The sequence below is a fragment of the Nycticebus coucang genome, chromosome 3 (assembly GCF_027406575.1).
Source record: "Nycticebus coucang isolate mNycCou1 chromosome 3, mNycCou1.pri, whole genome shotgun sequence".
In the NCBI taxonomy this organism is placed as follows: Eukaryota; Metazoa; Chordata; class Mammalia; order Primates; family Lorisidae; genus Nycticebus; species Nycticebus coucang.
In genome coordinates this window covers 98,920,670-99,131,642 of record NC_069782.1, presented here as the reverse complement: position 1 = coordinate 99,131,642, position 210,973 = coordinate 98,920,670, and the positions used below count along the sequence as shown (strand labels likewise).

Below are 210,973 nucleotides of genomic sequence, written 5' to 3'. Positions count from 1 at the left end.
CTCACAGCAACCTCCAACTCATGGGCTTAAGGGATTCTCTTGCCTCAGCCTCCCAAGTAGCTGGGACTACAGGCGCCCACCACAACGCCCAGCTATTTTTTGGTTGCAGTTCAGCCGGGGCTGGGTTTGAACCCGCCACCCTCGGTATATGGGGCCGGCGGCGCCTTACCGACTAGGCGCCGCCCTTTTTTTTTTGTAGAGACAGAGTCTCACTATACTGCCCTCGGGTAGAGTGCGGTGGCGTCACACGGCTCACAGCAACCTCTAACTCTTGGGCTTACGCGATTCTCTTGCCTCAGCCTCCAGAGCAGCTGGGACTACAGGCGCCGGCCACAACGCCCGGCTATTTTTTCGTTGCAGTGTGGCCGGGGCTGGGTTTGAACCCGCCACCCTAGGCATATGGGGCCGGCGCCCTACTCACTGAGCCACAGGCGCCGCCCCCAATTAGGCTTTTTGAAGCATTAACTGAGGAGAGTCAAATGTTGGCTGTAAGATTTATTTCAAATGTCATATTTCTGACTTCTTCAACTAGGGTACTTTCTCTCATTGTAGCATTAAAAACATTGTAACAGTTATCAGTTTGTTTTGCTTGCCAACCTGGAATCTGTGTTCCTTCTGAGGAGGAAAGTTGCATTCATCATTGTATGCATTGATCTTAGCTACCCTGTTTCCCCAAAAATAAGACAGTGTCTTATTTTAAGGTGTGCTCCCAAAGATGAGCTAGGTCTTATTTTCAGGGGACGCCTTATCTTCCTGTAAGTAGGTCTTATTTTCGGAGGATGTCTTATTGTGGCATGACAGCTCACAGCAACCTCCAGGTCTTTTGCTTAGATGATTCTCTTGCCTCAGCCTCCCCAGGAGCTGGGACTACAGGTGCCTGCCACAACGCCCGGCTATTTTTTTTGTTGCAGTTTGGCCAGGGCCTGGTTCGAACCCGCCACCCTCTGTATATGGGGCCGGCGCCTAGTCACTGAGCCACAGGTGCCACCCAAGACTGAATCTTTTCTTTTGAAGTTTGACCTGGAGGACTGATAGTTGCATGAACAGCATTTTTCTCCCCACCAGGACCCCATTCAAGTTCTAGATTCCCTTGTCTGTCTGAAGACTGACAAGGAAGGAGCAACAGCCATCCAACATTCAGGGAGAAATTGAATGTCCTAGTCGGTGTTAATCCTGGCATAATGCCACTGATTACTACTCCTAATGCTGAAAACTTCCCTCTTCTGGAGACTTCATTTCTTCATCCATCTATTGATACCATCACCAGGGCCAAATAACTAACAAAAATATCACGACGGCCTTTGCAGACATCAACAGCAGAGTCAAAAACGCAACCCTGGACTGGTTTCTCTTTATTGTAAGGGCGCTTTTCCATCGCTCTCGGGACCAGTATTGGTCAATGGTGTCATCTCTGACCTGGCACCCCTGCATGTATCTATAAACATGCAATTTAAAGATCCTAAAATCTTTTTTTTCTCAATTCTACAGTCCCCTCTGAAAAAAGGAAATGACAAAATCTTGACATCGCTCTACCACTCCAGTACTCTCCTTTGACCTCCAAAAAACAAAAAATAAATAAAAAATGTTGGGAGAGAGAAAGAAGGGAAGAAGAGGCGGGGTCGGGGAGGGGTCGACAGGGGAGTCCTGCTCCAGTTTAGGGAAATCCAGCTCGTGTTTTTCCTCTCACTCAGCCGTGCAGGGTCCAGCGAAGGCAGAGCCCCAGCTTCACTCCCTGAGGTCTGTCCTGGGGAGACACTGCTGGTCCGGGGGGCTGACCTGGCGAGGAGTGGCCGAGCAGTCCGCTCCGTCGCCGCTTTGTGCGCGCAACCGCTGGCCCCTCTACTCCCTGGTCTGCCCCCCCGGGACACCCCCTGCCCCGCCCAAGTCATGCAGCTCTACCTGCCTCACCACTGTGGACCTTTAGGAAGCAGCTGCCCAACCGGGGAGCTCGGGCCCTGATCGTGGCGGGAGCCGGTGGGTGTCCGCCCGGAACCCGCCTGCGCCCCTCGAGTCCCCAAGCTCCAAAGTTGGGACTAGCGCGAGTTGGAAAGTTTGCCTGAGGTGTTAGTACAAGCTTGGAGCTGCCGGACACGCGCTGCCCTGGGAGCGCGAGCCGGCCAGTGGTGAGTTGGGGCCAGGGCAGAGGGCAGGGGTGCGGGAAGCCGGGACAGGACGCGGAGGCCGGAGGGGGTGCGGGGGGCGGCGCTCAGCGTGGGCTGGGCTTGGCTGAGGCTCCACAGCTGGGGATCTCTCGCGGCCGCAGGGGTGGGCCTGCTCACCCCAGCGACCCCCCCACCCCGGGACGCTTGGGGCGCTTTTGTTGCGGGTGGTAGACAATGCCCCCGGCCGGAGGTCTCGGTAGCCTGCCTGGAGACCCGGCCGCTGCACTGGGAAGGGGCAGCGGGGGCGCCCAGTGCTCTGACCCGGGGCTCAGCTGGAAATGGAGCTGGGGAGAGGGCAAGTGTGGCCTGGGGGAGATCTCTGACCGTGCTGCCCTGCTGGGCCTCTTTCTCCTAAGGGGTCGGGGCGCCTCCGGGTGAGGAGAGGTTAATATGTGCAAGTTGTGGGTGGAGAGCCGGGGCTGTTCCGTGCTCTAGCGTACCCCCAAACAAGTTTTCGCCCACCCCCTCATAATTATACAGGGGAAAGGATGGTTGGGGAGACGCTTTGGCTCCTATCTCCCGAGCGTTCTGGAGAGGCCGCTTCAGGGACAGAACATTTGGAATGAAGGCGTTTGGCGAGTCTCGCTGGGGTTGTCTTGGAGTTGTGTGGTCGGGGAGGAAGGGTATAGAATGGTCTGTCAAAATGGCTTTTAGGCAACTCTTAAGAGCGCCACCCGGTTGCTGAGTGCGCTGGCGTTGCGGTCCGCTCAGTCCCACGCCGGCGGGATCCCCAAGCTGGCCCCGAGGGTAAGAGGTGCGCAGGGTCTAGAAGCTGGAACTTGCCCGGCTGCGCGTGAGCGGCGCGGTCCCAGCCCGAGGGCAGGGAGGCGGCCGAGCAACCTACAGCCCCGGAGAGAAAATCTCATTCTCACTCCCTCTGACCACTCTTCTCCCCCTCTTCCTGCTCTGGCCCACACTCCCCTCCACCCCCGCCTGATTTCACCCTCCAGAAGGTCTGTGCGGTCCATTATACCCGTATACAGACACATATGAAATAGATTCTGCGAATAGTAGTCAGAAAGGAACTGGCCGGCGCTGGTAACCTCTCTACAAGTACCGAGAACCTACATTGGACATTTCGGGATGCAGTAAAAATTAATGTGTTACAAAGAGGACAGATGAGGCTTGAACTGGCCCCTAACTCATCCCCCTCTCAAATTAACCAACCTTCGTGCTTAGTTACCTTTCTTCTTTTTGGAATCAATGTATTTCTCTATTTGCTTTTCTTTAATTTCTCTCTTCAACGCATGCTTAGGTATGCCTCTCTCCTCCGGGTTCCACTCTCGGGCACTATGCGAGCTGCATAATGTATCATAAGAACGATCGCTTCATGAAGAAACGCTTGAAAAGTGCTTCAAGACCTTGGAGCGAAGAAACGATTAGGTGCACAGTCTTGGGTCTGCAGGGTGAGCTGCGCGCTTCACCCGGGATGGGTTGAAGGGCAGCGCTAAGGGGCAGAAACCTCAGGTCCGCCTGCCGATGTGTGTGCTCGTCCAACCCCCTCTATCAAGTGAAATAAAAGCGTTGGCTAACTGGGCCTTCAGACATATTTTTTAAGGTGGAAAAAGCGCAAAAGAAAAAAAAAAAGAAAGAAAGAAAAAGCGCTTCTTAGCCAGTTAGGCAAGGGTTATTTAGAGCATATTAGGAATTTTTGACTACAGATAAACAAAGGGGTGAGGATAGTAGATTGGTAGGTAAGTAAGGAAATGTTTGGAGATTTTAGTCTAGATTATTTCCTAGAACTAAAAGAGTTACGTGATTTTGGATGTTTCCTGATTTTACCGGTGTAGGCTATCCAAGTTAAAACTCAGGTGTCCACCCCCCCATCCCTGCTTCTCCAATTAAGGGATCTTAATTAGATTGTCAACCTCCCTGTCTTTAAGCCAAGTTATGATCTCAATTAAATTTCAGAAACAAGATATACGGGAAACAGCATACAGAGTCCCCCTTTCTTTGCAAAGATTAGTAGCCCAGACTTACTCTCGGACCAGCACTTACCGTTTTTTATGAGTTAACTTTGGCTCTCCAGAGCTGGTCTTCCAGAATCTAGGGGTGGGAGGTTTGGATCTCCACTGTCCCTGCTCTTTGTTTCTCTTCCTTCTCCAATCTGATTTGTCCCTCCCCTCCCCCACCGTCTTCAGGGCATTTTTATCTTTCCTTTCCTGCCGGTTTAATTCCCGCTCTCCGTCCCCCCACCCCCCTTTGGTCTTCTTTTAAGTCTCTTGATCTCAATTATCTTTTTATATTCTGGCTTTATTACTATAAATATCTTTCCCTTTCCCAGTTTTTGGAAATTTTTTTCATTTTAGGCAATTTCTCCCTTCTTAAGCTTTTTCCTGTATTTTCTTCTAACATGTTTTATGTCTTTCTTGTCTTCAGAAGGGCCATATTCTATCTCCGTTTTCACTTCTCCTTTCCCTTTTCTTGGCCCTGTTTGCCTTTTTTTTTTTCTTGCTCTATGCAGGGCAGCAGAGGTGTTTTACATATGGAAGGAGCCTTTCACTAAATCTGCTGGCAGTCTAGTGAATTTTCCTGAACAGCCTTTCCCTGTGCTGAGGGCTCTTACACTTCCTGTGGTAGAAAACTATCTAGGAACGGCAAGGAATCTCTTGCTGCCTTTTCCTTTAGATGTAGAATTTAGTTGCTGGAGGACACAGAGCAAGGTGGTATCTTTTTAAAAGAAATACTTCAACTCTTGTTTTTCCCAGACAAGCCGAAAGCCTTTAAGTTCCATGGAGCTGAATGGAGAGACTATGAAATCGCAGTCTTCCTTCGCACCTAGCTCTATGTGTGTAAATACAGTTACCACTTTTTTCACCACTGCTGGTAGTGTGAGGGATTGCAATATAATTTTTAAACTAACATGCGGCCTAGATGGTTACATCAGTTCAGTGGCTTCCTGCCCAGGGGCCTACTTTGAGAGATCCTGAAAGAAGAGGTACGTAGGTGGGAGGATTTTTCTGACATGGTGCTGTCAATATTGTCCTGTACAGACCCTCATAGCTTAATAAGTGAAATTTTTTTTTTTTTGGAGAGACAGAGTCTCACTGTACCACCCTCTGGTAGAGTGCCGTGGCGTCACATGGCTCACAGCAACCTCTAACTCTTGGGCTTACGCGATTCTCTTGCCTCAGCCTCCTGAGCAGCTGGGACTACAGGCGCGCGCCACAACGCCCGGCTATTTTTTTTTTTTTTTTTTGGTTGTAGTTTGGCCGGGGCTGGGTTTGAACCCACCACCCTCGGCATATGGGGCTGGCACCCTACTCACTGAGCCACAGGTGCCGCCCATAAACGAATTTTTTTTTGAGACAGAGTCTCACTTTGTCACCCTCAGTAGAGTTCTATGGCATCACAGCTCACAGCAACCTCAAATTCTTGGGCTCAACTGATTCTTTTGCCTCAGTCTCCCAAGTAGCTGGGACTACAAGCGCCCACCACAATGCCCAGCTACTTTTAGAGACCGGGTCTTGCTCTAGCTCAGGCTGGTCTCCAACTCATGAGTTCAGGCAATCTACCCGCCTCAGCCTCCTAGAATGCTGGGAGTATAGGCATGAGCCACCATACCTGGCCTTTCTTTCTTTCTTTCTTTTTTTTTTTTCTGTGACACTCACTCTGACACCCTAGATAGAGTGCTATGGAGTCATAGCTGACAGCAACCTCAAACCCTTGGGCTCAAGCGATCCTCTTGCCCAAGCCTCCTGAGTAGCTGGGACTACAGGTTTCTGCCACAATGCCTGGCTAGTCGTTCTATTTTTAGTAGAGACAGAGTCTCCATCTTGCCCAGGCTGGTCTGGAACTCCTGAGCTCAAGTAATCCACCTGCCTGGGCCTTCCAGAGTGCTAGGATTACAAGTGTGAGCCCCTGCCCCTGGCCCAAGCTAAGATAATAATGAAGCAAAAATTCTGATTTTATTTGTTGACTAAAGGTGGGGGAGAAACTGTGGCCTCCCAGATCCCCAAGTGCAGCCCCTTTACAGATTCCAAAATTAAGAGAACAAATCCCCCGGGCTCGGCACCTGTGGCTCAAGCGGCTAAGGCTCCAGCCACACCTTAGCTGGCAGGTTCGAATTCAGCCCAGGCCCGCCAAACAACAAAAACGGCTGTAACCAAAAAATAGCTGGGTGTTGTGGTGGGCACCCGTGGTCCCAGCTACTTGGGAGGCAGAGGCAGGAGAATCGCTTGAGCCCAAGAGTTGGAGGTTGAGCTGTGAGCTGTGATGTCACAGCACTCTACACAGGGTGACGGCTTGAGGCTCCGTCTCGCGGGGGGGGGGGGGAAGAGAGAGAACAAATCTCCCCACCAAAAGGATTTGTTCTGCAAAATTTGGATTCTATCAAAAGGCTAAACTTATATCCAATCCAGAAGGATCCATTAGCAGACCCCTTACACAGGCCTTGGTTATCAGTGTTCATTCTGGAACCTGCAGTTGACACTTCTACTCTGTCCTTAACCTTCTAATGTCAATGGTGGATTAGCATCATATCTTTTTATGTCTTAAGTTATGAGTTGGCTTCTTACCTTCTGGCCCATATTTTGGATCTCATCACTCTGTCCTTTAGACATTTTAGGGCAAAAATTTTCTTTTTTTTTTTTTTTTGTAGAGACAGAGTCTCACTTTATGGCCCTCGGTAGAGTGCCGTGGCCTCACCCAGCTCACAGCAACCTTCAACTCCTGGGCTTAAGCAATTCTCTTGCCTCAGCCTCCCGAGTAGCTGGGACCACAGGACCCCGCCACAACGCCCGGCTATTTTTTGGTTGCAGTTTGGCCAGGGCCGGGTTTGAACCCGCCACCCTCGGTATATGGGGCCGGCGCCTTACCGACTGAGCCACAGGCGCCGCCCAGGGCAAAAATTTTCTATTGCAGGTTAGGAGGTCTTGCCCTGTGGTGAAAGAACCTGTTAACTGAGTAGGTTTTGTATCCCAGAGCTGGTTTGGGGTGTTTTTATTGTTTTGTTTTGCTTTTTTTGCTTTTCCCTTCTATGATAATCAGAATTCAGAGTATGGGCTGGAGGAGGTGGCTCAAGCCTATAATCCTTGCACTCTGGGAGGCCGAGGAGGGTGGATTGCTTGAGCTCACGAGTTCAAGACCAGGCTGAGCAAAAAAGGAGACTCTATCAGTACTAAAATAGAAAAACTAAGGCAAGAGAATCACTTGAGCCCAAGAGTTGGAGGTTGCTGTGAGCTAGGATGCCATGGCACTCTACCCAGGGCAACAGCTTGAGACTCCGTCTCAAAATAATAATAATTCATAGCATGGTGTCAATTGCATATTGTTTCCCCTCCTGAGCTCACTACATATGTTTAATAACAGGATAACCAGTCTTATTTTCTGCTTAGATCATGTTACCATATAGCTATCTCTGTAGTAATAAGACTCTTTTTTTCCTTTTTTCTTTCTTTTTTTTCTTCTTTTTTGTCTCTTTTTTTATTATTTTTTATTAAATCATAGCTTTGTACATTAATAGTAATAAGACTCTTGACGACATTCTAGGTTAGAATAAAACTAATTTTGAGAAATATTGAAACATTACCTTTTATCAGAAATAAAAAATGGAAGTGGAGGGCGGTGCCTGTGGCTCAGTGGGTAAGGCGCCAGCCCCATATACTGAGGGTGGCAGGTTGGAACTTGGCCCCATCCAAACTGCAACAAAAAATAGCCAGGCGTTGTGGCAGGCACCTGTAGTCCCAGCTACTTGGGAGACTGAGGCAAGAGAATCACTTAAGCCCAGGAGTTGGAAGTTGCTGTGAACTGTGACGCCTTGGCACTCTACCAAGGGCAATAAAGTGAGACTCTGTCTCTAAAAAAAACAAAAAACAGAAAGAAAAATGGAAGCGGAATCAGGGAAGATTAGAGGTTTGGCTGTTGGAAATTGCTTTTAGTTCATCTGAGTGGTAGGATCACCGTATTCATTTGAAGTTGTACCTTTGTACATTAGATGAATACTCTATGGTGGATAAACACACTAAAAATAAAAGTGGAGCATTTAATAATGTTTATAAATTTAAAAGGGAAATTAATTTCAGGAGATCTTTTGGTGTCATTCCTTATTTTATTTTATTGTTTTGGAGACAGAGTCTCACTTTGTTGCCCTTGGTAGAGTGCCGTGGCATCATAGCTCATAGCAATCTCAAACTTCTGGGCCCCAGCAATCCTCTTTTCTCACCCTCCCAAGTAGCTGGGAGTACAGGTGCCTGCCACAACACCCAGCTATTTTTAGAGACGGGAGTCTCACTCTGGCTCAGGCTGGTCTGGAACCTGTGAGCTCAGGCAATCCACCCAGCCTCTAAACTGCTAGGATTACAGGCATGAGCCACTATGCCTGCATGTCATTCCTTATTTAAATGTGGATGTATTTAATAGAATAGATTACATTGCCTCTTCTCCCCACCCTCCACAAATTTCAAGATAAGCCTGCTGCCCCTATTCCAAGAGTTCAGCCCTTGGGACGGCTTAGTTTATCACAAAAGAAGGTTACGTTTCTTTAGTGGAGCTAGTGGTGATAAAATTAGGGTTTTGTGGGAGCCCTTATTTTGTTTCTGGTTGTCTCTGATTCTTTGGCTGGATGATACCCAAGGGTTTTCTCTCTTGCATTTGAATTTTTCAAGGGTCAGTGGACTCTTTCATGATCTCATAAAAAGGCTGTTACCAATTAAAGAGGCCACATCTTCCCAATCCATGTTGCTCATACCTTTTTTATTTTCTTGGCAAACTTTTTTTAGGAGAGAGGGTTTGAATGATAAACATTATCTTAATTACAAGTCTGAATTTCTAAAGCATTTCAATTTAAAAATATAAAAGAAAATAGAAGAGATAGAGATAAGATTATAAACTACTTTCAAAAGCAGATCCCATGACACCCTCTGGCATAGCCAGATTACTTGCTTATAGATATGAATTTTAATTTTTGTGGCTGATTACAATACCTAGATTAAATGCGCCTAATAAATTTTTAGAAGCATAATCTTGATATAAGAGATAAAGCATGCTTTTGTGGATATTGTTAAATTTCTAAAGATTGAAATGGATTGCTTTTTATAATGAAAAAACATCCTTATGAAGGTATTGTTGACTTTGTGCAGATTGGAATTGAAATGTTGTTTGTTTTCTAAAAACGTTTGTACAAAAAGCAGTGGTCTTTGGAGAAAATATCCTACAGTTTTTTTGGTTTTTTGGTTTTGCTTTTTCATAGCTGAAGAGTGGGTTGCTATGAATCAAAAACTTTTTTTTTCTTTTTAGAAAAGGCAAAGGCTGTAAGCTTAGATGCCAGGAATTCAAGTGAAGGATTTTCTGACCTAATGCTTGTATTTAGTATAGATTTATCAAATGGTTATTTTTTGGGGGGAGGACAGAGTCTCATTGTGTCACCCTTGGTAGAGTGCTGTGAAGTCACAGCTCACAGCAACCTCCAACTCTTGGGCTTAAGTGATTCTCTTGCCTCAGCCTCCCAAGAAGCTGGGACTACAGGCACCGACCACCATGCCCGGCTATTTTTGTTGTTGTTGTTGCAGTTGTTATTGTTGGTTAGCTGGCCCAGGCTGGGTTTGAAACCACCAGCTTGGTGTATGTGGCTGATGCCGTAACCACTGAGCTACAGGCACCAAGGCCAAATTGTTATTTTTTTATGTAGTCCATGTTATCACTGATGTCTATTTAAAAAGTCTTCCCAGGGCCTGGTGTGGTGGCTCATGCCTGTAATCCCAGCACTTGGGAGGCCAAGGTGGGTGGATTGCCTGAGCTCACAGGTTTGAGTCCAGCCTGAGCAAGTGCAAGACCCCATACATTAAATGCCATCTCTAAAAAATACCCAGGCATGGCTTGGTGCCTGTAGCTCAAGCAGCTAAGGTGCCAGTCACATAACACCAGAGCTGGTGGGTTCGAATCCAACCCAGGCCTGCCAAACAACAATGCCAACTACAATCAAAAAATAGCCAGGTGTTGTGGTGGATGCCTGTGGTCCCAGATATTTGGGAGGCTGAGGCAAGAGAATCGCTTAAGCCTAGGAGTTGAAGGTTGCTGTGAGCTGTGAGGCCACAGCACTCTACCCAGAGCGACAGCTTGAGGCTCTGTCTCAAAAAAAAAATAAAAAAATAGCCAGGCATTGTGGTGGGCATCTGTAGTCCCAGCTACTTTGGGAGGCTGAGGCAAGGGAATTGTTTTAGCCCAAGAGTTTGAGGTTGCTGTGAGCTAAAACACCATAGCACTCTACCAAGGGTGACCAAGTAAGACTCTGTCTCAAAAAAATAAAAAAAATAGGCTCAGTGCTCATAGCTCAGTGGTTATGGCGCCAGCCGCATATACCATGGCTGGTGGTTTCAAACCTGCTCAGGTCCTGATAAACAACAATGACAACTACAACAACAAAAAAATATCTGAGCGTTGTGGTGTGTGCCTGTAGTCCCAGCTACTTGGGAGACTGAGGTAAGAGAATCACTTAAGCCCAAGAGTTGGAGGTTGTTGTGAGGCCACTGCACTCTACCGAAGGCAACAGAGTGAGACTCTGTCTCAAAATTAATAAATAAATGAATAAAAAGTCTTGCTGGGTGAGGTGGCTCACTCCTGTAATCCTAGTAGTCTGGGAGACTGAGGTAGGTGGATCACTTGAGCTTACAAGTTCGAGACCAGCCTGAGTAAGAGTGAGACCCCTTTCTCTACTCAAAATGAAAAACTGAAACAAGAGGATTGCTTGAGCCCAAGAGTTTGAGGTTGCCGTGAACTATGACTCCATTGCACTCTACCAAGGAAGACAAAATGAGATTGTGTCTCCAAAAAAAAAAAAAAAAAAATAATAATCCTAGCACAGGTGGATTGCCTGAGCTTACAGGTTCAAGACCAGCCTGAGCAAGAGTGAGACCCCATCTAAAAAATAGCCAGGTGTGGCTTGGTGCCTGTGGCTCAAGTGGCTAAGGCGCCAGCCACATACACCTGAGCTGGCAGGTTTGAATCCAGCCCGGGCCTGCCAAATAACAATGACGGATGCAACCAAAAATAAAATAGCTGGGCGTTGTGGCGGACGCCTGTAGTCCCAGCTACTTGGGAGATGGAGGCAGAAGAATTGCTTGAGCCCAGGAGTTGGAGGTTGCTGTGAGCTGTGATGCTACGGCACTCTACCCAGGGCAACAGCTTGAGGCTTTGTCTCAAAAAAAAAAAAAAAAAAAGCCGGGCGTTGTGGTGGGTGCCTATAGTCCCAGCTACTTGGGAAACTGAGGCAAGATAATCGCTTGGTCAAGAGTTGAAGGTGGCTGTGAGCTATGATGCCACAGGACTCTACTGCTGGTGACAAAGTGAGACTGTCTTAAAAAAAAAAGTCTCAAAAGCACAATGCATTGACTCTAAATATGGTGTTTTAGGATCTCGTGTGTGTGTGAGACCTACTGTTTATAAGGTAGAAACAGGAACGAAAGAACCTGGCCTTGATGGGGCAAGGTGGCTCACACCTGTAATCCCAGCACTCTGGGAGGCCGAGTTGGGTGGATTGCCTGAGCTTACGGGTTCAAGACTAGACTGAGCAAGAGCGAGGCCCCCATCTCTCAAAAATAGCCAAGCATTGTGGTGGGTGCTTGTAGTCTTTGCTACTTGGGGGACTGAGGCAAGAGAATCGTTTGAAGGTTGCTGTGAGCTGTGATGCCACGGCACTGAGGGTGACAAAGTGAGACTCTGTCTCAAAAACAAACAAACAAACCTGATCTTGTTCTTCAAACCTGATTTGGCAAACTGTGGGTTATACTGATTCCATAATAATAATTTATTTTCGCTTGTCATTTTTTCTATTTTGTAGTTGTGAACAGTATTTTTTAAGCTCATATTTATGAAACACATATGTGCCAACCCTGTGCTAAGCCTTTACACATATCATCTAATTTTATTCTCACAATAACCTAATTGAGGTCAATAATATTACACTTCCTTTTCTATTATATATAAGAAAACTGAGGTATAGAGAGACCAGGAATTTGTCTGAATCATACGACCAGTAATGTGTCTTTCTTTTTTTTTTTTTTTTTGTAGAGACAGAGTCTCACTTTATGGCCCTAGGTAGAGTGCCGTGGCCTCACACAGCTCACAGCAACCTCCAACTCCTGGGCTTAAGCGATTCTCTTGCCTCAGCCTCCCGAGTAGCTGGGACTACAGGCGCCCGCCACAACACCGGCTATTTTTTGGTTGCAGTTCAGCTGGGGCTGGGTTTGAACCTGCCACCCTCGGTATATGGGGCTGGCGCTTTACCAACTGAGCCACAGGCGCTGCCCGACCAGTAATGTTTCTGAACTGAAAACTGAACCTAGTTCTGCCTATTTCCAATTTTTTTTTTTGTTTTTTTTTTAAGAGACAGGGTCTCACTTTATCACCCTTGGTAGAGTGCTGTGGCATCACCACTCACAGCGACCTCCAACTCCTGGGCTTAACCTCAGCCTCCGGACTAGCTGGGACTACAGGTGCCTGCCACAATGCCCAGCTATTTTTTGGTTGCAGTTTGGCCGGGGTCGGGCTCAAAGCCGCCACCCTCAGTATATGGGGCAGTGCACTACCCACAGGCGCCTCCCCTTACTTTCAGAATTTATTTCCTTTCCCTGCCACCACCCCCAACACTCAACTTGATGCTACAAGGACAAAACAAACAAAGAAACTAGGTTTTCTTTGTAGAAACCCAATGAAACCTCAAAATAACCTCATTTCAGATGAAGGATGGGGACTCAGTTGAGCAGTGTGCTGAAGTACCAGTAGTGGGTAATTACAGATGCAAAATCAGGGCTCTCTGGTATGAGACTATTTCTGGCCTCTGCACCAAACAGTGGGTCCCCCAGGATTGTCTGGATCCAGTCAGTTAAACATTTGACTATTATAGAAGGTGGTCAATTCTTCAACTTTTTACTTTGCCAAGTATTTATAATAACACTAAAAAATAAACTTACCCCTACCTTTTCACAAAATAGAGGACTTTTTTTTTTTTTTTTTTGAGACAGAGTCTCACTATGTCACACTAAGAAGCTGGGTGACGCCTGTGGCTCAACAGAGTGGGGCACCAGCCCCATATGCTGGAGGTGACAGGTTCAAACCCAGCCCCAGCCAAAAAAAAAAAACAAAAACCCGGGCAGCGCCTGTCGCTCAAAGGAGTAGGGCGCCAACCCCATATGCTGGAGGTGGTGGGTTCAAACCCAGCCCCGGCCAAAAAAAAAAAAAAAAAAAAACTGCAAAAAAAAAAAAAACCAACTATGTCACACTAATGTTTCTGACTGAACCTAGTTCTGCCTACTTCCACTGACTCACTAGATTCTTGTAGTCCCAAGAATCTGGGACTATAGGCACCTGCCGCAATGCCTGGCTATTTTTTGGTTGTAGCTGTCGTTGTTTGGCAGGCCCAGGCTGGATTTGAACCCATAGCTCAGGTGTATGTGGCTGGCGCCCTAGCCACTGAGCTACAGGGGCCGAGCCAAAAGAGGACTTTGTATTTTTTTTTAAAGAAAGGACATTTTAATGGGAGGAAAAAGTAAGGTAGAATATCAAAATAAAAGATTGTTGTTTAAAATGAATAAATACAACTTTTTGAAAAATCTCACATCGGGCGGCGCCTGTGGCTCAGTGAGTAGGGCGCCGGCCCCATATGCCGAGGGTGGCGGGTTCAAACCCAGCCCCGGCCAAACTGCAACAAAAAAAAAAAAATAGCCGGGCGTTGTGGCGGGCGCCTGTAGTCCCAGCTGCTCGGGAGGCTGAGGCAAGAGAATCGCGTAAGCCCAAGAGTTAGAGGTTGCTGTGAGCCGTGTGACGCCACGGCACTCTACCCGAGGGCAGTACAGTGAGACTCTGTCTCTACAAAAAAAAAAAAAAAAAAAGAAAAATCTCACATCAAAGCTGGGTGCAGTGGCTCACCCCTGTAATCCTAACTCTCTGGGAGGCTGAAGCAGATGGATTGCCTGAGCTCACAGGTTCCACACCAGCCTGAGCCAGAGCAAGACCCCGTCTCTAAAAATAGCTGGGCATTGTGTCATGTGCCTATAGTCCCAGCTGCTTGGGACTGACAAAGTGAGACTCTGTCTCCAAAAATAAATAAATAATAGCCAGGCATTGTGGTGGGCACCTCTAGTCCCAGCTACTTGGGAGGCTGAAGCAAGAGAATCACTTAAGCCCAAGAGTTTGAGGTTGCTGTGAGCTGTGATGTCATGGCACTCAACTGAGGGTGACAAAGTGAGACTCTGTCTGAAAAAAAAAAAAATTGAGAAAGAAAAAACTCAAATTGCCCCATTTTTTCTCATTTTGTCACAACTGCTGATCACTTGGTCACAGACTAGTTGTTGCTAACCATTCTACACCATGGTTTCTCACAAATTCAACAACCTGTCAACTATTCTGTTGTCACACTCTTTTCTTCTTATTATTATTATTACTAATTAAATAGAGGTAGGGTCTTGCGCTTTCTGCCTGGTCTCAAACTACTGAGCTCAAGAGATCCTCCTATCTTGGCCTCCCAGAATCCTAGAATTACAGGTGTGAGCCAGGTGACCAGTCTGTTGTCACACTCTTAATTTTGTGATCGTTAGAGAGACTATTGATACATTATTATAGTGAGCTTCATTTATACTTACTGTGTGCTCATATTTTGGGTCCGGTAAGCAATGTGAGGAGATTCAAAGGCAGCTGGTGATGGCTATAGGTAAACCCTCTTTCATCTTCTCTTTTCTTATGTCACAGAATTATCTCATTTTCTTCCTATTTCCAATTTCCTTGCATAGGAAGGAAATTTTTTTCATAATAAGACTGTTGGGAGGGCGGCTCCTGTGGCTCAAGGAGTAGGGCACCGGTCCCATATGCCGGAGGTGGCGGGTTCAAACCCAGCCCCGGCCAAAAAAAAAAAAAAAAAAAATAAGACTGTTGGGACTCTTGGTAAAAGCAGTTTTGGTTTTTTTTGCAGTTTTTGGCCGGGGCTGGGTTTGAACCCACCACCTCCGGCATATGGAGCTGGCGCCCTACCCCTTTGAGCCACAGGCACCACCCTAAAAGCAGTTTTAGAAGCAGGAGTCTTTGGATTAAATCAGGTAAAAGAGAAAACATTTCTGGGTGTCAGCAGTGCCTCACACATAGTAGGCCCGCACCTGATTTATTTGTTGGACCTTTGAGTTTTATTTGTAATCTTGTCAATACTAACTCCTGAGACTTCATGCTGTTTTTGTGCATGTGAAAAGCTCGAAGTTTGTGGGTTATTAATTGGAATGAGGGAGTAGATAGAGTTTCTTGGATTATATAAACCTCTTGCTCTGGCTTAACTAGATTTACAGGTGATACTTCTGTCTATATGGGGATGTGCTCAGGAAAGTTTCCAAATTTGGGTTAGGCCTGGCTTCTCGTATTTGTAGTCCTAGCACTCTGGGAGGCTGAGGCAGGTGGATCCTTTGAGCTCAGGAGTTCAAGACCAGCTTGAGGGTGGCAGGTTCGAACCCAGCACCAGCCAAACTGCAACAAAAAATAGGTGGGCTATAGTCCACCATGCCTATAGTCCCAGCTACTTGGAAGGCTGAGGCAAGAAAATTGCCTAAGCCCAGGAGTTGGAGGTTGCTGTGAGCTGTGACGCCATGGCATTCTACTGAGGGCGACAAAGTGAAACTCTGTCTCCAAAAAAAAAAGACCACTTGAGCCAAGACTGAGACACCAGCTCTACTAAAAATAGGGGGGGAAAAAAACCTAGCTGGCTTTGCGGGGGTGCCTATAGTCCCAGCTACTTGGGAGGCTAAGGCAAGAGGATCGCTTGTGCCCCAAGAGTTTGAGGTTGCTGTGAGCTATGAAGCTACAGCACTCTAACCAGGGCAACAGGGTGAGGCTTTACCTCAACAACAAACAAAAAAAGAAAGGAATTTAAGCTTTAAATATATATATATAACTACAACAGATTTGGTTTCTTTTTTTTTTTTTTGGCCAGGGCTGGGTTTGAACCTGCTACCTCCAGCATATGGGGCTGCCACCCTACTCCTTTGAGCCACAGGCACCACCCACAGATTTGGTTTCTAATGTAGAGAAACAACCATTCTTACCTTACTTGAAAAACTTTATCAACTTAATCTTTTGTCATAGTAATCAGAGGAGCAATATAGTGAATCCAAGGTTTAAAGGATACTTTACTAGTTTGGGGGGCCTATTATTATTATTATTATTGCTGCAGTAAACATTCTTAGTTCCCTATTTTTTTTTGGCCGGGGCTAGGTTTGAACCCGCCACCTCCGGCAAATGGGGCCGGCGCCCTACTCCTTTGAGCCACAGGCGCCACCCATCAGTTCCCTATTTTTAATTAATTAAAAAAAAATTTTTTTTTTTAAGAGACAGAGTCTCACTTTTATTGCCCTTGGTAGAGTGCCTTGGTGTCACACAGCTCACAACCTCCAACTCCTGGGCTTAAGTGATTCTCTTGCCTCACCTTCCCAAGTAGCTGGGACTACAGGTGCCCACCACAACACCTGGCTATTTTATTTGCAGTTTTTGGCCGGGGCTAGGTTTGAACCCGCCACCTCCGGCACATGGGGCTGGCACCCTACCCTTTGAGCCACAGGCACTGCCCACCCAGCTATTTTTTTTTTGTTGCAGTTTGGCCAGGGCTGGGTTTGAACCTGCCACCATCGGTGTATGCGGCCCGGCACCCTACCCACTGAGCCACAGGTGCCGCCCTTTAATTAATTATTAATAGTAAGTATTTTTGGCTGGGCGCAGTGGCTCACGCCTATAATCCCAGCACTCTGGGAGGCCAAGGCACGTGGATTGCCTGAACTCAGGAGTTTGAGACCAGCCTGAGCAAAAGTGAGGCCCTATCTCTAAGAAAAACTAGCCGGGCATTGTTGCAGGTGCCTGTAGTCCCCGGTACTGGTGGGTAGAAGCAAGAGAATCTCCTGAGCCTGAGAGTTTGAGGTTGTGTGAGCTAGGACACCACAGCATTCTACCCAGGGCACAGAGTTAGACTCTGTCTCAAAAAAATAAACAAGAGAGCGGCACCTGTGGCTCAAGGAGTAGGGCGCAGGTCCCATATGCCGGAGGTGGCGGGTTCAAACCCAGCCCCGGCCAAAAACCAAAAAAAATAATAATAATAATAAAATAAACAAGAAAAGAAAAGTAAGTATTCTATTTCAAATAGAAGAATGCACAGAAGAAAGTCTAACTTCTGTGCTTTTTGTTGTTATTTCAGACCAAAACCTTGTGCGACCGAGCTCAACAGCAATACATCCAGATTCTCCACAGAAGTGTGACTTTCCAAAGGACCAATGACTCTGTCTCCCGTGCCCTTTCATTTCTTCCTACTCTGTAGCTATGTCTCGATCCCGCCATGCAAGGCCTTCCAGATTAGACAGGAAGGAAGATGTAAACAAAAAGAAAAACAGCCAGCAAAAGAAGACTTACAAGCCAGCCAACAAAAATGTGACATCGGTCAAGACTTTAAGCCCTGGAAAATTAAAGCAATTAATTCAAGAAAGAGATGTTAAGAAAAAAACAGAATCTAAGCCACCTATTCCAGGCAGAAGCCTTCTTACAAGAGCTGGAGCAGCACGAATGAATTTGAATAGGACTGAGGTTCTTTTTCAGAACCCAGAGTCTTTAACTTGCAATGGGTTTACAATGGCTCTCCGAAGCACCTCTCTTAACAGGCGACTCTCCCAACCCCCATTTGTCACAGCCAAGTCCAAGAAAGTTCCATCTTCTAAGGATTTAGAAAAGCAACACAATTGTGATTATAAGGTACTCACTGACATGGGAGTAAAGCACTCAGAAAACGATTCAGTCCCAATGCAAGATACCCTAATCTCTCCTACTATAGATAATCTAATCTGTGTACAAAATGCCTCTTTAATTCAAGGTGAGAGCCTAGAGGCAACCCAATCTTGGTCCCAAAGGGTTGAAGACTCTAAAATTAGTATCCCCATTCACAATGGCCCTGCAACAGAGATCCTTTCTGGGCCTTTAAAGGGGACATGTTGTGAAGGACTGTTTTCTGAAGAGACATGGAATGATACCGGTGGTCCCCCTAGAGTGTTTCCTCAGGACACTGTGTGTGCTTCTTTACCCCAAAGAGCAGCTCCCAAAGTTACCTCTCAAAGAAACACCAGCATTCAGTTAGAAGACTTGGGTTCACGAGTAGAATCTCTTAAGTTGTCCGATTCTTACCTGGATCCCATCAAAAGTGAGTATGATTGCTGTCCCACCTCCAGCTTTACTAAGATTATACCTGAATTGAACCCTAGAAACTACGTATCTATTGGTGGATCTACATATCCTACCTCTGTAATGAAATTCTTCTTAACAGGCTCACAACAAGAAATCCTTGGTGCTAAACCAGATCATCAAGAGGCCTTCAAACCTACGGCAGATCAACAGGAAGTTCCTGATACCACCTCTGTCCTAGGGCAGGCCTTTGGTGCTATCCCACATCAATGGGAATTTCCTGGTGCTAACCTAGTTCATGGTGAGGCCTTGGGTGAGAACCCAGACCCACCAGAGATTCCTGGTGCTATTCCAGTACAAGGAGAGATCTTTGGTACTATCTTAGACCAACATGAAACCATTCGTGCGGGTGGGGGTGTTGTCCCAGACCTGCCTATCTTCCTTCCTGTTCCTCCAATCACAGTTGCTACCTATAGTGCTCCTCCCAAATGGCTTGAGCTCCAGGGTGCTATGCATATTTTGCCTTTGGGCTCAGGACACACTCCTCAATCATCATCAAACTCAGAGATAAGTTTGGTACCTCCAGTAATGGCTATAAGCAATGTGGAAAATGAGAAGCAGGTTCATATAAGCTTTTTGCCCGCAAATACTCAAGGGTTCACATTATCCCCTGAGAGAGGACTCTACCACAATTCACTGGGTATTGCCCAACTCTCCCAGGCTAGCTCCAGCCAATCAGAAAGAGACACCTCCGGGGTCAGCATGACCAGCATGGTTGATGTTGTCAACACCACAGAGGTATCAACGCCAGTATCACTCTCTGGTACCTCCTCTTCTTCCTACACAACTTTGCTACCTACTCTGGAAAAGAAGAAACGAAAGCGATGTGGGGTCTGTGAACCCTGCCAGCAGAAAACGAACTGCGGTGAATGTACTTACTGCAAGAACAGAAAGAACAGCCATCAGATCTGTAAGAAGAGGAAATGTGAGGAGCTGAAAAAGAAACCATCCGTCATTGTGCCTTTTGAGGTAAGCAAATAACCAAAGGGCTGGGAGACACAGTGATCTGTGTGGAGATGATTTACTTCAGTATCATGTCCTCTACTTGGGTAAAATGTTACTTAAAGTTATCATTAAGAATTTGTGGACCTAGGGGGGTGCCTGTGGCTCAAAGGAGTAGGGCACCAGCCTCATATGCTGGAGGTGGTGGGTTCAAACCCAGCCCTAGCCAAAAACTACCAAAAAAAAAAAGAAAAAAGAATTTGTGGACCTACCTGAATCCATCATTTTGTGCAGTGATGCCTTAACGTATTTTTAGAATTTGTCCCAGAAAACTAGAACATAGAGTTTTTCCATTATAGGAGTTGATGGAAACGTAGGGAAATTATGTGAAATGTGGTTTTGCCAAGATTTCCACTATACCTCATTTTGGCTAGTAGCATGTCTTTCTTGGAAGTTAACAGATTTAAAAATTAAGAGTGGAACAAATTCATTAATTCCCTTGAAGCCCCCAAAACCAAAAGAATTAAATTTCTTTCTTTTTGAAAGAGTAAAACCATCTGCATTTTTGTGTGTGTGTGTGTGTGGTTTTTGGCCGGGGCTGGGTTTGAACCCACCACCGGCATGTGGGACCGGCGCCCTACTCCTTGAGTCACAGGCGCTGCCCAACCATCTGCATTTTTTTTTTTTCTTTTTTTTTGGCCGGGGCTGGGTTTGAACTCGCCACCTCCGGCATATGGGACCGGTGCTCTACTCCTTGAGCCACAGGCGCCGCCCACCATCTGCATTTTTAATCTCGAAACTTTGTATGGTTTGTGGGAGGCATAATAATAATACAGCTTTCATCTCAATTTATGACTAATGATTTCTACCTACGCTACATACCTTACAACGTTGTTAGGATTAAATAAAAATGATTTTGGAACTTCCAAAGTAACATACAAACATTAGTTCTTATTGTTACATTTTGTGAATCTAAGGTAATAAAAGTATCAATGGATTTAGAATTTATTTGTTAATTTCTTTTTCTTTCTTTTTTTTTTTTTTTGTAGAGACAGAGTCTCACTGTACCGCCCTCCGGTAGAGTGCTGTGGCATCACACGGCTCACAGCAACCTCTAACTCTCGGGCTTACGCGATTCTCTTGCCTCAGCCTCCCAAGCAGCTGGGACTACAGGCGCCCGCCACAACGCCCGGCTGTTTTTTTGTTGCAGTTTGGCCGGGGCCAGGTTTGAGCCACCCTCGGCATATGGGGCCGGCGCCCTACTCACTGAGCCACAGGCGCCGCCCATTAATTTCTTTTTCTTTGAGACAGAGTCTCACTATGTTGCCCTGGTAGAGTGCTATGGAGTCACAGCTCACAGTAATCTCAAACTCTTGGGCTTAAGCAATTCTCTTTTCTCTTGCCTCAGTCTCCCAAGTAGCTGGGACTACAGAAGCACCCGCCACAACGCCCAGGTAGTTTTGTTGTTGTTGTCATTGTTGTTTAGCAGGCCTGGGCTGGATTTGAACCTGTCAGCCTTGGCGTATGTGGCTGGCACCCTTCCCACTGAACTACAGGTGTCTCCCAAGCAGGAGGATTCTTGAATTCAAGAGTTTGAGGTAGCTTCAAGCTAGGCTGACGCCAGGGCACTCTAACCTGCAGCAACAGATAATAATGTCTGGAAGAAAAGAAAAACAGGGGTGGCGCCTGTGGCTCAGTGAGTAGGGCGCTGGCCCCATATGCCGAGGGTGGCGGGTTCAAACCCAGCCCCGGCCAAACTGCAACAAAAAAATAGCCGGGCGTTGTGGCGGGCGCCTGTAGTCCCAGCTACTCAGGAGGCTGAGGCAGGAGAATCGCCTAAGCCCAGGAGTTGGAGATTGCTGTGAGCCGTGTGACACCACGGCACTCTACCGAGGGCTATAAAGTGAGACTCTGTCTCTACAAAAAAAAAAAAAGAAAAGAAAAACAGCAGCAGGACTTACTAGCAATATCTCTATCAGAGAGACGTCCCTTGTAAGCTGCTGATTTATAATATTGCTAACTAACATCTTTGACCTAACACTCTCTTTTTTTTTTTTTTAACACAGTTTAAATTTTTATTGAAGTCTTTCCCTATATTATAGGATTCTTTATAAATTTGGGGGAACATTCTTCTGTTCATCCCTAACACTCTATCTCTTATGGCATAAACATTTGTTCTCTTCTTCCTCAAACCTTTTCCTTCTCATGCATCACGTTTGGTCAATGGCTTATGGCATGGTCATCCCAGATAGAACATCTGGTCATCTTTGATTCCTCTCTCTCTCTCACAGGAGTCCTCAAACTGCGGCCCACAGGCCACATGAGGCGGTGTGGTTGTATTTGTTCTCGTTTTGTTTTTTTACTTCAAAGTAAGATCTGTGCAGTGTGCATAGGAATTTGTGCATAGGAATTTGTTCATAGTTTTTTTTTTTTTAAACTGTAGTCTGGCCCTCCAATGGTCTGAGGGACAGTGAATTGGCCCCCTTTTTAAAAAGTTTGAGGATGTCTCTAGATTCTCCTGTTCAAGAGATGAGCTCTCCTATGTCTCCACTTTCTTGGCCACTACTATAGTTGAAGCCTTTGCCTCTTAGTGGGATATTTTCAGGGTTCTCTTTAATATCAGCATACTTTGTTTTGTTCTTAGAGACGAGGTTTTGCTCTGTCACCTAGACTGGAGTACAGTGGCGCCAACATAGCTAACCGTACGCTCAAACTGCTGAGCTCATAGGATCCTCCTGAATAGTCACAGGCATGGGCCTCTGCACCTAGCTAACATTTTAAATTGTTTTTTTTTGTTTGTTCGTTTGTTTTTTGAGACAGTCGCACTTTGTCACCTGCAGTAGATCGCTATGGTGTCACAACTCTCAGCAACCTCAAACTCTTCGGCTCAAGCAATCCCCTTGCCTCAGCCTCCTGAGTAGCTGGGACTATAGGCACCTGCCACAAATGCCTTTCTCTTTTTTAGAGATGGGGTCTCACTGTTGTTCAGGCTGGTCTGAAACTTGTGAACTCAAGTAATCCACCCACTTTGGCCTCCCAGAGAGCTAGGATTACAGGTGTGAGCCACCATGCCCAGCCTTAAATTGTTTTTGAGATGGGAACTCGCTATGTTGCTTAGGCTGGTCTGAACTTCTGTGCTCAAGAGATCTTCTCTCCTAAGTCTCCTGAGTAATTGGGATTACAGAGGTGAGCCACTGTACTCAGCTCAATATATATATATATATATATATATATATATATATTTTTTTTTTTTTTTTTTTTTTAGTGGTTTTTGGCCAGGGCTAGGTTTGAACCTGGCACCTCCGGCATATGGGACTGGCACCCTACTCCTTGAGCCACAGGCACCACCCAGCTCAATATATATTTATTACACTTCTCTGGGCTATGCACTGGGGATATAATCATGAGCATGCTAGCCAGCAGGGATGTCAGAAAGTTGAATAATAATCTCTCCTTAGTGAAATTCAAGTTTTATTTCTAAAAATCTGTTTCTCCTACCTAAGTACATTTAGTATTCTTCTGTGTATGTGGTAAATTTCACTCAAAATAAAAGAAAAGATTAAAGCTTTCAGTGCCTTCCAATCAAAGATGAAGCATAGATTCATTAGCATGGAATAAAGGGCCTTTAAGATCTTGGTACAGGGGGTGGCGCCTGTGGCTCAGCGGGTAGGGCGCCGGCCCCATATGCTGAGGGTGGTGGGTTCAAACTGCAACAACAACAACAAAAAAATAGCCGGGCGTTGTGGCGGGCGCCTGTAATCCCAGCTACTTGGGAGGCTGAGGCAAGAGAATCGCCTAAGCCCAGGAGATGGAGGTTGCTGTGAGCTGTGTGAGGCCACGGCACTCTACTGAGGGCAATAAAGTGAGACTCTGTCTCTACAAAAAAAAAAAAAGATCTTGGTACAATTGACCTCTTCTGTCTCATTTGCCTTCATGTCTCTTCTTCACATTATAGTTGAAGTTGCAGCAGCGTCAGCCTACTGGCTACTTGTATTTTCCCAGTACCTGTCTGACCTCCAGTCTCCAGGCCTGCATCATGCCCTTCCTCCATTGTGTCTGACACCGCTCATTTACTCTGCCCTTACTGTGTCATAACTATGTATGTCAGTGTTCTCCAGGCTCTGTACCTGGCTATCTTGGCACAGTGATAGGTTCTTGATAAATACTTGTTAGTTAAATGAAAAGAAAGTGTATTTGTAACTCAAATAATTAAGTTTATAAATTTAAATGTTGGTGTGTGGTCTGTATCTGTAGCCCTGGCAAGCAAGCATAGTCACTGCTGTCAAGTTGTGGAAAGAACTAATATTTGTTGATGAATGAATGAATACCTTGACTGTTGGTCATAATATCCAAATGCACCACATTCTTTAGAGGAATACAGAGAGTTCATTCAGATTGCCCAAATAATCACATTTTATCCTACTAGTTCATTACTGTGTCTCTGTTTCTGAACCAATTGAGAGTAAGTTTGACAAACATGATACTCTTTTACCCCTACATACTAGAGAGTGTATTTCCAAAAGGTAAGGATATTCGGTTATAGTATTGTTATTAGGCAATTAACATTCAGTCATTATTATTATTTAATCCACAGGCCTCATTTATTTATTTATTTATTATTGTTGGGGATTCACTGAGGGTACAATAAGCCAGGTTACACTGATTGCAATTGTTAGGTAAAGTCCCTCTTGCAATCATGTCTTGCCCCCATAAAGTGTGACACACAACAAGGCCCCACCCCCTCCCTCCGTCCCTCTTTCTGCTTTTCCTCCCCCCCATAACCTTAATTGTCATTAATTGTCCCACAGGCCTCATTTATATTTTACTAGTTATCCTATAAGAAAATGGCCAGCCACAGTGGCTTATGCCTATAATCTGAGCATTCTGGGAGGGTGAGACAGGTAGATTGCTTGAGGTCAGGAGTTCAAGACCAACCTGAGCTAGCGCAAGACCCCATCTGTACTAAAAATAGAAAAATTAGCCAGGCATTGTGGCAGGCACCTCTAGTCCCAGCTACTCAGGAAGCTGAGTCATGATGATTGCTTGAGCCCAAGAGTTTGAGGTTGCTGTGAGCTGTGATGATGCCATGACACTCAGCCCAAGGGTGATAGAGTAAGACTATGTCTCAAAAAAAAAAAAAAAAAGAAGAAGAGGAGAAAAGAAAGGGAAATGTTCCTTCTTTGGTTTTCTTTGATCTGGAACAGCTTCTCAAAAATTTTAAACAGGGCGGCACCTGTGGCTCAGCGGGTAGGGTGCCGGCCCCACATGCCGAGGGTGGTGGGTTCAAACCCGGCCCCGGCCAAACTGCAACAAAAAAATAGCCGGGCGTTGTGGCAGGCGCCTGTAATCCCAGCTACTTGGGAGGCTGAGGCAAGAGAATTGCCTAAGCCTAGGAGTTGGAGGTTGCTGTGAGCTGTGTGACGCCACGGCACTCTACCAAGGGCAATAAAGTGAGACTCTGTCTCTACAAAAAAAAAAAAAAAATTTTTTTTTTTTTTATTGTTGGGGATTCATTGAGGGTACAATAAGCCAGTTACACTGATTGCAATTGTTAGGTAAAGTCCCTCTTGCAATTATGTCTTGCCCCCATAAAGTGTGACACACACTAAGGCCCCACCCCCCTCCCTCCATCCCTCTTTCTGCTTCCCCCCCCATAACCTTAAAAAAAAAATTTTTTTTAAACAACTTTATATTGAGGTATAATTAACATATAATAGGGTGGTGCCTGTGGATCAAAGGAGTAGGGTGCAGCCCCATATGCCACAGGTGGCGGGTTCAAACCCAGCCCAGGCCAAAAAAATGTAAAAAAAAAAAAAAATATATATATATATATATAATAAATTGCATACTTTTTTTTTTATTTTTTTTGTAGAGACAGTCTCACTTTGTTGCCCTGGGTAGGGTGCCGTGGCATCATCACACAGCTCACAGCAACTCCTGGGCTTAGGCGATTCTCTTGCCTCAGCCTCCTCAGCAGCTGGGACTACAGGCGCCCGCCACAACACCCGGCTATTTTATTTTTTGTTGCAGTTTGGCCGGGGCTGGGTCTGAACCTGCCACCCTCGGCATATGGGGCCGGCGCCCTACTCACTGAGCCACAGGCACCGCCATAAATTGCATACATTTTTAAGTGCGCAGTTCAATGTCTTTTTTCTACACTGTGTAACCATTACCTGTGTAACCATTACCACAGTCAATATCCATCACTCCCAAAAGTTTGTTTGTGCCCCTCCATAATCCCTCTTCACCTTCCTGCACCTCTTCTCTCCAGCAAACACTATTTTTTCTGTCACAGTAGATTAGTTTACATTTTCTAGAGTATTATATTTATAAATGGAATTCTAAGCTATGCACATTTGCTTTTCATGACACTACTACTTTTGAAATGTGCAGATCAGTTGTTTTGCCTCTCAAATTTGGGTTTATCTAAGGTTTTATCACAACTAGATTTGGATTATGCATTTTTATAAGAATCCCATCATATCAGGAGACAGGTGATGGCAATTTATCCTACTGTCCATAATTGTCATTTTGATCCCTTGGTTAAGGTAGTGTCTTCCACCTTTTTCCAATGTAATGTTCATATTTTTTTCCTTTGTATTTACTAAGGATTGGGAAGTTGAACTTTGTAAAAATCCTGCTACCCCTTAGACTTTCACTCCCTATTTGTTGTTTTTTTTGTTTTTTGTTTTTTTTGTAGAGACAGAGTCTCACTGTACTGCCCTCGGGTAGAGTGCCGTGGCGTCACACGGCTCACAGCAACCTCTACTCTTTGGGCTTACGTGATTCTCTTGCCTCAGCCTCCGCAGCAGCTGGGACTACAGGCGCCCGCCACAACGCCCAGCTATTTTTTTTTGTTGCAGTTTGGCCGGGGCTGGGTTTGAACCTACCACCCTCCGCATATGGGGCCGGCGCCCTACTCACTGAGCCACAGGTGCCGCCCTCCCTATTTGTTTTTTTTTTTGTTTTTTTTTTGTAGAGACAGAGTCTCACTTTATGGCCCTCGGTAGAGTGCCGTGGCCTCACACAGCTCACAGCAACCTCCAACTGCTGGGCTTAAGCGATTCTCTTGCCTCAGCCTCCCAAGTAGCTGGGACTACAGGCACCCGCCACAACGCCCGGCTATTTTTTGGTTGCAGTTTGGCCGGGGCCGGGTTTGAACCCGCCACCCTCGGTATATGGGGCCGGCCCCTTACCGACTGAGCCACAGGCGCCGCCCTCCCTATTTGTTTTTTAACTTACATCTTTCAATGTGAACTCATGGACTTTTATTGTATTCAACAAGTTTGTTATCCTTTATCATTTTTTTAAATTTTATTTATTGATTTATTTTGAGACAGATTCTCACTATATCTCTCTTGGCAGAGTGCCAGGGCGTCACAGCTCACAGCAACCTCAAACTCTTGGGCTTAAGTGATTCTCTTGCCTCAGCCTCCCAAGCGGTTGGGACCACAGGCACCCGCCACAACGGGTTTATTGTGTTTATTGTTGTTGCAGTTGTCATCGTTGTTTAGCAGGCCTGGGCCGGTTTAAACCCACCAGCCTCTGTGTATGTGGCTGGCATCCTAACAACTGAGCTACTGGCGCTGAGCACGTTGACTTTTTTTGTCTTTTTTTGTATCTGAACTATTTTACATAGCATGTAGCAGGTCTTGCTAACCAGTAATTAAGTCCTTCAGCTTTATTCTTCAATATTGACTTGAGCTCTTTTTAGGTTCTTTACTTTTTTTTTTTTTTTTTGAGACAGTCTCACTATGTCGCCCTAAGTAGAGTGTTGTGGCGTAACAGCTTACATCAACCTCCGACTCTTGGGCTTAAGTGATTCTCTCACCTCATCCTCTCAAGTAGCTGGGACTACAGGCCCCGCTGGCCCCACAACGCCCTGCTATTTTCTTGTTGCAGTTGTGATTGTTGTTTAGGTGGCCCGGGCTGGGTTTCAACCTGCCAGCCTCGGTGCATATGGCTGGCACCGTAATCACAGGCACCAAGCCTGTTTCGTAGTTTTTAGTATAGAGTTATTTCATTAGGTTTATTCATATGTATTTGGTATTTTTTGATGCTGTTGTCAATGTTTGAAGGGAATTTATTTTGATACCTCAGATAATTGGCAAGCAAACGTATTTCATGTATTTCTTTTTCACACCAAAATTATTTTACTTGTGAGAAATGTAAAACAACATTTATAATTTAAAAATAATATTTGGTGGGCGGCGCCTGTGGCTCAGTCGGTAGGGCGCCGGCCCCATATACCGAGGGTGGCGGGTTCAAACCCGGCCCCGGCCAAACTGCAACCAAAAAATAGCCGGGCATTGTGGCGGGTGCCTGTAGTCCCAGCTACTCGGGAGGCTGAGGCAAGAGAATCCCTTAAGCCCAGGAGTTGGAGATTGCTGTGAGCTGTGTGAGGCCACGGCACTCTACCGAGGGCCATAAAGTGAGACTCTGTCTCTACAAAAAAAAAAAATAATAATAATATTTGGTAGTTTTTGGAAGTGCTTTTATAAAAGTATGTAAAATGTATCCAAATATACATTTTATTTATTTTTTTTATTTTTTTGAGACAGAGTCTTACGATGTCATCCTCGGTAGAGTGCCGTAATGTCACAGCTCACAGCAACCTCAAACTCCTGGGCTTAAGTGATTCTCTTGCCTCAGCCTCCCAAGTATCTGAGACTACAGGTGCCTGCCACACACCTAGCTATTTTTTGATTGTAGGTGTCATTGTTGTTTGGCAGGCCCAGGCTGAGTTTGAACCTGACACCTCTGGTGGTGCCCTAGCTGCTGAGCTACAGACGCCAAGCCCAAATATACATTTTATTTATTTATTTATTATTATTATTATTTTTTTTTTTTGAGACAGTCTCACTATCTCACCCTCAGCAGAGTGCCATAGCATCACAGCTCACAGCAACCTCAAACTCTTGGGCTTAAGTGATTCTCTTGCCTTAGCCTCCCAAGTAGCTGGGACTACAGGCGCCTGCCGCTACGCCCGGCTATTTTTTGGTTGTAGTTGTCATTGTTGTTTGGCAGGCCTGGACTGGATTCGAACCCATCAGCTCCAGTGTAAGTGGCTGGTGCCCTACCCGCTGAGCTACAGGCACAGAGCAAAATATACATTTTAAAAACAGAACTGTTTTGTGGCAGGCGCCTGTAGTCCCAGCTACTCAGGAGGCTGAGGCAAGAGAATCGCTTAAGCCCAGGAGCTGGAGGTTGCTGTGAGCTGTGTGATGCCACAGCACTCTACCGAGGGCCATAAAGTGAGACTCTGTCTCTACAAAAAAAAAACAAAACAGAACTGTTAGAATTTGTCTTTCAAATACATTTATTTGAAGACATATCTAGGGTCCAAAGATATATGCTGTTTCAACAAGTGTTGATTGCTAGGTGGCGCCTGTGGCTCAGTGAGTAGGGCGCCGGCCCCATATACCGAGGGTGGCGGGTTCAAACCCAGCCCCGGCCAAACTGAAACCAAAAAATAGCCGGGCGTTGTGGCGGGCGCCTGTAGTCCCAGCTGCTCGGGAGGCTGAGGCAAGAGAATCGCGTAAGCCCAAGACTTAGAGGTTGCTGTGAGCCTTGTGACGCCACGGCACTCTACCAAGGGCGATACAGTGAGACTCTGTCTCTACAAAGAAATAAAAAATAAAGAAAACAAATGTTGACTGCTGACCCCTGGGAGTAAGAAAAACAATTACTTTCTTTCTTTTTTTTTTTTTTGACACAGAGTCTTAAGCTGTCACGCTGGATTGAGAGCTGTGACAGCTCTCAGCAACCTCCAACTCTTGGGTTTAAGCGATCCTCTTGCCTCAGTTTTTTTATTTTTAGTGGAGACGAGGTCTCACTTTTTTTGCTCAGGCTCGTCTGGAACTCATGAGCTGAAGCCATCCGTTGCCTTGGCCTCCCAGAGTGTTCTTTTTTAATCTCAATATATTAAGGGGGTACAAATATTTTTGGTTACACGGGTGGCTTTTTTGTTTGTTTTTGTTTTCATGGATGGCTTTTGTAATGCTTCAGTCACCACTGTAAGTGTGCCCATCATCCAACTAGTTTTCATTGTGCCTGTAGGTAGGGTTTTGCCCCTCCCCTCCTTCCCTCTCCACTCTAAAAGCACATTTTGACTTATGTTTTTGGTCATAGATAACATTGTTTTGTCTCCAACAATAAAGTAGAACATATCTTTTAATTGTACAATAATATGTTAGTCTTCCCAGAGATACCTTTTGGTTATGAAACAAACCATAATTTATCTCCTGTCAAGTCTGGTTCAGTTTACTATTCTCCATACTCAGAACACAGATAATTGATCGCATTAATGTACACAGCTATGATTTAATAAAAAAAAAAAAGAACACAGATAATTAAAACCACTAGCTTTGTCATTCCTTTCCCCCCACCCCCCCGCCCCCAGATAGGGCCTTACTCTGTTGCCCTGGGTAGTCCTGTGGCATCATGGCTCAGTGCAACCTCAAATTCCTGGGCTCAAGTTCAACTGCTCTTCTGGCCTCAGCCTCCAGAGTACCTGGGACTACAGGTGCATACCACCATGCCCTGCAAATTCTTTCTATTTTCGTAGAGACTGGATTTTGCTCTTGCTCAAGAGCAAAGAACTATAAGAATGACACTAGTACCTATAGTCATTCTTACAATTACCTAGAAAGTTGCTTTTGGTTATGGTATTCCTGTGTATTTATAATTTAGCTTTTTGAGACTTTTGCACTACTATATTTCAAACAGTTGAAGGAAGTAAAACAAAAAAAGGGGGAGGAAGAAATAGGCAGGGTTTTTTTTTTTGTTGTTTGTTTTCTTTTGTTTGAGACAGTCTCACTGTGTTGCCCTGGGTAGAGTGCTATGGTGTCACAGTTCACAGCAGCCTCCAACGCTTGGGCTTTAGTGATTCTCTTGCCTCAGCCTCCCAAGCGGCTGGGACTACAGGCACCCACCACAAAGCCCAGTTACTTTTTGGTTGTAGTTGTCATTGTTGTTTAGCTGGCCCCTGCTGGGTATGAACCTACCAGCCTCAGTGTATGTGGCTGGCGCCATAACAATTGTGCCTGGGCACCGAGCCAATAGGCAGTTGTTTTTTTTTTTGAGACAGAGCCTCAAGCTATTGCCCTGGGTAGAGTGCTGTGGCATCATAGCTCACAGCAACCTTAAATTCCTGGGCTCAAGCAAGTCTCCTGTCTCTGCCTCCCAAGTAGCTGGGACTACAGGTGCCCAACACAACGCCTGGCTATTTTTTGGTTCCAGCCATCATTGTTGTTTGGCAGGCCTGGGCTGGATTTGAACCCGCCAGCTCAGGTGTATGTGGCTGGCGCCTTAGCCGCTTGATCCACAGGCGCTGAGCCAGGCAGATTTTTTTATTTTTATTTTTTTTTTTTTGGTTTTTGGCCGGGGCTAGGTTTGAACCTGCTACCTCTGGCATATGGGACCAGCGCCCTACTCCTTGAGCCACAGGCGCCGCCCCAGGCAGTTTTTTTAATAGGTACGTTGGCTAGACTACACTTTCTTTTTTTTTTTTTAGAGACAGAGTCTCAGTCTATCACCTTCAGTAGGGTGCTGTAGCATCACAGCTCACAGCAACCTCCAACTCTTGGGCTTAAGTGATTCTCCTGCCTCGGCCTCCTGAGTAGCTGGGACTATAGGGTAGACTATACTTTCACAAGTAATTTTTAGTGTGTGTAAAAGCAAAAGAAAACAAAAGTTATTTATACTATGTTTCTGAGAGTGGGGTCTTGTATGTGTCTAGGCAGATGATTTTGGTATAGTAACATGCGTTTAATTAACATTAATTGAATGACTAGACAAGCGATTTGTAAGTCAGAATGAAATAATCTTTCTTATATTAACTTTGCTTAATGTTGATTTTTCCCCAAAATATTAAAAGGCTTGGTGAGCTTAAATAGCAGCACTTATTATTGTTATTATTGTTAAGCACTGTGTTTATTACCACATTATCCTCTTAACTAACGCAACATCCACCTAGAAAAATATTAATACCCACATAGGCTGTGTTTTAAAAGCTAATAGTAAAGTAGTATTGTAATACAAATTGAACCACTGACTTTCCACTCTTATGGATATGCTAATAGTCTAGTGTCAGAGTTGACAGTTCAGAATTAGTTGACACTCATTTCATTTTATGTTATCCTTTTTGGTGATAGTGGGGGTGGGACTAGCCTCTCTTGGCCACTGCTTTTCTTAGAGCTTTGAAACAGCTGGATTTCATTTTGGCATATGTTGTATATGGCATATGGAACAAATTTTTGCTACCAACTCCTTCAATTGAGGGCAGATGTTATATGTCCTTAAATATGCCTTTAAGGAATCTCTTTGTATCACTACCAAGACTTCAGTAGCACATTGCATAGGAGAACTGAACATGGCACAAGGGAAACCTTCGGTGCTTCGTGTACATACATTTGTAAACTCCAAGTATGTCAACAAAACCATGCTGATCTTGGTTGATTCTGACTCATGGGTGTTAATTTCCGGAATCTTGTCACGATGGTTCAAATCCCTTCCCATTTTCTGTATATTATTTTATTCAGGAAGAAAAATGGGTAAAAGGCCCATATGTTTATCTAATGGCAGCATAATCCAAGTTATGCTGTCATATAATATTGAGCGCCCAAGTATAGTACATGTTTATTTTATTTTATTTTTTTAGATTTTATTTTTATTTTATTTCTTTTTTTCAGTTTTTGCTCAGGGCCGGCTTTGAACCTGCCACCTCTGGTATATGGGGCCGGCACCCTACTCCTTTGAGCCACAGGCACCACTGGTACATCTTTATTTTGCTATAGAGCTTAACTCTAGATCCCATTTTGTTGATCATGCTCTTGCTTTTTTATTCTAGAGTAATATTTCAAGAGTATCAAAGCTGAAAAAGTCCTTTTCAAGTAGCTAGCCATTGTGGGACTATGATGGATATGGCACAAATGTTATCAGGAAGGACAGAAGAAAGGATCTTATTTTTTTTTTGCATTATTATCATAGTGAAATAAGACAACTAGCAAATGAATTAAAGTAATCGAAGCAAGTCAGAGCATTACCTTGATAATGAGACTCAGTGTTCTAGTCATGAATACCCCAAAGGTCTTGACTAATTATCCTTAGTTCTTCACGTCTGCTACGAATATAGCAAGAGAAATCTCGCTTTTTTCCTGATTTACTTATGCCCTACTAATACCAAGTCACTGTCTTTAAAAGAAGGCCAGGGCGTTTTGTACAGAAAGTAATAATTAGAAGTGAGATGCTTAAGTTACTTTTTTTTTTTGAGACAGAGTTTCACTCTGTTGCCCAGACCAGGGTGCTATGGTGTCAGCTTAACTCACAGCAACCTCAAACTCTAGGGCTCAAGCAATCCTCCTGTTTCAGCCTCCTGAGTAACTGGGACTACAGGTATCCACCACGATGCCTAGCCAATTTTTCTATTCTTAGTAGAGACAGGATCTCACTCTTTTTTTTTTTTTTTTTTTTAAGACAGAGTCTCAAGCTGTTGCCCTGGGTAGAGTGCTATGGCGTCACAGCTCACACCAACTTAAAACTCTTGGGCTTAAGCGATTCTCTTGCCTTAGCCCCTCCTGGGACTACAGGCGCCTGTCACAACGCCCTGCTATTATTTGGTTGTAATTATCATTGTTTGGCTGGCCTGGGTTGAATTCAAATCAACCACTTCCAGGGTATGTGACTGGCGCCCTAGCTGCTAAGCTACAGGCACCAAGCCCATGATCACACTTACTCAGGCTGGTCTTGAACTGCTGAGCTCAAGGGACCCTCCAGCCTTGGCCTCCCAGAGTACTAGGATTATAGGCGTGAGGCATTGTGCTCAGCCACTTAAGTTACTTCTAAAGCCCAAAGCCAGGATTTAGTAGATGTATACAGCACATAATAGGTGCTCCACAAATATTTGTTAAGCAAATAGTTAAATTAGTAAATGAATAAAATCTTTACAAAATTATAAGAGTCACACTGTTTCTCATATAACAATGTATTTTTTTTAGAGTTTTTTTTTTTTGTAGAGACAGAGTCTCTCTTTATGGCCCTCAGTAGAGTGCCGTGGCCTCACACAGCTCACAGCAACCTCCAACTCCTGGGCTTAAGCGATTCTCTTGCCTCAGCTTCCCGAGTAGCTGGGACTACAGGTGCCCGCCACAACGCCCGGCTATTTTTTGGTTGCATTTTGGCCGGGGCCGGGTTTGAACCCGCCACCCTCGGTATATGGGGCCGTTGCCTTACTGACTGAGCCACAGGCGCCGCAACAATGTATTTTTTTAAAAAAAACAACAAAAAACAAATATATGCCATTCATTTTATCTGTATGTATTGAATATGTTATTTCAGCAGCTGGTACCCCAAAACAACATTTTTAGAGTTAATTCCACACATATCATTTTTTTTTTTTTTTTTTTTGGAGACAGACCCTCAAGCTGTCGCCCTGGGTAGAGTGCCATGGCATCACAGCTCACAGCAACCTCCAACTTCTGGGCTCAAGCGATTCTCCTGCCTCCGCCGCCCAAGTAGCTAGGACTACAGGCACCCGCCATAACGCCCGGCTATTTTTTGGTTGCAGCCGTCATTGTTGTTTGGTGGGCCCCAGCTGGATTGGAACCCGTCAGCTCAGGTGTATGTGGCTGACACCTTAGTCGCTTGAAAACTGACCCCATCTCTTGGGTGGTGCCTGTGGCTCAGTGAGTAGGGCGCCGGCCCCATATGCCGAGGGTGGCGGGTTCAGACCCAGCCCCGGCCAAACTGCAACAAAAAAATAGCCGCGTTGTGGCGGGTGCCTGTGGTCCCAGCTGCTCGGGAGGCTGAGGCAAGAGAATTTGCATAAGCCCAAGAGTTAGAGGTTGCTGTGAGCCGTGTGACGCCACAGCACTCTACCCGAGGGCAGTACAGTGAGACTCTGTCTCTAAAAAAAAAAAAAAAGAAAGAAAACTGACCCCATCTCTTAAAAATAGCCAGGCGTTGTGGTAGGCACCTGCAGTCCCAGCTACTCAGGAGGCTGAGGCAAAAGAATTGCTTGAGCCCAGGAGTTTGAGGTTGCTATGAGCTATGATGCCAGGGCACTCTACCGAGGGCAATAGAGTGAGACTGTCTCAAAAAAAAAATTTTTTTTTAATGCCTACATAATATTCCTTTAGATAAATCAACATAACATACTAATTTTTTTTCAGTTTCTTACAATTTTCTACATGGTAGTGAACATTTTCCTGCATGAATCTTAGCTCTCATTCCAGATTATTATTATTTTTGAGACACAGTCTCAAGCTGTTGCACTGGGTAGAGTGCTGTGGCATCATAGCTCACAGCAACCTCCAAGTCTTCTTGCCTCAGTTTTTCTATTTTTAGTAGAGATGGGATCTTGCTTTTGCTCAGGCTGGTCTCGAACTCATGATCTCAAGCAATCCACCCACCTCGGCCTTCCAGAGTGCTTGGATTATGGCCTCCCACTGTGCCCGGCCAGATTATTTTCTTGGTTTTTATTTATTTATTTATTTATATTGTTGGGGATTCATTGAGGGTACAATAATCCAGGTTACACTGATTGCAATTATTAGGTAAAGTCCGTCTTGCAATCATGTCTTGCCCCCATAAAGTGTGACACACACCAAGGTTTTTATTTTTAATTTTTATTTATTTATTTATTTATTTATTTATTTTTTGAGACAGAGTTTCACTTTTTCGCCCTTGATAGAATGCTACGGTATCACAGCTCACAGCAACCTCAAACTCTTGGGCTCTAGCAATTCTCTTGCCTCAGCCTCCCAAGTAGCTGGAACTATAGGCTTTTTAATTTTATAGGTATATATTTATTTCAGATTAATATGAGGGCACAAACAATTATGTTACATTCTTTGTGTTTGTTAGGTAAAGTCTCTGTTGCAATTGTATCTCGCACCCAGAAAGTGTACCAAATACCCTAACATTGTGCCCATTAATTGAGAGCACACCAATCTTCCTCCCCTTTCCCCTGTTCTTTCTTTCACTTACTCCCAACATGGATAGAATTGAGTTTTTATCTTGTATGGGCATGTATTAGTTCATTTACTAGCTATCAAATATATTGGATACTTGCTTTTTCTTTTTTTTTTTTTTTTGGTTTTTGGCCGGGGCTGGGTTTGAACCCGCCACCTCTGGCATATGGGACCGGCGCCCTACTCCTTGAGCCACAGGCGCCGCCCAGATACTTGCTTTTTCATTCTTGCCTCAGCCTTTCAAGTAGCTAGGACTACAGGCACCCACTACAATGCCCTGCTATTTTTTTTTTTAATTGCAGTTGTCACTGTTGTTTAGCTGGCCCAGGCTGAGTTTGAACCCGCCAGCATCGGTGTATGTGGCCCGTGCGCTACACACTGAGCTACGGGCGCCGCCTGCTTTTTCATTCTTGTGATACTTTACTAAGAAGAATCTGTTTCAAGTCCATCCAGGTTAATACAAAAGATGTAAAGTCTCCATATTGTTTTTATGGCTGAATAGTATTCTGTGATATACATATACCACCATTTATTAATCCATTCCTGGATTGATGAGCTTTTAGGTTGTTTCCACATCTTTGAACTGTAAATTGAGCTGCAATAAACAGTCAAGTGCAAATGTCCTCAGGATAAAATGATTTTTTCTCTCTGGGTAGATGCCTGGTAATGGGAATGCAGGATCAAATGGAAGGTCTAATTTGAGTTCTTTGAGGATTCTCTATACGGCTTTCCAAAGAGGCTGTATTAGTTTGCAGTCCCACCAACAGGATAAAAGTGTTCCCTTCTCTCAACATCCGTGGGAGCACATTCCAGATTACTTTCTTTTCTTTGAGACGGCCTCACTTTATTGCCCTTGGTAGAGAGCTATGGCGTTACAGCTCACAGCAACTTCAACCTTTTAGCCTTAAGCAATCCTCTTTCCTCAGCTTCCCAAGTAGCTGAGACTACAGGTGCCCACCACAGCGCCCAGCTATTTTTAGAGATGAGGTCTCGGGGCGGCGCCTGTGGCTCAGTCAGTAGGGTGCCGGCCCCATATACCGAAGGTGGCGAGTTCAAACCCGGCCCCGGCTGAACTGCAACCAAAAAATAGCTGGGCATTGTGGCGGGCACCTATAGTTCCAGCTACTCGGGAAGCTGAGGCAAGAGAATCGCTTAAGCTCAGGAGTTGGAGGTTGCTGTGAGCTGTGTGATGCCATGGCACTCTACCGAGGGCCATAAAGTGAGACTCTGTCTCTACAAAAAAAAAAAAATAGAGATAAGGTCTCACTCTGGCTCCAACCCCTAAACTCAGGTAATCCACCTAGCTTGGCCTCACAGAGTGCTAGGATTACAGGTGTGAACCACCATGCCCTGCCTCAGATTACTTTCTTGAACTAGAATCATTTGATTTCTTTATTTCAAGCTGAAAGTATTAACAACAAAAATATTTTGTATTTTGTTGATGCGTTAATGTCTAATGATTTCCAGAAACTTTTTTGGTCCAGTTATTTTTTAGAACATTGGGTCCATTTCCTTTTCCCAGATGAGAAAGTCTGTAGTTTCTATTAAATTCTTTTTAGTAACACATCTTAAACCCCTTTCATAGATGCTAATTGAGTCAGCATTATGCAAACCTCCTAACTAATGACTGGATACTAGCCAGATCAGATTAGGTATTCTGTGTATTTTTAGCTACCATGGAAAATCAGAATTTTTAACTACTATTACTGTATTAGTGCTTTAGTCCCGCTAAATTTTCCACATGGTTTTTTGGTTGCTGCACAAGAATATCTTAGGTTATTTCAATCCTAGCTTAAATGACCCCAACGTAAGTTTTTCATATATTTTAGATAGCAAAAAAAATACAACTTCTACATAAAGGTTTTCGGTTTTTTTGAGACAGAGTCTTAGTATGTTGCCCTCGGTAGAGTGCTGTGGCATCACAGCACACAGCAACCTCAAACTCTTGGGTTTAAGTGATCCTTTTCCCTCTGCCTCCCAAGTAGCTAGGACTACAGGTGCCCACCACAACGCCCGGCTATTTTTAGAGACAGGGTCTGCCTGTAGCTTGAGCTGGTCTCGAGCTCCTGAGCTCAGGCACACTGCCCACCCCGGCCTCCCAGAGTGGTAGGATTATAGGCATGAACCACCAAACCTGGCCTATTTTTATTTTTTATTTATTTATTTATTTTGAGACAGAGTTTTACTGTGTCGCCCTCGGTAGAGCTGTGGTATCACAACTCACAGCAACCTCAAACTCTTGGTCTTTGTTGCAGTTGTCATTACTTTTTAGCAGGCCCAGGCTGGGCTCAAACCTGCCAGCCCTGGTGTTTGTGGTCAGCTCCCTACTCACTGAGGTGCAGGCGCTGAGCCTATTTATTTATTTAGACAAGAGTCTCACTTTGTCACAGTTGGAAGAGTGCCATGGTGTCATAGCTCACAGCAACCTCAAACTCCTGGGCTTATGCAGTTCTCTTGCCTCAGCCTCCCAAGTAGCTGGGAGTATAGGCCCCTGACACATTGCCCAGCTATTTTTAGAGATGGAGTCTCGCTTTTGGTCAAGCTGGTTTGGAACTTGTGAGCTCAGGCAATCTACTCACCTTGGCCTCCCAGACTGTTAGGATTACAGACATGAGCCACCAAGCCCAGCCTATTTTTATTTTTTATTTTATTTATCTATTTATTTTTTGAGACAGAGTCTCACATAGTCACCCTTGGTAGAGTGCCATGCCAACATAGTTCACACCAATCTCAAATTCTTGGACTCATGAGATCCTCTTGCCTCAGGCTCTTGAATAGTTAGGACTACAGGCCTAGGCCACCATGCCTAGCTAGTTTTTCTATTTTTAGTAGAGATGAGGTCTCCCTCTTGCTCAGACTGGTCTCAAATTTCTGACCTCAAGCAATGCACCCTCCTCAGACTCCCAGAGTGCTAGGATTATAGGTGTGAGCCACCACACCTGGCCTACATCAAGATTCTTCTTCTTCTTTTTTTTTTTTTGAGAGACAGAGTCTCATTTTCTTGCCCTCGGTAGAGTGCTGTGGTGCCACAGCTGACAGCAACCTCCAGCTCTTAGGCTTAGGCAATTCTCTTGCCTCAGACTCCCAAGTAGCTGGGACTATAGGCACTTGTCACAACGCCTGACTATTTTTTTTTATTTTGTAGAGACAGAGTCTCACTTTATTGCCCTTGGTACAGTGCTGTGCCATCACAGCTCACAGCAACCTCCTGGGCTTAGGCGATTCTCTTGCCTCAGCCTCCCCAGTAGCTGGGACCACAGGCGCCCGCCACGACACCCGGCTATTTTTTGTTGCAGTTTGGCCGGGGTCGGGTTTGAACTCACCACCCTGTGTATATGGGGTTGGCGCCCTATTTACTGAGCCACAGGTGCTGCCCCCGACTATTTTTTTTTTGTTGCAGTTTGGCCAGGGCCGGGTTTGAACCTGCTATCCTAGGTATATGGTGCCAGTGCCCTACTCACTGAGCCACAGGTGCTGCCCCTACATCAAGGTTCTTAATCTGGTTGGGCTTCAAGGATCTATAGTATCACTCCCTCAAAATTATATGTGGCATATCGTTTTTATATGCATTTTTCTAGGGAGATTGTTGGTAGCTTTTATTAGATTTCAGAGAAATTTAAGTCACCCCCCCACCCCCACTCCAAAACTAAAAACAAGTAAAAGAATCACATCACTCTTAAGGCTTTGAAGGAATGCATTTGACTACTGTTTCTTCTCTTCCTATAGTTAAAAAATGGTTGCATTAAGAATTTCTTTTTTGGGCGGCGCCTGTGGCTCAATGGGTAGGGCGCCGGTCCCATATGCTGGAGGTGGCGGGTTCAAGCCCAGCCCCGGCCAAAAATAAAAAAAAAAAAAAAAAAAAAAGAATTTCTTTATTTAGCTTGGTGCCTGTAGCACAGTGGTTATGGCACCAGCCACATACACCAAGGGTGGCAGGTTCAAACCCAGCCCAGGCCAGCTAAACAAGTGCAACAAAAAAAATTGGCTGGGTGTTGTGGCAGGTGCCTGTGGTCCCAGCTACTTGGGAGGCTGAGGAAGGTGAATCGCATAAGCCCAAGAGTTTGAGGTTACTGTAGGCTGTGACCTCATGGCACTCTTCTGAGGGTGACATAGTGATACTCTGTCTCAAAAAAAAAAATTTTTTTTTTTTATTGGCCTGGTGCCTATAGCTCAGCGGCTAGGGCACTAGCCATGTACACCAGAGCTGGCAGGTTCAAACCCAGCCTGGGCCTGCCAAAACAATGACAACCACAACCAAGAAATAGTTGGGTGTTGTGGTAGATACCAGTAGTCCCCGCTACTTCGGAGGCTGAGGCAATCACTGAAGCCCAAGAGTTTGAGGTTGCTGTGAGCTGTGATGCCACAGCGTTCTACCCAGGGCGATAGCTTGAGACTCTGTCTCAAAGAAAAAAAAAAGCAAATTTCAGTATTCTCTTGGCTCAGTGCCCTGCCATAGCTCAGTGAGTAGGGCGCCGGCCACATACACCGAAGGTGGGTTTAAGCCCAGCCTGGGCTTGCTAAAACAACAACTGCAACAAAAAAGAAATAGCCAGCCCTTGTGGTGGGTGCCTATAGTCCCAGCTACTTGGGCGCCTGTAGTCCCAGCTACTTGGCTGAGGCAAGAGAATCTGTGAGCTAAAATGCTTTGGCACTCTACCAAGGGTGACCAAGTGACACTCTGTCTAAAAAAAAAAAAAATGGTTATCAGTGTGAGACTAGACCCATTTGGAACATCCCTGTAAGGTAGAGATGCTGAAAGAAACCGATGGTGTCAGTGTAAGGGTGTTGAAGTGTGTCTGGTACATAGTGGGTACTGGGACATGGTAGGACTTATTATATGCTTGAAGAGATTTGAGTATGCATTTCATTATGGTCACCTGTTTTCCCTTTTGCCATTCATTTATACTTCAGTAGAACCTCCACAGTTGACCACTTCTTTAAGTTGTCCTAATTTTCATAGATCAGAGATGCACCACATGTACATAACAGTTCTGCAGACCTAGTTCCTTATATTTATCATCTCCTTATGTTGACCCCCTTGATACAGTCCCTGGGGTGGTCAACTTATAGAGGTTCTACAGCAGTTAGAGGAAAGTAACTGAAATCCTCTCAAATATTCTATACATGACATTTCTCAGTATTTGCAAAAACATTCCTCCTGCTGGTGGATTAAGAAACTTTATGAATGAATTGATTTCACTGTTCCCATGTGATGCAAAATTATAGTTGTGGTTTCCACTGAGAGGACTATGCCACGGTTATTTTCCCATCCTTGTATAATGAGAGGGTTTTGGTGTTTCTGCTGTGTTCAAGACATTTACACTATACAGCTTATTTTTATATTATGTTTCATATGCAACACTATTTTGTGGTTAGTTTTTTGTTAAGAAGCAAAAGTAGGATAAAAGGAGGAGGAAATGGGAGGACAAGACAGTGGAAAGCCACAGTTGATCCAAGCCATGAAATTTTGGAAAGATTGGATAAAGGTTAAATTTATTTATTTATTTATTTTTTGTTGTTTTTTTTTTTAATTTTTTTTTATTGAATCATAGCTGTGTACATTGATATGATCATGGGGCATCATTCACCAGCTTCACAGACCGTTTACCAAGTTTCACATATTCCCTTGTAAGATGCAAAAGGTTAAATTTAGAGAGAAAAATGGGTATGTAAGTTTCTCTTCTACTTGCAGGAGTAATTTGTATAGGAGTTGGTACAGAATTGCAGAGAGATTTGTCTACTGAGCAACATAGAGATTCAGGTGTTTATTCATCTATCCCCATTTTCTAGAGACTTTTCTGGTAATGAGATGTTAAGACAAGCAAAAACCATTAAAACAAGATAGTGATTAACTTTTTTCATCCTTTTTAATGAATCAACAACCTTTATTAATTTGGTACATTATTAATTAATATTACTTCATTACTTATTAGGTACGTAAGATTTTAATGAACTTTAAATTTATTTGACTTGAAACACAGGAAGCTGGTGAAAGAAAGGAAGAAGGAAGGAAACTAGTATTTTAGTGAGATCTAGTGTAGGCCTCAAACTGTGATAAAAGATTTTCCATTACCATGTTCAATTCTGACAGTAACCCATGAGTTACAAGTATTAGTACTCTAATTTTGCAGACTAGGAAATAGAAACACACTTTAAAAAATGTGTTTAATTAGCCGGGCGTTGTGGCGGGCGCCTGTAGTCCCAGCTACTCGGGAGGCTGAGGCAAGAGAATCGCTTGAGCCCAGGAGTTGGAGGTTGCTGTGAGCTGTGTGAGGCCACGGCACTCTACCGAGGGCCATAAAGTGAGACTCTGTCTCTACAAAAAAAAAAAAAAAAAAAAAAATGTTTAATTTTCCATGACTAGAAAGTTATACAGTATGGCTTGGCGCCTGTGGCTCAAGTGGCTAAGGCGCCAGCCACATACACCTGAGCTGGTGGGTTCGAAGCCAACCCATGCCCACCAAACAACAATGATAGCTGCAGCCAAAAAATAGCTGGGTGTTGTGGCGGGCACCTGTAGTCCCAGCTACCTAGGAGGCCAAGGCAGGAGACGCTTGAGCTCAGGAGTTGGAGGTTGCTGTGAGCTGTGATGACATGGCACTCTACCCAGGGCGACAGCTTGAGGCTCTGTCTCAAAAAAAGAGAGGAAAAAAAAAGAAAGTTGCACAATATTGTACAATAAAAGGTAATTAAATAATCATTGTTATGATAGTAACAATGGTTAGGTAGTTGTCATTGTTATTTGGCAGGCCTGGGCTGGGTTAGAACCCTCCAGCCCCGGTGTATGTGGCTAGCGCCCTAGCCGATGCTGAGAGCCATCAACCTCATTTTTTACAAAATTTGATATATATATCATTTGTGTATTACAATATTTACTCTTTTACAGTACCTAATTTTTTTTTTCTTTTTGAGACAGAGTCTCACTTTGTTGCCCTTGGTAGAGTGCTGTGGTGTCATAGTTCACAGCAACCTCAAACTCTTAGGCTCAAGCCATCCCTGTTGCCTCAGCCTCCTGAGCAGCTGGAACTACAGGTGCCTGCCATGCCTGGGTATTTTGGAGAGGGGGGTCTCATTCTTGCTCTGGCTGGTCTCCAACTCCTGAGCTCAGGCAATCCACCTGTCTTGACCTCCTGGAGTGTTGTTATGATTATAGGCATGAGCCACCTCGCCGGGCCCTAAAGCACATAATTCAGATACATTTTTCTTTTTTTTTTTTTTTTGAGACAGAGTCTTGCTTTGTCACCCTTGGTAGAGTGCTATGGTGTCACAGCTCACAGCAATCTCCAACTCTTGGTCTGAAGTGATTCTCTTGCCTTAGCCTCCAGAGTAGCTGGGACTACAGGCACCCACCACAACACCCGGCTATTTTTTTTTGCAATTCTCATTGCTGTTTTAGCTGGCCAGCGTTGGGTTTGAACCCGCCAACTTCGGTATATGGGGCTGGCACCCTACCCATTGAGCCACAGGCACCACCCCCGTAATTCAGATACTTATAAGGCTATGTGACCACCACTTTTCTTTTGAGAAAGAGAGAATCTTGCTCTGTCACTCAGGCTAGAGTGCCACGGTGTCATCATAGCTCACCATACCCTTAAACTCCTGAACTCAAGTGGTCCTCCTGCCTCAGCTGCTTGAGTAGCTGGGACTACAGGTATGCACCACCACACCTGACTGTAAATAAATGTTGGTTGAATAGGCAGGGCATGGTGGCTCACGCCTGTAATTCTAGCATTCTGGCTCAGGTGGGTGGATTGCTTGAGCTCAGGAGTTCCAGACCAGCCTGAGCAAGACCCCATCTCTAAAAATACCCAGGCATTGGCTCAGCACCTGTAGCTCAGAGGCTAGGGTGCCAGCCACATACACCGGAGCTGGCAGGTTTGAATCCAGCCCAGGCCTGCCAAACAACAATGACAACCACAACCAAAAAATAGCCAGGCATTGTGACAGGTGTCTGTAGTCCCAGCTACTTGGGAGGCTGAGGCAAGAGAATTGCTTAAGTCCAAGACTTTGAGGTTGCTGTGAGCTGAGACGCCACAGCACTCTACTAAGGACAACATAGTGAGACTCTGTCTCAAAAAAAAAAGCAAAAACTGGACGGCGCCTGTGGCTCAGTGAGCAGGGCACCAGCCCCATATACCGAGAGTGGCAGGTTCGACCCAGCCCCAGCCAAACTGCAACAAACAAATAGCCGGGCGTTGTGGCGGGCGCCTGTAGTCCCAGCTGCTCGGGAAGCTGAGGCAGGAGAATCGCCTAGGCCCAGGAGTTGGAGGTTGCTGTGAGTTGTGTGATGCCACGGCACTCTACCGAGGGCAATAAAGTGAAACTCTGTCTCTACAAAAAAAAAAAAGAAAAAGAAAAAACTAATAGCCAAGCATTGTTGTGGGTGCCTGTAGTACCAGCTCTCAGGGAAGCTGAGGCAAGAGGATAGCTTGAGCCCAAGAATTTGCAGTTGCTATGAGCTATGATGCCACTGAATTCTACCCAGGATGACAAAGTGAGACTGTGTCTCAAAATAAAATTTTTTGAATTGAATGATATTGATTATAGATATGGAACTGGTGTGCAGTAATCATCGGTATCTGAAGGTGTTAACAGCACCTATCATGTGTATTTAGTATTTATTAAGTGCCTGATACTTCATTAAGCACTGATATACTCATTGTCTTATTTAATCTTACAACAATTCTATAAAATACACATTTTGTTAAGGCTTGGAGAGATCAACTAATATGCCTAAAACCAGACAACTGATCTGAGAGTAAAATCTTTGTCTTTAATGTTATTTCTTCATTTTAACCCCCACATCTCTGAATTAGGACAACAAGGAAAATGAAGGGCCCAGAGGTGGGAAAGGAGTGAAATCAAGAGGTGGACTGTTGACTGGCTGGGTTTATTGGATACTGTTTATTGGATACTTGTGAAACTTTGAAAGAGATGTTGTGTTAGAATCTTATAGATTAATTTCACAAAAATATAAACTTTTAAAACATGAATCAAATACTTAGACTCTCTGTGTTTGCCAATTCCACTTCTGCGATACAGTATTTTAATTTCAAGGCATTCCATTAACTGTCTTTGACTCTTTCTCTCCATATTTTTTTGTTTGTTGTTTGTTTGTTTGGGATTCATTGAGGGTACAAAGAATTATTATTATTATTATTATTTGAGACAGAGTCTCACTCTGTCACCCTGAGTAGAGTTCCATGGTATCATCATAGCTCACAGCAACCTCAGTCCTTTGGGCTCAAGCAATACTCTTGCCTCAGCTCCTCAAGTAGCTGGGAATACAGGCACCCACCACAATGCCCAGCAAGTTCTTCTATTTTTAGTAGAGACGGGTCTCACTCTTACTCAGCTGGTCTTGCAATCCTGAGCTCAAACAATCTGCCCACCATGGCCTCCCAGAGTACTGAAATTACAGGCAAGAGACACCAAGCCTGGTCTCTTTCTCTCCATTATTTATTTATTTAGTTAGTCAGTTAGTTTTCGAGACAGTCTCACTTTGTCGCCCTTTGGTAGAGTGCTGTGGTGTCACAGCTCACAGCAACCTCCAGCTCTTGGGCTTAGGCGATTCTCTTGCCTCAGCCTCCCCAGTAGTTGGGACTATAGGCGCTTGCCATAACACCTGGCTATTTTTTTTGTTGCAGTTTGGCCGGGGCCTGGTTCCAACCAGCCACCCTCCTTATATGGGGCCAGTGCTCTATTCACTGAGCCACAGGCACCGCCCTTTCTTTTTTTTTTAAGTCTATTTACAAGTTGATGAATTTTTTTTTTTTTTGTAGAGACAGAGTCTCACTTTATCACTCTCGGTAGAGTGCCATGGCATCACTCAGCTCACAGCAACCTCCAACTCCTGAGCTCAAGCGATTCTCTTGCCTCAGCCTCCCGAGTAGCTGGGACTACAGGCACCCGCCACAATGCCCAGCTATTTTTTGGTTTGCAGTTCAACCGGGGCTGGGTTTGAACTCGCCACCCTCGGTATATGGGGCTGGTGCTTACTGACGGAGCCACAGGCGCCACCCTTTCTCTCCATTTTTAAATGTTTACTTAAAATATTTTTACCTTCCCTGGATCTTATTCTCCTCTAAATTTGTCACAATAGTTTTTCACTCTCCTTTGCCTTCAAGCAGATGTCTCTACATTGTGTTCTCCTTTTTTAATTGTCTTCAGTGTTATTTCAAATTAATAATTCTATTATCATTAGTAGTAAAACTTTTCATTTTCTTTTTTTGAGACAGAGTCTCACTTTGTCTTCCTCAGTAGAGTGCCGTGGCGTCATTCCTCACAGCAACCTCAAATTCTTGGGTTCAAGCGATTCTTTTGCCTCAGCCTCCCAAGTACCTGGGGGGACTACAGGAGTCTACTACAACCTGGCTATTTTTAGAGACTGGGTCTCGCTCTGGCTCAGGATGGTCTTGAACCTATGAACTCAGGAAATCTACCCACCTCGGCCTCCCGAGTGCTGGAATTACAGGGTGAGCCACCATGACCGGCCTACACATAGTTTTCTTGATCAGTGACATCCACAATTATTCATTGGTACAGTTGCACCAACTGAAATTCAGACACCATACTACATGCTTTTCATATCCATTTTTTGTGTGTGTGTGTGAGACAGATTCTCAAGCCATCACCCTCCGTACAGGGCCATGATGTTATATCTAACAGCAACCTCCAGCTGAGGCTCAAGCGATACTCTTACCTCAGATTTTCTATTTTTAGTAAAGATTGAGTCTTGCTTTTACTCAGGCTGGTCTTGAATTGGTGAGCTCAAGCAATCCATCCACCTTGGCCTCCCAGAGTGCTAGGATTACAGGTGGGAGCCACCTCGCCCGGCCTTGATATCCATTATTGAAGTTAACCCTAAAGTCAGCATTATCCTTCACTGAGTCAACAGTGACCTGTCATGGTCCCGTAATTAATAGAATCATTGGGATTTCAAGCCCCTCCAGGACATAGTGAACTTGTATGAGATTGTATTTTAAGTTGAAAAGGCCAGAAGAAAATAATACTTTCTGGCTCCGTGCCTGTGGCTCAAGCCGCTAAGGCGCCACCCACAAACACCTGAGCTGGCAGGTTCGAATCCAGCTCGGGCCCACCAAACAACAATGACAGCTGCAACCAAAAAATAGCCCGGCATTGTGGCAAGCACCTGTAGTCCCAGAGGCAGGAGAATCCCTTGAGCCCAGGAGTTGGACGTTGCTGTGAGTTGTGATGCCACGGCACTCTCTCCAGGGTGACAACTTGAGGCTCTGTCTCAAAAAAAAAAAATAATAATAATAATACTTTCTTTTCAAAACATATAAAGCCTTTTTCTTTTATCACATACTTTGTAAGTGATGAAGAGAATTGCTGGGCATAATGATCCTTCATCCTCCCAATAATCACTTATACTTTACTTCTTACGATGACTAGAAAAAGTATTCCTATGAAAATATGGGTGTACGTTTAAAAGCTATGAAATGTAATCACAGCATCAGTGAATGGACTTTGACTTACTCTTTTTTGTTTTTTTTGAGGCAGTCTCACTATGTAACCCTCAGTAGAGTGCTGTGGTGTTTCAGCGCACAGCAACCCCAAAGTCTTGGGTTTAAGTGATTCTCTTGCCTCAGCCTCCCAAGTAGCTGGGACTACAGGTGCCTGCTACAATGCCCGGCTATTTTTTTGTTTTAGTTCTCATTGTTGTTTAGCTGTCCCAGGCTGTGTTCGAACTCTGCAGCTTCGGTATATGTGGTTGGCACCATAACCACTGTGTTATGGGCACCAAGCCTTGACTTACTCTTAAATGTTGTGCTTAAAAAGAACTGATGGTGGCGCCCATAGCTTAGTAGGTAGGCGCCAGCCACATACACCGAGGTTGGCAGGTTTGAACCTGGCCTCGGCCAAGCAAAACCAACAACAACTGCAACAACCAAAAACAATTGCCAGGCATTGTGGTAGGTGCCTGTGGTCCCAGCTACTTGGGCGGCTGAGGCAAGAGAATAGCTTTGAACCCAGGAGTTTGAGGTTGCTGTGATGTTACAGCACTCCACCCAGGGCTACAGCTTGAGACTCTGTCTCAAAAAAATAAATAAAGAAGGTGGCGCCTGCGCCTCAAAGGAGTAGGGCGCCGGCCCCATATATGGGAGGTGGAGGGTTCAGATCCAGCCCCAGCCCAAAACTGCAAAAAAAAAGAAAGAAAGAAAGAAAATAAGGGCAGTGCCTGTTGCTCAGTGGGTAGGGCGCCGAGCCCATATACTGAGGGTGGCGGGTTCAAACCTGGCCCCAGCCAAACTGCAACAAAAAAATAGCTGGGCATTGTGGCAGGTGCCTGTAGTCCCAGCTACTCGGGAGGCTGAGGCAACAGAATCACCTAAGCCAAGGAGTTGGAGGTTGCTGTGAGCTGTATGACACCACGGCACTCTACCAAGGGTGATAAAGTGAGACTCTGTCTCTACAAAAATAAATAAATAAATAAATAAATAAATAAATAAAAGAACTGATGTTGGCTGGGTGTGGAAGCTCACACCTGTAATCCTAGCACTCCAGGAGGTCAAAGCAGATAGATCCCTTGATGTCGGAAGTTTGAGATCAGATTGAGCCAGAGGGAGATCCCCATCTTCACTAAATAGAAAAATTAGCTGGGCTTTGTTGGCAGGCATGCAGTCCCACCTACTTAGGAGGCTGAAGTAGGAGGATCGTTTGAACTCAAGAGTTTGAGGTTACTGTTAGCTAGGCTGAGGCCCTGGCACTCTAGCCTGGGTAACACAGTAAGTCTCAAAACAAAGCAAACAGGGCGGTGCCTGTGGCTCAGTCAGTAAGGCGCTGGCCCCATATACCGAGGGTAGCGGGTTCAAACCCAGCCCAGCTGAACTGCAACCAAAAAATAGCTGGGCATTGTGGCGGGCGCCTGTAGTCCCAGCTACTCGGGAGGCTGAGGCAAGAGAATCACTTAAGCCCAGGAGTTGGAGGTTGCTGTGAGCTGTGTGACACCACGGCACTCTACTGAGGGCCATAAAGTGAGACTCTGTCTCTACAAGAAAAAAAACAAAACAAAGCAAACAAACTGTTATTGTCGGCAAATCAAAGAATATTAATTCATGATTTATAAATACTTAGTAAGAACATCAAGAACCATTTATTTTAAGCAACAAGAGTAAATATGCTTCTTAGATAAGCATTTCGAAGACAAGTAAATCAAACAGAGTTTTATGGGAAAATTACATTTTTTTAATACTCATTTATAGTCATAATTGCTTGTGCTAAAACATTCAAGGTAAAAATAGGTGATTTTTTTCATTTCAATCTGTGCTGTTGGCCAGGCTCAGTGACTCATATGTGTAATGCTAGTACTCTGGGAGGCTGGGGTGAATGAATTGCTTGAGATCAGAAGTTCCAGACCACCCTAAGCAAAATGAGATCCTATGTCTACTAAAAATAGAAAAAGTAGCCATGGGCTGGGCATGGTGGCTCAAGCCTGTAATCCTAACCCTCTGGAAGACCAAGGTGAGTGGACTACCCTGAGCTCAGAGGTTTTTTTGTAGTTGCAGTTGTTGTTTAGCAGGCCTGGGCCGGGTTTGAACCCACCAGCCCCGGTGTATGTGGCCATCACCCTAGCCACTGAGCTACAGGTGCTGACCCTTTTTTGAGACAAAGTCTTAAGCTGTCACCCTGGGTAGAATGCCCTGATGTCATAGCTCACAGCAATCTCCAACTCCTGGGCTCAAGTGATCCTTTTGCCTTAGTTTTTCTATTTTTAGTAGAGACGGGGTGTTGCTTTTGCTCGAACTGGTCTCAAACTTGTGAACTCAAGCAATCCACCCTCCTCAGCCTCCCAGTGTGCTAGGATTACAAGTGTGAGGAGGAGGCTGTGATGGAATCTTGATAATGCTGCTCAGGCTGGTCTCAAACTCCTGGCCTAAGGCAATCCTCCCACCTCTGCCTTCAAAGTGCTGAGATTGCTTGATAAATTTTATTTTATTTTGAGTATTTAGCCAATGAATTTTTTTTAAATGATTATGGGCATATAATAGCTGTGTGTCTTTATATAATATATTTGATGTTTTGATGTAGACATACAATTAATCGAATCAAGGCAATTGGAGTATCCATCACCTCAGGCATTTATTATTGGTGCTAGGAACATTCCTATTCCCCTCTTTTAGCTATTTTAAAGTATACCCTAACTTATTGTTGATTATAGTCACTTTTCTGTACTATCAAATATAGTTCATTCTCTCTAAGTATAGTTTTAAACCTATTGACCATCCCCACTTTATCCCCCTACCCCTAAATTGCCATAATTGATAAATATTAAAGAAAATATTTTTGAGCTTGAGGTCTTTTGAGGTTATTCAATAATTTTAAGTTAGATTTTGCTAATCTTAGGAGCTCTGTACTTCTACCTTTCTTTTTTGTTTTTTTCTAGACAGATTCTCACTCTCTCACCTCTGTGCTGTGATGTCATTATACCTCACAGCAACCTCAAACTCTTGGGCTCAACCTATCCTATTGTCTGAGCCTCCCGAGTAGTTCGGACTATAGGCACCTACCTCAATGCCCGCTTGTTTTTTTTAGAGACTGGGTCTTACACTTGCTCCTACTGGTCTGGAATTTCTGAGCTCAAGCAATCCACCTGCCACAGCCTCATTCTTCTGACAGTTTATAGTTCGTCTCATTGTCTATATGATTCCCAGTTTTTTTTTTGTAGAGACAGAGTTTCACTTTATTGCCCTCGGTAGAGTGCCGTGGCGTCACACAGCTCACAGCAACCTCCAACTCCTGGGCTTAGGCGATTCTCCTGCCTCAGCCTCCCGAGTAGCTGGGCAATTCCCAGTTTTTTTTTTTTTTTTTTTTTTTGTAGAGACAGAGTCTCACTTTATGGCCCTCGGTAGAGTGCCGTGGCCTCACACAGCTCACAGCAACCTCCAACTCCTGGGCCCAAGCGATTCTCCTGCCTCAGCCTCCCGAGCAGCTGGGACTACAGGCGCCCGCCACAACGCCCGGCCATTTTTTGGTTGCAGATTGGCCGGGGCCGGGTTTGAACCCGTCACCCTCGGTATATGGGGCCGGCGCCTTACCGACTGAGCCACAGGCGCCGCCCAATTCCCAGTTTTTAACTTTGAAGATTATTTGCCCACTTTTTCCCTTGTTCTTGCCATTGAAGCACAGATATTTTTACTTGCTGTAAACTGGGTGGAATGGGGTTGAGTAACAATTGGACCTGGCCCCTCGGAGGGAAAAAGAGTTCCAGTACCCTCAAGGAAAGAGGTGGGGAAGGAGAGTCAGGAAAAGACTCTACTAGGAGATCAGCCACCTACACCCAGATTATTGCTCAATCAAGTCACCCAGGAAATTTCTCCAATGCTAGTTTTTCAGGTCCCTAAGTCTCACAGGAAACTTAAGCAAACTAACTGTAAAAATCTCTGATAAAAATAGCTGGGCGTTGTGGAGGGCGCCTGTAGTCCCAGCTACTCGGGAGGCTGAGGCAAGAGAATCGCTTAAGCCCAGGAGTTGGAGGTTGCTGTGAGCTGTGTGAGGCCACGGCACTCTACCGAGGGCCATAAAGTGAGACTCTGTCTCTACAAAAAAAAAAAACTCTGATAAAATTGTTGTGAACATCATGAGACATTATTATTTTTATTAATCAGGAGTTTACAAAACAGACTACCTGGGGCGGCGCCTGTGGCTCAGTTGGTAGGGCGCCGGCCCCATATACCAAGGGTGGCGGGTTCAAGCCCAGCCCCGGCCAGACTGCAACCAAAAAATAGCCGGGCGTTGTGGCGGGCGCCTGTAGTCCCAGCTACTTGGGGGGCTGAGGCAAGAGAATCACTTAAGCCCAGGAGTTGGAGATTGCTGTAAGCTGTGATGCCACAGCAGGGCAAGAGCTTGAGGCTCTGTCTCAAAAAAAATAAATAAATAAAATAAAATTATTGTAGAAATCTGAGCTGCTAATCTTGTATACTAAAAATGAAGTTTCATTTGCCAAATTACAATAGGCAGGGTAAAGCTTAGGCTTCTTCAAGGTCATGTGAAAAAAATAAAATAAAATAAAATGAAAACAAAAGTGAGGGGCTGGTCATGGTGGCTCACCCTATAATCCTAGCACTCTGGGAGGCCAACGTCAGTGGATTGCTTGAGTTCAGGAGTTTGAGAACAGCCTGAGCAAGAGTGAGACCCTATCTCTAAGAATAGTTTGTGTTATAGGTGGATGTTTGTAGTTCCAGCTACTCAGGAGGCTGAAGCAAAAGGATCACTTGAGCCCAAGAGTTTGAGGATGCTGTGAGCTATGACACCACAGCACTCTGAGGGCAACTAAGTGAGACTCTGTTTCAAAAAAAAAAAAAAAGAATAAAGAAAAATGAAGGTGGGTATTTCAGAGGACTGTAGGTTATTTACAAATGTATATTGCTAGATATTGAAATTGAAGAAGAGTTGTAGTGAAAGTAGTATTTTTTTTTGGGGGGGTGACCTTGAGTATTTGGTTAGAAGTAGGTTAAGTCAAGTTCTAAACTGCTGTGTTGCCTGAGTTTAAATAATTTTGCCTCCCTGAGCCTCAGTTTATCTATGAAATAATGTTGTTCAACTAAATTTTCTCTTATGTTCTATTTAGTTCTATAATCCTATTGATATTCAAGAGAAAAGTGATAGATCTCATTTTGTAAATATATACAAGAACGTTATACACTTGAGTTATACAAAGTTAAATTTCAATTCATGCAATCTAACAGACATGAGTCCTTGTGGGGTAAACAAATAGATTTAAGTTACAAAAACAGTTTCTGAATTATGAGTACTACCACACAACGTTTTCTTTCTAGTTGTAGATATTTCACCCTTTGTAACAAGAGAATAGGGATGGCTCTCTTGACTAACTTCCAATTTTTCTGCTCATAATTTCTGATTATTCTTTTTGTTTGTTTGTTTGTTTTGCAGTTTTTGGCCAGGGCCGGGTTTGAACCCGCCACCTCTGGTATATGGGGCCAGTGCCCTACTCCTTGAGCCACAGGCACCACCCCAATTTCTGATTATTCTTTCCCATCAAAACTCACTGTCGGGCGGCGCCTGTGGCTCAGCGAGTAGGGCGCCGGCCCCACATGCCGAGGGTGGCGGGTTCAAACCCAGCCCCGGTCAAACTGCAACAACAAAAAAAAAATAGCCGGGCGTTGTGGCGGGCGCCTGTAGTCCCAGCTACTAGGGAGGCTGAGGCAAGAGAATCGCGGAAGCCCAGGAGTTAGAGGTTGCTGTGAGCCGTGTGACGCCACGGCACTCTACCCGAGGGCGGTACAGTGAGACTCTGTCTCTACAAAAAAAAAAAAAAAAAAAAAACTCACTGTCACCTAAGCCCTGAGATGAGACCATCAAATCACTAAGTATAGGAATTGAAACAGATGGTCACAGGCAATAGAGGTTACCAATCTATTCTGTATTCAAACAAGAACTGGTCTTTATGGTCTAGCACCAGTTTGATATTTGGAATTAATGTTCGCACTGGTCAGTTTCATTAACTTTATACTTTTTTTTTTTTTGGTTTTTGGCCAGGGCTAGGTTTGAACCTGCCACCTCTGGCATATGGGACCGGTGCCCTACTCCTTGAGCCACAGGCGCCGCCCCTATACTTTTTTTTTTTTTTGTAGAGACAGAGTCTCACTTTATGGCCCTCGGTAGAGTGCCGTGGCATCACACAGCTCACAGCAACCTCCAACTCCTGGGCTCAAGCGATTCTCTTGCCTCAGCCTCCCGAGTAGCTGGGACTACAGGTGCCCGCCACAACGCCCAGCTATTTTTTGGTTGTAGTTCAGCCGGGGCCGGGTTTGAACCCACCACCCTCGGTACATGGGGCCGGCGCCTTACCAACTGAGCCACAGGCGCCGCCCAGTTTCATTAACTTTAATATCTAGCTTGGATGAGCTTCGACTTTATTTATTAACTAATTTTACAGAACAGTGCACACAATCCTTCAATATTTGCTTAGATTGCAGAGTATAATGTTGTATGGTTTCATTAATATCCTATTCAATGGAATTGCCTGTCCACAGGGCTTTAAGAAATGGACTTCTCGGGCAGCGCCTGTGGCTCAGCGAGTAGGGTGCCGGCCCCATATGCCGAGGGTGGCGGGTTCAAACCCGGCCCCGGCCAAACTGCAACAAAAAAATAGCCGGGCGTTGTGGCAGGCGCCTGTAGTCCCAGCTGCTCGGGAGGCTGAGGCAAGAGAATCGCTTAAGCCCAAGAGTTAGAGGTTGCTGTGAGCCGTGTGACGCCACGGCACTCTACCCGAGGGCGGTACAGTGAGACTCTGTCTCTACAAAAAAAAAAAAGAAAAAAAAGAAATGGACTTCTCACTAGTGTAGATTTCATATACCTAACACTCTGAGCCTGATTCTATTTTATTTTACTGATTCACTTGTAAGGATCATATAGGGAATGGGTTGATTTGAAACATGACATTATAGGGGCGGCACCTGTGGCTCAAGGAGTAGGGCGCCGGTCCCATATGCCGGAGGTGGTGGGTTCAAACTCAACCCCAGCCAAAAACCAAAAAAAAAATAAAAAAAATAAAAAAATGAAACATGACATTATAGTCAGGTATGATGGCTCACACCTATAATCCTAGTGCTCTGGGAGGCCAAGGCAGGAGGATTACTTGGGGCAAGGAGTTTGAGATCAGCCTGAGCGAGATCGATACCTCATCTGCAAAAATATAAAAAAAATTAATGGGGCATAGTGGCATATACCTTTAGGCCCAGTTACTCCCAAGGCTGAGGTGGAAAAACCACATGAGTCTAGGAGTTTGAGGATGCAGTGATAACACCTCTGCAATCTAGCCAGGGTGACAGGGTCAGACTCTGTCTCAGAAAATAAAAAATAAATAAAATAAAGTATACAATTATATCATGGCCACCTTACTAAATAATGAATAATTAGGCCGGGTGCCATGGCTCACGCCTATAATCCTAGCACTCTGCAAGGCTGAGGCAGGTGGATTGCTCGATCTCACAAGTTCATAAGTCCAAGACCAGCCTAAGCAAGAGTGAGACCCCATCTCTACTAAAAATAGAAAAACTGGGCAAAAGGATCTTGAGCCCGAGTTGGAGGTTGCTGTGAGTTATGACACCACAGCACTCTACCCAGGGGAACAGCTTGAGATTCTGTCTCCAAAAAAACCCAAAAAACAAAAAGCAAAAAAACCTGAAAACATCATACTAAGCGAAGTAAATAAACACAGAAAGGCAAATACAGTATAAGTCTGTTTATCTGAGGTACCAAGAAGAGTGAATTTCACAGACAGAAAGTAGAATAGAATTTAGAAGGAGCTGTTGAGGTGAATGAGGACGTACTGTTTAATGGGTAGAAAGTTTCTAATTAGGAGGGTGAAAAAGTTCTGAAAATGGACAGTGGTGATAGTTGCACAACACTGTAAATGTTCTTCTTTTTCTTTTTTTTGCAGTTTTTGGCCAGGGCTGGGTTTGAACCCACCACCTCTGGCATATGGGGCTGGCGCCCTACTCTGTGGAGCCACAGGCGCCGCCCTGTAAATGTTCTTAATGTCACTGAATTATACACTTAAAAATACGCAAATAGTTTATGTTATATATCTTTTACCACAGTAAAATATCACCAAAGGAAAACAAAGAAAAAGGAATCTAAAAAGTTTCGTACCCATTTTCAAACTTTACTGTATTTGGTTCTAGTTTTCTTACTGTACTTGGTTCTATTTTTCTACCTGTTTCGTGGCTTCTTCATCCCACACAGAGAGCTTCTTAGAGGTAGTCAAGTTTAGTGTTTGGAGTTGGGCTGGTGGATGTGGTTAGGTCAGAATTCATTGGTTTTGCTACAAGTGTTTAAGGAAGAGTTGAGAAAACCACACCCAGTAGGTTTTTTTCTTACACGAATTTGCTACAAATTAGGGGGAGGAGGAGGGAAAGGTAGTTTAAAGGTGGGGATGCTGCTTGGCTTCCCATTCCAACAAGGAAAGCATGCTTTTGTGGCAAATTGAAATGCTAGGAATCAAGGGTGATGAAATGCAGGCCTTCCGGCCCTCACTCTGTTCCTGATTTCTGGTTGTGGGAATCTGTTCTGAATCCAACTGCAAGTGGAAAACCCGTCTTTGGCTGAGCAGCCTGGGAGGCTCTCCTGCCAATCCCCCAAATGTGCTGCTGAAACTTTGGCCCTGTGAGGCTGAAGCTAGGGCTGTCTTCCCAAGATCTGTGCAGCTGTCAAGGTGGCTGGGATGGGACTGATTGGCCTCCTCACTGCATTTTGGCAGTGACCTTGAGACCAGCCAGCTCACTGTGGCTGCGCTGGTCCTCTGCTGCCACTGTTGCAATGCCCAGGGGCTAATGGGAGGGAGACTCCTCTGGTCCTGCTCTTCCCAGTGTCTGGCAGATGCCAATTATGGTGTCAGCTCTCCTAGTGCCTGCCACCCACTGGGCATAGGGGCATTCCAGGTGTGTCAGCAGAGATAGTGGCTTGTTTTACCCCCTAGCTCAAGTCCCAATATCTGGAAAGTGGGTGGCTCTGTCTGACGGCCAGCCAAGCTGGTGCGGGACAGACTTCACCTGGGGTCCTGCCAGGCAGCTCTGCTGAGTGAGAGATGATCAGTGACAATTGATGATCTTGAGAGAGAGAGGAGCCAAAGATGCCCTTTCCCCACTAACATGCGTGAGTCCAAGTTCTCCTATTAGGGCAGAGATTTCCTTGAGAGGGGAAGGTCATCAGAAATGCCCAGAGCAAGAGAGAAATCTTTCTCTTTAGCCGCTCGGAGTGGCAAGTGTATTTTGAAAACTCCTCCCCCTCATCCTCATCCTGTCCTTTTCCTTTTAAGTGGCTTTATTGTTATTTTTTAATCTGACGTTGTCATTGGACATTTATTGACAGAAATCAAATTGCTGTGTTTCTGGGCAAAGCGCCTGCTGCAAAGAGGTGTGGTTCCTGAGGAATGAGACATGCAGTCCAACAACTGAGCCTACACTGTCCTCACATAACCTCCCTGCCTTAAATATCGCCAATATTTAGCCTTGCCTTATAAAGTAAAAATGCACAATACCTTCCAGAGTTTCAGCAAGCCCAAGTGCCCCCTTAGGCTCAGTTATATCTCCTGTACATTGGAGGCAGAACAGCGCACCCCTACCTCGAGCAGCCCTGCCCTCGGAGCCACCAAAGAGGTTACTAATCAGGGAGACTCCGCCATCAATCTGATGGTGGTGACCTGGGGGATTTGCGTGCATTGTTTTTGCTGAAGCCTCCTGTGATTTCCGCGCGACCAGATCCTCTGCAGCGAACTCCATGTCGCAGCTTGTGGCTGCCTGTGTCCTGTGGTGAGAGCCCAGCCGCACAGGAGATCCTTTGTCTAGGAAGGGCTAGGCTGAGAAGATCACTTTGGAGTTGCTAAGCTCTGCATTGCCATTGGCTGCACTCTTTGTGGGGCTGTTTTTGCAAAAGGCATGCCCAGCACGTCTACAGTGCTGGCAGGCCGGGGCTGCCTTTAAACACCATGATAATAATACCAAAAAGCAGTTTGCAGAACTGTTCCACTGTAGAGGCTTCCTCTGCAGAAGCAAGCAAGATGGCTACCTCGTGGGCTTCGCTGTGAAGAATGCAGAGGCTAATTAAGACAGACTTTAAGGGGAGAAAAGGGTATTTCCCTACTTCATCTTTTTGCAAGAATTTTTTTCAGTGACTTTTAAAGTATACATTTTACATAAGCTCTTTAGGTTCTGCCTAGCAAACATGTTGATGATTTTAAATGGTATAAACAGTTTTACAGAGAAATAGCCAAAATTTTTTGGGGGGTGGGAGCTAATTTTATTTCTTAAACAGAGGCTCATTTTGCAATTTGATTTTTTTTTTTTTTTTTTTTAGGTTATAAAGGAAAACAAGAGGCCTCAGAGGGAAAAGAAGCCCAAAGTTTTAAAGGTAATCAGCTGTTGATTAAATAATATTTAATTATTTTTCCATTTCATATAATATTTTTCTGTCACTTGGGGGTAAATTTGAAGTACAGTGGATGTGCACTTTCCCAGATTTTTAGTAGATAAATGAATTCTCACTCAACTAAAGTGTTTACTCTCTTTTTTTTTGGTGGGCTGCATAATGTACATATTGGCATCCTTTATTTTCAACTCCACACAAGTCTGCAGAAGGAAAAGTTTATATGCAAAGTGTTGTGAATAAAATTTGCTTTTCTTTATAGCTCTTTTTGTAGCATCTGCATTTGTGGTGTGGCACCAGTGTGTAAACTTAAGCTCTTTAGGAGAAAGGCACTATTTGAAGTTGACAGCTATGATCCATTGTGATTTTAATAGACTGTCCATTAAGTGCTATTTTTAAATGTGTGGTTTTTCCTCCAAACCAAAAACAAAAAAGGTCCTTAGATATTTTAGTTCATCTTAAAATGTATAAGTCATTGAGATTTCACAGCCAAATTATAATTGTTTGATCTCACATTTCCATTATATCATCATTAATTTTGGCATTCATGCAGCTATAGGAATCTACATGTTTTCTTTATTTTCCATAGATTGCCTGATGAGTATTTGGTAGTAACCTAATTCAGTTATAAGCTAGCAATCTGTATTATGAGATTTGTACAGTATTTAAAAGGGTTAATTTAAAAGCACATGTCATCACTGAAAGTTCAAGGCTAGCTTTACTATAGCACATAGGTGCTTATGTGTTTAAAATTTCCAGTCATGTATTGCTACTATAAGTGTTAGTAACATTTGCAAGGTAACTTTTAAATTGAAAATGAAATATTAAGCAGTAAATGACTCATCTTTAAAATTATGTTGTATTACATTTAATTTAAAACATTTTAACCTAATCATAGTTTTTCTTTTGCAAATAAAGTTGTAGGGCGGCGCCTGTGGCTCAGTTGGTAAGGTGCCGGCCCCATATACCTAGGGTGGCGGGTTCAAGCCCGGCCCCAGCTGAACTGCAACCAAAAAATAACTGGGCCTTGTGGCGGGCGCCTGTAGTCCCAGCTACTTGGGAGGCTGAGGCAAGAGAATCGCTTAAGCCCAGGAGTTGGAGGTTGCTGTGAGCTGGGTGAGGCCATGGCACTCTACCGAGGGCCATAAAGTGAGACTCTGTCTCTACAAAAAAAAAAAAAAATAGCAAATAAAGTTGTAACACTCAAAGAGAAACATGTTGAACTATAAATGTGGCAGAATTTTGTCTTATTTCTTTCCCCAATTGTGTTAACTTGAAAATGTTGACATGGAGGACCAAACCTTGAATGGCTTTCAAATTTGTCTGACCACCTTGAGTTTCTGCTTCCTATACATACACAGCATTTCCGTGTACATTATTCATCAACCAACAAATATTTATTTAATATCTACCACAGAGCAAAGTGCTAAGCACTGTGAAATGAATAAAATTGCTTGGCACAAATTCTCACTGGACCGGGACAAATAGAATAGTACTTATTTTCAAAGTAAATTAAACCCTCTTCTGTTTTTCTTCTTCATATTGATCCATCCATTTCATTTTACTCCCTTCCTCCAACATCTGTAGAAGCGGCTCATTAAAAGTTCTACTTACAGTCCCTAATCTTCTACACTTTCTGTATTGGGTATGTCCATCTCAGGCATTTTGTCTTATATTCAAGTAAGAAATAGTTTCAATCTAGGGTGGCGCCTGTGGCTAAGTGGGTAGGGTACCAGCCCCATATATTGAGGGTGGTGGGTTCCAACCCGGACCTGGCCAAATTGCAACAAAAAAATAGCCAGTAGCCGGGCGTTGTGGTGGGCGCCCAGCTACTCGGGAGGCTGAGGCAAGAGAATCGCTTAAGCCCAGAAGTTGGAGGTTGCCGTGAGCTGTGTGATGCCATGGCACTCTACCGAGGGCCATAAAGTGAAACTCAGTCTCTACAAAAAAAAAAAAAAAATAGCCAGGTGTTGTGGTGGGCAACTGTAGTCCCAGCTACTTGGAAGGCTAAGGCAAGAAAATCACCTAAGCCCAAGAGGTGGAGGTTGCTGTGAGCTGTGATGCCAGGGCACTCTACCAAGGGCAACAAAGTGAGACTCTGTCTCAAAAAAAAAAAAAAAATTAGCTTCAGTCTTACTGTTATAAATGGCTCTCAAATTTCGTAAGGAGGGGCAGAAGAAAGTGATAGATTACATGGAGAAACTAATACAGATTAAGCCTGGTAGCTAAATCTTCTCCCACCTTTGCTAGGAAGTACAACTGGACTTGGGGAATACTATTTAATTCTATGTTTATTTTGTTAGTCTGTAGGTGTCCTGTTACCTGCATAAATTTCAGAAGTCAATATACCAATGCTCTTTCTTGATATCGTGGCAGTGAACTGACTATTTTTTTTTTTTTTTTTTTTTGAGACAGAGCCTCAAGCTGTTGCCCTGGGTAGAGTGCTGTGCCATCATATCTCACAGCAACTTCAAACTCCTGGGCTCAAGCAAGTCTCCTGTCTCCGCCTCCCAAGTAGCTGGGACTACAGGCGCCCGCCACAATGCCTGGCTAATTTTTGGTTGCAGCCGTCATTGTTGTTTGGTGGGCCTGGGCTGGATTCGAACCCACCAGCTCAGGTGTATGTGGCTGGCGCTTTAGCCGTTTGAGCCACAGGCGCCAAGCCCTATTTTTTTTTTTTTTTTTTTTTTTAATTTGGCCGGGGTTGGGTTTGAACCCGCAACCTCCGGCATATGGGACCGGCGCCCTACCCGCTGAGCCACAGGCACCGCCCTATTTTTTTTTTTTAAGAGACAGGGAGTCTCACTCTGTAGGCCTGGGTACAGTGCCATGTGTAGAGTCTGGTGGCATCATTGTAGCTCACTACAGCCTCAAAGTCCTGGGCACAACCAGCCCTCTGCTTCAGCCTCCTGAGTAACTGGGACTACAGGCATGTACCACTATGCCTGGCTAATTTTTTTCTATTTTAGCAGGGACAAGGTCTCCCTCTTTCTTCAGCTGGTCTAGAACTCCTGAATGCAAGTAATCCTCCTGCCTCAGCCTCCCACAGTGCTAGGATTATAGACATGAGCCAATGAGCCTAGCCACTGACAATTTTTTTAAAGTGCCTGTGGGTGGCCAAATTTCATTTAACACAGCAAGCAGAACTGAACTGTTGTTGCTGACTTTATTCTATAGTTAGTAATTATTGCACAAGAGTAGGAAAATGTTTTTGTTATTTTTGAGACAGTCTCAAGCTATCGCCCTGGGTAGAGTGCCATAGTGTCACAGCTCACAGCAACCTCCAACTCTTGGGCTTAAGTGATTCTCATGCCTCAGTCTCCCAAGTAGCTGGGACTACAGGCACCCACCACAATGCCTGGCTATTTTTTGGTTGTAGTTGTCATTGTTGTTTGGCAGGGCTGGGCTGGATTCGAACCCGTCAGCTGTGGTGTATGTGGCTGGCGCCTTAGCTGCTTGAGCTACAGGCACCGAGCCTGTCGTTGTTTTAGCTGGCCTGGGTTGGGTTCAAATACAGCAGCTTCTGGTGCCTCCGTGTACGTGGCCAGCCCCCTACCCACTGAGCTACGGGCCCTGCCCAAGAAAATGTTCTAACACACAAAAAAATACTTACTGCTGATGTTAAAATGTTTTAAACAGTTTTCACTGGACATACTAGTTTTTTTTCCAAAGAAAGCTTTGTCTTCACAGTAGAAATGCTAAAACTCTTCAGATTTTTACTTTGATGTGTATAAAATTGAAGTGTAGAGTAATGGATATGTTAAGTTTTTTTTTGTTTGTTTGTTTTGAGACAGAGCCTTAAGCTGTCACCCTGGGTAGAGTCCTGTGGCATCGCAGCTCACAGCAACCTCCAATTCCTGGGCTCAAGTGATTCTTCTGCCTCAGCTTCCCAAGTAGCTGGGACTACAGGCACCTGCCACAACGCCTGGGTATTTTTTGTTGCAGTTTGGCTAGGACCAGGTTTGAACCTGTCACCCTCAGTATATGGGGCCGGCAACCTACCCTCTGAGCCACAGGTGCCGCCCTGGATATGTTAAGTTAAGAAGATTAAACCTGGGTGGCGCCTGTGGCTCAGCGGGTAGGGTGCCGGTCCCATATGCCGGAGGTGGCGGGTTCAAACCCAGCCCCGGCCAAAAAAAAAAGAAAAGAAGATTAAACCTAAGTTTTGGAAGGTAGAAGAAAACAACTTTCAGTTTGGGCACGGTGGCTCACGCCTGTAATCATAACATTCTGGGTGGATTGCTTGAACTCACAAGTTCTAGACCAGCCTGAATAAAGAGCAAGAGACCCTACCTCTAAAAAAAATAGCCAGGTATTGTGGCAAGCATCTATAGTCCCAGCTACTTGGGAGGCTAAGCAAGAGAATCGCTTTAGCCCAAGAGTTTGAGGTTGCTGCGAACTGTGACTCCATGGCAGTCTACTGAGGGTGACAAAGTGATTCTTAAAAAAAATAAAAAATACAGGCTCCGCGCCTGTAGCTCAAGTGGCTAAGGCGCCAGCCACATATACTGGAGCTGGCGGATTCAAATCCAGCCTGGGCCTGCCAAACAACGACAACTATAACCAAAAAATAGGTGGGCCTTGTGGTGGGTGTCTGTAGTCCCAGCTGCTTTGGAGGCTGAGGCAAGAGGATCGCTTAATCCCCAAGTGTTTGAGGTTGCTATGAGCAGTGACGCCGCAGCACTCTATCCAGGGCGACAGCTTGAGACTCTGTCTCAAAAAAAAAATACAACTTTCAGCTTTAGGTTTTATGTGTGAGGGCTTCAACATTCCAGCTGTATGTTATCCAGAAGGTCCATGATGGGAATCTTCAGGTTATAATTTGTTTTCCTATCATAGTGCTCTGTTTTTTGCATCTGGCGTCATCCCCAGTGACCTAGTCTGCTTCCTTTGACTCTGTCCTCTTAGATCTTCAAATCTCTTGGTCACCTGCTCTTTGTCAGGGTGGATGCTGTAGGTATCATGACTGATTTTTCATCTTCATTATCTGTTAGAATGCAGTAGGTAGGTGAAGAGCATGATTCAAGAAATTGAGTCTAGGGCGGTGCCTGTGGCTCAATGAGTAGGGCACCGGCCCCATATACTAAGGGTGGCGGGTTCAAACCCAGCCCCAGCCGAACTGCAACAAAAAATAGCCAGGCGTTGTGGTGGGCACCTATAGTCCCAGCTGCTTGGGAGGCTGAGGCAATAGAATCACCTAAACCCAAGAGCTGGAGGTTGCTGTGAGCTGCGATGTTACAGTACTCTACTAAGGGCAGCAAAGTAAAACTCTGTCTCTAAAAAAAAAAAAAAGAAAGAAATTGAGTCTAGAGTTTGAGACTCCCTTCACTCTACATTGTACCTGGTAACTGAATACAGGTGTGCGGCTGAAATGGCCTAGGATGTCTTACACCTCTTCTCTTAAAAAAAAAATAAAATGTGGGCGGCGCCTGTGGCTCAGTGAGTAGGGCGCCGGCCCCATATGCTGAGGGTGGCGGGTTCAAACCCAGCCCCTGCCAAACTGCAACAAAAAAATAGCCGGGTGTTGTGGCGGGCGCCTGTAGTCCCAGCTGCTCGGGAGGCTGAGGGCAAGAGAATCGCGTAAGCCCAGGAGGTGGAGGTTGCTGTGAGCTGTGTGATGCCACGGCACTCTACCCAGGGCAATAAAGTGAAACTCTGTCTCTACAAAAAAAAAAAAGTATTATCTATATTCATCCTATTTTATTATTTTACTTTAAAATTCAAAACTACAAATAGTATTCTCACATCCTTGACTAGAGAGTTGTATCCTAGATGAAATGACAGTTTCTGTTTAAAGCACTCTAATGGCCACAGCAGATATCAAATGTTTGTAAGCCAGATGGGTAGGAAGCAGCTTAGCCTCAGCTTTCTGGTCAAAGCCCACTGGTGATCACTAGGATTTTTTTTCATATATAGATGACAGCTTCTTCGGAATGTTATTAAAAACAAAAGCATTTCCTTGACTCTTGCATTAGGTAAAAATGTGGGCTAGTTTAAACATTTGATACATGAACTTGAACTTATATATGAGGTGGTATGGAATTCCTTTTAGAAAAAATGTGTAAATAATCTCTATTTTTAGTGTGGAGAGAGGTGAGTACAGGATATATTCCTTAGATGCTACTTGGGAGACTGAGGCATGAGAATCACTTAAGCCCAAGAGTTGGAGCTTGGCGCCACAGCACTCTACCCAGGGCGACAGCTTGAGACTCTCTCAAAAATAACAAAAACATTTTCCTACTCTTGTGCAATAATTATTAACTATAGAATAAAGTCAGCAACAACAGTTCAGTTCTGCTTGCTGTTTTAAATGAAATTTGGCCACCCACAGTCAATATTAAATTAATACTTATTTGGTTAGATTCTCAGTCACTATTCCTAGAGAAAAAACCAGCACAATCAATCTGGGGTTTGAGGCAGCACTTCAGCGAGAAGGGAGCTGGCCACATATACCTGGGCTGGCAGTTTGAACACTACCCGGCCTGCTAAACAACAATGACAACTGCAACCAAAAAAGTAGCCCGGCCTTGTGGTGGGTGCCTGTAGTCCCAGCTACTCAGGAGGCTGAGGCAAGAGCAGTGCGACGCCATGATAAAGTGAGACTCTGTCTCTACAAAAAAAAAAGAGAGAGAGAGAAAGAATCACTTAAGGGCAGCACCTGTGGCTCAGAGGAGTAGGGCGCTGGCCCCATATACCGGAGGTGGTGGGTTCAAACCTGGCCCAGGCCAACAAAGAAAAAAAAAAACCTTTTAAGCCCAGGAGTTTGAGGTTGCTGTGAGCTGCGACTCCATGATACTCTACCTAGGGCAACATAATGAGATTCTGTCTTAAAAAAAAAAAATTGGTGGGCGGCGCCTGTGGCTCAGTCGGTAAGGCGCCGGCCCCATATACCAAGGGTGGCGGGTTCAAACCCAGCCCCGGCCAAACTGCAACCAAAAAATAGCCGGGCGTTGTGGCGGGCGCCTGTAGTCCCAGCTACTTGGGAGGCTGAGGCAAGAGAATCGCTTAAGCCAGGAGTTGGAGGTTGCTGTGAGCTGTGTGAGGCCACGGCACTCTATAGAGGGCTATAAAGTGAGACTGTCTCTACAAAAAAAAAAAAAAAAAAAATTGGGGGTTTGAGCAAAATTTAATGAAGGGATTGTTGCTGCGTTTTTGTTTTTTTGTTTGTTTTTTTTTTGCAGTTTTTGGCCAGGGCTGGGTTTGAACCCACCACCCCCGGCATATGGGGCTGGGACCATACTCCTTTGAGCCACAGGTGCTGCCCTGAAGGGATTATTTTAAAAGGTGTGTGTATAGGTAAGGAAGTAACTAGGGATCAAGAAGGATCTCAGGGCTAATGAAGGCAGAGAGGTGTTCCCATTACTAGGCCTGAAGGGACAAGGGAATGAGGAGTAGCAACCCAGATAGTGAGGCTGTAGCTGAATAGTAGGAGCAGATGCTCTTCTGTGGCCTTATAGTAAAGGGATGATTCTAAAGAGTCAAGGGGGTGAGTAGAGTGTGATAAATACCCTACCCTTTCTCCTCTGCTTTCACTGGTTGATCCCAATGGGAAGTAAGAGAGAAAGGTAGCCCTCTGATGAAATGTCCTGGTCAGCCTCTGGACACATGTAAGAGGCTAACAGAAGGTAGATTTTGGACTTAAAAGGGCAAAACAGTAGAGCCAAAAATAGTTCCAGAGCTATGATTATGTAAGGTGGTAACTTTAGGCAAGGCTAGGTGAAGAGTCTATAAGAACTCTACTGTTTTTTGCAACTCATCTATAAATCTAAAATCACCTGAAAAAGTGTGAGCATCCTTGAGAGGGAATGCATTTGTATGTTCTGTAATTAGGTACTCATTGTTGGCTAGTAAGGAACATCTCCTAGTATTTGGTTATAAAATATCACCCAAGTAGTATTTAGAAAAACTGGGTGAACAAATGTAAAGAAAAGTCAGTGGATTTTAAACCAGGAAACTGTCTACAGAGGCTGATTTAGAAAAGAAAGTATGAAAACTAAGTGATGTTCCTATTCATGGCTGCACTGACTGCCCTGCTCTTCACGGCTTCCTTCCTTCCTTGATGCTGCTGATAAAGGGGAACAAGTGGTGGGGGCTGATGGAGAGGGCATGAGAGAGGGACAGGGTACTTGAACATAGCTATACTTATTTGCCTTTTTGAAACATTTTAAAAGGGGAGCCAAATCATTAAGTGAATCACATTCATTCATAGTCTTCATTTGCATGACATAGTGACACAGCATTTAAGACCACTGCCTAGCATAATTAAAGGCTCAATAAATATTTCTTTCTGAAGAATTAACATTGAATAAATTTTTTTTGAGCAAATACTAAATACTAGAATACAGTGTTATGTAAGGCCAATGTGATTCCTGATCTCAAGAAGGTTAAATAATGCTGAGAAAAGGCAGATAAAAAGAAAAATTAAAGATGGAGCAGCGCCTATGGCTCAGTGGGTAGGGCGCTGGCCTCATATACTGAGGGTGGCGAGTTCAAACCCGGCCCCAGACAGCTAAAACAGTAGTGGCAACTGCAACAGAAAATAGCCGGGCATTGTAGTGGGTGTCTGTAGTCCCAGCTACTTGGGAGGCTGAAGCAAGAGAATCGCTTAAGCCCAAGAGTTGGAGGTTGCTGTGAGCTGTGATGTCACAGCACTCTACTGAGGGCGACAAAGTAAGACTGTCTCAAAAAAAAAAAAAAATTAAAGACAAATGAATTAATTACAAACTGTGGCAAATACTTTGAAGATAAAAGAAAGGGCTGCAGTGGTGGAAAACATTATCTATGGAAATTTACTTGATGTCTTTGAAAACTATTTCCTTCATTCATAAATTGTTATTATATATACTAGTGTTGATTCAAATTAAATACAGTTAGATACAATTGAGTTACCTTATTTATTTTTCAAATCAAATAAGCCACAAGAAATGGAAGATTAAAAAAAAAAAGAAAGAAAGAAATGGAAGATAACAGAGTTGCTAAAGACTTTTTTCCTACGCACTCAATCTACAACTTTGTTTCACTTGGTAAAAATCGTTGGTAAATGATTTCTTTTACTACCTTGGTAAATGATTTTTTTTTTTTTTTAGCATTTATTTTTATTTATTTATTTATTTTTTTGCAGTTTTTTTTTTTTTTGTAGAGACAGAGTCTCACTTTATGGCCCTCGGTAGAGTGCCGTGGCCTCACACAGCTCACAGCAACCTCCAACTCCTGGGCTTAAGTGATTCTCTTGCCTCAGCCTCCCGAGTAGCTGGGACTACAGGCACCCACCACAACGCCCGGCTATTTTTTGGTTGCAGTTTTGGCCGGGGCTGGGTTTGAACCCGCCACCCTCGGTATATGGGGCCGGCGCCTTACCGACTGAGCCACAGGTGCCGCCCCTGCAGTTTTTTTTTTTTTTTTTTGGCCAGGGCTAGGTTTGTACCTGCCACCTCTGGCATATGGAGCAAGTGCCCCACCCCTTTGAGCTACAGGCACCACCCGGTAAATGATTTTTTTTATTATTATTTTATCTTTTAGAGACAGAGTCTCCGGGTAGAGTGCTGTGGCATCACAGTTCACAGCAACCTCCAACTCCTGGGCTTAGGTGATCTTCTTGCCTCAGCCTCCCGAGTAGCTGGGACTACAGGTGCCTGCCACAACGCCCGGCTATTTTTTCTTGCTGTTTGGCCGGGGCCCGGTTTGAACCTACCACCCTCGGTATGTGGGGCCAGCACACTACTCACTGAGCCACAGGTGCCACCCCAATTTTTTTCTCAGTGTGCAAGAAATGGGCCAGGCACAGTGGCTCACAACTATAATCTTAGCACTCTGGGAGGCTGAGACAAGTGGATTGCCTGAGCTCACAGGTTCGAGACCAGCCTGAGCCAGAGTGAGACCTCTGAGAAGCCTGTAGTCCCAGCTACTTGGGAAGCTGAGGCAAGAGAATAGCTTGAGCCCAGAAATCTGAGGTTCCTGTGAGCTGTGATGCCAGGGCTATAAAATGAAACTCTGTCTCCAAAAAAAAAAGGAGTGTTCTTAACTTCACTTATAATGCAACATTCTGTTACTTTTAGCAACATGTTGCAAATTTAAGTGCTAGATCAAATACTAAGCTTGACATTGTCCCGGGAGGTAAGGAGAAGAAAACCATGTTGTTTTAACAGAGTTCTTCATAGTCACAAGCAAATAATCCCAGATTTCTGGATGTAACGAGCCAGGGAGGAAAAAATTCAGAGTTGGTGGTAAAAGTATCCACAAAGAGATACCAGCTTTAAAAAAAAAAAAAAAAAATTGGAAGAAGATAATCTCAGAACACAGAAGGGTCATATAAATTTAATAATTTAGTTTTGTGACAACATATGATCTTTGTTTTACTCATTTTTGTGACAAACTGGCAAAATTTGTTAAAGACGTGTGTTTTTCCATCAGTGTTTATTCACACGATCAAAAACACACATGGGGCTTCTGGTTTGCTTACTCAGAAACTGTAATGTAGCATTTTGCCCAGAGAGATCAGACCAGCTTCAGGGCTGGGTTGTCCTGGAGCCAGCTCACACATAGGCATTTCCTTATCACTGGAACATGTATATTTCCAGCGACTCAAGACTCATGTCCACTGTGATTTCTAGGAATAATACCAGACAGAGAATCAGAACGAAATAGAAGCCAAATGGGGTTGGATGAGCTTGAGGAAAATTTAATTCAGGCTACAAAAAAAGTCTGTTAAATTCTTCCTAGTCCCCAAAAGAACATATGCTTTGCATCTTAAATACTTATGCTCATCTGGTACTGTACTGTGTTTTTGTGCTTTTAATTTTTTTTTTGGAGGCAAGAGTCTTACTCTGTCACTGGGAGTAGAGTACAGTGGCATCATCATAGCTCACTGCAACCTCAAACTCCTGGGATCAAGCTATCCTCCTGCCTGAGCCTCCCAAGGAGTTGGGAGTATAGGCCTTACTAATTGTGTTTTGACAGTGCTGGATTTGTACTGGGTTTTTGTTTGTTTGTTTGTTTGTTTGTTTTTTGCAGTTTTTGGCCAGGGTCGCGTTTGAACCTACCACCTCCAGTATATGGGGCTGGTGCCCTACTCCTTTGAGCCACAGGTGCCACCCATTTGTACTGTTTCTGAGGTTTACCTTCCTTACCGGATAACTCTTTTTTTTTTTTTTCTTACCGGATAACTCTTTATATACTAACTAAAATATATTCAAAAGTTAGAGAAAAGGGGCGGCACTTGTGGCTCAACGGGTAGGGCGCCGGTCCCATATGCCGGAGGTGGCGGGTTCAAGCCCAGCCCCGGCCAAAAATAAAAAAAATAAAAAAAAAAAGTTAGAGAAAAGGAGCCAAATAATAACTGTTCATTTAATTTTTGTTAAAACCTTGCCAGTTGTGCAACGCTTGTGGCTCAGTGGTTAGGGCGCCGGCCCCGTATACCAAGGGTGGTGGGTTTGAACCCAGCCCCAGCCAGCTAAAACAGCAGTGGCAACTGCAACAAAAAGTAGCTGGACGTTGTGGCGGGTGCCTGTAGTCCCAGCTATTTGGGAGGCTGAGGCAAGAGCATCACTTAAGCCCAAGAATTGGAGGTTGCCATGAGCTGTGACACCACGGTACTCTACCAAGGGTGACAGAGCGAGACTCTGTTCTGTCTCAAACAAAACAAAACAAAAATATAACCTTGCTAGTTATATTTTATTATATATATATATATATGTACAACCCAACAAATGAGTGCTATGATTATTTATTTTTTTGTGTGTGTGTGATTTTTGGCTGGGGCTGGGTTTGAACCCACCACCTCCGGCATATGGGACCGGCGCCCTACTCCTTGAGCCACAGGCATCACCATGTTTTTTCTTTTTTGAGACAGAGCCTTAAGCTGTCGCTCTGGGTAGAGTGCTATGGCATCACAGCTCACAGTAATCTCCAACTCCTGGGCTCAAGCGGTTCTCCTGCCTCTGCCTCCCAAGTAGCTGGGACTGCAGGTGCCTGCCACAATGCCCAACTATTTTTTGGTTGCAGCTGTCATTGTTGTTTGGAGGGCCTGGGCTGGATTCGAACCTGCCAGCTCAGGAGTATGTGGCTGGCCCCTTAGCAGCTTGAGCCATAGGCGCCAAGCCTGGAATGTCTTTCAATGTCCAAATTACTTATTTATGTTTTCAAAGATTTGATATTAAGAGTTACCCACCGGGGCGGCGCCTGTGGCTCAGTTGGTAAGGTGCCGGCCCCATATACTGAGAGTGGCGGGTTCAAACCCGGCCCCGGCCAAACTGCAACCAAAAAATAGCCGGGCGTTGTGGCAGGCGCCTGTAGTCCCAGCTACTCAGGAGGCTGAGGCAAGAGAATCGCTTAAGCCTAGGAGTTGGAGGTTGCTGTGAGCTGTGTGAGGCCACGGCACTCTACTGAGGGCCATAAAGTGAGACTCTGTCTCTACAAAAAAAAAAAAAAAAAAGAGTTACCCACCACAGGGCGGCACCTATAGCCAGTAGGTAGGGCATCACCCACAGGCATCAGGGCTGGTAGGTTCCAACCCAGCACGGGCCTGCTAAAAGAAAAAAATAGCAGGACATTGTGGGGGGCACTTGTAGTCCCAGCTACTCTGGAGGCTGAGGCAAAAGAAACACTTGAGCGCAGGAGTTTGAGGTTGCTGTGAGCTGCGACGTCATAGCACTCTACCAAGAGTGATATAGTGAGACTCTGTCTCAAAAACAAAAAAGGAGTTACCCACAACAATGTCACCTGCAGGAGAGTGTAGGTAACAATGACTTTTTAAAAACCTGTTTTGGGGCAGTGCCTGTGGCTCAAAGGGGTAGGGCACCGGCCCCATATGCCGGAGGTGGTGGGTTCAAACCCAGCCCGGGCCAAAAATAAAAAAAAACTGCAAAAAAACAAACAAACAAAAAAAAATCTGTTTTGATGCTTCAGTTTTATTTATTTATTTGTTCTTTATTCATTTATTTATTTTGTGAGGAAAGCCTCACTCTCACCCTGGGTAGAATGCCATGGCATCATAGCTCACAGCAACCTCAAACTCTTGGGCTACACTGATCCTCTTGCCTCAGCCAGCCAAGTAGCTGGGAGTACAGGTGCCCTCCATAATGTCCAGCTAGTTTTTTTTTTTTGGCCGGGGCTGGGTTTGAACCTGCCACCTCTGGCATATGGGACCAGCACCCTACCCCTTTGAGCCACAGATGCTGCCCTGTGTAAAAGTAACTTTTCCCTGACCGGGAATCAAACCCGGGCCATGGCTATGAGAGCACCGAATCCTGACCACTAGACCACCAGGGAAGTCCCAGCTAGTTTTTTTTTTTTTTTTTTTTTTTGGCCGGGGCTGGGTTTGAACCCACCACCTCCGGCATATGGGACCGGCGCCCTACTCCTTGAGCCACAGGCGCCGCCCCCCAGCTAGTTTTTATATTTTAGTAGTGATGAGGTCTCACTCTTGCTCAGGCTGGTTTCAGGTGACCTTGGCTTCCCAGAGTGTTAAGATTACAGGCATAAGCTACCATGCCTGGTCTGATGCTTGCTAATGCTTCCTAGTTTTGTTGTTGTTGTTGTTGTTATTTGTTTGTAGACAGAGTCTCACTCTGTTACCCTGGGTAGGGTGCTGTGTCATCATAGCTCACAGCAATCTCAAACGTTTGCGCAATCCTCTTCCTTCAGCCTCCCAAGTAGCTGGGACTACAGGCATGTGCCACTACACCCAGCTAGTTTTTCTATTTTTAGTAGAGACAGGGTCTCACTCTTGCTCAGGCTGGTATTGAACTCCTGAGTTCAAGCAATCCACCCACCTCAGCCTCCCAGAGTGCTAGAGTTACAAACTTGACACCCTGCCTAACCTATAGTTTTCAGTAGTCATTCTACTAGGTCTTATTTGTATATATATGAAGTTTTGTGTGTGTGTGTGTGTGGGGTTTGGCCAGGGAGGGATTTGAACCCGCAACCTCAGGCATTGGGACCCACGCCCTACCCCTTTGAGCCACAGGCGCTGCCCTGTACATATAAAGTTTTGAGGGCTTTTTTTCCTTCTCTTACTAATACATCCAGTATTTATTTATTTATTTAGAGACAGAATCTCATTATGTCGCCCTCAGTAGAGTGTAGTGGTTTCATAGTTCACAGCAACCTTAAACTCTTGGGCTTAAGTGATTTCTTGCCTCAGCCTCCCAAGTAGCTGGAACTACAGGTGCCTGCCACAATGCCCAGCTATTTTTCTGTTGCAGTTCTGGCTATTGTTTAGCAGGCTTGGGCTGGGTTCAAACCTGCAAGCCCCAGTGTATGTGGCTGGAGCCCTAACCACTGAGCAACAGGTACCAAGCCATATTTATTTATTTATTTATTATTTTTTTTTGGTAGAGACAGAGTCTCACTTTATGGCCCTTGGTAGAGTGCCGTGGCATCACACAGGTCACAGCAACCTCCAACTCCTGGGCTTCAGCGATTCTCTTGCCTCAGCCTCCTGAGTAGCTGGGACTACAGGCGCCCACCACAACGCCCAGCTATTTTTTGGTTGCAGTTCAGCCAGGGCCAGGTTTGAACCCGCCACCCTTGGTATATGGGGCCGATGCCTTACCGACTGAGCCACAAGCGCCGCCCGTTTATTTATTTTTTAAGACAGAGTCTCACTTTGTCACTCTCAGTAGAGTGTCCTGGCATCATAGCACACAGCAAACTCAAACTCTTGGGCTCAAGTGATCCTCTTGCCTCAGCCTCCTATGTAGCTGGGACTACTGGCACCCACCACAATGTCAAGCTATTTTTTAGAGATGGGGGTGCAGTGGCTCATGCCTGTAATCCCAGCACTTGGAAGGCCGAGGTGTGCAGATTGCCTGAGCTCACAGGTTTGAGACCAGCCTGAGCAGAGCAAGAGCAAGAACCTGACTCTAATAAATACCCAGGTGTTGTGGCAGGCACTGGTAGTCCTAGCTACTTGGGAGGCTGAGGCAAGAGGATTGCTTGAACCCAAGAATTTGAGGTTGCGGGCGGCGCCTGTGGCTCAGTCGGTAAGGCGCCGGCCCCATATACCGAGGGTGACGGGTTCAAACCCGGCCCCGGCCAATCTGCAACCAAAAAATGGCCGGGCGTTGTGGCGGGCGCCTGTAGTCCCAGCTACTCGGGAGGCTGAGGCAAGAGAATCGCTTAAGCCCAGGAGCTGGAGGTTGCTGTGAGCTGTGTGAGGCCACGGCACTCTACCGAGGGCCATAAAGTGAGACTCTGTCTCTACAAAAAAAAAAAAAAAAAGAATTTGAGGTTGCTGTTAGCTAACATGCCATAGCACTCTACAGAGGGTGACAAAGTGAGACTCTGTCTCCAAAATAAAATACAATAAAATAAAATAAAATAAAATAGGTGGGCAGCACCTGTGGCTCAGTCGGTAAGGCGCCAGCCCCATATACCGAGGGTGACGGGTTCAAACCCGGCCCTGGCCAAACTGCAACAAAAAAATAGCCGGGCGTTGTGGCAGGCGCCTGTAGTCCCATCTACTCGGGAGGCTGAGGCAAGAGAATTGCTTAAGCCCAGGAGTTGGAGGTTGCTGTGAGCTGTGTGAGGCCACGGCACTCTACTGAGGGCCATAAAGTGAGACTCTGTCTCTACAAAAAAAAAAAAAAAAAAAAAAAATTAGGCGGCGCCTGTGGCTCAGTGGATAGGGCACCAGCCCCATATACCAAGGGTGGCGGATTCAAACCTGGCCCCTGCCAAAATGCAACAAAAAAATAGCTGGCGTTGTGGTGGGTACCTGTACTCTCAGCTACTCAGGAGGCTGAGGCAAGAGAATCACCCTACGCCCAGGAGTTTGAGGTTGCTGTGAGCTGTGACATCATAGCACGCTACCGAGGGTGACAAAGTGAGACTCTGTCTCTAAAAAAAAAAAAAAAAAATAGTGATTATCATATCTAAAGGTATAATGTGTTTTTTTGTTTGTTTGTTTGTTTTTTTGTGGTTTTTTGGCCGAGGCTGGGTTTGAACCCACCACCTCCAGCATATGGGACTGGCGCCCTATCCCTTTGAGCCACAGGAGCCTCCCAAGGTATAATGTGTATTATTAAAAATATTGGGGCCGGCGCCTGTGGCTCAGTGAGAAGGGCGCCGGCCCCATATGCCGAGGGTGGCGGGTTCAAATCCAGCCCCAGCCAAACTGCAACAACAAAAAAAATTAGCTGGGCGTTGTGGCGGGCACCTGTAGTCCCAGCTGCTTGGGAGGCTGAGGCAAGAGAATCGCGTAAGCCCAAGAGTTAGAGGTTGCTGTGAGCCGTGTGACGCCACGGCACTCTACCAGAGGGCGGTACAGTGAGACTCTGTCTCTACAAAAAAAAAGAAAAAAAAAATTGGGCAGTGCCTGTGGCTCAGTGAGTAGGGCATCTGCCCCATATACCGAGGGTGGTGGGTTCAAACCCTGCCCCGGCCAAACTGCAACAAAAAAATAGCCGGATGTTGGGCGGCACCTGTGGCTCAAGGAGTAGGGCGCCGGTCCCATATGCCGGAGGTGGCGGGTTCAAACCCAGCCCCGGCCAAAAACCACAAAAAAAAAAAAAAATAGCGGGGTGCTGTGGTAGGCACTTGTAGTCCCAGCTACTTGGGAAACTGAGGCAAGAGAATTGCGTAAACCCAGGAGTTGGAAGTTGCTGTGAGCTGTGACATTACAGCACTCCACTGATAGTGATAAAGTGCTACTCTGTCTCTAAAAAAATATATTAAGCAAGGCTGGGTGGGGTGGCTCACACCTATAATGCTAGCACCCTGGGAAGTCAAGGTGGGTGTACTATTTGAGCTCAGGAGCTCGAGACCAGCCTGAGCAAAATCTGGACCCCACCTCTACTAAAAATAGAGAAATTGAGGCAAGAGGATCACTTGAGCCCATTTGGAGGTTGCTGTGAGCTATGATGGACAGCACTCTACCCAGGGCAATAGCTTAATACTCTGTCTCAAAAAAAAAAAAAGGGGGGGAGGGGTCGGCGCCTGTGCCTCAAGGAGTAGGGCGCCAGCCCCATATACCAGAAGTGGTGGGTTGAAACCCGGCCCTGGCTAAAAACTGCAACAAAAAAAGGCTCAGAGCCTGTAGCTCAAGCGGCTAACATGGCGGCCACATACACCAGAGCTGGCAGGTTCGAATCCTGCCCAGGCCTGCCAAACAACAATGAGAACTACAACCAAAAAATAGTTGGGCAATGGGTGGGCACCTGTAGTCCCAGCTACTCGGGAGGCTGGGGCAAAGGAATCGCCTAAGCCCAGGAGTTGGAAGTTGCTATCAGCTGTGACGCCATGTCACTCTACCCAGGTTGTCACCTTAAGGCTCAATCTCAAAAAAACAAAACAAAACTGTTGGGCAGCGCCTGTGGCTCAAAGGAGTAAGGCCCCATACCCATATACCGGAGGTGGCGGGTTCAAACTCAGCCCCAGCCAAAAACTGCAAAGAAAAAAACAAAAAACCTGCAACAACAACAAAAATAATTAAGCAAACTTTTCAAAAGATATGTATTTAGGGCTCGGCGCCTATTGCTCAAGTGGCTAAGGTGCCAGCCACATACACCTGAGCTGACGGGTTCCAATCCAGCCCAGCCCCGCCAAACAACAGTGACGGCTGCAACCAAAAAATAGCCGGGTGTTGTGGTGGGCGCCTGTAGTCCCAGCTACTTGGGAGGCGGAGACAGGAGACTGGCTTGAGCCCAGGAGTTTGAGGTTGCCGTGAGCTGTGATGTCATATCACTCTACCCAGGGTGACAGCTTGAGGCTCTGTCTCAAAAAAAGATGTGTATTTAGGCTCAGCACCCATAGCTCAGCGGCTATAGCACCAGCCACATACACCGGAGTTGGCAGGTTTGAATCCAGCCCGGGCCTGACAAACAACAATGACAACTACAACAAGTAATAGCGAGGCATTGTGGCGGGTGCTTGTAGTCCCAGCTACTTGGGAGGCAGAGGCAAGAGAATCACTTAAGCCCAAGAGTTTGAGGTTGCTATGAGCTGTGATGCCACAGCACTGTACTCGGGGCGACAGTTTGAGACTCTGTTAAAAAAAAGAAAAAATGACGTGTATTTAGCCAGATGTGGTGGTTCACTCCTACAGTCTGAGGGACTTGGGAGGTTAGGGAAGAGGATAGTTTGAGTCCATGAGTTCAAGGCTGTAGTGTGCAATGATTGTGCTTATGAATGGCCACTGTACTGCAGCCTGGACAAGGGAGAGTGAGACCTTGTGTCTTAAAGAAAGGAAAAATGGGGTGAAGATGGTGGGTCATTCCTGTAATCCTAGCACTTTGGTAGGTCAAGGCAGGAGTATTGCTTAAAGCCAGGAGTTCAAGACTAACATGGGGGAAGGGAGACTGTCTCTACAAAAAATAAAAAACTTAACCAGTCATGGTGGCTCTTGCCTATAGTCTATTTAAGAAACACAAGTCTATGGGCGGCGCCTGTGGCTCAGTGAGTAGGGCGCCGGCCCCATATGCCGAGGGTGGCGGGTTCAAACCCAGCCCCGGCCAAATTGCAACAAAAAAATAGCCGGGCATTGTGGCAGGCGCCCGTAGTCCCAGCTGCTTGGGAGGCTGAGGCAAGAGAATCGCGTAAGCTCAAGAGTTAGAGGTTGCTGTGAGCTGTGTGATGCCACGGCACTCTACCTGAGGGCGGTATGTGAGACTCTGTCTCTACAAAAAAAAAAAAAAAAAGAAACACAAGTCTCTGCTTTCTTACTATTTTTTTTTTTTTTTCTGAGATAGAGTCTCCTTCCCTTCTCTACTAAAAATAGGAAAATCAGGGCGGCACCTGTGGCTCAGTTGGTAAGGCGCCGGCCCCATATACCGAAGGTGGCGGGTTCAAACCTGGCCCCGGCCAAACTGCAACAACAACAACAACAAAAAATAGCCGGGTGTTGTGGCGGGCACCTGTAGTCCCAGCTACTCAGGAGGCTGAGGCAAGAGAATCGCTTAAGCCCAGGAGTTGGAGGTTGCTGTGAGCTGTGTGATGCCATGGCACTCTACCGAGGGCCATAAAGTGAGACTCTGTCTCTACAAAAAAAAAAAAAAAAATAGGAAAATCAGCCAGGTATTTTGGCAGGTGCATGTAGTCTCAGCCACTTGGGAGGCTGAGGTAAAATGATCTCTTGAGGGCTGGGGGTAGTGGCTCACGCCTATAATCCCAGCGTCCGGGAGGCCGAGTCTGGTGGATTGCCTGAGCTCAGAGGTTTCAAGACCAGCCTGAGCAAGAGCAAGACTCTGTCTCAAAAAAACATAGCTGGGCGTTGTGGCGGGCACCAGTAGTCCCAACTACTTAGGAGGCTGAATCAAGAGAATCGCTTAAGCCCAAGAGTTTGAGGTTGCTGCGAACTGTGACAACATGACACTCTACCAGGCTGACAAAGTGAGACTCTATCTCAAAAAAACAAAAGGATTGGCGGCGCCTGTGGCTCAGTCGGTAAGGCGCCAGCCCCATATACCGAGGGTGACAGGTTCAAACCCGGCCCCTGCCAAACTGCAACCAAAAAATAGCCGGGCGTTGTGGCGGGCACCTGTAGTCCCAGCTACTCGGGACTGAGTAAGGCTGAGGCAAGAGACTTGCTTAAGCCCAAGAGCTGGAGGTTGCTGTGAGTTGTGACGCCAGGGCACTCTACCGAGGGCAACAAAGTAAGACTCTTTGTCTCTAAAACACAAAATAAATAAATAAGGATCACTTGAGCCCAACAATTTGAGGATGCTATAAGCTATGAAGCCATAACAGATGCTACCAGGGTAACAGAGTGAGATCTGTCTCAAACCCTGCCTCCCCCCCCAAAAAAATCCAATTTTCTCTCTTTCCTTGTTTATTTATAAAGTACATTATAAGTACTGAGTTAAGGATTTCATCCTTAAAACTGGAATATCATCAATATGAAATGTAATCATGCAGTTGATGGTTATTTTGAATTACTAGAACTCAGCAAAGTTAGAAATGAACATATTTGAAATTGGATACAAGTAATATTGATGTTTCCAAGTTATATACTTTAATATCATTTCTTCTTCTTTTTTTTTTGGTTTTTGGCCAAGGCTGGGTTTGAACCCGCCACCTCCAGCATATGGGACCGGCGCCCTACTCCTTGAGCGACAGGCGCCGCCCTATAATTTCTTCTAGGTAGGAATCAGAATAGGAAGTTTTCACTAAAACTACCAAAACATTATTTTAAATATCTGAAGATTTTTCTTCTATTTTAGAAAAATTCGAGCGGTGCTGTGGTTCAGTGAGTAGGGTGATGGCCCCATATACTGAGGGTGGCAGGTTCAAACTCTGCCCCAGCCAAAACTGCAACAGAAAAATAGCTGGGCGTTGTGGCGGACGCCTGTAGTCCCAGCTACCCTAAAGCCTATTGTTGTCTAAGGATAGAATTGCCTAAGCCCAGGAGTTGGAGTTTGCTGTGAGCTGTGATGTTACGGCACTCTACTGAGGGTGGTAAAGTGAGACTCTGTCTCTTTAAAAAAAAAAAAAAAAAGGAGAGGGACTTTACCTAACAATTGCAATCAGTGTAACCTGGCTTATTGTACCCTCAATGAATCCCCAACAATAAAAAAAAAAAAAAAAAAAAAAAAAAAATGAAAATAGTTCTGGATGCAGTGGCTCACACTTGTAATCCTAGCATTTTGTTGGGGGCTGAGGTGGGAGGACTGGAGTTCCAGACTAGCCTCAACAAGAAAATAGAAAGGTTAGGAGTTCTGGACTAGTCTCAGCAAGGTGAGACCCTCATCTCTACTATAAATAGAACAAATTAACCAGGCAAGGTTGTGTGTGTCTGTGTTCCCAGCTAATGGGGAGGCTGAGGCAGGAGAATTGCTTGACCCAAGGGTTTGAGGTTGCTGTGAGCTAGGCTCAGGCCATGGCTCTCTAGCCTGGGCAACAGAGGGAGACTCCGTCTCAAAATATATATATATATACACACATGAAAATTTGTGAGCATTCGCATTTTGATAAGCCATGTATTTAGTGCTTTTGATTACTTCCCTTTTTAAAAATTTTAATTGTGTCTCCTTACGATTTCAGCCGCACCAAAGAAAGGAATATGACCTTTGATGCTTACAGTCCTGTGTTTAAGCCCTCCTTCTTCTGTTTACTAACTGTAACCTAGGGAAATTTAATTAAATACTCTAAGGCCTATTTATATTACCTGTAAAATTGAAAGAAAAACTAATTTAAGGGTTGTTTGGTAGATTATACAATTTGTAATTTATTGAATTATCCTATTCAGGGAGGTGCCTGTGACTCAAGGAGTAGGGTGCCGGCCCCATCTACTGAGGGTGGTGGGTTCAAGCCTAGACCTGGTCAAAACTGCAAAAAAAAAAAAAAAATTATCCCATTCATAGTTCAATAAATAGTAGCTCTCAATCATCATTTGTATGAGAATTATTATAAAATAAAAACCTTTAAGGTTCAGGCAAGAAGAATCGCTTAAGCCCAGGAGTTGGAGGTTGCTGTGAGCTGTGTGATGCCATGGCACTCTACCGAGGGCCATAAAGTGAGTCTCTGTCTCTATAAAAAAAAAAACGAAAAAACCTTTAAGGTAATATTAATATACTTAGATTTTAAGTTGTCTTTATTATTCTGTCTACCAGGTTATAAAGATAGATATTATTCTGTCTACTGTCCTTTAAGGTGAATTCACCTTTACGTTCTTCATAATGTCTAACAGACTATCTTTTTTTTTTTGGTAGAGACAGAGTCTAGGCGCCCGCCACAACGCCCGGCTATTTTTTTTTTTTTTTTGTAGAGACCGAGTCTCAGTGTATAGCCCTCGGGTAGAGTGCCGTGGCGTCACATCGCTCACGGCAACCTCTGACTCTCTTGCCTCAGCCTCCCGAGCAGCTGGGACTACAGGCGCCCGCCACAACGCCCAGCTATTTTTTTTGTTGTTGAAGTTTGGCCGGGGCTGGGTTTGAACCCACCACCCTCGGCATATGGGGCCGGCGCCCTACTCACTGAGCCACAGGCTATTTTTTTGTTGTTGTTGCAGTTTGGCAGGGGCTGGGTTCGAACCCGCACCCTCGGTATATGGGGCCGGCGCCCTACTCACTGAGCCATAGGCGCCGCCCTAACAGAATATCTTAATTCCTACAACTTAATAACTTTTCAGTTTAATGAATAATTAAGGTATTGCATATTAAGGTCTAACTTTAGTCAGTTAGCTCTGAACTATGAGATCATAGTGGTGACATCTGGATATATATAAGGAACTACTTTCTCAAAATTATTGTTATTTTTTTATTTTTATTTTTTTGCAGTTTTTGGCTGGGGCTGGGTTTGAACCCACCACCTCCGGCATATGGGGCCGGCGCCCTATCCTTTTGAGCCGCCGCCCCATTGTTATTTTTTATGTTGCCTCCAGTGGCATCATTATAGCTCAGTGCAACCTCAAAATGTTGAGCTCAATTTATTTTATTTTTTTCTATGTTTAGTACACAGAGGTCTTGCCTTGTACTTAGGCTGGTCTTTAACTCCTAACCTCAAGTGATCCTCTTGCCTTGGCCTCCCAGAGAGTTAGGATTACAGTTGTGATTGTCTCCAGACCGTACGTTCTGAAAATTGGGCCAGCCATGATAATATCTGTAATAAACTGCTGTAGAAATTAGGATACGTATTTAATATAGGTTTATTTTACGTTATTTATTTAGTTATTTTTTTTTTGAGACAGAGTCTCACTTTGTGGCCCTCAGTTAGAGTGCGGTGGCATCATAGCTTACAGCAACCTCAAACTCATGGGCTTTAGCACTTCTCTTGCGTGAGTCTCCCAAGTAGCTGGGACTACAGATGCCCACCACATCGCCAGGCTATTTTTTTTTTTTTTTTTGGTAGAGACAGAGTCTCACTTTATCGCCCTCGGTGGAGGACCATGGCGTCACACAGCAACCTTCATCTCCTGGGCTTAAGCGATTCTCTTGCCTCAGCCTTCTGAGTAGCTGGGACTACAGGCACCTGCTACAACGCCCGGCTATTTTTTTCTTGCAGTTTGGCCTGGGCTGGGTTTAAACCCACTACCCTGGGTACATGGGGCCAGCTCCCTACCCACTGAGCCACACACAGGCACTGCCCAACGCCAGGCTGTTTTTAGAGACAAGGTCTTGCTCTGGCTCAGGCTAGTCTTGAACTCCTGAGCTCAGTCAATGTACCAGTCTTCATCTCTCAGAGTGCTAGGATTATAAGTGTGAGCCACAGTGCCCAGCCTTATAGGTTTATTTTAATGTGTTTACTTTTTTCTGTAACAAATTTATTTAAAGAAAATCCCTGGGCCTGGTGTGGTGGCTCACACATATAAACTTAATACAATAGCACTCTGGGAGGCCAAAGTGAGAGGATTGCTTGAGTTTGGGAGTTCAAGACCAGCCTAAGCAAGAATTGACACTTAATTTTCTTTTTTTTTTTTTTGTAGAGACAGAGTCTCACTGTACCGCCCTCGGGTAGAGTGCCGTGGCGTCACATGGCTCACAGCAACCTCTAACTCTTGGGCTTACGCGATTCTCTTGCCTCAGCCTCCCGAGCAGCTGGGACTACAGGCGCCCCTGACACTTAATTTTCTAATAAAAATAGAAAAGATTGGTGGCGCCTGTGGCTCAGTGAGTAGGGCGCCAGCCCCATAGACCGAGGGTGGAGGGCTCATAACCCAGCCCTGGCTGAACTGCAACCAAAAGAAATAAAAATAAAAATAAAAATAGAAAAGATTAGGTGGGCATGTTGTGTGGGTGCCTGAAGTCCACCAACATGCCCACCTAAGTAGTTGGGTGTGGAGCTTAAACCCAGGAGTTTGAAGTTGCTGTGCGTTAGGTTGACTCCATGGCACTCTAGCCTGGGCAATGGAGTAAGACTGTGTAAAAATCAAGCAAAGAGGCAGCGCCTGTGGCTCAAAGGAGTAGGGTGCCAGCTCCATATACTGGAGGTGGTGGGTTCAAACCCAGCCCTGGCCAAAAACTGCAAAAAAAAAAAAAAAACCCTGGTATTTAATACAACCCCAAGATTGGAAGAAATCTTCCCAAATACCATAAAAAAAAAAAAAATCAAGCAAAGAAAAAAAGAGGTTGTCCATAAAGTTCATATGCATTTAGACATAGTCAACTATTTTGAATTGCACACGAACTTTAAGGACACCCTGTATTTATGTGTATGTATCTGACAACCCCTAAAACACAGAAAACTTGAAAGAATAGAATACATAAAACATCAGCATTCTAGCCGGGCGTTGTGGCGGGCGCCTGTAGTCCCAGCTACTCGGGAGGCTGAGGCAAGAGAATCGCTTCAGCCCAAGAGTTGGAGGTTGCTGTGAGCTGTGTGATGCCATGGCACTCTACCGAGGGCCATAAAGTGAGACTCTGTCTCTACAAAAAAAAAAACAAAAACCATCAGCATTCTTTTTGTGTACATTTTTCTCTTGAACTCTTTGACATTTTACCTGGAAATACTTAAGCATTTGAAGTTGCTGTGAGTGACAGTGACACCACAGCACTCAATCCCAGGGCGTCAGTAAAAGACCCAGTCTCAAAAAAAAGGAAAAAAATAATTTATTTTTCTTTTTTTTTTTTTTTTGGTTATGTTTATTTATTTATTTTTGGTTTTTGGCCAGGGCTGGGTTAGAACCCGCCACCTCCAGCATATGGGACCGGCGCCCTACTCCTTGAGCCATAGGCGCCGCCCTCTTTTTTTTCTTTTTTTTTTTTTTTTAGAGACAGTTACCTCCTGTTGCCCAGGGTATCTTCAAACTCCTTCTGCTCTTTTTACACAAAATGCTAGGATTATAGATGTGAGCCACTGGTCACAAGAGTATTTATCTATATAACCATTGTATATTTCTTTTTTTTTCTTTTTTTTGAGACAGAGCCTCAAGCTATACCCCTGGATAGGGTGCTGGCCCCATATGCCGAGGGTGCTGTGCTGTCACAGCTCACAGCAACCTCAAACTCCTGGGCTCAGCCTCCCAAGTAGCTGGGACTACAGGCGCCTGCTACAACGCCTGGCTATTTTTTGGTTGTAGTTGTCATTGTCTGGTAGGCCCCGGCTGGATCCGAACCCGCCAGCTTTGGTGTATGTGTCTGGCACCTTAGCTTCTTGAGCTACAGGCGCCACCACCATTGTATATTTCATTGAAAATGTTTATATTAACCTAAAAAAAAAAAAAAGAAAAAGTTTAATATTGGGCAGCGCCTGTGGCTCAAAGGTGTAGGGCGTTGGTCCCATATGCCGGAGGTGGTGGGTTCAAACCCAGCCGTGGCCAAAAATTGCAAAAAAAAAAAAAAGAAAAGGGTGGCGCCTGTAGCTCAAGGAGTAGGGCGCCGGTCCCATATGCCGGAGGTGGCGGGTTCAAACCCAGCACTGGCCAAAAACCACAAAAAAAAAAAAAAAAGAAAAGAAACTGGGTCTTACTCTTGCTTAGGCTGGTCTCAGAATTCCACCTCAGCCTCCCAGAGTGCTGGGATTATAGGTGTGAGCCACCACTCCTGTTCTTAAATGTTTTTAATTCATTTCCCCAGCAAATCCTTTGCAGCCTTTTTGTCCTGATCTAGCATCCAATTCCAGATTGTGTCTTGCATTTGGCTGTCATTATTTCTGGGGTTTTCTTTTATCTGGTTTTCCTACCATTTCTGCCTGTGTGAGTGAGTGTGTGTCTTTCTCATCTACTGATTGAGTGAGTGTGTGTCTTTCTCATCTACTGATTTTATAGACTGTCTTTTGTTAACATTTTTATAAAACCTGGTGATTTGAAGGTCAAGTTCTGGGTGGGTGACTGACAGTACCTTCCGGGTTTCATGCAGATGGTATAATCCATGTTTAGCTTTGGGGTTTTTGTTAGAGACTGTCCAACACTTCTAGGATTTAAAATTCCTAATTAGAGGAGATTAGCAGATGGGGGAGAAGAATAATGTATTTGTGTCTACTCAGATTAAATTGAGCTACTGCCTCGACACCAGGTGGCATGAGGGAATGGAAGATAAAGAGATGCCCTAATAATCGGCTCATTGAAGAAAAAAGGAATAAACGAAATAGTGGTATTTATAGAACAATGGGGAGGCATTCATGAAAACATCACTGGCTTAAAGTAATAGGTTTTCATAGCCTTTAGGAAAATCTGAAGATTATTTGTTTATTACAATAAATAGAACCTACTTCAAAATGTTAATTCTACCCATGAAATCTAGTTTATGTTCATACTTAATAGACACTATAAAATAGCTGTATTGTAGGTTCAAACATTTTACCAGACATTTAATCCAGCTATGCAAGGCTTATTTAAAAACTCTGATATTTGATCACTAAAATAAGTTAGGATAATCAGAATGATCACTTGACTGGGCCATATTTCCTTAGGCACTGTAAGTTATGACAGATGATACCATTATAATATAAGGTCCAACAGGCTGATTTCTGCTTGGTGTAATTTCTAGGGGAAAGTTCTGAAGTTAATTTCTTTCACGGTCAGAAAGAAAAGATAACCTGAAATATATTTTGATATTTGGAGTTTTCTGTTAGAAACCTTCGTCCAGAGTGGCGCCTGTGGCTCAGTCGGTAAGGCGCCGGCCCCATATACCGAGGGTGGCGGGTTCAAACCCGGCCCCGGCCAAACTGCAACCAAAAAATAGCCGGGCATTGTGGCGGGTGCCTGTAGTCCCAGCTACTCGGGAGGCTGCGGCAAGAGAATCGCTTAAGCCCAGGAGTTGGAGGTTGCTGTGAGCTGTGTGAGGCCACGGCACTCTACCGAGGGCCATAAAGTGAGACTCTGTCTCTACAAAAAAAAAAAAGAAACCTTAGTCCAGGGCAGCGCCAGTTGCTCAGTGGGTAGGGTGGCACCATATACCAAGAGTGGCAGGTTCAAACCCAGCCCCGGCCACACTGCAATAAAAAAATAGCCGGGTGTTGTGGCGGGCACCTATAGTACCAGCTACTCGGGAGGCTGAGACAAGAGAATTGCCTAAGCTCAGGAGTTGGAGGTTGCTGTGAGCTGTGTGATGCCACAGCACTCTACTGAGGGTGATAAAATGAGACTGTCTCTACCAAAAAAAAAAAAAGAAAGAAAGAAAACTCAGTCCAATTCATTGCCCAAGAAATGTAATTTGCTCAATTAAGCATACTGCCTTCCAATTTTTAAATGGGCATTTCATAAAATTAAAAAAATTTTTGACATAATTTTAAATAAAATGATAGCTGTAATGATAGCATAAAGTAGTCATATATTCTTTCACTAGGCTTCCCGAATCTTAACATTTTATCTAGCTTTACATCTTTCTTTCACTCCACATATGTAGATATTCTTTTTTTTTTTGGGACAGAGTCTCACTATGTTGCCCTGGGTAGAGTGCTGTGACATCACAGCTCACAGCAACCTTAAACTCTTGGGCTTAAGCGATTCTCTTGCCTCAGCCTCCCAAGTAGCTGGTTCTACAGGCACCCGCCACAAGGCCTAGCCATTTTTTTGTTGCAGTTGTCGTTGTTTAGCTGGCCTAAGCCAGGTTAGAACCTGCCACCGTTGGTGAATGTGGCAGTCGCTGTAACCATTGTGCAATGGCATTGAGCAGTTTGTTTGTTTGTTTGTTTGTCACAGAGTCTCACTTGGTCACACTTGATAGAGTGCCCTGGCTCATCTTAGCTCCCAGCAACCTGAAACTCTTGGGTTCAAGTGATCATCTTTTCTTTAGAGACAGAGTCTGACTTTGTCGCCCTCGGTGGTCTGCGGTGGCATCACAGTTCACAATAACCTCCAGCTCCTGGGCTTAGGCAATTCTCTTGCATCAGCCTCCCAAGCAGCTGGGACTACAGGCGCCTGCCACAACGCCGGTCTATTTTTTTGTTGCAGTTCGGCCGGGGCTGGGTTTGAACCCACCACCCTCGGTACATGGGGCTGGCGCCATGAGCCACACTGAGCCACATGCACCGCCCGAAATTAAGACCTTTTTAATCCTACATACCACATTGAGTATTTCTTACAAATAAGGACATTTTACAGTGGCTTATAGTATACTCATCAAACTAAGGAAATTACCATTGATACAATAGTCTTATCTAATCTACCAATCAGAATCTGGTTTAGATTTCCCCATTTTCCCTATATCTGTCCTTCAAAAGACAATCTCTTTCTGCAATGCATTCAGTTGCATTGTCTCTTTTGTCTTCCCAATCTGGTAATTCTTGGTCTTTTGACTAAGATAAAGTGTCTTCTCAATCTTATGTTTTCAAAGAGTATAGGTCAGTTATTTGTACAATGTACTTCAATTTGAGTTAATTTTTTTTTTTTTTTTGTAGAGACAGAGTCTCACTTTATGGCCCTCGGTAGAGTGCCGTGGCGTCACACGGCTCACAGCAACCTCCAACTCCTGGGCTCAAGCGATTCTCTTGCCTCAGCCTCCCGAGTAGCTGGGACTACAGGCGCCCGCCACAACGCCCGGCTATTTTTTGGTTGCAGTTTGGCCGGGGCTGGGTTTGAACCCGCCACCCTAGGTATATGGGGCCATCCTACAGAATGAGCCACAGGCGCCGCCCCAATTTGAGTGAATTTGATGTTTGCTTGTGATTCGATACAAGTTATACGTTTTTCTTTTTTTTTTTTTTTTTTTGTAGAGACAGAGTCTCACTGTACCGCCCTCGGGTAGAGTGCTGTGGCCTCACACGGCTCACAGCAACCTCTAACTCTTGGGCTTACATGATTCTCCTGCCTCAGCCTCCCGAGCAGCTGGGACTACAGACGCCCGCCACAACGCCCGGCTATTTTTTGGTTGCAGTTTGGCCGGGGCTGGGTTTGAACCCACCACCCTCGGCATATGGGGCCGGCGCCTTACTCACTGAGCCATAGGCGCCGCCCAAGTTATACGTTTTTCACTAGAATACCATTGAAGTGAGTTTATGATCTTTTCACTGCATCATATCTGGAGGCATATAATGTCAATTTGTACCACAATTATGAACATTGAGTGGTTAACAACCACATGATTAAGATGGTATCTGCCAGGTTTCCCTAGAAATAAATTAGTCTTTTTCGATTTGTAATTAAGTCATCTTTTGAGAAGATACTTGTAAGTATTCTGTTATTCTCATGGGTTTTTAGCATCCATTGAGGGTTTTTTTTTTTTTTGGTAGAGACAGAGTCTCACTTTATAGGTAGGTGTGGATAAGGCTAACTAGGCATAGAATTCCTAGGGAATAAGGCCAGACACAGTGGATGAAGCCTGTAATCCCAGCACGCTGAGAGGCCGTGGCAGGCAGATGGCCTGAGCTCACAAGTTTGAGACTAGCCTGAGCAAGAGTGAGACCCCATCTCTAAAAATAAATGGGCGTTGTGACCGGCACCTGTAGTCTTGGCTACTTGGGAGGGTGAGACAAGAGAATTCCTTGAGCCTGAGTCTGAGGTTGCTGTGAGCTATGGCGTCACAGCATTCTGCCAAGGGCCACAGAGTGAGACACTGCCTAAAAAAAAAAAAAGAATTCCTGGGGAATGTGAGATGGACTTTATTCCTTCTTTATCTTGCCCTTCCTGTCTTATCTTCCACAGAACCTGATCTTGCCAGGAACTTAATACAAAAGAAAGAACCCAATTCAAACTCAATGGAGATAAAGTAAAATAAAAAATAACCAATTAATCAGTGACTGCCTGCTTTCCAATCTTGGACCAATAGCTGTAACAAAGGAAAAAAATGTTTATGAATTAGGCAGAAAACAAATAGCATAAAATGATGACCTATGACCTCTCAGGACTCTGCAAGAAAGCCCACAGAAATCACCTCTATGTAAAATTTATAGTTCATAATAGTAATAGCAAAAGTATACTACAATCCTATATACAAGTAATGATCCAGAGGCAATGGGTCAGAGGGCAGTTAAGAAGAAAGATGCAAATTAATCACTCTAATTTGAAAGGAAATCCAGGGCAGTGGCACCTGTGGATCAGTGAGTAGGGCGCCAACCCTATATATTGACAGAGGTGGGTTTGAACTGGCCCCCGCCAACCTGCAACAAAAAATAGCCAAACATTATGGCAGGCGCCTGTAGTCCCAGCTACTTGGGAGGCTGAGGCAAGAGAATTGCGTAAGCCCAAGAGCTGGAGATTGCTGTGAGCTGTGATGTCACCACACTCTACCCAGGGCGACAAAGTGAGATTCCATCTCTTAAACAAAAAAGAAATCCAATTAACTCATTTAAAAAGTAGTTTTAAGACCGGAAGGGGTGGCTCATGCCTGTAATCCTAGCACTCTGGATTGCTGAGCTCACAAATTTGACCAGCCTGAGCCAGAACAAAACCCTGTCTCTAAAAGTACCCAGGTGTTATGGTGGGGACCTATAGTCCTGGCTACTTGGGAGGCTGAGGCAAGAGAACCCCTTAAACCCAAGAGTTTGAGGTTGCTGTTAGCTGTGATGCTACGGCACTCTACCAAGTGCAAGAAAATGAGATTCTCAAAAAAAAAAAAAGAAAATGAGATTCTCTGGCAAATAAATGAAAGTTTTTTGTTTTTTCGAGACAGAGTCTCAAGCTGTTGCCCTGCCCCTCACATCAACCATAAACTGTTGGGCTTAAGCAATTCTCTTGCCTCACCCTCCCAAGTAGCTGAGAAACAGGCACCTGGCACAACGCCCGGCTATTTTTTGGTTATAGTTGTCGTTGTTTGGCAGGCCCGGGCTGGATTCAAACCTACCAGCTCCAGTGTATGTGGCTGGCGCCCTAGCTGCTGAGCTACAGGCGCCAAGCCTAAATAAAAAGTTTTAAATTATAAAATAAACAACACTCTTGACAGAAAACAGAAATATACAGAGAAAAAAAGTAAAACTTTTCCCATGTACTCACTGTTTCTCACTTCTTTCAGTGTTAGTCTAACATATCAGAGATACATACTTTTTTTAACAGTTTAGTAGATATTCTTCATGATATCTATGCATACTAATATCTAAATATCTATATATAGTTCTGTATTAATGTAGTATAAGTACACATGTATCAACTCAATCTTTTTTTTTTTTTTTTATCTTTCTGAGATAGAGTCTCACTTTGTCACCTTGGGTAGTGTACTGCAGTGTCATAGTTCACAGCAACCCCAAACTCTTGGGATTAAGTGATTCTTTTGCCTCAGCCTCCTGAGTAGCTGGGATTATAGGTGCCTACTACAACACCTGGCTATTTTTTAGCGGCGGGGTCTGGCTCTGGCTCAGGCTGGTTTTGAACCTATAACTTCAGGCAATCCACTGTTCTCGGCCTCCCAGTGTGCTAGGATTACAAGGTGTGAGCCACCATACCCAGACTATTCAATTATTATTATTATTTTTTTTTTTTTTTGTAGAGTCAGAGTCTCACTGTATCGCCCTCGGTAGAGTGCTGTGGCGTCACACGGCTCACAGCAACCTCTGACTCTTGGGCTTAAGTGATTCTCTTGCCTCAGCCTCCCGAGCAGCTGGGACTACAGGCGCCCGCCACAACACCCGGCTATTTTTTTGTTGCAGTTTGGCCGGGGCTGGGTTTGAACCCGCCACCCTCGGCATATGGGGCCAGTGCCCTACTCACTGAGCCACAGGTGCTGTCCTATTATTATTATTATTTTTTTAATTTTAGAGACAGAGTCTCACTTTGTCACCCTCTTTAGATTTCTGTGACGTCACAGCTCACAGCAACCTCCAGCTCTTGGGCTTAGGTGATTCTCTTGCCTCAGCCTCCCAAGTAGCTGGGACCACAGGTGTCCACCACAATGCCCAGCTATTTTTTTTTTTTTTTTTGCAGTGTGGCTGGGGCCGCATTTGAACCCATCACCCTCGGTATATGGGACTGGTCCCCTACTCACTGAGCCACAGGCGCCACCCAGAGTATTCAGCTATTTTTTTTTTTTTGTAGAGACAGAGTCTCACTTTATGGCCCTCAGTAGAGTGCCATGGCCTCATACAGCTCACAGCAACCTCCAACTCCTGGGCTTAAGCGATTCTCTTGCCTCAGCCTCCTGAGTAGCTGGGACTACAGGTGCCCGCCACAACGCCCGGCTATTTTTTTTTTTTTTGGTTGCAGTTTGGCCGGGGCCGGGTTTGAACCCGCCACCCTCGGCATATGGGGCCAGCGCCTTACTGACTGAGCCATAGGCACCTCCCCTATTCAGCTATTTTTTATGAATTCATAGCAAGACACCAACATTTATCTCCTGCAAACTCCTTTGTTCCTCTTCCTAGTCAGTCTACTCCTCTCCATCCAAGTGACTGGGAATCTGACCATTATCGCCACAAGTTACTTTTGTCTTTTCTATACTTTTTGGAATTATATAGAATATACTATTTTTTTTTTTTTTTTTGTAGAGACAGAGTCTCACTGTACCGCCCTCGGGTAGAGTGCCGTGGCGTCACACGGCTCACAGCAACCTCTAACTCCTGGGCTTCCGCGATTCTCTTGCCTCAGCCTCCCTAGTAGCTGGGACTACAGGCGCCCGCCACAACGCCCGGCTATTTTTTTTTGTTGTTGCAGTTTGACCGGGGCTGGGTTTGAACCCGCCACCCTCGGCATGTGGGGCCGGGGCCCTACTCGCTGAGCCACAGGCGCCGCCAATATACTATTTTTTTTTTATGCTGGCTTCTTATACTCTGGGATAAATACATAGAAAGATAGATGGACCTGGGGTGGTGGCTCCTGCCTGTAATCCTAGCACACTCTGGGAGGCCTAGGTGGGTGGATTGTCTGATTTCACAGGTTGGAGACCTGCCTGAGCCAGACTGAGACTTCATCTCTTAAAAAATAAATAAATAAAATAGCCAAGGCTCAGTGCCCATTGCACAGTGGTTACAGCACTGGCCACATGGACTGAAGGTGGCAGGTTCAAACCCAGCCTGGGCCTGCTAAAACAACAATGACAACTGCAACAACAAAAAAAATAGCCATGACATTGTGGTAGGTGCCCTCAATCCCAGCTACTGGGGAGGCTGAGGCAAGAGAATTGCCTAAGAGTTTGAGGTTGCTATGAGCTGTGATGCCAAAGCACTCTACAGCGGGGGAAATAGTGAGACTCTGTCTTAAAAAAAAAAAAAAAAAATAGCCAAACACTGTGGCTGGTGCCTGTAGTCTCAGCTACTTGGGAGGCTGAAGCAAGATAATCATTTAAGCCCAAGAGTTTGAGGTTGCTGTGAGCTGTGACACTAGAGTACTCTAGCCAAGGTGACAAAGTGAAACTGTCTTTAAAAACAAAATAAATAAATAAAAGAGGGCAGCACCTGTGGCTCAGTGAGTAGGGCACTGGCCCCATATACCAAGGGTGGTGGGTTTGAACCTGGCTCCAGCCAAATTGTAACAGAAAATAGCCGGGCGTTGTGGGTACCTGTTGTCCCAGCTATTCAGGAGGCTGAGACAACGGAATTGCCTAAGCCCAAGAGTTGGAGGTTGCTGTGAGCAAGAAAGATAGATGGATTTGAAGGTTTTTTTTATTTTTGAGACAGAGCTTCAAGCTGTTGCCCTGAGTAGAGTGGCATGGCGTCACAGCTCACAGCAACCTCCCACTACTGGGCTCAAGCGATTCTCCTGCCTCCGCCTTTTTTTTTTTTTTAATGGCGTTGGCATATCATACCTGTAATGCTAGCACTGTTGGAAGTTGAGGCAGGAGGATTGTTTGAGGCCAGAAGTTCAAGACTATCATAACCAAGAGCCAGACCTGGTCTCTATAAAAAATAGAAAACTCAAGGCCGGTGCAGTGGCTCATGCCTATAATCCCAGCACTCTGGGAGGCTGAGGGGAGGCTCACTGGATTGCCTGAGTTCACAGGATCAAGACCAGCCTGAGCCAGAGCTAGATCCCCATCTCTGAAAATAGCCAGGCGCTGTGGCAGGCACCTGTAGTCTCAGCTACCTAGGAGGCTGAGTCAAGAGATCAGTTGAGTCAAAGAGTTTGTGGTTGCTGTGAGCTATGACACCACCTCACTCTACTAAGGCAACAAAGTGAGACTCTGTCTCAAAAAAAAAAAAAAAATCAAACAACAAAAAAAAGCTTCATTCTCCACAGCTTGCAGAACTGTAAGAAATAAATATTTATAACAACGACAACAACAACAACAACAAAAAAAAACAAAACAGCTTAAGGTAGGATAGGTGGCTCATACCTATAATCCTAGCACTCCAGGAGCCTCAGACAGGTAGATTGCCTGAGCTCAGGAGTACCAGACCAGCCTGAGCGAGAGTGAGACCCTGTCTCTAAAAATAAATAGCTATGGCTCGGCTCCCATAGCGCAGTGAGTAGGGCGCCAGCCACATACACCAAAGGTGGTGGGTTCGAGCCCAGCCCAGGCCTGCAAAACAAAGACAACTGCAACCAAAAAAAAAAAAACAGCAAAAAAAATAGTGTGGTGGGCATCTATAGTCCCAGCTACTTGCGAGGCTGAGGCAAGAGAATCGCTTATGCACAAGAGTTTAAGATTGCTGTGAGTTGTGACATTACGGCACTCTACTGGGGACAACATAGTGAGACTCTGTCTCAATAAAAAAATAAAAATTGGGCGGCTCCTGTGGCTCAAAGGAGTAGGGCGCCAGCCCCATATGCCAGCGGTGGCGGGTTCAAACCGAGCCCTGGCCAAAAACTGCAAAAAAAACATAGGGCGGTGCCTGTGGTTCAGTGGGTAGGACACGGCCCCATATACTAAGGGTGGCAGGTTCAAACCTGGCTGCAGCCATACTGCAACAACAAATAGCCGCGTGTTGTGGTGGGCACCTGTAGTCCCAGCTACTTGGAAGTCAGAGGCTAAAGCACACGGATTTGCTTGACCCCAAGAGTTTGAGATTCTTGTGAGCTATGATACCATGGCACTGTACAGAGGGAGACAAAGTGAGACTCTGTCTCAAAACAAACAAACAAACAAAACCCAGCTTTACTGAGATATAAATTTCATAAGTGGAATCATATACTATATGCTATTTTGTTAGTAGCTTTTTTCTCTTGGCATAATGTTTCCAATGTTCAACCATATTTTAGTATGTATCAGTACCTAAATATTTTTTCTGAATGATGTTCCATTGTATGTATATAGCTCTTATTTATTTATATTTTATTATTATTATTATTTTTTTTTTTGCAGTTTTTGGCTGGAGCCAGGTTTAAACCCATCACCTTTGGTATATGGGGCCGGCACCCTACTCCTTAAGCCACAGGTGCCACCCTATTTATTTATTTTTTGAGACGGAGTCTCAGTTTGCACCTTTGGTAGAGTACCTTTGCATTATAGCTCACAGCAACCTCAAACTTTTGGGCTCAAGCAATTATCTTGTATCAGCCTCCCAAGTAGCTGGGACTGTAGGTGCCAGTCAAAATGCCTGGCTATTTTTTTTTTAAAGAGACGTGGTCTCTCACTTGCTCAGGTTGTTCTGGAACCTGTGAGCTCAGGCAATCTACCTGCCTTGGCTTCCTAGAGTGCTGGGATTACAGGCCTGAGCCACTGTGCCCGGCCCTATATAGCTCATTTTATATATCTGAGTTCACCAGTTGATGGCCATCTCTCCCCCTGCCCCTTTGGGCTACTGTGAAAAATTCTGCTATGATCATTTATATGCAATGTTTCGTGTAGACATGTTTTTATTTCTTGAGTACATACAAGGGATGGGATTGCTGGGTCATATTATTGGGATTCAGGGAATTGTCTACATTCTTGGTTCCCGGTGTGCTCGTGGTGAAGAATGACCAAAGCCACCAAAAGCAAGGCAAACATGAATCAAAATGTATTGAGGAAGAGAAAGGTTTATAGATTAAGAATGAGGCATAGGTATACAGAGTAAGCCATGCTGGTCATAGACCCCAGAGGGCCTGTCTATGTTATCACTGCACAGAAAAGTCTGGGGTCCGTTTTTTTGTTTGTTTGTTTGTTGGGTTTTTTTGGTTATAGTTGTCATTGTTGTTTGGCAGGCCTGGCCTGGATTCAAACCCAGCAGCTCTGGTGTATGTGGCTGGTGCCTTAGCCACTTGAGCCACAGGCGCCAAGCCCTGGGGTCCTGTTTTAATTATACTGTGGGCTGTGGCCCTCCTCCTGAAACCATTGTGATGAACAGTTAACATTGTCATAATTAGGTCTAAGTCACTTTCCAAATGTTATGGTGGCTGGCTCGGGGGCTTTCCTCTGTTCTGGCATTGGAGCAAGGTGGGGCAACACTAAGGTGGCCCATCTTTGTCCTTCTTCCCAGGTGGGACAATTCATCCAAGCACCCCAAAGGCAGAGCACCAATTTTGTCCTTTTTTCCTTAGGAGAGCTGGAATTCTAACTATCTACCTAATAATATGTTAATTCTATATTTAACTTCTAGAGGAACTGCCAGACTTTTGCAAAGCATCGTTTTACATTGCCATTTGCAATGTCTGAGCAGTGGAATCTCTCTACATCCTGGCTGACACTTGTTAAAGATCCATCTTAAAAATTTTAGATGGGTGTATAATTTAGGAGGGTATAGTGGAATCTTGGGTGGTTAATGATATTTATCATGTTTCCTGTGCCCATTGGACATTTGTGTATCTTTGGAAAATTGTCTTTGTTTTTTTTGACAGTAGGTCTCATCAATGAATGTTTCCTTCTGCTGGTAATAAAATGGTAATTGGTAAAGTTACCAGTCTGGGAGTTCTTGGCCCTCTGCAGCCTTCAACTCCTAGCCTCAAGCCATTCTCCTCCCTCCACCTCCCAAGTTGCTGAGACTTGTGGCTGGAGGCATCACACCTGTCTCTTCTATAGATTTTTAAATTGAACTAGTTGTATTTTTATTATTAGATCATTATAGCACTTTATGCATCTGCCTCACCAGTCTCTTATCACATGTCTGATCTACAGATTTTTCTCTCTTAAGGTGGGTTATCCTTTGACTTTCGTGGTAATTTGTTGGGAAGTTTTAATTTTTGATTATGACACGTTGATCTTTTTCTATGGTTGCTTGTGTTTTTGGTGTCATATTTTAAAAACTGGTTGTCCAAATACACAAACATTTATATTTGTTGTATTTCTTAAGAAATTTATAGCTTAGCTAGCCGGGCGCCTGTAGTCCCAGCTGCTTGGGAGGCTGAGGCAAGAGAATCGCTTAAGCCCAGGAGTTGGAGGTTGCTGTGAGCTGTGTGAGGCCACAGCACTCTACAGAGGGCCATAAAGTGAGACTCTGTCTCTACAAAAAGAAAAAAAAAAGAAAATTTATAGCTTAGCTATTATTTCAAGATCTTTGATCCATTTTAATTTTGTATTTGGTATGATACGGGGGTCTGACTTCTTTCTTTTGTATTTGGATATCTAGTTGTCCCAATGCAATTTGTTGAAAAGACTATTCTTGCCTCATTGAATTGTCTTGGCACTCAGCACAATATTGAGATTCATTAATTTTGCCTGTGTCAGTCTGTTCCCAGACAAAGAGGGTCTGGTTGCCTGTTACTGTTAGTGAAATGCAGAGGTGGGGATTAGGCCTAACCCTGTTATTACCAGAAGGCCAGAAATTCTGAAGAACAGTGAGCATAGTCTCTCAAAGACTACTCTGCCCTTCCATTTACAAAACCACAGTTTTATACATAAAAGTGTCAAGCAAGGCTCCACATCCATAGCTCAGTGGTTAGGGTGTCAGCCACATGCACCAGGGATGGTGGGTTCAAACCTGGCCCATGCCTGCTAAACAAAAAATAGCCGAGCATTTTGGTGGGTGCCTGTAGTCTCAGCTACTCGGGAGGGTGAGGCAAGGGAGTCGCCTGAGCTAAAAAGTTTGAGGTTGCTGTGCACTATAACACTATGGCAATCTACTGGGGTCTAACTATCGTAATGAGATTCTTATCTCCAAAAAAAAATAAAAAATAAAAAGAAAGAAATATGCAAATCTAGGCTCCACACCTGTGGCTCAGGCGGCTAAGGGGCCACATACACCCGAGCTGGAGGGTTCGAATCCAGCCCGGGGCCTGCCAAACAACAATGACGGCTGTAACCAAAAAAAAAAAATAGCCAGGCATTGTGGCAGGCACCTGTAGTCCCAGCCACTTGGGAGGCTCAGGCAAGAGAATTGCTTAAGCCCAGGAGTTGGAGGTTTCTGAGAGCTAAGATGCCATGGCACTCTACCCAGGGTGACAGCTTGAGGCTCTGTCTCAAAAAAAAAGAAAAAAATATGCAAATCTAGCCTCCACACCTGCAGCTCAAGCAGCTAAGGCACCAGCCACATACACCAGAGCTGACAGGTTAGAATCCAGCCCAGGCCTGCCAAACAACAATGACAATCTTAACTAGAAAATAGCTGGGCATTGTGGCGGGCGCCTGTAGTCCCAGCTACTTGGGAGGCTGAGGCAAGAGAATCGCTTGAGCCCAAGAGTTGAAGGTTTTTTTTTTTGTAGAGACAGTTTCACTTTGTCACCTTGGTAGAGTGCCGTGGCGTCACACATCTCACAGCAACCTCCAACTCCTGGGCTTAGGCGATTCTCTTGCCTCAGCCTCCGGAGTAACTGGGACTACAGGCCCACCACAACGCCCAGCTATTTTTTTGTTGCAGTTTGGCCGGGGCCAGGTTTGAACCAGCCACCCTTGGTATATGGGGCCTGTGCCCTGCCTGTAGCTCAGAGGCTAGGGCATCAGCCACATACAATGGGGCTGTTGGGTTTGAACATGGCCCGGGCCTGCCAAACAACAGTAACTACAACAACAACAACAACAAAAATAGCCGGGTGTTGTGGTGTGCACCTGTAGTCCCAGCTACTTGGAAGACTGAGGCTAGAGAATCGCTTAAGCCCAGGAGTTTGAGGTTGCTGTGAGCTGTGATGCTACGGCACTCTACCAAGGGCAACATAGTGAGATTCTATCTAAAATACATAAATAAATAAATAAATAATAATGGGCATAATTCGTGACCCATTATAACATTTCTAATTTGAAAAAATTAATCTACCAGGGCAAGGTAGCTCATGCCTGTGAAAGCACATGTAGTAAGAATAAGATGGAGTCGGGCAGGCTAGGGCAGACATGACACAGCTCATGTGGTTGGTTTAGGTTCTGCCTGACCTTCACCCTCTGCCTTCCATTTGACACAGCTGGTATGGTTGGTTTACGTCCTGCCTGACCTTCACCTCCTATCTGCCATTCTTACTGTTTTGTAAATTTACCTCCAACCCTAAAGATGCCTATCTCTAGTAGTTTAGGTCAATTGATCTAGGAGATTTTGATTTAGAAATGTTGTAGGTCACCGAGTTATGCTGATTATTATTTGGAATAGGGGTCTGTGTGGTCTTTACTTTTAACTTTTTTTTTTGTGATTTTTTTGGCCGGGGCTGGGTTTGAACCCGCCACCTCCGGCATATGGGACCGGCGCCGTACTCCTTGAGCCACAGGCGCCGCCCTACTTTTAACTTTTATGTATAAAAGTAATTTTGGAAATGGAAGAACAGAACTGTCTTGGAGAGGCTACTCTCACTGTTCTCTAGAATTCTGGTCTTCTGACCAAGTTTGGTGGACCTACCCCTGTCTCTGCATACTGACAGGCGACCTGACCCTCTCTGTCCAGTAACACCTATAATCTTAGCAATCTGAGAGGCCAAGGCAGGAGGATCCCTTGAGCTCAGGAGTGTGACACTAGTCCGAGCAAGAGCAAGACAGAAAAATCAGCTGGGCGTTGTGGTGGGCACTTCTAGCCTCAGCTACTTCAGAGTCTGAGGCACAAGTACTGCTTGAACCCAGTATGGCTAAAGCCATAGCACTCTAGCCTGGGAAACAGAGTGGGACTATCTCCAAAAAAAGAAAAACAGTAATCTCCTAAATCAATCATCCTAAACTACTCAGGATAAATGCTTTTAGGTTGAAGCTAAATATATACAACAACAAGAATGGGAGAGGGCGGCGCCTGTGGCTCAGTGAGTAGGGCACTGGCACCACATACCAAGGGTGGTGGGTTCAAACTCAGCCCCAGCCAAACTGCAGCAAACATAGCCAGGTGTTGGGCGGCGCCTGTGGCTCAGCGGGTAGGGCGCCGGTCCCATATGCCAGAGGTGGCGGGTTCAAACCCAGCCCCAGCCAAATTAAAAAAAAAAAAAAAAAAATAGCCAGGTGTTGTGGTGGCCGCCTATAGTCCCCGCTACTCGGGAGGCTGAGGCAAGAGAATCGCCTAAGCCCAAGAGCTGGAGGTTGCTGTGAGTTGTGTGATGCCACAGCACTCTACCGAGGGCGACAAAGTGAGACTCTTGTCTCTAAAAAAAATTGGAAGAGATGACTTGAAGGTATCATCTCAGGCCTAGCCACATTGTAGACCGTTTTTCTGGGTTCAACTCATTTGATTCTTTTTATTTCTGAGAAGTTTTCCATTGTAGGAATAGACCATACTTTGTTTATTCATTCTCTTGTTGATGGACATTTGGATTGTTTCTGGTTTGGGACTATTACAAATAAAGCTGTTATGAACATTCTTGTACATGGTTTTGGTTGTTTATTTTTTTTCTTCCCTTTGTATATTATACATTTTCATTTTTCTTGGATAAGTACCTAGAAATGGAATTGCTGAGTCATAGAATAGATGTTTAATTCTTTAAGGAAACTGCCAAACAATTTTTTTTTTTTTTTGAGACAGAGCCTCAAGCTGTCGCCCAGGGTAGAATGCCCTGGCACCACAGCTCACAGCAACCTCCAATTCCTGGGCTCAAGTGATTCTCCGGCCTCTGCCTTCCAAGTAGCTGGGACTACAGGCGTCCGCCACAACGCCTGGCTATATTTTTTTATTTTTTAATTTTTTTTATTTATTTTTTTATTTTTTGTAGAGACGGAGTTTCACTTTATGGCCCTTGGTAGAGTGCCGTGGCGTCACACAGCTCACAGCAACCTCCAACTCCTGGGCTGAAGCGATTCTCTTGCCTCAGCCTCCCAAGTAGCTGGGACTACAGGCACCCACCACAACGCCCGGCTATTTTTTGGTTGCAGTTCAGCCGGGGCCGGGTTTGAACCCACCACCCTCGGTATATGGGGCCGGGGCCTTACCGACTGAGCCACAGGCGCCGCCCGGCTATATTTTTTTAATTGCAGTTTGGTTGGCTGGGGTTGGAACCCTGCCACCCTCAGTATATGGGGCTGGCGCCCAACCCACTAAGCCACGGGTGCCGCCCAGAAGCGTTATTTTTATTTATTTATTTATTTATTGGGACAGAGTTTTATGTTGCCCTCAGAGTGCCATGACATCATAGTTCACAGCAACCTCAAACTCTTGGGCTTAAGCGATTCTCTTGCCTCAGCCTTCCAAGTAGCTGGGACTATAGGTGCCCGTCATAATGCCCGGCTATTTTTTGTTGCTGTTGTCATTGCTAACCAACGTTAGTTGGCCCAAGCTGGGTTTGAACCCGCTAACTTCCGTGTATGTGTCTGGCTCTGTAACCACTGTGCTTAGGGCCCCAAGCCTTTTTTAGTTTTTGTTTTTTTTTGCAATTTTTGTCCTGGACTGGATTTGAACCTACCACCTCCAGTATATGGGGCCGGCGCCCTACTCCTTTGAGCCACAGGCGCCACCCCTTTTTTTTTAATATATATTTTTTTTTTTTTTGAGAAAGAGTCACACTATGTCACCCTTGGTAGAGTGCCATGGTGTCACAGCAACCTCAAAGCCTTGGGCTTAAGTGATTCTGTTGCCTCCCCTCCCAAGTGGCTGGGACTACAGGTGCCCGCCACAACACTCGGCTATTTTTTTTTTTTTTTTGGTTGTAGCTGTCGTTGTTTGGCAGGCCCTGCCTGGGTTTGAACCTGCCAGCTCTGTTGTATGTGGCTGGCGCCCTAGACACTGAGCTACAGGTGCCCAGCTACCTGATTATTTATTTATTTTTTTTGCAGTTTTTGGCCGGGGCTGATTTTGAACCCACCACCTGCGGTATATGGGGCCGGTGCCCTACTCCTTGAGCCACAGGCGCCAACCCTACCTGCTTATTTTTTAATAATATTCTAACCTCAAAATAGTAGCATGTATTAAATTGCAATAACCCATCACTACTAAAAACAGGAAAAACTGAGGCAAGAGGAACAATTGAGTTTAGGAGTTGAGGTTGTTGTGAGCTCTGATAACACCATGGCACTCTACCCAGGGTGACAGCTTGAGACTCTGTTATCAAAAAAAAAATAATAGGGGCGGCGCCTGTGGCTCAGCGGGTAGGGCGCCGGTCCCATATGCCGGAGGTGGCGGGTTCAAACCCAGCCCCGGCCAAATTAAAAAAAAAAAAAAAAAAAAAGTGAGACTCTGTCTCTACAAAAAAAAAAAATAAAAATAAAAATAAAAAAAAAAAAAAAAATAATAGGTGGGCAGCGCCTGTGGCTCAGTGAGTAGGGCGCCGGCCCCATATGCCGAGGGTGGCGGGTTCAAGCCCAGCCCCGGCCAAACTGCAACCAAAAAATAGCCGGGCGTTGTGGCGGGCGCCTGTAGTCCCAGCTACTCGGGAGGCTGAGGCAAGAGAATCGCCTAAGCCCAGGAGTTGGAGGTTGCTGTGAGTTGTGTGACGCCACGGCACTCTACCAAGGGCAGTAAAGTGAGACTCTGTCTGTACAAAAAATAAAAAAATAATAGGCTCAGCGCCTACTATAGCACAGTGGTTATAGCGCCAGCCACATGCGCCGAGGCTGGCCGGTTTGAGCCCGGCCTAGACCAGCTAAACAACAATGACAACTGCAACAACAAAAAAAATAGCCATGTGTTGTGTCTGGTGCCTGTAGTCCTCAGCTACTTGGGAGGCTGAGGCAAGAGAATCGCTTAAGCCCAAGAGTTGGAGGTTGCTCTGAACTGTGACGCCACAGCACTCTACCTGGGGCAACATAATGAGAAATATTTATTTGATGCCACTGCACTCTACCAAGGGCGACATAATGACATATTTTCTTTAAAAAATTAAATAAATAGGGGTGGCGCCTGTGGTTCAGTGAGTAGGGCACCCGCCCCATATACCGAGGGTGGGGGGTTCAAATCCAGCCCCGGCCAAACTGCTACAAAAAAAAATAGCCGGGCATTGTGCCTGTAGTCCCAGCTACTTGGGAGGCTGAGGCAAGAGAATCGCCTAAGCCCAGGAGTTGGAGGTTGCTGTGAGCTGTGTGATTTCCACGGCACTCTACCGAGGTGACAAAGTGAGACTCTGTCTCAAAAAAAAATAAATAAATAAAAAATAATCATAATTTCTGAATCATACTCTATGATAATTTGAAAAGCATGGTTGTTGTTTTTTTTCTTTTTCGAGTCCAAGTCTCACTTGCCTCAGCCTCTTCAGTAGCTGAGACGACAGGTATGTGCCACTGTGCCTGGCTAGTTTTCTTCTCTCTTTTTTTTTTTTTTTTTTTTTTTTAGTTTTCTTCTCTTTTTAGTAGACAGGTCTTGCTCTTGCTCAGGCTATTCTTAAACTCCTGAGCTCAAGCAATCCACCTGCCTCACCCTCCCAGAGTACTTGGTTTACAGGTCTGAGCCATTGGGCCAGGCCAAGCATACATTATTTTAAAAAGCTATTTTTTGCCAGTTGAATTTGTTTTTGTTTTTTGCCATTTGAATTTGGAAAGGTGAAAGAACAAGGTCAGGTTGTGGCGGGCGCCTGTAGTCCCAGCTACTTGGGAGGCTGAGGCAAGAGAATCACCTAAACCCAGGAGTTAGAGGTTGCTGTGAGCTGTGACACAACAGCACTCTACTGAGGGTTATAAAGTGAAACTCTGTCTCTACAAAAAAAAAAAAGAAAGAAAGAACAAGGTCAGTAAATGTGGGGAACCCGAGTTGTATTGGGGCAGTTGTGGCACTTAGAAAATAAGTGGGTTCTATGTATCTGAAGAGCATTTTGGCTAGAATCTTCAACGTATACATGCCTACTTTAATTTAAAGAAATGAAGGACGGTTTTAAAATGTAAGAAGTGGAAAAATAAAGCAGGTTACAAAATGACGTCTATGGCATTTCGTGGTTTGTTTTAAAGACTCAGGCCTTTAGTTACAGCACTTTTGGAGGGTGAGGTGGGAGGACTGCTTGAGCCTGTGAAAAGACCAGCCTGGGTGACATCATGAAACTATCTCTAGAAATGAACTTTTTTTTTTTTTGTGGTTTTTGGCCGGGGCTGGGTTTGAACCCGCCACCTCCAGCATATGGGACCGGCGCTCTACTCCTTGAGCCACAGGCGCCACCCTCTAGAAATGAACTTTTAACTTTTAGCTGAGCATGGCGGCACACACCTATAGTCCTAGTTAGGGAAGGTTGAAGCAGAAGAGCAAGAGGATGTGAGACCAGGAATTTGAGGTTGCAGTGAGCTGTGATGAGGCCACTGTGTTACCAGACAAAGGGGTCTAGCAGCTTGCTAAAGGCCAAGCCAATAGGCAGAGATAGGGTTTAGGTCCAACAAGCTTTAATTTTCAGAAGACCAGCAATTCTGGAGAACAGTGAGAGTATCCTCTACAAGATTGTTCTTCTTTTCCATTTCCAAAATCACAGTTTTATACATAAAAGTTCAAAGCAAGGAACACATTAATCCTTATCTTTTTTTTTTTTTTTTTTTTTGGCCGGGGCTAGGTTTGAACCTGCCACCTCCGGCATATGGGACCGGCACCCTACTCCTTGAGCCACAGGCGCCGCCATTAATCCTTATCTTAAACTAATCAGCATAATCCAGTGACCTATTACAACAATTCCAATTCAAAAGTTAATCTCCTAAATCAATCCTCCTAAACTACTCAAGATAGGCATCTATAGGGTGGGAGGTAAATTTACAAAACAATAAGAATGGAAAAGGGAGGCCCCTGTGGCTCAGTGAGCAAGGCGTCGGCCCCATATGCCGAGGGTGGCAGGTTCAAACCCAGCCCCGGCCAAACTGCAAAAACAACAAAAAAAATAGCTGGGTGTTGTGGTGGCCGCCTGTAGTCCCAGCTACTCGGGAGGCTGAGGCAGAAGAATCGCCTAAGCCCAGGAATTGGAGGTTGCTGTGAGCTGTGTGATGCCACGGCACTCTATCGCGGGCAATAAAGTGAAACTCTGTCTCTACAAAAAAAAAAAAAAAAAAAGAATGGAAAAAATGAGAAGAAGGTCAGGTAGGATCTAAACTGACCCCACCAGCTGTGTTGTCTCTGCCCTAGCCTGACTGACTTCATCTTATTCTCAATACATGCAAACTCTCAACTCTAGCCTGGGTAGCAGAGTATGACCCTGTTTTCAAAGAAAATAAATTTTGAATTAAAATAAAAAATAGGCTCGGGGCCTGTGGCTCAAGTGGCTAAGACGCCAGCCACGTACACCTGAGTTGGCAGGTTCGAATCCAGCCTGGCCCCGCCAAACAACAATGACGGCTGCAACCAAAAAAAAATAAAATAGCTGGGCGTTGTGGCAGGGGCCTGTAGTCCCAGCTCCCTGGGAGGCAGAGGCAGGAGAATCGGAGAATCACTTGAGCCCAGGAGTTGGAGGTTGCTGTGAGCTATGATGGCACAGCACTCTACCCAGGGGGACAGCTTCAGGCTTTGTCTCAAAAAAAAAATAAATAAATATTAAAATAAAAAACAAAGTGTAACTTTAGGATTAAAGAACAGAGTGATTAGCATGCTGGACATTATTAAATCCACTCCCCATCTATAAAAGTTCCATTTAAAGTCAACCCTTGAGGGAGAAAAGGGGCCATAAGGTAAGGGTTATGGACTCAGTCTATGATAGGTTTATCTTTTATTTGGATATGGTCTGAATTTTCTTTTTTAATCAATTTTATTTTATGGACTGCTTCACGAATTTGCGTGTTGTCCTTGGGCAGGGGCCATGCTAATCTTCTGTGTATCATTCCAATTTTAGTGTATGTGGTGCTGAAGCAAGCACTGAAATGTTGTTTTTTTTTTTTTGCAGTTTTTGGCTGGGGCTGGACTTGAACCGCAACCTCCGGCGTATGGGGCCTGTGCCCTACTCCTTTGAGCCACAGGTGCCGCTTGCAAGCACTGAAATTTTTTAAACTATTGTAAAAATAGTACAGAAAGTCCTCTTACACACTTTACTCAACATTGCCATATGTTAACATCTTACATAACCTTAGTGCCGTGATCAAAGCCAGGATGTTAACATTGAAAAGATAGTATTTTGGGCGGCGCCTGTGGCTCAAGGAGTAGGGCGCTGGTGCCATATGCCGGAGGTGGCAGGTTCAAACCTAGTCCCGGCCGAAAAAAAAAAGAAAAGATAGTATTTTTTTTTGTGATTTTTTTTTTTTTTTTTTTTTGGCCGGGGCTGGGTTTGAACCCGCCACCTCCGGCATATGGGATCGGCGCCCTACTCCTTTAGCCACAGGCGCCGCCCGAAAAAATAGTATTAACTCATATGTGGCCAGTTTTCCCACTAATGTCTTTTTCTGGATGTAGGATTCAGTGTAGGGTCTCTCGTTGCATTTAGGTGTGATTATCCCTTAATCTGTGAACTGCAATGTTCCTCAGTGTTTCTTTGTCTTTCCTTATATTAGTACTTTTCAAGAATTTTGATTGTTTATTTTGTGAAATGTGCTTCAAATTGGGTTTGCTTGGTATTTCCTCATAATTAGATTTAGTACAAGCAATTTTGACAATAACTCACAAAAGTTATGTACCTGACTGTGTATCATATAGAAGATCTCATATCTGAATTAACTTTACTCTCTTGGCTTATCCCTCTGCCAAGTGTCTTTTCTCTAAGATTACTGTTTCCCTTTGTAATTAATGAATATCTTGGCTGGGCACGGTGGCTCATGCCTGTAATTCTAGGCAGGTGGTTAGCTTGAGCTCACAAGTTTAAGACCAGCCTGAGCAAAAGTGAGACCCTTTCTCTATTAAAAATAGAAAAACTAGCTTGGCGCCTGTGGCTCAGTGGTTAGGGTGCCAGCCACATACACTGAGGTGGGCAGGTTCGAACCTGGCCCAGGCCTGCTAAACAACAATAAGAACTGTAACAAAAAAATAGCTGGGTATTGGGCGGCGCCTGTGGCTCAGTCAGTAGGGCGCCGGCCCCATATACCGAGGGTCGCGGGTTCAAGCCCGGCCCCGGCCAAACTGCAACCAAAAAATAGCCGGGCGTTGTGGCGGGCGCCTGTAGTCCCAGCTACTCGGGAGGCTGAGGCAAGAGAATCGCTTGAGCCCAGGAGTTGGAGGTTGCTGTGAGCTGTGTGAGGCCATGGCACTCTACCGAGGGCCATAAAGTGAGACTCTGTCTCTACAAAAAAAAAAAATAGCTGGGTATTGTGGGGGGTACCTGTAGCCCCAGCTACTTGGGAGGTTGAGGCAAGAGAATCGCTTAAGCCCAGGAGTTTGAGGTTGCTATGAGCTGTGATGCTATGACACTCTACTGAGGGTAACATGGTGAGCCTCTGTCTCAAAAAATAAATAAATAAATAAATAACATAGAAAACTGAGGCAAGAGGATCGCTTCAGCCCAAGTTGGAAATTGCTGTGAGGTATGATGCCAGTGCTCTTTATCCAGGGTGATAGGTTAAGACTCTGTCTCAAAAAAAAAAAAGTCTTCTGGGGAGATACTTGGAGAACATTCAAATACTCCATTTTTCATCATATTCAGTATTGATAGACAAATTTTATTTTATTTATTTTTATTTTTTTGTAGAGACAAGAGTCTCACTTTACTGCCCTCGGTAGAGTGCCGTGGCGTCACACGGCTCACAGCAACCTCCAGCTCTTGGGCTTATGTGATTCTCTTGCCTCAGCCTCCCGAGCAGCTGGACTACAGGCGCCTGCCACAACGCCCAGCTATTTTTTTGTTGTTGCAGTTTGGCTGGGGCTGGGTTTGAACCCACCACCCTCAGCATATGGGGCCGGCGCCCTACTCACTGAGCCACAGGTGCCGCCCAAATTTTATTTTTTTTGAGACAGCTGTCAAGCTATCACCCTGGGTAGGGTGCTATGGTGTCACAGCTCACAGCAACCTCAAACTTTTGGGCTTAAGTGATTCTCATGCCTTAGCCTCCCAAGTAGCTGGGACTATAGGCAACGCCCAGCTACTTTTTATTACAGTTGTCGTTGTTTAGCTGGCCTGCACCAGGTTTGAACCCATCAGCTTTGGTGTATGTGGCTAGCTCTGTAACCAATGTGCTACAGGAGCTGAGCCCACAATTTTTTTTTTTTTTGTAGAGACTGAGTCTCACTTTATGGCCCTTGGTAGAGTGCAGTGGCATCACAGCTCACAGCAACCTCCAACTCCTGGACTTAGGCGATTCTCTTGCCTTGGCCTCCCGAGTAGCTGGGACTACAGGCTCCCACCACAACGCCCAGCTATTTTTTTGTTGCAGTTCACCGGGGCCAGGTTTGAACCCGCCACCCTTGGTATAAGGGGCCAGTGTCCTACTCACTGAGCCACAGGCGCTGCCCCACAATTTTTTTTCTTTTTTTTTTGTTTTTTGGCCAGGGCTAGGTTTGAACCCGCCACCTCTGGCATATGGGACCGGCTTCCTACTCCTTGAGCCACAGGCGCCGCCCCACAATTTTTTTTTTTAATTGAGTCTCACTCTGTCACCCAGGGTAGAGTGCCTTGGCATCAGCTATTGATCAGCCTTGGGCTCCCAGAGAGCTACAATTATAAGCATGAGCCATACCATTTGACCGAGACAATTTTCTTCTCATCTAATTTTTTTGTTTTTTGTTTTTGAGACAGTCTCACTTTGTCACCCTTCGTAGAGTGGCATCACAGCTCACAGCAAGCTCTAGCTCTTGGGCTTAGGTGATTCTTTTGTCTCAGCCTCCCTAGTAGCTGAGACTACAGGCGCCAGCCACAACCCCAGGCTATATTTTTTTGTTGTTGCAGTTTGAACAGGGCCGGATTCGAACCTGCTACCCTTGGTATATGGGGCAGGTGTCCTACTCACTGAGGCACAGGCGCCGCCAATATATTTATTTATTTATTTTTTGAGACAGAGGCTCACTATGTCCCCTGCTGTAGAGTATTGTGACATCACAGTTCACAGCAACCTCAAACTTTTGGGCTCAAGCAATTCTCTTGTCTCAGCCTCTCAAGTAGCTTGGACAACAGGCGCCCGCCACAACTCCCACCTATTTTTTTGTTGCAGTGGTTTAGCTGTTGTTTAGCTGGTCCGGGCTGAGTTCAAACCCACCAGCCCCAGTGTATGTGGCTGGCGCCATAACTACTATGCTCCGGGTGCCCAGCCGCCTCCTGCAGTTATTATTGTTTACCAAATGATCATTTTCTTTTTTTTTTTTTTTGTAGAGACAGAGTCTCACTTTATGGCCCTCGGTAGAGTGCCGTGGCCTCACACAGCTCACAGCAACCTCCAACTCCTGGGCTTAAGCGATTCTCTTGCCTCAGCCTCCCAACAAATGATCATTTTCTATTCCTACCATTCCTTTTACATTTATTAATGGAAGTTTTACTGCAAGAAAGTGTTGTACCTTTTCTTCTACTTATTTATTCATTCAATTATTTATTGTATCATTATGGACTGATCCCTATTTTTTTTTCCTATGGGCTATAAATCATTACTGATGGATATTTGAAGGATTAAGGAAGAGTGTCTTCTACCTGCCATCTCAGGTTCCAAGAGATAAAAATAGGAGTAGTTGGGTGTTATCGTGGGTGCCTGTAGTCCCAGTTACTTGGGAGGCTCAGGCAAGGGAATCCCTTAAGCTTATCCCCGCCCCCGCAAAATAAGGACTGCTGGGTGGAAGGGTGGAGGGAACAGTATACTGTGCTGTTTGGAGATAATTATTTTACTATTACTTTGGGTACTTAGCAAGGTTGAGGAGTCATTTTGTGAAGGTTATGCAGTCAGAGTCCAGGCCTGGGCATCCCTTCAAAGCCTCTTCTAATTTTGAGAGCCTCTCAACAGCTTAAACAGAAAACACAGGTAGCCACTTCATAACTTTTTTTTTTTTTTTTTTGGCCGGGGCTGGGTTTGAACCCGCCACCTCCGGCATATGGGACCGGCGCCCTACCAGCTGAGCCACAGGCGCCGCCCAACACTTCATAACTTTTTTAACTACTAAGCTTATCTAGTCAGAGTTTTGCATGAAAGGATGTTTAGCCTTTGGTGTATCCTGTCAGGTAATTAGGAGAACCCAGCAGGAACCCCCAGGAAAGGGTGAAATGTGTAGATGCTCTATATGAATAATCTAAATATGCCATACCTAACATAGTCCACAACATTCGTGGAGCTGGGTCTCCCTTCTAAGAACAAACATAATGATGCATAAATACTCAAAGTGAGTTTTCCTAGAACGTAGAAAGAATTATTTAACTTTTTGGTGGTAGTTTCTACTAATAAGTACACTGTTGTGTGATTGGTTTCTTGTTGCCAACTCACGTCCTTTTTCATCACTTCTTCCTCTGAATTTCAGCCTAGAATTTTTTCCCACAGACATTTTCATATTTTTCAGTGGAATTCTTTGTTTAAAAATTGTTTTCTTGGGCGGCGCCTGTGGCTCAGTCAGTAGGGCGCTGGCCCCATGTACTGAGGGTGGCGGGTTCAAACCCGGCCCCGGCCCCGGCCAGACGGCAACCAAGAAATAGCCGGGCGTTGTGGCGGGCGCCTGTAGTCCCAGCTACTCAGGAGGCTGAGGCAGGAGAATCGCTTAGGCCCAGGAGTTGGAGGTTGCTGTGAGCTGTGTGATGCCATGGCACTCTACCGAGGGCCACAAAGTGAGACTCTGTCTCTACAAAAAAAAAAAAAAAAAAGTTGTTTTCTTAAAAAAAAAAATTGTTTTCTTGGGCGGCGCCTGTGGCTCAATGGAGTAGGGCGCCGGCCCCATATGCCGGAGGTGGTGGGTTCAAACCTAGCCCCGACCAAAAAAAAAAAAACTGCAAAAAAAAAAGAAAAATTGTTTTCTAGACTGGGCACTGTGGCTCAGGCCTGTAATCCCAGGACTCTGGGAGACTGAGGTAGGTGGATTGCTTGAGCTCCGGAGTTCAAGACCAGCCAGCCTGAGCAAAAGCAAGTGTAGCTGGGTGTGCAGGCAGGCGCCTATAATTCCAGCTTCTCAGGAGGCTGAGACAAGAGGATCACTTGAGCCCAAGAGTTTGACGTTGTTGTGAGCTATGAGGCCAGGGCACTGTACCAGGGGCTACAGAATGAGACTGTCTCAAATAAATTAATAAATAAAATTGTTGTCTTAGTTTCATTAGATTTTTTTTCTTTGTAGAAATTGGGTTCTATCATGTTGCTTAAGCTGGTCTCAAACTCCTGGCCTCAAGCAATTCTCCTGCTTAGGCCTCCCAAAGTTCTGGAATTACACATCTGAGTCACCACACTAGGCCTTTCAGTTGAATTCCACGTTGTCCCCACCCCTTCCATTTCCAAACTATGGTAATGAAGCAATATGACAAACAGTTTATTTTCTTATTATATGTTAATTTGCAATGTAACTGAAATTTTCTTTCCTTTAGTAGTTTGTAGTATTGGTCCCATTTATGACTGGCCCAACACTGGGTTTTTGTTCTTTTTCAATTTGTTAAGTTTAGAAGGTCTAAAATTTATTTGAATCTCTGCTCGCCAAGAATGTTCACTGCTGGCAAGGGTCCTTTGTTGACGGTATTTAATCCAGCTCTTAGTCCCTGTGACTGCCCTTTTCCAAGCTGATTTGTTTGCATCCACTTTGCAAGTAAAATACCAAGAGGCCTTGTAGGAATTGCTTCATTACTAATGTCCAAATGTATAACATCTGCTGAGGCTTCACCATGCCGGAACCTTGTGTTCTCAAAAGTCCCATTAGTTTCTACTGCTGTCATCTTATTTGTTAGTAGGCATCAAATCACATCATGTGTTAGTGGCTTAAGAGCAGACCACAAAAGGCTACTTGGCAATGTTCTGGAGAGGTGCCGATTAGCATTAGGTTGTAACTTTGTAATTCATAAACGAGGTGAGAAAATTCAGCAGTAACAGAAAGCCTTTAGTGTTCACAGACTAGGAAACCACCTCATATTCTGGTGTTATTTTCATTTTCATTAAAAGCCTTACATTTAGCTGTGTTAGTTTTCAGAACGCTCCTCAGTTGTATGGTTTAAAAATTCAGCATTCTTCTTGGTTATTGTAGAGCACCAATATTTTGGCAACTATGGAATTCAGAATATTGTTTATAACTGTCAAAAAAATATTTAAAAGGAGGGGAAGAAATGCAGTATCTTCTGTGTGTTTGTAGTGATTTATAATTGTAATATGTTTGGAACTGCTTTCATTTCTATATGTATTGATTTATTTCTATTATGAGATACATGGATGTATGAATGTCACAGAGGCTCTGCTGGAGTTTTTAAATTTGATTTGTTTTGGTTTTGTTTTTAGAGATGTCACCCAGGCTAGAATGCATGGTACACAGGTTATTAGAAAAGTTCCGAGATACATAATAATCAAGAAAGGGCCAGGCTCAGTGGCTCACACCTGTAATCCCAACACGTTGGGAGGCAGAGGTGGGTGGATTGCCTGAGCTCACCGGTTTGAGACCAGCCTGAGCTACTGTGAGACCCCATCTCTAACATCTCTAAAACTAGCTGGGCATTGTAGCAGACATCTGTAGACCCAGGCTGAGGCAAGAGAATCACTTGAGCCCAAGAGTTAGAAGGTTGCTATGAGCTATGACGCCTCAGCACTCTACCCGGGGGCAAGAAAGTGAGACTCTGTCTAAAAAAAAATCAAGAAAGATAAAATCCACGTGGATAGAAACAAATGAAGCCCTCACAGCAACACCCATAAATCAAAGAAGTTAAAACTTGCATGGGTGAATCAGAAAGGACACTATTGACTATGTCTCTTGGAAGTGAAATAATGGACCATAACATAGTCTGTCTAGGGCAGTGCCTGTGGCTCAGTGAGTAGGGCACTGGCCCCATATACCAGGGGTGGCAGGTTTGAACCTGGCGCCAGCCAAACTGCAACAAAAAATAACTGGGCATTGTGGCCGGTGCCTGTAGTTCCAGCTATCTGGGAGGCTGAGGCAAGAGAATCTCCTGGCGGCGCCTGTGGCTTAAGGAGTAGGGCGCCGGTCCCATATGCTGGAGGTGGCGGGTTCAAACCCAGCCCCGGCCAAAAAAAAAAAGAGAATCTCCTAAGCCCCAGAGCTGGAGGTTGCTGTGAACTTTGATGCTACAGCACTCCATGAGGGTGACAAAGTGAGACTCTGTCTCTAAAAAAAAAAAATAGTCTGTCTTAAAACTTTCATAGCTTTCGTAGTGACCTATATACAGTTATAGCTGACTGTAATCTCAAACTCCGGGTAGCAAATGATCCTCCACCTCAGCCTCCTGAGTAGCTGGGACTTGAGGCATGCACCACCATGCTTGGCAAAACTTGTTTCTTTTTTTTTTTTTTTTTTTTTTTTTTTAATTTGGCCGGGGCTGGGTTTGAACCCGCAACCTCCGGCATATGGGACCGGCGCCCTACCCGCTGAGCCACAGGCGCCGCCCGCAAAACTTGTTTCTTTTCTTCCTTGTTTTTTTTTTTTTTTTCTGGTAGAGACAAGGTGTTAATGTCTTGAACTCCTAGCCTCAAGTGATTCTCCCGCTGACCCTCCCAAAGGGTGGGACTATGGGCATCAGCACACTCATGCTTTTAAAATTCTTTTTATTATTTTATTTTACTATTATATTTTTTGAAGACAGAGTTTCACTATGTCATCCTCGGTAGAGTGCTGTAGTATCACAGCTCACAGCAACCTCAAACTCTTGGGCTCAAGCGATTCTATTGCCTCAGCCTCCCGAGTAGCTGGGACTACAGGCACCCACCACAATGCCCTGCTTTTTTTTTTGTTGCAATTGTTTACTGTTGTTTAAGTGGCCTGGGCCAGGTTCAAACCTGCCACTCTCGGTGTATGTGGCTGGCACCGTAACCACTGTGCTGTGGGCACCAAGCCAAGTTATGCTCTTTCTAAAAAAAAAATAATAATAATAATAATAACATTATATATATATACATATATATATGGTTTGGAGTGGTAGATTGTGCCTATAGTTGCAGCTTCTTGGAAGGCTGAGAAGGGAGGATTACTCCGAGCCCAGTAATTGAACAATGCAGTGAACTATGAGACACCACTGTACTCTTTCTAGCCAGGTAACAAAAACAGTCTGTCTCAGGTGGCGGGGAGGGGAAGGACTCTTTTACCTTCACCTTTTGTCCACTTTTTGGTAGATGAATATGTGGTCTTGGGGCTCTAGGATGGGTTGGAAAGGTATCAAATGACAAAAGGGCATTCTAGGTTGAGGTTTCTGTGACTTCAAGCAAGGTGGCTTAAAATAGCATCTGGCAAAGCTGGGGATGGGGATAGAATGGTGGCAAGAAACATTGTGTAAAAGTTGGCCAGAGTCTAAGAACTAGAAGGCTTGCTAGACTGAAAAAATGTGGCTTTTGCTATGGGGATTAGTGGTTTCCAAGTTCCCTTACTAAGGCTCTTTCCTTGGATTTTACCTCCAGACTTCACTGAATCTTGCAGAAGTAATTTAAAAACTGTAATTTTCTAAAATCCCCTTAGGTGATGTCATTGTTCAATCAGTACATAATGCAGCCGGAAGGAAAGAGATTTGCATTTTAGAATGAGCCCCTGGCAACTGCATTGTCTACTACTTGAAATTTGGGTAGCACAACTAGGAAACTGACTTTGTGAGTTCCCATCAATTAATTTAATTAATTTAATTTTAAACCTAAGCAATATCAAGTATTTTTCCTTGAAAAACAATTTTTTTTGGTGGGGGGTTTATTTCTTTTTTGTTTTGAGACAGTCTCACTTTGTTGCCCTCAGTAGAGTGTTATGGCCTCACAGCTCACAGCAACCTCCAACTCTTGGGCTTAAGAGATTCTCTTGCCTCAGACTCCCAAGTAGCTGGGACTACAGGTGCCTGCCACAACACCTGGTTATTTTTAGAGATGGGGTCTTGCTCTTGCTCAGGCTGGTCTCGAACCTGTATACTGAGGCAATCCACCCACCTCAGCATCCCAAAATGCTAGGATTACTTTACAGTCATGAGCTATTGCGCCTGGCCCTCTTTTTTAAAATTTGAATTGTATTTTTATCTGTACTATTTTTTTTAATTTCCAAATTAGTAGAAGGGTACAGATTTTTAGATTATATTATTCTCACTTCCAAGGTAAAGTTGCAGTTGTAAAAGAACTCCTGACGCAGGGGGCATGCTGTACACCCTTACATTGTGCCCATTAGGTGAGAGCCCACCAGATGTCCTGGTATCATTTCTGTTCTCTTAACCATGTGTAGAGCATGGCATAGGTATTCTAGAAATACTTGTTGAATTAATGAACTGAGACCTGGAGCAGGAATGGAGAACACAGGGTGGATGAAAGAGGTGTTAAGTAGATAGACTGCTGAAATTGGTGGTTGAAGTTGGGTCTTGAACTTAAGAAGCTTCTGAGGAGGGTGGCGCCTGTGGCTCAAAGGAGTAGAGGCTGGCCCCATATGCCGGAGGTGGTGGGTTCAAACCCAGCCCTGGCCAAAAACTGCAAAAAAAAAAGAAGCTTCTGAGAAGATTCATGGGTTACTAGATGGGTAACGGGGTCAAAGCAGGTATGAGGAAAGGGTAACTTGGTAAATGTTAGAAGTTGTGTTGATGTGGGAGTTATTAGCAAATAGGTGTAGGTTGAAGCCAAGAATGTGGATGAATGGGAATACTGGAGAAAGGGCAAATGGGACCATCATCACTTATAAGTGGGCAGAAGAGACAGCAAAGACAACTGAAATAATGAGTGGAGAATCAACGGGAAGATCCTAAAGAAACGATCAATAGTATCAAAAGATATTCTGTAAGTTCATTGAATTTTGTAACTGGTACTACAATGGTAAATCTTGACTAGTTTCAACAATGTAGTGCTGATAACAGCACCTAATTCTAGTAGGCTTAAGAGTACATGTTAGGCAGTGATTGCAGACAATATTTCTTTTTTTTTTTTTTGTAGGGACAGAGTCTCACTGTACCGCCCTCGGGTAGAGTGCATGGCGTCACACGGCTCACAGTAACCTCTAACTCTTGGGCTTATGCGATTCTCTTGCCTCAGCCTCCCAAGCAGCTGGGACTACAGGCGCCCACCACAACGCCCGGCTATTTTTTTTTTTGTTTTTTTGCAGTTTGGCCGGGGCTGGGTTTGAACCCGCCACCCTCAGCATATGGGGCTGGCGCCCTACTCACTGAGCTACAGGCGCCGGCCCCTGCAGACAGTATTTCAGAGGGCTTCAGTTGGGTAGGAGCTAAATATTCTTTTTCTTTCTTTCTTCTTCTTCTTCTTTTTTTTTTTTTTGTAGAGACAGAGTCTCACTGTACCGCCCTCGGGTAGAGTGCCGTGGCGTCACACGGCTCACAGCAACCTCTAACTCTTGGGCTTACGCGATTCTTTTGCCTCAGCCTCCCGAGCAGCTGGGACTACAGGCACCTGCCACAACGCCCGGCTATTTTTTTTGTTGTTGTTGTTGCAGTTTGGCCGGGGCTGGGTTTGAACCCGCCACCCTCGGCATATGGGGTCGGCGCCCTACTCACTGAGCCACAGGCACTGCCCTTCTTTTTCTTTTTCTTTTTTCTGTAGTTGTCGTTGTTTAGCAGGTCTGGGCAGGTTTGAACCCATCAGCCCCGGTATGTGTGGCCGGCACCCCAACCATCGAGATATGGGCACCAAGGCAGTTAAATATACTTAGGAAGGTTTTGTTTTCTTTTTCTTTTCCCATTTTATTTTTTATTATTTATTTATTTTGAGACAAAGTCTCACTATGTCGCCCTCAGTAGTCGTGGCGTCATAGCTCACAGCAACCTCAAAATCTTGGGTTTAAGCAATCCTCTTGCCTCAGCCTCTCAAGTAGCTGGGACTACAGGCGCCCACCACAACGCCTGGCTATTTTGTTGTTGTTGTTATAGTTGTCATTGTTGTTTTAGCAGGCGCAGGCCAGGCCGGGTTCAAACCTGCCAGCCCCCGTGTATGTGGCTGGCACCCTAACCACTGAGTGAGCTACAGGCACTGAGCCTCCGCCCCCACCTTTTTTTTTTCCCCCTAACAGAGTCTGTCTCTGTTGCCCAGGCTAGAGTGCCATGGCATAAACCTAGCTCACAGCATCCTCTGTCTCCTGGATTCAAATGATCCTTTTGGCTCTGCCTCCCAAGGAGCTGGGACCATAGCCACCTGCCATCATGTCCAGCTAATTTTTCTGTTTTTAGGAGAGGACAGGGTCTTGCTCTTGCTCAGGCTGGTCTCAACTCTTGAACTCCTAAGCTTAAGGGATCCTCTTCCATTGGCCTCCCCAAGTGCTAGGATTACCGGACTGAGCCACCATTGCCTGGCCAGGTTTTTTTTTTTTAACATAGAAAAGACTTGAGCTTGTCACAGCTTGTGGGGAAGGAGCCTGGAAGGGAAGATTTACAGATATCCAAACTTTGGCTTCAGAAAGCTTTCTGAGTTTTCTCTTAAGAATGTGTAAACACAAAAAAAAAAAAAAAAAAAAAAAAAAAAAAAAAAACATGATTGCAAGAGGGACTTTACCTAACAATTGCAATCAGTGTAACCTGGCTTATTGTACCCTCAATGAATCCCCAACAATAAAAAAAAAAAAAAAAAAAAAAAAAGAATGTGTAAACACCTCTGTGCATATCATCACCAGCTAAGTGCTGATGGTAAATAAATACAATTCTTGGAGCATTTGTTCTTAGAAAGCTGAGATAGACATTATCTTTTTACTTTAAGTGAAACATTCTGACTAGAAACAAACAAAAAAAAACCACATAGATAATATGAAAATATCTAGAAGTCGAAACCTTTATTGGTGCCTTGTATGATCATAAATTAACTAGTTATCTGATGGCCTTCTGCATGGAATTAGTCAGGGTCCCTGAATATTATCTTTGATCATGAGGAGCATTCCAGGCAGGATGACTTAATAGAGGCTAATCTCTAAGGGAAAACAGGAATTGTCATAGGACAAATCTTCTGAAATCTTGAGGAGCATTTAAGTGCTTTTTGAAAAAATGGGGTCTTTGGAACCTGACTTCTTTCTTTCTTTCTTTCTTTATTTTGAGACAGAGCCTCAAGCTATATTGCCTTGGGTAGAGTGCCCTGGGTAGAGTGCTATGGCATCATAGCTCACAGCAACCTCAAACTCCTGGGCTCAAGCGAGTCTCCTGTCTCTGCCTCCCAAGTAGCTGGGACTACAGGCACCTGCCACAACGCTCAGCTATTTTTTGGTTTCAGCTGTCATTGTTGTTTGGCGGGCCTGGGCTGGATTCGAACCCGCCAGCTCAGGTGTATGTGGCTGGCGCCTTAGCTGCTTGAGACACAAGCGCCGAGCCTGGAACCTGACTTCTATCTTGAACCATTACAATATGAGTAACTAAAAACTGTATTTGTTGGCTTGGCTCCGTTACTCAGTGGTTAGGGCGCCGGCCACATATACTGGGGCTGGTGAGTTTGAACCTGGCCAGGGCCTGCTAAAGAATAATGACAACTACAACAAAAAAATAGCTGGGTGTTTGTGGTGGCCGCCTGTAGTCCCAGCTATTTAGGAGGCCGAGGCAAGAGAATCGTTTAAGCCCCAGATTTTGAGTTAAAAGATCGTACAATTTTAGGGCACCTAATTCAATCAGACAAGATGAAGTTACACTAATTTTACAAATACTGTTTTTTGTTTGTTTTATGAGACAGAGACTCAAGCTGTCACCCTGGGTACAGTGCCATGGAGTCACAGCTCACAGCAACCTCCAACTCTTGGGCTTAAGCCATTCTCGTCTCAGCCTCCCAAGTTCCTGGAACTACAGGTGCCTGCCACAACACCCAGCTATTTTTTGTTGTTGTTGTTGCAGTTGTCATTATTGTTTTAGATGGTCTGAGCTGGTTCAAACCTGCCAGCCTCCGTATATGCGGCCGGAGCCCTACCCACTGAGCTATGGGCACCATCTTGTTCTTTTTGTTTTTTTTTTTTGTAGAGACAGAGTCTCACTTTATGGCCCTCGGTAGAGTGCCGTGGCATCACAAGCTCACAGCAACCTCCAGCTCCTGGGCTTAAGCGATTCTCTTGCCTCAGCCTCCCGAGTAGCTGGGACTACAGGCGCCTGCCACAATGCCCGGCTATTTTTTGGTTGCAACTTGGCCGGGGCTGGGTTTGAACCCGCCACCCTCGGTATATGGGGCTGGTGCCTTACTGAATGAGCCACAGGCGCCACCCTGTTTTTTTTTTTTTTTTTTTTTTTGAAATAGAGCCTCACTGTTCCCCTCAATAGAGTGCTGTGGCATCATAGTTCACAGCAATCTCAAACTCCTAGGCTCAATCGATCCTCTTGCCTCAGTCTTCTGAGTAGCTGGGTTTATAGTTGCCTGCCACAGTGCCCAACTACTGAACTCAAGTTCACCAGCCTCGGCCTCCCACAGTGCTAGGATGACAGGCTTGAGCCACTGAGCCTGGTCTATTTTTTTTTTTTTTTGGTTTGTTTATTTAGCAAGACTGGGCTGAGTTCCAACCCACCATCCCCAGTACATGTGGCCCATACCCTAACCCCTGAGCCCCTGAGCTACAAGAACCCAGCCTGGCCTATTTTTATATATATTTTTAAGACAGGGTCTCACTCTATTGCCCTCGTTTGGGTATAGGGACACTATCACAGCTCACTGTAGCCTCCCACTCTAGAGCTTATATGGTCTTTTAGTTCATTTTTTAAAACATTAACATGGTAGGCCAGGGCTAGTGGCTCACACTTGTATTTCTAGTTCTCTGGGAGGCCAAGACTGGTGGATTGTTCAGGAGTTGGAGACCAGCCTGTGCAAGAGAAAGACCCCTGTCTCTACTAAAAATAGAAAAACTAGCCAGGCATTGTGTCCGGTACCTATAGTCCCAGCTACTTGGGAGGCTGAGGTAAAAGGATCACTTGAATGAAAGAGTTTGAGGTTGGCTAGGCGCGGTGGCTCGTCAGTAATCCTAGCACTCTGGGAAGCTGAGGTGGGGGGTTTGCCTTTAGCTCATGGTTGTAGACCAGCCTGAGCCAGAGCAAGACCGCTCTTAAAAATAGTCGGGTGTTGTGACAGGCACCTGTAGTCCCAGCTACTTGGGAGACTGAGGCAGGAGGAGCCCTCGAGCCCAAGAGTTTGAGGTTGCCGTGAGCTATGACAGCACTGCACTCTAATGAGGGTGATAAAGTGAGACTGTGTCTCAAAAAAAAAAAAGTTTCAGGTTGCTTGAGACTATGTCTCAAAAAAACAATAATAATAATAATACATTTACCACCAGAGTTGGTTATTAACCTCAAGCATGTGTGTCATTGTTCATGAAAAGTATGCAAAATAAAAAAGGCAGTGGGTTTTCACTTTAATGCAGTGGTTCTCAACCTGTGGGTTGCGACCCCTTTGTAACAATGAAAATACATTGCAACTTTAAGAGATTGAGAACCACTGCTTTAAACGGGAGTATGCTCAGGGGAGACCCACTCACCCAAGTGGCCCAGGGACTTGAGTCTGTAGCTTTAGGGGAGACCTGAGTTTCAGAGTTTTTCAGTAGAAATTCTTACAGCTTTACAAACAAGACACTTGTGGGGTCTTAAGCAAGTTAAATCTATGGCATTTAAGGAATGATTGAAATTGGCAATTGAGAACTCAAGGATAACCTTGTAGGAAGAAGTTTAAGATGTTTAAATAGCCCTTTTCCTTGTCACCACAGGGAGGTCCTTGTACTGTCCTCGGCATTCACTATCTATGGTGAATATATCTTGATCTGTAAACTGTATCTTGCTGTTGCTCTGTAAAGCTATCTTTGGTATCTCAATAAGCTTTGTTTCATGTGTGCAAAACAACAACAAAAAAGATATTTAAAGCAGAGGGAAGTTGATAAGATTGATAGCTTGAGACTAATTTGAGGTCTTAGAATGTATTTTCTTCTTTTTTTTTTTTTTGTAGAGACAGTCTCACTTTATGGCCCTCGGTAGAGTGCCGTGGCCTCACACAGCTCACAGCAACCTCCAACTCCTGGGCTTAAGCGATTCTCCTGCCTCAGCCTCCCGAGTAGCTGGGACTACAGGCACCCGCCACAATGCCCGGCTATTTTTTGGTTGCAGTTTGGCCGGAGCCGGGTTTGAACCTGCCACCCTCGGTATATGGGGCCGGCACCCTACCGACTGAGCCACAGGCGCCACCCTGTATTTTCTTCTTTTTGTCTGAAAATAGTTTGTACTGGCTTATAGCCCCAAAGGAACAGGACTGTGCTGTGAACAGGGACACCTGTTATTAGAGAGGTTTCCCTCATAGGTCAGTAGACATTATCAGTACCTTTGGAACAAATCTTCAATTTACATATTATTTTTATTAAATAGGTTTTTTTTTGTGTGTGTGGTTTTTGGCTGGAGCTGGTTTTGAACCCGCCACCTGCAGCATATGGGACCGGCGCCCTACTCCTTGAGCCACAGGTGCCGCCCTTAAATACGGTTTTTGATCCTTTCTTCTAGGTAAACCTGTTTAAGTTCCCCGCCCTATGAAGTTCCCCGCCCGATACCCCACCCCTGAGTTAAAAGTATTTATACTGGGTTCGAAGACCCTGTGGCCAGTTGAGGGTGGAGTTTTTGTTTGGAGGAGAAGTGAAGAAATTTAGAATTGAAAAGAAGCCCTTAATAGCCGGGCATTGTGGCGGGCTCCTGTAGTCCCAGCTACTCGGGAGGCTGAGGCAAGAGAATCGCTTAAGCCCAGGAGTTGGAGGTTGCTGTGAGCTGTGTGAGGCCATGGCACTCTACCAAGGGCCATAAAGTGAGACTCTGTCTCTACAAAATAAATAAATAAATAAATAAAAGAAAAGAAGCCCGCCTCTAGTGAGGAGAAGTCTGCATGGCTACCAACCATCCCAGGTGTCCCAAGTGTGGAAGACGCCTGAAGGACCAAGGCACCCAGGTAGGCTGAGGGGGTGAGGACTATCTAACTGCACCTCAGACCCACCTTTTTGGGCCATTGCTGTCTTTCTTTGGTCTTTGACTCTTGGCTGGTGGTTGTGGGCAAAGTAGGGAAACAGCTGAAGAGAAATACAAAGAATATTAGGAATACAAAACTTGGCTTAGTAGCTGACATATTTTTATCCCTACTAGAGGGAAAAAAGAGCGTGGTGGGTGGAAATCTGTATTAGCCAATTTCACTGTTCTGGAAAGGACGCACTTCTTATTTAGGATAAGTGAGAAGAAGTGAAATCTAGTAACTTTCTTTTTCTTTTCTTTTCTTTCTTTTTTTTTTTTTTTGAGACAGAGGCTCAAGCTGTCGCCCTAGGTAGAGTGCTATGACATCACAGCTCACAGCAACCTCAAACTCCTGGGCTCAAGTGATTCTTCTGCCTCAGCCTTCCAAGTAGCTGGGACTACAGGCGCCTGCCACAACGCCCGCCTAGTTTTTGGTTACAGCCATCATTGTTGTTTGGCGGGCCCAGGCTGGATTCTTTTTTTTTTTTTTTGGTTTTTGGCCAGGGCTGGGTTTGAACCTGCCACCTCCAGCATATGGGACCGGTGCCCTACTCACTGAGCCACAGGCGCCGCCCTAGCCCAGGCTGGATTCTAACCCACCAGCTCAGGTGTATGTGGCTGGCGCCTTAGCCATTTGAGCCACAGGTGCCAAGTCACTTTCTTCTTTTTTTTTTTTTGTAGAGACAGAGTTTCACTTTATGGCCCTCAGTAGAGTGCCGTGGCCTCACACAGCTCACAGCAACCTGCAACTCCTGGGTTTAAGCGATTCTCTTGCCTCAGCCTCCCGAGTAGCTGGGACTACAGGCGCCTGCCACAACAACGCCCGGCTATTTTTTGGTTGCAGTTTGGCCGGGGCCGGGTTTGAACCCACCACCCTTGGTATATGGGGCCAGCGCCTCACCGACTGAACTACAGGCGCTGCCCGACTTTCTTCTTTTTTTGAAACAAAATCTTACTCTGGTGCCCTGGGTAGACTGCCATGGCTTTATCATAGGGCATAGTGACCTCAACATTTTGAGCTCAAACAATCCTCTCGCCTGAGTCTCCTAGGAGCTGGACTACAGGCTCCAACCACAATGTCTGGCTATCTTTCTTTATTTTTTTTCTTTGAGACAGAGCCTCAAGCTGTTGGCGTGGGTAGATTGCTATGGCATCACAGCTCACAGCAACCTCCAACTCTTGGGCTCAAGTGATTCTCCTGCCTCAGCTTCCCAAGTAGCTGGGACTACAGAAGCCCACCACAATGCCTGGCTATTTTTTGTTGCAGCCATCATTGTTGTTTGGCACGTGGGCTGGATTCAAACCTGCCAGCTCAGGTGTATGTGGCTGGCGCCTTAGCCGCTTGAGCTACAGGCGCCAAGCCATATTTTTTTTCTTTTTTCTTTTTTTTTTTTTTTGACACAGTCTCACTATGTCGCCCTCGGTAGAGTGGTATGGTATCACAGCTCACAGCGACCTCCAACTCTTGGGCTTAGGCTATTCTCTTGCCTCAGCCTCCCAAGTAGCTGGGACTATAAGCACCCTCTAGGACACCCGGCTATTTTTGTTGCAGTTGTCATTGTTGTTTAGCTGGCCCAGGCCAGTTTCAAACTCACCAGTTTCGGTGTATGTGGCTGGCACCATAACCACTGACCTTTGGAAGCCGAGCCTATTTTTATTTTTTATTTTTTTCGGCCTAGGGTATTTTTATTTTTTTTATTTTGTCTGTTTTTAGTGGAGATAAGGTGTCACTATTGCTGAGGCGGGTCTCAACCTCCTGAATTCATGTAGGATTACAGGCATGAGCCATGGAGCCAAACTGAAATACAGTACCTTGTATTAGTCTGGTGTAGTAACTTAAGCCTACCTATAATCCCTGCACTCTGGGAGGCCATGGCCAGATGATTAGCTGGGGCCAAAGGTTGGAGACCAGTGGAGGAAGAATGAGACCAATCCCTATAAAAAAAAAAGGCCCAGGCTCGGCGTCTGTGGCTCTAGGGGCTAAGGTGCTAGCTATATACATCTGAGCTGGCAGGTTTAAATCCAGCCTGGGCCGCCAAACAACAATGATGGCTGCAACCAAAAAATAGCCGGGCGTTGTGGCGGGTGACTGTAGTCCCAGCAATTTAGGAGGCAGAGGCAGGAGAATACCTTGAACCCAGGAGTTGGAGGTTGCTGTAAGCTGTAATGCTACGGCACTCTACCCAGGGCAACAGTTTGAGGCTCTGTCTCAAAAAAAAAAAAAAGGCCCAGCACAGAGGCTCATGCCTGTAATCCTAACACTCTGGGAGGCCCAAGCAGGTAGATTGCCTGAACTCAGGAGTTCAAGAACAGCCTAAGCAAGAGTAAAACACCCATCTCTAAAAGATAGTTGGGTGTTGTGGCGGGCACCTGTAGTCTAGCTATTCGGGAGACTGAGACAAGAGAATGGCTTGAGCCCAGGCACTTGAGATTACTGTGAGCTATAATACCAGAGCACTCTGAGGGGAACAAAGTGAAACTGTCTCCAAAAAAACCAAACAAAGCAAGGGGAAAAAATTGGGGGGAGGAGAGGACAGAATATCCCTCTGTTTCTGGCTTAGCAACATTGCCTCACCCTAGCTCATAGCAACCTCATACTCCTTGGCTCAATGTGATCCTCCTACCTCAGCCTCCTTGGTATCTGGGACTACAGGCTCATCCCAAATTAATGTTTCTTTTTTTTTTTTTTTTTTGTGGTTTTTGGCCCGGGCTGGGTTTGAACCCACCACCTCCGGCATATGGGACCGGCACCCTACTCCTTGAGCCACAGGCGCCGCCCTAATGTTTCTTTTTTAAAGAGACTGAATCACTTTTTCACCCTGGGTAGAGTGCTGTACCGTCACAGCTCACAGCAACCTCTAGCTCTTAAGTTTAAGCGATTCTCTTGCCTCAGCCTCCCAAGTAGCTGGGATTATAGGCACCTACCACACGCGGCTATTTTTTTGTGTTGTGGTTTCATTGTTTTAGCTGACACAGGCCGGTTTCAAACCCACCAGTCTCGGTGTATGTGGCTGTGCTATGGGCCCCAACCCGCCCCCACCCCACTTTTGATGCTTTTGATTCACACTTTAGTGAATTGTTTGTTCTTTTTTGCCCTCAACATTCTATTGAGTTTCCTTTTCTTTTTAGTTTGTGGGTGCTCCTTTACATTAAAAATAACACTTGGGCCCATTCTGGTATCTCCCCCACTGTGATCCTAGCAATCTGGGAGGCTGAGGCTAGAGGATCAGTTGAGCTCAGGAGCCCATGAGTTGGTCTCCAACCTGGGCAGGAGAAAGACCTTGACTTCACTAAAAATAGAAAATCTAACTAGCTCTATGGCGCCATCTGTAGTCTGAGCATAGCAAGAGGCTGAGGCAAGAGGATAACTTGAGCACCCCAGGACTTTGAAAACGTTCTGGTGACTTATAATGGGGCTATTGCACTCTGACTCAACTCACACACATAAAGAAAAATAATACTTTTATTTCTTTATCACAAGTCTATCATTGAATTTATGACTCTTTGCTGCAATATTCATTCTAAATACTTTGACATAAATATATGAAATAAATACATTACTTAGTATAGTCTGGTACATATTGCACATACAAGAGAGGTAAACAGGTATAACTTATACTTAACTTTGAATATAATGTGCTCATTTTTTAAATACCATTCTTTTTTTTTTTTTTTTTTTTTTGTGGTTTTTGGCCGGGGCTGGGTATGAACCAGCCACCTCCGGCATATGGGACTGGCGCCCTACTCCTTGAGCTACAGGCACCGCCCTTAAATACCATTCTGTTTTTACTTTTAACATTTTTTTAATTTTGTTAAAGTAAATTTTCTTTTTCTTTTCCATGGTGTTACAGCTCACAGCAGTAGAGTCCCTCTTATGGTAATGTTCCACAGTCAAAAGGTGTGCCAACACCCACCTCCCGCCCATTCAGTGAGAGCACCTCACCCCCTTCTCCCTCATCTTCCCTCCCCCCAACTTGAAATATGTTTTTCACTTATGTGGGCATGCATCAGATCGTCTACTGGCTTCATATTAGTATAGAATACATCAGATGATTGCTTTAAAATTCTTGTGATACTTTACTAAGAAAAATGTATTGGGCAGCACCTGTGGCTCAGTGAGTAGGGTGCCAGCCCCATATACCTAGGGTGGTGGGTTCAAACCCGGCTCCAGCCAAACTACAACAGCAACAAAAAATAGCCGGGTGTTGTGGTGGGTGCCTGTAGTTCTAGCTACTTGGGAGGCTGAGGCAAGAGAATCGTCTAAGCCTAAGAGCTGGAGGTTGCTTGGAGTTGTGATGCCACAGCACTCTACCGAGGGCAACAAGATGAGACTCTGTCTCTAAAAAAAAAAAAAAACTGGGCGGCGCCTGTGGCTCAGTCGGTAGGGCGCCGGCCCCATATACCGAGGGTGGCGGGTTCAAACCCGGCCCCGGCCAAACTGCAACCAAAAAATAGCCGGGCGTTGTGGCGAGCGCCTGTAGTCCCAGCTACTCGGGAGGCTGAGGCAAGAGAATCGCTTGAGCCCAGGAGTTGGAGGTTGCTGTGAGCTGTGTGATGCCACGGCACTCTACCGAGGGCCATAAAGTGAGACTCTGTCTCTACAAAAAAAAAAAAAAAAAAACTAAGAAGAATGTGTTCCACTGCAATCCAGGTTAATACAAAAGATGTCAAGTCTTCATCTCTTATTGGTTGAATAGAGTATTCCATGGTGTACATATATCAAAGCTTGTTAATCCATTCCTGGGTTGGTGGGCAATTAGGTTGTTTGCACATGTTGGCAATTATAAATTGAGCTGCTATAAACATGTCTATGATAAAATGTTTTGTTCTTTTTTTCTACTAAGTAGATCTGGTAATGGGATGCTAGCATCAAATGCAACATCTAATTTGAGTTCTTTGGAGATTCTCTATACTTCTTTCCAAAAGGCTGTATTAGTTTGCAGTCCCACCAAACTGTAAAAGTATGCCTCTTTTCTCCACAAGCATGCCAGCATTTGCAGCTTTGAGGCTTTGTGATGTGTGGCATTCTCACCTGGGTTAGGTGATAATCTCAGGGTGCTTTTGATTTTATTTTTCACTGATTAGGAAGGATTAGCTTTTTTCATGTTTGTTAGCCATTAGGAGGTCTTTCTTTTCTTTCCTTTTCTCTCTCCTTCCTTCTTTCCTTTCCTTTTTATTGTTGGTGATTCATTGAGGGTACAAAAATTCGGGTTACATTGATTGCATTTGTTAGGTAAAGTCCCTCTTTTTTTTTTGGTAGAGACAGAGTTTCACTTTATGGCCCTCTGTAGAGTGCCATGGCATCATACAGCTCACAGCAACCTCCAACTCCTGGGCTTAAGCAATTCTCTTGCCTCAGCCTCCCAAGTACCTGGGACTACAGGTGCCTGCCACAACGCCCAGCTATTTTTTGGTTGCAGTTCAGCCGGGCCGGGTTTGAACCCGCCACCCTCGGTATATGGGGCCGGTACCTTACTGACTGAGCCACAGGCGCTGCCCCGGTAAAGTCCCTCTTATAATTGTGTCCCTCCCCCCAAAGGTGGGTCGCACATCCTGACCTCACCCCTTCCCTCTGGCTGCTCTCCATTTCCCCCACAGTGTACTAGGTCATTTAATTGTCTTCATATCAGAATTGAGTACATAGGATTCTTTTTTTTTTTTTAAAGTTTCAGAGTCTCACTTTGTCGCCCTTAGTAGAGTGCCATGGCGTTACAGCTCACAGCAAGCTCCAGCTCTGGGTTTAGGTGATGCTCTTGCCTCAGCCTCTCAAGTAGCTGGAACTATAGATGCCCACCACAACGCGTGGCAATTTTTTTGTTGCAGTTTATCCCTGCTGGATTTGAACTCGCGACCCTCGTTGTATGGGGCCGGTGCCCTACTCACTGAGCCACAGGCACCAACTAAACCAGAGTACATAGGACTCTTGCTTGTCCATTCTTGTGATGCTTTACTAAAAATGATGTGTTCCACTTCATCCAGGTTAATACAAAAGATGGAAAGTTTCCTTTCCTTTTTTTTTTTTTTTTTTTGGAGAAAGTGTCTTTCTATGTCACCCTCAGTAGAGTGCTGTAACATCACAGCTCACAGCAACCTCATTACTCTTAGGCTTAATCGATTTTCTTGCCTCAGCCTCCCAAGTAGGTGGGATTACAGGTGCCCACTGCAATACATGGCTAAGTCTCCATCTTTTTTAATGGATGAATAGTATTCCATGTTATACATATACCACTGCTTGTTAATCCATTCCTGGATTGGTGGGCATTAAGGCTGTGTCCACATTTTGGAGATTGTAAATTGAGCTGCCCCTCTGTCTTTAGACAGGGTTCTATTCATCTCTTTTGCCCAGTGATAAAGGATTGTAGGTTCTTTTGTTGATTAATTTGAGTTCTCTGGAGATTCTAGTTTTCTTTTTTTTTTTTTTTTTTTGTAGAGACATAGTCTCACTTTATGGCCCTCGGGTAGAGTGCCGTGGCATCATACAGCTCACAGCAACCTCCAACTCCTGGGCCTAAGCGATTCTCTTGCCTCAGCCTCCCGAGTAGCTGGGACTACAGGCGCCCGCCACAACGCCCGGCTATTTTTTGGTTGCAGTTCAGCCGGGGCCGGGTTTGAACCCGCCACCCTCGGTATATGGGGCCGGCGCCTTACCGACTGAGCCACAGGCGCCGCCCGAGATTCTAGTTTTCATGCATTTGTCCCATTCATAATAGCCAAATATTGTTTCCCATTATGAAGGTTGCCTATTTGCTTTGGTTGTCTCCTTAGCTGTACAGAAGTTATTCAGTTTAATTCCCATTTGTTTATTTTTGTTGTTGCAATTGCCACAGATATCGTCCTTATAAAATCTGTCCCTAGGCTGATATCAACGAGTGTTTCCCACACACTTTCTTTGATTTTTGTTTCATGCCTTAGGTTTAAATCTCTTTTTTTTTTTTTTTAGGGGAAAATATTAAAACCATTACTTTTATTTAAATATGTTAAGTAAACCAGTGTATGGTGCCCCATGATCGCATTAATGTACACAGCTATGATTTAATATAAATAAATGAATGAATAAATAAAATAAATAAGAAAAGAAAACATTTCTCCTAAATTCTCAGGGAGATGAATTTGAAAAAAATAAATAAGTAACAATTCTCGTTATAAATTACTATATGAAACATAAAGGAAAATGTAAAGAAAAAAGGTAAATTATCCATGCCCCCAAACCTGTTAAATAATTTTATTTATTTATTTATTTTTTTTGTAGAGACAGAGTCTCACTTTTTTTTTTTTTTTTTAATTTGGCTGGGGCTGGGTTTGAACCCACCACCTCCGGCATATGGGACCGGCGCCCTACCCGCTGAGCCACAGGCGCCGCCCAGAGTCTCACTTTATGGCCCTCGGTAGAGTGCCGTGGCCTCACACAGCTCACAGCAACCTCCAACACCTGGGCTTAAGCGATTCTCTTGCCTTGGCCTCCCAAGTAGCTGGGACTACATGTGCCTGCCACAACGCCTGGCTATTTTTTGGTTGTAGTTTGGCCGGGCCGGGTTTGAACCCGCCACCCTCGGTATATGGGGCCGGCGCCCTACCGACTGAGCCACAGGCGCCGCCCCTAAATAATTTTATTAATCTATTTCTTTTCTCTTCCTTAGGTTTAAATCTTATCCATTTTGAATCCGTTTTTTTTTTTTTTTTTTCAATTTTTGGCCGGGGCTGGGTTTGAACCTGCCACCTCCGGCATATGGGGCCGGCACCCTACTCCTTTGAGCCACAGGCACTGCCCTGAATCCATTTTTGTAAGTGGTTAAAAGTACAGGTCCAGTTTCAGTCTTCTACAGGTAGTTGTCCAGTTCGCCCAGCACCCTTTATTGAATAGGGATTCTTTTCCCCAGTGGGTGTTCTTGTTTGGTTTATCAAATATCAGGTGGCTATAAGATGTCAGTTTCATCTCATGGTTTTCTATTCAGTTCCAAATGTCTGTATCTTTTTGTGTGAATGCCATGCTGTTTTGATCACTATGGTCTTGTAGTATAAGCTAGTTTGGTAGGGTGATTCCCCTGGTTTTGTTATATTACTAAGAATTGCCATTGGGGCAGCGCCTGTGGCTCAGTGAGTAGGACACTGGGCCGCATATACCGAGGATGGTGGGTTCAAACCCGGCCCTGGCCAACGGCAACAAAAAAATAGCCAGGTGTTATAGCGGGCACTTGTGGTCCCAGCTACTCGGGAGGCTGAGGCAAGAGAATCACCTAAGCCAAAGAGCTGGAGGTTGCTGTGAGCTGTGATGTCATGGCACTCTACCGAGGGCAACAAAGTAAGACTCTTATCTCAAAAAAAAAAAAGAATTGCCTTTTGAATATATTTTTTCTGGTTCCAGACAAAACCAGAATTATTTTTTCCAAATCTTGAAAGTACATTGTTGGTATTTTAGTGGAGATTGCACTGAATCTAGATTGCTTTGGGGAGTATAGACATTTTTTTTTTTTTTTTTTTTGAGACAATCTCACTATGTCCTCCTCCGAAGAGTGTCACATCACAGCTCACAGCAATCTCAATTTTCTTGCCTCAGCCTCCCAAGTATCTGGGACTACAGGTGCCCTGCACAACACCCAGCGATTTTTCTAGTTGTATTTGTCATTGTTGTTTTAGCAGGCCTGGGCCAGCTCGAACACTCCAGCTTTAGTGTATGTGGCCAGTGGCCTACTCACTGAGCTATGAGCCCAGCGCTTCTTTTATTTTTTTCTTTTTTTTTTTTTTTTGAGACGGATTCCTACTATGTTGCCCTCAGTAGAGTGCTGTGGCATCACAGCTCACAGCAACCTCAAACTCCAGGCTGAAGGGATTCCCTTGCCTGAGCCTCCTAAGTAGCTGGGACTACAGGTGCCTTCTAACACCCGGCTATTTTTGTGGTTGTTGTAGTTGTCATTGTTTTGGCAGGCCTGGCCCGGGTTCCAACCCTCCACCCCAGAGTACGTGGCCCGCACCAAAACCACTGAGTTACAGGCACCAAGCCGATTTTATTTATTTTTTTGAAAAACCAACATTTTGGGGTGGTGCCTGTGGCTCAAAGGAGTAGGGCGCCAGCCCCATATACCAGAGGTGGTGGGTTCAAACCCAGCCCTGGCCAAAAACTGCAAAAAAGAAAGAAAAGAAAAACCAACATTTTTTGTTAAATGTATAATTCTTTTGTTTTCAGTTTTCATTAATCTCTGATTTAATTTTCATTATTTTCTTCTGCTGGGTTTGGGAGTAGATCGTTCTTTTTCCATTCCCATAAGATGATCCATGAGTTTGTTGATGGCGCTTTCTTTCTGCTTTTCAGATGCAGGCATCTAATGCAATAAATTTTCTTCTTAAGATTGCTTTTCCTGGCTTGGCGCCTGTGGCTCAAGCAGCTAAGGCGCCAGCCACATATACCTGAGATGGCGGATTCTAATCCAGCCCAGGTCCTCCAAACAACAGTGATGGCTGCAGCCAAAAAATAGCCGGGCGTTGTGGCGGGCACCTGTAGTCCTAGCTACTTGGGAGGTGGAGGCAGGAGAATCACTTGAGCCCAGGAGTTTGAGGTTGCTATGAGCTGTGATCCCAGGGCACTGTACCCAGGGTGACAGCTCTAGGCTCAGTCTCAAAAAAAAGATGGCTTTTCCTGTATCCCACAGGGTTTGGTAGCTTGTAGCTTCCTTGTAGTTAAGTTTGAGGAATTTGACAATTTTTTCCTTTTCTCTAACTGGATCCAACTATCTATCATTCAGCATATAAAAATGTTTAATTTCCTATGCCTTTGTGTAGGGATGAACATTTTTGTTGGAGTTTCACCTTTATTGCCTTATGGTGTGAGAATATACAAGGTATGATTTCTATCCTTTTAAATTTGTTGAGGTTTGATTTGTATCCTAGGGATTCTTTTATTTATTTATTTTTTTGAGACATAGCCTCAAGCTGTTGCCCTGGGTAGAGTGCCATGGCATCACAGCTCATAGCAACCTGCAACTCCCTGGCTTAAGCAATTCTCTTGCCTCAGCCTCCCAAGTAGCTGGGACTTCAGGCACTTGCCACAAAGCCTGGCTATTTTTTGGTTTTAATTGTCATTGTTGTTTGTCAGTCCCAGGCTGGATTCGAACCCACCAGCTCTGGTGTATGGTGCCTTAGCCACTTGAGCTATAGGAGCTGAGGCTATCCTAGGGATTCTATGGGCTTTTGTTTGTTTGTTTGTTGAGACAGTCTTACTATGTCATTCCCGGTAGAGTGCCATGGTGTTTCAGCTCACAGCGACCTCAAACTCCTGGGTTTAAGTGATTCTCTTGCTTTAGCCTCCCAAGTAGCTGGGACACCAGAACACCTGGCTATTTTTTGGTTTAAGTTCTCATTTTTGTTTGGCAGACCCGGGCTTGATTCGAACCTGCCAGCCCTGGTATATGTGGCTGGCACCCTAGCTGCTAAGCTACAGGTGCCAAGCCACGAAAGTATCCTTTTAAAAAAAGACACAGTCACAAATCTAAATTTGTAGTTAAGATTTCTTTTTTTTTTTTTTGTAGAAACAGAGTCTCACTTTATGGCCTTCGGTAGAGTGCCCTGGCATCACACAGCTCACAGCAACCTCCAACTCCAGGGCTTAGGTGATTCTCTTGCCTCAGCCTCCCTAGTAGCTGAGACTACAGGCACTCACTCGCCACAACGCCCGGCTATTTGTAGTTAGGATTTCTGATCAGCGATTTGAAAAGTGCCATGTTATGCTTTATTTTGCATTTAAAATTGTTAATCTTGTATGTGGTAAAAGAAGTCTATGTTTTCCTTTCTGGCTTTTCATTTTTTATTGTTGCTTTTTAAGATTACCCATCCTAGGCTAGGCATGATGGGTGATGCTTGTAATAATCCTAGGACTCTAGGAGGGTCAGTTGAGCTCAGGAGATGGAGACCAGCCTGAAGAAGAGTGAGACCCTGTCTCTACTAAAAAATGGAAAGAAAAGCCTCTTCCCCTTTAGCTCATGGTTACAGCACCAGCCGCACGCACCCTGGATGGAACCTGGCCAGGACCTCCTAAACAACATTGACAACAATAACAAAAAAAAAAATGGTCGGGCATTGGGGTGGGCACCTATAGTCCAGCTACTGGGAGGCTGAGGCAAGAGAATTGCTTAAGCCCAAGAGTTTGAGGTTGCTGTGAGCTGTGATGCCATAGTACTCTACCGGGGGTGACAAAAGGAGAAGCTGTCTCAAAAAAAACAAAACAAAAAGAAAAGAAAAATAAGCCAGACTTTGGTGGCACCTGTAGTCCCAGCTACTTAGGAGTCTGAGGCAGGAGGATGTCTTGAGCCAAGGAGTTTGAGGTTGCTGTGACCTAGACTGATTTGTTTTTGTTGTTTGTTTGTGTTTTTTTTTGGCACAGAATCTCGTTCTGTTGCCCTGGGTCACAATTCCCAGCAACCTCAAACTCTTGGGCATACGCAATCCTCTTGGGTAAGCCCCCACAGTAGGGGGCACTACAGGTGCTTGCGAGGACAACTTCGGGCTATAAGTAGAAGAGATGGGGTCTCTATCTCTTTTTTTGAGACAAGAGTCTAACCGATGGTAGAGAGCCATGGAATCAATCTCTCAGGAACCTCAGACTCTTGGGCTCAAGTAGGTGGGACTTGAGGCCCCGAGACAGGATCTTGCTCTAGCTCAGGATAGTGTCCAATTCTGGAGCTCAGGCAGTCTATCTGATTGGTCCTCCCAGAGTGCAAGGATTACAGGCTTGAGTCTCATCTTGGGTCTAAATGTGTTTATTTCTAACTTCTTTCCATGTGTGACAGGAAACTTATGATATCCACATATGTTCATGTGAAGTTTCTCAGTGAAATACACCCATTCATTTGCATATTATCTTTCACTGCTCACTATACCCAGAGGAGTAGTATTCATTATCTATTCTTTACAGGTATTCATTATCTATTCTTTACAGAAACGTTTGCTGAGCACTACATACGCAATGTATATTCTGGCAAAGTAATCAACTGTTGAGTTTTTTTGGGGTTGTTTTTTTTTTACATTCTCATTTTGTCACCCCCGGTAGAGTGCAGTGGCCTTATAGCTCACAGCAACCTCAAACTCTTGGGCTAAAGCAATTCTCTTGCCTGAGCCTCCCAAGTATCTGGGACTATAGGCGCGGCACCCACCACAAGGCCCAGCTATTTTTAGAGATGGGGAGCTCACTCTAGCTCAGCCTCCTCTCCCCACTTGTATCTCAGGCAGTCCCCTTGCCTAAGCCTCCCGAAGTGCTAAGATTACAGACATGAGCCATTGTGCTCAGCCCCAACTGTTTAATCTTAATTGCCTTTTATTTCGTTTCCAAGAAATATCTTTAGTATGGAGGGCTGGGAATGGGGTGGAGATGGCCTATACTTATAGTTACTTAGGCGACTGTGCCCAGGATCCTTTGAGCCCAGGAATTCCAGGCTGCAGTGCACTATGATCGCATCTTTTTTTTTTTTTTTTTTTTGTAGAGACAGAGTCTCACTTTATGGCCCTCGGTAGAGTGCCATGGCATCACACAGCTCACAGCAACTTCCAACTCCTGGGCTTAAGCGATTCTCTTGCCTCAGCCTCCCAAGTAGCTGGGACTACAGGTGCCTGCCACAACGCCCAGCTATTTTTTGGTTGCAGTTCAGCCGGGGTCGGGTTTGAACCCGCCACCCTTGGTATATGGGGCCGGCACCTTACCAACTGAGCCACAGGCGCCGCCCAATGGCATCTTTTTTTTTTTTTTTTTTTTTTGTAGAGACAGAGTCTCACTGCACCGCCCTCGGGTAGAGTGCCGTGGTGTCACACGGCTCACAGCAACCTCTAACTCTTGGGCTTACGCGATTCTCTTGCCTCAGCCTCTCGAGCAGCTGGGACTATAGGTGCCCGCCACAACGCCCAGCTATTTTTTTTTGTTGTTGTTGCAGTTTGGCCGGGGCTGGGTTTGAACCTGCCACCCTCAGCATATGGGGCTGGCGCCCTACTCGCTGAGCCACAGGCGCCGCCCAATGGTCGCATCTTAACAGAATGAGACCCTGTCTCCAAAGGAAAAAAGAAAAGAAGAAATACACAGAAAATCTTTTGTCCAAAACAGTTTTAGTCTTTCTTTTTTTTTTTTTTTTTGTAGAGACAGAGTCTCACTTTTATGGCCCTCGGTAGAGTGCCGTGGCCTCACACAGCTCCCAGCAACCTCCAACTCCTGGACTTAAGTGATTCTCTTGCCTCAGCCTCTCGAGTAGCTGGGACTACAGGCACCCGCCACAACGCCCAGCTATTTTTTGATTGCAGTTTGGCCGGGGCTGGGTTTGAACCCACCACCCTCCGTATATGGGGCCCGTGCCTTACTGACTGAGCCACAGGCACCGCCCTTTAGTCTTTCATTTAAAAGAAGGAAACTTTTATTCAGAATGTGTCTTTCATTAAAACATACTATGATTCTCTAGAATATTTAGAATTATTTATTTATCTATTTTTGAGACAGAGTCTCACTTTGGTGCCCTCGGCATCACAACTCACAGCAACATCCAGCTCTTGAGCTTAGGCAATTCTCTTGCCTCAGCCTCCGGAGTAGCTGGGATTACAGGCATCCACCACAATGCCTGGCTATTTTTTCTTGCAGTTTGTCCGGGGCTGGGATTGAACCCACCACCCTCGGTATATGGAGCAGGCGCCCTACTCACTGAGCCACAGGCACTGCCCCCTTTTTTTTTTTTTTTTTTTGAGACAGTCTACTTTGTCACCATTGGTAGAGTGCCCTGGCCTTATAAGCTCAAAGCAACCTCAAACTCTTGAGCTCAAGCAATCTTCTTGCTTCAACGTTCTGAGTAGTTTGAACTACTGGCACCTGCCATAATGCCGAGCTAGTTTTTTTTTTCTTATTTTTTAAAAGACAGAATCTCAAGCTGTTACCCTGCGTAGAGTGCCATAGGAATGTAGGTCACAACAACCCTCCAACTCTTGTGCTCAAGCAATCCTCTTACCTCAGTTTTTCTATTTTTAATAGAGACAGGGTCTGGCTTTTGGCTCAGGCTAGTCTCAAACTCTTGCTCAGGCTGGTATTAAACGCCTAAGCTCAAGCAATCCACTGGCATGGGATGCCCAGAGTGCTATAACATTATAGGCGTGAACCACCTGGGCTGGCTATTTTTGGTGACTGGGTCTTATTCTAGCTCAGGCTGGTCTTGAATTCCTAAGCTCAGACAATCCACCAGTCTTAGCCTCCCATAGTGCTAGGCATGTGCCAACTTAGATGTTTAAATTTATTTTAATTTCTGTTGCACATTTTGAGGTTGGGCTCACTTTCCTCTTATGTCATTGTTAAAAAGCTATGTATGCTCTCCACTGCTTAGAAATGCCACCTTGGAGGTTGCTGTGAGCTGTGTGATGCCACGGCACTCTACCGAGGGCAATAAAGTGAAACTCTGTGTCTACAAAAAAAAAAAAAAATGCCAGCCTTTTTTTTTTTTTTTTTTTTAAGAGACAGTCTCACTCTACTGCCCTCAGCAGGATGCTATGGCGTCACAGCTCACAGCAACCTCTAACGCCTGGGCTTAGGTGATTCTCTTGCCTCAGCCTCCTGCATAACTGGGATTACAGGTGCCCACCACAACACCTGGCTATTTTTTTGTTGCAGTTTGGCTGGGGCCAGGTTTGAACCTGCCATTCTCGATATATGGGGCTGGCACCCTACCCACTGAGCCACAGGTGCCACCTCTTTTTTTTTTAATGGTTCTTTTTTACTTTATTCAACAGAAAAAATCCTAGATTTCTCTTGACTTTTGGTAGTAACTAGAATTTTCCGTATCTATGTTAAATATCAGTGGTCTAGAGGTTTTCTTTTTTTTTTCTTTAATTTTATTTATTTATTGAGACAGTCTCAAGCTATCTCCCTGGGTAGAGAGAGTGGCGTCACAGCTCACAGCAACCTCAAACTCTTGGGCTTAAGTGATTCTCTAGCATCAGCCTCCCTAGTAGCTGGGACTACAGGCACCCACCACAACGACCTGCTATTTTGTTATTGTTGTTGTTGCAGTTTGGCTGAGGCTAGGTTCAAACCCGCCACCCTCAATATACGAGGGCCAACGCTGTACCCACTGAGCCACAGGCACCACCCTGGAATTAGATATAATTGTAGTGATAACATTGCAAATGAACAAAAAGCCACTGAATTGTATACTTCCAGAGTGTAAAATCATGAAGTGCATGTCATGTAAATATAGCATCTCAGTAAAAAAAGGTGATTATGTCTCTCTCTGCTTTCTGGAATAGCTAAAGCGAAAAGTCATACAACAATAATTGTTAATGGGAATGCAGGTTCAAACTAGGCATGGGCCTGCTAAACAACAATGACACCTGCAACAAAAAAAAATAGCGAGGCATTGTGGCAAGCAACTGTAGTCCCAGCTACTTGGGAGGCTGAGGCAAGAAAATTGCTGAAGCCCAAGAGTTTGGGGTTGCTGTGAGCTGTGATGCCACAGCACTGTATTGAGGGAAACAGCTTGAGACTCTGTCTCCAAAAAAAAGAAAGAGAAAGTCGATAGTGTATATTGGTAACTAACATCTTTTGGCACTGGGCATGGTGGCTCACTCCTATAACCTAGGCACTTCGAGAGGCTGAGGTGGATGGATTTCTTTTTTTTTTTTTTTTGTGGCCAGGGCTGGATTTGAACCCACCACCTCCGGCATTTGGGACCGGCGCCCTACTCCTTGAGCCACAGGTGCCACCCGGTGGGTGGATTTCTTGAGCTCAGGAATTTAAGACTAGCCTGAGCAAGAACCAGAAGTTGTCTCTACTAAAAATAGAAAAACTTATTTCCTGGAGATGAGAACAATGTAACCTAAATATTAATAGGTTAATATTAGGTTAAATTAGTATTAACTTGAATAAAGTTAAAAAAAATAAAGTAAAAATAGGAAAACATAGGCCAATCACTTGACCCCAAGAGTTTGAAGTTGCTTTGAGTCACTATGGTAAGACTGTGGCAGTCTGCTCATGGCGACAGAGTGAGACTCTGTCTCAAACACACACTCTTATCAGCAAGCACTTTCACTCTACCCAGTGGGTATGTACGTTCATCTAAAGATCACATTGAGGGCGGCGCCTGTGGCTCAGCGGGTAAGGGCGCCGGTCCCATATGCCGGAGGTGGCGGGTTCAAACCCAGCCCCGGCCAAATTAAAAAAAAAAAAATAATAAAGATCACATTGAAATGGTACAACAGTGTACTTTAAACAGCCAAAACCTAAAAATAACCCAAATGTACATCTCCAGTAGAATAGAGGAGGAGTCCATTGTCATATACAACAATGATAATCAATGGCCTACAAGTATGATTAAAGTGTAATTTTGAATAAAAGCCTGTCAGTTATATAAATTTTAAAAATAAGCAAAAAATGTATGATTTAAGATATCAAAATAATGCTTATTTTTGGGACTGTGTGACAAGACAGAGGAGCTCCCACTTGAGATCTTGTTAACCATATATTCATTTTGTCAAAGTTCAATAAGCTATAAATTTTACACTTCTGTGTGTATGTTCAGGTTGAATACAGTTTGCATTAAATGATATTCCCAGAGAATCGTATCAATGTAAGAATAGTTTAAAAATGTATTTGGAGAAACAAATGAATATACCAACATTAACAGGATGAGATTATGATAGGTTGCTTTTCTTCCCTAGACCTCCGTTGTTGGTTATTATTTCTACAAACATGTAAAAAATGAAACACTCCTTTCCGGCTGTATCCCCCTGGGGCTTTATACTTAGTTGCTGTTACATGGTAAAGTTTTTGTGGCTCTTATTTAGCTATTTAGGTAAGCGATATGAGTAATTTCTGTATTTATTTTATAGGCAGATGTTGACAACAAAACGGTAAATGGCCCCACGTCAGAGTCCATGGACTGCAGTAAATGTGGTCATGGGGAAGAACAAAGATTGGAATTGAACCCGAAACCCCCTGAAAATGTAACTAAAAATGAAGAAACCATGACAGGTGTTGAGGTGGAGAAGTGGGCACAAAACAAGAAATCACATTTAACTGCCCACATTAAAGGAGATTTCAGTGCTAATGTGACAGAAGCTGAAAAATCAAAAACCTCTGGAATTGACAAGAAACAAAACAAACCTCCAAAATTGTTTGTACAAAAGCTAAGAAATGGAATTAAAAATGTACACTATTTACCACCTGAAACAAAAATGTCATTTAAGAAATTCAATATTGAAGAATTTGGCAAGGCATTTGAAAACAATTCCTATAAATTCCTAAAAGACCCTGCAAACCATAACAATGCCATGAGCTCTTTCGCTCCTGGTGGGAGCTATGATCATCTCAAGGGCAGAAGTAATGCTTTAGTCTTCCAGAAGCCTGGTGTTAACTTTAATTCTAATCCTGAATCTTCAAACTTTAACACAAATAGTCCAAATAGTACACACAATGAAGGTGATCAACCAAAATCTCCGGAGAATATGACGAGTAAAGAACCAAAAGATGGATTTCCAGTTCAAGCACGAATTTTATCCTTAATGAAAGATAGGAGATTAACAGTGGAGCAAGTGGTAGCCATAGAAGCTCTGACTAAACTCTCAGAAGCCCCATCAGGGAATTCCTCACCCTCGAAATCAGAGAACAGTGAAAGTGCAGAGCCAAGACCATCTAGGTTGTTTAATAGCCACCAGCCTGTCTCTTCTATTGGAGAAGACCTCCAAGAGCCAGACACACAAGGAGAGTCACCAAACCTTCATCACAGTTCATCTTTGGAAAAGCAGAATTCATGTAAAATAGCGATATTCAATGGCCAAAATACCCTTTCCAACTCACATATCAGCTCCGCTACTAGTAACCAGGCATCCACGAAGTCACATGCATATTCAAAAGTCACAAATTCAGTATCACTTATTATGCCAAAAACAAATTCATCCAAGATTGACACCCATAAAAATATTTCCAAAGGTAGAATTACTCATGACAGTTGTTCCAAGATATTGCATCAGTTGCCACCAGGTAATAAATTGGGGTATTGTAACCAGTTACTGGACAACAATAAAAATTTGGACTCAGTTGATCTATTATGTAAGGACGCAGCCCATACTCAAATTGAGGAAGACGTTGCAACACAACTGACACAACTTGCATCAATAATTAAGTCAATTGATAAAAATCCCGAGGGCAGAAAAGTAGAAAGTAATGATGTGCAGCAAGAATATATTCAGGAAAAGAGCGTAGTACAACAGAAAACACCTTCAAGTGTACAGAATAATAGTTCATCATCGACAAAGCAAAAGAATACAAGCCAGAAAAAGACAAAGTCCACCCCATCAAGAGAGCGGCGAAAAAAGATGCCCCTAGTTGTAAGTAGTGAAGAAAAGCATAAGCAGAAAGAGAAGAAATGGTCACATAAATACCGTCTGTTACACGACATTTGGATTGGATCCAGACTTCAAAGATATGGGCAATTTTGTACACTTGCTTTTCCTATTCTTTTTGGAGAAATTCCTCCCATAACCACAGCATGTAGACCACCGGCACCAACAAGTTCCACCACACAAGATAAAAAATTATTTCCTCCAGTCACTCAGATAAAGTTTGAGAGAAGTACTGAATCAGCCCAGCAAAAAATGGTGAAGGGTGAACCATTGGATCCTCTTACTTTATTCCATTTAAAAACAGAATCCAACAGGCAGGCATCAACAGATCAAGCTTGTAATTCTCAGGTGCAGTCAACAGTGAATGTCAGTCAGAAAGCTCATCCTTCTGCCCAGCCTTCCTCTCCATCTAACCAGTGTGCTACTGTGACAGCTGGCAATGACCAAATACAGGTGCAACACGAGGTTAAGGAGCAACCCGTGCATCAGACTCTGCCGACATTGCCTGGAATCTGTATTGAGACACCCTTACTGGACCAAGCGCAAATTCACAGAAATGTAAACGTAGTGTGTTCAGGTGGAATTACAGTGGTTTCTACCAAAAGAGAAGAAGAGGTCTGCTCATCTAGCATTGGAGTATCAGAAATTTCCCCCACTGACAGTGCACAGAAAAAATGCAATGATTATGCCATGAACATCTTTAGTAACTCTACAAACAACCTGGTGTCTATAACTAAAGATTCTGAACCCCCCACCTGCAATTGTGTTGGTAAGTATTTGTGTGGATGTGAACTCTAACATGTATAAATTGCCTCAAGGCATGCCAGGAGCAGGTGTGTTTTTGCTCAATTCCTATTCTAGTTCACAGGAACTACGTAATTCTCTGGGACTTTCATTGGATCTGCTCAGGAAAATGGAAATTTTATTGGTGTGCTTCTACCTAATGGGCATATGTAAGGGTATATGGCAGACTTCTTGGGTGCTGGACACAGTGACAGCAGGGATCTTACCCAACAAACACAAGCGCTATAACCTAATCATTTGTACCCTCAATAATCTGAGATTAAGAAAAACTGGAGGCTCAGCGCCTGTGGCACAATGGTTATGGCACCAGCCACATACACCGAGGCTGGCAGGATCGAACACAGCTAAACAATAATGAGAACTGCAACAAAAAAAATAGCCAGGTGTTGGGGCGGGCACCTGTAGTCCCAGCTACTTGGGAGGCTGAGGCATAAGAATCACTTAAGCTCAAGAGTATGAGGTTGCTGTGATCTGTGACATCATCGCACTCCACCGAGGGTGACATAGTGAGACTCCATCTAAAAACAAAGGAAGGAAAATTAAAGATTTATTCACATCTACACAAATACTTATCAACGCATAATTTAGAAAAACAAAGGTGAACTTTTTTTTTTTTTTTATTTAGAGACAGAGTCTAGCTCACAGCAACCTCCAGCTCTTGGGCTTAGACGATTCTCTTGCCTCAGCCTCCTGAGTAGCTGGGACTACAGGTGCATATCACAACGCCCAGCAGTTTGGCCGGGGTTGGGTTCAAACCTGCCATCCTCCGTATATGGGGCTGGCACCCTACTTACTGAGCCACAGGTACCACCCCATGGACTGATTTCTTTTTTTTTTTAAAGTTTCTTTTTTATTTATTTATTTATTTATTTTTGGCCGGGTCTGGGTTTGAACCTGCCACCTCCGACATATGGGACCGGCACCTTACTCACTGAGCCACAGGTGCCGCCCCCATGGACTGATTTCTAACCAATGCGGTTATACATTTTGTGCCTTTGGAGTCAAATTAACAATTCACTATCCTTGTGTTAAAAGCCCTGAAGAGTCTCAAGCAAGCCTTATGAGAAATTATAATGTTTGAAAGGTGAAAGTTTAAGTCGTCATCTATATTGATTAGTTATTGTCATGTAGGCACTCAAATACAAGAAAACTGCTGACTCAAATATAGCTGTAAAGAAATGATATAATTTCTGATACAATATAGATTGTATCATTTAAGTTTGTCAGGCTGCTTAGATGCCCATTTCATCTATTCTAGAACTATGATAAAATAAACTTTATGAAATAGCCTGTTTTGAACCCTGTGGAAATATGGTTAATATGGGCACAAATCACAAAGACTCAAGGCCATAATTTGTAGTCTTCGTATTATAAGGTGGTTCTTTAGTACATTTGTCAATGAGTGGTTGAAGCATTATTGGGAAGGATAAGTATTCATTTTGGTTTGTTTGAGAGAATCTCACTCTGTCCCTGTGAGTAGAGTGCCATGGCATCATCATAGCTCACAGCAACCTTAGACTCCTGAACTCAAGGGAACCTCTTTCCTCAGCATCCCAGAGTGCTAGGATTACATGATGGAGTCACCAGGACTGACCCTAGTAATTCTTTAAACAGCATCTCTAAGTTTGGAACTCAGTTATTCTTGTCATGCACGAGTTAAAGAGGCCAAGTTAAACTATTGTTTTCTAAGAAATATGTTAGTTGTGTTCTCATTCAAATAGGGCCAGGCCAGTAAGCTGTCATGATGCCACTGTACTCTGGCTGCTAGCTCAGTGACAGAATGAAACTCTGTCTCACCAGAAAAGAAAGAAAGAAAGAAATTCAAAGGATACACAAACATACAAGCATCTTTTTACAGTCCCCGTTCTCTGAAGATAAAAACCCCTGTTTCCATTCTAACTTACTTTGTGTACACAAACCAACTGTTTAGAAATTCACCTATGCAAAGCCCTACTGTGTGTTTTTTTGTTTTTTTTTTTTTGTAGAGACAGAGTCTCACCTTATGGCCCTCAGTAGAGTGCCGTGGCCTCACACAGCTCACAGCAACCTCCAACTCCTGGGCTTAAGCGATTCTCTTGCCTCAGCCTCCCGAGCAGCTGGGACTACAGGCGCCCGCCACAACGCTCAGCTATTTTTTTGGTGCAGTTTGGCCGGAGCTGGGTTTGAACCCGCCACCCTCGTCATATGGGGCTGGCGCCCTACTCACTGAGCCACAGGCGCCGTCCCCTACTGTGTTTTTTATGGTCCTGTTTAGAAGATAAATTTACTTAGCAATAATTATAAATAAAATAGATGAATATTTACTGAAAAAAAAAATTCTGTTACACAGTTTCTCATAGGAATTAACATTATTACTGATTTTAGTTGTGTTTACAAAATTTAGGTCTTTTATAGCATACTCTTTGCAACTTGCTTTTTTTTTTTTTTTTGCAGTTTTTGGCCAGGGCTGGGTTTGAACCTGTCACCTCCGGCATATGGAGCCGGGACCCTACTCTGTTGAGCCACAGGTGCCACCCTGCAAGTTGCTTTTATAAATTTATGAAATTATAGATTTCTTTTTCTTTGCTTTTTTTTTTTTTTTTTTTTGCAGTTTTTGGCCAAGGCTGGATTTGAACCCACCACCTGTGGTATCTGGGGCCAGCACCCTAATGAGCCACAGGCACCGTCCAAATTATAGATTATTTAATGTTTGTAAAAATTGCTTTAATAGATTTTCTATATAAGCATCCCATACTTTATTTAACCTGTGTATTATTGAGAGAAGTTAAGAATATTCCTCTCTGATATTAAAGATTATTGTAAAAAGGAACATTATTTCGTGTTTTGTTTTGTTGTTGTTTTTTTTTTTTTCAGTTTTTGGCCAGGGCTAGGTTTGAACCTGCCACCTCCCGCATATGGGGCCAGCGCCCTACTCCTTTGAGCCACAGGCGCCGCCACCCTCTTTCGTGTTTTTACATTATAAACACAATTGTCCAAGTGTATAGTAGAATAAATTCTTAGCAATAATATTACTTGGTTCAATTTAAGTAGAATTCTGAGCCAGGCTTTTTAGATTTATTGGTTTTGAATAACTTTTTTTTGAGACAGAGTCTCACTTTATTGCCCTCCGTAAAGCGCGATGATATCACAGCTCACAGCAACCTCCAACTCCTGGGCTCAAGCGATTCTCCTGCCTCCGCCTCCCAAGTAGCTGGGACTACAGGTGCTGCTCACAACACCTAGTTATTTTTTGGTTGCAGCTGTCATTGTTTTGTGGGCCCTGGCTGGATTCAAGCCCTCCGCTCAAGTATATGTGGCTGGCGCCTTAGCCTCTTGAGCCACAGACACTGAGACTATAGATTTGTTTTTAAGCAGGAGATGGGAGGATAAATTTGACCCAGATTTTCAAAAAACATATATTTTTTTCATAGTTTCTAGCTGGGACGGGGTGTGAACCTGCCACCTCTGGCATATGGAGCTGCTGCCCTACTCCTTTGAGCCACAGGCGCTGCCCTTAAAATATTTTTTTTCTCTGATGGTCAGAAGAAGAAAGAATTAGGAGCAGTAAGAGTAGACCTTTAGCAACTTAAATTCTATTAAAACCTCATCAAAAATCATGGTCTTGAATTTAGGGGTAAAAGAAAAAGTAAAAACAGCTCCTCCTTGCCCCTGTGCAATTCTGTAAAACTTTGGGTCTAATAATTTTATTCCTTCCACAGATCGAGTTATACAAAAAGACAAAGGCCCATATTATACACACCTTGGGGCAGGACCAAGTGTTGCTGCTGTCAGGGAAATCATGGAGAATAGGTGAGGAAATATGCTTCCCTTTAAAAAATCATTTTTACTGTGGACCTGAATCAATACAGATAAATTATCTCTGGGTACAAACATGAGGTGAATAGACAAATTTGAGGGGTATGAGTTGGATGTTTCTCAGGGTCCCCCAAAAGAGGGGTGTCCATGCCGAGTCACTTATTACTTGAGCTGTTGGGCACATAGCAGGGCACTCACAAGGCAAGGTAATTGTCTTTGATAAATTCAGAAATTAATTTTAGATTATCATATAATAGTTGAAATAGGTCAGCCTTGACATTGTACACCCTACATTTGCAATGCTTGTCTTGCAGTAAGACTTTGTATAAAAAGTGATCTTTATGGATAAACAGAACTGATATATAAAAACATCTGCCAGACAAATGCAAATTTTTAATAAAAGTAAATTATGGAGAGTGCTTGATTTTTGAACTTCTGTTTATCCATGTCTTAAATACTAAGATGTTAAAAGCTGAAGGTTTTGGGCTGAGTGAGGTGGTGGCTCACACCTATAATCCCAGCACTCTCAGAGGCCCAGGAGGACGAGGCAGAAGCTGAGGTGGGTGGATTGCCTGAGCTCACGGTTTGAGACCAGCCTAAGCACGAGCGAGACCCCATTTCTAAAAAAAGCCAAGTGTTATGATGGGCAGGCGCCTCTAGTCCCAGATACTTGGGAAGCTGAAGCAAGAGAATTGCTTGAGCCCAAGAGTCTGAGGTTGCTGTGAGCTGTGATGCTATGGCACTCTACTGAGGGCAATAAAGTGAGATGCTGTCTCAGAAAAAAAAAAAAAAAGCTGAAGCTTTTAAGTATAGATTGCAATTAATAAATACATTCCCTCCACTGTGTTTTATACTCAGGTATGGTCAAAAAGGAAATGCAATAAGGATAGAAATAGTGGTTTATACCGGGAAAGAAGGCAAAAGTTCTCATGGGTGTCCAATTGCTAAGTGGGTAAGTTTCTTATTTATACATATTTGAGAACAGATCTATTCCACATGTAAAACTAAAACTTTTTGTCTAATGAAAATGTGGTCTCCTACAAGGAAATAATAAGAAAGCTATTTTAAGGATATGGTCTGTAAAATTTGAATTTAAAAGGCCATACTCAGGCGGCTCCTGTGGCTCAGTGAGTAGGGTGCCGGCCCCATATACCGAGGGTGGCGGGCTCAAACCCAGCCCCGGCCAAACTGCAACCAAAAAATAGCCAGGCGTTGTGGCGGGCACCTGTAGTCCCAGCTACTCGGGAGGCTGAGGCAAGAGAATCGCTTAAGCCCAAGAGTTGGAGGTTGCTGTGAGCTGTGTGAGGCCACGGCACTCTACCGAGGGCCATAAAGTGAGACTCTGTCTCTACAAAAAAAAAATAAATAAAAGGCCATACTCAACATTGAAAAGGCTGTAGGTTGGCCACCCCTAGAAGTAGTTTTTATATTCAGTGATAGAAGGGTGTAAGTTGTCTTTTCTGTCAAGTTGTCTTTTCTTTTCCTCCCTGAGGAATGAGTGGGCAATGTCTTAGGTACTTTTGTAGATAATGCAGTTCTTTCATAATGACATAACATACATAGATAGTACCAGTACGCACTATTTTATATCTTACTTTAATCAATAAGTGTATTTTGAAATTCATTCTAGTTCAGTATCCGTATGACTGACTACCTTAATAAATATTAAAAGGTATTGAAAACAGGGCGGCGCCAGTGGCTCAGTCAGTAGGGCGCTGGCCCCATATACCAATGGTGGCGAGTTCGAACCATTTTTGGTTCAAACCAAAAAATGCAACCAAACTGCAACAAAAAATAGCCGAGTGTTGTGGCAGGCACCTGTAGTCCCAAGCTACTCATGAGGCTAAGGCAAGAGAATCGCCTAAGCCCAAGAGCTTGGAGGTTGCTGTGAGCTGTGTCGCTACGGCACTCTACCTGAGGGTGGTAGAGTGCAACTCTGTCTCTAAAAAAAGCAAAACAAAAGCAAACCACATCTACGACCTACTCCCAAAGTTGTTCCTGTGACTACTTTGATTTTTCCACAATGCATAACTTAAAAGAATTGGATTCTCTTCCAGAGAGCTCTCAAGCTGAAAACCAGGTTTATAGCCAGATGTATCTTTTCAGTGGAATATTCATATCTTCAAAGATATTAACCAGTTTATTTGCAATTCTTTTCTCTCTCTTTTTTTTTTTGCATTTTTTTTTTTTTGGCCAAGGCTGGGTTTGAACCCACCACCTTCTGTATATGGGGCCAGTACCCTACTCCTTTGAGCCACAGGCACCATCCCCTATATGCAATTCTTGACCACAGAATTTTCTATAATTTGTTAATGATGATAGTGTGGTTACTTATAATCCTAATATCCCAAAAGCCTGCCTGTCTGTCCCTTTCCTATCAATCACTCTCATTAAAGGTAACCACAGTTTTGACCATAGATTAGTTTTGCCTCTTGAACTTCACATGCAACTAGAATTATGTACTATTTTCTGCTTCCTTTCACTCAACATCTATGTACCATAAATTTAAAGGCTTAAGTCCTAGTAGCCTTCAGGAATCATGAACTGATTTGACAGTGATAGACGTAGAGGAACCGAAGTCTGTTTATCCCAATCCAGCTGTCATACAAGTCCCAAGCCTTCTGCATTTCTTTTAACATAAGACAGAAATATTTTATGAGATTTCCTTTTTTAACTTGTTTAAGCCACGTTATTATGGGCTCTGTGTTATATGAAACAAGTCCCAATTAAGGTATTTATTTGCTTTCACTTTGTTAAAGTCTGGTTGAATTTTGGAGAAAAAAATTTTCAGAATAAGAAAGGTATGTGAAGGAAGTCATTGACTATTTTCTATTGTCATGCTCTGAGCTAGATCAGGGTTATTATTTATCCTCTGATAATATAAATGTTAGGTAAGATAACCCTCCCTCTTAAGGACTAAACAAAAAACTGTTTTTGTTTTTCTTTTCTTTGTGGTTTTTGGCCGGGGCTGGGTTTGAACCTGCCACCTCCGGCATATGGGACCGGCGCCCTACTCCTTGAGCCACAGGCACCACCCCTGTTTTTCTTTTTTGAACAGAGTCTCAAGTTGTCACCCTGGTTAGAGTGCTGTGGTGTCGTACCTTACAGCAACCTCCAACTCTTGGGCTCAAGTGATCCTCTTGCTGCAGATTTTCTATTTTTAGTAGAGACAGGGTATTGCTCTTGCTCAGGCTGGTCTTGAACCCGTGAGCTCAAGCAATCCACCCGCCTTGGCCTCCCAGAGTGCTGAGATTATAGGCGTGATAAAAATGCCATGTACAGTGGCCTAATGCCTGTAATCCCAACACTTTTGAAGGCCCAGGTGGGCAGATTGTTTGAGATTAGGCTGAGCAAGAGCAAGACCCCATCTCTAAAAATAGCCAGGCGTGTGGCAGGCACCTGTAGTCCCAGCTACTTAGGAGGCTGAGACCAGAGAATCACTTCCACCCAGGAGTTTTAGGTTGCTGTGAGCTCATAGTACTCTACTGAGGGTAACATAGTGAGACTATCTCAAAAAAATTTTTTTTCTTTTAAATGCTCAGTTTTCTTCCCCCTTTAGTCTACACCATTACCTTAAAGTTTTATAAGTGTGAATGGTTGTAGTGGAATGGGGTTTGGTGAGTGTGAATGATTCCTCAGTCCATGGGTCAACTTCTCATTATGCTTTACATTGATTTTTCACACTGTCAACTGAACAATGACCTACTACTCATACTAAGTTAATGTCTATGTGTAAGGGACTTTGAAGATACATCTTGAGTGTCCTTTATTTTTTTACTTTTTTTATTTTTGAGACTGAGCCTCAAGCTGTTGCCCTGGGAAGAGTGCCCTGGCATCACAGCTCACAGCAACCTCCACCTCCTGGGCCCAAGTGATTCTCCTGCCTCCGCCTCCCAAGTAGCTGGGACTACAGGTGCCTGCCACATGCCTGGATCTATTCTTTGGTTGCAGCCATCATTGTTTGGCGGGCCGGGTCTGTATTAGAACCCTCCAGCTTAGGTGTATGAGTCTGGCGCCTTAGCCACTTGAGCCACAGGTGCTGAGCCAGTGTCCTTTATTTTTAATTTTTTGCAGTTTTTGGCCAGGGCTGTGTTTGAACCCGCCACCTCCAGTATATGGGGCTGGCGCCCTACCCCTCTGAGTCCCAGGCACCCCATTGTCCTTTATTTTTATTGCCATGTTTTATTCCCCCATTTCAAAAAGTAGTAGTAGGCTATAATACACAGACTATTCATTTTTTGTGGTATTCTTAGTTTTCTGGTTTTTTTTTTTGGCTTAGTGTCTGTTGTTCAGTGGGTAGGGCACCAACCACATAGACCGAGGCTGGTGGGGCCAAGCCTGGCCAGGGCCTGCTAAACAACAATGACAACTGCAACAACAACAACAAAAAAATAGCTGAGTGTTGGTGGTGGGTGCCTGTAGTCCCAGCTACTTGGAGGCTGAGGCAAGAGAATTGCTTAAGCCCAAGATCTGAGGTTGCTGTGAGCTGTGATGCCATGGCACTCTACCCAGGGCAACATAGTGAGACCCTGTTTCGAAAAAAAAAAGGGGAATTTAAATGTAGTCTCATCGGCTTGGCACCTTTAGCTCAAGTGGCTAAGGCGCTAGCCACATACATCAGAGCTGGCAGGTTTGAATCCAGCCCAGGCTTGCCAAACAACAATGACAACTATAACCAACAAATAGCCCTGCGTTGTGGTGGGCACCTATAATCCCAGCTACTTGGGAGGCCGAGGCAAGAGAATTGCTTAAGCCCAAGAGTTTGAGGTTGCTGTGAGCTGTGATGTGACGGCACTCTACCCAGGGCGACAGCTTGAGGCTCTGTCTCAAAAAAAAAAAAAAATGTACCCTGATTATCAGCTCTTAATTAAGAGCTGACTATAGAGCTCTTAAATGCAGTCTCATCATGGTATATATTAGACCTTTCCATTTGCTTATGCCTTCTTTCCTCCTGGGGTCTGTTTTAAGATTTAGTCCCTATAAAATTTATATGTTTCTTGTTTTCCAAATTATTTTTTGTATCTTCTAATACAGTTGTTTAATGCAGCAGACTAATTCTAATTTTATGTTATTTTGATTAATAAAGTTCTCCTCACCTTGTATCTCTATGTCAGTGGCAAATTTTCCTGAGTTTTACCCTTAAGCATGGGAAAGCATTACTCAGGGCAAGCCTTTCTGGAGAGGGGACATTTAGGCTGAGACCTGAGTGACAAAAAGAGCTAAATAATCAAAAGAAATACTCCCTGGAATGCACCAAATAACATTCCTAAGCTGAGAAAATCGTTAAGTATGAAGGTCAAGGGCGAGGGTACTTTTTTTTTTTTTTTTAAACAATCTGCAAGAATCCATTGAAGTTGAGAAGGTAGGGAATGGGACTAGGGGTGGCTAAAATGTAAGCAGAAACCAGATTATGAACAGTTTTGTAGGCCATAGTGCATGGTTGGTGTTTTATTTCCTAAGTAATACGAAGCTTTTGAAGCATTTTAGGTGGTATCTTATCTAATTTATAACTTATAAACAGTGTTTAAGGAATTATTTCAAAAATTTTGTCTTGAGCTTGTCTTGAGCGGCGCCTGTGACTCAAAGGAGTAGGGCGCCGGCCCCATATGCCGGAGGTGGCCGGTTCAAACCCAGCCCCAGCCAAAAACTGCAAAAAACAAACAAACCAAAAGAAAAAATTTTGTCTTAGTTATGTTACTGCTTTTTTTCTTTTTCCAAATATTTTCTGTTACTGCCTTTTTTTTTTTTTTTTTTTGAGACAGAGTCTCACTTTGTCTCCCTTGGGAGAGTGCTGTAGCATCACAGCTCATAGCAACCTCAAACTCTTATTCTCAAGCGATTCTCTTGCCTCAGCCTTCCAAGGAACTAGGACTACAGGCACCCACTATAACGCCGGGCTAATTTTTAGAGACAAGGTCTCGCTCTTGCTCAGGCTGGTCTCATCAGCTCAGACAATTCCCAAGCCTGGGCCTCTGAGAGTCCTAGGATTACTAGCGTGAGCCCCAGGGCCTGGCTATAAAGTGAATTCTTTTGAAACAACTACCCATGCCAAAAATAGAACAACACCTCAGGAGTTTAAGGCAAAGTGCACTATCATCATTCCTGTGAATGACTAGCCACTGCAATCTAGTCTGTGCAAGACTGTCTCTAAAAATAAAAAGAACATCACTAGATTCTCAGAAGCCCCAGTCATATATAAACTTTCCATTCTGGGGGTTTAAAATAATGATTTTCTTGCTTGCCATCCTTCTTCTCTTGCCCAGCTTAATGTATTTCTTGACAGTAGAGTTCTGTGTTTTGTTTTGTTTTGTTTTTTACAAATGACCCATACAGTGCCTTGTACATTTGAAGAAATAAAGGGCAGAAATTGATTCTCAATATTTGTCAATGATGGTTGTTACAGAAGTAATAAGCTATATATATTTATTATTGACTAGCAAGGAGTGAAAAGATCCTGTGACTTGCCAATTGGCTCCCTCCATAGAGAGATGCAAAAGAGAGCAAGGTAGCTGGGTCAGTGGGGGGGATTCTGGGTGATTCCTTCTTCCTGACTTTCAAACCCTTCTAATGTAATGATGACACTGATAGAGTTGGTGTATACTTAATTGGTTTTTGCTTTTGATTTTAGAGATGGGGTCTCACTCTTGTTCAGGCTGGTGACAAATACTTATTAAGGTTTTTTGTAATTAAGTTAAGATCTTTTCGAGAACGTTAAAATGCCATTTTTTTGTGTTTGTAATCTGTGTGGGTAAACTCCATTTATCAGAGCAAACATAGATTGCAGGTAGCCTTGGTGCTGGGGCCTTGATTTTCTTTCTTTCTTTCTTTTTAAACAGAGACTTATGTCACCCTCACTAGAGTATCCTGGAGTCATAGCTCACTGTAACCTCAAACTCTTGGGCTTAAGCGATTCTCTTGCTTCAGCCTCCCAAGTAGCTGGACTACAGGTGCCTGGCTATTTTTTTTTTTTTTTTTTTTTGTAGAGACAGAGTCTCACTTTATTGCCCTCGGTAGAGTGCCGTGGCATCACACAGCTCACAGCAACCTCCAACTCCTGGGCTTAAGTGATTCTCCTGCCTCAGGCTCCCGAGTAGCTGGGACAACAGGCGCCTGCCACAACGCCCGGCTATTTTTTTGTTGCAGTTTGGCCGGGGCTGGGTTTGAACCCGCCACCCTCCGCATATGGGGCCGGCGCCCTGCTCACTGAGCCACAGGCGCCGCCCGTGCCTGGCTATTTTTTAGAGACCGGGTCTCACTCTGGCTCAGGCTGGTCTCAAACCTGTGAGCTCAGGCAATCCACCACCCTCCACCTCCCAAGTGCTGGGATTACAGACATCAGCCACCTCACCTGGCTCAAGGCCTTCATTTTCATTAAAATTTTTGAATCTACAACTTTGATCAACCTAGTGCTTTTTTTCTCTTTTTCGGTGTTGAACGTTTCACAGCTTCTTCTTGAAATAATCATCAGTAAGATGCTTTGGGATTATAACAGTACTGATGTTACTTTTTGCAAATGGCACTTCTGGTGTGTCATATAGAGCAATGTAATTGAGAACCAGAGGTCCAGTCACAAGTACAAAGCCACTGCCCAACTTGCTTTAGGTAAACTACTCTCTTGCCACTATGGTACCCAGGGAGGATGATTAGAATGGGCCTGGGCCTAGGCCTGGGGCTAAATCGCAATTTTCTCATATGCTGACTAAAAGTTTTTTTGCCATGGCTCAACAGCTTTCAAGGCACAACCTCGTGGGATGAAATCTAGGCATTTTGTGAATTTTAACCACTTGAGTGAGTACCACCATTCTTGTCACCAACAACTGTTTTTTTTTTTTTTTTTTTTGGTTTATTTGGCCGGGGCTGGGTTTGAACCCGCCACCTCCGGCATATGGGACTGGCGCCCTACCCCTTGAGCCACAGGCACCACCCTCCAACAACTGTTTTTTAAAAATAGTTGCAAGGAACTTCGTCTTCATTTTCTTTACTGCTTTGGACTCAGCTATTATACATTTCATTTCATACACCGCCATTCTGGAATATCTGCCTATTCCTGTTGAGATCAGGATATGGGGAGCCATGGGGCTTCCTCTTCTCGGCTTTCTTCTCTTTGGTATTTAATTCTCAACTTTTTCATCCATCATTTTGCAAGATGAGAAAACTGCTTTTTTTTTCCTAAAAAGGGCAAATGCAAACTCCATCACTTAAAGACCATATATTTCCCTGGCTTTTTTTTTTTTTTTTGTAGAGACAGAGTTTCACTTTATTGCCCTCTGTAGAGTGTTGTGGCGTCACACGGCTCACACCAACCTCCAACTCTTGGGCTTAGGCGATTCTCTTGCCTCAGCCTCCCGAGCAGCTGGGACTACAGGCGCCTGCCACAACACCTGGCTATTTTTTGGTTGCAGTTTGGCCGGGGCTGGGTTTGAACCCACCACCCTCGCTATATGGGGCCCACGCCCTACTGCCTGAGCCACAGGCGCCGCCCTATTTCCGTAGTTCTTAAACTATTCACTGCTTTTTGCCTAGAGCAATGCCCAACATACTGTCAGTATTCAATAAATTTATGCAGAATGAACTAATATGGACCATAAATAAAAATATTTTAGCCATATGTGGTATTTAACAGTATTTGGCCATATGTGGTGACTAACACCTATAATCCTACCATTTTTGGAGGCCAAAAAAAATTATTTTGGCATGGTGGTACACACATACAATCCCAGCTAATTGGAAGGCTGAGGTGGGAGGATTGCTACAGGTTGTAGTGAGCCATCATGGCACCACCGCACTGTAGCCCAGGTGACAGAGGAAGACACTATCTCAAAAAAAAAAAAGGAAATTTGAGTATTTTGAATTTGAATTGGTAGTTGAAGTAGTATTGCTGTGGTATTTATTACTGACTATTGTCTAAGACCTGAGAAACTAGAACCAGCAGTTTGAGATAGTTTATTGAACTTGTCCAACCCAAGTATGAACTTTAGCTGGTTTATAATGCATAATATTTAGGAATTTACCAGATAATTCTGAATGGCACTAGTGCAATCTGGTATGGTATATGGGAAGGTAGGAAGGAAATAATAATTTTGAACTAAGGAATCTAACATTCAACTAATGAATTACATTTCTCTAAATGTACATTTCTTCATGAATAGTGTATACTGGGTTTTTTTCCAGTTTTTTTTTTTTTTTTTTGGCTGGGTCGGCTTTGAACCCACCACCTCCGGTAGGTATATGGGGCCAGCACCCTACTCCTTGAGCCACAGGCGCTGCCTGGATAGTGTATACTTTTTGCGTATTTTTTTATTGGTGGTGGTGATTCATTGAGGGTAGTTTTTGTGTATTTTCAGTAAACATTAACCTAAATCAAGGTTTGATTTCACTTTGATTTCATGATTTCCTTTTTAAATCTTCACATGTAGGCTTAGGTTTGGTTATGCCAGGACAATTCTGCTCCACCCTTTTTTTATTGTGTGGTACTTTTCTTAGAGGAGAGGTTCATTGGTTCTCTGCTTAGTGGTCACACACAAAAAGTCAAACAGGAAATTCTAAATGGGCAACACTATATTTTGAGCCCTTTTCAATATTTTGCCTTTGCTGTCCACATGGTTTTTTCTTTTTCTTTTTTTTTGGGACAGAGTCTCAATCTGTTGCCCTGGATAGAGTGCTGTAGTGTCACAGCTCACAGCAACCTCCAACTCCTGGGCTCAAGAGATTCTCCTGCCCCTGCCTCCCAAGAAGCGAGGACTACAGGTGCCCACCATAACACCCGGCTATTTTTTGGTTGCAGCCGTCATTGTTTTGCGGGCCCAGGCTGGATTCGAACCCACCAGGTCAGGTGTATGTGGTTGGTGCCTTACCCGCTTGAGCCACAGGCGCCAAGCCTATTCTTTTCTTAAAATGTCTCCTTACCCTGGCCAGGCACAGTGGCTATTGCCTACAATTCTAGTGCACTGGGAGGCTGAGGTGGGTGGATTTTTTGATCTCTAAAGTTGGAGATTAGCCTGAGCAAAAGCGAGAACCCATTTCTACTAAAAATAGAAAAATTAGCCAGTTATTGTGGTGGGTTCCTGTAGGGTTAATGACAAGTGGCAAGGAAACTTCCAGTATATGGGGCTGGTGCCTTACCCATTGAGCCACAGGCACCTCCCTTGTTTGTTTTTGAGACAAAGTCTTGTTCCCTCACCTGGGCTAGAGCGTCATGGCATCAACCTAGCTCACAGCAACCTCAAAGTCTTGTTTTCTTTTCTTTTCTTTTTTTTTTTTAGCTGTTTTTGTCCAGGGCTGGGTTTGAACCCGCCACCTCCAGTATAGGGGGCCAGCGCCCTACTCCTTTGAGCCACAGGTACCACCCCAAAGTCTTGTTTTCTTTTTTTTTCTTTCTTTCTTTTTTTTTTTTTTTTTTGCAGGTTTTGGCCAGGGCTGGGTTTAAACCCGCCACCTCCAGCATATGGGATGGCACCCTACTCTGTTGAGCCACAGGCACTGCCCCCAAAGTCTTGTTTTCAAGTGATCCTCTTGCCTCACCTCCCGAGTAGCTAGTAGCTGGTACTATAGGTGCCTGCCACAATATCCAGCTGTTTTTAGGGTAGAGACAAGATGGGGTCTTGCTCTTTCTCAGGCTGGTCTCGAACTCCTGAGGTCAAGTGATCCACCCACTTTGGCTTCCCAGAGTGATTGGATTACAAGCATATGCCACCACATGCCCGGTTACTTTATTTTATTTTTATTTTTATTTATTTATTTTTTTAAGACAGAGCTTCAAACTGTTGCCCTGGGTAGAGTGCTGTCTCATCACAGCTCAAAGCAACCTCCACTCCTGGGCTCAAGCAATTCTCCCTCCTCCTCCCAAGTAGCTGGGACTACAGATGCCACCCACAACACCTGGCTATTTTTTGATTGCGGCCCTCGTTGTTTGGCAGGCCTGGGCTGGATTCGAGCCCTCCAGCTCAGGTGTATGTGGCTGGCGCCTTAGCCACTTGAGCCACAGGCACCGAGCCTGATTCCCAGTTACTTTATTTTTAATATTTAGATATATACAATGTAATTCAAGTGGTCACGTGCTATTCATTGAAAAGATTATACTGGGCGGCGCCTGTGGCTCAGTCCGTAAGGCGCCGGCCCCATATACCGAGGGTGGCGGGTTCAAACCCGACCCTGCCAAACTGCAACCAAAAAATAGCCGGGCGTTGTGGCGGGCGCGTGTAGTCCCAGCTACTTGGGAGGCTGAGGCAAGCGAATCGCTTGAGCCCAGGAGTTGGAGGTTGCTGTGAGCTGTGTGAGGCCACGGCACTCTATCGAGGGCCATAAAGTGAGACTCTGTCTCTACAAAAAAAAAAAAACGGAGAAGATTATACTTTGTAAGAGCAAGTCACTTTGTCTTTCTTTTTTTTTTTTAACTTGGTCCTTTGCATTTCCATAAAACTCTGGAACAAGTCAGTTTTCAAAGAACACAAAAATCCATGAACCTCTGAAGGGTTTTTGTTTTTTTTTTGTTTTGTTTTGAAGGGTTTCTGTTTGTTTACTTTAGATTTTCTTATTTTATTTTTTGTATCTTTTCTTTTTTGCTTGTTTTAAGAGGCTGGGTTGGGCTCTGACTCGGCTGGAGTAGTGGCTCAATTATAGCCTGCTGCAGCCTAGAACTCCTGGGCTCTACCAATCTCCCACCTCAGCTTCTTTAGTAGCTGAGATTACAGATTTAATATTTAAGCAGTTTATTGAATAGATCTGAATTTAAAGAGAAAGCCCATAACCATTGTGTGTAAATTTTCCAGTATACACTGAAGGAAATTTAGAAAATTCAGAGAAAACACAAATGCCATCACTAAAAAGCATTTTATCATTTCCAATACAAAGGCTTCATTAATATACATTTGTTAATTTGGCAACATGAAAATTAACTGGTATAATTTTGTTTGATATAATATATCATTTTTGTATTTGAGGTTATTTGCAAGCAATGTGTTCTTATTTGGCTGTAAAAGGACATATAAATATAGAAAAAATTTTAATATAAATAATTGTGTTTAGGGGGAAGGTCCTAAAGCCAACTCTACTCAAGGAATGCCTTGGTAGCAATGATTGTTAACCATCTGGAGTGACAGAAGAAAGTGATATTGGGTAATTAACGTCTTAAGAAGTTTCATCTAAAATTATGTTATTGGTTGCTCCATTTTGGTCACGTGGGTGGGCAGTTTCATCATGAACTAAATGTATACTGATTAATGTGGTCTGTTTCTCTGCTCTGTAAATTTATGCCATATGGAGGGAGTTTTCAACAGTTGGAAGATTTTTATGTTGTTATAACTTTTCTGTAGTTCTTTTTTTTTTGAGACAAAGTCTCACTCCGTTGCCCCAGGCTACTGACATTGTAGTGTGGCATCATAGCTCACAGCAACCTCAAAGTCCTGGGATCAGATGATCCTCCTGCCTCAGCCTCCTGAGTAGCTGGGACAATAGTTATGTACCATCACACTCAGCTAGTTTTTTCTATTTTTAGTAGAGAAGGGGTCTCCTTTTTGCTCTGGCTGTTCTTGAACTCTGGAGCTCAAGTCTTCCTCCTGCCTGGGCCTCTCACAGTGCTAGGATTACAGGCACGAGCCACCTCGGCTGGCCTATAGAATTTCTTAAACACTACAACCATTGGGCAATATTTTATATAATTCTGAAGCCTTTTTCTCATCCTAAAGGTATGATGCAGAATAAGATAAATGTATGAAAATTGAAAATTAATTGTTGTGTTTTGCATTCACCACATTAGCTGGACCACATTAGTCTTTGAAGCAAAACAAGTATTATATTACATCCTTCTGATAGCATGAAACAATCCTAGAAATTACAGGGAAGTTGCTTAATGTATACTTTTCTATATAGTAAAATGAGTCACCCAACAAACAAATTCATAAACATCTTCAGATGGCCAAATGTCATTATTCAAGTTTATTTTTGATATTGGGAGCTCTTTGTTATTTCCATCTAACTACATTTGTTCTATTGTAACATTTGTGGACATGCACAGCAGTTAGTTAAATTTCCCACCAGGCCCTCTGTTGTCTCTTGGTGCAAAATGCAGACTGCTTTGTACTACATTTACAAATAATAATCACCTACCACAGGTTTCTGTTCTGCCTGTTGTTAATCTTGTAAGCTGAGATACTATTGTGATGAGTCACTTGGACGCAACTTGAGACAAAGAAGGTCTTATAAGCTTCAATCCCTTGAAAAAATATAAATTAAAAGCAAAACTAGAATATAATCATACAGAGCTTAAAAGGAATATCCATTGCATTTGAATTGCAAATACTTGTTTTCCATAGATAAATGCATTCTATTTTTCCAGGTTTTAAGACGAAGCAGTGATGAAGAAAAAGTTCTTTGTTTGGTCCGGCAGCGTACTGGCCACCACTGTCCAACAGCTGTGATGGTGGTCCTCATCATGGTGTGGGATGGCATTCCTCTTCCGATGGCTGACAGATTGTACACAGAGCTTACTGAGAATCTAAAGTCATATAATGGTCATCCGACAGACCGAAGATGCACCCTCAATGAAAAGTAATTAAATTTATTTTACACTGCTTTGCCATTCAAATCTTTACATCATGGTATCATGATAAATGATTAAGGCGCTATCAACTCTAAGGTATTGTGGAATTGCAGCTCTTGGGCTTAAGTGATTCTCTTGCCTCAGCCTCCCAAGAAGCTGGGTCTACAGGCCTCCGCCACAACAACTGGCTATTTTTTGTTGTTGTTGCAGTTGTCATTGTTTAACTGGTCCGGGCTACAGGTGCCCACCACAATGCCTGGCTTTTTTTGGTTGTTTTTATTGTTGCAGTTTGGCCAGGGCCATGCTCGAACCTACCACCCTCGGTATATGGGGCTGGAGCCCTATGAGCCACAGGCGCTGCCCTCTTTTCTAGAATCTTAATAAAAGGGATTTTTACATAAAAGAAAAATCTTCCACAGGGGGTTGTATGATTTCTCATTTCCTTTCTTTAGTATAAGAAAATATCTGTTTTTTCTCTCTAGTCTCTCAAATGAATATGTTGTCAAATTTTAATTTTTGCACACTAAATAAAAAATGTCATCAGTGTAATTTTGATGGGAATTTTTGTTATTGTTAGAAAGTATTTTTTAATACTTTGTCTTTTATTCCCTACCATCTGTTAATTGTTTAGTCATTTTTGAAAGAATTATTCATTTTGTGAGTATTTAGTTTTGTCTCTTGACACTATTGACTCTTTGTACCATAGTTTGCGAACACTTATGGCAGTTTGTCCTTTTACTACTTTATTTATTTATTATTTGCAAAGCGTTTTTTTTTTTTGAGACAGAGTCTAATTTTGTTGCCCTCGGTAGAGTGCCGTGGCGTCACAGCCCACACCAACCTAAAACTTGGGCTTAAGCGATTCTCTTGCCTCAGCCTCCCAAGTGGCTGGGAATACAGGCCCCCATTACAGCGTCCGGCTATTATGTTGTTGCCGTTGTCATTGTTGACCTTGCCCCGGTCCAGGTTCAAACCTGGCAGCCAGCCTCGGTGCTATAACCACTGTATGAGCCAAAGGCAAAAATATTTATCTTATACCTTATTTGTGTTTGATTTTCAATTGTATTTAGGCATTTATTTTTGTCTTTCACAAGTTAGACAATATTTACTCACGTTTCTTTTTAGTACACTTATTCCTGATTTAACGCCCTCTGAAAGTTTCAGTGAATTGATGTATAACAGTTCTTTGCATCTCATTCAACATTGTTTTGTTACAACATCGATAATCAATATTTACTGTATTTTTTAAAATCTAGATTTTTGTTTAAATTCTTTTTCTATATCTTTTTCTCTTTTACTGTAAGATATTTGTTGCTTCCTAAAAAATGTAAATTTTTGAAATGTTCAAATTTCATGCATGTTTTTTACTAATGTAAAGTAGGAAGAAGAGAAATTTTCATCCTTTAAACAGCTTATCCCAACAGTGCTTGCTAAAGAGTGCATTCTTTTACCTTTGATTTGAAATGCTGCCTCTATTGTATAGAAAAATTATGTACTGTATATAATTGAGTCACCTCACAGATTTAAATCTGTCTTTTTAGATAGTAGTAGTAAATTAACTTATAGTGGAATAAATTACTTATGAAATGAGTCTTTTGATCCAATAACATCCTTTTTTTTTTTTTCCCTCGAGACAGAGTCTCACTTTGTCACCCTTGATAGAGTGCTGTAGGGTTATAGCTCACAGCAATTTCAAACTCTCGGGCTCAAGTGGGACTACAAGCAACTATCATAAGTCCCAACTATTTTTGTTTGTTTGTTTTGTTTTCTACAGAGAAAGTCTCGCTCTTACTCAAGCTGGTCTCCAACTCCTGACCTTGGGTGATCCACCTGCTTTGGCCTCCCAGAGTGCTAGGATTACAGGTGTGAGCCAGGCCAATAACATGACTTTTATTTCCATATGTTCAACTTACTTTTTTGTACTTTAATAGTATTTTATAGTTTGTCTCAAAAATGCTTCTTTTAAGGAAAAAAAGTGAGGGCCGCACTCAGTGGATCAAGCCTGTAATCCTAGCACTCACAGAAACTGGTGGATTGCTCCAGCTCACCAATACAAGATCAGCCTGAGCAAGACGAGAAGACCTCCTCTCTAAAAAATAGCGATTCGTTGTGGCTGGTGCCTATTGGACCAGCTATGTGGAAGGCTTTGGCAAGACAATCCCTTGAGCCCAGGAGTTTGAGGTTGCTGTGAGCTATGACTCAACCCAGGGTGACTGGGGTGAAACTGCCTCCAAAGAAAAAAAAAAGAAAGAAAAGAAAAGCAGAGAAAAACATCATTATGCAAAATAGAAAGAAGTCATCTCCTTTCTAGTCCCCACACAAGACAGAACCTCAAGCTGTCGCCCTGGATAGAGTGCTATAGCGTCACAGCTCACAGCAGCCTCAAACTCTTGGGCTTAATTGATTCTCTTGCCTCAGTTATTTTCCTACTTCATCAGTTAACTCCCTTGCAATTACCATCTTACAGTCGTACCTGCACATGTCAAGGAATTGATCCAGAGACTTGTGGAGCTTCCTTCTCTTTTGGCTGTTCATGGAGTATGTACTTTAATGGATGTAAGTTTGGTAGAAGCCCAAGCCCTAGAAGATTTAGAATTGATCCAAGCTCTCCCTTACACGTAAGTGACCTTTTTATTTTGAATTACACAATAAATATGTAAGTACTTCCCTTTAAAATTTTTTGAAGCACCAAAAAATTAAATATCAAGAAGTATTAATAAAGTATATTTATGTATGTATAAGTAAATAATTTAAATTCTAAATGAATTAGGTGAAGCATTTAGCTATCAATCCAAATTTTAGTTGTCCCTGGCTTCTACCTCCCACTCTGCTCCCCTACCCCAGAGAAAATCATCATTCAAAGAATCTAGAATTTTACGCCCAGCCAAACTAGGAAAAAGCCATTTGCCAACATTTCAAAGACTCAGAAAGTTTACTACCCACAGACCTACTATGAAAGAATTACTAAAGGACGTAATCCAGAAAGAAGATATATGAAACCGGAACGAATCTGTCCGGGACACAAGGCCATGGTGAGCAAAGAAATTAGTCAAATTTGGTATTAAGTTTAAATAAGTTGAGTACTTACCTTTTTTCTTATTCAAACTAGAACCTATGATTCCATACCTTTAACAACTTATGGGTGGGTAGGCAATGGGACTGGTTGGGTCAGCATCAAAATGTAAGTCTAACCATGTTTTCTGGCTTTGTTTGAGTGAAGAATTACACACTGATTAACTCTTAAGATGGGTATATTTGAAGCATTGAGCTGTGACCAAGAAGAAAAATTTTATATTACATACCAGTGTGTAAATACATATACATAAGAAAATAATTAAGACTATCTGAAAATAACTTATCCTTCTTACATGTAACAGTACTAACATTAAGGTTAAAAATGTTAATGTCAACATAGTAATTTCTAATTTCTATGATGCCTTTTAATATTTTTAGTTAGATTTCTTTTTTAGTTTTGGCCTACTAAGCTGACTTTATGTCCCACTAGATGTTGTCAAAAAACATATTTGAATAAATTAGTAATATTTTTTGTTTTGTCTTTTGAACTAGTGGAAAGACAATCAGGGGTGGGCAAGGTGACTCATACATATAAGCCTAGCACTTTTCGATGCAAGAAATTATTAGCATGCATAATATAAAGCACCAAATTAAACAGCAGGAATTAATCCAGTTATAACATTTTTAAATAAGCATTTCAAAAATGCTCAGAATTAAGAAGTAATCTGTTAAACACACGATTAAAACTATTCAGCATTTTCTAGAATTCCCTGCTTTTGAAATAATACCTGGAAATGCCTCAAAATGGGGGACGTATCATTTCAGACAATATGATTTCCTATCTAGAAAATACAAAATAATCAACCTACAGAATATTATGGCCATTAATGGAGTTTAGCAAGATGCCAAGATAGAAGGCTATCTTACTAAAAATCAATTAACTTTCATACCTACCAATAATAACCATTAGGAAATATGACATTAAGAAAAAATCATCCTGGGCCGCGCCTGTGGCTCAGTGAGTAGGGTGCCGGCCCCATATGCCGAGGGTGGCGGATTCAAGCCCGGCCCCTGCCAAACTGCAACAAAAAAATAGCCGGGCGTTGTGGCGGGCGCCTGTAGTTCCAGCTGCTCAGGAGGCTGAGGCAAGAGAATCATGTAAGACCAAGAGCTGGAGGTTGCTGTGAGCCGTGTGACACCACAGCACTCTACCAAGGGCAGTAAAGTGAGACTCTGTCTCTACAAAAAAAAAAAAGTCATCCTTCACATTAGCAATAAAATCTATAAATACCTTGCAAGAAGGTATTGGACCATTACAAGAAAAGCTATAAAACTTTGTGAAAGGATATCTCTACATATACAGATATGTAGACATAATATCTGATAATGGAGAGGTACCGTATTCAAGGATCAGGATACTTGATAATATGATGTCAGATGTTCCTGAAAGTTAATCACCTAAGTTTTCTTTTTTTTTTGAGACAGAGCCTCAAGCTGTCACCCTGGGTAGAGTGCGTGGCATCATAGCTCACAGCAACCTCCAACTCCTGGACTTAAGCGATTCTCTTGCCTCAGCCTCCTAAGCTGGGACTACAGGTGCCTGCCACAACGCCTGACTGTTTTTTGGTTGTAGTTGTCATTGTTGTTTGGCAGGCCTGGGCTAGATTCAAACCTGCCAGCTCTGGTGTATGTGGCTGGCGCTTTAGTTGCTTGAGCTACAGGTGTAAAGCCAATCACCTAAGTTTTCTTTCTAAAGTGTCTGTTACTATAAAAACACAAGGGGCTGGGCGGCGCCTGTGGCTCAGTGAGTAGGGCACCGGCCCCATATGCCGAGGGTGGTGGGTTCAAACCCAGCCCTGGCCAAAACTGCAACAAAAAAATTGCCGGGCGTTGTGGCGGGCGCCTGTAGTCCCAGCTGCTTGGGAGGCTGAGGCAAGAGAATCACGTAAGCCCAAGAGTAGAGGTTGCTGTTAGCCGTGTGATGCCACGGCACTCTACCAAAGGGCGGCGGTACAGTGAGACTCTGTCTCTACAAAATAAATAAATAAAATAAAAAACACAAGCGGACTTCAAAACTTTCATGGGAAATATATATTATGAAATAACTGTATGAATTTCATAGTTTATTTACACCAAAATTAATTTTCTTACTAACTTATCATGTGTCAGAACAAAATCTGATTTGAGGCACAAGAAAGGTACTTTAGTTTAAAAAAAGTCCCTATCAGAGCAACATGAATTCTGTTAAAATTGATGTAAGAACAAACACTAAATTTACAGTGAAGCTTGGATAGAAAAATGTTAATTGAGCTCATTGGTACCGTATGAAAAAGTTTATATGGCCAAGCACGGTTGCTCACACCTGGAGGCCAAAGCGGGTGAATTGCCTGAGTTCAAGGGGTACATTGCCTGGGGTCATGAGTTAGAGACCACCCTGAGCAAGAGCCAGACCCCACCTCTAAAAATTATCTGGTATTGTGGCCGGTGACCTTAGTCCCAGCTATTTGGTAGGCTGAGGCAAGAGGATTGCTTGAGCCCAGGAGTTTGAGGTTGCTGTGAACTGTGACACCATGACACGCTACTGAGGGCCATCGCATGAAACTTTGTCTCAAAAAAACAAAAAACAAGGGCGGCACCTGTGGCTCAAAGGAGTATGGCACCAGTCCCATATGCCGGAGGTGGTGGGTTCAAACCCAGCCCCGGCCCAAAAAAACTGCCCAAAAAAAACAGAAGAAAATTTATGGAATACCCCAGAGAAATCAGCCTTCTACAAAAAAGGTAATTTCACTTATGAAAGGAAAACATAATGTTGAATGTGAAGCCCATGGTACCAGACCATCCACATCAATTTTTTTTTGTAGAGACAGAGTCTCACTGTACCACCCTCGGGTAGAGTGCTGTGGCGTCACACGGCTCACAGCAACCTCTAACTCTTGGGCTTACGCGATTCTCTTGCCTCAGCCTCCCGAGCAGCTGGGACTACAGGCTCCCGCCACAACGCCCGGCTATTTTTTTGTTTTTGTTGCAGTGTGGCCGGGGCTGGGTTGGTACCTGCCACCCTTGGCATATGGGGCCAGCGCCCTACTCACTGAGCCAGAGGCGCCGCCCTCCACATCAATTTTTGAATAAAAAATTCATTTTGGGGGTTCCTTAGTTAAAGAGGACTGACAATCAGGAGCAGAAACTGTAACCAACACCATAGATATCTCTATTGGTTCAACTTATACAACGTTGACTGAAAAATTAACATTGTGTAAACTTTTCCATTTTATTAGTACCAAAACCATTGCATCCTGATCAGCTGCAGATGAGAATGGAAATCTTATACAAATGGGATCAAAATTCTAAAGCATTTCTTTCAAGAATAATAACAGAAGGTGAAATGTGTGGCTTTGCTGGCAGGAAAAAGCACAATCAAAGCAATGGCCACAAAGAGGTGGTCCCTTTGAGTAGTCAAGGGCAAAGTTCATAGCAACAATCTTTAGGGATGCTCAAGACATTTGTTTTGTTGAGTTTCTGGAGAGCAAAAGAATGATCTGCTTATTATCAGGTTAGCTATGGTTTTAGCAGAAAAATGCTTTTCCGAGAGTTCTTCTTTACCACAACAATGCTCTTGCTTTGTTTTTTATTCCACCTGGGTACAGGTGGGGTGAGATCTCGAACTGGAAAAGAAATCCACTACTCTTGCATTCTTTTTTTTTTGTGAGGCAGAGTCTCACCATGTTGCCCTTGGTAAAGTGCTGTGGTGTCACAGCTCATAGCAACCTCCAACTCCTGGACTTAGGCGATTCTCTTGCCTCAGCCTCCCAAGTAGCTGGGACTACAGGCACCCGCCACAATGTCCAGCTATTTTTCAGTTTTATTTGTCAGGCCCATGCTGTATTCGAGCCTGCCAGCTTTTTGTGATATGTGGCTGGCGCCTTAGCTGCTTAAGCTACATGCGCCAAGCCTGCTCATTCTTGCCAAACCAGGACAGTGTTGCAAAAGCTTTGAAAAATAATTAGACATAATGTTTCTTTCTTTTTATTTTTTATTTTTTTTTTTGTAGAGACAGAGTTTCACTTTATTGCCCTGGGTAGAGTGCCGTGACGTCACACAGCTCAACGTCACACAGCTCACAGCAACCTCCAACTCCTGGGCTTAGGCGATTCTCCTGCCTCAGCCTCCTGAGCAGCTGGGACTACAGGCGCCCGCCACAACTCCCGGCTATCTTTTTGTTGCAGTTTGGCCGGGGCTGGGTTTGAACCTGCCACCCTCGGTATATGGGGCCGGCGCCCTGCTCACTGATCCACAGGCGCCGCCCTGTTTCTTTCTTGAACTCCAGGGTTGAACAAGTCCTCCTGTCTTGGCCTCCCTAGAAGCTTAGACTTTGGGAACACACCACCTCCCTTAGGTATCATTTAGTTCTATTTTTTCCACAAAGGTTTGAAGTCCCCTTGTATGTTTTGTAATACTGACATGGCTATTAATTTTTTTACTGTAACAGTAATAACTGTTATTTAATGAATGAGTTCAGTTTTTACTCAGTGTTAGTATTAACAATGAGTAACGTTTATAAGTGCTTATCATGCAGGAAGAATCATGGGTCATTCCAGGAGCTGTCAGAAGGCCAGTTTGACTGAAGCTCAGCAGGCAAGGGAGAGGGAAGTGCATGAAGCTGCCCTATGATCCAAAGCATGAATTTTGTTAGATCATTGAGTGTTTCTTTTTGTTTGTTTTTTTACCAGTCATCTTTTATTTGAAGGTTAATTCTTACTAGGATATGAAAGGATTCAATAATGATTGAGTTTCTCACAGAAGGTGCTGGGCCAAAGAGGTCAAGGTCAGAAGTATAGACTGCACCCTGTCACAGGTCCCTCTTCAGTGGTACTTGTGTAGCAGCTGATGTTTGAGCTCCTTGTAAGAAAGACAGTAGCTGAAAAGCATATAAGCTGCCAGTACAACAGAAACCCCAGCCGTTCTTCACATTGATGTATTTATTGTTATACCGGTAGTAACCTCTTTGAAAGTCTCCAACAACACATTTAGGGGTAAAACCCCACATCAGAATCCAACTTGGAAGCTCCCCTAATTTGTTTTTTTGTTTTTTTTAGAAAAAGCGTCTCACTTTGTTACCCTCTGTTCACAGTAACCTCCAGCTCTTTGGCTTAGGTGATTCTCTTGCCTCAGCCTCCAGAGTAGCTGGGGCTACAGGCGTCCACCACAACGCCCAGCTATTTTTCTGTTGCAGTTTGGCCGGGTCCGGGTTCGAACCCTCTACCCTTGATATATGGGGCTGGTGCCCTACTTACTGAGCTATAGCCACCACCAGCTCCCCTAATTTGATATCCATGAATTTCTTCTCCTTCACTGACTCTGCTGACGCCATCTTGGAGCTCTTCACTGAAGAATTTTAAGGAGGCTGACATAATTACATTAGTCCTTTAACAAGGTCTCTCTCGATGATCTTTGAGAACAGTCACTGAAAGGGATAATGGTGACCAAGAATGTATTGTGGTATTCATTATTGACATAGGGCACATAGAAATAGTACAAGGTTTGTGTATGGGAGATCATAAATTTAGTTTGGATATGTTGGTTTTTAGATTTCCTAAGGGAAATTGAGGTAGGTATGTCAGGTTAATGATAATATGAATTGGTGCTGAAGAGATGGTCTAAGTGTTAACGATAGCCATGGGTGGAAATCATGGTCCTAGAGATTCATTAGGTGTAGAGTTAGAAGAGCAGTGGGATATAGTCTTGAATAACAATAGGTAAGTTCAATAGCCCCTCATAGAATAGATAGAATAAAATGATGTGAGAACATTTCAGAATATAAACCTAATAGTACATAGGAGTTAAAGGATTAGCAAATAAATGTCTTATCTATTGTTTATAACAATAGCAGTACTTAACATTTCCCTGAATTATTCTCCTGACAGTAAAATACAATTATCCATCGCACACAATCACAGCTCACAGCAACCTCCAACTCCTGGGCTCAAGCGAGTCTCCTGCCTCTGCCTCCCAAGTAGCTGAGACTATAGGTGCTCCCCACAATGCCCGGCTATTTTTTTGGTTGCAGCCGTCATTGTTGTTTGGTGGGCCCGGGCTGGATTCAAACCCACTAGCTCTGGTGTATGTGGCTGGCGCCTTAGCCGCTTGATCCACAGGTGCTGAGGCCAGTTTTTCTATTTTTAGTTAGAGACAGAGTCTTGCTTTTTACTCAGGCTGTCCACCTGCCTCTGCCTCCCAGACTGCTAGATTACAGGTGTGAGCCATTGAGCCCAAAGGTTTGAGGTTGCTGTGAGTTACCACACCATGGCACTCTACCGAGGGCAAGAAAGTGAGACTCTGTCTCAAAAAAAAGTAGAATCAGATTTTCCTATATTTTTTAAGACTTAGTGAGCAAATGATACAAAAGTAGATAAATAAACAGAATAATGTATAAAAAGATTACATTTTTTTTTGCATGTTACAAGGATGAACATAAATCAACCACACAAAAATATTTGTTGTGCTTTAGGCTGCCAAGATTGAGGCTTATTTAAGACTACTACAACTGACTTCCTGTGTCTCCGTTTTTTGGTGTCTTCAGCTTTCATAATATTTTTGTCCATGTCAGATGTGAATTTATTTACATGAAGGTCTTTCCATGTTTATGACATCACCATCCACACAATAACACATGAGGCAAAAACTTCCATCTTTTTGTTGTTGTTGTTTAATTGTTTAGTCCTTTCTTCATCCTTGGTCTGTTTCATTTGACTTCTTTAGATGTGACTGTTCCTTTATCAAGTCTCTAACTTTGACTTAGAATATAATTGTTCCCGAAGAATTCTCAGTGGCCTTTCAACTATTCTTATTTCCAACGACTCTTTGTCTTTCTAATTTCTCATACTGGCATCACTGACATTTTTAATGGAAACTCTTTGGGATAATTGTATTGACATATTGATTATATTTGACATAAGATTTTATACACATTATGTGTTTTTATCTATGTTCTTTCCCTTATGTGTTGTCATATCTTGAAATCTCCCCTTAGCAGTAGTTATCTTTTTTTTTTTTGGAGACAGTCTCAGTATTTCACCCTCAGTAGAGTGAAATGGCCTCAGAGCTCATAGCAACATCAAACTCTTGGGCTTAAGCAATTCTCTTGCCTCAGCCTCCCAAGTAGCTGGGACTACAGGCGCCCACCACAGCGCCCGGCTATTTTTTATTTTTGTTGTAGTTGTCATTGTTGTTTCGCAGGCCCTGGCTGGGTTCGAACCCATCAGCCCTTTTGTATGTGGCCAGCGCCCTAGCCAATCAGCTACAGGTGCTGAGCTAGCAGTAGGAATCCTGTCTTCATTTAATCCAAGTGCCCAGTGCTATTAAATAAGTATAAAATAATTATTCTCATTCTTAACAATATGAACAGTTTTGCAACTTACCTCTAACTCTAAATTTCTAATTATGTATAACAAAATATTCCTTTTAGAAGACTCAAAGTAGGGCGGCGCCTGTGGCTCAGTGAGCAGGGCGCCGGCCCCATATACCGAGGGTGGCAGGTTCAAACCCAGCCCCGGCCAAACTGCAACAAAAAAATAGCCGGGCGTTGTGGCGGGCGCCTGTAGTCCCAGCTACTCGGGAGGCGGAGGCAGGAGAATCGCCTAAGCCCAGGAGTTAGAGGTTGCTCTGAGCTGTGTGACGCCACGGCACTCTACCGAGGGCAATAAAGTGAAACTCTATCTCTACAAAAAAAAAAAAAAAAAAAGAAGACTCAAAGTAGAATCGCGTAAGCCCAAGAGTTAGAGGTTGCTGTGAGCCGTGTGTGCCACAGCACTCTACCCGAGGGCGGTACAGTAAGACTCTGTCTCTACAAAAAAAAAAAAGAAGACTCAAAGTATAACAATTTCTAATAATGTAGATTGAGAAAAGAAAATGTTAAATTTTTTCGCTTAAGTCCAGGAGTTGGAGGTTGCTGTGAGCTATGTGAGGCCACGGCACTCTACCAAGGGCCATAAAGTGAGACTCTGTCTCTACACAAAAAAAAAAAAAAAAGAAAAAGAAAATGTTAAATTTTCCATATGTTTTTATCAGAGTAAGTATGAATTGTGCATCAATTAGTACCAACAGTGATTTATGATTAAATTTTATATCATTATGAAATAACTGATAAACATTGTCTTTTCCTGTAGGAGAAAAACCTTGAAGATAACCTCCAGAGTTTGGCTACACAATTAGGTCCTATTTATAAACAGTATGCTCCAGTTGCTTACCAAAATCAGGTACATTTTGAAACCTCATACATTGCTCTTTAGCATGGTTAAACTTTTCTTTTCTTCTTTTTATTTTATTTATTTATTTATTTTTTGGCCGGGGCTGGGTTTGAACCCACCACCTCCGGCATATGGGACCGGCACCCTACTCCTTGAGCCACAGGCGCCGCCCAGCATGGTTAAACTTTTCTTTTGAGGGGGACAATATCTTACTCTGTTACCCAGGCTAGAATGCAGTGGCATCATCGTAGATAATTGCAACTTCAAAGTCCTGGGTCATGGGGTGAGGTCTCACTATTTTCCTCATATTGGTCTCAAATTCCGGGGCTCATGGAATCCTCCTGCCTCAGGCTCCTAAAGTGCTGGTCATACAGGAACTGCACCTGTGCCAAACTTATTATTTATTTTCATTTTTTTGAGGCAGTCTAACTTGGTAAAAACTCTGGGTGGAATGCTTTGGCGACATAGCTCACATCAACCTCAAATTCTTGGGCTCAAGCGTTCCTCTTGCCTCAGCCCTGCAAGTAGCTAGGACTACAGGCTCCGCTCCCACCTCAACACCTGTCTTTAGAGATGGGGTCTTACTCTGGCTCAGGCTGTTCTCCAACTCTTGAGGATTTTGCCTAAGAAGTAGATAAAGATGTCTACACTGAAAATTGTACTGAATGTTCTAGCTAGGGCAGTTAAGCAAGTAAAGGGTAATAGCATTGGTAAAAATATACCAGCAGATGTTATAAAAGGCACCAAATGTAATATGAAAAAATAATTGTAATATCATTTATCAATGGAGAAAATAAGTGTAAATTTTTTTTTTTTTTTTTAAGACATAGTCTCACATTGTTGCCCTCAGTAGAGGGCTAGAGCTGTGGCATTCTAGCTCACAGCAACTTCAAACTCCTGGGCTCAAGGCCCATAATTTTTAAAATATTTAGTTACTTTTCATTAACATTAATAACATTTTTCCTTATAAATTCACCTTCTCTCATGGTTCATGTAATTGTATGTATATCTACTTTTTATAGACACTTTAAATTGTGCACTTGTGATTAGGGTACTTTCATTCATCTTTCTAATGAAATAATGTAGACTACTTGTTTATCCACATCGAGTAAGAATTCATGTTCTCACCCTGCCTTCAGGTATAAAGTTGGGCATTATCTTTTATTCCATGTATTCTTTTTTTTTTTCAGTTTATGGCCAGGGCTGGGTTTGAACCCGCCACCTCTGGCATATGGGACCAGCACCCTACTCTTTGAGCCACAGGTGCTGCCCTTACTCCATGTATTCTCAAGTGCTTTAACCGGAATATTGATAAGCCTGCTCTTAAGAAATATAGTAAGAAAGCATGTACTATTGTGCCTAAGAAAGCATGTACTATTGTGCCTAAAGCACTTGACAATACATAGTCAAATGTACAGCAGTATTTGATAAATGTAATTAAATTAAGACCATCTCAGGAAATGAGTTTTAGACTTTATTGTAGGTTTTTTATTTTTTTCCTGACTTTTGAAGCTGTGTTTCACTCATTCTTCTTTAGGTAGAATATGAAAATGTTGCCCGAGAATGTCGGCTTGGAAGCAAGGAAGGTCGTCCTTTCTCTGGGGTCACTGCTTGCTTGGACTTTTGTGCCCACCCCCACAGGGACATTCATAATATGAATAATGGCAGCACTGTGGTATGTACTTGGGTAACTTAGGCAACAGTCCTTTCGTGTGATTTTTATTGTGACAGTGATATTTTATGTGTTGTCAAATATAAGTCTAGGTGTAGGTAGTATTTATAAAATTAATCAGTTGGCTTCAAGAAGTTTACAGAACCAGGCTAGGTCCCTATGGCTCAAGCAACTAAGGTGCCAACCACATACACCTCAGGTGGCAGGTTCGAATCCAGCCCGGGCCCGCCAAACAACAACAGCTACAACCAAAAAATAGCTGGGTGTTGTAGCAGGCAACTGTGGTCCCAGCTATTTGGGAGGTGGAGGCAAGAGAATCGCTTGAGCCCAGGAGTTGGAGGTTGCTGTGAGCTGTGATGCCAGGGCACTCTACCCAGGGTGACAGCTTTTGAGGCTTTGTCTCAAAAATAAAAAAAAAAGAGGTTTACATAACCAGCTATAAACAGCAATTTTGTTCATAAGCTAAATTATATTTATTTTTTAAGAGAGAGCCTCAAGCTATCACCCTGGTTAGGGTGCCGTGGCGTCACAGCTCCTAGCAACCTCCAACTCCTGGGCTAAAGCAATTCTCTGCCTCCACCTCCTAAGTAGCTGGAGCTACAGGCGCCAGCCACCATGCTCGGCTATTTTTGTGTGTGTGTTTCAGTTTGGCTGGGGCCGGGTTCGAACCCCACACCCTCTGTATATGGGGCTAGCGCCCTAACCACCGAGCCACAGGCGGCCCCCCCCTCCAACTTACTTTTTTTTTTTTTTTGTAGAGACAGAGTCTCACTTTACCACCCTCAGGTAGAGTGCCGTGGCGTCACACGGCTCACAGCAACCTCTAACTCTTGGGCTTATGCGATTCTCCTGCCTCAGCCTCCCAAGCAGCTGGGACTACAGGCACCCGCCACAACGCCCAGCTATTTTTTTGTTGCAGTTTGGCCGGGGCTGGGTTTGAACCCGCCACCCTCGGCATATGGGGCCGGCGCCCTACTCACTGAGCCACAGGCGCCGCCCTCTTCTTCTTTTTTTTTCCATAGAGACAGAGTCTCACTATATCACCCTCGGTAGAGTCTACTCTTTTTAGACATTTTAGGCATCACAGCTCCACAGAAACCTCCAACACCTGGGCTTAGGTGATTGCCTTGCCTCAGCCTCCCACGTAGCTTGGGACTACAGGCACAATACCCGGCCATTTTTTTGGTTGCAGTTTAGGCAGGCGGGGATGAACCTGCCACTCTTGGTATATGGGGCCAACATTGTACTCACTGAGCCACAGGTGCTGCCCATATTAGGCTTTTTTGATAAATGTAAGTGTAGATATTGAAAAAACCTCTTAGGTTTACCATCTGTATCATGGAACACTTTAATGAAACCAAGAGCATCTTGGTAATCAAATATTTATTTCTAGTCTTCTATATCTTAGAACCAGCTCTAGGAAAAAAATGTTTTTAGTGAGAAATAAAGGAATAATTTAAGATTTCTCATGGATTTCTTATAGCATTGAGATAGTAATTATAATATTGGTATTCTACTTTTATTCAAAGGTCAGGAATTTTTTTTCTATAGTTGTAAATTTTTATTTCTTACATATATAATTTTTTTGTTTTTTGGGTTTTATTGCGTTTTATTATTACGGCTGGGTTTGAACCCGCCACCTCGGGCATATTGGGCCGATGCCCTACCCCTTTGAGCCACAGGTGCCACCCACATGTATAACTTTTAAAGTAAGGAAGGGGGCTCAGATTGGTTTCATTGAAGAGAATGTTTTTAAGATATAGTATTTTATATCCAAACAACAGAAGTTTTTCTTTTTATGATATTGCTCCTCATTGGAGTAGTATCAAAATTGAATAGGAAGAGAAAATTTATCAGTTGAAAGTATTTTGGTCAGTTTACAAAACATGAACACAGGGCCAGGCGAGGTGGCTCATCCCAGCAATCTGGGAGGCCAAGGTGGGTGGATTGCCTGAGCGCACAGGTTCAAGACCAGCCAAGCCAGAGCCAGACCCTGTCTCTAAAAATAGCCAGTGTTGGGTGGCGCCTGTGGCTCAGTGAGTAGGGCGCCAGCCCCATATGCTGAGGGTGGCGGGTTCAAACCCAGCCCCTGCCAAACTGCCACAAAAAAATAGCCGGGTGTTGTGGCGGGCGCCTGTGGTCCCAGCTGCTCTGGAGGCTGAGGCAAGAGAATCGCGTAAGCCCAAGAGTTAGAGGTTGCTGTGAGCCGTGTGATGTCATGGCACTCTACCCAAGGGTGGTACAGTGAGACTCTGTCGCTACAAAAAAATAAAAATAAAGTAAAAATAGCCAGTGTTGTGCCAGGAGGCTGAGGCAAGAGAATTGCTTGAGCTCAAGAGTTAGAGGTTGCTGTGAGCTGTTACAACAGGACACTGTACTTAAGACGACAAAGTGAGACTGTCTCAAAAAAAGACAACAAAAACAAACACAAATATGAACACAATTTTCCCTGGTTGTCTAGTGGTTAGGATTAAAAATTTGTGAAAAAAAAAAAAAAAAGTGAACACAACTTAATGGTCATTGCTTACCTTGGGCAATGAAGTAAGATAGAATATAACAAGAAGCTTTAATATCAAAAATAAATGTAACTGGCTCGGTGCCTGCAGCTTAAACGACTAAGGCACCCGCCACATACACCAGAGCTGGCGGGTTCAAATCCAGCCCAGGCCCGCCAAACAACAACAACTACAACCAAAAAATAGCCAGGTGATGTGGTGGGCACCTGTAGTCCCAGCTACTTTGGAGGCTGAGGCAAGAGAATCATGTAAGCCCAGGACTGGGAGGTTGCTGTGAGCTGTGATGCCATAGCATTCTACCCAGGGCGACAGCTTGAGGCTCTGTCTCAAAAAAAAAAAAAAAAAATATATATATATAATCTTTTTTTTTGGAGACAGTCTCATTATGTTACCCTCCATAGAGTGCAGTGCCCTGTGGCGTCACAGCTCACAGCAACCTCCAACTCTTGGGCTTAGGTGATTCTCTTGCCTCTGCTTCCTGAGTAGCTGGGACTACAGGCATCTGCCACAATGCCTGGCTATTTTTTGTTGCAGTTTGGCTGGGGCTGAGTTCGAACCCGCCACCCTCCGTATTTGGGGCCCGCATCCTACTCATTGAGCCACAGGAACTGCCCCCAAAATATATGTAACCATTTTATGACATTTTTTTATTGGACAGCGAGCATAGCTCAGTGTATAGGTCACTGGCCACATACACGGAGGCTTTCAGGTTTGAACCCAGCCCAGGGCCAGCTAAAAGAACAATGACAAATGCAACAACAAAAAAAAAATAGATGGGCATTGTGGTGGGCACCTGGAGTCCCAGCTACCTGGGAGGGTGAAGCAAGAGAATCACTTAAGCCCAAGACTTTGAGGTTGCTGTGGGTTATGCCACAGCATTCTACCAAGGGTGACATAGTGAGACTCATATTTTATTTACAAAATCAACACAATTATTTTGGTTTCCTTACACACAAATGATATGTTACTAGAATTAAATACAGTTAGATAACCTTGATATATTCATCCAAGATCAAAAGATCATTGGTGGGCGGCGCCTGTGGCTCAAGGAGTAGGGCGCCAGTCCCATATGCCAGAGGTGGCGGGTTCAAACCTAGCCCTGGCCAAAAACCAAAAAAAAAAAAAAGAAACAAAAAATCATTGGTAATCGATTGAAAATCAAATTGGAATATGTATTCCTTTCCTAATGGCAACATAAAGAATGTAGTAATAACTAATGTGCATTTGGACAACCTATATTTCCCATTTCATGTCTTCTTCCTATCAGGTTTGTACATTAACCCGGGAAGATAACCGCGCCTTGGGTGTTATTCCACAAGATGAGCAGCTGCATGTGCTACCTCTTTATAAACTTTCAGACACAGATGAATTTGGGTCAAGGGAAGGAATGGATGCCAAGATCAGATCTGGGGCCATCGAGGTCCTCAAACCCCAGCGCAAAAAAAGAACACGTTTTACTCAGCCTGTTCCTCGTTCTGGTAAAAAGAGGGCTGCAATGATGACAGAGGTTCTCGCACATAAGATAAGAGCAGTGGAGAAGAAAGTCATTCCTAGAATGAAACGGAAGAATAACTCCACGGCAACAAGCCACAGTAAGCCTTCCTCACTGCCACTCTTAGGTGAGTCCTGTACAACCTGTTAAGTTTTCTCTCAGTACAACTTTCTTTTTTTTTTGTGATTTTTTTTGGCTGGGGCTGGGTTTGAACCCGCCACCTCCGGCATATGGGACTGGCGCCCTACTCCTTGAGCCACAGGCGCCACCCATCTCAGTACAACTTTCATTGAAAGGGTTTGGATGGTCCCTTTCATGTTTTCCTTGACCTTTGCTTCTGACTTAGTGATGAGACATTATGAAAAGGGAAATTTTAGAGCAAATAATAATTAACTCACTGTACTTGAATCAAATGTCTTTATTATTTTAGTTTGTTTAGAATTAAAAGTCAAGACACTGAATATGTATTTCTACATAGTATGTTCCCAAACTAAAAATGTTGGTAATTTTTTCCAACATATCCTTAGTTTTTGACCCTGTTAGCATCGATTTTGAGAATTTCCCATATAATTTGAAGCCCTATTAATTCATTCTTTGGTACAGATGAATGATATCATTTCTTATTGTCCTTCCTGGGTTGCCTTTAGTATCCATTTTTTATTTTTAGTTAACACTTTTGATACTTTGTTATTTAGGGTCTTTTATGACCTAATTTGAACTGCTTTAGCTGTTAGAACAGTTGTAATGAAAGAGAAGGAAGATAATTCTGTAAAATAATTTTCCACTTAAAGCTGGGCATGGTGGCAGGCACCTGGGTCTCAGCTACAGGAGTCAGAGGCAAGAGAATCACTTGAGCACAGGTGTTTGAGGTTGCTGTGAGCTATGACGCTGTGGCACTCTTCCCCAGGGCAACTGAGTGAGACTGTCTCAAAAAGAGAAAAGAAAAAGAAATCTCTTAAGCTGGCTTCTGAATTCTTCAGTCATAATCCCAGTTGTCTTAGCTTTGGTAACTACCCTGTTTCCCTGAAAATAAGACCTACTTACAGGAAAGATAAGACGTCCCCTGAAAATAAGACCTAGCGCATCTTTGGGAGCACACATTAAAATAAGACACTGTCTTATTTTCGGGGAAACAGTAGATGTGTCAGGCTCATCTTAAATAGCTCTTCCCTGTATCCAAAATCAGCCACATCTCTAAGGAGCTACAGGGAAAAAATACATCATGAATTTATACTAATCTTCAAACTTAGAATGACAGGGTATTCCTTCTTTCTTTTATTCTTATTTTGATCAGAAAAGAGGTTTTATTTGTCTTTGTGGGATGAGAGAAATGGCAATACAGTCAATTATATAATGCTGGAAAGGACTGAACACAGAGTAACCTTGGAGGGGCAAAGTAGGAGAGTTATTCCTTGTTGCTTATAGCTCCATCTTACAGATATTTATTTTTTCTTGTTTTCCCTCCACCTCATTTCATAGATATTAATTTAGGTTTATTTTATGATTCAAATATCTACTTCCATGCTGCTTTTAAAAGGCGAGCATGTCTTCATCTGGTGTCATTTCCCAAAACTATGCTGATTAAAATGTTTATCAATTTTGATATCATCTTTTGGCTAGTTTCTTAAAGCATATTTCCAGATATTAGTGGCCATAGTGTAATACTTGGCCTTCTGTTCCTTTGAATCCTATTCACCCATCCTACTCTTTCCTTCCTGTTACTTAGTTTCTATTGACAGCTTGACCTTTTATAATACTGAAGACGCCACAGATAATAGCACAGGTTTCCTGAGCTATCACTACTTGGGCTAAATCTGGGCAGCACCGGTGGCTCAGTGAGTAGGACGCCAGCCCATATACTGAGGGTGGAAGGTTCCATCCCAGCCCTGGCCAAACTACAACAAAAAAATGGCCAGGCGTTGTGGCAGGCGGGCGCCTATAGTCCCAATTACTGAGGAAGCTGAGGCAAGAGAATCTCCTAAGCCCAAGAGATGGCGGTTGCTGTGAGTGGTGATGCTACAGCACTCTACCGAGGGCGACAAAATGAGCCTCTGTCTCTAAAAAAATTCATTAATTAAAAAAAAATAATGATCTTTCATGTCTTCGGGGTATACCATCTTAGAGGAGAATTGCAGATCTTCTGAAGGTGGTCGATGTTCACTTCTACTATATTTTTAATTTAAAATTACTACTGCTTTACTTTCTTTTTTGTCTTCCTACACTTGGCTGCTTGTGCACTTCCAAAGTTTTTTTTTTTTTTTTTAAGGACTTTAAAACAGTGAGGATGTCCTCTAGAAAAATGTTCCCATTTGTTCTTAGGTTTGTGCGGATCTGTGAAATTAACTCTCACTTGCCAGTATGATACTAATGACCTACCTACTTAGAAAGAAACAAAGCTGAAATGCTCTTGCTTTTTAGGGTCACATGTTTTTATTCTCTCTCTTTTTTTTTTTTTTAGAGACAGAGTCTCACTTTATGGCCCGCTGTAGAGTGCCGTGGCTTCACACAGCTCACAGCAACCTCCAACTCCTGGGCTTAAGCGATTCTCTTGCCTCAGCCTCCCGAGTAGCTGGGATTACAGGCGCCCGCTATGACGCCCGGCTATTTTTTGGTTGCAGTTTGGCCGGGCCGGGTTTGAACCCGCCACCCTCTGTATATGGGGCCGGCGCCCTGCTCACTGAGCCACAGGCACCGCCCCCTCTCTTTTTTTTTTTTTTTTTTTTTTAATGTTGGGTTTACTTTTTTCTACTTTCTTTCTTTTTTTCTTTTTTATTGTTGGGGATTTATTTTTATTTTTTTATTGCAGTTTTTGGCCGGGGCTGGGTTTGAACCCGCCACCTCCCAGCGTATGGGGCTGGCACCCTGCTCCTTTGAGCCACAGGCACCGCCCCTATCGTTAGGGATTTGTTGAGGATACAAGAAAAGAGGTTACACTGATTGCATTTGTTAGGTGAAGTCCCTCTTACAATACATTGTTTTTATTTTCAACTAAAAATTTTTTATGACTTTCCTCTGTCTAATAATTGACTTTGCCAGTTGTGATGCTTTCATTAGCTGGAAATATTTATAGACTCTTGTTTCTACTTTTTCAAAAAACAGTCCTGCAATGCTTAGAATATATCTGAACCTCTCTTTAAATAATTACATATTCTACATTATCATAGTATAGTACCTGCTCAGTATTCCAATGGTATCATTGTGTTTTGTGCTTCATAACCAATCAGATCATTCTAATGTTTTACTATTTTGAAGAATGAACACCCACTCTTTTCAATGAATCTTCACTCAGGAAGATTGCTACAGGAAGGATTCTTTATAATATTTAATTGTTCTTTGTGAATGTGGTTAGAAATAAATAGAACAAAACTGGCTAACATCAACGTTTTGTTATATTCTCTGTACTTCTTTTTTTTTTTTTTTTTGTAGAGACAGAGTCTTACTTTATGGCCCTTGGTAGAATGCCGCGGCATCACACAGCTCACAGCAACCCCCAACTCCTGGGCTTAAGTGATTCTCTTGCCTCAGCCTCCCGAGTAGCTGGGACTACAGGCACCTGCCACAACCCCCGGCTATTTTTTGGTTGCAGTTTGGCCGGGGCCGGGTTTGAACCCGCCACCCTTGGTATATGGGGCTGGCGCCTTACAGACTGAGCCACAGGTGCCGCCCATCTGTACTTCTTTTATTAAAATATTTTTTATTTGGATTCATTGAGGATACAAAGAATTAGGTTACACTGATTGCATACACTGTGACATTTTGTCCCCCTCCTTCCTTCCCTCTCCCTGTTCCCTCAGTCTCTTACCCACCACATCTTATTAGATCATCTATTGCCTTCATATTAGAGTTGAGTACATTGGATTCTTCTCCATTCTTGGGATGCTTTACAGAGAAGAATATGTTCCAACTCAGTCCAGATTAATACAAAAGATATAAAGTCTCCATCTTTTTAATGGCTGCATAGTATTCCATGACATACATGTACCACAGCTTGTTAATCCATTCCTGGGTGGTGGGAATTTAGGTCGTTTCCACATTTGGGCAATTGTAAATTGACCTGCAATAAACAGTCTAGTGCAAATTGTTTTTCTGCTGGGTAGAAGCCTAGTAAATGGGATTGCAAGACCTTAAAGTACTTTTTTAAGACAACATTTATAAAAAGTAGTTTGTATTTATCTTCACATTTGGTGTTGTTTTCTCTGTTTAGGGAATACAACTGAGACAGTGCAACCTGAAATAAAAAATGAAACGGAACCCCATTTTATCTTTAAAGTTTCAGACAACACTAAAACCTATTCCCTGATGCCATCCACTCCTCACCCACCAAAGGAAGCAAATCTATCTCCAGGTTTCTCCTGCTCCCTGAAGACTGCTCCGGCCACCACAGCTACATTAAAGAGTGATGCAAAAGCCTCCCAGGTGTTTTCAGAAAGGAATATCCTATCCCACTGCACAACGCCTTGTGAAAGCCACAGCGGTGCCCATGCAGCTGCTGGAGAATGCACTGGAATTGCACAGCCCGGTGAAATGTCCCCTCTTTCCTCCCTGTCTACACCTAGGACAGATTCCTTAGTTTTCTCTGAGCCTCCCACTGGTCCACCCGAGCAGCCAACTGCTAATCAGCCAAATCAGCAGTCTTCATTCCTCCCCTCCCCTCATGACCTCGCTTCCTCTCTGATAGGAGATGATGAGCAGCATTCTGAAGCAGATGAGCCCCTGTCAGATGAGCCTCTCTCCGAGGAGCCCCTGTCCCAGCCTGAAGAGAAACTGCCCCACATTGATGAGTATTGGTCAGACAGCGAGCACATCTTCTCGGATCCCAATATTGGCGGGGTGGCAATCGCCCCTGCACACGGCTCCGTTTTAATTGAATGTGCCCGACGGGAGCTTCATGCTACGACTCCTGTTGAGCACCCAAACCGTAATCATCCTACTCGCCTCTCCCTTGTTTTTTACCAGCACAAAAACCTGAATAAGCCCCAACATGGTTTTGAACTAAACAAGATAAAGTTTGAAGCTAAAGAAGCTAAGAATAAGAAGATGAAAGCCTCAGAGCAGAAAGACCAGGCAGCTAATGAGGGTCCGGAATTGTCCTCTGGAGTAAATGAATCAAACCAAATTCCTTCTCGTAAAGCATTAACATTAACCCGTGACAATGTTGTCACCGTGTCCCCTTATGCTCTCACACATGTTGCAGGGCCCTACAACCACTGGGTCTGAATGCTTTCCCCTCCCCTCTTAATGCCTTTGCTACTTCTGTGTATTTTTTCAAGGTGCTGTTAAGAGAAAGTCATCTTGTCGTTTACTATATCTTCATCTCACCCATTTCAAGTCAGAGGTAAAAAAAAAATGCGGTGGGTATTCTTAACTGTGACTATATTTTGACAATTGGTAGAAGGTGCACATTTTAAGCAAAAATAAAAGTTTTATAGTTTTAAATACATAAAGGAAATGTTTTGGTTAGGTGTTAACCTTGATAGAATCACTCAGTTTGGTGCTTTAAATTAAGTCTGTTTACTATGAAACAAGAGTCATTTTTAGAGGATTTTTAACAGGTTCTATGATGAAAAATCAAGATACACAGTGTTAACTCTACACAGCTCCTGGTGCTTAAACCACATCGACACAGTTAAAAATAAGCTGAATTATTATTTGATGGTGCCATTGTTCCAGCATCTTCCAATCATTGCTAGAGAATCCGCATATTCCTTTGAAATAAACGTATGAAATGTTTTCTCAAATTTCTCCTGTATAAAGTAATTCATTATTGTTAGTAATGGTTGGAGGCTGTTCAGAAATTGTAAATATATATTTTAAAAGCACTTTCTATTTTTAAAAGTAACTTGAAATAATAGAGTATATGAATCCTATTGTCTATTGTTTGCATATTTGCTTACAAGAGAAATCATTTACCTTTGCTGTGTAGAGTTCCATCTTGTTAACTGCAATATGTATTCTAATCACATGGTTTGTGTTCTTTTTATGTGTCCTTTCACATTCTCAAATATTAGCAATTTATAGCATACAAAATCGCTAATGCAAAAATTGTAAATAATCTCTAATTGAAATTAGGAAACATCACCAGTATTGATCAACATTTTCTTTGTTTCGAATTAACTAAGAGCGTCTCTTCTGGCTTATTCAGCAAAAATGTTCTCAATTTCCTTTCACTCCAGCTTTCTCAATATAATCTATGAGAATGGTGTTACCAAAAGAGATGAGATAGAATAGGTTTCAGAAGAGTCAGATGTTTCTAATGTTTCAAGGTGATAAAAATGTAAAAATTAAGTTGCCGAAACCATATCCATCCCAAATTGCCTTATTCTGAAAATCTGATACAGAATAATAAAGTGTAGAAATCTTTAGAAAACAAATTTCTTATCAAAAATCCTCCCCTCCCATACCCCAGTTGAATAGTAGAAATGGTTTTATAAACATGGTTTTGTCTATTAAAGGCTAATCCATTCATTTAGCATATTATATTTGGGAAAATGATTACTTGTTATAATTGCCTGTTTTCTAGGTAACAGGAACACAGGCATTTTGTTCATTCCCCCCCCCCATTATTTTACTGACTCATTTAAGGCAAAACAAAAGGGATTACCCAAACAACATGTTTAGAATGAACTCTCAATGTAATACTTGATTCTGTTAAAATGTAGAGGTGCTATAACATTCAAAGTGTCAGATTCCTTGGGAGTATGGAAAACCTAATGGTGCTTCTCCCTTGGAAATGCCATAGGAAGCCCACAACCGCTTATACCCAAAATTTTGGTGCAAAAGCAAACAGTTCCAGTAAGCTCTCTAAGGAAAAACATGTTGTAACTTATTTAAAATATATATGGTGCAAAGTATCAGTTTCAAGCTTTTGACTAAACCAAGTAAAGGAATATGAAGGGATTGTAAATAATAAAATGTCAATTGACAGACCATCATCCTGTACAAGCAGATATCTGCTTCTTGAATATGTAAAATAGGGTAATTCATTTACTTGTTTTAGTATTTTGTGTGCCTTAGATTTCCGTTTTAAAACATGTATATTTTTGTGAGCCTAAGGTTTCTTATGCATATAAGTATATGAATAAGTGATCGTTTATTGCTTCAGCTGCTTCAGTGAGATATTTACTAGTATTAGATTATCAGGAATACACCCTTGTGATATTACCTTTTAGATTTTAGGCCTTAGCTCCCACTAGAAATGATTTCCTCATCCAATTTAATGGGTAAAGTTTTATGGCCCTTTATCCATCCGCCCATCTGTTCCAGTCTACACTTAACTGAATACCTGAAACTTTTCAGCATCCTTTTCGTTTTTCTTTGCATTTTTTTATTTGTTTTCGTGATGGTTTGTAAAGGCTAGTCAAGTAAAAGCAGTGAGAGTGGAAAAGAAACAAAGAAACCTGTAACTGGTTCTGATCAATGATGTGTAAACACCAAACACCACTGCCGCTTTTACTTTCTAGTGAAGCATCACCTATAACATAGTGAACTTGAGGAATTACGATTTTAAAACATGACCTTATAAATATTTTTAAAGGAAATAGCAAATTACCTTAAACAATCGTGATAATATATCTACCATTTTCCAAATCAATTTCTCTGCCTTTAAAGACGTTTCTTAACAATTTAATCATTAAACATCAGTGTTCAATTATGGAACTGTTAGGAATTGTGAATCTTGTTGCAGTTTACTAAAGAAGTTAAAATACCTAGTCTCAACTAAAATGTTTCCATTCCATTGCTGTATTTAACATCATGAATGGACTGCCTACCCTGTTTGCCCTCCTGTAGGAACCACATTGGATTCCTACTTTGGACTCTTATTTCCTAATTTTAATAGTTCCTGGTCCCATTCCCTGCCCTGTGATTTTAAAACAGCTTGTGCTTATTCAATGTTCTGGCACATTGTCATTGTATGGTGGCTATACTGCTTTTAGTATGCTCTTTCTCATGAAACAAGGAAATAAATTTATTTGAAATGACAATTTCACTCCTAAAACTGACCATCTAACATTTCTTCCCCTCTTGTTTTATTGCGATGATCTCCTTTTCTTATCTTGTATGTATAGTACTCAAATTGGGTTTTAAATCTTCTGCATTTGTCCATGTTATGATCATTGAATTCATTGATACAAGACCTCTATGTTAGCCCACTTAATTCAAAGTATGTTGCAAAGTTACCAGCGCCTACCTGTTAGGGAATCCTACAAACTCCTGCCCCTCAAATCCATTTCCAATGGTTCTTTGGCCATTGTTAAAATTTCTTGTTTTCTTGCACTTGTCAGACTTACATCTTTTTTTCCATTTCATCCACACAGTACAAAATAAGACATATCATAAACATAATGAAATATATTATTGAAAAGTGAGGCTATCTGAAAATGTATAGTCTAGGTAAATTGGTGTAACATGTTTACATCTCAAATAACCTTCCAACATAAAGTCTGCATGTGGATGAAATAATTTTCTTAAATATAGAACATCAATTAGATGAGATCCATAATCAATTTACTTAAGGCATAACACCAATACTTACTTAATTGAATGCATGCCCTTGTGTAAATGAGCCACTGTTTTAATTTACATGAAATAACCTACTTTCTAACATTACTCCAGTGGACCTCTACTTATTATCATTTCATAATAGCATGCTTGAAAATAACCCTAATCTCTTTTTTAAACGAAAATTAACTTTTTAACCTGAGAAAAAGTTATGACATTATTGCATGACAACTTCCACCAATAGTGGGCACAGCATATGATATGCAGGTGCCAACTAAATCAGTGCAACCTTTGCACTGTGTGCAACCTTTATAGTTACCTTCAATTTCACATCTCAATGCACAGAAATCTTTTTGTCTCAAATCTAACACAACTATAAGCTTTGATCTGTGGAAATTTATGACAAAAGAATTGTGAAATAAGGTGATATGGTAGCGGGCTCTCAAAGTGGTAAAAGCCACCTTAGAAATAATAATTCAATCACTGAGGCCAGTAGAGGTTTTCAATTCCCCTGGAACTTAAAACATATGTAAGAAGTTAGGAAAGATTGGATTTTTGAAACAAGTAAAGGTTATTTCCACTGTATATACTACCTAGACATAATTGTACAGTCTATTCATTCCCCTAACCTAGTTGGCCTCACAATTAAGTCCTAGCATAGTGTATTGTGATGTGGTTGTCTACATGAATTGGAGTCCCATTGTACTGTGCATAGCTCCTAAGCTTGCCCATATTGTATAGAACTTGTAATTGTTTTCATGTCTCTTTGAGAGAAGGTCTCTGTCACCCTGGATAGAGAGCCTTGGCATCATTATAGCTCACAACAACTTCAAACTCTTGGGCTTGAGCAGTTCTCTCGTCTCAGCCTCCTATGTAGCTGGGACTACAGGCATGGACCACTGTAGTGGGCTAATTTTTCTGAGTAGAGACAGGGTCCCAATCTTGCTCAGGCTGGTCCCCAACTCCTGACATTAGGTGATCCTCTTGCCTGGGCCTCTCAGAGTGCTAGGATTACAGGCGTGAGCATCTCACCTGGCCTTGAACTTACTTGTAACACCAGTCACAGGACACCACTTAACCAAGAGATGTAATCACTACATGGCTGCTGAAGGGAATCTGGATTTATCAGAAGCGTGCTCCAGGTTGAGCTTTCTACCAACAGCTTTAGAGAATGATGTAAACTAGGCAGTGCCTGTGGCTCAGTGAGTAGGGGGCCTGTCCCATATACCAAGGGTGGCGGGTTTGAACCCGGCTCTGGCCAAACTGCAAAAAAAAAACAGCCGGGCATTGTGGGGCACCTGTGGTCCCAGCTACCTTGGAGGCTGAGGCAAGAGAATCGCCTACGCTCAAGAGCTGGAGGTTGGGGCGGCGCCTGTGGCTCAGTCGGTAAGGCGCCGGCCCCATATACCAAAGGTGGCGGGTTCAAACCCGGCCCCGGCCAAACTGCAACCAAAAAATAGCCGGGCGTTGTGGTGGGCGCCTGTAGTCCCAGCTACTCGGGAGGCTGAGGCAAGAGAATCGCTTAAGCCCAGGAGTTGGAGGTTGCTGTGAGCTGTGTGATGCCATGGCACTCTACCAAGGGCCATAAAGTGAGACTCTGTCTCTACAAAAAAAAAAAAAAAAAGAGCTGGAGGTTGCTGCGAGCTGTGACACCACGGCACTCTACCAAGGGTGACATAATGAGACTATTTCTTAAAAAAAAAAAAAAACGATGTAAACCACGGCTCAGGAATGCAACTCAGAAAGTTGGAATCTGTATTTCATTGGAAGCAAAAATTGTGTGTTTTTAAAATTTATTTAGATTCATTGGCATGGATTCATTATATAAAATAGAAACTGAATTCTTCTGTTAATTTCTGAAAAATTCGAGGTGGACTTTCTGGAGGATATCTATTTCTGTCCACCTTGAACTCTACAAACTCAAGTTCTCTGCCTTCTAGTATCTGGATGATGTTATTTCCTTTTTCTTTTGGACTCTCAATTAAATACTATTATTTGCTTTGAAAGGCATATATTTTATTCCCTCAAGCTATCCAAAGGTAATCTTTATTTTGCTCATTTTCTTTTTTTTGTAGAGACAGAGTCTCACTTTGTCACCCTCAGTAGAGTGCTGTGGTGTCACACCTCTCACAGCAACCTCCAGCTCCTGGGCTTAGGTGATTCTCTTGCCTTAGCCTCCCAAGTAGCTGGGAATACAGGCACCTGCCACAACACCCGGCTATTTTTTTGTGGGAGTTTGGCTGGGGCTCGTTTGAACCCGCCACCCTGGGTATATTGGGCCGGCACTCTACCCACTGAGCCACAGGCGCCGCCCTTGCGCCTCATTTTTAAGGGCCCTGTAGTGTGCTCAAACTTCTCTTTTGGTAATATGCTGTATTTACTATTTTTTCACAATATTTAATATTCCTAGCTGTAAAATTCCATCATTAAGTCTATTTATCATTGGCTGCAAAACCCCCGATCCTTCCTGGAACGTAAATTTTCTGGTTTGTTCAACTGTAGATGTCCTATGTTCAAGCAAAACTTGGTCCAAGATAGGAATGTTATTATCAGATAATAAAACATACTAGCTGGCTCGGTGCCTGTGGCTCAAGCAGCTAAGGCACCAGCCACATACACCTGAGCTGGTGGGTTCGAATCCAGCCCGGGCCCGCCAAAAGATGATGGCTGCAACCAAAAAATAGCTGGGCATTTTGGGGGGGTGCCTGTAATCCCAGCTACTTGGGAGGCGGAGGCAGGAGAGTCGTTTGAGCCCAGGAGTTGGAGGTTGCTGTGACGTGTGACATCTCAGCACTCTACCCAGGGCGACAGCTTGAGGCTCTGTCTCAAAAAATAAAAAATACTAGCTGATTGAACCGTTTAAGTTTGACTATAACTTTGAAACTCCTTGCTTAACAGTATAAACCTAGTTTTCCTAAAAATAAAAATTTTGTCCCTAGCAACTGTTACGTAAGGCATTCTCTTTTGTCTTGTTCATAGAAAGAAATCTTGCAACTGTCAGAATGTTTTTCATTCTAGTGGAACCAACATCGGAAAGTAATTTGGTTTCTTCTCCAATTGGCAAAGTATGAACCTTAAAGTCCTTAACCAGCAATTCTCCTTGTTTTCTCTTTTTACTGAAGCTGCAGTCTTACTAAGTACCCTCTCATTCTTTTCACGGTTTTTATTTTTTTCTTCAGGTTCTCTTTAAATTAAAATCATCTACCTGTTCCCTCTCCATTTCTCTGTCCTGTCTCCATTACCCAGATACCTTACATGAATATACATGGTTCATTTTAAGAATAGCAGTGATCTTGGGTGGCGCCTGTGGCTCAGTCGGTAAGGCGCCGGCCCCATATACCGAGGGTGGTGGGTTCAAACCCGGCCCCTGCTGAACTGCAACCAAAAAATAGCCAAAAAATAGCTGAGCGTTGTGGCGGGCGCCTGTAGTCCCAGCTACTCGGGAGGCTGAGGCAAGAGAATCACTTAAGCCCAGGAGTTGGAGGTTGCTGTGAGCTGTGTGAGGCCACGGCACTCTACCGAGGGCCATAAAGTGAGACTCTGTCTCTACAAAAAAAAAAAGAATAGCAGTGATCTTGGTCAAGTTGTCTTTCCCCATCTTTTAAAATAATGTCTCAGAAGTCCTTTGAAGTGTAATGCCCTAAGGAACCAAGAGCTTTCATTCAACTCATTTTCAGGTATAGGGAAATTCAGTTTTTAGGAGTAGGTAAGAAGTCACAAGATCAAGGTTAATAATCTGAGTGCTCTCCCTCTACCTATCCCAATAATGTTTTACTCTTTGTATTAGTGTTTGAGTATTTTATATACAAATTGTATAAGAAGTTAAATATTTTAAGTATATTTCTGTATGGCTTTATTATGTCTAATGGAAATATGCCCCTTTGGAATTCTTTGGTTGTTGGCAGTAATAGGAGCTATTCTATCTCAATGAGAAAGGTTAAAAAATGAATTGGAGGTAATTGGAAGAGGGAATAAGAAAGCCATCACAATGTGTTTTTTGAGAATAAGGAGAAATTAAGGGGCAGAAAGGAGGGACAATTGTGCTCCCATCAGTAGAGTTCACTCTTCCTAGCTTAAGAGCAAGAAATATTTTGAATATTTCTTCTCTCTACTCCATAATCTATCTGGGAAAATTGCTGGAAAAAACGAGGAATCACTTTGAAAGCAAATAAGGTAGTAATAAAAAAGTATAATCCTTATACATTATTGTATTTTAGGTTATTAAACTGTTCTGCTGTGTGCAACTTTTCCCCCTCAATACTGAGGGTTAGACAGGCAAGGGACTTTTTTGTGTGTGTTTTTTTTGGCCGGGGCTGGGTTTGAACCCACCACCTCCGGCATGTGGGACTGGCGCCCTACTCCTTGAGCCACACCACCCAGGCAAGGGACTTTTAAATGGGAAGAATAGCAAATGGCAATAGCAGGCTCCCATCACAGCAGGTTAATCAATTGAAAATAAAACATTTGGCCAGGAGTGGTGGCTCACGCCTGTAATCCTAGCACTCTGGGAGACCAAGTCAGGTAGATTCCTTGAGCTCACAGGTTTGAACCAGCCTGAACAAGAGTGATCTATCTCTACTAAAAATGAAAAACTGAGGTAAGGGGATAACTTGAGCCCAAGAGTTTGTGGTTGCTGTGAGCTGTGACACTACGGCACTCTACAAAGGATGACAAAGTGATACTCTGTCTCCAAAAAATAAATAAATAAAATAAAACATTTAATATCTGTAGACTGCTAAATGCATTTCTGTACCATAAGCAAAGACTTAAGAGTAGAAAATTTGCAGACCTGATCTGAGCATAATCTAAAATCTTATTTGCAAAAATATTTCTTATTGTGTTTACTAAAGAAGGTCTCACAAATTTCCTAATTTCTGCATTAGTGTTTCAATTTATGAAGTTTTATAATTTTTCCTCCTTAGAAAAGCTCTTTTCATAAAGGAAATCCCTGTACAACTAAAATGGCTTCTAAATATATTTCTTAAACATTGCTTTAACAAAGATTAAGGTAAGCATGTCACAATCAAAATTTAATGTATTAGTTATACTGACATGCAGACTTCTTGAAGTAAATGTGCTAGGTCGACATTATATTTCCCAGCCCCTTATGGTAAAAATGCAAACTTGTCAGCATCTCTTAAGAAATAGTACTGTCGGGGCAGCGCCTATGGCTCAGTGAGTAGGGCGCCGGCCCCATATGCCGAGGGTGGCGGGTTCGGACCCAGCCCCGGCCAAACTGCAACAGAAAAATAGCTGGGCGTTGTGGCGGGCACCTGTAGTCCCAGGTGCTTGGGAGGCTGAGGCAAGAGAATCGCATAAGCCCAAGAGTTAGAGGTTGCTGTGAGCTGTGTGATGCCACGGCACTCTACCTAAGGGCAGTACAGTGAGACTCTGTCTCTACAAAAAGAAAAAAAAAAAAAAAGAAATAGTACTGTCTCCTACTTAGTTGAGTGTGTTTTGTTTTGTTTTTTGTCCTGCTTTGTTTCCAGCCACACAAAATCTGTGGATCGATGAATGAATATACCTTTGCCCAGAAAATTAAGAAAAATAATGAGATATATTTGTAAAGTTTTTAGTAACCTCTTTATAGTAACAACTATAACCTTATAATTATATTTACAACTATAAAGAGGTAGGTTATTTGGCCATCCTGTTAGCACATTCTGGGTCACCAAAAAAATAGGCCAAACTGCTCTAAATATTCAAATTCCCCTTTTGGTAATTCAGTTCCGTAGCAGCCTCTCTTCACCAATCCCAGTTTGTGCTGTGATGAAATGGCTTTACAAAAATAGGTCTTTAAAACACGTTAAATATTTTTTATTGCAATGTGTCTTTTTTTGTTAACTTTTATGAGATAACATTGTGATAGGTGCTTTAAGAGAAATATTTTTCCAGTAATGGTTTATAGTAAAAACTAATGGCAGCTTTTGCATTGTAATGTATGGATGGATGGTCATATTTGGGTTACTAAGAAATCTGGTGTTCCCTAACAAAAAACTTGCAAAAATACTTGGTAGGAAGAAAATATTAATTTCTAGGTTTGTTCATTTTCTCTCTTGCACTATGGTTATCTACCAAGTAATTCTCCCTTTGTTCAAAGAAGAACCTAAACACTTATTCTTGGCGGGAGTAAAATATTCATAGATTCTTCACCACGGTGGAATAGAGTAGTGCTGACTTCTCAGTGCAGAAATAGCAATTTCTTAAGTTAATATTCCTGTCTTCTGGCCAGGCGAAGTGGCTCACGCCTGTAATCCTAGCACACTGGGAGGCCAAGGTGGGTGGATTGCCTGAGCTCACAGGTTTGAGACCAGCTTGAGCAACAGCAAGACCCCGTCTCTAAAAATATCCGGGTGTATCTGGGTGTTGTGGCGGGTGCCTGTAGGCCCAGGTACTTGGGAGGCTGAGACAAGAGAATCACTTGAGCCCAAGATTTTGAAGTTGTTGTGAGCTGTGACGCCACAGCACTCTACAAAGGGCGACAAAGTGAGATTCTTGTCTCCAAAAAAAAAAAAAAAAGGAAAAAATCCTATCTTCTAGCTGACCTCTTTTTCTCTTTGGGGTGTATTTACTATTTATTTTTTACCTTTGATTTTTTTGCTTTGGAGGATTTATTTTTACCTATTGCCGTCCTACTGTATTAAATATCCTGTACAATGAAATAACTTAGCAAGGAAATGCTTTTAAAACTCAACAAAGTCCGTTTTTAAGTTTTAGTATATGCAGGAAACAGTTTTTAAAGAAAGCACTTCACCATGTAGAAGGGAAAGAGATAATTATGATGATTTCAATTCATGATCAACAATCAGTCCTCTACAAACAAGGGAACACTTACTAGCAGTACTTGAAGACTTGTAAGTTGGAATTGCATGTTACTTGAAAGATCTAATTAAGCTAAATTTTGGTGCACAGCAGTTGTACATGATTTCATGTTTATGTAGCAAAATGCATTGAAATGTTATTAGTATTGAAACATACATGTAAAGATAGTTGTGGAAATTGTTCTATTTTCCTTGTGTGTCTCAGTTGTTTAGAACATAAAGGTTTTTTTTTTTTTGAATTGTTCTAACTGAATAAGGCTAAATGAATACTGTAATTGAAAATATATTTTAAATCTTTGTCATGAGTTTTTTAAAAAAACTATTGCGAATTGTATCATTCCTGATTACACAGAACTTTGTGGGTGGTTTTAAATAAATTTTATACTTCTATTTTGCACCTGATAGTCTAATTTTTCTTTCCTCTTAAAAATCATATTTAAAATTTTTGATATTCAGGGCGGTGCCTGTGGCTCAGTGAGTAGGGTGCCAGCCCCATATGCCGAGGGTGGCGGGTTCAAACCCAGCCCCAGCCAAACTGCAACAAAAAATAGCCGGGCGTTGTGGCGGGCGCCTGTAGTCCCAGCTGCTCGGGAGGCTGAGGCAAGAGAATCGTGTAAGCCCAAGAGTTGGAGGCTGCTGTGAGCCGTGTGATGCCATGGCACTCTACCGGGGGTGGTACAATGAGACTCTGTCTCTAAAAAAAAAAAAAAAATTTTGATATTCATACAATTTACACATCTTAACTACAAAGGACTATAAGATTTAATATTTGGAGATGACCATAAATACAGATCAGTTTGCCACAAAACCAAAATGACCAGCATTTGTAGAATCCTTATACATGTCTGCCAGAAACCTCGATTTTTATGTAAATTATTTAATTCCCATGGTGATGATGTTAAGTAAGGAATCTTTATCCATTTTATAGATCAATTCTGAAGCTTGCAGTTATTCAGTTCACAGCACTAGTATTTGGCAGAGCTGTTACTCAACTCATGTCCTAACTTAAGTTTATCATTTCAATAAACTTAATTTTCAATACAGTTTGTCAGCAGCATTTTCTTTTCTTTTTCCTTCTTTCTTTCCTCCTTTCTTCCCTCCCTCCCTCCCTCCTTCCTTCCTTCTTTCTGTTTTTGAGACAGAATGTCACTTTGGCACCTTTGGTAGAGTGCTATGGCCTCATAGCTCACAGCAACCTCTTGGACTCAAATGATTCTCTTTGCCTCAGCCTCCCAAGTAGCTGGGGCTATAGGCACCTGACACAACACCCAGCTATTTTTAGAGGGGGAGGTCTTACTCTTGCTCAAGCATTCCACCTGCCTCCGCCTCCCAGAGTACTAGGATTACAGGTGTGAGTCACAAAGCCCAGCTCTTACTTTCTTTCCTTTCCTTTCTTTTTCTTTTTTTCTGAGACAGTCTCACTTTGTCACCCTCTGTAGACTACTGTGAAATCACAGCTCACAGCAACTTCTAACTCTTGGGCTTAAGTGATTCTCTTGCTTCAGCCTACCAAGAAGCTGGGACTATAGGCACCTGCCACACCACCTGGCTAGACCCCTTATTTTTGTTTTTTGTAGAGACAGAGTCTCACTTTATGGCCCTCAGTGGAGTGCCGTGGCCTCACACAGCTCACAGCAACCGCCAACTCCTGGACTTCAGTGATTCTCTTGCCTCAGCTTCCCAAGTAGCTGGGATTACAGGCGCCTGCCACAACGCCCGGCTATTTTTTGGTTGCAGTTTGGCCGGGGCCGGGTTTGAACCCGTCACCCTCGGTATATGGGGCCGGCGCCCTACCGACTGAGCCACAGGCGCCGCCCATAGACCCCTTATTTTAATGTGCTCCAGACAACAGCCTGAACAATATTTGAAAACAGAACTTGGAACATGGCAGCACCCAATTTAAGCAGATGAGGATCTGAAGGCAGAGCCAGGTAACAAGTTCAAAGGTTTGTTTTTTTGTTTGTTTGTTTGTTTGTTTTTTGAGACAGAGTCTCACTTTGTCACCCTAGGTAGAGTGCCATGGCAACACAGCTCACAGCAACCACAAACCACACTGGGCTTCCCAGTGTCCATAGTATGAAAACGTTAACTCCTTACTTCATATGCAGGGATCTAGGTGACCTGGCTCCTGTCAACCTGTCTGCTTCCCTCTGCTATGCTCCAGTTACCCTGAGCTTCTACAATACCTTGAACAGGCCATACTTTTCTCTGATATAAACTTCTTTGAACTTACCAGGTGCAGTGGTTCATGCTTGTAATTCTGTCACTCTGGGAGGCTGAGGCGGGTGGATTGCCTGAGCTCAGGAGTTCAAGACTAGCCTCAGCTGGAGCAACATCCCGTCTCTACTAAAAACTGAAAAACTAGGTTGGCATTTTGGCCAGTTTATCCCCAGACACTCAGGAGGCCAAGGTAAGAGGATCACTTGATCCCAAGAGTTTGAGGTTGCTATGAGCTATGACACCACAGCACTTCACCCAGGGTGACAGAGTGAGACTCTATCTCAAAAAAAAAAAAAAAAAAAGGCTGGGCGCAGTGGCTCACGCCTGTAATCCTAGCACCCAACACCCAAGGAGGCCAAGGTGCGTGGATTACTTGAGCTCATGAGTTTGAGACCAGCCTAAACAAAAGCAAGATCACCATCTCTACTAAAAATAGAATAACTAAGGTAAGAGTATTGCTTGAGGCGGCGCCTGTGGCTCAGTCGGTAGGGCGCCGGCCCCATATACCAAGGGTGGCGGGTTCAAACCCGGCCCCGGCCAAACTGCAACAAAAAAAATAGCTGGGCGTTGTGGCGGGCGCCTGTAGTCCCAGCTACTCGGGAGGCTGAGGCAGGAGAATCGCCTAAACCCAGGAGTTGGAGGTTGCTGTGAGCTGTGTGATGCCACGGCACTCTACCAAGGGCAATAAAGTGAAACTCTGTCTCTACAAAAAAAAAAAAAAAGAGTATTGCTTGAGCCCAAGAGTTGGAGTTGGAGGTTGCTGTGAGCTATGATGCCACTGCACTGTACCCAGGGAGACCGCTTGAGACTCTGCCTCAAAAAAGAAAAAGAAAAAAGGGCCCGGCACTGTGGCTCACGCTTGTAATTCTAGCACTCTGGGAGGCCAAGGCAGGTGGATTGCCTGAGCTCACAGGTTCAAGACCAGCCTGAGCAAGAGTGAGAGATCTCATCTCTAAAAATAACCAGGTGTTGGGTGGCGCCTGTGGCTCAGTCGGTAAGGCGCCAGCCCCATATACCGAGGGTGGTGGGTTCAAACCCGGCCCCGGCCGAACTGCAACAAAAAAATAGCCGGGTGTTGTGGCGGGCGCCTGTAGTTCCAGCTTGGGAGGCTGAGGCAAGAGAATCGCTTAAGCCCAGGAGTTGGAGGTTGCTGTGAGCTGTGTGAGGCCACGACACTCTACCTAGGGCCGTAAAGTGAAACTCTGTCTCTCCAAAAAAAAAAAAAATAGCCAGGTGTTGTGGCAGGCACCTGTAGTCCCAGCTACTCAGGAAGCTGATACAAGAGAATCACTCGAGTGAGCCCAAGAGTTTGTGGTTGTTGTGAGCTATGTCGCTATGGCACTCTACCCAGGGTGACAAAGTGAGACCCTGTCTCAAAAAAAAAAAAAAAACCTTTGAACTTGTTGCCTGGCTCTGCCTTCAGATCCTCATCTGCTTAGCTCCAAGTGTCATACCATTTTTTTGCATGTTTGTTTTTGGTTTTTGTTTTTTTGTTGAGACAGAGTTCTACCCTATGCCCTGAGCAGAGTGCAATGGCATCGTAGCTCACTGCAACCTCAGAGTCCGGCTGTGGGCATCCTGCTGCCTCAGCCTCTGAGGCTGCTGGGATTACAGGTGCTGGCCACGGTGCCCGGCTGGGTTTTTCCATTTTTTTCAAAAGTCAGGGTCTCACTCTCGCTCAGACAAGCCTCAAACTCTGACCTCAAGCAATCCTCCTGCCTGAGCCTCCCACAGTGCTGGGATTACAGGTGTGTCATACCATTTTTAATACCTAATACTTGCATAGTATTTAAGTATGTGAATGTCCCATACTTTGATCACTCTCAATTTTTGTTTTTTTTTTTTTTGGCAGTTTTTGGCTGAGGCTGGGCTTGAACCCACCACCTCCAGTATATGGGGCTAGCGCCCTACTCCTTGAGCCACAGGTGCCGCCCTGATCTCTCTTGATTATTGAACATTTTCATTACTTCTATTTTTTTTTTTTTTTTTTTTTTTATTTGGCCGGGGCTGGGTTTGAACCCGCCACCTCCGGCATATGGGACAGGCGCCCTACCCGCTGAGCCACAGGCGCCGCCCTACTTCTATTTTTTTATTATAATAAACCTTACAGTGCTGGGTTAAAGACAATGCAGCTTAATTTTTTTGAAATTATTTCATGGTGAAGAAATGCCATTATTACAAAATTCAGAAAGTACAAAAGGTAATAGAGGGTTAAAACAAATCATCTTCCTGCCTCTGTTGGAAAGTATTTATACTTAGTATGTTCTTGGCTATCAGTTACAGAATTTCCAACTGAAAGTGGTAATTTTCTTTTTGTTTTTGGCTTTTTTTTAGACAGAGTCCTGCTCTATGCCCTGGGTAGAGTGCAATAGGATTATCATAACTCAAACTCCTGGGCTCAAGTGATACTCTTTTGTTGTTATTGTTGTTGTTTTCACAGTTTTTGGCTGGGGCTGGATTTGAACCCACCACCTCTGGCATATGGGGCGGCGCCCTACTCCATTGAGCCACAGGCACCACCCCCTAATTTTTTTTTTTTGAGACAGAGTCATGCTTTGTCGCCCTCAATAGAGTGCCATGGTGTCATATCTCATAGCAACCTCAAATTCAAGCGATCTTCTTGCCTCAGCCTCCCAGCCTCCCTAGTAGCTGGGACTAAAGGTGCCCATCACAACGCCCGTCTATTTTTTTTTTTTTTTTTTTTTGTAGAGACAGAGTCTCACTTTATGGCCCTCTGTAGAGTGCCGTGGCCTCACACAGCTCACAGCAACCTACAACTCCTGGGCTTAAGCGATTCTCTTGCCTCAGCCTCCCAAGTAGCTGGGACTACAGGCGCCCGCCACAACGCCTGGCTATTTTTTGGTTGCAGTTTGGCCGGGGCTGGGTTTGAACCCGCCACCCTCGGTATATGGGGCCGGCGCCTTACCGACTGAGCCACAGGCGCCGCCCCAGCCGTCTATTTTTTTTTTAGAGACAGGGTCTTCCACTGCACCCAGCTCTACCAATGATTTTTTTTTCCCTCTTCTAGGTGTTTCTTGGTTTCCAAGTCCAGGCCCCTTTGCATGAACTTTATGTGCAGCAGGTTCTTGGACAGCTTGGTCTAGCTCAGTGCAACTCTCCAGCTGCAAATCCCATCACACATGCACCTCAAGTGATACTCTTGCCTAAGCCTCCCAAGTAACAGGGAGTACAGGCCTCCTGGTTCTTGCCACAATACACCACAATATCTGGCTAAATGTTCGATTTTTTAGTTAGAAGTGGGGTCTAGCTGTCACTCAGGCTGGTCTCGAACTCTTAACCTCAAGCTGTCTTCCCTCCTCATCCCCTCAGAGTGCTAGGATTATAGAATTAAGCCATCACACCTGCCCTTAAAAGTGGTAATTCTTAAGCAATAAACAGTACATTTGCTAACATAATAAAAGCTCTAGAGATCAGTAATTCCAGTGTTTTTATCAATTCGATGATATCAGAGTTTCAGATCTGTTTCTCTGCAATTTTCATGGTGTCAACATAGCTATAGCAGTTTAGAGAATTATGACTTTTCTTGACTTTACCTAAAAGTACTAAAGAACAGTTTCCCCTCCAGTTTCTTTCAAATTAGGGAAAAAAACCCAGAAGCTACCAATATACGTCTCTTTACGCTTCCTTAGCCAAGATTTTGTCACATGCCCATGCCTAAACAAACCACCAGCAAAGAAAATTAATTACGGTAATTGGTTTAAACCAAACAATATTTACTTCCTAGGGCTAGAGAAGCCTGCTTCTCCTGAGGTAACAATACTTGAATAAAACGTGGGCTCTGTCAGGAAGGAAAGAAATGAGAAGAATGGATATTGATAAGTACTCTTAGCCTCATAGTTCTTCCCAGAGGCCGCGCGGTTACAAGTTTTTTTTTGTATGTCCACCCACAGGCATTCTGTGCAGAAACAAGTACACTACACCTTTACTTTTCCTATTTTAATGTAATAATCCATATCAATGCATATAGAACTACCTTATTATTAACACCTCAATGGTATATTTCATTGTTCCTTTTGATGGACATTTAAGTTTTCCCAGTCTTTTACATATGTATTATAAATGTTCATGATAAATATTGCCAAATTTCTCTCTGGAACTATCGCACCACTTTGCTAGCCCTTCAGGAGTGGAATGATAGAGTTTTCTAAAATATGATAAATGGCTCCATGCCTGTAGCACAGTGGTTACGGCACCAGCCATATACACCGAAGTTGGCGGGTTCAAACCTGGCCCCGGCCAGCTAAAACAACGACAAATGCAACAAAAAACAGCCAGGCATTGTGGCAGGTGCCTGTAGTCCCAGCTACTTGGGAGGCTGAGGCAAGAGAATCTCTTAAGCCCAAGAATTTGAGGTTGGTATCAGCTGTGACGCCAAAGCACTCTACTGAGGGTGACAGAGTGAGACTTTGTCTCAAAAATAAATAAATAAAATAAAATATGGTAAACAGTATTTAGTCCAATAAGAACACAGACTATGTCGGCACTGCGGCTCACACCTGTAATCCCAGCACTGTGGGAGGCTGAGGAGGGAGAATTGCTTGAGCTCAGGAGTTTGAGACTTGTCTGAGCGAGAGTGAGACTCATAAAAAAATGAGAAACCCAGCCAAGTGCTGCAAAGATCCAGCAGCTTCTGGAGGTTAAGGCAGCGGGATGCCCATAGCTGCTTTCTGAGGTTGCCCACAGCTGCTTTCTGAGGTTGCTCAGGGCATAGGGTGGGACTCTGTGTCAACAACAACAACAACAAAAACAAAAACAACAACAAAAATTTTTTTTTTTTTGGTAGAGATGGAGTCTCACCGTACAGCCCTCTGGTAGAGTGCCATGGCATCACACGGCTCACAGCAACCTCTAACTCTTGGGCTTACGTGATTCTTTTGCCTCAGCCTCCCGAGCAGCTGGGACTACAGGCGCCCGCCACAATGCCCGGCTATTTTTTTGTTGCAGTTTGGCTGGGGCTGGGTTTGAACCCGCCACCCTTGGCATATGGGGCCGGTGCCTACTCACTGAGCCACAGGCGCTGCCCCAACAATAATTTTTAAAAGAACACAAACTGGGCAGCACCTGTGGTCCGGTGAGTAGGGCACTGGCTCCATATACTGACTCTGGTCCCCAGCCAAACTGCAACAAAAAAGTAGCTGGGCATTGTGGCGGGCTGAGGAAAGAGAATTGCCTAATCCAAAGACCTGGAAGTTGCTGTGAGCTATGACGCTTTGGCACTCTACCAAGGGTGAGGAAGTGAGACTCTGTCTCTAAAAAAAAAAGAAAAACAAACACACACACACAAAAATTATATTTACATGTTCCTGGAGAGACCCCAAATGATGCCAGAAAAAGCAAGACAGGCCATAAGCCACAGTGACCTTCCTGAAGCTATCAACAGCAACTGACTACAGGAAACCCCAGTCCCTTCTCCACCTGCTGGGTCTCACTCCCAACCATAAATAATCTTTCTTGACAGATAGCCAGCTCTGCTCCAAGTGTCTATCAGGACTATATGAAAAATAAACACATCTTGGGCGGCGCCTGTGGCTCAGTGAGTAGGGCGCCGGCCCCATATACCGAGGGTGGCGGATTCAAACCCAGCCCCGGCCAAACTGCAACAAAAAAATAGCCGGGCGTTGTGGTGGGCACCTGTAGTCCCAGCTACTCGGGAGGCTGAGGCAAGAGAATCGCCTAAACCCAGGAGTTGGAGGTTGCTGTGAGCTGTGTGATGCCACGGCACTCTACCAAGGGCAATAAAGTGAAACTCTGTCTCTACAAAAAAAAAGAAAAATAAACACATCTGGCTGGGCGAGGTGGCTTGTGCCTGTAATCCTAGCATTCTGGGAGGCCAAGGCTGGCGGATTACCTGTGCTCATGAGATTGAGACCAGCCTAAGCTGGAAGCAAGACCATGTCTCTAAAAATAGCTGGGTGTTGTGGTGGGTGCCTGTAGTCTCAGCTACTAGGGAGGCTGAGGCAAGAGGATCACCCAAGAATTTGAGGTTGCTATGAGCTATGATGCCACGAAACTCTACCGAGGGTGACAAAATGAGATTGTCTCAAAAATATATATATCAAAATTAGCCAGGCTTTGTGGCAGATGCCTACAATCCCAGCTACTCAGGAGGCTGAGGAAAAAGGATTGCTTGGTCCCAGGAGTTTGAGGTTGCTGTGAGCTATGATAAAGCCACAGCACTTAACCCCAGGGCGATGGAGTGACATTCGATATAAAAAAAAAAGAAATGCATTCTATCATAGTTTCTCTTGGTCACTACTCAAAATATAAGCCTCTCTGGTCATCCATTATCTCTTAAGTGATCATCCTAAATGTCTTTGCTGATGTGATCATTTATGTCCTTCATCTTTCTTCCTATCCTTCCAAGAAGTCGTCTGGAATTCCCACACTGTAATCAGAAATCTTCCCTGTGGCAGCACCTGTAGCTCAGTGGGTAGGGCGCCAGCCACATACACCGGGGCTGGCAGGTTCGAACCTGGCCTGGGCCACAATGACAACTACAACAGAAAACAACCAGGTATTGTGGTGGGCACCTGTAGTCCCAGCTACTTGGGAAGTTTAGGCAAGAGAATCGCTTAAGCCCAAGAGTTTGAGGTTGCTGTGAGCTGTGATGCCACAGCACTCTACCGAGGGTGACATAGTGAGACTCTGTCCCAAAAACAAAAACAAAAACCAAATGAACACTGTGTAGGTGATATGCACACTAAAAGCCTTGACTTAAGTATTATCAAAGATATCCATGTAACAAAAACATTTGTACCCCCTTAACAGAAAAACAAAATCCCCCAAAACAGTAGTTTAAATACACACTTGTTCGATAGAAGAGGAAAAATGTCTTTTCCTTTTACCCTTTCAGGTTCTTATCTGGAGTTCTGTAAAAAATGACAGATTAGGTTCTGCGCCTGTTGCTCAAGCAGCTAAGGCGCCAGCCACATACACCTGAGCTGGTAGGTTCGAATCCACCCTGGACCCACCAAACAACAATGATGGCTGCAACCAAAAAAATAGCTGGGTGTTGTGGTGGGTGCCTGTAGTCCCAGCTACTTGGGAGGTGGAGGCAGGAGCACTTGAGCCCAGGAATTGGAGGTTGTTGTGAGCTGTGATGCCACAGCACTCTACCAAGGGCGACAGCTTGAGGCTCTGTCTCAAAAAAAAAAAAACAATGACAGATTAATCACAGAAAAACAATCAAAAGTTTATTAAGTTTTGTTTATTAAAGTTTGTTCTGTATGTACGTGAGAGAACTCAAGGAACAAGTAACTCAAAGATTTGATTAGAACTTGGGTTTATATGGCATCATAACAAAGGAACAATAATTTTTTTTTTTTTGAGACAGAGTCTCACTTTGTCACCCTCAGTACAATGCTCTGGCGTCAACTCACAGCAACCTCAAACTCTTTTTTTTTTTTGAGATGGACTCTCACTATGTGGCCCTTGATGGAGTGATGTGGCATCATAGCTCACAGCAACCTCAAACTCTTGGGCTTAAGAGATTTTCTTGACTCGGATTCTCAACTAGCTGGGACTACAGGTGCCCACCACAACATCCAGCTATTTTTTATGTTTGTTTTTTTTTGAGACAGAGCCTTAAGCTGTCATCCTGGGTAGAGTGCCCTGGTATCACAGCTCACAGCAACCTCCAACTCCCGGGCTTTAGTGATTCTCTTGCTTCAGCCTCCCAAGTAGCTGGGACTACAGTTGCCCACCACAATGCCCAGCTATTTCTTGGTTGTAGTTGTCATTGTTGTTTGGCAGGGCAGGGCTGGATTCGAACCCGCCAGCTCTGGTGTATGTGGCTGGCACCTTAGCTCCGAACCTGGGCTATTTTTTAGAGATGGGTTCTCCCACTTGCTCAGGCTTGTCTTGAACACCTGAGCTCAGGCATTCCACCCTCCTCAGCCTTCCAGAGTATTAGGATTATAGGTGTGAGCCATCAGGCCTGGCCTAGGAACAATAATTTTAAAGACAATGGAAATTGAGTTTTGGCTTCTAAGGATAGCAAACTGTGTGAATATTTGGGGGGAACTATAGGAGTAAAGTTTGTCTCCACATTCCTTTGGTGCAATCTCTGGGCTTATAAAAGTCTAGAGCAGGGGTCCTCAAACTGCAGCCCGTGGGCCACACCAGGTGGTGCGATTGTATTTGTTTTTTTACTTCAAAATAAGATATGTGCAGTGTGCATAGGAATTTGTTCATAGTTTTTTTTTAAACTATAGTCCGGCCCTCCAGCAGTCTGAGGGACAGTGAACTGGCCCCCTGTTTAAAAAGTTTGAGGACCCCTGGTCTAGAGTCATATTTAGTAAGGGAAAACTTGTACCTTGTCTTTAAGCAAGAAGGGGAAAGGTGGTGAGAAATTTTCCTGCTTTTTATTTTTTTTATTTTTTTGAGACATAGTCTCATTATGTTGCCCTCAGAAGAGTGCTTGGCGTCACAGCTCACAGCAATCTCAAACTTCTGGGCTTAAGTGATTCTTGTGCCTCAGCCTCCCAAGCAGCTGGGACTAATAGGCGCCCACCACAATGCCCAGCTATATTTTGGTTGCGGTTGTCATTGTTGAACAGGCCTGGGCCAGGATTGAACCTGCCAGCCTCGGTGTATGTGGCTGGCACCCTAACCACTGAACCATGGGCACTGAGCCTTTTCCTGCTTTTTAATTGTTCTTTTTTTTTCATTTTTATAGAACTTTATTCAAATTAATATGAGGATACAATATTTAGGTTACATTGTTTTCATGTCTAGGGCAGTTTCATTTGTAGAAGAGCCCCTCATCCAGGGGGCGTGTTATACAGCCTCACAATGTGCACATTAGAGAGATCCCGCCTCATGTCCTCCCTTCCTCCCTCTGCCATCCGGCCTCCCCCAATCCCGCTTCCCTCTACCCCTGAACTTGACTATAATAGTGCTTTATTGTTCTTAGGAAAATGTAATTGTTTATATATTGATTTCATATTAGTATGGAGTACACTGGATATTCATCTTTCCATTCTTGTGATACTTTACCAAGAAGAATGTATTTCAATTCCATCCAGGAATTGAAATACAATGTAAAAGATGTATCAATGTATTTATTAATGTAAAAGATGTAAAGTCTCCACTTGGCACCTGTGGCTCAGGCAGCTAAGGCGCTGGCCACATATACCGACGCTGGCGGTACTGCAACAAAAAAATAGCCGAGTGCTGTGGTGGGCGCCTATAGTCCCAGCTACTCGGGAGGCTGAGGCAAGAGAATCGCTTAAGCCCAAGAGTTTGAAGTTGCTGTGAGCTGTGATACCACAGCACTCTGCTGAGGGCGACACAGTGGGACTCTGTCTCAATAAATAAATAAATAAATAAATAAATAATGGCCAAAAGTGAAAACAACTCAAAAGATGAACTGATTAGTGGATAAACAAAATGAGGTATACCTATACAGCTAAGGAATTTTTTTTTTTTTTTTGAGACAGTGTCTCATTCTGTCGCTCTGGGCCCTCAGACTCTTGGGGGGAGCAAACCTCTTGCCTTAGCCTCCCACCACAATGCCCCACTAGTTTTTCTTTTTTTTTTAAATTTCTTTGAGACAGTTTCACTTTGTCACACTGTGTAGAATGCTGCGGTGTCATAGCTCACAGCAATCTCAAACTCCTGGGCTTAGGCGATTCTCTTGACTCAGCCTCCTGAGTAGCTAAGACTACAGGTGCCCACCACAACGCCCGGCTATTTTTTTGTTGCAGTTTGGCCAGGGCTGGGTTCGAAGCCACCACCCTCAGTATATGGGGCCGGCGCCCTACTCACTGAGCCACAGGGGCCACCCCTTCCCCTTTTTTTGATAGAGTCTTGCTCTGTAGCCCTGGATAAGTGTGCAGTGATGTAATCATAGCTCACTGCAACCTCAAAGTCCTAGGCTCAAGTGATCCTCTTGCCTCAGCCTCCCAAGTTGCTGGTACTAAGGGTGCACGCCATGATGCCTGGGTAACTTTTCTATTTTTAGTGCAGATGGGATCTCATTCTTACTCAGGCTGGTCTACAGCTCAAGAAACCCTCCTGCCTTTGCCTCCCAGAGTGCTAGCATTGTAGGTATGAGCCACTACATTGATTGAGTCCAGAAAAAAATTTTTTCAATAACACTTTATTCAGGACCATCATGATATGTATGTGAACAACTTCAATGGGATTTTGCAATGGGGGAGAGAGTTGAGCTCAATTATGTAAGTGGAATTTATAGCTAAGGAGCACATTAGAGATAAGTGGGCAGAAAATTAAACAGTTAACATCAGGGGTCAGGGGATTCTGGCTAAACTTACCTGACAGGATTCTTGTTTAAGACAGATCAGGGTGAAGGCACATAACCCGGGGGATGATGGATGATGAGATACTTGATCAGATATTGAGGATAAAGTGTTCTTGCCAAACTGACTTAGTAGGATTCTTCGCTAACTCTGGAATTTAGCCAGCGGTGGGCCTGTAGTCCCTCCTGCTCAGGGGCTTGAGGCTGGAGAACCACTTGAGGACAGGAATTCGAGGCTACCGTGTACAATAATTGTGACTGTTAATAGCCAGGACACACGCGTGTAATCCCAGCACTTGGAAGGCTGATGTGGGTGGATTGGCTGAGCTCACAACCTGAGCCAGAGTGAGACCTTGTCTCTAAAAATAGCTGGGCGTTGTGGCGGGCACCTGTAGTCCCAGCTACTTGGGAGGCTGAGGCAAGAGAATCGCTTAAGCCCAGAAGTTTGAAGTTGTTGAGAGCTATAATACCACAGCACTCTACCCAGGGTAACAAAGTGAGACTCTGTCTCAAGAAAAAAGAAATATAGCCAGGACACTCCAGACTGGGCAACACAGTAAGACTTCATTTCTAGAATAAATAAATAAGCTAGGCACCTGTGGCTCAGTAGTTAGGGCGCCAGCCACATACACCAAGGAAGGTTGGGTTCAAACCGGCCCAGGATTGTTAAACCACCATGACAACTGCAACAAAAGCATAGCTGGGTGTTGTGGTGGGGACTACAGGTGCCCTCAGCCCTTGGGAGGCTGAGGCAAGAGAATCACTTAAGCTCAAGAGTTTGAGGTCACTGTGACCTATAGATTTTCTTTAAGTCTATGAAGCCACGGCACTTTATGAAGGGCGACATTGTGAGACTGTCTCAGGAAAATAAATAAATAAATAGGCTTGGCGCTTGTTGCTCAAGTGGCTAAGGCGCCATCCAGATACAACAGAGCTGGCAGATTCGAATTCAGCCCGGTTCTGCCAAAGAACAATGACAAATACGAGAACAACAAAAATAATAGCCAGGTGCTGTGGCAGGCACCTGTAGTCCCAGCTACTTGGGAGGCTGAGGCAAGAAATCGCTTGAGCCCAGGAGTTGGTGGTTGCTGTGAGTTGTGATGCCATAGCACTTTACCCAGGGCGACAGCTTGAGGCTCTGTCGCAAAAAAAAAAAAAAAAAAAAAAAAATACAGGCTCAGCACCTGTTGCTCAGTTGCTAGGCCACCAGCCACATATACCAGGGTTGGCCGGTTGGAACCTGACATGGACCTGCTGAACAACAATGACAACTACACCAAAAAATACAGCCAGGCATTGTGGCTGGTGCCTGTAGTCCCAGCTACTTGGGAGGCTGAGGCAAGAGAATTGCTGAAGTCCAATATATATATATATATATATTTTTTTTTTTTTTTTTTTAGAAACAGAGTCTCACTTTATCACCCTTGGTAGAGTGCTATGACATCACAGCTCACAGCAACCTCTAACTCCTGGGTTTAGACAATTCTCTTGCCTCAGCCTCCCCAGTAGCTGGGACTACTGGTGGCTGCCACAATGCCTGGCTATTTTTTTTGTTGCAGTTTGGCCGGGGCTGGTTTTGAACCCACCACCATCGGTATATGGGGCTAGCAACCTGCTCACTGAGCCACAGGTGCTGCCCTGAAGTCAATAGTTTGAGGTTGCTGTGAGCTGTGACGCTACAGCATTCTGCCAAGGGTGACAAAGATAACATAGTGAGACTCTGTCTCAAAAAAAAAAAAGGGCGGTGCCTGTGGCTCAGTCAGTAAGGCGCCAGCCCCATATACCAAGGGTGATGGGTTCAAACCCGGCCCTGGCCAAACTGCAACCAAAAATAGCCGGGCGTTGTGGCGGGCGCCTGTAGTCCCAGCTACTCGGGAGGCTGAGGCAAGAGAATCGCGTAAGCCCAGGAGTTGGAGGTTGCTGTGAGCTGTGTGAGGCCACGGCACTCTACTGAGGGCCATAAAGTGAGACTCTGTCTCTACAAAAAAAAAAAAAAAAAAAGACTAGAATTAGACACCAATGAGGGTATGTTACAGTTTTCTACTAAAATTATTGTCTCTTTAAATTCATTCCTGTGGGGCGGGGCCTGTGGCTCAAAGGGGTAGGGCGCTGGCCCCATATGCTGGAGGTGGTGGGTTCAAACCCAGCCCTGGCCAAAAAAATGCAAAAAAAAAAAAAAATAAATAAATTTATTCTTACTTCTGCTCAGCATCTGTGGCTCAAGCGGCTAAGGCGCCAGCCACATACACCTGAGCTGGTGGGTTCAAATCTAGCCCGGGCCCGCCAAACAACAATGATGGCTGCAACCAAAAAATAGCCAGGTGTTGTTGGTGGGCATCTATGGTCCCAGCTACTTGGGAGGTGGGGTCAGGAGACCCTCTTGAGCCCAGGAGTTGAAGGTTGCTGTGGGCTGTGATGCCACAGCACTCTACCCAGGAAGACAGCTTGAGGCTCTGTCTCAAATAAATAAATAAAAGTTCATTTTTACTTCTATCAAAACTGATCAAAATAAGTAATTTGTTTGCAAAATAGTCATTAAACTTGGCCCGATTATTTATGTAAGTATAACAATAATAGTGATATATATATAGAGAGAGATTTTAAGTGTGCTTTTGCAACGTTTCATAAGGAATCTGATTGGACATTTATTTATTTATTCATTTTATTTTGAAACAGAGTGTCACTTTCTTGCCCTAAGTAGACTGCCATGATGTCATTGCTAACAGCAACCTCAAACTCTTGGGTTCAAGCTATCCTCTTGCCTCAGTCTCCCAAGTAGCTGGGACTACAGGTGCCTTTCCCAGTGCACTGCTATATTTATTTATTTATTTTAATAAATAAAATGTCAGGCGGCACCTGTGGCTCAGTCGGTAAGGTGCCGGCCCCATATACTGAGGGTGGCGGGTTCAAACCCGGCCCTGGCCAAACTGCAACCAAAAAATAGCCGGGCGTTGTGGCGGGCGCCTGTAGTCCCGGCTACTCGGGAGGCTGAGGCAAGAGAATTGCTTAAGCCCAGGAGTTGGAGGCTGCTGTGAGCTGTGTGAGGCCATGGCACTCTACCGAGGGCCATAAAGTGAGACTCTGTCTCTACAAAAAAATAAAATAAAATAAAATAAAAAATAAATAAATAAATAAAATGTCTCAGTATGTCGCCCTCAGTAGAGTGCTGTGGCATCACAGCTCAGAGCAACCTCCAGCTCTTGGGTTAAGCTATTCTCTGACCTCAGTCTCCCAAGTAGCCAGTAGTATAGGCACCCTTCACAATGCCCAGCTATTCTTTTTTTTTTTTTTTTGTAGAGATAGAGTCTCACTTTATCGCCCTTGGTAGAGTGCTGTGGTGTCACACAGCTCACAGCAACCTCCAACTCCTGGGCTTAGGCGATTCTCTTGCCTCAGCCTCCCAAGTAGCTGGGAGTACAGGCACCCACCACAACGCCCGGCTATGCCCGGCTATTTTTTTGTTGCAGTTATCATTGTTGTTTAGCTGGCCCAGCCTGGGTTCGAACCCACCAGCCTCAGTGTATGTGGGTGCCACCCTAACCACTGAGTAACAGGCACGACCCAGTGCCCTGCTGTTTTTTAGAGAGGAGGGTCTCACTCTTTGTCAGGCTGGCTTGGAACTCCTGAGCTCTAGTAATCTACCCATCTCAGTCTCCCAGGTGTTGAGATTACAGGTGTAAACCACCATGCCCCACCCTGATTGGACTTTTAAAAGCCTTGGCTCAGCGCCTGTAGCACAGTGATTGCAGTGCCAACCACATGCACCAAACATGGTGGGTTTGAGCCTGGCCTGGGCCAGCTAAACAACAATGACAACTGCAACAAGAAAATACCTGGGCATTGTGGCAGGTCCGTATAGTCCCAGCTACTTGAGAGGCTGGGGCAAGAGAATCGCTTAAGCCCAAAAGATTGAGGTTGCTGTGAGCTGTGATGCCACAGTACTCTACTGAGAGTGACATAGTGAGACTCTTATCTCTTTTTTTTTTTTTTTTTGTAGAGACAGAGTCTCACTGTACCACCCTCGGTAGAGTGCCATGGCGTCACACGGCTCACAGCAACCTCTAACTCTTGGGCTTAGAGCAATTCTCTTGCCTCAGCCTCCCGAGCAGCTGGGACTACAGGCGCCCGCCACAACGCCCGGCTAGAGACTCTTATCTCAAAAAAAGAAAAGCCTTTGGAGGGCTGGTGACTGTGGCTCATTCCTGTAATCTTTTCTTCTTTCTTTTTTTTTTTTTTTGAGACAGATGCCGCCTTGGGTAGTGTGCCGTGTCATCCCAGGTCATAGCAACCTCAAACTCTTGGGCTTAAGAGATTCTCTTGCTTCAGCCTTCCAAACACTCCTGTAATCTTAGCACTCTGGAAGACCAAGGCAAGATTATTTCTTGAGTTCAGGCATTCAAGACCAGCCTGAGCAAGAGTGAGATCCCTCCCCTCATTCCATGTCTACTAAAGGTAGAAAAATTATCTGGGCACTGTGGCAGGGGCCTGTAGGCCCAGCTACCAGGGAGGCAGAGGCAGGAGGATCACTTGAGCCCAGTAGTTTTAGGTTGCTTTCACCTAGGCTGACACTGTGATACTCTAGTCTTGGCAACAGAGTGAAATACTGTCTTTAAAAAAGAAAGCCTTTTGGGCGGCGCCTGTGGCTCAAGGAGTGGGGTACCAGTCCCATATGCCGGAGGTGGCGGGTTCAAACCCAGCCCTGGCCAAAAAACCACAAAAAAAAAAAAAAAAAAAAAAAAGAAAGCCTTTTAAGGTTAAGAAACCAAGCTAAGGAGTCACCATCAGACTTTTTTTTTTTTTTTTTGCCAACATGTCAAAAACAACCTTTATTACTTTCATTATAGCCTCTTATGCTTTCGTTTTTGTTTTTTTGAGACAGAGTCTCACTTTATCGCCCTCAGTACAGTGCTATGGCGTCACACAGCTCACAGCAGCCTACAGCTTCTGGGCTTAGGTGATTCTCTTGCCTCAGCCTCCCAAGTAGCTGGGACTACAGGCGTCTGCCACAACGCCTGGCTATTTTATGTTGCAGTTTGGCCGGGGCTGGGTTTGAACCCAACACCCTCGGTATATGGAGCCGGCGCCCTATTCACTGAGCCGCAGGAGCCACCCTTTATTTTTTTGTTTGTTTGAGACAGAGTCTCAAGCTGTTGCCCTTGGTAGATGGCATCAAACTCTTGGGCTTAAGCTATTCTCTTGCCTCAGCCTCCCAAGTAGCTGGGACTACAGGTGCCTGCCACAATGCCTGGCTATTTTTTGGTTGTAGTTGTCATTGTTGCTTAGCAGGCCCGGGCTGGATTCAAACCAGTCAGCTCTGGTGTATGTGGCTAGCATCCTAGTGGCTTGAGCTACAGGAGCCGAGCCGCCTCTTAAGCTTTCTTTCCAGATGCCTTTGGAGCAGGTGCTTTCTGGGCTGGAGCCGTTTGACCCTTTTCAGCTTTCGGAGGAGGTGCTGCCTTCTGGTCTGTGGCTTTCTGGGCAGCAACCTTCTAGGCTAGAGCCTTCTTGCCTACAGTGGTCTTTTTTGCCAGAACTTTAGCAGTAGCTGCTGCAACAGCAGCAGCCCCTTAGCAGGTACATTTTTGGAAGAAGCTTTCAGGAGAGTGCCTTTTGAAGCTTCTTAACTTCATTCTTGATAATTCTGTTCCTCATTTTCTTTGCCTTTATAATTTTTTTTTTTTTTTTTTTTTTTTGTAGAGACAGAGTCTCACTTTATGGCCCTCAGTAGAGTGCCGTGGCCTCACACAGCTCACAGCAATCTCCAACTCCTGGGCTTAAGCGATTCTCTTGCCTCAGCCTCCCGAGTAGCTGGGACTACAGGTGCCCGCCACAACGCCCGGCTACTTTTTGGTTGCAGTTTGGCCGGGGCCGGGTTTGAACCCGTCACCCTCGGTATATGGGGCCAGCGCCCTACCGACTGAGCCACAGGCGCCGCCCAATTTTTTTTTTTTTTTTTTAAGACAGAGCCTCAAGCTGTCGGCCTGGGTAGAGGGCTATGACATCACAGCTCACAGCAACCTCCAACTCTTGGGCTCAAGCGATTCGCCTGCCTCTGCCTCCCCAGTAGCTGGGACTACAGGTGCCCGCCACAAGCCCGGCTATTTTTTCTTTGCAGCCATCATTGTTGTTTGACAGGCCCAGGCTGAATTCGAACCTGCCAGATCAGGTGTATATGGCTGGCACCTTAGCCGCTTGATCCACAGGCGCCGAGCCATGCCTTTATAACTTTAAAACAATCAAAATCTGTCATCTTAGCTTTCCTTTCCTTGGCTTCAATTTTCTTGGCCCATCTTGTGGCTGCCAATTTGTATTTATGTCTGCCTTCTGTCAGGCTTATCAGACATACTTCTAGTGGGCACTGGGTGGGAACTGGAGGATGAAGTCAGCGAGTTGCATGCATTTGAAAGGCATGACCTGTCTTATCTGAGTGCAAGGTCCAGCAACCAAAGCCCTGTTTTCATCAATAAGATCTACAATTGCTATCAGCTTTCTGGTGTGAGGCCCAAAGGAGACATAGGCCACTCAGCCAGCCTTCTCAAAGTGCCTGAACACGTGTTGGTAGCATCCGGTAAGAAGGGCTGCCATCAAAACTTTGACAGCAATACCAGGATTTGATAGCAATAGCCAGTGAATTCCTGGCTCCGTGCCCATAGCACTGTAGCTACCGCAACAGCCACATACACAGAGGCTGGCGGGTTTGAACCTGGCTCGGGGCCAGATAACAACAATGACAACTGCAACAAAATAAATAGCTGGGCATTAGGTTGCTGTGAGCTGTGATGCCCTGGCACTCTACCGAGGGCAATATAGTGAGACTCTGTCTCAAAAAGATAAAAAAGAGTGAATTCTTTCTCTTCTTGAGAGGGTTAAATTTCCTTAAGGGTGGGCCAGGCATTCACACTAATGATACACTTAAAATAATGTTAAAAACTTATATGAGGCAGGTTTGTGATAAGAGATAGGTCAGGGTGGTATCCCAGGCCTGTAATCCTAGCACTCTGGGAGGCAGAGGCAGGAGGATTCCTTGAGCTCAGAAGTTTGGGTTGGAGTGAGCTATGATGACACCACTCTACCCAGGACAACAGAATAAGACTCTGTCTTTCTTTCTTTCTTTTTTTTTTTTTGTCGAGACAGAGTCTCACTTTGTGGCTCTTGGTAGAGTGCCATGGCGTCACAGTTCACAGCAACCTCAGAGTCTTGGGCTCAAGCGAGTCTCTTGCCTCGGCATCCCTAGTAGTAGCTGGGACTACAAACACCCGGCACAACTCCCTGCTATTTTTCTTTCTTTTTCTTTTTTTTTAGACAGAGCCTCAAGCTGTCACCCTGGGTAGAGTACCCTGGCATCACAGCTCACAGCAACCTCCAACTCCTGGGCTCAAGTGATTCTCCTGCCTCCACCTCCCAAGTAGCTGAACTCCCTGCTATTTTTAGGAATGGGGTCTTGCTCTGGCTCAGGCTGGTCTCAAGCCCGTGAGCTCAGGTGATCTGTCCATCTCAGCCTCCCAAGGGCTAAGATTATAGGCCCTAGACTCTGTTTCCAAAAAAAAAAAGAAAAGAAGTTTTTTATGTCCCAAAGCATCCTACATTTCCTAGGAGTGCTTTCAAGTGTCACCTTAAGTCAACCATGGAAGAGAACCACATGTATTTTAAAAGTGATGATAGAAACTGGATCACTGGTGGCGCCTGTGGCTCAGGGGTAGGGCGCCAGCCCCATAACCCGAGGATGGCGGGTTCAAACTCGCCCCAGCTAAACTGCAACAAAAAAATAGACAGGCGTTGTGGCGGGTGCCTGTAGTCCCAGCTACTTGGAAGGCTGAGGGAAGAGAATCACCTAAGCCCAGGAACTGGAGGTTGCTCAGAGCTGGGTGATGCCACAGCACTCTCCTGAGGGCAATAAAGTGAGACCCAATCTCTATAAAAAAAAAAAAGAGAAACTGGATCATTCTTGTCAAACCCAACTGTCACAAACCCAGAAGCCACATTCAAACATTGCTCAAGAACTTAGTTCTCTCTACACCTAACTGTTGGCTAATTGGTAGGTGCTAGCTCCCCAAACCCTAACTAGTACCAATTAACTTTCTTTTTTTTTTTTTTTTTTGTAGAGACAGTCTCACTTTATCGCCCTCGGTAGAGTGCCGTGGCCTCACACAGCTCACAGCAACCTCCAACTCCTGGGCTGAAGTGATTCTCTTGCCTCAGCCTGCCGAGTAGCTGGGACTACGGGCTCCTGCCACAACGCCCAGCTATTTTTTGGTTGCAGTTCAGCCGGGGCTGGGTTTGAACCCGCCACCCTCGGTATATGGGACCGGCGCCTTACCGACTAAGCCACAGGCGCCGCCCCCAATTGACTTTCTTAAAGAACAGTAACTTTACTCATTTATAAAACTGTTAGCCTTCTGTTTGTTCTTCAAACATACCAAAGACCACTTAATCTACACACATACCCAGAATTGCAATTCCTCCTTCCCATATAAAACATTAATGTAAGGCTGAGTGCAGTGGCTCACACCTGTAATCCTAGCACTCTGGGAGGCTGAGGTGGATGGATTATCTGAGCTTACAGGTTCGAGACCAGCCTGAGCAAGCCAGACCTTGTCTCTAAAGAATAGCCCAGCACTGTGGCGGGCACCAGTAGTCCCAGCTACTTGGGAGTCTAGAATCACTTGAGTCCGGGATGGTGCCTGTGGCTCAAGGAGTAGGGCACCGGTCCCATATGCCAAAAAAAAAAAAAAAAAAAAATAGAATCACTTGAGTCCAAAAGTTTTTTTTTTTTTTTTTTTTTTTTTGAGACAGAGTCTCATTTTGTAGCGCTTGGTAGAGTGCTATAGTGTCATAGCTCACAGCAACCTCAAACTCTTGGGCTCAAGACATTCTCTTGCTTCAGCCTCCCAAGTACCTGGGACTACACCTGCCACAAAGCCTGGCTATTTTTAGAGACAAGGTCTCACTCTGGCTCAGGCTGGTCACAAACCTTTGATCTCAGGCAATTCACCCACCTCGACCTCCCAGAGTGCTAGGATTACAGGTGTGAGCCACCTTGCCAGGGCACTCTACAGAAGGCAACAAAGTGAGACTCTGTCTCAATAACAAAACATACAAACAAAACCATTAAATGTAGAGACTTTTCTCTACATTTTTATTTTTACTTCAATATGTACCGGATTCCAGGACAGTATTTACCAAGAGATTTTATTGGCTCCATAAGGTCAAGTTCAGTTCCTTAAGATTGGTCATATATGAAAATATGACATTTCAGTCAAAGCCTAGGGCATATAACCAATGTTTCTAATTGAACTTATGCATAATATTATATTGTTATGAAAATAAGAATTGTTAGGGGCTAGGGTGGTGGCTCATGCCTGTAATCCCAGTACTTGGGAGGCTGAGGCAGGTAGATTGCCTGACCTCATAGGTTTGAGACCAGCCAGAGCAAGACTCCATCTCTAAAAAATAGCTGGGTATTATGGCAGGTGCCTGTAGTCCCAGCTACTTGGGAGGTTGAGGCAAGAGAATCCCTTAAGCCCAGGAGTTTGAGCTGTGAGCTATGAAGGCACAGCACTCTACCCAGGGTGACAAAGTGAGACTCTGTATGGGAAAAAAAAAAAGAATGTTAGTTTCTGAATTCTGGAGAGATCAGGTAAGGAGAAAAAAGTTAATTTTTTTTTTTGTAGAGACAGAGTCTCACTTTATCGCCCTCAGTAGGGTGCTGTGGCGTCTCAGCTCACAGCAACCTCCAACCCCTGGGCCTAGGCGATTCTCTTGCCTCAGCTTCCCAAGTAGCTGGGACTACAAGCACCTACCACAACGCCCCACTATGTGTTTTTTTTTTGTTTTTTGGCGGGGGCTGGGTTTGAACCCGCCACCTCCGGCATATGGGACCAGCGCCCTACTCCTTGAGCCACAGGCGCGGCCCAACCCCACTATTTTTTTATTGCGGTTTGGCCTGGGCCGGGTTTGAACCGGCCACTGTCGGTATATGGGGCCGGCGCCCTACTCACTGAGCCACAGACGCTGCCCTGAAAAAAGTTAAATTTTATCTTTTGTCACAACAGTGTATTTTACCAAACTGCTGTAAGCTACACATAGCCTAAGTGAGAAAGAAGTTTCCTTAACTTTTGTTTTTATCTGTAAAACAAAACATTAAAGAATTAGCAACGAGGCAGTGCCTATGGCTCAGTGGGTAGGGCGCCGGCCCCAAGTGTGGATAGTGGCGGGTTCGAACCCGGCCCTGGCTAAACTGCAACAAAAAATTAGCCTGGTGTGGGTAGTGCCCGTGGTTCAGTGAGTAGAGGGCTGGTCCCATATTCTGAGGGTGGCAGGTTCGAACCTGGCCCCAACCCGACTGCAACAAAAAAATAGCCGGGCGTCGTGGCTGGCGCCTGTAGTCCCAGTTACTTGGGAGGCTGAGGCAAGAGAATTGCCTAAGCCCAAGAGCTAGAGGTTGCTGTGAGCTGTGACGCCACAACACTCTACCCTGGGCGACACAGTGAGACTCTGTCTCTACAAAAGAAAATAATTACCAACGTTGGCCATGAAATGGAATGCAGTGCGAATCCACGATACAACGCAGAGGAACATTGAAAATGAAGCAAAGCAAAGCAGCCAGATGCACGAGGCTGTATCTTTCCATTTATCTTAACTATCACAGGCAACTCCATCGAGCCACCAAGATTACTGGTTGCCAGAGAGAGACCGGGGGTGGGATGGGGTTTCGGGGTGCAGGGATCATAGTGTGATTGCTTAATAGTTGTTTCTTTTTCCAGTGATGAAAACGCTGTGGTAGCACTGGTGGCTATGGTTTTAGTATGAATATGCTAAAAGCCACTGTATTGTTCATTTCAACACATTTGGGATAGGA

General features: G+C 44.1%; 1 protein-coding gene, 1 non-coding gene and 1 pseudogene across 2 annotated transcripts; 1 reads left to right on the top strand and 2 right to left on the bottom strand.

The window, feature by feature from the left end:
* Positions 1–2,028: 2,028 nt before the first annotated feature.
* On the top strand, positions 2,029–188,010 carry TET1 (tet methylcytosine dioxygenase 1). The gene is made up of 14 exons (XM_053586385.1): positions 2,029–2,123; positions 17,317–19,316; positions 57,101–57,154; positions 135,708–137,988; positions 141,722–141,812; positions 142,677–142,770; positions 155,152–155,363; positions 157,823–157,973; positions 158,301–158,387; positions 166,533–166,622; positions 168,151–168,288; positions 172,069–172,420; positions 176,498–182,151; positions 182,426–188,010. Exons 2-13 carry the CDS (start codon positions 17,439–17,441, stop codon positions 177,508–177,510), a joined length of 6,441 nt encoding a protein of 2,146 aa, XP_053442360.1. The 5' UTR covers positions 2,029–2,123; positions 17,317–17,438; the 3' UTR covers positions 177,511–182,151; positions 182,426–188,010.
* LOC128582774 (U6 spliceosomal RNA) lies at positions 102,724–102,830 on the bottom strand. The gene has a single exon (XR_008379218.1). It is a non-coding gene; the product is annotated as a U6 spliceosomal RNA (small nuclear RNA).
* Positions 188,011–205,484: 17,474 nt separating the features above from the next.
* Positions 205,485–206,766, bottom strand: LOC128581070 (60S ribosomal protein L14-like; annotated as a pseudogene).
* Positions 206,767–210,973: the final 4,207 nt, after the last annotated feature.

Excerpts from the sequence above, each read along its gene's own strand:
- TET1 (XM_053586385.1), top strand. The coding sequence starts at position 17,439 with ATGTCTCGATCCCGCCATGCAAGGCCTTCCAGATTAGACAGGAAGGAA. Across the intron at positions 19,317-57,100 it reads CCGTCATTGTGCCTTTTGAG|GTTATAAAGGAAAACAAGAG; the intron begins GTAAGCAAATAA and ends TTTTTTTTTTAG. Across the intron at positions 166,623-168,150 it reads CAGTTGCTTACCAAAATCAG|GTAGAATATGAAAATGTTGC; the intron begins GTACATTTTGAA and ends ATTCTTCTTTAG.